At 38.8% G+C, this 231,741-nt stretch overlaps 5 protein-coding genes and 1 non-coding gene across 8 annotated transcripts; 3 read left to right on the top strand and 3 right to left on the bottom strand.

Moving 5' to 3' along the window:
• The first annotated feature begins 3,774 nt into the window (after positions 1–3,774).
• GNPNAT1 (glucosamine-phosphate N-acetyltransferase 1) lies at positions 3,775–16,414 on the top strand. 2 transcript variants are annotated; one of them, XM_056133438.1, is made up of 7 exons: positions 3,775–3,980; positions 8,244–8,322; positions 9,574–9,740; positions 10,968–11,030; positions 12,006–12,133; positions 12,985–13,046; positions 15,343–16,414. In XM_056133438.1, the coding sequence occupies exons 3-7, from the start codon at positions 9,587–9,589 to the stop codon at positions 15,488–15,490; spliced, it is 555 nt and encodes a 184-aa protein (XP_055989413.1). In that variant the 5' UTR covers positions 3,775–3,980; positions 8,244–8,322; positions 9,574–9,586; the 3' UTR covers positions 15,491–16,414. The 2 variants fall into 2 exon arrangements, with proteins under 2 accessions (XP_055989413.1, XP_055989412.1); XM_056133437.1 differs by lacking the exon at positions 8,244–8,322 and having other exon boundaries at positions 3,777–3,980.
• Positions 16,415–17,546: 1,132 nt separating this feature from the next.
• Positions 17,547–55,454, bottom strand: STYX (serine/threonine/tyrosine interacting protein). Of its 2 annotated transcripts, XM_056133436.1 has the most exons (12): positions 55,096–55,454; positions 44,010–44,042; positions 43,163–43,230; positions 42,760–42,813; positions 38,739–38,836; positions 33,303–33,363; positions 32,778–32,814; positions 31,113–31,152; positions 30,782–30,832; positions 28,551–28,623; positions 24,471–24,564; positions 17,547–21,036 (listed from the first exon to the last, which is right to left on the bottom strand). In XM_056133436.1, exons 4-12 carry the CDS (start codon positions 42,769–42,771, stop codon positions 20,963–20,965), a joined length of 540 nt encoding a protein of 179 aa, XP_055989411.1. In that variant the 5' UTR covers positions 42,772–42,813; positions 43,163–43,230; positions 44,010–44,042; positions 55,096–55,454; the 3' UTR covers positions 17,547–20,962. The 2 variants fall into 2 exon arrangements, with proteins under 2 accessions (XP_055989411.1, XP_055989410.1); XM_056133435.1 differs by lacking the exon at positions 43,163–43,230.
• Positions 55,455–57,830: 2,376 nt separating this feature from the next.
• Positions 57,831–80,489, bottom strand: PSMC6 (proteasome 26S subunit, ATPase 6). Its single transcript, XM_056133667.1, has 14 exons — positions 80,357–80,489; positions 79,141–79,220; positions 79,016–79,055; positions 78,721–78,773; positions 76,568–76,635; positions 75,491–75,605; positions 71,485–71,572; positions 69,928–69,989; positions 69,715–69,838; positions 68,298–68,359; positions 66,696–66,816; positions 65,366–65,446; positions 61,354–61,425; positions 57,831–58,330 (listed from the first exon to the last, which is right to left on the bottom strand). Exons 1-14 carry the CDS (start codon positions 80,481–80,483, stop codon positions 58,212–58,214), a joined length of 1,212 nt encoding a protein of 403 aa, XP_055989642.1. The 5' UTR covers positions 80,484–80,489; the 3' UTR covers positions 57,831–58,211.
• LOC130042265 (small nucleolar RNA U13) lies at positions 60,240–60,347 on the top strand. The gene has a single exon (XR_008795198.1). It is a non-coding gene; the product is annotated as a small nucleolar RNA U13 (small nucleolar RNA).
• A 14,823-nt stretch (positions 80,490–95,312) lies between the features above and the next one.
• Positions 95,313–153,883, top strand: ERO1A (endoplasmic reticulum oxidoreductase 1 alpha). The gene is made up of 16 exons (XM_056133755.1): positions 95,313–95,948; positions 104,420–104,539; positions 106,461–106,544; positions 110,817–110,855; positions 115,425–115,501; positions 115,587–115,660; positions 118,536–118,656; positions 122,612–122,658; positions 128,016–128,027; positions 136,543–136,569; positions 136,673–136,765; positions 139,924–140,170; positions 141,640–141,709; positions 147,939–148,025; positions 148,107–148,240; positions 149,910–153,883. The coding sequence occupies exons 1-16, from the start codon at positions 95,835–95,837 to the stop codon at positions 149,968–149,970; spliced, it is 1,407 nt and encodes a 468-aa protein (XP_055989730.1). The 5' UTR covers positions 95,313–95,834; the 3' UTR covers positions 149,971–153,883.
• A 2,425-nt stretch (positions 153,884–156,308) lies between these two features.
• Positions 156,309–220,745, bottom strand: GPR137C (G protein-coupled receptor 137C). Its single transcript, XM_056134111.1, has 7 exons — positions 220,275–220,745; positions 187,033–187,076; positions 184,921–185,149; positions 161,137–161,286; positions 158,736–158,861; positions 158,268–158,386; positions 156,309–157,275 (listed from the first exon to the last, which is right to left on the bottom strand). The coding sequence occupies exons 1-7, from the start codon at positions 220,743–220,745 to the stop codon at positions 157,098–157,100; spliced, it is 1,317 nt and encodes a 438-aa protein (XP_055990086.1). The 3' UTR covers positions 156,309–157,097.
• Between the last annotated feature and the right edge of the window lie 10,996 nt (positions 220,746–231,741).

Genomic DNA, 231,741 nt, shown 5'->3' on the forward strand with positions numbered 1-231,741 from the left:
CATTGTTACTGGTATTTGTCATATTGGGTACGCCACGGGGAGTTTGCCAGACTCTGCCGTGTGGGCAGGCTACATTCGGTAGCCTGCCAGTTTGTCCAAAGTATAGTACAGAATTATAATAAAATTAAAATTTAAAAAATGAGAGAGGGCAGAATCTCCTGCCCCCACGCCAGGCTGTCTCCACTGGGGCCCCTTGGAGGGGGGTGGGTTGAGCTTCCCCTCCCCGCCCCAAGCAGAGCCCTGGTAGCCAAAAACCTTCAGTACCCAGCTGTAGCCATACTCAAGGTTCCACACACTCGGACAAGCCTCATCAATGAGGGAACAAACAGAGGAACCCAGGTACGCGGGACCCGTGACTGAGATCTCCAAGCCTGCTGGGAGTGGGATTAGGCCTCCTCCACCCAGATTGCCAGTTTTCCAGTAGCTTGGCAGCCACATCCACAAACTACCCCCGGCACCATGTAACCTCATCAACGGCCAAGATCCAGAAACTATAAAGCAAAGCTCCCGGAAGAGAGCAATGCAGTTTTTCCTGGAGCTGGACCTCTTCTTACACTCTAGCCCACTGATGTACCTAAAATAGCACACATGTGTTTGGTTTTAACATACTTGTTTGTATTCTCTACAGAATGAAATCAACAACCTTTACACAATTCTCTCTTATTGTGGTCAGAAGATGCTTACTGGTTGGGTGGGTGTTTGAATATTACCTGTAATGAACTATTGTTAACTACTTTATGAAAATAAAATGTATAAAAATTGCAACAAAATAAAAGAGAGGCTAAAGAGTATATCTGAGAAGCAGATGTTTGGCGGGGGTTCTCCTATATTTTGATATAAATTTCATAATGGGTTGTTCACTTTGCTAACTCATTGAATTTACATGTTTCTGTTACTTAGGAGAAACTCACTGAATTAAAGTCAGATTTTAAAACTAGGATATACTTTTTATGATTAAGTAATATTTATTTTACGATTTTCTTTTGTGTGTATAAGGGTAAAATGTGGATGCTATCAGCCTCACTGATTTCTTTTTTATTAATGTAGGAGTACTGCTATTTATTCAGCTATTGATTAAGCTGTTTAAATTGGGTATGAACTCCACATTACTTTTTTTTTAATTGAATCACCATGAGACACAGATACAAAGCCTTCATGTTTGAGATTCAGTTGTACAATGATCGAACACCCATCCCTCCACCAGTACACACTTTCCACCACCATGTCCCCAGAATATTCCCCCACCCAATCTCAGTCCTCACCCCTGCCTACTACTGGAAATGGCAGGCAATTTACCAAATACTCTCTACTTCTGGGCATTATGTTTTGCTCAAATTTTCCCACTACCATTGAAGCCTGCCTGCCAGGGTCAGATGCTAGATCATTTATTGTCCATTGCTCATTTTGAATATCTTGGGCACCACGCCCTTCTGAAATCCTAGATTATAAATGACTGGGTTCCAGAAACATTTCTGTAGGGCACTAATCCATTTGGGGATACAACTGGGTGTCTGTGGACCAAGGCTGTTGGTGCACTAAAATGGCACCTGGAGGCACATTGTGGGGGTGACAGCCAGACTGACGAGTGGTGGGGAGCCAGGGAGGAACAGCTCGGTGTCTCTGCCACCATGCGGCATGGAGATGTAGTCCTGGAACGCGCACACCTGGACCTTGCTTGTGGAAGCTCTTGGTCACCGGGATTCCATCTGGAGTAGGTGGGGAGACTGCACCTGATCCCTCTGGGGTGCTCCGGTGAAATTGGCTCGGTATGGGAACCAGAAAGATCTACGGCTCTGTGGTGTCTTCCAGGACTAGCTACTGTGTCTCTGACTTTTGATCTCTTTCGAGATTTATTTATGGGTCTCTGAAGCAAGGCCAGTCACTGTCACTGTCACTGTACTCCTGTTGTTCATTGATTTGCTCGAGCGGGCCCAGTAACGTCTCCATCGTGAGATTTGTTGTTACTGTGTTTGGCATATCAAGTACATCACGGGTAGCTTGCCAGACTTTGCCATGCGGGTGTGATACTCTTGGTAGCTTGCCGGGCTCTCCAAGAGGGGTGGAGGAATTGAACTCATGTCAGCCATGTTGGACACTTGCAAGGCAAACGCCCTACCCGTTGCACTATCGCTCCAGCCCAGCAAGGCCAGTAATAGAGTTTATAGGGTAGCACTAGAGTTCGTTTGTGGGGGTGACTGTCAGTGCTTCCATGTATATTGGGAAGTGGGGGAAGGTAGCCCATCCCAACGCCATGAAAGCCTGGAGATTTCAGTCACAAAACCCATATGCCCGAATTTCCAGCAGATTATATCTTGGTGAGGTCCATCTTGAGACAATGGAGTCAGGCCAGGGGTATGGCAGCAATTTTGTAACGTGGAAGCAAGCAGCTGCTGGGGGCTCTGCTTGGGCAGGCACAGGCCAACCTGCCCCCCTCTAAGCTGGAGTTGGTTTATGGGCATGGCTCCCATATAGCTAACTTTTGGCCATTTAATTTCTTGCTAAACTTGGTCCCAAATTGTTGGGGTCCAGCCAACGGCCCAGTGGCAATTTGGGGGTGTCAGTAAGCCTGAAGACACCAACAGATTGCTGATGTACTCACTGGCAGGTACAGGATGACCTGTTGGTGGCATAGTACAACCTCGCTGATTTTTTTAAATGAGAACACCTGAACCAGTAAGATGAGTTAACTGAAATTTAAATCTCATAGATAAGCAGAAAAAAAATTTTTCGAAGACTGCATATAGCATTAAGTTTTTTGGACAGTAATGCATTAGAATAAGGGGCTGGAGAGAGAGTACAGGGGTTAAGGTATTTGCTCTGCACACATACCACCTAGGTTCAACGCCCAGATTCCATGTGGTTTCCCCAAGCTCCGCCAGGAGTAAACCCTGAGCACAGCCAGGTGTGGCCCAAAATAAAACAAACAAAAAACCAAAACAAAGAATAAGATAATTAGGAATTTCAGTGAGTTGAACTTTATGTTAAGAGGGGTTCTATAACTGGCTGTAAATTATGTAACATTTCTGAAGATGCTTCTTAATTTCTAAAATGGGGACACGTGCTACTACTTCAAGTTTAAGTACCTTGCAAATGGGAACTCACCCTCCTCTGAGCCCAGGGTTTCTCAACCTCAGCTTTATGGACATTTTAGTTAAGTTCAGATAATTCAATGTTGTAGGGTGCTGCTGTGTACCGTATATCTAGTCTCTATCCATCTCTGCCAGCCAGAGAAATTGCTAGTACCACGTCTCCGCAGACAATGGTCCATGGTATGCCAAGTCCTGCAACTGAGAACAAGTGTCCAAACAACAACAACAACAACAACAACAACAACAACAACAACAAAAGATTTGTAGGCAATGAAATGAAACACGAGTTTCGAAAGAGTAGAATGAAGTGTTCCCCGCTCGCGGAGGCAGGATTTGCGACTCAGAACACTGGGGATGAGCTTCCAGGAGTAGCAGCCCACGGCCAAAGGAAGTGACCATCAAGAAAAGGGGAACATGACGTGGATGTGTTGAGCGTCGGGAGTCTTACGAATTCAAGGGACCCACAGTAACCGCCACGAACGAGAGCTTAGCGGCTGGCTCCTGATCAGACTTACTTGCAAGCGCTGAACGAGGTCCCGAGTGCCCCGGCTGCGCCTCTGCGGGGTGGAGCCCGGGAGGGCCGGGCCCCCGCCTAGGCGCTGACGCAGGGCCGGCCCCGGCCCTCGGCCCGCCCCGCCCCCGCCGCGCCTGCGCCCCCGCCCCGCCCGCGTGCGCGCCGCCTTGCGTCAGCGGGCAGGGGCGGGCTGGAGGCGTTGGCGGTGCCACGTCCTGGCCCCCTCTCGCGTAGTGGCTGCCGCGGTGGCGACTGTGGCTCGGGAGGAGGTGGGGCTGTAGCTGCAAGCCGGATCCGGATCCAGGGCTGAGGACCCGGGTGCGGGAGCTCAGAAGGGCCTTGGAGAGGAGCGCCGACTGCCGGGCTTTCCGGGCGAGGTGGGTGTTTCGGGAGCTGGAGCCGGGGGGGTCTTTGGAGTGGGCCCTGCCTTGGGGTTTCTGGAACAGGTGTGTGCGCGGGTCGCCCCCGGGTCCGAGGAGCGAGGCCCGCCGGGAGGGAAGGACCTGGGCATTGCCCCCCACTCCCTCGCACGCTGCGTGCACATGGTGGAGAGCGGACGCGCGTCCGGGCAGAGGTGAAGGATGGTGATCGGTGGCCAATCCAGCAGGGCTGGTGGCCCAGGCAGGCTGGCAGCGGAAGGAATTCTTCGCTCGTCTGACTTCGGTTGGTGGAGAACTGAGACAGTTCCTCGCCGGCGTTTCCTCCCTCGCGTTTGAATGGCCACCCTTTCTTTCACCCCCCACCGTCCCCCCGGTTTCCTTTGGAGGCGCAGCCCACGCCGGCCGGGTGCTGCCGAAGGACACGCACCCGGATACAGCACTTCCTTGCACTCCCTATATCCTGGAGCTTTGTCCCGGGAAGAGGGAACCCCGCTTTCGTCTCTTCCCTAGGACTTCATAGCCTTAGAAACGCCTGGTGCTGTGTTGATGTTTATGTAAAACGGAGACAGCGTCTCGTGCGTAATTAGACGGGTACTTAGTTTTGTTAGGTTGTCCACGGGGAATTGAATTGTAGAACGGATGTGGCGGGTTGGGTTGATGAAATGGGGTCAGTTTCTGCAGGCCCCGATGAATCTTTTTGATTAGGGGAGGCTACTACCTGCCTGGTCTTTTGGAGTCTGTCTCCTTGGGTGGCATTGTCAGGCCCGGGGATGGGACAGGAGAGCTAGGACTCCAGTCCCAAGTGCACTGTTTACTGTGCTACCTTGGAGTCAAGTTCCCAAAGTTACACGGTCTCCCACTTCTTACACAGTGAAATGGGGGTGATACCTAGATCTTCAGACTCAAAGTATCAGAAATTTCTTTAAAAAACAAACAAAATTACGGGACTAGGGCGGTAGTACAGCGCTTACCTTGCACTCAGCCAACCCAGGTTTGATGGCCGGCACCACATATATTGGTTTGATCCCCTAGGAGTGATCCCTGATCACAGAGCCAGGAAGGTCAGCAAGTGAAATGTTTGTTCTTCAAACTTGGATTATCTACAGTGTATGTAGAAGAGCCCGAGAGACTATTAAATAGCCCCCAAGTCACCTCTTCCACATTCACCAGTACTCTGATCTAGTGATGCAACTCGTTCCCTTTTTACACGGCAGCTTAGATTTGATGCTTTAAATCTTTTTTTTTTATTATCATCCTTTAAAATTTTATTCCCAGTATCTGTTACCTGTTGATCTTGATTGCTTGCTCCTAGTGGCAGCAATTTCCCATTTGTATCTTAGTCTGCTTACTGCAACTAGAAAACAAATTAATGAACCTGTGTCCAAAAGAATACATACCTTAATAAAAACTGATGTGATGCTAGTAAAAATTAATGTTTGTGTATAGTTTTGAGAATAACACTGATGTAGTTCAGGAATCGTTTCCTTCCTGGGTTTTTCTGAAATAAGACCTGGGGAAAAATATTTCACTGCTTTTTTATTATTCATTCACTAGATGTCTGTTCATCTTGTGAATGCATGCTACTTCAGCAGATAAAACAGAAAAGCTTCTTGATAAATGTTTTAAAGTTAGGGTTTTCAAAAAAATGAATCTGAAAATCTTAAAAATTCCAATGATAATAGAAGCCTGCCACTTTAAACAACGGTGTGCTTCTATTTACTATGATTTCCTAGTTTGGAAGTACCTGGGGGCACTGCAAATTTAACAAGCTGAAATTCTAGTTCTTTTGAAAAACAAATACATTTACTTATTTCAGTCTTTGCAAAAATCTGAGATTTTGTATCAGATCACTTCTACTATAACTTGCCAGCATATTAATTGCTCATTCGAATTTACTTTTTGGGGTGCTAAGGTTAGAAGGAAACCCTTTGGGGTGGGATGGGATCAAGGTTGGCTGCAGTGACCACATCCACGATTACTGCCTTACCTCCTATATTATTAAGTACAGCTCTGTTTTGCATAATAGGCCATTAGAACATTTTAATAGTAATTTGATTGACCAGCTAATTGATTCTTTTTATTTTCTTTTCTTGGTGGAGAGGGCATTTGTGAAGAGGGGTCCCAGACATAAAATCAAAGGCCTCACATGCAAAACATGTAGTGGTTAGGAGGTCAGGGCCCCACCAAGGACATTCTCAGCCAGGACACTGTGCTGCTGGGACTTCATCTGACTTTAACTATTGTACTCTTTCTTTGGGGCTTCGTTTTGGATTCATCTACCCAACATGCTTGATTCAACATTCAGTGTTTTGTTCAGCTAGTTTATAGTGATGCGAAAAATTGTCTATGTTTGCCTAAGTCTTCTGCCTCTTCATTATTGCTTCTTTGGTATTAACAGTATAGAGTCTAGTATCATTCATGAATGATTGCATAAGGACGTGGCTTCTTAAAAACCAGAGCACATACTGTGTATTGGGAGCCTCAGGGTTAGTTCCCAGTACCATGTAGTTCCTGAATCATGGCCAGGAGTAACTCCTGAGTGCTTCTGGGTGTGGCCTTCAAACCAAAAAGGAATGACTGCATATTATGTAATGACCCATGTTCTTGCAGTTTTAGGAAATCAAGAGAGAGACTATATTGTCAGCCCATGAAGCTGGTCCTGTTGCTTGGCTTTCCAATTTTATTTTTCCTTATTAATTCTATTGCCCTGAGCCAAGTACTGTTCTGTGACATGGGGATAATAGCCATAATAATCATCTTTCACTATAGTTTTTAAAATTAATGAAAAACAAATGTTAGGCAGTATCATTTAAGGCCATTCATGTAATAGGACAATCTGGTTAAAGAAAAGCACAGGAAAATGTTGGTATTTACTGCTTAATATTCATTAAAGGTGTCATAATATTAGTTCTGTATCACTTCACATTACTTAGAGCCGTAGTGCTTTATGAAGTCTTTTACACAAGGAATTAACTCATCTTCGTAAAACTTGACTGTGAGTCTCAGGGAAGTAATCCTCACGCACTCAAAGAAATTATAAAATACTTCGCAGTTTCTAGGCTAAGTTATTAAGACAAACTCCAGCAGTTGTTTTGTCTTAATCCTCACCTGAATTTCTTTCTGAGCTTTCTTTCTTTCATGGTTACAGGGCCAGAGTGATAGTACAGTGGGCAGGACACTTGCCTTGCACGCAGCCAACCTAGATTCGATCTGTGGCACCTCATATGACCCTCAAGCCCACCAGGAGTGATCCCTAATCAAAGAGCCAGGAGTAAATGGCTGATGTGGTCCCCAAACAAAATACACTTAATGGAGAGGGAACAGGGGGTGGGGGGTGTGATGAAGGAAACTGGGGACACTAGTGCTGGATAATGTACAATAGTGGAGGGATGGGTTTTAGAACACTGTATGATTGAAACCTAATCAAGAAGAGCTTTGTAAGGGTCGATCTCAATAAAAAGTAGTGATTCAATAAAAAACTCTTTAAGACCCCCCCAAAAAAAAATAACCTGTAAATAGGACGAACATCCAGATTAAGTAGTGCATTACTTTTAACTTAAAATTGTATTTTTTTGCTTATGTTTTTGTTTTGGGGGACACACCCTGCTGATATCAGAGGCCTATATGCCGTGCCAGGGATTGAACCAGGATTTGATGCATAGCAAGGCATGTAGTATCTCTCCACGCTTTTTCGTTTATTTGTTTGGGCCATACCTGACAGTGCTTAGGGGTAACTCCTAGCTGTGCAATCAGAAATTACCCCTGGCAGTGCTTTGCTTGGGGAGACCATATGAGATGCTGGAGACTGAACCTAGGTGAAGGGTGAACTGGGGTCGACTGAATGCAAAGCAAATGCCCTACCCACTATCCTATCGCTCTAGCCCCTATCTTTAATGTAGACTTTTTACATGACCAATAAAGATTGAATCTGTTTATCTGCTTCCCTGAAAAAATAATATTCAGAAGAGAATACACCCAAAAGCCTCAGGGGCCCAATTACCAGGACAAATGATAAAACATATGCACTAAAATTAACCTGTTTTAAAAAATCTGTTTTGAATGGATTATATGACTTAATCTCAGTTATTTCCTTTACTGTTCTTAAAAACCAAGGGTAGTGTTTATAGCAAAACTAGATCCAACTCCTTTATGAAAAGAGAAATTCTCAGTATCCCATATAATGCTGATTTTCAAATGGTTCTCTATCCTAAATGCTAATTTTCTAATTTACCATAAAATAACCTATTATTCTTTGTGTAGCCCCTGGACTTCGCATAGTTCCTGACTCATGAATTAAAAGGGAAGAACATTAAGTCTTTATAAACAAGAATTTTAAATGGTTAGTCCATTTTTTTAAGCACTTGCAGTGTTGAATACTGTTGGTTACTTATATACAGCAAATCACGTCATCCTTTTAGTACTTCCATCTCCATTTTACTAATTAGGAAGCTGATTCAGAGTTTTAGCTACTTTATAAGAAGGGTGACATTTTTGTTTTGTTTTTGGATCTCACCTGTGATGCTCAGGGGGTTACTCCCGGTTCCATTCTCAGGAACTCCTGATGGTGCTCAAGGGACCATAATAGGATGTTGGGGATTGAACTCAAGGTCGCTGGGTGCAAAGCAAGCATCCTTTCTATTGTACTATCCCTCTGACCTCACAAGATTGACATTTGAATACCAGGCAGATCTGACTTCAGAGCTCATTTTGCCATGTGTGGTTTATATCCTGGCTACATTAATTTTGTGATCTTGGTTGGGTTAGGCTTATAGTTTCCCATCTGTTAAAGGACATAATCATTCCTATGTCATAACACATTTTTTAGAACATAGGTGCTGAAAAGCCTCTAGTATACTGTAAAATAGTATGGTAAACTTCAGAAGTTTAATAAAGTTTCAAGGAAAAGTTAAGAAAAGTTGCCATGGGGCAGGGAAAGGGGCTCACCGGACTGCAGTTCCTGCCTTATATGTGGATGCCCCAACTTGGGTCTGCATCACTGCAAGCCCCTGAAGCACCAGCAGGTGTAGTCCTGGTGGCCCTCAAGTACCACTGCCAGGATGCTCTCCTGACAGTGAATAGCTACTTCTAAATATGTTGTAGTTTATGAAGTAAGGAACATCTTGGTTACTGGGAGAAATTATTTTGAAACACACCTACCCCAACTCCCAATTAATAAAATAATTGAAGTTTAAAAGCCTCTTAATCATGTTTTCAGTATCTTATTATAAAGTTTATATGTCTAATGGTATTCAGGATAAAAGTAAAGTAAAGTAAAGGCCCTCCCGTTGATCGTCGATTTGCTCGAGCGGGCCCAGTAACATCTCCATTGGAGACTTTGTTGTTACTGTGTCTGGCATATCGAATACTCTCGGTAGCTTGCCGGGCTCTCCGAGAGGGGCGGAGGAATCGAACTCAGGTCGGCCATGTTGGCTGCGTGCAAGGCAAACGCCCTACCGCTGTGCTATCGCTCCAGCCAGGATAAGCTAAAGTATCCTGTATGTCTGTTTAAAAATTTTCTAATTGCATATTTATATTGAGATACTTTATCAAAGTATTTTCTTTCAATTCATTGTTCTCAATATTTTCTTAGACCTTACTGCAAGATGAAACCTGATGAAACTCCTATGTTTGATCCAAGTCTACTCAAAGAAGTGGACTGGAGCCAGAATACAGCTACGTTTTCCCCAGCCATTTCCCCAACACATCCTGGAGAAGGTTTGGTTTTGCGGCCTCTTTGTACTGCTGACTTAAATAGAGGTATGAAGTTACTGTTTACAAATCTTGGTTAGAATTATAATTATTTGAATATAGAAATAATTCTTATACATTGATTCCATTCATTCAACATACTTTGAGATTTGGATTACATAATAGAGTGAGGCCATCAGGTTTAGTGATATATATGTATATTATACAGCAAAAGTATATATATAGATAATAAAATATTTCAGGCAAATAATAAATAATAATAACCGAATAATAAAATAATTCAAGTGACCTGAGTAAAACACTGCTATTTCCTAATTAAGAAGCCATATGCTTTTAACAAAGGGACAGTTATCATGTGTGATGACATAGAATGAGCTGTGTAAGGAATGAGGGTAGAGGTAGTATGTTTTGAATGAACTGCAAAAGGTTTTCTCTCTGCATTTAACATTGAAATGCCCCCAAAATAGCTTAAATCTTGGTTATCTTGAGCTTGGATAGTACAGTAAGTAGGGTGCTTGCTTTGCCCATGGCTGACCTGAGTTTGGTCCCTGGCATCTCATTTGATCCCCTGAGTAACACCAGGATTGATTCCCGAGTGCAGAGTCAGGAGTAATCCCTGAGCACTGCTGGGTGTGGCCCAAAACCAAGCAAAACCAAAAAAAAGTTAACTAAAAGACATAGAAGACACAAAGAAATGGAAAGACACCTTATGCTCATGAATGGGAAGGATAAACATTATTAAAATTGCCATCTAAAGACAATGCAGCCCTTATCAAAATACCAAGGCATTTTCCAAGGAAATAGAAGGAACAATTTTTAAATGTTTATGGAGCCACAGAAGACACTGAGTAGCTGAAGTAATTCTGATAGAAAAGAAAATGCCTCAAAATAACTTAAATTTTGGTTATCGTGGGGTTGGAGAGAGTACAGCAGGTTTTGATAAGACACTTGCCTTACACACAGCGAACCCAAGTTTAATCCCCAGCATCCTATATGGTGTCTGAGCACCACCACAAGTAATTCCTGAGCATTGCCGGGTGTGACCCCAAAACTAAAATAAAATTAGTTATAAACTTGTTAGTCCTTTTTGTAGAAAAATCTTAAACTATCCAGATTGATAATTTTAAGGTGATACTTTATAAAGTGTACAATAATTTTGAGATGATTGTCTTTTAAAAAAATAATTTCCTAGAATCCCACCAAGTTTCATATATTGGTTCTTTAACATTTTCCACTTACTCTCGTTATAACTTTAAATCTGTTTCTCAAAACTAGGTTTTTTCAAAGTACTAGGTCAACTGACAGAGACTGGAGTTGTCAACCCTGAGCAATTTATGAGTAAGTAAACAGCTTTCTTTTTTCTGAATAAAAATGGGAAGTAAGATTGTTGGGGGTTGTATTCAGTGTATTTGGGTTCAAATAACTGGAAATCATTCATATAACATAGGGTAATTTGAAAATGTCATTCTTACTCTAATTGTTTTCCTTCATAAAATTTATTTCTTCTGAAATTTTTACCTCCATATAGAATAGTGCATTAAATAAATAAAATGTGACTTTCTTTAATTACCAAATTCCTCTTTGCCTGTATATCAGATTCAATGAGAAATCATGTGTTATTTGAGCACTAGAAACACTGAAAATTCAACTTGATGGGAAACTTTCTATCCCTATTTTGCTATGTGAGTTTGGGAAAATTACATAGAAATGATTATGTATTTCTCCTACTTCATAAGACTCAACAAAAATGATTATTTTTCCAAAAGCATGTCATGTAATAATGAATTTGACTCCAAGAGGAAAGTTTACAATCATTTTGTCAGAATATTTAAAATCAAAAGAAATTATAGAATGGTGTCACATGAACATACTTTTGTTTAAGTGTGAACAGTTTTGTTATTTACCTATCTGAGTGTATAGGTTAAATTGATTTAAAGTAACTAAGAAAATAAAGTATTGCAATACATATAATTTATTTGTAATTTATATGCTGTTTATCTGCATTAGCTGTATTAGCGTTAGGGATGTGGCTCAGTGGTAGAAGCACATACCTGGTTTGGATTGCCAGCACCACACACACACAAAAAAAACACTTAGTTTTTTAATTTGCAAGCATAGTCCTAAGTTTACGGGCCAGAGTTCAACTGATATCTCCACTACTTGGTCATTTTTAATATTTTCTTCAGAAGAAGAGTATAGATTTTTATGTGAAATAGCTCTAAGTAGACAGTGATGAAGTCAATCTCTCCTAGTATTTTTGGGCAGCTAATCATGTTAATTGCCTACTACATGAAACTGTTTTCCAATTTCTAGAGTCTTTTGAACACATGAAGAAATCTGGGGATTACTATGTTACAGTTGTAGAAGATGTGACTTTAGGACAGATTGTTGCTACAGCAACCCTGATAATAGAACATAAATTCATCCATTCCTGTGCTAAGGTATGTGTTCACATTAATACTTACCACTAAATACTGATGGGTAATTTGAGCCCAGCACCCTATATAGTCTGCTGGGCCCCAGCAGGAATGATCCCTGTACACCCATGGTGTGGCCCCCTGAAAAAAATAGTATGTTTTCTGTTAGAATTATGGGTTTCTTCAGAATGGAAAAAATTCATATGCTAAATTTAAAAAATTGATGTTCACATTTACATATGTATATATAGTAGTGATGATGAATAAATGTTATTGTTGGGCTTTTGTCTTTCTGTAATTAAACATTTATGTTTCTATAGATTTAAATGTTTGGATAGGAGTTGTGGGTGGCAGAGACTCCCAAGCAAGAGGCAAGGGGGCATCTCCTGGAGTTAATTCAGCCCAGTGCTGTCTCCTTGGGCCTAAAGTTTTGCATAGATTCCATGCTAGAAACTAGTAAGCTTTATTAGGATGTTTGAAATTGTTTTTATGCAAGAGTAGAATGATACTTTTTTTTTGGAGGGGGGTGGTAATGGTGCAGACTGGCAGGACTCAAGATCATATGTAATGCCAGGGATGGAATAGGGTCTGCCACCTGCAAGGCAAGTACCTTGATCCCTATAGGATCTCTCCAACCCCAAAATACTCCCCTTTTCAACCCTCATATACCAGAATGTAAGCAAGCACCCTACCCACTGTACTACAGCTCTGGCCTCATGATTATTAATTTGGGTGATTAAATTGGGGAATTTGCCTAGGAAGTTTGGGGTATAAACAGATTATGACAAGTTAATTCATTGTATCATCTCATTTTAGTGATTTTTTTTTTTTTTTGCCAACTTGATGTTTAGTCTTTAAACACTAATCCTTTTCAGAGAGGAAGAGTCGAAGATGTTGTTGTTAGTGATGAATGCAGAGGAAAGCAGCTTGGTAAACTGTAAGTAGGCAGAAATAAGGTAACCCTGGGTAAACAAGATATTCTTGTTTGATTTACAGCTTTTTGCCAAGAAGTATTTTGCTGCTTGTAGTTCATTTTGAATGTCACTCCTTATGAACCTATTTCCCTATAACTTAAAAGTGAATTTGATTATGAAATAAATACTAAATTAAGAGCATTTCATCCTAATAGAAAAAAGAAACTTTTCCAAGTGATTCACCCTAGTTTCTCACTCAAAAATAAAATACACATATATGTAGCAAAACAAGTATGCGTTAATATTCTATAATTATTTAAATAGTTAAATAAATTCCACAGGTTTATTATAAAAGTTGCTTTAAATTTTTGACTTTTAATAAATTCTAACATTTAATACCTTCTATGCGTAAAATACTGTTGCAGATATTTGGGATGCATCAGTTTTTATATAGATTAGACCACTTTCTGTCTTCCATTCCAGTTAGTCATGCCTTTTGTGGTTTGAGGGAATTCCCTCATCTCACCACAACCAATACCTTCCCCAAAGTGCTGTTACTTCCATTCCACCTCTACATTTCCCCACCACTCCCTCCTCTTGTTTCATATCTCTACTATAGAGATGAGTGAGATAATATGGTTATTTGTCCTCCCTGATTTATTTAACACAATACCTTCCAGTTCCAACCAAGTTGTAGCAAACTACATTTCATCTTTTCTTATGACTGTATTCTTTTTTTTGGAGGGGGGGTCACACCCAGCGATGCACAGGGGTTCCTCCTGGCTCTGCACTTAGGAATTACCCCTGGCAGTGCTCAGGGGATCATATGGGATGCTGGGAATCGAACCCAGGTTGGCCTCGTGCAAGGCAAACGCCCTACCCACTGTGCTATCACTCCAGCCCCCCCAATGACTGTATTCTACTGTGTATTTGTATCACAAGTTCTTTATCCATACACCTGTCATTGGACATTTGGGTTGACATATCCTGATTATTGTACTAATAAGTACTGCGGTCAACACAGGTGTGCACATCATCTTTTTGAATTAATGTTTTGTTTGGGGTGTAGATGCCAGGATGTGGAATCAGTGGGTCACACGCAAACCTGATTCTTAAGTTTTAGTGAAATCTCCAAACTGTTTTTCATGAAGACCATATTCCCATCAACAGTAAACAGGAGTTCCCCTTTTCACCTCATTTCCACCAACATTATTTCATTCTTATCTCACTGTCATTTTGATTTGCTTTTCCCAATAGTAAGTGATGTACACTTTCCAAATTCTTATTAGCTGCCCATGCATCCTCTTCTTGAAATATCTATTCATTTTCCCCCCAGTTTTTGTTGGGATTCTGATAACTATTTTCCCGTGTTAAAGTAGCTTTAGAAATGATAAAAGAACAAAAGTAATATTTACCCATATTTTGTGGCTAAGTTGCTAAGTAGTTTGAATAGACTTAGAAAAAAAGAACTTAAACAAAAGTACTGAGGAAAAAAAATAAAGCTAGTTATTTATGGTACAGAGGGTAGTGTCTTGAATGCAGCCAGTCGAGTCCAATCCAACATCCTGCATGGGCCCAGTGCTGTGAAAGGAGTGACTACTGAGTGCAGAGCCAAGAGTAACCTCTGAACGTCACGGGGTGTGGCCCAACCCACTCCCTCTAATAGTAAAGGTAAAGGTAAAGGCCCTCCCGTTGTTCATCGATTTGCTCGAGCGGGCCCAGTAACGTCTCCATTGGAGACTTTGTTGTTACTGTCTTCGGCATATCGAATACGTCATGGGGAGCTTGCCAGGCCCTGCCATGCGGGCGAGATACTCTCGGTAGCTTGCCGGGCTCTCCGAGTGGGGCGGAGGAATCGAACTCGGGTCGGCCATGTTGGCTGCGTGCAAGGCAAACGCCCTACCGCTGTGCTATAAATGCCTTTTAGAAAAATTAAATAATGTTTTAGGTTGACAGTTCTTAGTGCATTTCCATTTTCTTCTTCTTCTTTTTTTTAAAAGATAGTTTAAAAAAAATGAAGCATTCCAGGTTGGGCTGAGAGGGATTCCAGAATGGAATGCACTGACAGTTTTTTTTTTAAGAACACTTATAGGACAGAATGTATTGGTTCCATTAATGAAGACTACTATTTGATACAATGCTGTGGTGGATTTAAATGCTTGTCAATTTATAATTTAAGTATTTAAATATAGTGGGAAAGGATATGACCTAAGTCTATTTGTTATAAAAATGAAAGTGTATTTTGTTTTCATTTATATTTTCTCATTTTTAGTAAAATCCATTCTAAAATATTCCTATGCATTTTCTTCTTCATTTCAGGTTATTATCAACCCTTACTTTGCTAAGCAAGAAACTGAACTGTTATAAGATAACTCTTGAATGTCTGCCACAAAATGTTGGTTTCTATAAAAAATTTGGATATACAGTGTCTGAAGAAAAATACATGTGTCGGAGGTTTTTAAAGTAAAAATATTTTAAGAAAGACATCTGTCATAGGAGATAATGCAAAACTGTATTTTGTTGCTGCAACCCAGTGACCTCCATAAATAGTGAACTGGAAGAAAACTGTAACACAAGTATATTGATAATTAGAAGATTATTTGGGCTGGTGGGACATGCTGTGAGTTTAGATTACAAATGAATATTACAAAGGGGATAATTTTTAACCAAAGGAATATTTTTAACTTGAATCTTTTCTCGCATTGTATTTTTCTAAAGTTTGGGTTTACTTCTTGGCATCAGAGTATAGGTAGTATCTTTATTGCTTGTTTTGGGGGGAAAAAAGCATTCAATGAAAATAAGGCTTCACATTCATACAATTAGATTTTGTTTTGAAGAAATATACCTAAATGCCACTTAATGGGTTTTCATTTCCATGTTATGTGAAGTTGGAAAAATTAAGAGATATTAAAAATAAATCGTATTGTCAAATAACCTGATCAGCTTCACAAGGTAGAAATGAAACTCCTGTGTCTAGTAAAATAATGTGTATGTATATCTAAAAGTTTATATATTCTCAAGTACCACTGTCACATGAAATTATTTGTTTAAAAACCTAACAAGTGTGAGCTACTTTTAAACAGTGAAGTGGCAAATCCTGGCATATTATGTATTTCTAATCTGATTTCTCATCTTTTCATTATTACAATATTTTTATGAAAAACATTACAAAATTGAAGGAAATATTTAAAGATGTATGGTACTGATTTTTATTACATTCTTAAACTGTTAATGAAAGCTTTTCTATTTAATGTGATTATAATGGTACTATTATAGTCACTCATTGATTTTATTTATTTTAATTATTTTTTAAGTTGAAAGAATAAGATACTTTATTAATGGTTCTAATCTTTTGCATTCCGTGTTACATTAAACTTGTTCATATGATGAATAGTTCTGTAAGATTCCTAATATTGTCTTTGCTTTTCTTGAATCTTCTATTAATACCATGGTTCATAAAACTGTGTACTCTTTCACGGCAACCCAAGGGTTCGTCCCAAGCACTCCAGCTCCAGGCCTGAGCACTGAACCATCAGGCCCCGTGATAAGTAGTTGAGCCTACACTGCTCAGTTAAGCTCTGCCAGGAGTGGCCCCTAAACTGCCCCGCAGTACAGGGCATAGATCATATTAAATGTTAGAAATAAACCCAGCAAAAGGTAAAATTCAATGCTTTACCTTTTTACCAGTGAATAATCTGGAGTAACTATATAGTTATTCTTAATCCCATAGTACTTATGGTCTTTCATTAAATCCCCTCTATAGAAAGATTATATATAAGGATTTATATTAAGAATTTGAGACTGGGGCCAGAGTAATAATACAGCAGGGAGGTGCTTGCATTGTATGTGGTAAACCGGGGTTAGATCCCCCGAACCCATATGGCTCCCTAGGCACCACCAGGAATGATTCCTGAGTATATGATTCCAAGAGTATAGCCCCGAGTACTTCCAGGTAACGCCCCCCCCCCCAAAAAAAAATTGAAACTGAGGAACATAGGAGTATTTTAAGCTTATTTTTAGCCTTTGTTAATCAGATTGATTTTCGGTGCAATCTGAGTAAAACAATATGAAAAGCAGCTACTCAAAGTGGTTTTTATTGTGGCCCATATATTTTAATTATTTGTATTTAATGGTACAGTGATCTTAGCTTTGATGATTGTTTGCAGGTAGGCTAACAGGGAGACATGAAGCATAAAATGAGATTTTTTTTTAATATGTTGGAAGCTGTTCTGTGGATAATTTCCCCTTTGTTTTGACACGAATTCCCTTAACCTAGTAAAGTCTAGTTCCAATATTATTCTAACAACCCTTAAAATATACCTGAGCTGAAATTGGGCTTCCTAAGTACTAATAATGACCATCTTTGTGTGTTTGATGACAATGGTTGTAAGGTACTATAGTAGTAACTAAGTTACTATAACTCAGAAGACAGCAATCTAAAGTTCAGAGGCATAAGCAGTATAAATGAGTTTTTCAATCTCTTTGAGGTATAATGGCAGACAGTTTTAATACAACCACCAATCTTCACAAAATAATTTAATACTTTGTGCCTGGGCTAGCAGCATCTTGCACTGTGACATTCCTATACATACATAATAATAAGCATTGTATCCAAGTACAAATGTTAAAAGCAGAGTAACTTAAGCAATTGCCTATACAAAGTTAAATAGACACTGTAGGTTATTTTATTCTTGAATCATTTTTGCTGCATAGTAAATTGCAATTACATGTCAGTATAATGTTACTGATCTATAGAATACACTTTGAACTGTGAGGTATGACAACTCCCAATGAGAGAGAGCTAACATGTAAACCTGAATATTTTGAGTGATTTTTTTTTTAGCTGCCATGAATGGGTAAGACCAAAAAAAAAGAAAAAAAAAATCCAGCATCCAAAAGACCCCAGAAACATTTTTCTAATCAAAAAACAAAAATTTAAAACAATTCTCAACTATTTCCTATCATTTTCTCACTGGAGCAGTGTTGAATGAACAAAGGGGGAAAAAAAAAGTAAATATTGAAGTAAGTGAAGCTGTTATGGAATTATGGATAAAGTTGATTTTTTAAAGATCCGCCAGGTAACTGCTCATTTACTTTACATCAAGTTGAGATCCAGATATGTATATATAGAGAGAAAGAGATATACATCCCAACTTTCTAATTCAAGATTGCCATTAAATACTTCTAGTTCACTTGAATTACCATGGTAATAAGACAATTAGGAAACTTATATTTTCTTAAAAAGGACATGCTTTACATTTTCCAACATTACTTCTAAACTCAGATGAAGCACAAACCCCCCTTGAAATAAATATTCTGCTCTAAAAGTGGTTGAGAGTTGGTAGCAAAAGCTGTCATGGTTTAACACTTCTACCACAGGGTAGAAGATATAAATAAAGGTAACTGCTGTTAAAACATCTACTAGGTAAAATTAATATGAACCAATGAATCGTAATTAGGAATACTGCCATCCATTTGAATATTTTCAGTATTTGAGATTCATACTTCCAATATGGACAGTAAAGCAGTTTCCCTACTGTTTTGATGCAACACTTTAAATTCTGTGCCCAGGTTACATATTTAATATTTAAAATTGGGTGCTATATTATACATTATTCAAAATCTTGGAAAATAAGTCATGATTCAAAAAAATTATTATAGTTAACTCAAAATATGTTAGTGGAAACAAATTACAGAAATGGAACCTAGTAAGAGTAACTAGTTGAACATTAGATTGAAGAATGAATTCAAGACAAAACTCACAATGTTCTTACTATATAAAGAAAGAATAAATCTCAATGTTTTGTCCAAATTAGTGATGTAATCAAGATAATAGTCCATTTTTCTAGCATTTGTGAGAGACTATCTTGAATATATATAGTGCTGGGCAGGCACTTGAGTGACAAGATAAAGGTTACACATTAGAAAAATTGGAAAATTACCAGCTGTAAATTAGCAAATCTGTATTTCTGGCCAGACAACAGGATATGTGTGCATAAGATTTTTTAAATCTTAACTGCCTCATTAAAAAATCTAAATGTACTAATAATGAAGATTCTTTTAGGCAGAATTTCTGCTTAAGGAAACATCACATATTATTACACTGCAAAGGAGATCTTTGCTACCCAATAGTGATCTATGTACAAGAAAGCTGTTATCTGATATTTTACCAATTGGAATTTCTAAACACTCAATGTAAATCCTGACTCTACTAGACCACCACACCAAATGATCTAATCACACAACAGAATACTAGACCACACTGGGATTAGCAATATCTTGTTCTCAGGGTGGTGAAACAGGGAAGGGAACGGAAATCAGAAAAGGAATCAATACCACCTGGGTCAATAGGAATTAACTCTTAATTAACAAAGAAATTTTAATTCATTTCCACTCTCCCACTATGCTGTATTTAAAGAAAAAACACCCAAATAAACCTTTTTACTGTATTATTACATTTCAGGGAGGAAAGCAAAGCAAGCAACTTGGTGTAAAAAGTTACACTGCTTAGTACCTCTTGGTACCAGGGGAATGTCTGGAAATCATTCCCATCAGTAAAGCACCTCAAGAGAGGATTGAGAAAAGTGAGATACAAAGTAATTTTGTTTGTGCTACACTAAATCAACTACAAAAAGTTAAAAAAACACTCCTTTTCCTCCCACATATATTATACTTAAAATAGCAAAAATGTTTTTCTTAGAATAATTTTTTATATAAATAAAAATTAGGGAGAACCAAGGATCCATAAAGTGACTTTGCTAAAGCAAATCTTGGGGAAAATTCAGATGAACTCTGTAAAGAACTAAAACCATTTAAAATACACCAGTATTCCACAAATCACTTCCCCATTAAATGCATTTTCAAAGAAAAGCTTCTGTCTGAGCCATAACAATCTCACAGAATCATTAAGACAACATTAAATGAAAGAGTAAATGTTCCATATTCCAAATAATTTACTAAGGTTTCTTTAAACCTCATACTTTGTTTAAACTAGTTTATGGTTGAAAAAAAAATTAACAGAAAAATGTTAAATACGTTTCACTGTTCTACATACTAATTTAGAGGTCATGAGGATTATTTGTTTTTAATGATGAAAGGCACTTTTCTTTTTTGGGCTTCATTTAAGAAAAAAAATAGTGCTACATTGTTTTATTATAGTCTACTGAGAACTATTTTAAACCAAAAAGGGGGCTAAGAAACTAATGAGAACATTTAGATTTTTGAGAAATGCAAAGAAAAGTCACAAAATCTAAAATTCTTCATGTTTTGTAGCATCTAGTACTAAAGCAAAACATCATCCTTAGTTCATTAAACTTTGTGGGTTTTTTTCTCTATAAAACAAAAAGACCATAAGAAAGGAAAATAGTTGGGTAATGTCATGATTTGAAGATTACTAATATGGGATCAAGAAGTTCAAACGAATTAAACTATCAAATTATACTAAAAAGAATATAGCAGATCCCTGCATTTGTTAATGTTTCTGTAAGAGGCTCCATCATAAAAGTGAACTTTAAAATTATTTTTTAAATGTAACATATAGAACACAAAATTAATTTTTAGCAAACTTTAGGAAATTCTTGTTATAAATTACCCAGATTTTATAAACAAATCCCCCTAAATTGCATTTTCTTTAAAGTAATAACTATCATACAAATAAATTTCAAGTATGAAAAGTGCATTATTGCAATAATACCTCTTCGCAAGTCCAAAATTCTTGTTTTATAATAAAACTGTAAAGTTTTAAAAAAAAAAGGAGTAAAACCATCAGTGCCATCTATTGTAGAAGTCCAACATCTTAATTGTCGCTGCTCATTCAAGTTGCAGAGAAACACATCTGGAAGCAACATATAATTCAATGAAACGACTGCGTTTTTACCATTTTACATTATTATTGTCTCTAGTATTTCTCCTTCCCAACAGAAATTCTCTGTTGTTTGAGTCAGCCATTCTGTGCTGTTGCCACTTGCATATTTCCAAAATCATCTTCTTCTTCATGTGTTCTCTTCAAACTTCCTAAAAAGTTATTGCAAAATACATATAATCAGAGAATAAATTTACCCATTAATAAGTTTCATCTTTTTCATTAAGTACTACATAGCACAGCAGGTAGGGCTTTTGCTTTGCATGCAGCCGACCCGAGTTCAGTTCCACCGCCCCTCTCAGAGAGCCCCACAAGCTACCGAGAGTATCTCACCCGCACGGCAAAGCCTGGCAAGCTCCCCGTGACATACTTGATATGCCAAACACAGTAAAAAGTCTCATGATGGAGACATTACTGGACCCATTCAAGCAAATCAATGAACAACGGGAGGACGGTACTATTACATCTATGTGTACCCAAAAAGTTCTATAACAAGGAAAAAAACATCAAAAACAGGTAAACAAAATAATTTCATGGCTGAATTTTCAGCAAACTGGTAAAAAATCCTGTTATAAATTCCCTAAATTAACTTATCTTCATGATAGCTACATAGGCCCACTTTAGAGTTATAAATGTGTCTTAGATATTGCATATAATATTTACAACAATTTGGAAATCTAGTTTTTTTTGCTTTGGGGTAACACAAGGAATGCTGGGACTAACCCTGGGGTCTCTTCTTAGGGGTTCCTCTGGATGGTGTGGAGAACCATGTGATGCCAGGGATCAAACCTGGGCTTCCACACAAAAAGTATATGCTAATAAGTTACTGAGTGATCTCTCTAGCTCCTCAAAATACTTTTTCCTACTCTTCATATCACTGCCTGCTGACACTTCACACGAAGCACCAGAGATATACCCAAAAGTTAAAATCAAGAAATATGACAATGGAGAAAAAATTTTAGGAAATAAACTGCAAAAAATCTATTATTTTCCTAACAAAGGCATGGCCATAAATTTATGCCCTTAAGTTTGTGCAAAATCATGGTAGCGCTGCAGCACTGTCCTCCCATTGTTCATTGATTTGCTCGAATGGGCCCAGTAACGTCTCCATTTTGAGACTTGTTGTTACTGTGTTTGGCATATCGAATACGTCAAGGGCAGCTTGCCAGGCTTTGCTGTGCAGGTGAGATACTCTCGGTAGCTTGCCGGGCTTTCAAAGAGGGGCGGAGGAATTGAACTTGGCTCGGTCAGGCTGGCAGCTTGCAAGGCAAACGCCCTACCACTGTGCTATCGCTCCACGGTAATAACATTAATTCAGAGATTCCAAAACTTTCAATCTCTCACTATAAGATTAATAAAAAGACAGATACAATGTCAAGACAATGTAACAAAATAGTTATCATAAAGCTGAATACAACTAAATGATTTTCAGATAAAAGTGCTATACCTGAATTCTACTAAAGGATGGTAATAGAATAAATAATGAATGAGAAAATGAGAAGGCATACATGAAGCTTTGTGAACTTCCAAATATCTAAGAATTGGAGGAAAAGTGAGTTAATCATTGTTTTTTCAAAGATGATATGTGAACTAAGTTTTTCCAACTAAAGACCTAATCTAGTAATGCATTCTATATGGAGAAACCACAGATACGTGAAACCACCAAGACGTGTTCAGGCATATTTTCTGGAATGTACACAGAAAGAAGAATATAAGAGATCTAAAGTTCAGAAGGAGCTTTAATTACTATTTATGACAGTTGATTTCTTTCTTAGTGGGGCCAGAGCAATATATAGCAGATAGAGCACTTGCTTTGAACATGTCTGACCTGGCTTTAATCCCAGGCACTGCAGATGGTCCCATGAGCATCGCCAGAAATGATTCATCAGTGTAGAGCCAGGAGTGACCCTTAGCACTGCCAGGTAGCCACCCCACCCCGCCAAGAAAATATTTTTTTTACTATAAAACTAAAAATTCTTTTTTTAGGAATTAATCCACAGGAAAAATATCAAATTATTTTTTTTAAAAAGTAAGTTTGGCCACAATGTGGCAAAATGCCAAATATTTGGAGACCATGCCAATATGGACAAGAACTAGGGGGACTATAATAAAGGTAAGAAGAAATTTTGGAAGAAATAGTACTAAAGAAATAGCACACAATCTCTCTCTCTCTAGAAAATACTACTGAAGAAATAACACACACACACACACACACTCTCTCTCTCTCTCTCTCACTCACTCGCTCTCTCCAGTAAGAAAATAGTACTAAGGAAATTCCATTCCTCCCCTCCCCTTCCCGCCCCCCCGCCCTCCTCCCCTTCCTTCTCTCTCTCTCTCTCTCTGTTTCTCTCTCTCTCTGTTTCTCTCTCTCTCTCTCTCTCCCTCTCTCTCCAGTTCAATAGTGAAAAAAGCTGGATTTGCAGGCCCAACACTAGGTAAATAACCTGTTCCTCCTGTTATGTAAGGCTGATGGTGTATATAAAAGAACTATGGGGGCAACAATGTCTATGAGTTCTCTAACAATAAAAAGATAAGAGTAGATAAGAGTAAATTTCCTTCTTCCTTGGAGAAGGTAAAGTCTGAGATATTTTGAGAGCGGACATGGACCATTAACTGAATATGAGGAAAGAGGGAAGGAAAGAGGGAACGAAGGAAGGAAGGAATGAAATTCTGATAAGAGAAAAACATGTGGCTGATATTAAACATGTTATTACTTAATTTGAAACATGCTTTTAGTATTTTTCTTGTTTGGGGGTTTTGTTTTGTTTCGGTTTGGTTTTGGTCACACCCAGAGATGCTCAGGGGTTGCTCCTGGCTCTGCACTCAAGAATTACTCCTGGAGGTGCTGAGGGGACCAAACTTGGGTCAGCCACATTCAAGACCAGTACCCTACCCACTGTACTGTCTGGCCCCACACTTATTTTAATAATATGACCTAAATGTATTTTAATAGTATGACCTAAATGTATTTACTTCAAACTCCTCTTATTCTTTTAGTATTTGCAACAGTTTATACTTAAAACTAAATCTTTAGGCTTAAAGAAAGTGGAAATTCGATTTTCCAGGCTGCAAAGACAGAAGAGTGCCTGGCAAACTACCTGTGACGTCTTCAATATGCCAAACACAGTAACAACAAGTCTCAAAATGGAGACGTTACTGGGCCCGCTCGAGCAAATCGATGAACAACGCGAGGACAGTGCTACAGTGCTACAGATGAACATAAAAGCATCTCAGGGTGCTGGAGCGATAGCACAGTGGGTAGGGCGTTTGCCTTGCACGCAGCCAACCCGGGTTCGATTCCCAGCGTCCCATATGGTCCCCTGAGCACCGCCAGGAGTAATTCCTGAGTGCAGAGCCAGGAGAAACCCCTGTGCATAGCCACATGTGACCCCCCCCCCAAAAAAAAAGCAGCTCAGCCACACTTATTAATTTTAAAGTAAAAATTATTTTGTTTTTAATATTTTACCCAAAGTTTACCATGAATTTAAAATTGTTCAGTATGATCTATAATGAGTAAAAGATGCTCTTTTTCTGCATTTCAGAACAGCTTTCTTCCAAACCTTTTCCAAAATGAAAAAATCCTTACCTGTGGTACCAGAATGAACAGATAATGACCTTTCTATCTGGAGTGGTGACATCATCTGTATTGTTAATTTTGCAAGGTAGATGGCTTCATATTCCTAAAAAAAAATTAGTGTAAATATACATTTAAACTCTAGGCTACACCAGTGATTAGTGTCTACATTACTGATATTCTTAGATTATACTCAAATACCATATTACTATAAGAAAAATGAAGGATTAAAATTTCTATTTTATAATGTAACTTTTGTAGATAAAACTAAATGCTTGCTAATTATCTTGAATGAGTACACATACTGAACTGCTAGTCAGTTAAGTGTTCTCTGTCACGAGGTGTTGTTACTTCAGTTGCTTTGGAATTATTCAAACCAACCAAACATAGACGAGTGGGGGTTCAGAGGCATAAAAAAAAAGTTGAAATCCAAAGGGCTGGGAACAGAGCACAGTGGGTAGGCTGCTTACATTGCATGCAGCAGTCTGAGGTTTGATTACTGGCAACCCATATGGTCACCTGAGCTTTCCAGGAGGAAGGCTGATCACAGCAGGTGTGGTCCAAAAAAACAAACAAAAACCAAAGTTGATATCCAGTCATCTAAAACCACTATTTCTCAAGTAGTTGGCCACATAGCCCTCTCTGTAGCCTCAGGACATTCCAAGGGAGCTATAGGTGAAGATGACATAAATGAGGGGCCACAGCAAGGAAATAAGGTTGGAAGGGTACCACAGTCAGAATAGGTTGAGAAACACTTATCTAAATGACCTCTGACCTCTGGGGTGTTTATCTTTCATCTGATACAACACACAAACACCCCACATCTGCCAAAAGAAACCCAACTGGCAATCTCATAAAATTACTAAGAATAAAATGAAAGAATTCAATAACATTTAAAATGCTACATAGAACTATAGAAAATCAAGTTATACAAGACATTTAATAGATTCACATATATACACATGTATATATATTCCCAATTTCTTAAAATCATTATTCCTATTTCCAATGAAAAATTTAAGAATCAAGGCATTTATGTTCCTCTTCCTTTTCTGGAAATAATGAAATAGAGTTTATTAATAGATGAAACTAGAAAACATCGATATAACCTTGAATATGAGAATAACAAGGAATTGAATACCATATAGGATTATAGAAAGGGAAAAAGCCATGACTTTTAGAAGGGATTTTAAAGTCATGACAATTTCTTGAACTAGGAGTAGTGGATGCAAGACTTTTTTGTATTTTATGCATTGCCCCACATGCATATGTTCCTCAACTTTTTTTTTTTTAACCTGGAAGCAGACTAAGGTAGGCACACAGGTACTTGACTGCAAATCACTGGTACAGTTTTCCCCTCTCAACCCCAAAAGACATAAAACTAGCAACCCCTCATTTAAGTCAGGAAATATGAGTAGGCTGCAGGAGAAAGGTGGGCATATTCAGAAAAAAGCAAACCCCACACCTGACATTTTTGCAAACAGCAGGCTATATTTATAGTAAGATGGAGGAGAAAGTGGGTTGTATGTAGCAACTGTCTGCTAAATCTTGGTCAGCTAAAAGTAAAGACTAAGCCAGCAATTTCCTAAGCTTAGATATACCACCTAAGGATCAACAGAAGAGCTTTAAAATCGGTGCTCATGCCTTGTGCCCAGAATTCTCATTTGTCGGATATGGTCAATGTGCCCCAGGGGAGAATCTAACCTGAGCTATAGTCCTGCTCAGACCACGAGAGAGGAGTTGGTGAGAAAACCTCCAGGACAATTGGAAATATTTAAGTCATTAGCCTTTAGCCATCCCAAACTATTTCCCTGGCCTCTTTCCCAGAACTTGATTGTTGGGCAAATAACTGATCTGAGAATTGAGAATATTCAAGTTCAAAGATGACTGAGATCAAAAAGGAACCAACGCAGGTCTTGGTAAAGATATATCAAAGGAAACCCCCACCCCACCAAAAAAGCAATGTCAAAATAAAGTCATATAAAGAGCACAGCATGAAAAATGAACAGATGATGAAATTTATAATGAATTCCCATTGTGTGTGTGCGTGTGTGCGCGCATACACACGCACCCACATGTGTTGCAGGAGATTAGTTTTAGGGACGCACCATTCCAGGAAAACCTGGAAGGGGATGGCTCATTGCCCACCCAAACAGCCCCAGCAGCCAAAAACCTCCATATTCCAACAACCATTGCCATACTCCCTGCCAGATTCCATTGCTGGAGCCTCATCCAGAAATTAATTTGTTGAAAAACTTAAGTATGCAGGTTTTGTGACTGAAATCTCCAGCTTTTATGGGATCAGGGATGAGTTACCTCCTTGTACTTCTGAAGCCCAGCAGTGACACATGCCCCAAAGCCACCAATCAGTTAAGAATTTAATGCCATCCTTATCACTCTGTTGGAAATTTTAGATACTGTGGAGTGTGTGGTCATGTGATATCTCAAACTTTGTAACACTGATAATCCAGGAGTAGCACACCAGATTAGATGGGATATAATGAAGAAGTCAATCAATCTTGATTAACACAATATAAACACAGAAGATTTAGCCCATAACAACATTTTAGTAATCTCTTATACAAGGATTTAAAAGCTCCACGGTGAGTTACAACAGTCTTCACTAACTTTCCTCTACGGAAACATTTTCTGATCATACTTTTAGCAAATTATTTGTAACAAGCATTTTCTGATCATACTTTTAGCAAATTATTTGTAACAAGCAATGTAAAATGAACTACTGAAGGCCTGCTATGTGGGCAGGCTCATGGGGTGGTTGGTAAAACTGGAAATGATGGTGGTGGAAAGGTGTAATGGTGGTGGGATTGGTAATGGAATATTGTGTGTCTGTAACTAAACTAATGACTTAATGGAAGTCCCCACTCTAATTCCTCCTTCAGCAAACAGGTTCCTTTTGTTTTTCTTTTCAAAGGAGAATTCCTAGAATTAAACATTCAGTGGCATTCATAATCAACCTCTTCAGACCTTTCCTAGGAACTTTGGGCAATTATGCTTTACCCACCCCTCCACAGAAACTCAGTCAACAAATGACCTGTGGTTCTCATCTAACATTAACAACAATGATAGGTCATTTGGGCCAGAGCGATAGCAAAGCAGGTAGGGCATTTGCCTTGTATCTGGCCGACCTGAGGAGTAGGAGAAGACTATTTCTCTTTAACAGAGTCTTACTGTTTAATATACTAGGCTCTCATTTCCTGTCAGTACTAAACTTGTTTATTCCCTTCAAATCTTCTAAGGAGTTTCTTCTACATTACATCAGTAATTAGCAGTTCTTATTCCAGTTATCAGAAAAGATTATATCCATAATTTCTCCACATCCAATCCAATCAATCCCAGTGCTAAATAAATCCAGAAGCTGGTATCTTCTAACCTCTTCTCATAATACCACTTTGGATCAAACCAATATTCTCTTTTGACTGCAATATTCCAATAGTCACCAAACAAATATTCTTGCTTCTATTCTTACCCCCAAGTGCCCTATTATGTGCATTTTGTTTACTGTACTGTATTCAATGCTCATCATGGTATACTCAACAGGACCAGAATAATCTTATTGCAAGAATTTACTCTTACACTTAAAACCTAAAGTCTTTTGTTATACTTTAGAATTTATTCCATTTCCATTACCTGTATCTTCAAGACTTATTACCATCTGATCTACTTAGTAAATTTTTGACTTCACTCTGTAATTCCCCCATTAGAGGAAGTTTCATGTAGTTAAAAACTCTTGTATGTTTTGTCTTTTACTTCCAGTGTACTTAAGACCATGCTAAGCATTTGATGAAACAATTCTGGATAGGGCAAGTGTAATATTGAGAAAAGTCAAAATCTTTTTTCAAAAAACAAAAAGGGGCGTTATCTGATACTCTCTCTTCAGCTCCATGTTTCAGTTTTAAAAAGAGAGGTTACCAGATTAGAGTCATAATATAGCAGGTAGGGCTTTTGATCTGTATGTGGCCAACCCAGGTTCAATCCCAGACATCCAATATGGTGCCCCCAAGAACTAAATTCTGAGCACAGGTGGGTATGCATCCCTTCTCAGCCAAAAAAGAAACAAGAAAGAGAAATAACCTGAAGTTGATGGACAAATCCAGCATTAGGATTAATACAAAATCTTCTTTCTTGAACATAAGCAAATGCATCTCTGAAAACAGAAAAAATGGCAGTAGTATTATTTCATAAATAAATTTTAATTGGATTTACCAAAAACCTATGTACAACATGAAATGATGATAATGAACCTTCTACTATACACAGGGGTAGTAAGTTGTAGTGGAAAAATCAGCAGCAAAAGACAAAATGGTATCACAAACCTGCCTACCAACTGTGATAGATACTAGGGGAAAGAAAAACACTCAATTTATTTAAGCTTTATTTTTCTCGGGCTGGAGTGATAACACAGCAGGTAGGGCATTTGCCTTGCACATGGCCGACCCAGGTTCGACTCCTCAGTCCCTTCGGAGAGCCCGGCAAACTACCAAGAGTATCCCGCCCGCACGGCAGAGCCTGGCAAGCTCCCTGTGGTGTATTCGATATACCAAAACAGTAACAAGTCTCACAATTTGTTGTGAGATGTTACTGGTGCCCACTCAAGCAAATCGATAAACAACAGGAGAATAATGCTACAGTGCTATTTTTCTCATCTGTAAGATATACCTGAAAAGGGGCCAGAGAGAGTATAGAAGGTAGGGCAATAAATAGGGCAAGAGACGCAGTTCAGTGGGTAGGACACTTAATTTCAATGCAACTGACCAGGGTTCGATCCCCACATCCTATACTGTCTCCTGAGCTCTACCAGGAGGAATTCCTGAGTGCAGAGCCAAGAGTAACCCCTGTGCATCATTGGCTGTGGCCAAAAAACAAACATAAAAATCAAACAAAAAAGTAGAGAGGGCACTTGCCTTGCCTACCTTCTACTTATCTATCTCCAGTACTATGCATGGTCCACTGAACCCTGCCAGAAGTCCAAAAACAAACAGAGCAAAAGGGGTGGGGGGGTGGGCGCCAGGGATGAGGGGGACACAATTACCACCTATTTGGCTATTTGGGAAGGAGATAATAAAGTACCTAATACAGAATCTGTCACATAGCATGGACTCAAAATATTAAATATATCAAAATATAAATATATTAAATATTGACAAATATGAAATATTCAACGAGAAATATATCTACTTCCTAGTATTGTAAGGATGAAATGAGATTAACGTTCATAGAATATGGCAATGCAGGCTAGACCCAAGAAATAGAAATTTTTTCCTTTTAATTTTAATATTACAAATTATAAAGAAAATGTAGCACTGTAGCACTGTCTATAGTAGCTTATTAATCTTTTTTCAATCAGAGAATAGAGAGCTCAATGAGTTGTGTGCAAACTTTGCATTCATGAGACCCAGGTTCGATCTTCTGCACTCCCTATCTTCTCACCAAAAGTACCCTCACAAAAAAACCCACTTTTTTTCAATTAAATACAGTATTTGCATTCAAAAAATATTCTTTTGAGAACTGTTATATAAACCTTTGAATATAAAGATTTATATTTAAGGTTATCACATGGAGTGATCATTCTAATGTCTCAAATTTGTGAAGCATATGAATCCAATGCTGAATACACTCAAAAGAGTGAGAGTGATGGGAAATAAAGAAAGAGGTTAACATAAGATTAATATAATGAGGTAAATATAATAAAGAGGTTAAAGCATGGGTCACAAAGGCTGGAGCATAAATAGAAGCTGAAATAATTCCCGGATAATTTTTATTCATTTACTGTTAGTTATTTTTATTTTTATTCCATACGGTAGGGGAGCAACACCTAGCAGTGCTTTGAAGATGCTCCCAGTAGTGCCAGGAATTGAATATAATCAGCTGCATGCACAGCACAAGTCTTAATCTTGTCCTATCTCTATAGTCAAAACTTAGCCCTTTAAACAAATTAAGCCCTTTAAACAAATTAAAATGTTTAAGTTTAAAACCAAGACTAATCTAATTCTGTAACAATAAAGTAATAAAGTAACAATAGTCACATTAGTTCCATAAAAAAACCAAAAAATTCAGCCTAAACAGACTTATATGAAGTAGATAAGCTACAACAGTTAATATGGAATATAAGGGCCTTCCTAATCAAACATGACTAGATGAGAAAATCAGAAGGATATCGATTTTAAACCCCCAGAAGGGGGTTGGAGCTACTTCTGGTTTCTGTGCTCAGGAATGACGCCTGGTGGTGCAATAGACAGCTTCTGTACTATTGCTCCAGTCATTTCATTTTAATGATAATTTGTGATTGGTTTCATAGTACTTACCTGTACTTCATTCCAAATGTTTCCATAATGTATGCAATAACAAAGGCAGCACTGAAAGAGAAAAAAAGCTTATTTTGTTTTTGTTTTTTTTTTTTTGGTTTGTTTTTGGGCCATACCTGGGCTGTGCTCATGGCTTATTCCTGACTCTGCTCAGAGATCACTCCTGGTGGACTCCAGGAGATCAAACTCACCTCTGTAACATCAAGGCAAATGCTCTATCTGCTATACTATCACTCTAGCCCCGAGGTGGGAGTGGGGTGGGGGGAGAGGTCATCAGAAAAAACAAAACAACACAATTCATTTGTTAAATAGATTATCTATAACTTCATACCTCCGGGAGATCCCCGCATTTCCATGGACAAGAACTTTGCCTGGAAAAAAAAATATTTTGATACCAAATAAATAAATAAAAATCTTAATTAGCAGCTAAAATTCACTGAAACCATGTATCATGCCACAATAAAATAATTCTTCTTTATTTTATCATACATATCACTTGGAAATTTTAATATTTTAAAAACATTTACAAATTCATTGTACAGAGAATATAACAGACTTTTAGATCTTTAAAAAGAGATCAAAGCTATTCCACCCTACCCCAAACCCCCCCCCCCCAAACCCCTGCAGCAAGGTGGCTGCCGCTTAGAGCTTATAGGAAAGCCAGGTATGAGCTGGCGGTGACGGAGCAACTGCAGTCTCATGGGAAGGGGGTCGGTGCCGGCTCGTCCTTCACACCCTACCGAGGTCACGAGTTGCCCCCCCCCCCCACCCCCCCCAAGCAGCTCTCCAGCACGGCCATGGCTCCAGAGGCAAAAGGACTTAACCCAGAGCCTTGCAGCTTGCGGCAGAAAAGTGAATGGTCCATGCATTAAACTATGGCGTCATGCCTCTCTGGGAGGGAAAGGGTGTTGCTCCCTTCCGCCTTTCCTCCCCTCCCCAGCAGCAGTGTGGCTGCTGCCTCAGAGCTTATAAGAAAGCCAGGTATGGGCCAGCAGTGACGGGGCAACTGCTGCAATCTCATGGGAAGGAAGGGTACCGGCTCATCCTTCATGCCCTACGAAGGCCTGGAGTTGCCCCCCACGAGTGGCTCTACGGCACATCCTTAACACCAGATGCACAGAAACCAATCTCGTAATTATCTGACTTTTTGCAGAAATCCAAAATCATTATATGACTCTCATAACCAGCTATAGAAAACAAAGTATTTCACAATACCTTTTCAGCAATTCTGATTGTTGTGGGGGGAAATTCTAAACAATAATGGTACATCTTTTGGCAAAATCATGAATGTAATCAATGTAGAGAAAAGTTAAGTAGGAATCATCTGCCTCACAGGCATTGGGAGGGATGGAAGGGGGTTATACTGGGGTTCTTGGTGGTGAAAAATGAGTACTCATTTTTGAGTGAAGGGAGAGGTGTTTGATCATTGTATCACCGAAACTTAAACCTGAAAGCTTTGTAACTTTTCCCACAGTGATTCAATGAATAAATATAAGAAAAAATCACGGTCACGGTCCTCCCGTTGTTCATCGATTTGCTTGAGCGGGCCCAGTAACATCTCCATCGTGAGACTTGCTGTTACTGTGTTTGGCATATCCAATACGCCACGGGTAGCTTGCCAGGCTCTGCCGTGCGGGCGAGTTACTCTCAGTAGCTTGCCGGGCTAAATAAAATTATGGGAAAAAAAAAAAAGAGATCAAAGCTAACACAGGTGTTTTGTTTTTGTTTTATTTTTGAGGGAGGGAGGACTCCTGATTCACTTTAAGATGCAGAGGACAGATGTCATGTTTTTAGGGCTCTGCAATACTGGAAATTGCCCCGGGAAACCCAGCAGTCCCTGGAAAATGATGTGTTACAGGGAATCAAACTGGGTAAGACACGTGTAAGGCTTATGCTATGTCTCTGACCCCTGCCCTGATTTTAAAAGTATTTTTTATTTAGAGATATTTAAGAAAGCCTATACAAATCAAATAGACTAAATAGCAAAATAATTTACCTCCAGTTTGTAAGCTCCCATCAATAAATTCTTTTGTCTAAAAAGTCAAAGACAAGGTGTTAAAATATAATGTAGATTAATATAAGCATGACATACATTGAAAATCACATCCTCATCTTATATTAATTCAATAATTTCCCAAATGTTATGAAAAGAATTATTACAACATAGAAACATAGAAAACATAAATTAACATAAATTTAAAACATAGAAAACATAAATTAACAATTTTATAGTATGAATTCTCAAACTTTTAGTAAACAAAAATGTTTTTTAAGTAATTTATTTAAAATAAACTCCCACTAGTTTTAGCCACAAGAAAATAAAGTACCATGGAAGGAATTTTTTTTTTATAATGTTGAGGGATCAAATCCAGTGCTTCACAAATGCAAGACATATACTCTACTGTTGAAAATCCCTGCTCCTATAGGAGGCAATTACACCTCATTATCATTGTTTTTAAAATCACCATAAGAGGTCAGATCAGAAATAAATTTTAAATGTTACTGAAATATTGATACCTACCATGGGGAAAAAACGTATTATATTTTCCACTGGATTATCTGCAATGTCCAAGACTAAATATCTGAAAAGAGAATATTTTGGGATAAGAATACTTGAGATAAAATTTAACTTGTATTAAAAATTTAACTTTAAAAATTTCTTGGCAATCAGGAAAAAAAGAAAAACAATTTTCAAAGTATCACATTACCAAGAACTGGGTCATAGATTTCATATTGTTTAAAAGGCAGAACATTTAAAATCTTAAGAAACATTAGCATTTCTCTAAAATTTGGTATAAAAATCAAGTAATTAAAATAATCACAAGAAGGAAGAAACCTTCTGCTAGATTAGAACTAAACAACAGAAATATAAAAATTCTGTATTCACTGTTATTAATTTTTTCGAGTTCTGGAGTCACACCCAGTGATTCTCAGAGCTTACTCCTGGTGAGGTTCAGGGGCTCATATGGGGTGCTGGAGATAGAACACAGGTTAGCCAACTGCAAGGCAAGTGCCCCACCCTCTGTACTACCGCTCTCATTCATAATTTTCTATTTCTATCAATTTTCTTAAGACTTGAAGAATCTAGAGGCCAGAGAGAGTACAGTGAATAGGGTCCTTAGCTTTGCATGCAGCCAACCTGGATTTGATCCCTGGCATTCCACTATGGTTCCTAGAGCAGCACCAGAAGTAATCCCTGAACCTAGAGCCAGGAGAAAGTTGAGCAACTACTGGGTGTGGCAAGAAAAAAAAAAACCTAGAAAATTTTCTGAGTGGCCTCATGAACTCTCCCTACAACTCTACATAGAACAATCCAGAGGAAGCCCCCCAAAAAGCAAATCAAAATAGAAGACAACGGTCTAAAGGAGTCATGGGTCAAAAACATATCAATTTAACATTGGCAAACATTTAAAATAAAGCCTTATCAATGTGTCAGACTTATTCTATAAAGGCTTTCCATTTCAAACTTATCTAAGACAACCTATTTACTTACAGAATGTATGGTGATAAGTTATAAGATTAATTTAAATTTTAAAGTCAAACTTGCTTTAAAAATTATACTGGGGCTGGAGAGATAATACAGGAAGGGGTTAAGGTGCTTGACCTGCACAAGGCTGACTCTGGTTAAATTCCTGGCACACATATGGTCTCTTAAGCACCACTATAGGTAATGCAAGCAGAGAACAGGAATTAAACTCTGAGCTCTGCCAAATGTGGCTCAAATTTCCCATCTTCTCCCACACCCCCCAAATTAGTTGCTGGAACGAGAGACACCTCAAAGAGCTGGAGTACAGAGGAAGTCTCCATTCGAGTCCAGGAGTAGCATGGGGTATGCCCTGCTAGGCCCGAAATACACTGGGCAGGCTGGGCTGGCTTCAGTGGTCCCCAGCACTGCTGGCCCCAAGCAGCATGTATCTGTTCCAAGCACCGAACCAGCAAGACCATCCCAATATTGCTGGGATTAGCACCATTACTTCCTGTGCAATGCCTGGGAGGTTCCCCCACAAAAACAAATAAACAAATATTAGCAGTTTCATGATCATCTAAGGTGGTAACAGCTTCAGAAAACTCAAAGCTTATCACAGAGAAGCAAAAGTCGGAATCAAAGGATCATCCAAGAAAAATCTGTAAGGATCCTGACAATGTCTGTTATCATCTTACAGTGACAGAGTAAACTCGTTACATAAAACACTACTTCAGGAAAAAATTACCAAAAACATTTTACTGCATACTAATTAAACGTCAAAAACTACTCACAGAATTATCAATCTATAAGCCAGTATTTTAGGAGAAAGCGTTCTTATACTAGATAAAAGAATCTGCTCTTTGACAAAAGAAAATTCATACAATTTAGAAATATACAAGGTATTTTAAAATGTAACATATTCATTGCTTTCAATATTCATAAATCTGTATACATACATAATATATATCAGAGAAATTTAAAGGAAATACACCAAAATATTAACATGTTTCCTCAGGTTTGTGAAATTATTAATGACTTTCTAAATGGTTTTTGGTATAACTTGGCATTTTCCAGTCTCTCTTATTTGGGGGTGAGTGTGTGAGAAGGTCTAGGCCAAAGCCAGAGGTGATCAGTGCTTATCCTTGGCCCTGTGCTCAGGATATACCTGGAGGTATTCAGGAGTCCATACGTAGTGCCAGAAATGGAACCATATCAATCACATGCAAGGCAAGAGCTAAATGCCTTATAATCCCAGTACCACGTTTCTGGCACCAAAGTATGTAAGAACAAGTTTCTCTGAAGCCAGAGAGCTCAACAGTTTAAATACATGCTTTTCATGCAGGAGGTCCAGGTTCAATGCCAGACACTACACGGCACCTAGAGCATAGCCAGGTGTGGCCCCCAAGCAACAAAACCAAACAAGTACTACTTCACAATTAAAAAGTGTGTGTGTGTGTGTGTGTGTGTGTGTGTGTGTGTGTGTGTGTGTGTATGTGTGTTGCTGGATCTTGGAATTACTCTTGGTTGTGTTCTGCAGATCCTATGGGATGCCAGGGACCAATCTCTGAGGTTGGCCATATTGCAGGACAAGGGCTCTACCCACTGTACAAACACTTTAGCCCCAGAAAAAAAAAATTCTTTATTTAAGAATATATTCTTTATAAAACAAGTTTTTATTAACTAAGAAATGTATACATGTGCTAAATTCTAACAGCATAAAAATATCTGTATCTACAAGTGGTACAATATGGAAAGTATCATGCTAAGCAAAATGAGTCAGAAAGAGAGGGATAGACATAGAAAGATTGCATTCATCTGGGGGATATAAAGTAACAAAGTATGAGATTAATACCCAAGAATAGCTGAGATCAGCACCAGGAGGATTACTCCATAACTTAGAGGCCAGCCGGGTATCCTAGAGGAAAGGGCAGTTCAGATAGAGAAGGGAGCACCAAATAAAGGATGTTTGGAGGATCCTCCCAGGAGGGGAGATGCATGTCGAAAGTAGACTATGGACTGAACATGTTTGCCACTCAATGCCTCTTTTGCAGACCACAACACCCAAAAGGAGAGAGAGAACACAGGGGATTGCCCTGCCACAGAGACAGGGGGGATGGGGGTGGGAGGGATATTATCCATGGTGGTGGAAAATGGGCAAATGGGCACTGGTGGAGGGATGGGTATCTGATCATTGTATAATTGAAACCAAAGCACAAAAAATTGTAAATCTACAACTTTAAAAAAAATAAAATAAAGGGGAAAAAAAAATATCTGTATCAGGGCCAGAGCAGGTAAGGCACTTGCCTTCCAGGTGTCTGACCTGAGTTTGGTCCCTGGCACCCCATTATGGTCACTGGAGGGGTCCAAGAGTAATTCCTTAGTGCAGAGCTAGGAGCAACTCCTGAGCATCACCAGATGTAGCTCAAAAACAAACAAAAATATGTACTGAAAAATGTATCTTTCTACAAAACATCCCAAATGCTGAATCTCTTTTATTATAAGCAACTACCATCAGTTTCTAATTTGTTAGTCAGAATAAGCTTAATATTTTAAACACATTAAAAAATATATGTATTAAATTCTCTACATGCTTTTTATTTAGTCAATTTGAGAAATTATCCCATACAAACATGATGAGTATATGGTTATATTTTACTGTACACTCACACAATACAACACTTTAGTAATCTATACAACCTATACTGTATTTAAATTGCTCTCATTTTTTTAGAGAATTAAAATAGTTCTAACTTTAGTATTATAATACTTTTAACAGAGATGCAAAGTTATATCTAGGGTCAGATAGACAGTATACAGCCTAGGGTACTTGCCTTGAACACAGGTGATACAGGTTTACCCCGGGCATCCCATATGGTCCCCCCCGACCCTGCCAGAAATGATTCCTGAGTGCAGAGTCAGGAATAATCCCTGAGTATTGCTGGGTGTGGTCCAAAAACAAATACAGAAGAAAAAAATGCAAAACTTTGGGTATTTGGAGATAACTAACATATGTCTAAATGGTTTTCAAGAATTAATAGCTATCTCCTGGGAAAATAACTAGGTGGCAGGGTTTAGAGGAAAGGGATTTATTTTCATTATCTTTTGTATTTTTCTCGTGTATTACATAATACTTTTTTAGAAATGAAGTTAAAATAAATGTGAAAGGATGGGAGAAGCATGCTGAAAGTAAACTATAGACAGAACATGATTGCCACTCAATGCCTCTTTTGAGGCATCCAAAAGGAGAGAGAGATCAAAAGGGAATGCCCTGCCACAGAGGGCGGGTGGGATGGGAGGGATGGGGGGTGGGAGGGATACTGGGATCCGTGGTGGTGGAAAATGGGCACTGATGGAGGGATGGGTACTTGATCATTGTATAATTGAAACCCAAGCACAAAAATTTGTAAGTCTACAACTGTACCTCATCGTGTTTCACTAAAAAAATTTTAAAAATAAATAAAATAAATGTGAAAAACATTAGAGACTTAATTTTATTTATTACAAGAAAAATCAGGCAAATTAAAACATGAGATGGGAGAGACTACATTAATACAATGGTTTTTAAAAAAACTCAAAAAAAAATAAAAACTTCTTATAAAATCTAATAAAACAGTATGAGATACCATTTTTACTCCAGCCCAGGAGATTTGAAAAAAAGTTAAAAGCTTTTTACTTTTATCTTGAGATAAGAATGAAGGAGTCCCTTTATAGGTTTCACAGTGAGTATAAATGATTACAATTTACTAGAGGACAATCTGCATCAACTATTAACATTTTAAATACTCTCTGATCCAGCTATTTTTATGAAATTTTCCTATTGTTATAATTACAGAAAAATGACACGTACAAGGATATTTCTATTTAATGCCTAATAGGTTAAATTTTAGTACAGTAATATAGGGCTGGAGCGATAGCATAGCAGGTAGGGCATTTGCCTTGCACGCGGCCAAACCGAGTTCAATTCCTCCATTCTTCTTGGAGAGCGGAGCAAGCTACCGAGAGTATCTCGCCTGCATGGCAGAGCCTGGCAAGCTCCCCGTGGCATATTTGATGTGCCAAACACAGTAACAAGTCTCACGATGGAGACGTTACTGGGACCCGCTCAAGCAAAATCGATGAACTACGGGTGTCCTCCCGTTGTTCATAGATTTTGCTCGAGCGGGTCCCAGTAACGTCTCCATCGTGAGACTTGTTACTGCGTTTGGCATATTGAAGACGTCACGGGGAGCTTGCCAGGCTCTGCCGTGCGGGCGAGATACTCTCGGTAGCTTGCCGGGCTCTCCGAGAGGGGCGGAGGAATTGAACTCGGGTCGGCCATGTTGGCTGCGTGCAAGGCAAACGCTCTAACCGCTGTGCTATCGTTCCAGCCCATGACCCATCTTAATAAACCAGGTATGTAGAGAAGATAGTCTGATACAACAAAAGTAAATTAAAATAAAAACATTACATTTTTGCCACCTAAACATTTCTAAATTTTATAATAATTCTTACCTAAATAGTTGTTGAAAATTTGGTTTAACAAAGTTTGCTTCGATATTCTGTCTAATGCATATTATATGGGTTATTCCATGTTTCTGTAGTATAGGTAGCTATAAAAAGAAAAGGGACAGGGAGAGAAACCATTTAAAATAATTTATCATCTCATTGTGACAGATGTTTTAAAATATACAAGATTCAATATTAGAATTAACATATCTAAGTTTGAGCCTCTTTGAAGTGTAGAGGAAGTAGTGGTAATTTTGAAACAATGAACCTGAAGTGATCAGCAAGATAGGTGACTGATTGAGTAGTACACTAAATGTCCTCACACAAAGCTGACAAAAATGTTTAGTATCTATACGAGAGCTTTATGGAACCTGTAAAATGCTTGAATGGGGAAAATGCTGTCTATCCACTGAGAGGTTGAGAGAATTATATAAGATGACGTGTGTAAGGTGTCCAAAACAGTGAACATGGCAAAGGTTTAATAAATTACAGTTACATATAATGATTACAATGTTTGGTATCTGGAGGGGGCTACTATATATATAAACTTAAGAAACAAGAGTTTGCTTTTTATTTACTGATACACAGTAAAACACTGAAAGTTCTTGTTCAGTAATTATCTATTCATTAAACGAATAAAAGCATGAGCAAGCAGTATCTTGAGTTTTCTATGATAGTTTTTAATTCTGTATGCTTGAGAGACAATATAGGTTCTTTTTCCATTTTAAATTGATCATTAATTCATAATATTCTATTTCATGGGTGGGCAGAGCTTAACGCCTATGTACAAAATTCACCACATACAAAGTTCTAGTGTTATCCCACTACCAAAAAAACCACAAAAACCCTCTACCCATTCCTCCCACTTCCTCTACCCACTTCCATCTCCCTGGTAACCATTCTAGTTCTTACCAAATCTTGGGAGTTAGTTTTGTTGTTTAGTGCTACTTCATTTGCTTTACATAATCCTCTATCTTTAATTCCTATGGCCATAATAGATAGCCAAAAATATACTGGTAATTTACAAAAGAAGTTAAAGGAGTAATTTCTATTTGTTACAATCTGAATGTTTCCTCCTAAAACTAATATGAAATCCTAGCCTCCAGTGATGTATACTGTGAGGAGCTGAGGCCTTTGGGAACTAATTAGATAGAAATGACATCATGAAGGCGGAGCCCACATAATGGAATTAGTAACTTTATTTTGGTTTTGGAGTCACACCTGGGTTACTCCTGGCAGTACGTGGGAGACCATACGAGGGGACCATATGGGATAACAGGGATAGAACCTGGGTTGGCTGCTTCCAAGGCAAATGCCTTACCCACAGTATTATCGCTTTGGTCTCAGAATTAATAACTTTATAAAACCAAACATCAGAGCTTCATCTGAAAAATATAACACTAAACACCAGAAAGGAGGGTCTTCAAAATCTAACCATGCTGGCATAAGAATGACTTTTCAAAGTTGCATAGCAGAGAAACAAAATATCTGCCATTGAAATCATCCAACCTATTGTAGTTTATGTAAGCAGCCTCAAATAATTTTTATGATTGTAATTATTTTAATTGAAGTAACATTCATTTATAAATTAGTTTTTGAGGCATATGGCATTGCAAATCAAGATCTAGATGTGCTAAATTTTGTCTGCCACCAAAAATCTAGCTCTCAGATGTAACAATCCCAGGAGTTTTAAATGTTAAAACTTTCCAGCTTGGGGCTGGAGCAATACTACAGTGGGAAGGGTGCTTGCCTTTCATGCATCCAAACCAAGTTCAATCCCTGGCAGCCCATATGATCCCCCTGACCCCACCAGGAGTGATCCCTGGAAGCAAAGCCAAGAAAAACCACAACACTGAATGGGATCCCAAAACCAAAGCTAAATGCTTTTCTTAAAAATCTGTTTAATAAGCTCTGAGTGCTTATTAAACTATTTTGAGGGCACAGTGAACTATTACTAAAAATAAGCCTTACTAAAATGAAGTCAAAGATAAGAGCAAGCACTACTTTTCACTTTTCAATGGCTTTCCTCTTATTCAAAGTAAATTATGACATTTTATCACACCTCAGAAACATTTCTCATACCTACATAAAAGTCAATAGTAATAAAGAGCTTGATCTTTTTATTAAAACTATTTGAATCTACTACCAAATAGGCTTAAGTAAAATTCTTGAACTGCCGGGATAGTACAGAAGGTTTTAAGGCACTTGTCTTGCAAGTGGTCAACCTAAATTCAATCTCCATCATCACATACGATCACCTGAGTACTGTCAGGAGTGATCTCTGAGCATAGAGCCAGGAGTAAGTCCAGAACACTGCCAGGTGTGCCCCCCACCCCACCCCAAACCAAAACAAACCAAATCTTTTATTCCAAGGCTGGAGAGAGAACAGCAGGTAAGATGCTCGCAATGCACACACCTGACCTAGGTTTGATCCCTGTTACCCCTGCATAAGGTATCCCGTAAAGGTATCCCATAATCCTTATGGAGCACAGAGTCAGGAATAAGTCTAAGCATGTCCAGTGTGGTCCACAAGCAATCAAAAACACAAACAAAAAATAAAGCTTCTTTTCCACACTATGGCTGCTTCTTTAATTCCATTTTCTTCGTTTATTTTAAAAAGCTTTTGGATAATGGTACAGAAAGAAATCTAGCCTGTATTATGTGACTCAAGGTGAAAAAATAATCATATTCTGCTGTAAGAGCATTCCATTCGTCTAATAATGCCAGAAAAGCTGAAAAAGAAGCTTTAAGAAGTTATATCTAGTAAACAAGTCAATTTCATCTGACAAGTATTATACTAGGTATATTCACAGAGTGTAGTGGCAAATAAATAATCCCAAAAGTCTGAACTATGTACATCAAATTATTTTGATCAGTAATTCTGTTCATTTTTTCTTTTCTTTCAAAGTAAGACATAATTAGGTCTAACCTTGTCTTGGACCGATTTTTTTTTTTTTAAACCAACATCTCACTTTCGAACCTCTGTTGATCATCAAAAAAACTAAGGTTAACAGTGCAAAAACTAATATTAAAAACCAAGAAAAAAAAGCCTCTCTTAGAAGACTGATGGATGGGAGGCAAAGGGGTTGGGGTGGAATGGGGGGCATTCGTGGAGGGAAGTGGACACTGGTGAAGAGATCAGTGTCGAAACAGTGTATGCCTGAAGCCCAGTCATGAATAACTTTGTAATTTCAAGGTGACTAAATAAAATAAATTAATAATCCTAAGTGATGCTTCAATAGTAAAATAAAATCCTTTAATGTATATAGACATCAAAGTATATCATAAAAGCTCATAAAGTTTATTGTGGATATATATCATATATAAGAATGACATCTAGGAGTGGGCCCAGGTGCCCTAAGCACACTTGCTGTTGTTTTTGTGCACACCCAGAGGAACTTAGGGGTTACTCCTGGCTCTGCACTCAAGAATCACCTCTCGTGGTGCCTGGGAGAACATATTGGAAGCTGGGGATGGAACCCAAGTTGGGCCCATGCAAGTCAAGTACCTTACCTGCTATGCTGTCTCTCAGGTCCCAAAGATTTGTTCTAATTGGGGATGCTCAGGGCTTACTCTTAGTTCTGCACTCAGGAATCACCTCTGATGAGCTCAGGTGGTTCTGGGAATCAAACTTAGGTTGGCCACATTGAAGGCAAGCACCTTACTCACATTATAATTCTAAGAAAATTAGCAACACTGTAGTATTTCCAAGGGCTGAATTCTCAAGGACCTAGTTTCTTTTTTCTTTTCTTTCTTTCTTTCTTTTTTTTTTTTTTTTGCTTTTTGGGTCACACCCAGATGTGCTCAGGGTTTACTCCTAGCTCTGTGCTTGAGAGGATAATTCAAATATTAAATCTTTATTTTAAGCTTTAATTTTATCTTTCATATTGTTCCAAAGTTTATGACTGAAACGTTAAGCAGAAAGTTTGTAAGTCTATAACTATATCTGATGGTGATTCATTAAAAAATAAAAAGTAAAAACACAGTCCCTATATACATACTTACAATTCTAAGCTAGAGTTCATACCTTGCTTTTCATAGCAGAAGAATACGGACCTAAAAATAATCCAGGTAAAATTTCCTGGGGGACGGGGGGAGTAGTGAGAGAAAACAAGATAGTTACCATCAGCAATTTAAATAAACATAATATGTGCCATAAATCATAAATGGATGTTTAGGGTGTTTTCAGAATTATAACAAATTGCTAAAAAGTTTGTTATTGAAGGAACATTTCCTATAAATATAGATGTGCTTACATCAAATGATATATTCAAAGTTTTAGTTCTACAAAATCAAGTATTTTAACTTTCATAGTGATTTTTATTAGCAGTTTAGAAGGAATTAGTACCTTTGGCTTTTGTCTTACAGATTAATAAGGTATGTCTAATTGTCTATATGCTAGAAAAAATAATCTAAAAATAAACTCATACCTTTGAAATTACATAAAACCTCAAACAAATCAAAAGCAGCACAAGATAGAACAAAACAGCCCGATTACCTATAAATAGTAAAAATAAAGTATTTCAAAGCTAAAAAAAAAAAAACTATCAGATGTATATAATTACAATTCCTCCCTACTGAATTTAAACAATTTAAATAAACAACTCTGTATGCAAAATTAAAACTTATTCTATATGAATACAGAAAACTCAGTTGGGCTGTATTAAATCCCACTCTAAACAATAATCTTATAGTTCTGTAAGACACCATTGTGGGAACAGTTCTGATTTCTCCTACCAATTTCTTATAGGCAGAAATTATATTTACTCATCATTGCAACCAACTAGTGCTTTATAGGTACTCACATATCTTTTAAGTGTGAAAAAATATATATTTAGAGATGTCAAGGGATTTCCAAAACTGGGAGACACTAGCTTGATCCTGAGGCTACAAGATTCAGTTGTAAAAAATGATGTGAGATTAACTGTTATGAGGATTCACTATCACTCTACTTCATTCTATACTAGAATTCAGTTCAGTGTTCTGGAAAATTGCAGAAGTTTATTATAAATAATATACAGAGTCAAACAACTTTATTCAAAAGAACAATGTATTTTAGAGTCAAATCTCTCAAAGAGTCGACTAAAAGTAAAATATCTTTTAAAGAAAGTGTATATGTACTGTACCTAATTTTTCAGATAAGAAAGATCCAACTAACCTTTAAAATGATATTATCTTACAAGCTCAGTGATAAACCTGCTCTTCTGTTAAATGAAGTTATTTAACAGTGATAACAGTAATAATATGGTTTGACTCAAATAAACAAAATGATCATACCTGCATCTCTCGTCTCATAGGGTAGGTCCACTCCTTTAAAATGAAAGAAGAGCACAAAAATAAAAGATTGAAAAAGAATTACCAGTGAAAATTTAAAATATGACATACAAGTAAAAGGGGGTCAATACCAACGTCTGATGTACAAGTGTGTGGATGTTTAAGAAAAATTATATTTTAAGAATATTTTTTCTACGTAGACTATAGACCAAACGTGATTGCCACTCAATGCCTCTTTGCAAACCACAGCACCCAAAAGGAGAGAGAGAACAAAAGGGAATGCCCTGCCACAAAGGCAGGGTGTGATGGCGAGGATGGGGGTGGGAGGGATACTGAGACCCGTGGTGGTGGAGAATGGGCACTGTTGGAGGGATGGGTACTTGATTATTGTATAACTGAAACCCAAGCACAAAAATTTGTAAGTCTACAACTGTACCTCATGGTGTTTCACTAATAAAATTTTTTTTAAAAATGCAAAAAAAAAAAGAATATTTTTTCTAAAAATAAGGCTGGAGAAATAGCTCAAGGGGCTGAGTAACTCTCCTGCTTTGCATGCAGGTGACCTGAGTTGGAGCCCCAGCATCACATGGTACCTGGAGCATCACCAGGAGTCACTTCTGAGCACCAACCCAGGAAAAGCCCAACGCACAGGATTTTTGCCCAAGAACAAAATAATTACCTTATAAAAACAACAGCTTCAATTGACTTCATAGAACACATGAAAATTTAAATGAGAAAAATAGTGATTAAGATTATAATTTTTATTATTAAGATTCCAAAATTACGTTATTTCAACAGAGTGGATGATTTAATCAGCTCATTAGTAAGGTTAGATACTCTAGAAATTTCTTTCAAAGTCTGACTCTCTAAGTTAGTCATCAAATCAACTTATCATTCATAGTAATTCTAGTAAACAGGCACAAGTAACTAAAATACGTGAAGAAAGCCTCAGAAAGAAAAGAATGCTGAGCAAAATCTGCAATGGATGATAGAATGGCAGTGGTAGGTATCTGTTGTTCCTGATCTAAACCGCCAATGGTCATCAGTCTTTCCATGTTTTATGTGGGCTTAATATTTTTGGTCCAATTCCCTTTCTAGCTGAATCTCATGAACATATAAAGCTCACTTTGCCTTTAGGACAAAGGTGAGTCAAGAGATATGATAAGGAAAATAATGGCATAGATTTTTATTTATTTTATTTTATTTTTTTTTTGCTTTTTAGGTCACCAACACCACCCTCACATGCTAGAAGAATGGTAATGCGTTTGCCTTGCGTGCAGCCAGCACGGCCGACCCGGGTTCGATTCCTCCGCCCCTCTCGGAGAGCCCGGAAAGCTACCGAGAGTATCTCGCCCTCACAGCAAAGCCTGGCAAGCTAGCCATGACGTATTCAAAAATGCCATACACAGTAACAACAAGTCTCGCGATGGAGACGTTACTGGGCCTGCTCGAGCAAATCGATGAACAACGGGAGGACAGTGTTATTATTATTTTTGGGTCACACCCAGCGATGCACAGGGGTTACTCCTGGCTCTGCACTCAGGAATCACTCCTGGCGGTGCTCAGGGGACCATATGGGATGCTGGGAATCAAACCCGGGTTGGCTGCGTGCAAGGCAAACACCCTACCTGCTGTGCTATTGCTCCAGACCCTAGCATAGAAATTTTTAAAAAGTCTTTTTTTGAAATAAAGAATAAAGATTTTTACCTTGGTTGCTTAATCATCAGAATCAGAAATAGTAATTTGATAAGTAAGGTTAAAACTATTACTTTGGAATGTTAAGATTACAGTAAAGATGAAAGAATAGTACAGGGGGCTGGAGAGATAATACAGGAGGTAAGGCACTAACCATCATACAGCCCATCTCAGTTCAATTATTGGCTCCACATATGGTCTCCCAAGCACTGCCAGGGGTTACTCCTGAGCACAGAGCCAGGAACAGCCCCCAAGCACTGGTGGATGTGATGCCCACCCCCCAACCCCAATAATAATAATAATAATACAAGAAATTCCCTTTCAACTTTGACCTATACTAGATTCCCTGAGTCAGAAAAAGTCTTAAACATGAAACAGTAATCTGTAGGGAAAAGAATACTATGCCTGCAACATAATCAGCAGCTTTTTAAAATAGAGAAAAATATTTTGTTTCCAGTTTCGCAAATTGCTCTCAGTAATTTAGCAGAAACAGGCAGCAATCCCTAAGAAATCATTATGTAATAATTCAGTATCTTTAAATGCACAGCTAAACAAGAGTATGAGGGAAATTCCAAAAGAACTCCCACCACCCCACACTACTACACATACAAGAAAGCAAAATTCCAGAAAGATTATTGAGCACTGAAACAGTGTCCTAAGAGTTCCTACTGATCGTTCATGGTCTTCTAGTTATTATTTTAAAATGGAAATAAAGGGGGCCAGAACAATAATACAGTGGGTAAGACGTTTGCCTTGCACATGGCCAATCCAGATCCTATCCCTGGGTACCCCAAGCATCACCAGGAGTAATTTTTGAATGCAAAGCCAGGAGTAAGCCCTGAGCATCATTGGGTGTGGCCACAAACAAACAAATAACAACAAAAAAAAGGAGATAAAGAGCATTCAGCTAGAGTTTGTTAAGGTGCATATCTTGCAAGCAGCCAAACCAAATTCTATCCCAGGCAAAAGATTTCCCACATACCACCTCCCCTCACCAGACTGTGTTAGTAGTAGTCCACAGCATCGCTGAATGTGGCCCCAAATATCCAAAAACAAAAACACAATGAGGTATGAAAGTGCCCAATTTCAATGAAATTTTGTACACACATAATCACATCCCCATATGTTTTCTATTATCAAAGAAAGTTTCCTCATCTCCATCATCCCCAATTCCTCAGAGACAGCCACAAATTTCTATCTCTACAGATAGTTGCACCTAATCTTAAAATGCCATGTAAACAGAATAATATAACATTCCTATTTTATATTTGGCTTTGATAAAAGGTAAAAAAGGTAAAGGCCCTTCCGTTGTTCATCGATTTGCTCGAGCGGGCCCAGTAACGTCTCCATTGGAGACTTTGTTGTTACTGTGTCTGGCATATCGAATACTCTCGGTAGCTTGCCGGGCTCTCCGAGAGGGGCGGAGGAATCGAACTCGGGTCGGCCATGTTGGCTGCGTGCAAGGCAAACGCCCTACCGCTGTGCTGAGAGCAGCCCATAACTCAACGTAATGTCTTTGAGATTGATCCCTTTTGTATATATCTCTAGTTGTTTCCATTTTATCTCTATAATGACTACTGCATGAATAGTCCGCAGTTTACTCATTCTCATGTTGGTGAAGATATAAGTAGTTACCTGGTTGCAGCAATATGAATAAAAGTGCTTAGAAGACTTTCATAAGCCCTTTGGATATATGCATTCACTTCTCTTGGGTATATAAGTAGCAACAAAATTGCTGGGTTATGTAGCGGGCCTATACACTGCCATAAGTTTTACAAAAACAATTCAGACTCCCACCAGCAATGTGTGGAAGTTCCAGTTGTTCCACAACACCTCTAAAGTCTTATTTTAAATAGCAACGTAAAAGTGCAACCTAAGAGAAAACCAAAGACATGTTTAAAGTGTGAAGTATCTAAGACCAAAGAGCTAGGATATCAAAAGGCAGTAGCTGTTTAGTGAAAGATAAAGTGGAAAAATAAAAGTTATCTGAAGGGCTGGACAGAGTGCACAAGGGTGAAGGTACTTATTTGTCTTGCACACAGCCCACCAAAGATTGAACCCCAGGAGTACTACCAAGAATGATTTCAGATCACAGAGCCAAGAGTAAGTTCTGAGCACCAGAATGTAGTCCCAAACTACATTCTGGGAAAATAAAAAGAAAGAAAGAAAAAGCACAAGAAACCCAAAACCTAAACTCATTCCCACAGAAATGGTTACCCAAGCCTTTCTAAGCTTTACCTTTGAGCAGAAGGTGCTGAAGTAACAGAAGTAGATGATCTTCCTAATCACAATGTGGCCTTCATTCAAGTTTGCCATTAAAATTATATAGGCCAAATGAAAATTTAACGTCAAGTGTTCCTGAGTGGTACCTAAGTATTCATGGGTTCCTAGGAAAAGCATAGGGTTTTTGTTTGTTTTGGTTTTTGTTTTTTTTAGGAAGAGGTCACATTCAACTCTCCTGACTCTGAGCTCAGAAATTACTCCTGGTGGACTTGGGGGACCATATGGGTTATAGGGAACGAAAAGCAGGTCAGACTGACCCTGACTTAAACCACAAGAATGGAAGGATGCCAGCAACAGGACTAACAGATTCAAAGTGGTGAAATGTTAATCTAAAAAAATATGTTCAGGAAATAATCCTTCAAGAACAAGAGTGAAATAAAACAACTTCATACAAACATAGTTTGAACCTACTACACCCAGAATTTTATTCAAGGAATTTCTCAAAGGTACTACTGTCTCCATTTTATATATTTTTCTTTTTTTTGGTGGGGGAGAGGAGGTGGGCACACCTGGCTATGCTCAAAGGTTACTACTGTCTCTGCACTCAGGATTTACTCTTGGTAGTACTATGGAGCCCATACAGGATGTGGGAAATCGAACCCAGATCAGCCATGTGTAAGGCGAACACGCCCTATCCACTGTACTAGCTGTACTATGAGCCTGTTCCCTATAATTCTGTTTTAAGCAAAGAGAAACTAAGTAACTTGATTTCTAGTCCAAGTAATCTGACTCTATTCTCTTATTCATTACATTACACAGCAGTCTGCCAAAGAAGGAACTATATGGCAAACATACAGTTACACTGAAATAAATATTGACCAAATAAAACAATGACTAAAATGGCAATTAATAGAGTGTATAATTACCAAGACACTTGGGAAAGGAGGGTGTAATCCAACTGTACAAAATTAATGTGTGTGTGCTTCTTCAACTTTCCAATGCTATAACCATTTATGTCGAAAAGTTTTAAGACAAAGGCATAGAAGCCAAGAATGTGGCTCAAGTAATAGAGCATCTGCATGTACATTCAAATTCAAGGTGTTAGGTTCTCATCCCTGGTACTGCACAGGACATTCTACTGGGATTGGCACCAGACACAATGTAATAGGTATGTACCCTCTGAAATCTTGAAAGCTTTCTCTCATAGAATATTTACTTTGGAGGGCCAGAGCAATAGTACAGCAGGAATGGCATTTGCCTAGCATGTGGCCAAGCATCCCTGAATGCAAAGGCAGGAATAAGCCCTGGGCACCACTGGGTATGCACCATCACCCCCCATTCCCCACCCCTGCCCCTCAAATAGAATTGGAAATATTACTGGTGCTAGTATAAGATCCTGATCCAAAATCTACCCTTTTTTGAACTAGTCCTGATTATTATCTACAAGTATCTAAACCTGCCTCTCTATGAATCCTACTAATGCCTCTAGCTTACAGATCAAGATTTTAAATCATTAATACTCACATTCTTACTTTATTAGATAACCATCTATCTAGGAGTCTCTAAGAGCCAAGATTTGCCTGTATCACAAAGTTAATCTTGATCTGTTTAATTTGCTCCTAAAACCCATCTCCTTAAAGATTGTAATAAAGGGATATGAGGGACAGTACAGCAGGTAGGGAGTTTGCCTTGCACGTGGCCCCCAGGATCCCATGTGGCTGCCCCCTGAACATCACCAGGTATGGCCCCCAACCAAAAACAATAAATAAAGATAACAGTGTTAATGAGCAGACTCCCATTGTGAGTTACTAACATAGTAACATAGAAGACTCAATTTGCAAAACTTGTACTGGTTAAACAGTCCAGGTATGTTTTTCAAATCAAAAGATGCCAGCTAAACAAAACAAACAACAAAATCCCTAAACTGTTAGATACACCCATCACTGTCACTGTCACTGTCCTCCTGTTGTTCATCAATTTGCTTGAGCAGGCCCAGTAACGTCTCCATTGTGACAATTGTTACTGTGTTTGGCATACATCACGGGTAGCTTGCCAGGCTTGCCATGTGGACAAAGATACTCTCAATAGCTTGCCAGGCTTTCCAAGAGGGGCGGAAGAATCGAACTTGGGTAGGCCATGTTAGCTGCTTGCAAGGCAAATGCCTTACCCGCTGTGCTATCTGATAAACATAATTTCAAAGTGACAATCTTACAATCTTTCATCAATATGAGCTAGAAGGTATCACATATTGAAAATCATCTAACCCCAGTTAGGTCACCAGCACCAAATATGGTCAATCCCTTCCAGGAGTGAGCTCCGAGCACGGTCAGGATGAGCACAGAAAAGTAACTCAACAATAACAACACAATCTGAACAGGGGTCAACTGCAACTAAACTAAATGTTTTACTTCTATCTGAAAAATCTTTAATTCTAGAATTTTAAAACCAACAGCCCTAACTATACAACTAATCTAATTAGTAAGCAGCTTTCTTTCCTTCCTCACATCTACAAAGCCATTCTATCTTGCCAGAAGAAGGATGTATCAGGAAGCCAACATTTTAATTAATTCAACATATAGTATATGCCAATACTGTTCTGTGAAAGAAACAGAGGCAAAGACAGAAACTTACTGGTGACTGTCACTGTCCTCCCGTTGTTCATCAATTTTCTCGAGCCGGCCCAATAACGTCTCCATCGTGAGACTTCGTTGTTACTGTGTTTGGCATATTGAATACGTCACGGGTAGCTTGCCAGGCTTTGCCGTGCGGGCGAGATACTCTCGGTAGCTTGCCGGGCTCTCCGCAAGGGGTGGAGGAATCGAACTCAGGTCGACCATGTTGGCTGCATGCAAGGCAAACGCCTTACCGGCTGTGCTATCGCTCCAGTCCACTGGTGACTAAATTTCCTTAAGAAATTTCTAGTCTCTTTCATAGAAAACAGACATTGATCTAAGGGATGTATAACTAACTTACAGGGCTGGTACCATTACAGTAAAGTTTATAAATCTCCAGGGATTGAATTAATCTGAAGGGCTCACATGGGAGGGAAGCAGGAGATACGGGGCAAAACCAGGAAAAGCTTCTCTGAATAAAGAACGCATTCCACAAGTGAAATCTAATCCTACAGTAAGCAATCAATTAGATGAGATCAAGGAGAGTGATGGCAGTCATGACAGGAGATAAAAGCAAATGCAAAGACCCTTGAGGGCAAGATTAAAACATTCAGGTACTGAGGGAAAATGAGTATGACTAGGGCATACAGACAAAGAAGCAAGAATATCTTGTAATGAAGTTTGATAAGTAGACAGATGCTAGAATGAGAAACTGCATAGGGCCCTGCAGGTAACCTCAAGTGTTTGAACATCATGCAAAAAATAATGGGAAATCATGGGAAAATTTAAACAAAGCAGTGACACTGCAAATTTATTTAAATACAGATAATTTGTGCTAGTATCACTGAATAAAGAACACCCTTGAAACAAACTAATAGAAACAGAATATCCTTTAGGCCGGAGAGATAGTACAGAGATAGCTAAGGCCTCACACACACCAATGTGAGTTGATTTTTGGCACTACATATATTCCTCCCAACCCTTGTCCCCAAGCACAGAGCCAAAAGTGATCCATGAGCACTGCGGGGTGTGGCTCCAAATCCAAAACAAAGAAAAAACTTGATATCTTGATATCTATATACCTTGATATCTTTCAGGATATCTGGCAGAAATATTATGAAATAGGATCATCAAGCTTGCCTATAAGTTAAATAATAATAATTTACTTTAATAAATAAATAAATAAATATAACTTTACCAGCAATCAATTAGTAGCATTCATTAGAATCTATCTACTTGAATTCCATTTTTACTAAATTCAAATTGTAATTTAGCTTTTCATATATTACAAAAGAAAGATATGGCTGGCTGGGCACTCCATGTAGCATTTGACACTTCACACATCTCACTAGAAATTAGAATGTTAACATTCTATTTTATTCATTTATTGCAAGTAACCTCATATCCTATTTGATGACTGTTTACTGTTTTTAATCAGCTCAGAAAGCAGTCTCATAGCTGAAACAAATCTCTACGTTTTAAACAATAAAACTCAGAGAAAACTATTCCTCAGTTTGAAGGCTTCACGAACAGTGTGGCCCCGGAACATCTGATGGCCAAACTCCATTAACTGGGAAAGTGCAAGAAAAAGGAGAGACAGAAAGACAAGCTATCCTAAGAAGTACAGGCTATTCTGATGCATAATAATATCATCTAATAAAATCCTATAACCAGAAGTACCTTACCTTTCATGCTAAATTACTTCTTTTCTGTTTGCTTAAACTAATCTGAGCTGGAGTGTTCACTTGCAATAATAAGTTAAGAAACACTAGGACTGGGGAGATTGCTTGGACAATCAGTGTGCATGCTCTGCATGTGGAGGCCAGGATTCAATCTTTGGTGATAGATGGAGTGACCCCTCTGCACTGAGCAATCAGTTAAGGCTCAAAATTCAAAACAGGGGTGATGGAATGTGCACTGCAGCCCTATCCTCCCGTTGTTCATCGATTTGCTCGGGCAGGCCCAGTAGTGTCTCCATTTTGAGACTTGTTACTGTGTTTGGCGTATTGAATACGACATGGGTAGCTTGCTAGGCTTTGCCATGCAGGCGAAATACTCTCAGTAGTTTGCAGGGCTGTCCGAGAGGGGCGGAGGAATTGAACTCAGCTCAACCCGGCCGGCCACGTGCAAGGCCCTGCCACTGTTCTATCGCTCCAGCCCCAAGGAATGTGCAAAGCTATGAAATAAGGAATCAACTGATTAATAGTAGGCAATATTTTTCATCTTTACTAATCTTTAAGCTTTACTTCTATATTTCTAAACGAAATAAAGTTATAAACCCAGTAAGATTTTACAGATTTGTTTTCAGCTATAAGAAATATTCCAAAGAGATATTGTACAGCAGGTAAGGTACTTGCCTTCATACAGGTTGCTTGCCAAGCATCACATATGATCCCCCAAGTCCAGAAAGGAGTGATCCCTGACTGCAGAGCCAGGATTTAAGTCCAGAGCACCTCAGGGTGTGTCCCACCCCAACAGAAAAAAAACCAAAAAACCTTAAAATGGATTACAAAGTCTGCAAACTATTTCAAACTATAATCTGAGAGTGGGGATGAAACACCAGCACTGCTCTGGAGGAGTATGTGCTGGGAATCAAACCTCAGCCTCTTGTACAAAGGACATGCCATCAGCCCTTTGAACCATCTGCCTGGCCCTTACACTAGAATTTATTAGTTTAGAGCAGGAGAATCCTGGTGATGGGGAAAAAGAACGATGGTCTCAGGAAACCAACGTCCTCACTATAGTGAGCTACTAGTGCCCTGAGCTCCAAAAAAGGGAAAGCTCTGTATTATTTCTAAAGTTGCTTCCTGTACTGAAATTATGGACTCACTCAGGATATAAAAGCAAATTCCTCATACTAAAAATGTAAAAGCACAAATTTTTATTTTTAAATGAACCTAACTTTGACTTCCAATTTCCTAAAGAGCCTACATTTGCCCTTTAATATCCCTTTATAATTGTTGGGATGATGGGTGGTAGGGGTGCCACACCCTTGGTTTCAAGGCCCGTGGGCACTGAAGGTGATCTAAAACTAGGGATTTCTGAGCCAGAGCAACAGTACAGTGGGTAAGCGCTTGCCTTGCATGTGTCCACCCATACTGGATCCCCCCGAATCCGCCAAGGGTGATCCCTGAGCAGGGCCAGGAGGAAGACTTGAGCACCAAAAAACAACTGGGGAGTTTAAGGTACTCACAGGTCACAGGGGTTCACTATAAAGACATTATAATCTCACGGATCACGGAATACTGGCATAACTAAAAGATTCCTCTAAAAAAGAAATGTTAACTTCAAAAGAGTGTTCAACAGAACAAAAATTTGGTACAAGCTGGTATTTTAAAACAAGAGCTTCAGACCAGGGAGGTGGCTCAAGTGGTTTGGACAGCTTTTCCCCCACTCGCCCCGCACAATACAGCCGAGCATAGTCACTACTCAAAACCTAAGTGTAAGGGCCAGAGCTACAGTTCAACGGATAGGGCATCTGCCTTGTACACAGCCGCTCCGGGTTCGATCTCCAGGCACCCCAAATGGTCCCCCAAGGCACCGATAGGATTAATTCCTGAGTGCAAAGTCAGGAGAAAATGCCCCCCTGAGGATAGCCGCATGTGGCCCGAAAGTCAAACAATAATGGTAACTGTGAACATCAAAATTAAAGAGATTCTGTCCCCCCATGCTCTGATATTTTGGACTAAAAATTCATGATCCTTGATCCTATACAGCCCGAGTATCTTTGACCCTCAATATCCTTGACTACTTGAGCTTTCAGGAAATAAATCCTAGCAGTCTGCAATACCACGAAGTATTTTAAGACAGCAACCAACCCGGGGGAGGGGGGGCGGGGGGCGCTTAGGGAAGGTACTTTCAACACCAAAGTTTAGGCAGGGTGGGAAGAGAAGAGCCGGGAGCAAGAGGCACCCCAGGGATCAGAGCATGGTTTAGGCTTCATATCAGTTTACACCCCAGCCACTGCCTTGCCCGCAAAGGGTGAGATCGATCCGGAGGCCGACACGCGTTCGGTTCTCCTTCTGCTTCAGGGATCACAGCCTGGCCACCGAGCAACCCACGGCAGGACTTGGGCGAACTTTTCTCGCGGGCGCCACTTTGCCCAAGTTCAGGGCCCCGGCTCCATATTCCACATGTGGGAGCCTCGCGTCCCCCACCCTCGCCAAGAAGTGGCTCAGGCGGCGATTTCGAGCGTGGCTGGGGGGGTTGGGGGGAGCGGGGCGGCGACTCCCAGTGCAAAAGACCCAACCTCGCAGAGCTGGGAGCCCCAGGCCGCGCCGCGCCGCGCCGGGCAGCGGGTGGGGTGTGGCGGCCAGCGCACCGCTCGGCCTCGGCTCCGCTCTCCACGGAGCCCCGGGTCCGGCAGCGGCGGGAGACGCCGAGCGCGGGGCCCCGGGGTCACCGAGCGGGAGACTCCGCCCCGCGGTGCGCCGCCGCCGTCGGCGGGGAGCTGGGCTGCGGCGAGGGGCCGAGGCGGGACGGTTGGGGCCTGGGGTCGCCCCCTCGGCCCCAGAGCCCCCGGCGAAGGCCCGCGCGTGGCGGCTCCCGGCCCCGCTCACCTCGGCGTCTTCTTTGCACTGTGGGAGCGAGGGGAACTCCAGCTTCACGTCCTCCATGGTCCCGGCCGGCGGGCTGCTGGTGGGTGGGGTGCGAGTTCTCCGGCCGGCCCGACCCTCAGGCTGGCAGTGGCGGTGTCGGGCCGGAGGGCCGGAGGGCGGAGGGCGGGCGGCGGGCTGACAACTAACACTCACACACTGAGGGATCCCAGCGACTCCGGCGGCGGCGGCGGCGACAGTGCGGAAGAGGAGGGTTGGGCGGCTCGTGCCCGGCCGCCATGCTGCCGCTGTCTCCCTCCCCCCCGAGCCTCCGCGCCCCTCAGGCCGCCCAGGCTCCGACACCCGCACGAGCCCTACAACCGTCTCCCCTCCTTTGGCCCCCTTCTGCACGCCCCGCGCCACCGCAGCCAATCCCGGCCCACGCTCGCCTTCGGCCCGCCCACCGCCGCCACCAGGTGTCGGCGCGCCGCCGCCCCGCCCCTCCGCGAGAGCGCAGGCGCGGGGGGCGGGGCCTAGGGGCGGGGCTCGCCGGGTGCAGGGTGGAGGAGGTGGGAGCTGTAGGAGCTGGGAGGGACCCGACTGTCCTGGAGAAGGCGGTGCGGCCGCCTAAGCAGCCCTGCCCTATCCAACCCACCGGGATGCAAATCCCAGTTTCGGCCTAAGGACGTGTTAGCCACCAGTATCTGGCAAATTCTTGCTCTCTCAAAATACTGCGCAATCTGTGGTGAGGTTATGATCAAATAGTAATAAATGAAGAGTTTCATTTTTAAATGAAACACATTGTTTCTGAGCAAATTGAAACGGTGGGCTTAGTACAAGGAAAGCTGACAACTAGAAAAATACCAGGAAAAAATGGTTTGTGGTCCTAAAAAATATATACAATTGATAGTTCATTCGGGCTGGAGCGATAGCACAGCGGCAGGGCGTTTGCCTTGCCTGCGGCCGGCCCGGGCGACCCGGGTTCGATTCCTCCGCCCCTCTCGGAGAGCCCAGCTCGCCCACACAGCAAAGCCTGGCAAGCTACACCATGTATTCCATATGCCAAGCACAGTAACAAGTCTCACAATGGAGACTTTACTGGGCCCGCTGGAGCAAACTGACAAACAACGGGAGGACAGTGCTACAGTGATAGTTCATTTAGTAAATTTTACAAAATTTATTCTACCATCTTTTCTAAGTTTACTAATATTTCAACGTTGATAGATTATGTGGCCTTCAATAACATAAAATAGTTTGAGTGGGTCATAAATGTTAATAAAGTTATGTAAAGATTTATGATACTTTCTCTGGTCCTTGGTTTTAAATAGGTGAGGAAAATCCTTCTTATAAATGAAGGAACCCATTCATTGGGTAGGGCTTTTACTTGCAATCAGCTGACCAGGGTTGATTCCCAGGATCCAATATGGTTGCCCCAAGCACTGCCAGGAGTAATTCCTATGCAGAGACAGGAGTAGCCCCTGGGCTTTGTAGGATGTGACCCAAAATGCCAAAAACAAACAAATGAAGGAACCCTATTTTTATGCACGTTACATGTATTTTTAATGTACTGTACCTTTAATGATCATTGCAATTGATGCCCAAATGATAACTTCCTATTATAATTCCTTTAAGCTTGAAGTGCCACAATTTGGGAGCTCATATATAATTTGTATTTTCAACATTTCTGACATCAACAGCTCTGTAACAGACACTTTTAGCATGGTATCCACATGTACATGCATGAGCAGAGAGATAATGAATCTCTAATTTTTAATATATAAGAAATTTTGTGTATAATTTTTTTGGGATAATCATCCAGATTTCAAAATTCTCAAAGGGAATTATCCTATAATAACTTAAAGAAAGCAAATTAAGACTTATTAGCATATTACTTTTAATCAGGCTACGGATATACATGTACTATTTCAATAAAATATCATAGGCTAATAGGAGAAGAGTAAATAAAGCCTTTTGAACAAGTATACAGACATACACACATGTATATTTTTCCTTTGGTTTTTGAGCCATATCAGCAGCGCTAAGGGATCAATCCAGGCAATGCTGGGTAATTACACTCAGGTAACCCAGGTGCCAATCAAGTGCCTTAATCACCACCGTACTATCTTTCTGGCCCCCATATAAACATATCTTATAATTAATGTTATGAACACCAAGATGGGTACTGTTTGAAAACAAAATTTAAAATCCTAAGATCTACATACAACTTCACCTAAGTTATTAAGTAAATGTAAACGAACATCATAATTATACTCTTCAAAAAAAGAAGAATGAGGCCTGAAAAATAGTACAGTGGGAGGGCTTATCCTGCCCCGGCTGACCCAAGTTCAATTCCTATGGTATTCCCACCTTCCCAGGAGTAAGTTCTGAGTGCAGAGCCAGGAATCACCCCAAAGCAAAACAAAAACAAAAAGAGAAGAATGTATTGGCTCTGAGGATGTAGCTCAAGTGGCAGGGCACATGCTCTGCCCACGTGAAGCTCTGGTTTTCAGTCCCAAGCACCACATGGTTTCTTGGACCTGTCAACACTAGTAGAAATGCTACCCTTGGCCCGAAAGTAATACTGCACAATATTTACCATACATGCGGCAGACCCAGGTTTAATCCCCAACACTGTCCCGAGCCCCACCAAGACTTTATCTCTAAGCACAGAGCCAGGAATGAATACTACTGGGTATGTTCCACACCCCCCCCCCAAAAAAGCTACCCTTACCCCATCCCAAAAGACAAGAATATATATATAAAAACTGAATTGGTAAGATTTTATTAAAATTATTTTTGGGATGAGGAAAACAAAAGATATAAAATAAGTCATAAGAAAGGCTTTCTTATACCACTATCTCAACCCATTTTTAATGTTTTACAAAATGCTCAGAGCAAATATGGAAAGCGTCAACATACTCTTAGAACGTGTTGCAATAAAATGCAACATTAACAAATACAAATTTTTTCGTACTAAGCTTAAAAAGTAGTACTGAATTACTAATTATATGATGTTATTCATACATACTTTTATTCGTATACTTTTAATGAAATCATTGCCAATACATACATCATTTTCCTTTATTTTTACATGAAGTCAGCATCTGTCATGCAGTCATCAAAAATAACCTTATAGTGAATTACACAGGTTTGTAGTCCAATTTAGACTCTAGTTTCTTAGAATCAGCCACTTTTCTGACTGCTTTCATGAAGTCTTCCTGCACTACAAAATCATGATCAGCACGAATTGCAAACATACCTGTGGAGAATATAAACATGACTGTTACATATATGAATATCAGTGCAGGCAATGATCCCTGCTTTGGTTACAGTGCAGAGTTTCATCAGTCAGATAATAGAGCAGGAAGTAATGGAGATGTTCAAACTCTAACCAGTCCCCTCCAGCTCCTTTTTTCTGCAGGCCCTGATTAACCTTATGAAGGGTAAGGAACCAAACTGGGACTCTCATATCAACAAGAACCAGAAAATCAGTCTGGGTTGCCCCACTTATTCCCACTTTGTTAGATGTGCCCTCCATGACGTCACCCCACCCCCCACCCCTCCCTCAGCCGGGGAGGGAGAAACAAGAGCAGAGAAATATTTCTACCAGTAACATATCCACTGCCCACTTTAGCAGGAAGCAGTTACTAGAGAGATACGATTCCTGGCATCCTGGTAATTTACAGAATGGAGACCCTCTCAGGAACAAATATGTTAGTGTAAATATAATTTTAGGAAGAGTACCAATGCCTCTACTTTCTAGAGCCAATTGTAGAGTCAATTGTAGTCAATGAATACTGAGAGATACTGGGCATGTGTGAGATGATGACATCCAGTGAAGTGAGACGATCATCTATGAGAGCAGCTTAATTGCAGGGATGATTTAAAACAGGTGAAGCTTCTATTTTGGTGACCCTGCTAGTTTGTGTCATTCAGATACCAAAGTGAGATTTTCAAAACTCTATCACCATCAGTTCCCTGATTTCTCTGCAGGCCATGATAGATCTAACCTTAGGCACCAAACAGGGGCGTCGCCGAGTACATATCACAGCTGGACCCCAAACAAAAAACTTGAAAATCCTGATGATGGAGCCAAAAACAAAGCACAGAGGCAAAGAGAGAACAAGGCATCAACAGATCCTGGTAATGTATGGTCCCACCAGCATTTCTGGTACAGCCCTAGAGGCACTGCAAGCAGTAGCAGGCACTATATCGTTGGGTCCTTGCAATCAACTACTGGCCTAGTTGGTCAATAAAATCACCGGAGGAACCCTGGGCCTTCTGAAGACTGCTTAGCAAAGCCTGCTTAACCCCAGTTAATAACACATAGAATTCCACTGAAACTGCAGGACTGATTCATTGGTAAACAATGGTGGCTGCTTTCATGATTTAAATTTCCCTACTCAAGTGTTTTATTTTATTTTTTATTTTTTTACACAGCCTTTGTGTGGCCCAGCATGATTTTATCTCACACCAGTGAGCAAGAGTCCATCAGCCATCAGAATTTCCCCACTCATCCATAAATTCAGGATTTATAGATAATAAACCCATGAAAACACATTTATAGGAAAGTCATACCTGCGCCATTTCTTCAAATAGAGATTTTATGAGAAATGCTCAAATAAGTCTAAAGGTGTTGCAAAAATGAAAAAAATAACATTATAATACATGACTCACCTACTGCCTATAAAACTCACTATAAAAACTACCTGGAAATTAAGGAGCCAAGAAGATGGCTAAAAGGGCTGGAGCCATGCTTTGCAGATAGAAGGCCCAGGTTCCACAGGGTCCCCCAAGCACCAAGCTGGGAGGAGTAGTCCCCAAGCAACAACAAGTGTGATCCAAAAATAAAAAAATAATTAAAGAGCATGGAGAGATAGTACAGTAGGTAGGGTGCTTGTCTTCCATGCAGCCAACCCAGGATGGGACCCCATATAGTTCCTGAAGCACCACTAGGAGTAATGCACAGCCAGGAATAACTCCTCAGTATTGCTGGATATGGTCCAAAACAAACAAAAAATTATTTTAAATATTTTTTTGAGATACAGTGTGGAAGACAAATTAAATGAGTCTACATTACATTTTAAAGTCACATGATACCAGAAATAAAATATGATCACACAACTCAAATCTATATTAAGAAAAAAAATCAATGAAGTAACCGGAAGATCCTTTTTTGGGTTCATAAGCATGATAATTAGGTGTTGACACCATTGTATGACAAGTGCCTCCCTTAAATCTTATTACAATTGTCAGCACATTACCCGAGTAGGAAAGGAAGAAAAAAAATACCTCTGTGGAACCAGGGAGATGGCTCAAAGGGCTATAGTAAATGCTTTGCATGTGGGAGCCCTAGATACAATCCCTGGCACTGCACAGTTCCTAGCAATAGCCAGGAGTAGCCCTCAAGTACCACTGTGTGGACTGTGCATGTGTGTGTGTGTGTGTGTGTGTGTTGGAGGGGGGATAGACTACAGCCTCCAAACCCAGAAATGAAACAAACAAAAATACATTTTATACAAGTTGAATGATCAAAAATTCATAGAGCTGTTTTTCTAGTCCTGCAATTGTAAGAATAGTATCAGAAAACACTAGAATCAAAAAACCTTCTAATACATAATAGCACCCTGGAAAAGCCACAGTTGTGATTGACTTTCTTCTATCTCAGATCTACTAAAGGAAAGCATAAAGGAAAGATTAGCTTACTATATTCTGTCCCAAGGCATCCATAAATAAAAAGAAGTTTAACATCCCCAGGGGTAATTTCACCCAATATAGGAGATTTAGTAAATAAATGCTCCAGGCAGCTGAGTAATCCAGTAATCCTGGAAGGCATTCAGAAAGCATTCTTTTTTTTCTTTTTTCTTTTCTTTTCTTTTTGGGTCACACCCAGTGATGCACAGGGATTACTCCTAGCTTTGCACTCAGTAATCACTCCTGGCAGTACTCCAGGGACCATTTGGGATGCTGGGAATCAACCCAGGTCAGCCGAGTGCGAGGCAGTGTGAGGCAGTGCGAGGCAACTGTACTATCACTCCAGTCCCTTAGAAAGCATTCTTAAAGGTTTTCTGAGGTATTAAAAAGAACACACAGAAACTGATACATCCTTACAATAGTTTTCTTTCTCAATCTAACTTACTTTAGTTTCTTTTTAGTATCAATTTTCCAAAATTAACAAGTAGCAAATTCTTGCAAAGCCTCTGTTCTACTTTTGTACAAACACATCTTTATTAAATAACATAAAACAAAACCAATAGTAAAAACTATACTTTTAACCTTTACCTGCTTCAGTACAAACATTTCTCAGGTCTGCTCCATTAAAGCCATCAGAAAGTTTCACGATTGCCTCATAATCTGTTACGTGGAAAAAAGAAAATTAGTAAAATATTCTTGTTTTTTAAAAAATTATACCCATATAAAATTTTTTAACTGTGAACTTGCTTTGAATTTTATCAGCTAGGTATCATCCACCATAATGACAAAAACTATACTCCTGCTAAATAAATCAGCACCAAGCAGAAATAAAATTATCTTTTAAAACATTTCAACTAGAAGATATCAAAACCTGAAAGCATCTTAATCTATACGCAGTGAAATCTATGCACAAGTGAACTTCAATTATCTGTCAAGCTACAACTTGTAAAAACTGTAATCAGGTCTTTAAAAAAACAGAAAACATTTAAAACCAACTATAGTTGAAATATTTAAAACCAACAATGGAATTAAGTCACATAAACCAACTATAAAATATACCTAAAATGGTCACCAGGCAATCTTTTTGTTTTGGTGAGGAAGGTGGTGAGTGCTGGTAACTGAAACCTAGTCTCCAGCACAGGCGGTGACTGTCAAGTTACTGAGACACATCTGCAGGGCCACAGACAAAATTTTACACAGAACTTTTTTTAATGCTAAAGAAAACAACGGCTAACTTTTCTGGTTAGCCATTTTTAGTTAATTTTTTTGAGTAAGCCTAGGTGGTAAGCTCTCCAAGAACAGTTAAAATGGAAGTGACCCTCCTTCTCACATGCAGAGAGCTGACTGGAGGAAACTGCTATAAACAGATAGAGAAGTGGAAAAGAACTAAAAACATAAAAGACTTCAATGTAACTAATGCAACAACCTTTGCTAGGCAAGTATGTCCATTTCTCTTTCAAAATCATATAGATATATTCAGTAATTAGTTTTCATTTTGGTTCAAGTTTATTTTAAGCTTCCCAAGAATAAGGATTTCTAGTGTGGTATTGGACAACCTCCAAGATGTCAGTATTGGAATAAACTGACATTTTCAGTTCAGCAGTTTTCTAATGCAAAACTCTGATTTGAGAAATAAGAAAGTCAGAGAAACGATTAACCGTTTGGAATTCTTTGTGGTCTGGACCAAAGGGACAATTCAACATGATAAGCCTAAACTTTGCATGCAGGAGGCCCAGATTAATCCCAGGACTAAAGAGCGAGGAATAGGCCCCAGCACCAAAGCACCAGGGTATGGCTAAAAAAAATATAACCCCTCAAAAATATTTCATAACACTGAATGCCTAGAGTTCAGTAACCAACAGCTTTTTAAATCATAGAGTAAAGAAAGAGAATGAACTAAGGCTAAACTCAAAGTTAGAAGTCAGCAAACCATGGCTTATCACCAAATTCTATGTTCTGTTTTGGAACCACCTATGGCAATAATCAGGGCTTACTTCTGGCTCTGCACTCAGGGATCACTGGGAATCAAACCAAGGTCGCCCACATGTAAGGCAAGCACCTACCCAGTGTGTATTCTCTCTGGTCCTAGCCTTCTGTGTTTTGTAAAGAAAATTTTCTTGGAACAATGCATTCCCAGTAATTTACACAGTGTCTAGTACTGCTTTTCTGTTTCTAGAACAGCAGAAATTAATCGTTTTGACAGAGATGTTGTAGCCTGCAACGTCTAAAATATTTACTGTCTAAGCTATGATAAGAATTTGCTGTCTACACGTCCAGGATGGGAGATGCATGCTGAAAGTAGACTATAGACTGGAACATGATGGCCACTCAATACCTCTATTGCAAACCACAACATCCTAAAGGAAACAGAGAGCAAAAGGGAATGCCCTGCCACAGAGGCAGGAGGGGGCGGATGGGTTGCGGGGGGTTTACTGAGATCATTGGTGGTGGAGAATGGGTACTGGTGAAGGGATAGGTACTTGATCAGTGTATAACTGAAACCCAAACATGAAAGTCTGTAAGTCTACAACTGTACCCCATGGTGTTTCTCTAATAAGAATTAATTTAAAAAAAAAAAAAGAATTTGCTGTCTACTAAATAAGGGGACTCAAATCTAGTGTAACTGACAAGAAGTTTAAAAACTTTCCAGGAGCAGACTGGAGCAATGGCACAGCAGGTAGGGCATTTGCCTTGCACGCGGCCAAACTGGGTTCGATCCCCAGCATCCCATATGGTCCCCGAACACCACCAGGAGTAATTCCTGAGTGCAGAGTCAGGAGTAACCCGTGGGCATCGCTGGGTTAAAAAACAAACAAACAAACAAACAAACAACTTTCCAGGAGTTAGTGATCCAAAATAATTTGTTTTTTTTATCAAGAGTAACTGAAAAAACAAACAAAAAAACCAGCTAACTTCTAACAAGAATAACAATGAACAAAAAATATACATTCTGTGCAAATATTTCCTCTCATTCAGTAGCACTGCACTGCACTGTCCTTCTGTTGTTCATCGATTTGCCCAAGTGGGCCCAGTAACCTCTCCATTGTGAAACCTGTTGTTACTGTGTTTGGCATATTGAATACATCACGGGTAGCTTGCCAGGCTTTGCGGTGCGGGTGCTCATTCAGTAAGGATCATCAATCAACAAAGTGCATTATTTCTCTCACTCATAGATCACCCCATCAACATTAAAAAAAGTTAAATTCTTCCATTTTAAACAAAACTCCCCCAAATCCTCATTCCATTTCCTCTAGAGTTTCATCCCTTCTTTGCTCCCCTTTGTGCAATGGCACCCCTTGCAAGGAGCCTCTCCTGCCAATCTCTGTAAAATCCATCTGAAGGAGGCTTTCACTTCCATCACACTAAAGAAATTTCTTCTGATAAGGTCACAGAGTAAATATAAAGGTCCATTATCAGAATTTCTCACTTCTGCACCCTTGAAAGCATTTGACAGTAAATTAGTCCCTCCTTATAGAAAAGGATGTCTTCATTTATCTTGGACACCACTTCTAAAACTAGACCTTCAGTCTTTGATGGCATTTCCCCTCAACTTCTTAATGTCAGACTTAGCTCCATTTTTAAATTTCTCTCTGCTCACATTTCCTTCCCTAGAAATCTCATCTTATCTCAGGTGTTCAACAACCATTCTCAAGGCCTGAGAGAGAGGACTGTAGTTTTGTATGTTTTGTTAGATTACTATCAACCTCTTTTTTTGAAGGTCTAAGTGGCATCTCAAATTAAATATTCTCAAAATTAATTTAGTATTTTCCCTTTAAAATCTAATTTTATCAGTCTTGTCCCCATTTTAACTGAAAGCAACTCCATCTTTAGCAAAAGCCCTACCCGCTGTACAATTGCTCCAGCCCAGAAATTCAGTATATTCTTGTTACTACTTCCATACATTTCTAAATTTCTATAAAAAAATAAATCTAAAATAACAAAGAAGATCATATCATTCCACTGCTTGTAATCCTTCCTTGACATCCATATGACTAAGCAGAAGAGTCAAATGACTTCACTATGCTCTACTTAATCTGGTCTCCATTACTTCTATGATTTTACTTGCTACTGTTACCTCATTTATGTCACAAATACCCGTGGCTTCTTGTTGCAAATATAATGTTTCAAGTCTTCTTATTATACAATCTTTTCCCAAATATGCTAATCTAGTTCTTTCCACATCTAGTTCATTTTTTCAGATCACTGCCTAAAGATCCCCTCCTTATGCTTCCTCCCTCCCCATCCCCACTTAAAAACATATCTACTCAAGTTTGCTTTTATTCATTTCTTTTTTCTGGCTTTATCTTTCTTCATTGAAGTTATCGCTATTTAATATACTATCTGTTTTATTTACCTTTCTGGAAGAATGTAAATTTTATAAAAACTAAACTTTCAGGTTTTGCTCTAAGCTACACATCCAAGTACTTAGAACAATTCCTAACTTACAATACATTCTTAAAGATTAACTGAATTTAAGACCACCATGTTTAAAACTAGACCACTGAATTTAAAACTAGATCTGATAGACTACCAGTGATATCCAATAGCCTTTGTTTCATTCATCAAATACAAATAAATAAAAAATATAGTATTTCCTTACCTATTTCACCATGCTTTGTAATGGGACCTGCATGGATTTTCAATATATCTAATCTTGCTTGTTCATTTGGTAAATCAATATCTGAAAAGAAGAATTGATATGAAAAATTTTTGTAGTACGTCATTGCTTTTTCGTTAATTTTTTTCTCTGAATTTTAATTTAGACACCATGATTTACACTGTTAATAGCAGTTTCAGCATTAAGGGCCCACCATACCCACCACCAGAGTTAAGCATCTCCACCTTGCCCCCCAGTCTCAAGGTCACCTCCAGGGTCCTTACTCAACCCCTTGTGCCGACTCAGGTAGGCTGATTCTCAAGGCCTATTTATTACCATTGGCTAATCGCAATCCCCAACCTCCTCCCAACCCCTTCAAAAAGCATTCTGTTTTTCTGTTTAGAGTCCATATCCAGCCCAGGGCTTTCTCCTGGTGGGGCTCAAGGGACCATAGGGGGATGCTGGCAAGTACCCTAGCTGTTGTACTATTCTCTAGCCCCTTATTCCCTTTTTAAATTGATGAGGGGAGGGGATATAAGGGTGAACCAAATCTCAATGAGTGTGGTAGGGAGGCACTACTTCCCTAGGCCTGTGCTGGGGACAACACAAAACAACAGGGTCAGAGAAGCTTCTAACCCTGAACTATCTTTCCATCCCTACAGTAAAGATTTTGTGTTTAAAATAAGGTAAAAAAGCTGGACAGAGAGAAACCAACAATCTTTACACGCTTGCAAGCAAGAGACCTAGAAGTTCTGGCATTGCATGGGCCCCTGAGCACTGAGCCAAGACTAACCTCTTGCACCTTCTAGTATAGCTCCAAAACAAACAATAAAAAATAAAGCAGGGAGGGTTGGAAACATCATACAATGAGTACGGCACTTGCCTTGCATGTGGCAGACCCAGGTTCAATCCTTAGCATCCCATATGGTCCCCCCAAGCACTGCCAGAAGTGATCCCTAAGCACAGAGTCATGAATAAGCCCTAAACACGAGGTGCATTCCAGAAACAAAAAAAAAAATAATAAATAATAAAATAGGGGCAAGAGTTTATAGTACAGAAAGTAGGGCATTTCCTAACACACAGCTGACCCACATTCGATTCCCTGCATCCCATATGGTCCCCTGAGCAAAATGTAAGGAGTAATTCTTGAGTGCAGAACAGGAGTAACCCCTGACCATTGCCAGGTGTGATCCAAAAAGCAAAAAAAGTAAATAAAAAAATAATAAAACAAACAACAACAAACCCAAATAATTAAATTAAATTAAATTAAATTAAATAAAGCAAGGGTAAGAAACAGGCATAGGAAGGTAAAGGGAACATCATTTCAACTCACGTATTTTTCTATCTAATCTTCCTGGACGAAGCAAAGCAGGATCCAATGTATCTGGTCTATTTGTAGCCATGATCATTTTAACTCTATGCAGAGTGTCAAATCCATCCATTTGATTTAGTAACTATGTTTGCAAATAAAAATAGTATATTTTATAAAACATCCCAATCATTATACACACACACACACACACACACACACACACACACACACACACAAAGCAAAAACCTTTGCTAGGCCTACCTAATATGGAAAAATGAATTGCCTATGGATAGAAATGTAGCTTCAGAATCATCAGTTGATAAAATCCTACTTTTTCCTGTTATATAAAGGAATGTATTTCTCAACTATAAACTTCCCTAGACAGATTATTTAACTGTTTCTTTTTATAGCCATCAGGCTGCTTTAATAAATATGAAGATTTCAATCTAGTCAAGAATCATGAAACTATTTACCAATGTTTAAATGTTTCATGAAATTACTTTTAAAAACAAAAACCTATAATAAGATCCAATGAATAAAGTACCCAACAGTTTACTAAACATAAAATTTACATTAGAATAACCAAACAAATCTTTCTGATAATTCAGTAACTAGTCCATAAATATCTTTTCAAATCATTCTTTTTAACTTAACCATACTAGATCACTAAACATATTCCCTTCACTTTCTAAAGTTTTGCTTGAATAAAACTTAACTATTCAACAAACTCTATAGAATATAGCTAGTATGAGCATTTGTACTCCATTCCCAAAATGCGAACTAGTCAGTTTGATAAATAAAATAAGTACCTGCACTGCTTTAAAATACCTCAACTAAGAGAGTCAAAAGAACTCCAAAACTCATTACCTATGCTACATAGCTCCTACTTGTGGAAGTTTAAAAATATAATTGGGGTCTTCTATACTTTCACAGATTTTGGAGTAAAGAAAGGCTTTATGTACACACATTCTAGTATCCATTTATTGTCTTCAATTATAAAAAAAATATATATGCATCTCATTCTGAGTAAGAAAGGAAACTATCAATGATTTTTAGAGCAGTTTCATAAATAATTATAATTTCAGTCGGTACTTAGGTAATGGATATTCACTGTCACTGTCCTCGTCCTCCCGTTGTTCATCGATTGCTCGAGCAAGCCCAGTAACGTCTCCATTGTGATAATTGTTACTGTGTTTGGCATATCAACTACGTCATGAGGGCGCTTGGTAGCTTGCCAGGCTCTCTGAGAGGGGTGGAGGACTCGAACTCGGGTCAGCCATATGTTGGCTGCATGCAACGCAAATGCCCTACCCACTGTGCTATCACTCCAGCCCAATGGATATTACCTAGGTCAAAAGGGAGATCACACCTACAATATAAAAATTACAATATAAAATTAAATATCTGAATAACAAATCTGCTTGGAAATGAGGCAAACAGCTATCAAATGGAATTTTATGGATACTCTATTATCTTCTAATAGAGAAATTTGTTCATTACCATCAATTTTCCAAACTTTGTTTATTCTTTAAACTGTTGCGTATGTATCCTACCCTTCAAATATCCACAGTTCAGTTCATTTAATAAACAGATTCTTTGTGAAACTCCTTTTACCAACATTACCTCCATCAAAGTTCTTTGAATCTCTCTATCAGCTGAAGTACCCTCAGAAAACCGACGTCCACCTTAAAAATAAAAGAAAGAAAACCATATGCATTACTTTGTTCCTCTATAACCAAAAACAATATGACGGTATCTGATGTTAAAATCAATAAGACAGATTCCCAGAAGGAGCCAGAGAGTACAGAGGTGAGGGGCTTACCCGCATGCAGCTGACCCTGAATTAATCCCCTTCCCGAATGTGGTCCACTGAACAGAAAGGAGTAATTCCTGAGCATAGTACCAGGAACAGGCTACAAGTACCACCGGATTTGGCCCAAATCCACCCTTCTCCCCCACAAAGAAAAACAAATGGAGGGTCAGGAATGTGATTCAGCTGTAAAGCACTTGTGAGGATCTGGGTTTGATACCCAGGACCATCAAAAAATATATATATATACTGACAGCATTAAAATGGATTTTGGTATAACATATTTCACTTAATGACAAAGGTATTCATTAAAAATAGTTAAACTTGGAGGGCCAGAAAAATAGTACAGGGATAAAGATACTTGACTTACACTTGGCCAATCCCAGTTCCATCTTTGGTACCATAAATGGTTCCCCAAGTGCTGCCAGGTGTGACCCAAGTGCAAAGCCAGGAGCAGTCCCTGAGCACTGTCGGGTACGGTACAAAAAATCAAGAAAAAAAAGCCTCAAGTAAAAAAAGTCAAACAAAAAACATAGTTAAACTTAAGCTTGATAGAGTTCAACAAACTGGGTGCATGAGTTAAATACTTGAGGCCCCAGTTCTATCCCTGGCAACACATGGAGCCTGAATCAGGGATTAGTCCTTGAGTACTTAAGGTATAATCCAAAAATAAAAACAAAAAGAAACAAAACAAACTTTGTTAAGAATATTTTAAGAGGGCTGGAGCAATAGCACAGGGGGTAGGGTATTTGCCTTGCACGCAGGAGACCAGGGTTTGATTCCCAGCATTCCATATGGTCCCCCAAGCACCGCCAGAATAATTCCTGAGTGCATGAGCCAGGAGTAACCCCTGTGCACCGCCAGGTGTGACCAAAAAAGAAATAAAAAAGAAAAAAAAGAATATTTTAAGGGGATAGAGCAGTAACAGTACAGCTGGTACAGCACTTGCTTTGCAGGCAGCTGATCTGGATTCAATCCCTTGCATCCCATATGGTCCCCTGAATACTGCCAGGAGTAATTTATGAGTGCAGAGCCAAGGGTCAACACTAAGCATGGCTAGGTATGACCCCAAAACAAAACAAAACAAAAAGTGAGTATTTTAAAAGATCCAATTCATTTTACATACAAATCGCAAGTAGAGATTAAAAAAGAGGGGGGAAGAGGTGAAGTTCTTTCAGCTGAAATATTTCCTAACACTTTCAAAAAAAGTTTCAAAATAAACTGTCTTACCAATAGCATCTATTTCATCCATAAAAATGATGCATGGCTGATGATCTCTGGCATAATTAAACATTTCTCTGATCAAACGAGCACTTTCACCAATATACTTGTCTACAATAGAACTAGATACAACCTGATTAAAAGGAAAATATTAGGGTAAACATAAGACAATTCAAATAAAATTTTATTTCAACAGCTAAAGGGGTAAACTTATCCTCTTACCTTTAAGAAATTGCAATCCAGCTGGCTAGCAACAGCTCGCGCCAAGAGTGTTTTTCCTGTACCTAAGAATGAAAATTCTAATTAGATGGAAAGTAAAACAAATTGTCAAATTCAATCAAATTGTCAAAGGATTTATATTTAAGAATATAATCCTCCGGCCTGTTAATTTTGCAGAGGAAGCTAAATCCTAACTGGAATTTTCATTTAAATTCCAGAGTAGGGGCCAGAGAGATAGGAGAACAGATAAGATGCTTGTCTTGCACAAGGCCAACTCAGTATCCCACTGGTTCTGTCATGAGTGACTCCCAAGCACAGAGCCAAGAGTAACCTTTGAGCATCAACTGGTTGTAGCCCAAAAAACAGAACCAAGTGTGTGCAACCTCTGGCCATCTAAGTATCAATGAAAAAGGGATGAAGAATTTAAAGACACAACCAAAGCCCTTCTCTGAAGATATCCCTTGTAGGGATTAGAGAGATAGTTCAACAGGCTGAGCACATGCTTTGCATGCAGAAGACCCAAGTGTGATCCCTGGTACCACATGGAACCAAGAGCACAGAGCTGGAAGTAGTGCCTCTACCTCTCCTTGGCACCAACACCGCTGGGTATGGCCACATAAACAAAACCCTTGTAATTTTAAGCAAAATATATAATTGAGGAAATACAACCACACCTGCTTTCAAACAACAGAAACTTCTGTTAAATTAAAATCCACTGGTTCCTAGTACGCAGTATCTTTCACTATGCAAGGTATTATAACATGTAACATTATTAGAAAAATACCAGGTTATACAATCTTCCCACTGTTATTATTTTCACCATATAATATTAAAATTTTAATTTTTATCATGGAGTTATTAAAAATCTTTTTTTGAATCTTGCTAGAAAAGTCATTGACAAATTAAATAGACAAACTAAAAAGTTGCCAAGCTTATAGTGATAAGTTTTCAAATCTTTTAACTTTCACCTGAAAAACTCAAATTTTACCAATGGCTATAGATGTGAACCACTATTTTCCTTAACATGACTGCTTAAACACATTTGTTTTGTGAGAATGTGTGCCAGGTAACCAATAACCAGTCTAATAACCAAAGAATGCCTATAAATTATCCTTGCAAGTAACATGGCATTCCAAGAAAACAGCTGATTGAGTCCAGAAGTCAAATATCATGAGGGCTTCTCCAAGAGTAAAGAAGCAGTTTTATACATGTTGTCTCTGCATCACCAGCATAAAAGTTAGCAGTGGAAAAGGTAACCAATATTTTAGAATTACAAAATTAAGCTCGAAACTTGCAGGCTCTCAAGTGTCTCAGGAACACACAGGTCTAAGAGTCACATTGAAAGGATCAGAGTACTTTCATAATCCCATGGTCTGTTAAGATATATAAACTATGAAAAGACACACACGGGGGACCAGAGAATTAAGCATGCCCCAGAGAAAAGCAAACACTTACTCTGAATAGATCAGTAGTTAAAATTTCCCACATTAAATTTTCATTTATTTTTTCTTTTAGTTTCTTAATTCATTTTTCATGAGATAGACATAATTTAATACCAACCTGGTGGCCCATATAACAAACAGCCTTTTGGAGGAATTATTCCTACACGCTGGAATAATTCTGGGTTTGTAAGAGGTAACTCTATCACCTAAAAAAGAAGTATATTTCTTAAAAAGTTGGTAAAGTTCTTTATATATATATACACAAATATTTCAAATAAAATATTAATGTAGTTATATATACTCTTGCCTTGCACACAGCAGACCTAAGTTTAATCTTTGGCACCCCATATTGTCCCACAAGAACCACCAGGAGTGATCCTTGAATATAGAGTCAGCATTAAGCTCTGACAGCAGCATGACTTCTGATAAAAAGTTCTCTCTCAAATTCTAAAGAATGTAATTTTAAAAAATTGCTTTGAAAGTAGGGCTGGAACGATAGCACAGCAGTAAGGTGCACAGTATACCTACAGCCTTGAGCGCAGTCGGCCTGGCCGAGCTGGGCTCGATTCCTCCGGCCCTCTCGAAGAGCCCAGCAAGGTACTGAGAGTATCTCACCTGCACAGCAAAGCCTGGCAAGCTACCCATGATGTATTCAATGTGCCAAACACAGTAACAACAAAGTCTCACAGTGGAGATGTTACTGGGCCCACTCAGGCAAATTGATGAACAGGAAGACAGTGCTACAGTGCTACTTTGAAAGTGGCTATATTAGCAAACCACTCACTAGACTAGAGTGACAGTTACAGACATAATTTGACAAAACACATTTAGATTATAACAAAAGATTTGTGTTTTGGGAATACAAAATAATTATAAAATGAAGACATTTGGTAACTTATAATTGCCACCTAGAGAAAGATATATAAGAAAAAAATGGGAAAAAGAGAAATTAGAATCTGACTGCAAATTTAAACTGTGGAACCACTAAATTTGCAAACACAGTTGTATCTATAAAGTGCAATTAAGATAAGCCAGAAAACTGAAAATCAATCTTTTGGGTTTTTCTTTTCTCTCTCTCTCTCTTTTTTTTTTTGGTTCTTTTGGGGACCAGACCCTGCTGTACTCAGTAAAATGAAGACATTTGGTAACTTATAATTGCCACCTAGAGAAAGATATATAAGAAAAAAATGGGAAAAAGAGAAATTAGAATCTGACTGCAAATTTAAACTGTGGAACCACTAAATTTGCAAACACAATTGCAAATTTACTCCAGGCTGTTCTCAGGAATCACTCCTGGCAGAACTAGAGGAACCATATGTGGTGTGGGCCAGACCAAACCCAGGTCAGTCCCAAGTCAAACACCCTACCCACTGTACCTCTCCAGCCCAAAAAAATCAATATATTAAATGTCTACAGATGGAAAAATGTATTGCATGTGAGAGATTCTTAATTGCTATGAATGATATAATGTAAGACTGTAAAAGACTAGTTTTCCCAGTTCCAGAAAGTACTTTTCCTTTGTGCCAGTTCATTAATTACAAAGTGAGACTAGGCTTTTTATTTTCATTTAGGCCCAACGCTGTCTCAAGTATTGGGGGTGGGAGATAGGGAGCTCATTCCCACTTGTATGTATTTGTTACAAGGCAAATTCCTCTGTCCAATCTACTGCACCAAAAACCTAAAAATCTCCATTTTAAACAATCACTGTCACTATCCTCCAGTTGTTCATCGATTTGCTCAAACAGGCCCAGTAACGTCTCCATTGTGACACTTGTTACTGTGTTTGGCATATTGAATACGTCACGGGGAGCTTGCCAGGCTTTGCCATGCGGGCGAGATACTCTCAGTAGCTTGCCGGCCTCTCAGAGAGGGGCAGAGGAATTGAATGTGGGTCTGCCAGGTTGGCCACGTGCAAAGCAAACGCCCTACCCACTGTGCTGTAAATTTAATGTACTGAAGTCTGAGAACTTCTACCTGAAGGCTTCAATCAGATAACATAAGCCTTACGTACTATCCTCATTCATTCTGAAATATTTTCACCCTACATTGGGATGAAATCAATAGAACAATGTATATAAATAAGTGTATATATATATACATACATATATATATATAAAATTTTTAAAAATTTGGGAGGAGAGGTTTGCACTGTGCTCAGGAGTCCTGGCTGTGCCCAGGAATCACTCGTGGTGGAGCTCAAGGGACCCTGTGTGGTACAGGCTGAACACAAGTGGAAAGTATACAAGACAAACACACTACTTGCTATGCTATCTCTCTGGCCCTGCAGACAAACATGCTATCTGCTATACTATCTCTACCTCCCCCCCTGTATTTGATGGCAAAGAGTATCATTTAAAGGCACCCCATGTTGTAAAGCAAGATCATTCTAATTTGATTCTTCACCCAAAAGTTTAAAAGGTTTCAGTTACTTTGATTCATTTTGTTCTGTTTGGGGTTCACATTCCACTGACCTTAGAACTTATCAATCCTGGCATTTAGGTATCTCCAAACCACTTAGGACACCAGGGACCCAACTCAGGTCTGCTGTGTGCAAGGCAAGCACTCTACCCAGTTTACTATCTCTCTGGCCCCCAAAGATTTAAGTTACTTTTGAAGACAGTTATTTACCTTAAATGTCAGTACTTAACTTTATGAAAATATTTAAGGCACAGGTAATACTCTATCATAGAGATAAAAAGCTAAGTTGTCTGTAAAGAGGCTATACAAATATGATCTGACCCAAGTAACCTACTATAAAACCACAGAAATGATCAACAGATATTATCAGGTTTTTTTTAACTTTTAGTTTTCCTCTTTGGACAAAAAGTACTTAAATATTTTATCTTTTTTAAAAATTATTCTCATAGTTAAGATAACGGGGCGACATTTATGGTACTGATACATACAGCTACATCATAACCACCAAAATGTCCAAACAACCTCCAGCAATCTCCTAAATCACTTTCAATCTACCTCTTAATTCCACCCCAACACTTCACTCTCCAAATTGGCATTCTCGGTTCTTTATTGCAGAGTAAGGGTATGCTAACATTTGGTAATATTTCCTTGTTTTAGGTCTGTATATGCCACAGATGATTGAGATAATCCAGTGTTTGTCCTTTTCCCTCTGACTCACTTCATTAATATGACACCTAGTTTCATCCAAACTGAAACAAGACATTTTATCTTTTCTTATGGTTGCATAATATTCCAGTGGACACATATACCATAATTCCTTTATCCATCATTTGTTGTTGGACATTTGAGTTGTTTTCATTTTGGCTATTTTACTAAGCATGCAATGAACACAGCTGTGCATTTTTCTTTAAGAATTAATGCTTTTGGGGCTGGTTCAATAGCACAGCAGGTAGGGCGTTTGCCTTGCACACGGCCGAACCCGGGTTTGATTCCCAGCATCCCATATGGTCCCCCAAGCACCGCCAGGAATAATTCCTGAGTACATGAGCCAGGAGTAACCCCCATGTGCATCGCTGGGTGTGACCGAAAAAGAAAAAAAAAGAATTAATGCTTCTGAATTTGGGGAATGGATTCCAAGTAGATGTCCAAGTCACAGAGGAATTCTATTCTTACTTTTTCGAGGAATCTTCATACTGTTTTCCGTAGCTACATAACATTCCCACCAAGAGTGAATGAGGGTTCCTTTTTACTACATCGCCTCCAACCCTGGTTGTTTCCAGACTTTTTTCATGTATGATATTCTCACTGGTGTATGATACCTTACTGTTGTTCTGATTTGTATTTCTCTGATAATAAGTTAATGATAAATAGTTTTCATGTTTTGTACATAGCTGCTGCCATGACCTTTCCATGGAAATGTCTGCTCATCTCCTTTCTCTACTTACTGATGGGTTATAAGGGGTTTTTCTTTGCCATGACATTCACCTGTTATCTGATGTTTTGTGCAGAGCAGAAATTTTCTTAACACATTATCCTGAAATTAATGCACACTGATAATTTCCATAATTTCCCTCAGTAAGAACATGAAATGAATAATATTCTGTATCTACTGCTTGAACAAAAGAGTAATTTTTCAACCTCTTTCCTCCTTCAGGCATCTCAAAATAAGTACTACTATAAACAGGAACGAAACATTCATCACCAACCTCTCTTAATTCCCGAATCTGTTCAGAGAGCCCTCCAATCTCAGAATAAGAAACATTTCCAGGATCTTCGTGAGACATATTATAAACCAGTGGATCCACTTCTCTTGGCAAATATCTGCAATAATAATCCACGTATTTTTCTTTCAAAAAAAGATACCCTTTCTCCCAGCCTATAAATAGAATATAAATGACCTACTTATATCTATACATAAATGTATAAAAATAAAAGTGCCTATAAAACTCACTGTCCTCCTGTTGTTCGTCGATTTGCTCGAGCGGGCCCAGTAACATCTCCATTGGAGACTTTATTGTTACTGTGTTTGGCATATAGAATACGTCACGGGGAGCTTGCCAGGCCCTGCCGTGCGGGCGAGATACTCTCGGTAGCTTGCTGGGCTCTCCGAGAGGGGCGGAGGAATCGAACTCAGGTCGGCCATGTTGGCTGCGTGCAAGGCAAACGCCCTACCCGCTGTGCTATCGCTCCAGCCCCTGAACGCCTACAAATAAGTTTATAAAATTATCTTTAAATTAGAAATTAGTAAAAGAGGGAAGATGGCAAATATTCAGTGATTTGTGGGCTGGAGCAATAGCACAGCGGGTAGGGCGCTTCCCTTGTACACAGCTGACCCAGGTTCGATTCCTCCATCCCTCTCGGAGAGCCCGGCAAGTTACCAAGAGTATCCAGCCTGCACGGTAGAGCCTGGCAAGCTCCCCGTGGCGTATTCGATATGCCAAAAACAGTAACAACAATTCTCACAATGGAGATGTTACTGGTACCTGCTTGAGCAAATCGATGAACAATGGGAGGACAGTGCTACAGTGCTACAGCGCTTAAGATACATGCACTTTGAGAATAAGGAAACCGCTCAAGGCTTAGGACACTTGCCTGGCATATTCAAGGCCCTGGGTTCAATTGCCAGTACTGGCTGGCTTTCTATTATGACCAGGAATAGCCCTAAACTCCAGCACAATGCTAGGTGTGGCTCTTAAAAAGAAAAAGCATAGATCTTAAAAAAACCTTCTCTATGTGAAACAAACAAACAAAAAAAAATGTAAGCTAAACAGTAAGAAACTTACCTCATTATAGTTAAAGTAGTCATATCCAAAGCAACTCTTGTTCCAGGCTTCAGCTTACTTTTGTCAAGCTAATTTTGTAAAACAGAAAGCATTACAAATGTAATTAAAAGGGGAGTAACAGTCAAATAAGAACTTAATATTTAGAAGTCAAATAATCTTTTTTACTCAAGAGAGAAAACTAGCACTAGACTGCAAACAGCATGCCAACTGAAGTTTGTAAAAAAGTATTGCCTCAAAATTATTTCCATCTGTCCCTTAAAATGCCCTTCAGTGCAATCTCTGTGAAAAGTGAAACCACTGCTATACGAAGTTAAATGGGCCTTATTTATAGAGACATGGACTCTAATTTTTAAAAAGCTTGTTATTTATTACAGTTTTGTCCATTATTTTGATTTAGGTCCTGAGGTATGGTGACTTCGGCAATTATTACTAGATCTTTTATAAAGAAATCCTCTAAGGGCTGGAGAGACAGTATAGCCAGTAAGGTACTTTGTCACACATGCAATTGGTACCCCCTGGCATTCCTGAGTGTCGAGTAAAGTATGGCCAAAAAAAAAAAAAAGAGGGAAGAAATCCGCAGGGACTGGTGGGGAGGGCCCACAGAAAGAGATCTCTAAGTACTGGAGCATACAGAGCCTGAGGCATGCACACGGCCCAGTAGCGCTCCCTGGATATCACATGGCCCCCTAAACAAGATGGGTGTAGCCCCCGGGCCTCTAGCACTGCAGCCCCCATGAAAAATGAAATGCAGCTGTGAACAATTTGAAGGGGAAAAAAATTGAACAATTTTAAAGGTGTACCTATTTGATTTATTTGAAATATTATTTTGGAGGACAAACATATTATGCGATCTTAAGAGATCAGGGGAAATATACCATTTCTCCTTACAGCTTTTTATTAAAATCCTAAAAAAAATGTTTTAAATGCCAACAACTATCATTCATACTCTATCACATTTGACACATTTGAATTATATATACTAAATGACTTATTGGCATATATATTTAGAAGGGTAAGTTGTAGGGCTAGAATTTGATAAAATCTTTCCAAGAGATTTCACCTCATATTCAGAATGGTACTTTTAAAAAAAGTTAGTTTTCTATAGTTGAAAAATTATCAATATTAAGTAGGAAATGTATACTGGTGAGGGGTTGGAACATTGTATGATTGAAACCCAATCATGAACAACTTTGTAACTGTGTATCTCATAGTGATTCAATGAAATGGGGGTGAAAACTGCCAATATATCAGAATCATACCTATTACAAAAAGATGTTCAACTTATGGGCTGAAGCCATATACAGTGTGTAGGCAAGCACAGACCTGCATTCAATTCTCAACACCAGAATGTGAACCCCTGAGCCCCACCAGGATTGATCCCTGAGCACAAAACAGGGAGTAAGCCCTGAACACTGCTGGTTGGGGCCTAAAAATGCCAGTTACTGGGATCCAGAGGGAACTGAAAGGGACATAAATTTATCCTTTGTCATACGAGCATCAAATAGAAAGCATTACCTATTTATAGACTAGGCAAAATCCTAAAATTAGATGGATTAAATTCCATTACAGTTATACCAGTGTTTCCACACCTTAACTGATATAACAGATAATCTGAACTATCTCAACAAGGAATCAATCAAAACACCCTAAAGATACTTCCTAAAAAATATGGTAGTTCATAAATTGCTTTTAGAGGCTAACTGAATAATGCTGATCAAATATGTAGCTTTTTCAGCTACAAGTAACATTCTGTTGAAATACAAAATATGGGTAGTTAGTAGAAAATGAAAGAAAACAGAGTCAAAAATGCATGATTCATGGAGCTGGAGCAATAGCACAGCGGATAGGGCATTTGCCTTGCAAGAGGCTGACCAGGTTCGATTCCCAGCATCCCATATGGTTCCCTGAGCACCTCCAGGGGTAATTCCTGAGTGCAGAGCCAGGAGTAACCCCTGTGCATTGCCAGATGTGACCCAAAAAGAAAAAAAAAATGCATGATTCAAACTCATGGTCTACAGTCTTTGTTGTATCTAAATAAATCCCAGTTAGGAACACTGGCATAAAGGTCAGACCTAATTAGTTAAGGAATTCAATAATGCTATATAAAAAACATTTTCATCATTTATTAAACATTATACAATGTAAAATATTACCTGTCGACGACAACCCACAACATATCTTGGTCCATTTGTAGCTTTAACAATGACTAGAAGAAAATAAAAGAACAAATTGTAAAGCACAAAGTAAAAAAAAAAAACAGTCACACTAATGACAGGTTCAGTTTTATTTTGGTTCTCCAATAAGAAAATGACTAGAAAAAAACACTGAAGTCTTTGTGAAACTACCTTATCATCTCCCTCCATATCTGAGATTAAAATAATAAACATTTCAAAAATTAATAAAGAGAAGGGTCCAGCTTTTTAGTAAAAAGCAATCTAATCCACTTACATTTTTCTTCAGTTAACTGCTTGAGTACTTCACCAACAATCTGAGGGGAGGAAAAAGCATTCCTTTTGTCAACAATTAAACAACATAAATGACTATCATCCTCTAAGCCCCAAATTATCACCTACCTGTCCAACACTTTGTAGGGCCTTCAGATCATTTTCAGACTTTTCATATTGTTTGGTAAGTTCTTTTAATTGTTCTCTGACTGAAATATAATATGAACACTTTAAGTTAAACAATCCATGAGTTTAAGCCATTGTCACTTTCGGTGGGGGTGGGATGGGGGTGGGGAGCCACACCCAGCAGTGCTTACTCCTGGCTCTCTGCACTCAGGGATCACTTCTAGCAGGCTCTGGGGACCCTTATGGGGTGCTGAGGATCCAACTGGGGTCAGCCGTGAGCAAAAGCTACGGGATCTACCAGCTGTATACTCTCTAGTCCCTAAGTCACAGTCACTTAAGTCAGTTTGCTCTTACCGATATATCAATTGTATCAAACCACAAAAGAAACAATGTAAGGGCCCGATTACGAGAAGAATGTTAGCTTTTATTTTCCTGATGGCACAAACTTGCTTAAAGATATTTTAGGTTACATTCTTAACAGATATTGGTAAAGACGCTTGCACACTGCAATTACAAATCCGAACTAGAAACCAAGAATCGGACCCTTCCTCGCCCACATGGTTATTAACACTCTCCGGTCTGCAGTTTCCTAACCTAAATGAGGTCAGCGGGTGCGTCCTGGATGCGACTGTGTACCTCTAACTGTAAGAGCACTCAAGCTCTTTGGCAAAGGGGCACTCTGCAAGCCAGTCAGTGCCCCTTCCGTTCGCGGTAAGGGTGACGTGAGCCTCCCGGAGTACAGGTGAAAAACACGCGGGCCAGCGAGTAGGGTTATTATGATTCCTGCACTCTTCAAAGCTCTTGGAAAGCTCCGCGTCCGGCTGTCCACTCCGTCTCCCCTCCGGCCTGGGCTTCCTCGACTCGGGTCGCTTCCCCGCTCGGGGTGCGAGAGACTCCACTAAAACTGCCCCTTCTGCACTACACCCTGGGAAAGCATCTGTAGTGAGTCCCCTTCCTCTGAATCTTCTTGCTTTTCAAGCTCAGAACAGGGAGGAGTGTTTTCTCTGTCACCTACACCAGCCCGGGCCATTTCCACTCCCCCCAGGGCCTCTGCAACCCAACCTCTGGGGCCGGATGACAAAGCGCCTTGTCCCTGGACCAACAAGGCCTTCACCATTCGCAGGGTTCGGTTTGCCGGGCTCGGCCAAAAGGCCTCCGCTCTGTCAGGCACAGAAGCGGATCCAAGCACCGGAGGATGCGGGAAGAAAAGTGCACTCACGCTCCTTGAGACGGCCGTCGATCTCCTTGTGCTCCAGCAGCTTCTTGCGGTAGTCCTGGAGCGCCTTATCTCTAGGGTCCGCCATGATGAGAAGCCGTCGCTCATAGGGGATGCTGGGAATGGCCATGGCCGCCCGGGCGGGGGAAGGGGCGGGGCGAGGGAGGAGACGCGGCCTGGGTGGGCGGGCTTGTGAGAGACCCCTCCTCTTCCGGTTGCTCAGCCTTTTGCTCTACTTCTCCTCCCCCCCACCCCCCCCTTGTGTGTCCGTGCGCTGAAGGCGTATCCTGCTCATGCGACCTCTACAGGTCGGGTTGTGTAACGCAGGACTCTGTTAACCTCCCAGGCCCTGAACCTCAAAAATCTCCTTAATAAACTGAGATGAGAGTCTACGAGGAAATCATAGTTCCAGTGGCCTCTAGACATAATAGTATACCAAGACCTTCAGGTACAGGAGGAAGCTATTTAGTTTAATTCAGTGGATGAAGGACTAGCGTCAATATTGTTTACAATCTTACCGGGAAGAAATTTTCAAAAAAATTTCAGAGTGTAATGAAAACTATGCGGGTAGGGTGTTTGCCTTGCACAAGGCCGACCCGGGTTCGATTCCTCCACTCCTCTCGGAGAACCCGGCAAGTTACTGAGAGTATCTTGCCCGCACGGCAAAGCCTGGCAAGCTCCCCTTGACGTTTTTGATATGCCAAAAACAGTAACAAGAAGTCTCACAATTTGTTGTGAGACGTTACTGGTGCCTACTTGAGCAAATCGATGAACAACGGGAGGACAGTGCTACAGGACAGCGCTAATAAAAACTATGCAATCATGTTAACAGAATATGACGACGCTGGTGTACTAATTGTCTGAAATAGAGAGCCGGGCCTGTAACAAAGGGAAAATGAAGCTTTCAAACAGAAAAGAGCAGAAGCAAAGTTTCTGAGATGAAAAGGGGCTCACTACAGTTCTAGGATCAGAGAGTAGAGGAATGAGACTGGACTTGGGTGAATTGTAGAAATGTGGGCACAATATACTAAAGCTATCTGAGACCAAAACTTTAAAGTTTGGTAGAATTGTCTTTAAGACTTACATTTTCTCATTTTTGGAATATAAAATGACATTTAATATGAGACTGACGCCCAAGGACAGTAGACATAAGGACTAGGAATATTGCTCCATGGTTAAAGCCTACCTCATGAGCTGGGGGAGAAAGCAGCTGGAATAGAGAAGAGATCACTAAGTCAAAGATGGTTGGAGGGATCGTTCAGGATGCGAAATGTGTGCTGAAAGAAGATAAAGGACCAAACGTGATAACATGAAAACTTTGTAACTATATCTCACCAGTGATTCAATAAAAAAAAAAGATTTGCATGCTTTTGAAACTAATCACTCAATCTCTCAGAATCTACTAAAAGAGCCTAATAGAGCATTGTAAAGATAGTACAGTGACTAAGTCACCTTCTTGAACATAACTGACCCAGTTTCATCCCTGGCGCTGCAGATGGCTATCCGAGCCTTACCAGGAATTATTTCTGAGCACAGAGCCAGAAGTAAACCCTGAGCACAGCATGTTATATTAATTTTTTTTTTTTTTTGCTTTTTGGGTGACACCCAACAATGCTCAGGGGTTACTCCTGGCTCTGCATTCAGGAATTACTCCTGGCAGTGCGTGGGGGACCATATGGGATGCTGGTAATCAAACTTGGGTTGACTACGTGCAAAGTAAATGCCCTGCTTCTGTGCTATCACTCTAGTCTCTATATTAAATTATCTTAAAGGTGATAATGACTTCAGTATTTTTCAATTTATTTATTTTTATTAGTGAAACACCACGAGGTACAGTTATAGACTTACAAATTTTCATGCTTGGGTTTCAGTTATACAATGATCAAGTACCCATCCCTCCACCAGCGCCCATCCTCCACCACCACAGGTCCCAGCATCCCTCCCACCCCCCACCCTCCCCTCATCCCACCCTGCCTCTGTGGCAGGGCATTCCCTTTTGTTCTCTCTCTCTCTCTCTCCTTTTGGGTTCTGTGGTTTGCAAGAGAGGCACTGAGTGGCAATCATGTTTGGTCTATAGTCTACTTTCAGCATGCTTCTCCCATCCTGGGAGGATCCTCCCAACACCCTTTATTTGGTGCTCCTTTCTCTATCTGAGCTTCCTTTTCCCCTAGCACGTGTGGCTGGCCTCCAAATCACGGAGCAAAATTCCTGGTACTTGACTTCAGTATTTTTCAATACAAGCCTCATTCTGGAGATAATTTGTTATTGTTCCATTAAGATTAGCTAATTTTGCCAGATAGACTTCATTTTATCTCAACTTAGTGTCTAAGTTAAATTGGTATATATATGTATATTTATATGTAGTGCAGATGTATATAAATTAAATTGTCAAAAGCATGTGAAAGATGTCTTTGAATGTTCTAGGAAATATTGGGGTCATTGTATGAATATTTTCTTTCCTAAATATAACCGAGAATACAGTAGACAAATAAATAAAGATGGAACAGGAATAGTACATTTTTAACTCAATTGCAGCCTTATGAATAAGTTTGTTCATCCATTACAAAATATAATATATCACTTCTATTTTGTCTGCAGATGTGAGTTAAAATGAGGGGGAAGGGTACTGGAATACTGGTGGAGGGAATATTCTCAAATGGTGGGTGTGGTATTGGAATTGTGTGTCCTTGAAATAATTTACAGTACTATAAATCCCTGTACCTCAATCACTTTCACTCTCCTCCCATTGTTCATCGATTTGTTCGAACGGGCCCAGTAACATAGTGAGACTTGTTACTGTGTTTGGCATATCGGATACGTCACAGGTAGCTTCCCAGGCTTTGCCATGCAGGCGAGATACTCTGAGTAGCTTGCCGGGCTCTCCGAGAGGGGCAAAGGAATCGAACTCAGGTTGGCCATGTTGGCTGCGTGCAAGGCAAATGCTCCTACCCACTGTGCTGTCACTCCAGCCCAGTACCTCAATAAAAAAAATTTTTTTAATGGGGAGGAAGCACAGATAGCAAAGTGAGTAAGGTACTGCCTTGCATGTGGTCAACTCAGGTTCAATCCTAGTTACCACATATAGTCCCTCAGGAGTGATCCCTGAGCACAGAGCCAGGAATAAACCCTGAGCACCACCTGGTATGACCCCAAAATTCAAAAACAAATAGACCAAAATATATCACTTCTGAAATCAATAAATAGTCCAGGTTGACCACATCTCCTCTCAAGATGTCTACTTTCATGGCCGTGCCTTGCCTCTTTGACCCATATCTGAGATGTGTACTTTCTTGCTTGAGTGTGCATTTCCTCATTCTGGGGAAATGGCCTCCACACCCTTGTTTGGGATGTGTGGTTGGCCTTTTTTTCACCCTGGAGAAGTAATTTTTAAAAAATAAGTAAACAGTGGCTCAGAGATTGCCTTCGTGGCAAAATGCCTCCCTTGCAAGTGTAGGGCCACAAATTCAATCCCTGATTTGGCCCACATGCAGAGAGTGGTCTGTTGTCTAGGAACTCCAGCACCTTAACAGAATGTGGAAACTGTGCACAGCTAGATGTGTATGAGCACCACAACTAAAATGTTTCACCCCCAGCAAGCACTGCCACTACAGGAAGTGCAAGACCGCAGCCTGATGTGCAAACTGTGTCTAGCACCATAAGCAAGTGTGTGTGCAACTATTATAATCAGAACAAAGGGAAGAAAAGTGCTAAAAAATATAAAGATAGTTCCATTATCCTCGACTCAATAACTATTTTTGAGGACATACAAGTGTATTTCAATGTAACATAACAAATTCTGTTTTGTTTTGTTGTTTTGGGGCCACACACAGTGGTGCTCAGGGGTTACTCCTGGCTCTGTGCTTAGGATCACTCCTTTGGAACCACATGTGGTTACAGGGCATGTACCACTTCGACCCCAACACACAAATATTTAAAATTCCTTTCATTTTTATTCTTTTTCTTGTACCCATCTAGCAAAATCCATCTTAAGATAAAGCTTATATCTGTTTTCCCCGTGTGTGCACAAAAACAGTTAATCTTCTTCCTCTTCCTTTTTTTTTTAAGGTGTCATTTTTGGGCCACACTTAGTGGTTCTCAGGGCTCATATCTGACTCTGTGCTCAGGGAACACTCCTGGTAACACATATGGTTCAGGATACCATATGTGGTGCCAGAGCTCAAACCTGGATTAATTGCATTCAAGGCTAGCTCCCGCTATTCTATTGCTCCAGCACAATCCTCTTCCTTTTTTTTTTTTCTCTTATAAGTACCTATAACACCATGTTCTCTCTGTCAGAGACATGACTTGTTAGTGAATCAAGTGGAAGTGACAGTATCCAGCTAGGGAGGTTAGCTCAGGTTAGCTCATAAAAGACTCTATTTACTCCTTCATGGGATGACTCCTTACTCTTTCTTGGTGTCTCTCAGGTAGAAGATAAATGTCATGCCAAAAGGAACACAGCAGCAGATTTATGATGAGCATACAAAGTACACAAAACAGACAGCAAGGAAGTGAGACCTTTCTGCCAACAACCAAACAAATGAATTGAGTTGGAGGCACAGCCTCCAGCACTAGGCAAGCCTCTGATGACTAAAGACCTACTCTTGATTGCAACACCACAAGACACTGAATCACAGAACCAAGTTCAGCAGCTTCTAAATTGCTGGTTCACAAAGACAGAAAGATAACAAATGTTGGAAGTTTTAAGTCATCAAAGTTTTGTGGTAATTGGAAGTTTTAAGTCATTAAGTTTTGTGGTAATTTGTTACAGTGACAAATGAATAATCTGACCCAAAAAAGTGACATTTTTTAGTGAGGAATTGGGAAATGCTACCAGGTGGGCATGTAGCAATTATTTTTGCTGACTTATCAGCCATAGTACTAGAGTTTTTAGAAATCTGTCATCCCAAGAACCTACTCCCCAAGTACCTACTAGAAGTACTTGATTGAATATAAATGTGGCTAAGCAATAAGATGTTGCTGTTGGACCTAAAAGTTTAAATTTCTGGACTCATGAAAAATAGTCCTCTTTCATCAAAATAATATATATGTGTGTTTGTGTGTGTGTGTGTGTGTGTATATACTATAGCACTGTAGCAATGTAGCACTGTCCTCCTGTTGTTCATCGATTTTGCTTGAACAGGCACCAGTAACATCTCCATTGTGATATATATATATATATAGATAGATAGATTACTATAAGGCTTAGATTTAAATGGGACTCCATTTCCCACCCTGTACTACCCTTGATTTCTAATTTTTTAACATGTTTCTTCCACATTTACCTTCATAAATAATATGTGTCTGCTACTATTTTGTTGTTTTATTTTGGAGTCACACTCAAGCAGTGCTTAAGAGATAGTCCTAGTTCATTTCTCAGGGCTCATTTCTGATGGTCTCAGGGGACATTTTGGTGATGGGCCTCAATCCTGGCCTCCTTCATAAAAATCATGTACATTAACCCTCTGAGGTATCTTCCTATCCCATGCTTCTATATCTTGCTGGGTTGATTTTAGAATTCATCTTTGACTTCCTGTTAAGAATCTATCACTCCAAATTCTCACTATTCAATATTTGTCATACTGTGGGACGACAGAAGTCAAGCAACATAATATGTTTTCTTCTTGTGAAACTTTTTTGATTTTTCTAAAATTAAAAGCTACCTCATTTTTTTTTTCTTTTTTTTTGGGAGGGGGGGAATACCTAGCTGTGATCAGGGCTTTCTCCTGGCTCTGTGCTCAGGGTTCACTTCTGGTGGTCTCAGGAGACCATATGGGGTGCCAGGGATCAACTCAGGTCAGCTTCTTGCAAAACAAGTGCATTAACCCCTATACTAACTCTCCAGCCCCACTACATCACTTTTTCTATGTGACTGGTTGGGAGTTGTTTCAGCACTGTTCTCCCCAACTGTCCAGGGCAATTTTCATTATTTTCTGAATTATGTTTTTCAGAAAGTCATATCAGTTGCCTCCATTTATTTATTGGGGTGGGGGGCTGCTGAAAGGTGGAGCTCGCTATCAAGTAGTGTTCAGAGGATCTGAGGGCCACTTCCAGTGATTTTCAGTCAACTAGGTCAGTGATTCAATTCTAGGATCTGAGGATGTGGTACTGCTTGGGCTTGCGGTGCAGAGGATCACCGGGGCCACCTGAGCAGTGCTTAGAAAGCTCCAGAGCCACAATCAGTGATCCTAATCTAGTGCTAGGGTTCAAACCTGAATGGGGCATATGCTAGGCATATGCACTAATCTTTTTCCAGCTTCTCCACTTCTATATTTTACTAAACATGTACCACCTGGATTCTTCCATCTTCTCTCTCTAATGTGGGTTCTCTGAGTCTGATGCTAAACTCTTGCCTAGAAATCTTTGTGCTGTCTTCTCTCCTGACCGCACTGTCTCTCACTTGTTATTTACTCTTTTTATTTGCTTAAATCACATCCTCTCAGTACTTTTCTGAGAAAAGGATTTAAAGATGTATGCTATTGTAAAATCTAAAGATATATGAATGCTACTGTCATCCTTGGAGAATAGCTTGGCTGGCGATCTCAGTTTCAGAATTGTGACAATCTCGCTCCATTGTTTTGAGCTTCTAGTGCATCTGCAGTACCTTTCTGATTCTCAGTTCTTTGAAGAGCACCAGGTTTTTGTTTTTTGTTTCTGAAAATTTTTTTTTAAATCTCCTGAGCTGGACAAGTGGTGTACCTGATCAAGTCCGATAGCCATTCTTCTGTTTGGCCTATTTTCTTTAATTACTTTAATATTACTTTCTCTCTTTTGTTCATATATATGTACATATATACATATATATATAAATACATTTGGATTTTGGGCCATATCTGACAATGTTCAGTGTTTACTCCTGGCTGTGCACTCAGGGATTATTCTTGGTGGGGCTCAGAGGACCAAGGCAAGCACCCTTCCCTCTGTACTATTTCTCTGGCCCCTGTTGTCATGTATTCTTTATTAGTACTCTTATTAGTCAGACTTATTCTCTTGTATTAATACTCTAATTTTTTACACTTTATTTTTTCAATTGAGTTATTACTTTTTTTTTTTTTTGGCTTTTTGGGTCACACCTGGCGATACACAGGGGTTACTCCTGGCTCTGCACTCAGGAATTACTCCTGGTGGTGCTCAGGGGACCATATGGAATGCTGGGAATCGAACCAGGTCGGCCACGTGCAAGGCAAATGCCCTATCCGCTGTGCTATTGCTCCAGCCCTGTTATTATTATTATTATTATTATTTTTGGTCACACCGGGCAATGCACAGGGGTCACTCCTGGCTCATGCACTCAGGATTACTCTTGGCGGTGTTCAGGGACCCATATGGGATGCTGGGAATCGAACCCGGGTCGGCTGCGTGCAAGGCAAACGCCCTACCCGCTGTGCTATTGCTCCAGCCCCTTACTATTTTTTAAATTTTTTTAAATTACTTTATTTTTTAAGTTTAATTTTATAACATCTATTTTTATCTCTTTGTCTTTTTATCCTACTATCTAGGAGATTTTCTGAATATTTCTTTGAATCTTTTTGTTGAAAGTTTTTATTTTGGTGATCATACATGTCATCATGTCATTTTTTAGTGCTCCTTGTTCTCTGCTCTTTTTTTTTATAGAATCCTATTTTTGTGTCTTTGATAATATTGTTTCTCTCTTTTTGTTTGTTTTCTTTCTTGCTTCTTTCCTTTAAAGTATTCTCTTCTATTTCATGCTGGAAGCTTTCCTTAACTATATGGTGAACCTTAATTTTTGATCATAATGTTAGAGAGGCATCAAAATATAAAGCCAGTGGAATTCTGAGTGTATGAATGGAAAGACCAGCTGTTTTCATGTCTTCGGTGCCACGGTTTATTCCTAAAAGAGTTTTTTCTCCAATTTTTTTAGTCTTAGAGAGAGTTAAAGAAGTCAGACAAAGTGTGGAAGTGAAGAGCAGATGTGCATGTGATCTGCAGTTTGGAAGCTGAGAGGAACAATTGAGTTGCTGGAGTGAAGGAGAAAGTTTTACACTTAAATTAATTCATCTTTTTTGTTTCAGAACTCTCTTCCCCCTCCTTTTGGAATTATGTGAGTCAAGGCTCCTGTTTCTTGATGAGATAATCCTGAACTTGAAATGTTTTCTAATCATTTCACATCACTTTTTTCATTTTTATCTACTGGTAGTTAACCCCCCTACTTAGTCATCAATTTTCCCCACATTCTTATTGTCTGTTAATTTTCTCATGTCATTGCCAGTTGACCTGTCCTCTCACCTATCCAAAATTCCTTCTGTCCCAAGGAGTCACTTTGTCTCTGTAGCCTATGTTTAAAACTTAATCATACACTGTCCTGTGACATCTAATATGGCCATTATCCTTTCAAGTTTGGTAATTAGTTAATTTCTTTGTGCATTCATTAATTCACTGAGAAGGCATTTTGTAAAATGTGTAATGCTAAGTCCTAGAGAGACCAAAAAAGATGTTCTAGGCAAAGTTGCTTACCTATCTGTGGAAAACCTATAATAAGCCAATAATATTTGTGGTTCCCTAGAAAACAGACACTTATTTGACCTATAGAACCAAAGAAGAAGAAACCAAATTCTATCACAGAAAAGAGGTTAGGGAAGACATTATGGAGGTAGCAGGGCCTAAACTTAATTCTATAAGAGTTGTATAGGTGAAATGAGAATGGCGAGAATGGGAGAGGGAGGGAAAACACTTTAAGAGTGGGAAATAGGGTGAACAGAGACAAAAGGGGGAAAGGGATATCTGTGGCGGATTTTTCAACCATTCACTTATGATAAGGCAGAGAAATGAAGCCAAAGGAATCAGATAGTTGTGGGGATAGTGACTATTATGCTGGACGCTTCCATTTATTTCTCTAAAGAGGAACATTAAAGAATTTAAACCAGAGAGAGGAGTGATGTGGTTAGATCTACAATTATGAGAAACAAGGCTAGTGTGAGGTCTATTTTTTGAGGAGTACAAGCCTAGAGGCTCGGTGATCATCAGGGATATATAGGGCAATAAATAGTGAAATGCGGTAAAGGCTGTACACATAGATTGTGGGTGGGGGAATAAGTTGAAGATATGCATTAAGGACTACTGTGGCAGGAGTAGTTGTCTTATCATAGGTATGGAAGTGAAACGGAGAAATTGAGGATGGATTCCTGCTTTCCATATATTATGACATAGATGGTGGTGGACACAAACGTTTGTGAAAAAATCTGATTTGAAGCTCAAGGGAGAGCTTAAGTTTGAATAATAGATTTGGAAATTATTGATATAGAGAAGGTATTTAAAATTATGATGATTTGTGATGAGAGATAATACCAGGGCTAAGGCACTTCCATGGCATGCAACCGACTGTAGTTTAATACCTGGTATACATATGGTCCCCTGAGCCCTGCCAGGAGTGACCTCTGAGCAGAGAGCCATGAGTAAACCCTGAGCATCACTGAGTGTGACTCAAAAACCAAAATAAAATAGAATAGTAAAGGTAATTAGAAAATTGGCCATGGACATGGTTGGTCTTACAAATTGAAGAGGAGTGACATTATGATATGCTCCTAAAACTTACACAGTATGGCAAATTTAGGTTACTTCAATTGAGTAAGAAGATTTTCTTTTGATTAAAAAAAAGTGAAAAGGGACCTGAGAGATAGTATAGTAGATAGGTTTTTGCCTTGCAAGCAGCCAACCCAGGTTCTATCCCTAGCATCCCATATGGTCCCCTGAGCACCGCCAGAAGTAATTCTTTAGCACAAAATCAGGAGTAACCCCTGAGTATTGCTGTGATCCCAAAAGAAAAAAAAAAGTGAAAATAATGAAATTGGTTGTTTTTTCAGGAGATAACTAAAGAAGATACTAGATAACTAAAGAAGTACATTCAATCATTTTACGAAGAGTGAACTTTTAAGACATATCCCACAGGTGAGCTGGGGCGAAGAAAGGAATTACTTAATTAATATTAAGTGAGACCTGTAAGAGACCTGTAAGGAGAATTCAACATGCCTGGTTTTTAAGAAATTGAATGGATGAAGCTTGAGAGGTAGTAAAAGGGATAAGGTGCTTGTCGTCTTGCATTCCATTGACCCCACCTCCACTCCCTGCACTGCAAATGTTTCCCAAGAACTGCCCAGGTAAATTTTGAACACGAATCCAGTGCTCCCTGAGCACTGTCAGATATGATTTGGACCTTTCTCCACTCCCCTTCTCCCAAAAACAGAAAACTAAAGGATGAAGTAATCAATAATGTCAAAATGCAGCAGGTATTTTATGATTTAGGGGAAAATGGTCATTCAATTTGGCAATAAGAACGTTAGGTAAAGCAATAATAAGTGAATTACTCAGTTTCCCTGATCTCTCTGAGGTGTATTTGAGGCACATGTGTTATCATTAAAGTTTCTTGTCTTATATTTATTTTCTCATGTTAAAAAAAAGAATGAGAAAAATAGGAATCCCAAGAAGGCAGAATTGGAAACTGATTGCACAATTGATTTAGACACAAATGAGAAACTAAAAAGTGAAGTCACGGCCAGAGAGATAGTACGGTGGGTAGGACCCTTGCCTTGTAAGCAGCTGACCCAGGTTCAATCCCTGGCACTAGATATGGCCCTCTAAGTACCTTCAGAAGTAATTGCTGAGAAGAGAGACAAGAGTAATCTCTGAATACCAGCAAGTATGCCTCTCACCACAAACCAGAAAAAAAAAGACTCAATAAAAATAAAGTCAGTTACTGTATATATCTTTCTTATCAGTAAAATGTAGTAAAGAAGGTGAAGAAAGATCTTGATCACTTGATCACTTGAATTCCCGTTAATCGTCGATTTGCTCGAGCAGGCGCCAGTAACATCTCCATTTGTCCCTGTCACGTGCTAGTGTAGCCCAATGATGTCTGTTCACGCTAAGAACATGAAGAGCCTCAAACCGATCGTTCATGATCTTGATGAAGAAGTCTGACCATCTGGTAGGTGGGCGGCCACGTGGTCTTTTGACATCCCGTGGAATCCAGTCGTTAACAGCTCTTGTCCGACTGGTAACAGCTCTAGTAAGTAAGAAAGATCTTAGCAGGCATAATCACCAGCATCCATCTTTCTCCCTTCCTTCCTTCCTTCCTTCCTTCCTTCCTTCCTTCCTTCCTTCCTTCCTTCCTTCCTTCCTGTTTTTTGGGTCACACCTGACAATGCACAGGGTTACTGCTGGCTCATGCACTCAGGAATTACTCCTGGAGGTGCTCAAGGGACCATATGGAATGCTGGGAATCGAACCCGGGTTGGCAGTGTGCAAGGCAAACACCCTATCTGCTGTGCTATCACTCCAGCCCCGATCACCAATATCTTGAAAGAAAGATATAGCAATACTCTAGACATGTCATCCAGAAAACTGGCTCAAACCAGATGTTAGCATCAGATCTTTATGCTCTGTCTTATAATGTATTTCTTTACCATGTGTCTTAGTGTTTTTTTTCCTTGATCAAAGTTCTTTACTTTTTTTCTTCTCCAGGCTGTTCAGTGCCAGAAAATGTTTGGGTATCCAGGAGCTTCTCACAGAAATCCCCATGTCCCATTTTGAGAAACTGACTTCAAGCCTTTCCTGCTTTGGTCATTAAAAAAATAATAATAGTTGTTATTTGCACAGTAATCAGAATTCCATAGAAAAATGCCTGAACATTAGATCTAAGTCTTGTTATTTTGAGACTCATTAGGATTAGAATAACAAGATTGTGACTTTGTTCATCTTTAAAAACTTAATGTTGTTTAGCAAAGGTATAATAGATGGGGTGCTGAAATTCTGAAAAATCAGAGGTTGAACTATGTGCCTTGTGGGTGCTCCTGCAATAGCTGCAATAGTTATTGAATGACTAATCAGTATTTTATACGCCCCAACATAGGTGTGATAATTACCAGAGTAGGCAGAGTTAACAAAATAAATTCACAAAAGGAATCAATGAAACAACTCTCAGCAAACATCAGTGATGTTTACATATATCATATGCACTATATCATATACATTTTAAAATTCCTTAAATTTTAGCAATTCCACCTCTAGCATAATACCAATAAAACCACAAACCTTTATCTTGAAGTGATATCTGTATGCCTTTGTTCATTGTAGCATTATTCACCATTGCCGAAGTATGGAAACTACCCAATGTCCATTGACAGCAACTGGGTAAAGGATATGTGACATACATATAAAATGTAATACTAGTCTGCTATGAGAAAGAAAGGAATCCTGCCACTTGCTATAGCATGGATGACTTTGAGGGCATTAGTTGGAAAAATAAACCAGACATAGATAAATATTGCATGGAATCACATAATAAATTAATTAGAAAAAATCTTGAACTCAGAGAAATTAACAGTGTACAAGTGGTTGCCAGAGGCTAGGGTGTGGAAGTAGATAGAAGAACTTGGTAAAGGGATATAAAGGTTTACTTATAGTATGAGTAAGGTCTGAGGTTTTAAGATATAAACATGGTAGGCTGGAGAGCTAGTACAATGGGTAGGGTGCTTGCCTTGCACGTAGCCAACCTGGGTTCAATTTCTGGCATCCCATATGGTCCCCTCAGCACTGTAAGGAGTAAGTTTTGAGTGAGCAGGCTAAGCAGGGTCCATATAAAGGTATAATAAAAACCCACTTGCTATGAGAAGAGAGAGATGGTATTAATTTGTATGTGTACATCTTGTAATTATAATCAGAACTTCTCAGGTTCCTGGGGATCTCAGATGGGTCAATAACTTATATGTCAGTCCCCTTGGCAGTGATGGATAAGACATAAGCCTATATGTTAAAGGAATAAATATGTTAATTTGAGTCTCCCCTTAAGATATTGTGTGTTTTTGGTCTACATATGGAGTAAACCCTGAACATCACTGTGCGGGGCCTCCCCAAAACAAACAAAAAATATATAAACATGGCAATTGTTGTTGATACCATCATATTATATAAATGCAATTCGTTGAGAGAGTAGAACTTAAAATTATCACTGAGGTGGAAAAGGTAAATATGTAAAAACATGGGTGTATTAACACATTGAGGGGGATGCATTGACAATGTGTTGTATCACAAATCCAGTGGGCCCAGTAACATCTCCATTGGAGACTTTGTTGTTACTGTGTATCACAAATTGCCAAGATAAGTTGTTTAAAAACCTTACAATTTTGTGTTTTTACCTCAATAAAATTGAAAAAAATACAAAGCAATAACAAATTTACCTTATAGAATAATTGTTTCTTATGATAAATTTACTAGAAATTTGTTTTGGACAAGACTTTAGATCTGATGCAATGGAGTTTCATCCCTGGAACACTGAGTTTCTTAAGCTCTTCTCAGTTACAGGCTATTGCATCTGGGTGAAATCCAGAATGATGATTCATGGTCAGATTCCTTCCCTCTGCAATTGTAGGCTTTATTCTTTTGAGTTTCTCCCTTTCCTCATCTTTCTTTATTTTTATTTTCAGTAATATATTTTATTCATTTTATTCTAGTGTTTGACTTTGGGGCCACATCTAAGCAGTGCTTCGAGGGGCAAGCTTCTGACTCTATACTCAGAGTTGCTCTCCTCTTTCTGAATGCAAATATGCTCCAAGCATACTTTGAGAGTTCCCCCATTTTTGAGTGCCCAACCTTCAGCTATTAGTAATGTGGCCATCAAATATTCTTATTCATTTTACAAACATACATGAAGAGAAGTTCCTTGTTATGATTTTTGGGACCCACAGGTCACTGTCACTGTCCTCCCATTGTTCTTCAATTTGCTCCTGAGGGGTAAAGGAATCAAACTCCGGTAGGCCATGCTGGCCATGTGCAAGGCAAACACCCTATCTCTGTGCTATCGCTCCAGCCACAGGTATGTTAGAGATATGTTCCCTACTTAGGAGTTAAAAGAGAATTTGTTTAATGGTAGAAATAAGAAGTGGAAAATGCCATAACAGATTCTGTATTGTTTTATGGACTCTCTTCATGTTTAGGCCTTTATACATCATTTTATGTCTGAAGTCAAGCTCAGCCTGGCATGAAATTTTGTTACTGAACTGAAATTCACATAGAGACTGGAAGAGGTTGAGGAGAAAACCAGGACCACCACATAGAAAAGGGAGCATGTGGGTCTGCATTCAGCCCTAGCAGGCTAAGCAGGGTCCATATAAAGGTATAATAAAAGCCCACTTGCTATGAGAAGAGAGAGATGGTATTAATTTGTTTGTGGACATCTTGTAATTATAATCAGAACTTCTCAGGTTCCTGGGGATCTCAGATGGGTCAATAACTTATATGTCAGTCCCCTTGGCAGTGGATGGATAAGACAGAAGCCTATATATTAAAGGAAGAAATATGTTAATTTGAGTCTCCCCTTAAGATATTGTGTGTTTTCGATTTACATATGAATGCTCTACACCTGTTTTGTCTCAGCTAGATAATAGAAGTCACACCTATTTAGGGCCTACCATAACAAAAGCTATTTCTAGTGGCTTTAAAGATTAAACTATAAGGGGAGAAAAGGTACTTGCAAAATTAGATCTTAATTGTGCAAGATGCTGACAACTGTTCCAGTTCCAACTTGAAGATTTCTCCATAAACAAACAAGCAGACGGGCTAGTCCCACGGTGGGAGTCAAACCAGGCTCTATGCGAACCTGCTCCTGTCTGGGGCTTCATCCTTTGGGTTCCCTCCACCAGCGCGGCCCAATACAACACCCACTTGCCCCCCCTTTCACCAGGTCCGAAGGCACATTCGTAAAACGCATACACTAGGTTTCAATGCTCATAAGAAAAACAAAAAAAAACTTGTAAAAATTAATTTTTGAATACAGTTTAAAACAATGTGCCTATATTGAGCTAAATAAGATATTAAGACGAATCCCTCCCTTTCTCTCCCCCATTTTTTTTTTCTTTTGCTGTGACTCCCACAAGATCAACGTGACACGCATTCCTAGTCCAGATGATCGCCACGATCCCTTTCAGCTTTAAGACTCGGCCAGGGGCACCGTGGACACGTAATTTCACAGGCCCTGATTTCCTTGCATTGCGAACCCGAAGGATTGGCCCGCAGAGAGCGCGCTGGCGCGGAGCAGGCAGGAAGATACAAACCGACCCCTCCCGCTTTTCGCCAGCGCCCCAGCGGCTGGGGAGGCCCCCGACTCCCCGCAACGGGGACTCGGCGGGTGGAGACGAGTCTGCAGGCCCCCGGGCGTCCGGGCGCCGAGGGCGGGTGCACGGCCGGGCGGAGCCGAGCGGGGAAAGGGCGGGTGCGTCAGTTTCACGCGCGGGGAAGGAAGCCGGCCGGAGGCCTCCGGGACAGCGGGCGCGGGCGCCCGGGCACGTCCGCAGGCTCGGCCGGGAGGTGGCAGACGCTGAGAGGCGGGAGAGCCGAGGGCGGGCCTGGGAGGCGGCCCGGAGGTGGAGCCGTCGGGGGCCGGCCCGCGCGGGCTTCTTCTGCGGACGCACGGCCTGCGCCCTGCAGCTGGGGACTTGCCGGCGCCGGCTGAGCTGCGGCCAGAGCGGCTATGGGCCGTGGCTGGGGCTTCCTGATCGGCCTTCTGGGCGCCGGGTGGCTGCTGGCCACCGGCTACAGCGGGCAGCAGCCCCCGGAGACGGCGGCGCAGAGGTGCTTCTGCCAGGTGAGAGGTGTGCGCGGGTTTGGTGCTCGGAGCCTTCGGCAGCGCGCTCAGCTCCGCGCGCCCGGACCGGCGAAAGGCTGGGGAAGAGCCGGGGCACGACTGGGGGTGTGTCTTTGCAGCTTCCACTCGGCGCCTAGACTGAGCCCCCCCGAGCTTCTGCTCTCTCGGCCCGGCCGGCCGAGGCTGCTGCTGCCGGTCCGTGTCTGAGTGGATGTCGGGGTGGCCGGGTTTCCCGGCTGCAGCCCCGATCTCGGTACGCCCGCCCGCGCTTCCGATCAGGCATTGGCGAGAGGTGTGGGCGCACGCTGTTTCCCACCCGGAGGGTTTCTGCAGAGAGTGCGCTGGGTGCTCGTGTGCCGGAGGCTCCGTTCGCAGAGCCTGGGGCTTTTCAACTTGACCTGGGGCTGTGTAACCCCGGTAACCTGTGCCGGGTGCCTTCGCCTGCCCTTCTGGCCCCAGTTGAGCGAGCTTTAGGATGGAGAAGGACTTTTCTGTGGCTAATCCCAACTACCTGGTGGCTTTGAGGCCCTTTTCCTTGAATGTAAGGAGATTCTCTTACCGTATCATCCATAGAGTTGATTGGAATTGGGAAGATGACCCTTCACCCCCATCCCACCCCCCAAAATAAAGGAAAGAAAGAAGACAGAAAGTTTGATCACAAGCTTGTAATCATTTCTTGTTAGAAGTGGGTTTCTAGAACACCCCCTCCCCCAGAAGAATCTTCAGTATTGACTACTTTAATATCTTCCTCATAGTCACCTGTTGGCTTCTGTTGACAAAAGATAACATTTTACACAAAGTTAAGGGGCGGGCATAAATGGTTTCTTTTAACTGATTGTATTTAAGGATCAGAAATAACGGTTTTCTTTGGGGGAACCACACCCAGCTGTGCCCAGGACTTACTCCTGGTTCTATACTCTGTACTCAGGGAATCACTGCTTGTGGGCTCGGGAGACCATATGGTTGCCAGGGACCGAACCCAGGTGGACCACAGTCTAGGCAAGGGCCCACCCCCCTGTACTATCACTGTGGCACAGAAATAATGTTTTGTGTTTTATATATTCTATTTTAAAGAGAAAAGAGCACCTTAAATATGAGAAAAAGAGATATCTTTCAGTGTTGGAAATTCTAGGATTTCATAGTTTTGCTTAGTGATTTGGGATTGAGTCGAGTGTGATAGAAGACAGTATAAGAGAAGTTTAAAGAAAATTTATGTTCCTTTATGTTCAGTCATCAGTCATCACTTAAACTGTGTCTAGATAGAAATATTTTCCTAATACAAAAATCATTTAGATCCCCTTTATCTTTTACAGTAAGAAGGACTATACTAATATTCTGAGTGAGCCAGAAAAAAAAAAGATCAAATTAAGTGACTAAAGATAATGTCCTAGAAGCGGAGACTGTTGATTTCAGTATAATAAGTGAAGCAATAGTGTTCTTTAGTTTAGAAGGTAAGGGGATAAGAGAGGAGAGGACACAGTGATAAATAGGCATGAAGAGAAAAATGGAGACAGGTATTTGGATATGCACACAAACAGCACGAGAAAGAGAAAAGAAAAAATCAGAAGGAAAGGATAAGGGGAGATAAATTGTGCAAATTATTAATTCAGCAAACATCAGCACAGTGTACACAGATCTGAGTATTTGGAATACAGAAATAATTATGGCGCAATCTTTTTAGTTTATTGAATGGTGAATATTCTGTCGGGGAGATGTGGTGATTCAAGGCATTAAAAAGAAAAACTAGTTTGTAAATGTTGGCAGAGATATAAACTTTTAGTTAATCTTATTGATTACAGGACACTTGAATATTTTTCTGGAATTGATTTTTCAGTTGGGTTGAGAATTTCAAGTGAATCATAAAACTAAGTTACCATATGCCTGATAGATGTCCCAAAAGCATTTTCACATGTGCATTTACTTCATAACAGTGCTTCACTGTTGCTGAAAATACTACCAGGCCAATGAAATAGGAATAGTTCATATAATCCAAAATGGCTACTTAAAAAAAAATTTGGGGGGCTGGAGAAAAGATAGTACAGTGGGTAGGGCACTTGCCTTGCATGCCTCCCAACTATGCTTGATCACTGGCACCTCATTTTGTACACCGAGTCCCCACCAGGAGTGATTCCTGAATGCAGAGCCAGGAGTAAACCCTGAGCACCTCTGGGTATGGCCACAAAGCAAAAGTAAAACACTACCCAAAAGCCCCCAAACCAAAAAAGAAATGGATTAATTTTTTAAAATTTTGGAGTACATTATATATATATGTATATTTTAGCAGATCCACCTGTCTCATGTCTTGTTTGTGTTGGTCAGAATGGCTGTACCATGGAAGATATATGTGATAACATATTGGGACATGGGTGGGAATAAGCCCAGGATTAAAATTTGGTCAGGAATCAAAATATAGAAACTTTGATGTTTGCACTTTATAAACCATAGTGTTTATATAAAGCGTAAGGGGAAAAATTGAAAAATATAAATAAGTAAATTAAATTAAAAAAAAAGAAACTTTGATGTTTGAAACGTATCTGGTAACAGGGATATTTCCATTAACCGTTGAATGAATTATTATATATGTTTGTTGGTAATCACAAAACACTGTAACACTGTAGCACCATTCTCCAGTTGCTAATGGATTTGCTCAAGCGGGCCCAGTAACGTCTCCATTGTGAGACTTGTTACTGTGTTTGGCATAAAACATCACAAACCACAATCACAAAATACAATAAAATTAAATACACTAAGAATTCTTTGCTAAATGAGTTCACTCTGATAACTTTTGATTTGTGGGGATTGGAGGCATTTTGAAAGCACCTAGGGGCTACTCCTGCCTCTGTGTTGGTTGGTGGCCAAGTTCTGGTGGTGCTCAGGGGATCATGCTTTTTCAGGGCTTCAGCCTAGACCTCCTGGTTTGCAAAGCCCATGCACAGCCTCATGAGCACTCTCTCTGGGCCAGTAAAATGTATTTCATGCTTCATTCAAATCTGAGGAATTCATTCTTACAGTGCTTTGGAAAAATTAAAATCTATGGAAGGACTAGAATATAAAGCCATTATGGAGAATGTGGATTTTTGTTGTTGTTTTGTCAGTCATCACAGACTAAAAAATACCTCTAGTCAGAAAATTGTAAGCAAGTAGCCAGTATTACTTTTCTTTCTCTTGCCTTTTGTATTTGGCTAAAACCAGTCAGAACAAGGAATAAGCACTAGAGCCTCCCTCCACAGCTGATTTTTTTTTTTTGTTAACTAGTTCTATATTCTTTTGGGGCTGCAGATGTTTGGAAAATTTAAGTGGCAGACTTAAATTCCCTCCCCTCCCCACCCACTTTGCATCCCCTGCTCCAACCCCCCCCCCACCCCCCAGCCATTTGATGAAACGTCTTGTGAATTGCTTTAGGGAGCAGTAAAAGCCCTTTCCCTGGAAGGAAGCATATATGGGATTATTAACATTTTTAGGGAATTATGTTATGTAAGCTTTATACTGATGTCTACTTTTTGAAATGGTAACTCTTATTTCTGATTTGTATTCATTTAGGAAAGTTGGAATGTTAAGGGTTAAAAAAAAGCTACCAATATGAATCAGTAGCTTGATAGGATCCTTAGTTAGTCCTGACCCCAGAGCCTGCACAGTGACCATTGTCTTACCTGCCTCCTCCAGGAGGTGAGTAGGTGGCAATTGCTTTATTGCTTTGAAATAAAAGGCCTTCAAAGGCTTTCCAATCTCTAAAACAGGGGAGAAATTTTAGCTGCTCCTTCCTTCTGTTAAGGGCACTGGGGCTCTGGGGCCCTATTTAATCTGCTCCTTTCCAAGGCTGAATATCCCCAGAGGCCTAGAGCCACAAGCTTCAAGTCTTAATTTTTAATCATTTTCGTGTGTGTTTAGGTGGGGGGTGGGGAGCAGGGAGGTTTGAACATTCTGGCTGTACTCAGGGCTACTCCTATCTTTGGGTTCAGCAGTCACTCCCAGCTGTCCTGGGGAATTATATATATATCTGCCTGTCCCAGGCTTCAAATCTCAACATGCTTCAACCCCTCTGTATCTGTGTAGTGTATGTATGTCTGAGAAAGGGGGTTTAAGGAGACGGATGAATCTGAAAAATTTCAATTGTTTCTCTTCGGGATACTGCATGAAGTCAGGTTATTTATTTCTCTTAAGCAGCAGAAAAGTTTATTGAAAAGTAGCAGAGATATAAACTTACCAATGGGAAACTTCCCAGCAGAGCCTTGTGCAGCCTTGATCAGCCCCTGGCCTTTGAATTTGTTTAGATCCTGGTATGTTTCCAAGATTGTGCCCTGGGAAATGTTAACTGCATTTTCACTTAGTCCTTTTCTGAAACTATTCTGGTAACATGCCTGGTTTTCTAGTTTCTAGAATTGGGTCTGGCATCAGACCTGCCAGAATTCCCGCCAGATATCAGGTTCAGCTTCCTGTTGGCAGGCTTATGGCAATGGGCAGAGGGCTGGAATTTCTAAGTTTCTTCTTGCTGCTCCTTTGCTGGGCTCTCTACATCTCTAGAAACTCCTGCCACCCCTGCTCTGCCTTCTTGGCTGCTCTGCCACCTGGCATTGTAGTGTATACTGCTCCTGCAAGTTCTTTCTCAGGCCAGAGGAAAATGATTTTCAAACCTACAGTTATCCTGCTGTTTCTCTCTTTAAGGTCATGAGGCAGTAAAACCATTTGCTTTCGGGGTCTCTTGCCTTCTTGGGGTTATTTTATAGGGTTCTTTGAGGAGATAGAGCAGTAGGATGGAGAACTGGAGGGATGCTTTTACCTTGTGTGAATGTGTTTACATGGCCTCCTGTGCTCCTGTGCTGGGGCCCTGAGCGCCCTAGGTGTAAAAATACTGAGTGGTAATTAGATGGTGGTTACTGTGTCTGCTGAGTGGCAGTGGACAGCATTCATTCATTCCTCACCTACCTGTGGCCCAAATAGAATACTAAGCACTAAGAATACAAATATTTTTAAACACCCGTAGTTTGGCTCTAAACTTTTGGGGAACTTGAGAGAGCCACACCTGTTGGTGCTTAGGGCTGACTCCTGACTGCTCTCAGGGATCATTCCTGGCAGAGCTCAGGGACCATATGTGGTGGCAGGGATCAAATGAGGGCCTGCCACTTGAAAGATGAGTGCTTTACCAGCTGTACTAACTTTCTGGTCTAAGGCTCTACATTTTTTAAAACTCTGGTGGACAGGAGTGAACTAGATCGTTTCAGTACAATGAGGGGATCCCTACAGAATTGGTTTTGTTGTAGCCTGTGGGAGCGACAAATCCCACAGTGGTGAGTGTTCCCAGCAGGCAGTTCCCAAGAGGCTGAGCGTCATCTGAGTCCCCAAGATTGATTATTTTTGGATGTTGTTGTTCTGGGGCCGTAGCTTGCGATGCTCAGGGATCACTCTCAAGGTGCTTTGAGAGCCAGATGGGATGTCGGAGTGGGCTGTGTGCAAGGCCCTACCAGCCATTCTATCTCTCCAGCCCCACAGGATTTCTCAAGTTGGAAAGTGGAATGCTTCACAGCCTTCCTCTCAAGTGTTTGTTTTAATATTGCTGTTTGGCATGTGTCCATTTGGCCTTCTTCATTTTTGTGCCTGCTAGTCTTTGTATCCATCAGAAGTTGCAGCAGCAGACTTTTTGGTTTATGTTTTGGGTCACATCCTGCTGTGCTCAAGGTATACTCTTGGCTGTGTGCTCAGGGGTCACTCCTAGCTGGGCTTTGAGGACCATGGGCAGGTCTAGGGATTGAATTCTGTTCAGCTGCATGCAAGGCAAATATTCTAGCTACTGTACTTTTTCTCTGCTTCGATGCAGTAGCTGCTTTTTTTTTCTGTTTGTTTTGATGTTAGGGCCACATCTGGCAATGTGTTGCTTTGAGCTCTGCACTCAGGGATCATTCCTGATAGAACTTGGGTGGGGAGGGGTCTGTGGGGTGCTTGGGATTGAACAGGTCAGCCATATGCAAGATTAGTGTCCTTCCTATTCACTATACTCTCTCTCTGGCCCGAAGCAGTAGCTGTGTTAGGAGTTTCCAAATTCTGCTTTTGTTGATGCCCTCCACTCCTTCTGCTTTTGTTGTTTTTTGTTTGCTTGCATACTTAGTTGCTGCTCTTTGCAAAGACTATACATATAGTGGTGGTGCTCCCTTGCATGTGGTTGTGGGACTCCTCAGGGATTGCCTACTGGTTGTGGTGCTGGGACACGCTTGACTTTGGTGCATTAGAGATTAAACCCTTGCTTTGGCACTGGGGTGACCCTATCAAAAGTACTGTTGGTGCTGAACATTGGGGTTGAACACAATGATGTGGGAGATGCTAGGGACTGAATTAATATTAAGGCCCCAGACCTGCAAGGCAGGCGGTTGGCTTACCTTTGGCACAGGTCCCTGGGACTCAGAGGCTCTGCTTTTCAGGCTCAAATAAAATAAGTATTCTTTAAAAATTAGATTACCTAGGCCTTAAGCCACAAGCACTTTTGTTTGTTGCTTACCAAAATTAGGACTCTAAAATTCTTGTTCACTCAGAATTTTTAGTAGGAAACAAGGACAAATTAGCATATGAAATGAAAATAGCTGTTACAGTGACAAAATATGTGGATCAGATTTCTAGAAACTGAATTAGTAAGTCTCAAACTATTAACATTAGGCAAATTGATGGGAAAAAAAGGCATAGCATTTGAATAATGCTCTCCTTGTCCAAAATTTCTATCATTTAGGTGAAAAATTTTTGTTACTATTTTATGTTATTCTAAGGTTAAAAAGTATTGTAATATTTTTACATATTCACATATTCCACAAGGAAAACATCTAAATTCATAATTTTAATAGTATAGTTTATAGTAATTAAGCATTATTTGATCTAACTGCTAAATATTCAGATCGAAGTTTGATAATATTTTCTATGGCATACTATATATCTGAAATATTTTTTCTAGTTACTTTTCCTATGTAATGATATATTTGTTACTTAAAACAATGTATAATTCTGATAGATATTTGCTTAGCTCCAAGTAAATACCCAGGACTTTAGCTTTAGCACTGATAATATTGTCCTGTTATATGATCCCCACTGCATTCTAGTATCTGACAATTTGATTTAATGAACACAGTTAAGGTGTTCATTTCAGGCATTGAAAGATCAGTGTTGGCTTTGTGGTTAATTTGCCATATCAGCACTATTAATGATAAGTAATTTTTTTTTTTTTTTTGCTTTTTTGGGCTGGAGTGATAGCACAGCAAGTAGGGCGCTTGCCTTGCACGCAGCTGACCCACAGCTAATTCCTTCGTCCCTCTCGGAGAGCCCGGCAAGCTACCGAGAGTATCCTGCCCGCACGGCAGAGCCTGGCAAGCTCCCTGTGGTGTATTTGATATGCCAAAAACAGTAACAATAAGTCTCACAATGGAGACGTTATTGGTGCCCGCTCTAGCGAATCGGTGAACAGCGGGAGTACAGTGCTACAGTGCTTCAGTGCTTGGCTTTTTTGGGTCACACCTGGCGATGCTCCAGGGTTACTCCTGGCTCTGCACTCAGGAATTAACTCCTGGTGGTGCTTGGGGAACCATATGGGGTACTGGGAATTGAACCCAGATGGGCCGCCTGCAAGGCAAATGCCCTACCTGCTATGCTATTGCTTCAGCACCCCGGTAAGTAATTTCTAAGCAACATTTAAAAGCTACTAAGATTATTATCACCCTATTTTTAGGATTATTAAATCTTTATAATGAATTATTACCTCTTTTATAAATGTATCACTTCTTTTTTATACATCCACTGAGCTCTGTGTCTGGCCTACATAGCCTGCAGAAAACTTAAAGGGAAGACAGAGACAACTGTAAGAATAGAGAGTCAGGAACCCCAGACATTTAAGTAGGCTTGGAAAGATGAGTAAAAATGGGAACTTAAAATTCCCAGGGAATCCAGATAGAGTATATTCTCTATCTCCTGTCTCTTCTGTTTCAAAAATCTTAACTCTCTGCTCACTGGCTTATTTGCTCCTCAGTTCACATGATAGAGTGAGGTGAGAGGTTTTTTTTTTTTTTTGATTACTAACTATAGGGAGTAACAACTCTCAATTCCAGATTTCTGGAAGGAGGATAATTACATTAGGTGTCCATTCCTGGTTAACCTGAAGGGCAGGGTCACAGAATGGCTAAAGGGGACTCTGTGTGTGTGTGTGTGTGTGTGTGTGTGTGTGTGTGTGTGTGTGAGAGAGAGAGAGAGAGAGAGAGAAAGAGAGAGAAAGAAAGAGAGAGAGAAGCTCAGTGTACCCTCCAAAAGGTATGTACTGTATTCCTTTAGATATGTATTAAAACTAATAGCGTCATTATATTTTCATACTCCAGCTAAGAACATTAAAGGAAGAAAGAATATTAGGGTTGGTTTAGTAGAGGAGTCTTTTGTCATTACCATGTGGAGAAAAATAATTCTGTTGCACTTAGACATTTGAATTTAATATTTTATTTTCTTTCTAACAGGTTAGTGGTTACTTGGATGACTGTACCTGTGATGTTGAAACCATTGACAGATTTAATAACTACAGACTTTTCCCAAGACTGCAAAAACTTCTTGAAAGTGACTACTTTAGATATTACAAGGTATTTTTATTTCCACTTTTCCCCCTCTACTCCAGTACCAAATGCCTTTATTGGTTGCAATAGGATATGGCAGTTAGGTCTGGATATGATTGTTCCAGTTCCTAGGTGGATGCCAAAGACTATGTAGCTGCTCCCAAAAGCTATTTCTATTTTATTTTTTACATGGACTTTATAGTTTAGGGGCTAGTGTGATAGTACAGCACATAGGGAGCTTGCCTTGCATGTAGCACCACATATGGTACCCTGCGTTTACCAGATTAACCTCTGATCACTGCTGGGTATGGGTCAAAACACCAAAAACCAAAACACCAACCAAGCCAACAGGAATACATCGAGTTTAAATCAATATCTTAGGAGTTCAAAATTTATATTTAAAATTTGATTATTTAAGTTTGATCAAAATTATATTAAGAAAATTCAGTTCACCAGAATGAACCATGTGGTTCTAAAATTATCCACCCAGTGGATAATTTTGTGTATTTACTGGGTTTTAGGACCCAAACCTGATGGTGCTTGGGGACTATTCCTAGATCTATGCTAGAAACTTTTAACTTTAATAACATAATTTTGGGATTTTTTTGCTTGTTTTTTTAATTTTGTCTTCACCTACTGGTGCTCAGGGCTTACTCTTGACTCTGCGCTCAGGAATCACTCTTGGCAGGTGGTGGAGGGGTACCATGTGTGGTGCCAGGGATCAAACCTGAGTGGGCCATGTGAAAGGCAAACACACTGCTTGCTATGCTATTGCTCAGGCCCCAAGTTTGTTTTGTTTTATTTTTATTTTTTTTAATTGAATCACCATGAGATACACAGTTACAAAACTTTCATGATTGGGTTTTAGTCATACAATCTTCCAACACCCATCCCTCTACCAATGTACATTTTCCTCCACCAGTGTCCCCAGTATCCCTCTCGCTACCTTTCCACCCCCCTCAAGACCCACCACCTGCCTCTATGGAAGGCACTTTTCTTCTTGTTTTCGCTCTCTCTCTCTCTCTCTCTCTCTCTCTTTCTCTCTCTTTCTCTCTCTCTCCCTTCTTCCCTCCCTCCCTCCCCTCTGGGGCATTATGGTTTGCAATACAGATAATAAGAGACCATCATATTTGGTCCTTTACCCACTTTCAGCACATCTCTCTCATCCAGAGCAATCCCTCCAACCATCATTGTCATAGTGGTCCCTTTTCTATCTACCAGCTGCCCTCTCCTACAGCACTTGAGGCAGGTTTCCAACTGTGGATGAATGCTCCTGGCCCTTGTTTCTACGGTTCTTAGGTGTTAGTCTCATAGTAGGTGTTAGTCTCATACTATGTTATTTTATATCCTACAAATGAGCATAGTCATTCTATGTCTGTTCTTCTCCTTCTGACTCATTTCACTTAGCATGATACTCTCTGTGTCCGTGAGGAGTATGTGCTTTTGAATTAGAAACGAGTTGGTTAATTTGAAATTAGAACAGAAACTGTCAAATGCTTATCAAAATTGTGAGTTGTTAATAATTTTCCAAAATAATCAGATTGACACTAGTTAGTGAAAATAATTAAATATTTCAGTGAATCATGGTTTTATTCTCATTTCTGTTATTTAGTAGACCACTGATATTTTATCTAGAGATATCACCTAAGTTTAGGAAACTTGGCTATAGGTATATGCTCACAATAGTTTAAATTTCTCCCTGTTAACTGTTACTTGCTGGAACAATATGAGTTGAGCAGATGATCTGAGAGCAGGAGTACTATGACTCCAAGTTGCTCGAGTGTGTTTCACAGCCATCGATGACTTTCTCACTTGATGAATGGTAAGTAGAAAAAATAGAATGGATGCAACTGATGACATGACAAGCTCTTAACATTATAGTTAAGTATTGGTCAGCTATAATCTCAAGATTCACACTTTAGTTACTTTCTCTTCTGTTATTTTATAGGTTAACCTGAAAAGGCCATGTCCTTTTTGGAATGATATTAGCCAGTGTGGAAGAAGGGATTGTGCTGTCAAGCCTTGCCATTCGGTAAGAACTATGTGTGTGTATATATGTGTGTGTGTATGTGTGTGTGTGTGTGTGTGTGTGTGTGTGTGTGTGTGTGTGTGTATGGGCTGGAGCGATACACAGTGGGTAGGGTGTTTGCCTTTCATAGAGCCAACATGGCTGACCCGAGTTCGATTCCTCCACCCCTCTTGGAGAGCCCAGCAAGCTACTGAGAGTATCTTGCCTGCACGGCAAAGCCTGGCAAGCTACCCGTGATGTATTCGATATGGCAAATACAGTAACAAGTCTCACAATGTTACTGGGCCCACTCAAGCAAATCAATGAACAATGGGAGGACAGTGACAGTGAAATATATATATATATATATATATATATATATATATATATATGCACCACTCAAGGTGTTGGGGTCTGTCCTGACTTTGTATTTGGGAGATCACCCTCATGGTGCTGGGAGTTGAACTCAGGACTCCTGCAATCATAGCATGCACTCCAGCCTGTTGAGCCATCAACCTGGCCTCAGTTTTAGGAGGTTACTATACTGTTATACTGTTTTGGACAGTGGCTACAGCATCTTACTTTCTTTTTTAAGAAAATCAATAAATTAATTATAGGTTACAGACTGATGGATGAGTTCCATTTTATAGTATCTAAGAGTAAATACCACCAATTTCAACATTCAGGAAGTTCTAAAAGAAAGGTGTTTATATTTGATCTGAACACCTAGATATGTGGAAAAAAGAAGCTGCAAGTTAAGGTTAGCAATTGGTACTGAGAAACTGAGATAAAATCTAGTTATTTCACCTTCTGCAGAACTGAAGCAGAATGCCTTTTATGGTAGTTCTCTTTTTTTCTTGAACTGGTTTCATGATGGAGAGAAAGCTTTTTCTTGATAAGTCCGCATTACTTTTAAAAAGGATGAATATATTATGTTTATCTACTACAAAAATGTTCTTTGTTTATCAATATTTATTAGTGTAGCAGAGAAGTACTATGGTTACACCTAAGATTTACAAAGACAGCTAGAAATGTCATGGAAAATGGAAGAAGAGGTGATGAAAAATAGATTGGCAAAGGCAGGTGAATTAACGATTGACTGTAATTTGGTTCCACTATTAGTACTTTTTTGAGGTCAGAGAGAAAGTACAAAGGATAAGGTGCTTGCCTTGCAGGTAGCCAACTTTGCTTCTGTTCCTATCACTGTGTATGGTTTCTCAAGTACTACCAGGTGTTATCCCTGAGCACAGAGACAGGAGTAAGCCCTGAACACCACTGGTCGTTGAGTAAGCCCTGAACATCCCAACCCCCAAATAATAAGTACTTTTTTTGTTTGTTTGTTTTGGGCCATACTTGGTGATACTCAAGAGTTACTCCTGGCTCTCACTCAGGAATTTTTCCTTGTGGTACTCAGGAGATGCTGGAGATCAAACCTGAGTTGGCCATGAACAAGGCAAGCACCCTACCTACTGTACTATTGCTCTGACCCAATAAGTATGTTTTGAAGGCCTACTGTGTGCCATAATATGGACATATAAATGAATTTTATCTTGAAGAGCTTAAGGTGTAGTAAGGGAAATTTTCAGGGTTCATTTAAAAAGAAATGTGACAGCTTGAAAAGAGATGTATGGAAGGTTATCCACAGGGGTACAGAGGGAAGAGAGAGCGAAGGAGAAAGATGCGGAGAAACTCTGAGTAAGGATGTGGGGATGATCCCTTATCATTTCTCTGTTACAGTCCTGGATGCTGTCTCATAGTTTGTACAGAGGGAAGTCTGTCAGAACCCAAGAGGTGATGAAATGCTATTTCAGATATTTGGAAATACAGCATAACCAGCCTTCTTCGCTGTATTTAAACAGTGCACTACTGGTATCTTGACATCTCAGTATTATTATACTGCAGTATGCATTTTAAAAGAGGGCATCAAGAGCTTTATTACATTAAATAGAGTATAATTATTATACATGAAATAATGATACTAGTTATTATAATTTTTTGCAGTGCCAGGGATTGAACCCTGGGTCTGACACATTATGAAGCATGTGCTATACCTCTGAGCCACACTCCAGCCCAAGAATTCTTTTCTTTTCCTTCCTTCCTTCCTTCCTTCCTTCCTTCCTTCCTTCCTTCCTTCCTTCCTCCTTCTTTTCTTTCTCTTTTCCTCCCTCCCGCTCTCTTTCTCTTTCTCTCTTTCTCTTTCTCTTTTTCTTACTTTCCTTTTTCTCTCCCCTTCCTTCCTTCCTTCCTTCCTTCCTTCCTTCCTTCCTTCCTTCCTTCCTTCCTTCCTTCCTTCCTTCCTCTCTTTCCTTTTTTATTGAGGGGGGGGAGGGCACAGCCATCGATGCTCAGGGGTTACTTCTGTCTCTGTATTCAGGAATTATTTCTGGCAGTGCTCAGGGGACCATATGGGCTGCTGAGGATGAAACCTAGGTTGGTTGCATGCAGTGCAAGCACCCTATCTGAGTTACTATCTCTGGCCCCAAATAATTCTTTCTTTATCTCACATGTGTATAAGCTGAAACAGTTAACCTCCTTACTTCAGATGGTTTGCCTCTGTTTTGTTAATATCTCTAAGACTAAAAAGAACAGTTTCGTTTTTTTCGGTACTTTAATGTCACCTTTCAGCTCATTTTTATCCTTGGTTCAGGTTATAACCTGAAACCCAGCAGGACAAAGAAAACATTAAGATTGAAATTCTCATTCACATATTTTGTAATTTAAGATTCAATCCTTTGATTTTACACCTGATTCTAGAAAATATTTGAGTTTGGAAGATAGTTTGCACAGTAGGGTTGGAATCTATAAGCTGAAAGGCCAACTATTCTTTTCACAATGATTAAAAATTTTCACTTTCAATTATGAGTTGGTCACTATGAAAAAAGGAATAACAATATTGGTAGTTTAGGTGTAAGAATTAAGCATTCTGATGGGAAATCTCTTTGGAGATCAGTGTGGCAAATTTATTTAAGATATTTCAAAGTCCTTCTGCATTGACCTAGTGATTCTGCTTGAAATTACAGTGTCTACAGTTGGACACATGTTTGTGTTTTTTTTCTTTTTGGGTCATACCCAGAGAACATATGTTCCAAGATTTCCCAACACAGTATTAAATCTTGCAGATATGTCAGTTCTCCTGAAATTAATTGGTAAATCTGGCTTGATTTATTGTGTGACAAAATTAGAAACCATCTATTTGTTTGGCCACAGAGAAAGGACATATGCTCACCTAGTTCAGAGTTAGGAAAGGAATCTAACAAAGTGATTGCCTTTGTGTAGGTTCTTTGGGGCAGAAGTGATCTATCTCATAGCATTGGAAGAAGACGTTGCAGTTTACAGTTCTCTCTGATACATCATTTTGTTTGGGGGGGATGGTGGGGAACATCTGGCTCTGAGCTCAGGGAGTCACTCCTGGTGAGGTTCAGGGGCCATATGTGGTGGTGGGTATGGAACCTGGGTTGAACACATGCAAGGCAAACTCCCTACCTTGCTGACCCCTCCTGTACATCATTATCTCAATTCATAGCATCAGTCAGAGAACAAACAGATAGGACCTGTAGTTAGTAGGTGACCAATGTAAAACCAAAAGCCAGGACCTATGGACATGACTCAAGTAGGACATGGCCTTGCATGAGTGAGGTCTTTGATTCAATCCCTGACACTGCATGCGCCTCCACTGCCACCCCCACACTTCCTGAGCACCACTGGGAATGGCTCCAATAATAATAAATAACAGATAAAGAAATAATACAATATATTAAAAGTAAACCCACAAGTTCCATTTTCCCCTGAGAAGAACTAGGACTCTTTAAACAGGACATATTGATTGATTCCAGGGCCAGAGCCAGAGTCAGGAGTAACCCCTGAGCACCACCACCAAATCAATCCATCAATGAGTCAATCAATATGTCCTGTTCTTTAAAAAAAAGTGATTGATTCCAAGACTAGAGCAAGAAATATGCTGGGTGGGGAGCTTGGAGTCTCCTAATATAGCAGAAAATCAAAAGATGCTGCTGAAAGGGTGCAAGGTTCAAATATCAAGTTAGTTCTTAGTGGGCAAATGTGGGATAATTTGAGCATCAAAAGGAATAATGACTAAGTAATTTTATGTTTCTATTCTGTAATATATGATCAGTAATCTATAGAATAATTTGTTGAATTTACTTCTAATAATATAAAAGCAAATTATTCTCATTAAAATAAATTAAATTCTATAATTTTGATAACAACCATAAAGTTAAGTTTTTTTTCAAAAGATAGAATAAAGGACAAATAAAATCTTTTTTTTTTTTTAACTAGGATGAAGTACCTGATGGCATTAAATCTGCAAGCTACAAGGTATAAATATATACTTTTCCTTCCTTCCTCCCTTCCTTCCTCCATTCTTTCCTTCCAATTAAACCCAGATTTCATGCATGAAGGCATGTGTTTTACTGCTGATCCACATCCCAAGTCCTACATCTACTAATGAATATGTCTAGTACCTCAACTGACTCATTTCCCCTCTCATCTACTATTTGTTGGTCTGCTCCCCTCAACAGTGCATCCCTTGAGATTTATTTGTTCTCAAAGGTGTTTTTCCTTTGGTTTAGCCATCTGTTATAGGAAACATAAAAGTAGAAAATCAGAGCATGTACTCACCTGCTAGCTTGAACAGTGATCAATGTATGGCTACTCTTGTGTCATTAATACTTCTCCCTTCACTCTCTTATTATTTTACTATCCAATCTTAAATCATTTTGTTTACAAATGCTTCACCTTAATCTCTAAGACCAAGAAGGTACTTAAGAAAATATAGTTGTCATTGGGGTTCAGATACCTGCAGTTGTTTCCTAAATGCCATCTTAATCATTATTTTTTGTTTTTAAACACTATTAGAACATTTCTTACACATTGAATTAGTTTGCTCTGTCTCATAGAAATCTCTCTTTTTTTTATTAAAAGAAAATTTTTAATAGTGAGACATCATGAGGTACAGTTGCAGACTTACACATTTTTGTGCTTGGGTTTCAATCATACAATGATCAAATACCATCCCTCCACCAGTGCCCACTTCCCACTACCACGGATCCCAGTATCCCTCCCACCCCTCCATCCCTCCCACCCCCCATCCCCCCCATCCCACCCTGTCTCTGTGGCAGGGCATTCCCCTCTGTTTTCTCTCTCCTTTTGGGTGTTGTGGTTTGCAAAAGAAACATTGAGTGGCAATCATGTTTGGTCTATAGTCTACTTTCAGCATGCTTCTCCCATCCTGGAAGGATCCTCCCAACACCTTTATTTGGTGTTCCCCTCTTTATCTGAGCTCCCTTTTCCCCTAGTATGTGTGGTTGGCCTCCAAGTCATGGAGTAAAATTCCTGGTACTAATCTCGGCCATTCTTGGGTGTTAATTTCCTATTTTGTTACTTTATGTTCCCCAGATGAATGCAGTCTTTCTATGTGTATCCCTTTCTTTCTGAAGAAATCTCTCTTTTTTGTTTTGTTTTTGGGCCACACCTGGCTGTTCTCAGTGCTTTCTCCTGTCTCTGTGTTTAGGACTTAATCCTGGCAGGGCTTAAGGGACCATCTGTGGTGTCAGGGATCAAACCTTAGTCAACTGCATGCAAGCAAAGCATCTAATCCACCATAGTAACTCTCCAGCCCCTTATGCCTCTCTCCAGGTTACTTTTTTATTTTATACTTTTAGATTTACAGAAAAGTTATGATGATAGTATGGAATTCTCATATACTTCAGATCCAGTTTTATCTATAATTAGCATCTTAAATATGGTAAACTCTTTGTTATTAATAACCCAATATTGGTGTAATCACTAACTAAGGTGCATATATTTGTTAAGATTTCTGAAATTTTCAGATCCCTTACATGACTTCACATTACATGTACTAATTATATCTTCTCAGATCCAGTTTTGACAGTGACTAAGTGTTTCACATGGTATTTTGGTTTTAATTTGTTTTGGCCACACCTGATAGTGCTCAGGGCTTACTTCTGGTTCTATACTCAGAGATCACGCCTGGTGGGTCTCTAAGAGCCACATGTGGTACTGGGGATGTCTGGATTGTGTAAGGCAAACACTGTACCTGCTGTACTGTCACTCTGGTCTATGATATGATGTTTTTGGGGAGTACTTGTGAGGTATTTTGTAAGAGTTCCTTCCATGGGATTTGTCTGATGATTTTCTCATCAGGCTGGAATGGAGTGTTTTTGGAAGGAAGACTACGTTTTTTTTCCTGTGGTCAAAAATAAGGAAGACCATGTTTTTGGAAAAGACCAAGGTCATTTTCCCCACATCACATCAAGAACATGTGTGATTGATGTGAACTCATCACTGCTGATGTTATATTGATCATCTGACAGAGGTTGTTCTTATCAGGTTTCTCTACTGTAGGTTTATTATTTCTCCCCTTTTTAATATTTTATTCTTTGGAAGAAAGTAAGTGCAGTGCATACCTCAGTGCATACTATTCTCTATGACAATAGTAATTGGAGGTCTGGAGTAATAGCACAGCGGGTAGAGCATTTGCCTTGCATGCAACCGACCTGGGTTTGATTCCCAGCATCCCATATGGTCCCCTGAGCACCACCAGGGGTAATTCCTGAGTGCAGAGCCAGGAGTAACCCTTGTGCATCGCTGGGTGTGACCCAAAAAGCAAAAAACAAAAACAAATAGTAATTGGAATTCTTTAGTATGTGAGAGCTATATATTTTTCCTCCATTTGCCATTCAACCATTTATTTATATTATGCATATTTCTTTTATACTTTAGATTATTATACTCCAGTACAATTGTAGTTTATTGCTCAGATCATTCTGTTCTGGTGAGCTATTTTTAGCATTTTCTTTTTTTTTTTTAAATGATGTTCCCTGCAGTGTGTGTGTGTGGTGGGGAGTGCCACAGCCTGTGGAAATCCTCCTCTTAGTGAGGGAAGCTTGCTCTGCCCTTCCCTGACAGCTCCCCAAAGCACTTCCTTTCTGAAACTCATCTTTATGTTCTATTCATAAATATCTTAGTAATCCATATTCCTTCCCTAGTGTCTTTCTTGGCCTTCTGTGTGTTGAATGGAATGAGTCATTATTCTATAAAATTTCCCACATGTTGTTTGCATCTTTGTTGTGTCATATAACATATTGCTCTTGTTATTTTCTATAAACTGATGAATAGTTGAAAGTGTATCAGAGGACCTGGAGAGGAAGCTCAATGGGCTGATTGCATGCTTCATATGCTGGAGGTCTAGGTTCCATTCCTGGACTGTATGGCTCCATAAGCCCTTCCAGGTGTGGCCCCCAAATCATAAACAAGGTTTATCAGATTGAGATATTAAATACTATTTTCTGCTTTAGTCAGGTGTAATTGATAAAATTGTGAGATTTTTTTAAGTGTATTTCATGGTGATTTGGTATGTGTATATATTGAAAGTATTCATCCCAGCTAGTTAACACATTTGTCATCCCAGATAAATTACCTTTTTTATCTTTATTTTGAGGGGGGCCACACCCAGTGATGCTCGGGGATTACTTCTGGCTCTGTACTGAAGAATCACTCCTGGCAGTGCTTGGGGAGTGATTGGCATGCTGAAGATTGTTGGCCACTTGCAAGGCAAATGCCTCACCTGCTATACTATCACTCTAGTCCCTATAATTATTGTTTTTTATTGTGGCAACATTTAAGTTCTGCATTCTTAGCAAATTTTAGTTATGTAATATAGCTCTGTCAATTTCAGCTGCATTAGCTTCTCAGACCTTCTGATCTTAAAGCTAAAAATTTGTATCCTTTTACCAGTCTCTCTTTTTCCCCTCATTGCCCAGCCCCCTGGTTACCGCTTTCTTTCTCTTCTTTGAGTTGGACTTTTTTAATTCACTTATGAATGTTACCATGCTTTGTTCTTTCTCTCTCTTCTTTTCATTTTGTTGAGGGCCAGTCAGCATCATGCCCCCATGGTTTCTCCAATGTGGCTCAGAGAGTTGACTTCCTTATGCCTTGACAATTTTCTAATAGACATTTTAATAATGAGTTCTCAGAATCAGAATTCATTCTATTATTTTTCCTTTTTTTAAAAAAATTGGGTTTTGGGCTACCCTTTGGCTGGTGCTCAGAGCTTACTTTGGCTTTCCTAGAGGGCTCAGGAGATCATATGGGGTTCTGGGAATTAAACCTGGGTCAGTTGCAAGCACCAGAGGGCAAGCACCTTATCCTTGTACTATCTCCTTGGCCCAATTTTAATTTGTATTCAATTAACAGTGTATGTTAAGCTGTGTGGGTTATAAAGAAACATAATAGGGATATAACAAACACCCAAAGGCAACAGAAACCGAAAACTGGTTTTCTGTGGAAGCTTACTACTAGGGAGGAAAGGGGGCGTTAAAGTGAAGTGTGGGGGGCCAGAGTGATAGTACAGGGTGTTTGCCTTGCATGCGGTAGGGCATTTGCCTTGCAAGCGGCTGACCCGTGTTCAATCCCCGACATCCCATAAGGTCCCCTAAGTACTGCCAGGAGTAATTCCTGAGTGCAGAGCCAGGAGTAACCCCTGAGCATCGGTGGATATGACCCCCCAAAAATAAATAAATGAAATGAAGTGTGGGAGGGTAGGTAGTGGGACAATGGTGGGAGGAGGTGGTCACTCTGGGGGAGGGAGTGATATGGGATAGTGTTATGCATGAAACTTTATCATTAACAGTATTGTCAAGGGCTGCCTAAAATAAAAATTGAAAAAGTAAATGTTTTTCAATAAAAACAAGGAGCAAAACCTTTTATTTACTTTTTGAATTTTACAAGGAATGTAAGGAAGACTAATTTTTTTAAAATTTTGAAGCCATAGAGATGATTCCACATATAAAAGAAACTCAAATAATTGTTTGAAGGTTACTAAAAATGCCATTAAGTTGTGTTCAATTTCCCCTTTCATTTTAGTATTCTGAAAAAGCCAATAGTCTCATTGAAGAATGTGAACAAGCCGAAAGACTTGGAGCTGTGGATGAATCTCTGAGGTTTGATTTTTTTTTTTCTGTTTTAGTTGTGTTTTCTCAATAAAACATTAACCGAAAAAACAGTGTTTATTTTGTTTATTTGAAGTGAGGAGACTCAAAAGGCTGTTCTTCAGTGGACCAAGCATGATGATTCCTCAGACAACTTCTGTGAAGCTGATGGTAAATTTAATTTTTTTTAATAGTATGCATTTGTTTAGCATTGCACCTCAAGGGGGAAAATTCTTTTCATTTTTTAAAAATTTTTTATTAGTGAAACACTATGAAGTACAGTTGTAGACTTACAATTTTTTTTTTAAAACCAGTTTCTCATAGTTTGGTAATTCCTGAAAGGTTAACTGTAGAATTATCACATGACCTACTAAGTCACCTCCTGAGGGTATCCCTAAAACATTGATACATAAGTCCATGAAAATAGGACTTAGACATCAATATTTATGCACGTCTTCAAAATAGCCTAAAGACAGACAACTTAAGTGTAAATATGTTTCATACTTAAAATGAAATATTATCCAACTGTAAATAGAAATGGTGCTCTAATAGGTGCTGAAACATGGATGAACTTTGAAAAATATTATGCCAAATTAAGCAAGCCACACATAACAGGACAAATAAGATTCCATATATATAAAATACCAAGAAAAGGTAGAGACAACAAGTAGATTTGATGTTACTAGGTTTTTAGGGGAATTCAGGATGGGGAATTTTTGCTTAATGTCACAGTTTCTGTTTGGGATTTTAGGGGAAGTTTGGAAATAATGGTGATGATGGTATAACATTATACATATAATGAATGTCAATAGATTGTACATTTAAGAATGGCTAAACTGGTAAATTTTATCTTATATATATTTTACCATAGTAAAAATAAATTATAAAACAAACTCAATTCCTGGAAAAAATTGAGCCCTTGAGTTTTGTGGGCCACACATGGTAGTTCTCAGGAGCTACTTTCAGGTCTGTGTTTAGTGGACCATGTAGTATAATTATCAAATGCCCTGCATACAATATTGAGCGTTAGCCCACTGAGCTGCCTCCCTGGCCCCAAGTTTTATTTTCTTTTTTTTCCATTTTTTTGGCTTTTGGGCCACACCTGGTGATGCTCATGAGTTATTCCTGGCACTGCACTGAGAAGTTATTGCTGGCAGTGTTCAGGGGAACATATGAGATGCTGGGAAACAAATCTGTGTCAGCTTCATGAAGGTCAAAGTGCTCTACTTGCTGAACTATATATCTCTCTGGCCCTAAATTTTTAATATCTAATTATGAATATATTTATAATACATCAAGGCATTTATGTAAATGCCTGTATAATAATAGTTAAAGAGTAGGGAGTGTAAAACCCTGCTTTTGTTACATTGGTATCATATTGTTAAATAATTTTCTTAGTGATGTTTCACATTACTTTTGAAAAAGACTTCTGAGCCATGAGTTGTTCTGTGACACGTACAGCTGAATGTGATTCAATTCATTCTGGATTGAATGCTGATGCTATTAAAACCAGGAACCCTAAAGCTCATTAGAATGAATAATCAAAATGTACAGATTCTTCTCATGTCCTTTTAACTTTTCTATAATGCTTATCTTTTCATTTTGTTTGACAGCATTTATAATTAATAGTGGAGAGATTGTACAGGGCTTAAGGTACTCACCTTGAAGCTTCTGACCCTGGTTCAATCCCTGGCATCACATATGGTTCACTGAGCACCATCAGGTGACCGTTGAGCACAGAAAGAGCCAGGAGTAGCCTCCAGGTGCCACCAAATATGGGCCAACCCCCCTGGCCCCAAGTTAAGTGGTCTATTAAACTGTATCTTTATGCTTACACCATAGTTGTATGCTTATTATTGTTCCTAGCATTCTGCACATATAAACTCATTTACATCTCATAGTTATACCCTGAGTATCCACATTTTACAAATCATGTCATCAAGGCATTGAGAATTCATGTACATTGCCCAGGATTACACTTGAATAGTAGTGGGACTTGGGTTCTCTTTTTGTTTTTTGATTAGTTTTGGGCCATAGCTGGTGGTACTCAGGGCTTTTCCCTGGCTCTCTGGGTTCACTCTTTCACTCCTAGCTGGGCTATGGGGACCATATGTGGTGCCAGGGATTAAAATTGAGTCAGCTGCATGCAGGGAACGTGATACTGCTGTACTATCTATTATTACCATGGGATCTGAATCTGATTAACATACTCTGGGTCCAATACTCTTGCTTAAGGAAGAGAGTTAAATTGCTCAGGGAGCTGGGGGTGTAGTTCAGTGGTATAGTGCAACCTTTGCAGACATTAGGACTTGGGTTTGACCCCTGGCATAACGAACATAAAAAGGAACCTTTTTATGTGCTCTTCTCTCTTGGGCATTTAGGTTCTTCCATTTTCTCCTGCTTTATGTGATATATGATGTTCACACAAATGCCATCCTGTAGAACTTTTTGCATATTGAGGATGTGTCTTTGGGTTTGATGATTCACATTTAAGGAGGAAGTATTAGAGAATTGTGTGTGATAATAATACTTACTTATTTACCCCAGTCACCATGAATTCTTGTGGAGAGATACATAGTATATTCTTTGTCAATACAAGATAGCTTGTAAGAATTGAATCACAATGTTTCTTTTTCTCAGAAGTCACAATTTTGTATTTGGGCCAAAATACTCAGGGGATTACTCCTGGTTTTGCACTCCGGAATCATTTCTGGTGGGGCTCAGGAGACCATATAGGATGCCAGGGATCATGGTCCCCCAGAGATGGAACACAGGCTGGCCATGGGCAAGGCAAGCAAGGCAAGTGCCTTAAGTGCGTATTATCTCTCCAGCCCCACATCTTTTTATGGTGTAGCCATTTCTAACAACAAGAAGCCTTTTAGCCATTGTGTGCATTGTTTGAGCTGAGATCTGGTCTTCCTTCTTTTCTCTCCTTTTCCCCAGAAAAGTTGTTTCTGAATCCCCTTGTTACATATTGGGTTGAATCATTTGTGGTTCCTTAAGGTAACTGAAGGACAGAAAATTTAAAAGAAGTTTTATCTTACAGACATACAGTCTCCTGATGCTGAATATGTTGATTTGCTCCTTAATCCTGAGCGATATACAGGTTACAAGGGACCAGATGCGTGGAAGATATGGAATGTCATCTACGAAGAAAATTGTTTTAAGTATGTTGTTTTAAGTTAATTTACTTTTGGAAACTATATATGCTTTATAAACAAACACAATCACAGTGCTTTAAAAATATAAATCATGGGTCAGCGAGAAAGAGTACAGGGCTTAAGGTACTTATCTTGCATGAGCCGAGCCTGGATTTGATTCCCGGGTACTGTTTATGGCCACAGAAGCCCTTCTTGAGCATAGAGCCTAGAGTAAGCCTTGGGGTCATGCACACAGCCATGTGTGACCACAAACCCTACCCCCCAAAAAGTAAAGTATAAATCAGAACTGTGGAAATAGCTCAACAGAGCCCCAAGGTCACCTCTCTGGCACCATGTGTTACTACTCCTAAGCTCCAGGCCAGGAGTGCCCCTGAGCACCACAAGGTGTGACCCCTCCCCCAACAACAACAACAGCAACAATAACAAATCGAAGACAAATGAAATTCACTCTGTGAAAGGAAGTATTTGAACAACCAAACTATTCATTCATCTATTTCCCCCATAGGAAATATGTAAACATGAGTTTCAACAACTGTTTCTTTCTTCTTTAAAAGACAGAAGGGCCAGAGAAATAGGTCAATGGACTAAGCACATACTCTTCATGGAGGAACCCAGGTTTGATTCCTGGTATCACCGGAGCTGATCCTAAGCACAGAATCAGGAGTAGCCTCCCAACACTGCTGGGTATGCCCCCCAAACAAAACAAATCAAAACAAAAATATAAATGCAGGGGCTGGAGCAATAGCACAGTGGGTAGGGCGTTTGCCTTGCACGCGGCAGACCTGAGTTCGATTCCCAACGTCCCATATGGTCCCCTGAGCGCCGCCAGTAGTAATTCCTGAGTGCAGAGCCAGGAATAACCCCTGTGTATTGCCGGGTGTGACCCAAAAAGCAATATATATATATATATATATATATATATATGTATATATATATATACACATATATAAATGCAAAAAGAGTATTTGACTTTTGTGGGTATATTATATACATCAGTAGGTGTTTGTTCAGTTTGTTCAGTAAGATTTTAAGATTGTAGAGTTCTGTTTTACAGATGGAATAATCTAGAAAGAGAGGTTTGATTTAAGTTCCAAGATCCTGTATTAGTGGCAGAGAACAGATCAGAACAGGAGATCTTTTTTTTTTTCTTTAAATTTTTATTAGTGAGACACCATGAGGTACAGTTGTAGACTTATAAATTTTTGTGCTTGGGTTTCAGTTATACAATGATCAAATACCCATTCCTCCACCAGTGCCCATTTCCCACCACCATGTATCCCAGTATCCCAGCGCCCTCCTCCCCCCCCTCCGTCCCACCCTGCCTCAGTGGCAGGGCATTCCCTTTTAGAACAGGAGTTCTTATACCTGAAGACCCATACCTGTTCCTCATACTGTCCATTATCAGCAGTTAGAACCAAGGCTGTGAAACAGTGACTTTCAACTTTTCTATACCTGCAGACCAGTTTTGAAAGTCACTGGATTAGGGCTGTATATATATATATATATGTGTATGTGTGTAATATATTATCAAATATATCACTATCACTTGTCCTCCCATTGTTCATCGATTTGCTCAAGCAGACCCAGTAATGTCTCCATCGTGAGACTTTTTGTTACTGTGTTTGGCATATCGAATACGTCATGGGGAGCTTGCCAGGCTTTGCCATGTGGGCAAGATACTCTCGGTAGCTTGCTGGGCTCTCCGAGAGGGGTGGAGGAAGCGAACTCAGGTTGGCTATTTTGGCTGCATGCAAGGCAAACGCCCTACTCGCTGTGCTATCGCTCCAGCCCCAAAATATATAAGTATAATTAAGTTTATTAGAAAATATATTAAAATATATAAATAAGTATGTATATTAGGGTTTATATACATATAAATCCTAATTTCTTTTTTGCTGTGTTAACTATGACTATAATTTTCTTTGACATAAACTTAAACTACAGAGAGTAATTATAGTAACTAGCACTTTGGAACTCTCGCTGTGTACCTAGCTTTATGGTAAGCATGCTTGTTCTCTTAATTGCTTAATCAGTGAAAGCAGTTAACTTGACCATTTGATTCAAGTTTTGGGTTCAGTTTTATCCACTTTTATGTTTCTATGCTTCTAAGAAAGTTTCTATTATTTTTGGAAGAAGTGTGTGTGTGTGTGTGTGTGTGTGTGTGTGTGTGTGTGTGTGGTGTGCTTACGTATTTATCTTAGAAACTTGGGGAGTTTGCGGAAGATTTATAGAATTTTTACCTCTGGGGATAATAGACTCCTTTTTAAAATATAATTTAAACTTGGGTGATCAGCAGTTTTGCTTCTTTAATCTAATATCAGACTTTTTCTTTTTTTGATTTAAAAAAAAACTTTCAGTTTGGGAAGTGGAGATTTTTCACTGTTTACTCATTTCTAATATGTCTTTAGTTTTATTTTTCTGGACACTTATTAGACTGTTTAGTTTATTTACTTTGTTGGCTCTCTTTATTTATTTATTTTTATTTTAAAAAATTTTTATTAGTGAGACACCATGAGGTACAGTTGTAGACTTACAAATTTTGTGCTTGGGTTTCAATTATACAATGATCAAATACCCATCCCTCCACCAGTACCCATTTCCCACCACCACGGATCCCAGTATCCCTCCCACCCCCCATTGCCCCCCAGCCCACCCTTCTTCTGTGGCAGGGCATTCCCCTTTGTTCTCTCTCTCCCTTTGGGTGTTGTGGTTTGCAAAAGTGTTGGCTCTCTATAGAGGTTTCTTTTTTCTCTCTTATTTCTTCTTGTGTTTTGGGCCTTCCTAGTGGCTTACTTCTGGCTCTTTGTTCAGGGGTCAGTCCTGATAGTGTTTAGGGAACCAAATGGGGTATCAGAGAGTGAACCCAGGTCAGTTGTGTGCAAGGGAAGCACCTTATCTGCTGCATTCTTTCTCTGTCTCTTTGGCCCTAAAGGTTTCTTTCTTTTGAACTTCTAATTAATTAATTAGGGATTTTTTTTTTTTTGGAAGTCACACCTGCCAGTGTTCAGGGATTCTTCCTGGCTCTGCAGTCAGGAATTACTTTTGGCTGTGCTCAGAGGACCATATGAGATGACAGGGATTGAACCCAGGCCGTCCATGTTCAAGGCAAATGCCCAACCCACTGTATTATTGCTCTCTCTGGCCCTAAAGGTTTCTTTTTAAGGTGAACTAAAGTAGACCTAATTGAAGCACTTACTAGCATTATATCTAGTTTATATCATGAGTTCCATAAAATATCTAAAATATAACTAATGTGTAATGCATCAAATTGAAAGTATTAAATATAGCGTGTAATTCTTTTCTCAGAATTTAAGGTGTACAAAATTTTAAAATAATGGACTTTAAAACAATTCCTATCCTTTATTAATGACACTAATGTATATTTATTTTGAGATTCAAAAGAACTTTAGAGCGTATTAAGGTTTTTTCTTATTTAAGTGTCTTATTTGAATCATAGCACCTTTGATTATCATGGGGAAAATTTATATACTTAAGTAGAGAATGACTTACATTGTTTTTCTCCCATTTTATTTTAATGTTTGTTTTGGATATTGATATATTTTTCTTGTTTTTCTTTAAATTAGTGAACTTTATGCCATAAGCACATACTTATATGGGTATCTAAAATATATATATAAATATGTACACACACTCATATATATACATATACATATTTGTGATTCTGAGAAAGGAGCTTGACTGATAGTTCTTCCTTTGCAGAAGTAATTAGGAAATATCTTTCTGGAAGCGACCAAGGGAAAAGATCTGCAACGATTATTACCAAAAACAATTAACGTACACCTTCTCTTTAAGCAATTAGAGAAAATGAAATATTTTATTATCTCCATAAAACATTTTTTAGATATGATCATTAAGAGACTCTCAGAGGTAATTATTTTCAATTAACAATAACATGATTGCTAATATTTTTATGTTTTACACTGTCATTCTTTGTTTCTAGGCCACAGACAATTAAAAGACCTTTAAATCCTTTGGCTTCTGGTCAAGGTAAGTTATTTATTTGCACTGTTACATCATTTGTCAGTCTGTAAACTTTGGTTAGAAGGGCAAATAAGGGTTGGCAAAAGCATTTGAGATCAAATACTCCTGTTTTCTTAGGAGTGATGCCTCACACTTGCAAATGCATTGTGCTTAAAATATTTACAGTTAAGAAGTTTCTTTGTGTGTTTTTTTTTTGGGGTCACACCCAGTAGAGCCCAGGGGTCAATCCTGGCTCTGTATTCAGGGATCATTATTGGTGGGACTCTGGGAACCCTATGGAATGTCAGGAATAAAACACGGGTGGGCTGTGTTCAAGGCAAATGCCCTGCTTGCTGTACTATCTCCCTGACTCACTAAAGAGTAGTTTTATAATAAAGTTCATGACATTAGACTATCCTATGATAAATATTTGATTATATATTTTTATTCTCTGCATTTTTACTTAAGATTGTGTTTTTTTTCATCATTTTACTTATTTTCTGGTTTATTGGTTCCCAAAGTGGACAATACTGTCCCCTGGGGGAAGCTGAAATAGTGGTGGGAGCAGCTGTAGCCCCTGGTATAGTTGGGGGTGGGGGAACTTTTCGTTTACTTAAGGGAAGTAGAATTCCAGGGCTGCCTGAATAATTTCTAATGTAAAGGGAAGTTTGGGAAATTTTGTGCTAGATAATGAATATCAAAATTGTTCCAAATCTGGGGCTGGAGCGATAGCACAGCGGGTCAGGTGTTTGCCTTGCACGTGGTCGACCCTGGTTTGATTCCCAGCATCCTATATGGTCCCCTGAGCACTGCCAGGAGTAATTCCGAGTGCAGAGCCAGGAGTAACCCCTGTGCATTGCTGGGTGTGACCCAAATAGCAAAAAAAAAAAAAAAAAAATTGTTCCAAATCTTTTCCCACACTTGCAACTACTGCACACTTGGAACTCTGATGTCAGACTTTTTTTTTCCCCGTTAACATTTTTTATTTTCTATTTAAAGTCAAGGTCTGGCCCTCTTTTTTTTCCTGCTATTTTCCCCATGGTTTTCCTGATTTGTAGTAATCTCTCTTTCCTCATAAAGTGATCTAATGTCATAAGGTTTCCCTTCTCTTTTATCTCCTTGCACTGTTTAGAGCATGATTTTACCATTATTTATATATTTTGGACAGAGATTTTTGTCATCTCTCTTTTTAATCAAATATTTATTATTTTAAAATAAGAGCAATAGCACAGGGGGTATGGCGTTTGCCTTGCAAGCGGCCAACATGGCCAACCCGAGTTCGATTCCTCTGCCCCTCTCGGAGAGCCCGGCAAGCTACTGAGAGTATCTCGCCCACACGACAAAGCCTGGCAAGCTACCCGTGATATTCTGTATGCTGAACACGGTAACAAGTTTCGCAATGGAGACGTTACTGGGCCTGCTCGAGCAAATTGATGAACAACGCGAGTACAGTGACAGTGACAGTGTTCACCATGGTATTACCACTATAGGTTCTTAGTGTCACAGTCACTTCACCTCACCACTGCCAGAGTGGCCAAGAGCCCCCACCCATGGCCCTGTGTCACATCTTGTATATATTGGTCATCTCTTAACATAACCTGTAATAAATTAACTGGTTTGTTATATAAGTGATCAGCGAACATTTATACTCTTTAATTAATGATCTTAAGAACAAATTATTCAGAGACTTCCTTGAACTCATTCCTTGAACAAATAATTATTCAGGTGTAAACTTAAAACCCACAAATCCTGCCCAGACCCTAATAGGCAGGTATTTTGTTTGTTTGTTTGTTTCTTTGTTCATTTGGTTTTGGGATCACACCCAGAGCTGCTCAGGGGCTACTTCTTGTAGCTCAGTGCTTAGTGACCACTCCCAGAAGTGTTCATGAGGTGCTGGGGATTGAACCTGGCTTCCTGCATGCCAAGTATACACTCTAGTCTGGTGAGATATCTCTCTGGCCCCTGCAATTTTTGTTTGTTTGTTCTGGGCTCATACTTGGAGTAAGCTCACACCTGCTCAGTAATCTCTCCCAGTGTGTTTGGGATCATGCAGTGCTAGGGAGAAGACTGGAGCTCCCACATGCAAAATATGTGCTCCTGGCCTTTGAGACATCTTGCCAGCCACCCATGGTTTGTTAAAGAAATCATTTCAATTTCAGTGTATGATAACAGACACTTTACTTTTTGTTTGTTTGATTTTGGACCACACCAGGTGATGCTCAGAGGTTAATCCTGGCTCTGCACTCAGGAATTATTCCTGGCGAGGGGGACCATATGGGATACTGGGGATGGAATCTGGGTTGACCATGTACAAGCCAAGTGCCCTACCTGCTGTACTATTTCTCCTGCCTTGCAGATACTTTCCTTAGGAAATACATATCATGTATCCATGTTCTCTGAATTTGTGCTTATTGGTAAAATCTTTGATGTGTTTTTAGGAAATGTGTAAGATTTTTCTTTTTTAAAATTTATTTGAAGAGGGGCTGGAGCTATAGCACAGCAGGTAGGGTGTTTGCCTTGCACGCAGCCAATGCCTGTGCATTGCCGGGTGTGACCCAAAAAGAAAAAAAAATTATTTGAATAACTGCTGTTCTCATTTAGTCAATAAACATAAATTTTACCCTAGAAAGCAACATGATTGTATCATTCTTTAAATGTTGGCAGATGAGTCATAAGTAGTTTAAAATCCAAGTGTCATAGGCTGGATCGGTAGTACATCGGGCCAGGTGCTGGCCTTGATGCAGCCAACCCTGGTTTAATCTTGGCATTGTGGATGGTCCCCTGAGCACTATTAGGAGTGATTCCTGAGCACGGAGCTAGGAGTAAACCCTGAGCAGTGCCATATATGGCCCCAAAAACAAAGGGAGAAAGGGAGCAGTAACAACTTCTTTTGGGTGGAGAGATAACTCAAGAGGCTGACTCAGAACTTGCTTTGTGTCTAGGAGACTCAGGTTCTATCCTTGAACACTGCATGTTCCCTTAGTACAGGGTCCTGGGAGTACTCCCCTTAGTTCTTCCCCACCAAGCACAGAGTTAGGAATAGCTCCTGAGCACTGCTAGGTGTGCACCCCTTCCAATTGGAAATGTCAAATTTAAACCAGGCTTTGAGGATTATACAATCAGAAGCTACAAGCTATTGATACTGAGAAATTCCTAGACAAGAGGTGACCTTAAATATAAACTCACATTATGATCTTATAAACTAATGAACTAATCTGCACTTATGTTAATAATAAATGGAAGCCACTTAAATATCATTAGGATCTGGTTGAATGTTTTATGGCATATTCACATGGAATAAATTGTTATAAATGTGGGTAAAATTCACATACTGTGTTAAGGTATCAGCAGCACATGTTATGTGTTTTTTCCAAAAGCATCATTTCTAGGTTTACTCTTCAAGACCATGTTCTCTCTTGAACACATATATCTCTTGCTTGTCTTTCTGTTTCTTTGCATTTTTGCCTATTTCTTCTCTGAAGAAGCCTGTGTTCTCTCTCAAACACATATCTCTTCTCTCTTTCTCTCCCCTTATGTCTTTCTAAATAAGTTTCAATAAAAACTATCTTGCTTCGCCAACAAAACAAAACAAAAGCATACAGGAACTGGAGTGATAGTACAGCAGGTAGGGTGTTTGCTACCCATGTTTGGTTAGCAGTCAAATCCAGGTTCGATTCCCAGCATCCCATATGGTTCCCTGAGCACTGCTAGGGAACTAAGGGGCCTTGATGCAGATTTTTCTTTTTAAAATTTATTTGAAGAGGGGCTGGAGCTATAGCACAGCAGGTAGGGCGTTTGCCTTGCACGCAGCAAATGCCTGTGCATTGCCGGGTGTGACCCAAAAAGAAAAAAAAATTATTTGAATAACTGAGTGCAGAGCCAGGAGTCAGCCCTGAGCATTGCTGGGTGTGACCCAAAAAACAAAAAATAAAAAATAAAATAAGCAAACAAAACATAATATCTAAGGGTAAGAGAGCTAGCTCAAAAGGCTGGAGTGCTTGCTCTGCATACAGAAGCCTTGGGGTGGATCCCTGACACGGGTGCTCCTCTGAGCATTATAGGGAGTGTCCCTGCGTACTATTCCAGGAGTAGCACCTTACTCCCACCCAACACTGCCTGGTCTGGCCCCCAAACTTAATATTTTATTATCTATAGTCTAAGGAACATTTGCTATATGTATGTGGCATTTATCTTTACATAGAGGGAGTTGTAGATAATACTTTTGTTTTTTACCTTTATTGGTTGGGGCCATAGTGTATGGTGTTCAGGCTATTCCCAGCTTTGTGTTTGGGGGTCCATGTAGTGCCAAGGCCTCCCATACTTCCAGGTACTCAGCTTGTTGAGCTGTCATTCCAGCACCCAGATGATATTTTAAATTTTATCTGTGATCTCATTTTTGAAAAGCATACATTTGCAATCTATAGCATGTTACTTTAATCTGGGGGTGGGAAACGCTGGGTTCGTGGCCCCTGAAGGCCCATAAAATCCTATGCTGTGGCCCTGATGCATGGTGGGATAGACATGTAAGCTTCTTTGTTTTGTTTCGCTTTTTTTTTTTTTTGGCTTTTTGGGACACACCCGGCGATACACAGGGGTTACTCCTGGCTTATGCACTCAGGAATTACTCCTGGTGGTGCTCAGTGGACCATATGGGGTGCTGGGAATCGAACCTGGGTCAGCTGCGTGCAAGGCAGACTTCCTACCCATTGTGCTGTTACTCCAGCCCCCAAACGCGTAAGCTTCTTGTCAGCTGCCTTCAGCCCATCTACCTGGATTGTGTGGCCCAGGAATGATGTTACAGATACTCAGATAGACCTTGGCAGATAAAAGGTTCCCTGCTTAATCAAACAATGGCAACCCGAAATAGAAGGGGGCAAAATCAAGGTAGGAAACGAGCAGCTTCATACAAACTGCCATATTATGCATAATCTGACCTTAACAAAATAGTCTTTAAAGTATTCCTTGTGGCAAAGTTTGTAGCATCAGTCTGAAATTTTCAAAACAATGGCACGAATCTTGAACAGGAATTGTTTTTTAGCTTTAGGATCAATAAATGTGGGGAAAAGTTCTCTTAGCCAAACAACACAAAGTCCTAATGTATATTTGAGTGTTACTGCAGGTGATAGATGAAGTGTTGCTCTCCCGTCAGCCCACATTTCATCGGGTGTGAGATGACAGTGCTCTCAGCTAGACTCAGGCATATTTCCTGCTGCACTCCAGCACATTTCATGAGTGTAAATTGCTCCCTTTCAGATTTTGCTTGTGTGTATAAACCAGTGTACTATCAGAGTAATCATTATTAAAAAACCTTTTTTTCTTTTATAGATGTACAATATTTTAAAGACGCTTATAACAATAAACATTTTTTTTTTGTTGTTTTTCAGGGAAAAGCAAAGGTAAGTTTCCTTTCTTATCATTGATGAATTTGCTCTGCATGCACTTGTTTATTATGGAAGGTATTTTTTTTGTTGTTGTTTTGTTTTGTTTTTCATACCCTATCTAAGGCCCAGGAGCAACTACTTTTTATTTCTTTCTTTAATATTTGGAGGTGAACGTCTAGGTTAGGAGATAAGGATTGTGCTATCTATGGCAGCAGAAAGTGTCTGCCTCCTCCTCTGAGAATTCACCTTTCACTGCTGCAAGGGGGGAGCAAAGCTCCCCCAACCTGCTCAGAACAGGCTTGTACAAATACTGGGCATAGTCAGAGTGTGTATCTTTTACTTTATTTTGTATTTTGTATTTTGACTTTGGGTCACACTCAGTGGTGTTTGGGTGTGGGGGAGACTGGGGCAGGGATCATATGTAGATGTAGCACCAGAGAGTTGAACTGGGGTTTACTGCATGTAAAGCAACTGCCTTTTTTTTTTTTTGACTTTTTTTGGTTACAACCGGAAATGGTCATGCTCAGAGGTTATTCCTGGCTCTGCACTCAGTAATTACACACCTGGCAGTGCTTGGAGGACCATATGGGATGCTGGGGATCGAACCTCAGTTGGCTGTGTGCAAGGCAAACATACTACCCTCTGTACTATTGCTCTGGCCCCAGTTTTTGTTTTTGTTTTGTTTCTTTTTTGGGTCACAGCTGGTGATGCTCAGGGGTTAAGTCCTGGCTCTGCGCTCGGGGGATCATATGGGATGCCAGAGATCGAACCCAGGTGGGCCTCATGCAAGGCAAATGCCCTACCTGCTGTACTATCGTTCCAGTCCCAGTTTTTGTTATTCTTAAACCAGGTTTTTAACAATATGAAAAGTCTGCACAGAACTGGGGTCTCCCGAATTATATAGTGGTTAGGGTCCTGTCTATCATGTGCCTTACCCAGATCTAATTCAGAGCATCACATGGTCTCTTCCCCTCCTCCCCGCCTGCCCACAAACATACCCCAGTGCATTTCCCAGTGCATTTCTAGTGGACCCCTGGAGACTCTTGAGCAGCACCAAGTGACCTGGGGATCCCTGGCACAGCAGGGCCCAGCAGCATCCATCCTTGGACCTTTGCATTGAACTACTCACCTGGATCGCCAAGAATTGCCAAAGGAGCCCCTAGGCTTCTTGTGCATCACTTTGGAGGACCCCTTCGAACGCCCATCCCTCTCCCCCTACAACTGCATAGTGCTTAGTCTAGATAAAATTTCTGAAGTGTGAATATCTACTTTCTCACTCATAGTTCTGTCTTTTTATTTTGGTTTTGTGACCACACCCATATTTGGTGCTTAGGGCTTACTTCTGGTTCTGTGCTCAGGGATCATACCTGGCAGAGCTTGGGGGAACCATATGGGGTGTCTGGAATAGAACCTGGGTTTGTCTTCCTGTGAGGCATCCATCCTACTCACTATCTCTTGTTCCAGCCCCCAATTCTGTCTTTTGTATATTATTTTGTGACTTTAAAAATCACTCTAAACAATGGAATGCTCAAGTTTGAAAACATTGCTATTTTATTACACTTTATAGTTACAGTACTAACAGCAATGAAATAAAACACTGAGTCAGTATTATTTGGGGGAACTTTAGGAGTAGCTGCCTCATATTTTAATATTGGTGGTGATCATGGCTTAAATTTTGATTTAGTTTCTTCAGCCGTGAGTATTCCTCATCCTATGCTATGTTCTACTTATATCAGAGGATACTGTTTCAGGATTCTTTGTTTCATTTTTGGACCACACTTGCCTATGCTCAGGGGTTACTCCTGGCTCTGCACTCAGGAGTTACTCTTGGCAGTGCTCAGGGGACTATATTGGATGCCGGGGATCAAACACAGGTTGACTGCATGCAAGGCAAGTGGCCTACCCTCTGCACTACCACTCTGGCCCCTGTTTCAGTTTTTCAATACTGCTCAAATATCTTATCCTTCTCTGATTATCAGAGAATAGATTGTTAAGCTTGTGGTGACTCTGTTTATAGAAATACTTTTATTTATGAGCATATTTGTTAAATATTCACTTGGTCAAACATAAAAGGGTTGTCCTCAACAGGCTTCACTACAGCAGCATCTGTGGCTATCTTTATTTTTTCCAAGAAAAAATAATTTTTTAGGAGAATATTCTGAAAGTTTTCATCACTGAACTTAATAAACCGAGTTTAAAAATTCAAAAAAAAAAAATAAAAGGGTTGTCCTCGATAGTTGTCACTGTACTTGAGAGCTGACTGGATCATGGGCAGGCCAAATTGAGAATAGATGATAAAACTGAGCTGCAAATTTTATGGAAAGTCTAGGTTCAATCCACAGGACATCCCTGTTCTCCCCAGTTCATGGTCTAATGGTAATTACTATTAACTGATAATGGTATTGGCTAATACTACATTCAAGTACTTGTCTGGGCAGGCAGTTTGTAAACGTGATTTTATTTCTAATAATCCTAAGATGTATTCTTCTTGTCATTATTTTATAGACTATGAAAATGAGCATGAAAGGTCTGTATGACTTGTTGGTAGCAGTGTTAGGACTGAAACCAGACAGTTTGACAATGTAGCATGTCGTTATTACCTCATACTGCTCCTTTGTTTACATTTTGATACTTGTTATTATTATGTGTTTAGGTAGGATTTTATGATACCAAAATTATATTTTTATTTTATTTTGGTGTTACTTTCCTGCCCTCTGTCTTTATAAGTTCAAGCTGCTCTAATAAAATGCCATCGTTTGGGTAGCTGAAACAAAGAACATTATTTTCTCACAATTCTAGACCCTGGGAAGTTAAAGATGTCAGCCAATTTGTTTTTTGGCAAGACTTTTTTTTTTTTTTTGTCTTAGAGAAAGCTAGTTTTCTTGCTCTTTTCTCACAGAGAGGAGAAAACAGCTCTGGACTTAGATCTTCCACTTAAAACACAAATCCTATCCCGAGGCCCCTTCACTCCGGTCTCATTTAACCTACTTTCCTTCCCAAAGGCCCCACTTCAGAGCCATCACAATCACAATTGGAGGTTTGGGCTTAAACTTTGGAATTTTAAGGGAGACAAAAACATTAATCTTTATAAAACAGGCTAGAAATGGACTTACTGGTTCTTAATTTTATGTTTTTGGTATGTAATAAACTGGATTGCTTTTTTGTCATTGGAAGGTTGTACTAATTTATGCTCCTTCCAATCAAAGCTCCCATTCATTTTACCTGACCCAAATACCTGTCAGTATTAAATATTCTATTTTAAATTTTACTGTTAAAGTCATAACTGTTGTCTTATAATTTGCATTTTTTTACAGACTGGACAAATTTTATTTGTTATCATATGTGCTTTTTTGTGAATATTCTTTTTGCATTTTTATAAGACACTATAGTAATTATCACTCAGCTTACAAGCTTCTTGTGTATTTAGAATAACATATCATTGTTATTTTTGTGACTACATACATTTTAACCAGTTTATTTTTTGGATTTTCTTTTGATTATAAAGTCTGTTTATATGAATTTAAGGTTTCTATGTAGTTTATTACTTATTTTATTTTGATTATATATTTTTCATCATTGCAACTAATAATTTTAGTCAAAATAATTATGTGTTTGTATCTATAGTAAATGCACACACAAGCATAGTTATGATTCTATTCCTTTCACATATTTTCATGTTTTGCCTTCTTGTCATTTTAATGTTTTGTATAATTTTACCGTCATAGCTATTTGTATAATTTTTAGGGGTTTGTTTTTGGGCCACACCTGTTGATGGTCAAGGTTTATTCTTGGCTCTGTGCTCAGGGATCACTCCTGGAGGGCTTGGGGAACCATATGGGGTGCAAGGGATTGAACCCAGGTCAGTTTTTTAAAATTTTTATTTATTTATTTATTTATTTATTTGTGAGACATCATGAGGTACAGTTGCAGACTTACAAATTTTTGTGCTTGGGTTTCAATTATACAATGATCAAATGCCCAGCCCTCCACCAGTGCCCATTTCCCACCACCACGGATCCCAGTACCCCTCCCACCCCCCATTCCTCCCCATCCCACCCTGCCTCTGTGGCAGGGCCTTCCCTTTTGTTCTCTCTCTCTTATTGGGTGGGGTGTTGTGGTTTGCAAAAGAGGCAATGGAACCCAGGTCAATTATATTCAAGGTAAATGCATTACTCATTGTACCATCACTCCGGCCCCTGATTATATAATATTGTATCATACTAACTTAGGAAACACTGGACATTTTGATCATTTCAGTTTTTTTTTTTCCCATTTCTAGTGCTCAGGAGCTACTCCTCCTGGCTTTGTACTCAGGGGACCAGGAGATATTGGGGATCAACCCAGGCAGTTCACATGCAGACATGTGCTTAGATTTTTGACCTATCCATCTTCTGATAATTTCATGTTTAAAGAATATGTATCAAAATCATCTTTGTACAAATACCCCAGCCCCATTTTCAGTTATTTCTTTAGAACAGAATTGCAGGGTTCATATATAGTCAGTGATATTAGTAGCTCAAAAAAAATCCAAGTCGTGGACTTTATAATATTTACTTGAATTCTTCTTACAATACAGGATGCATAGAACACAAATATATAAACAAATATATAAACAATACATAGAACACAAATATGTAAACAATAAACAAATAAAAAACAGCGATAAACAAATCTATAAAAATATATAAACTAATACTGTTTTGGAGTGATAGCACAGCGGTAGGGTGTTTGCCTTGCAAACGGCCAACATAGCTGACCCGAGTTCGAGTTCGATTCCTCCGCCCCTCTTGGAGAGCCTGGCAAGCTACCGAGAGTATCTCGCTTGCACGGCAAAGCCTGGCAAGCTACCCGTGACGTATTCAGTATGCCAAACACAGTAACAACGAGTCTCATGATGTAGACATTACTGGGCCCGCTTGAGCAAATCGATGAACAACGGGAGGACCAGGACCATGACCATGAACAATACTGTTTTATAAATTGTGTTACCTTTTTTAATTAAAAAACCTTGCAGTGAGGCTTGAATTTTCATTACATGAATAGTTATTAAGGATAAGTATTCTTCCATGTTGTCATTTACTATTTGAATTATGCTTATTGACCTCATATCACTTAACTTAATCACTTCCCGTTAGTCGTCGATTTGCTTGAGCAGGCGCCAGTAACATCTCCATTTGTCCCTGTCGCATGCTAGTGTAGCCCAATGGCATCTGTTCACTCTGGGAACATGAAGAGCCTCAAACTGATCGTTCATGATCTTGATGAAGAAGTCTAACCATCTGGTAGGTGGGTGGCCACGCGGTCTTTTGACACCCCGTGGAATCCAGTCGGTAACAGCTCTAGTCCAGCGGTCGTCTTTAAATCTCATTACGTGACCAGCCCATCTGATTTTTGACAACTTGGCAAATGAGACAGCGTCCCTGATTCTTGATCATTGATGGATGTCGGAAGTCCGGATTCTTTCTCTCATTTAAATGAAACGCGATATTCCAAGCATAGCTCTTTCAATTCTTCTTTGGGAGACCTGAATAGCGCTCATCCTGTTTTTGTAGGGCCCAGGTCTCTGAGGCATATGTTAATGCAGGAAGAACAGTGGAATCAAAGAGATGTGCCCGGAACCGGAGGTTCTTGGTCCTCTTAGCTATTTCTTCAATGTTCTTGAAGGCGTTCCAAGCCGCTCTCTTCCTCCTGCGCAGCTTGGGTGCCAGGTCATTTGTCATGTTGACTTCTCGACCTAGGTACACATAGCTGTTGTATTCGGAGATGTTCGTACTGTTGAGAGCGAATGGGGCATCAGGAACGAGGCTGTTTCTCATAAACATTGTCTTCGTAAGATTCAGCTGTAGTCCTACCTTTCCACACTCACGGTCAAAGTCGGCCAGCATTTGTGCCTCTTGGCTGATGTTTGGTGTTATTAAAACAGTGTCATCAGCAAAGCGGAGGTGGTGTAGTTGCCGACCATCTATCTTCACTCCCATTCCCTCCCATTCCAGTTGTCGCATGATGTTCTCGAGGGTGGCACTGAAGAGTTTCAGTGAAATGGTATCACCCTGCCGCACCCCTCTCTTGACGTCAACGGTCACTTCTTTGTAGAATGGTGAGATCCTGGTAGTGAATCTGCAGTACAGCTCACGGAGGATCTTGATGTATTGGGCTTGAATGCCCTGATTGGCTAGGGCTTCAATGACCGCTTCCGTCTCAACAGAATCAAAGGCCTTCTTTAAATCTATGAATGTTAAACAGAGCGGCATCTTGAACTCCCGAGAAACCTCAATGAGCTTGGTTATCGTGTGGATATGGTAGATGGTGCTGAATCCTTTGCGGAACTCGGCTTGCTCGCATGATTGTCCTTCATCTAGTGTTCTGCCAATCCTATTTAGGATGACTTGAGTGAACAACTTGTAGATGACAGACAATAGGCAGATCGGGCAATAGTTGCCAATGTCCTGGATGTCTCCCTTCTTGAACAGTAGTACGGTCCTGCTGGTTTTCCATTGGGACGGAACCTTGCATACAGACAGGTAGTGTGTGAAGAACCGAGCCAGTGTATTGATGAGTACTGACGGCAGGTTCTTCAGGTGTTCAGGTCTGACTGTCTGGGCCGGATGCTGTTCGTTTCTTTACTGACGAAATGGCGTGTCGGATTTCGGAAGGGAGAACGTTGGGAACGACATATCCATCCTGTGGAATTTGGTATGTCGGCAAGTGGACATGGCTATCGAAGAGATTTGAGTAGAAGTCATGGATAATCTTCTCCATTGCCATTCTGGAGGATGTGATGGATCCATCAGGACGTCGGAGGGCAGTCATCTTGGTCTTGTAGTTGGCGGAGGACAGGCAGGCGTTACGAATACTTTCCCCGGCTTCTGCCACATCTACCAGTACTTCTTCTCTTCTCTCTTTGAGGTCTTCCTTGATCGCATCTCTGCATTGCTTTGCAAGCTCGGACGTTAGCTTGCGGTTGCCTGAGGCATGCTCCAAGCCACGCTGGCAGATAAGCTCAAGAGTTTTCGAAGACAGGCGTTTTTTTGTGGCTATCTCTCTCTTGGCGTTCCTCGCACATTTATGGAGGTGCTGAACCAGTTGATTGTATTCCTCGTCAATGTTGTCAACAATGGCATCTTCCCATGTTGCCGCAATAGTGCCAAAGAGCTCCCAGTTGGTGGTCATTCTGGGAGTTCTCTTTTTAAACTTTGCAGCCCTTTCTCCCCGCTCTGTGAAGTAGAATTTTGCACGAAGGAGACGGTGGTCTGATCCCGTTCGGAATTTTGGGACAACAGCGACATTGGTCAGGCAAAACTGTCGATTGAATATGATGTAGTCTATTTCGTTGTGAAATCCTCCACCGGGAGACTCCCATGTCCAACGTTTAGATTCTGCCTTCTCGAACTGTGAGTTATCATGGATGGTCTTGGTCGACATGATGAACTCAGACAGTCTCTCACTCTGTTTGTTCCAATCAAGGCCATGGGTCCGGATGTGAAGTTCTTCAGCTGATCTTCTCGGTCTTATCTTGGCATTAAAATCACCCACAATGATCTTGTAGAAGGTGTGGTCTTCTTTATAGAACTTCTCCAGCTCCATGTAGAACTTCTCGATTTCTCTTTCATCATAATGAGATGTTGGTGCGTAGACAACGAAGATAGAAACTGCAGGCAGTGAGCCACATCTATTCAAATGTAAACGTCCAATTGGGGTTGTTATGCATTCGAATGAATCAATGCTCATGGCCAAGTTTGTGTTGACAAGGACACGACGCCTCCGACACCTCTTTTATTGCATGTTCCGAGGAACAATTCTTCTCCAGTGTCGAAAACGGCATGGTGAGATTTGTGCCTTCTTGTCTCGGTCAGACCAATGATGTCGTACTTGATCATTCGCGCTTGTACCATCAGGTCCTTGATGGATGCATCTGATGCTAGTGTACGTGCATTAAAAGTACAGACGATCATTTTTGTCTTCCTTCATTGTGGCAGCCTAGTTTGGCCTTGAGATTTTATCAGCCTCTCCTTTCTCATCCTTCTCAGTGCTGCCATGTTGGTGAAGCCTTCAGGGTTAGGTGAATGAGACCAGTTGTAGTTACTGGTTTTGGCATATTGACCTCATATAAAACCCTTTATTCTGAAAGTTACGAGGTGAGTGCTCCCCATGGCAAGATTAAATCTCTCTAGGCTAAGTGGAAGAGTGCGATTTAAAAAGATAACAAAGTTATTACTTTATTGAGATCAAGTTTAATTTAATTTCATAGAGAAAACTTCTCTCCTTCCTTTGGAATAATTGAAAATAATTTTTTTGACTCAGTCTTTAGGTGATCTTTAAATTACTTTCTGAGAGGCCTGAGAGTAACATAGGGATTAATTGCCTGTGAGCAGGGTAGCCCCCTATACTGCTGGTTCATGGTCACAAGCCAGCCCAAACAAGCAGACAGATTACTGCTCAGTACAAATTTTCTGTAATATTATAAAACTTTTGAAAAACTTAAATTTTGGTATTTTTATAATCTTGTGACTTATTTTTCTTTGACTTTCAGAGAACACTTTTTACAGTTGGCTTGAAGGTAATTGGAAACTTAATTGATACTTTTTAAATTTTTAAAGACATGAAATTTTATTTCTTTGTTTTACATGTGAGGATTCTGTTTCCATATTATTTCTATTTAGGCCTCTGTGTAGAAAAACGAGCATTCTACAGACTTATATCTGGGCTACATGCAAGTATAAATGTGCATTTGAGTGCACGATATCTGCTTCAAGGTATGTGGCATTCAGTTTTATTCAATTTTACTATATTCTCCTCCTCCCCAATGATATTCTTGAAATAGTCTCTGTATGTACCTAAATGAAAAAAGATTGACTTGTTTGAATATTCGATCATAAAGATACGTTATTAAGTGATATTAGGAATGTAGTAACTGTTGATGATATAAGGCATGGTTCAATGTGTTCTGAGCTTGATTCTCCTTTAAGAAGCTATTCATCATTTAACATAGTACTCTGGAAATGTTCTTTTTTTAAAAATTTTTATTAGTGATACACCATAAGGTACAGTTGTAGACTTAAAAATTTTTGTGCTTGGGTTTCAATTATACAATGATCAAACACCCATCCCTCCACCAGTGCCCATTTCCCACCACCACAGATCCCAGTATCCCTCCCACCCCCCATTCCCTCCCATCCCACCCTGCCTCTGTGGCAGGGCATTCCCTTTTGTTCTCTCTCTCTTCTTTTGGGTTCTGTGGTTTGCAAAAGAGGAAATGAGTGGCAATCATGTTTGGTCTATAGTCTACTTTCAGCATGCTTCTCCCATCCTGGGAGGATCCTCCCAACACCCTTTATTTGGTTCTCCCTTCTCTATCTGAGCTCTTTTTTTCCCCTGGCACGTGTGGTTGGCCTTCAAGCCATGGAGTAAAATTCCTGGCACTAATCTCGGCCATTCTTGGGTGTTAGTCTCCTTTTTTGTTACTTTATGTTCCCCAGATGAATGCAATCTTTCTATGTCTATCCCTCTCTTTCTGAGTCATTTCACTTAACATGATACTTTCCATGTAGTACTACTTCTATGTAAATTTCATGACTTCGTCTTTTCTAACAGCTACGTAGTACTCCATTGTGTAAATGTACCAAAGTTTCTTTGACCAGTCATCTGTTCTTGGGCACTCAGGTTTTTTCCAGATCCTGACTATTGTAAAGAGTGCTGCAATGAACGAACAAGTGCAGATGTCGCTTCGACTATACTTTTTTGCCTCTCTGGAATATATTCCCAGGAGTGGTATTGCTGGGTCAAATGGGAGCTCAATTTCTAATTTATTGAGAATCGTCCATACTGTTTGGAAATGTTCTTTTTAAGAATTAAAGCAGCTTCTGGGGCTGGAGTGATAGCACAGTGGGTAGGGTGTTTGCCTTTCACGCAGCTGACCCAGGTTTGATTCCCAGCATCCCATATGGTCCCCCATGCACGGCCAGGAGTAATTCCTGAGTGCATGAACCAGGAGTAACCCCTGTGCATCGCTGGGTGTGACCCAAAAAAGCAAAAAAAAAAAAAAAGAATTAAAGCAGTTCCTAAGAGCACAGTTGTCATTCAATTAGAGATACTACTATATAAGAAAATTTTTATTGGTGTGCCAGCGTCCAGCCTGGGGTTTAATGGGTCAAGCATTGATTGCTGCTCTTTATGCTCCAGGAATGTTGACAAATGTGACTATCGTTGGTTTTCATCTTTACCTTATTTCTTACCTCTTAGAAACAAAAATTACAGTAACTTCAGTTTTGTGGGAAATGTACACTGGTGGAGGGATATGGATGTTAAAACATTGTATGACTGAAACCCAACAATGAACAGCTTTGTAACTGTGTATCTCATGTTGATTAAAATTAAAAAGTACTTCAATTTAGTAATTTCAGAGAGACTTTTTTGGGGGGGTTGGTCTCTCAAGCAATGCTTGGGGTGCTGGGAATCTCTCCAACTCTTGATATTTGTTTGAACTTGATACTTGGTAGAGGGGGCACTGATGATGGTTCAGTGTTTGAGCCCTGAGATGCTGGGGATCAAACTCAGCTCCTCATCTATGCACGCCATGCAGTCCATCCCTTTGAACTATTTGCCAGTCTCTCAGATAGTCATTTTATTTTGTTCTATTTTATTTTGTGTTTGCTTTTTTTGGTCACACCTGGCGATGCACAGAGGTTACTCCTGGCTCATGCACTCAGGAACTACTTCTGGCGGTACTCAGGGGACCATATGGAATGCTGGGAATCAAACCCGGGTTGGCCACGTGCAAGGCAAATGCCCTACCCTTTATGCTATTGATTCAGCCCCTCAGATAGTCATTTTAAAAAATGCTGTATCTGTGATGCTGGAGAGATAGTACAGTGGGCAGGGCACTTGCCTTGTACATGGTTGATCCAGGTTCAATTCGTGGCACTTCATATGTTCCCTGAGCCCTGCCATGAGTGATCCCTTAGTAAACTCTGATGCAGAAGTAAACTCTGAGCACCACCAGATATGGTCCCCCAGACCAAAAATACAATGAAGATAAACTTATATATTTTCATTTTATGCATATATTAATATTGAGTTGGTCAATCTTTAAATTAAACTTGATCTCAATAAAGTATTAACTTTGTTATATTTTTAAGAATGGGTTCTTCGGGGCTAGAGAGATAGTACAGTAGGTAGAGCATTTATCCTGCATGCTACTGACTTGGGTTTAATTCCCAGCACCCCATATGGTCCTGCTAGGAGTGATTCCTGAGTAGAGCCAAGAGTAAGCCCCAAGCATATCCAACTGTAGTTCCCAAACAAACAATTAACCAAAAAAAGAATGTGCTTGCTTTCTTTCTTTCTTTCTTTCTTTCTTTCTTTCTTTCTTTCTTTCTTTATGCTTTTTGGGTCACACCCGGCGATGCTCAGGGTTTACTCCTGGCTCATGCACTCAGGAATTACTCCTGGCGGTGCTTGGGGGACCATATGGGATGCTGGTAATTGAACCCAGGTCGGCCACGTGCAAGGCAAACGCACTACCCGCTGTGCTATCGCTCCAGCCCCCAAAAAGAGTGTGTTTTAGAAATAAAAAATTGATATAGAATTATTTTGGCCTGAGAGAGACCATAGCAGGCTAAGTATGTGCTTTTCATGTAGGATGCCCAAATTCTATCCCCAGCATTCATGGTCTTCTGAGCACATCCAGAAGTGAGCTCTGATCTTAGAGCTGGAAGTAGCCCGAAGACTATCAAGAGTGGTCCCAAAGCTAAAAATAAATATATAAAAGGCTAAATTAAGAGAGTTTCATGGTAATTTATATATTTTAAAACATAAAGGACATTAATCACTCTAAAAATATAATTTCATAAAGGAAAGCTGAAACTTAATTTCAAAATTAAAATTTTAATATTAAATCCTTCTTTCTTATCAGATACCTGGTTGGAACAAAAATGGGGACACAACATTACAGAATTTCAGCAGAGGTTTGATGGAATTTTGACTGAAGGAGAAGGTCCAAGAAGACTTAAGAACTTATATTTTCTCTACTTAATAGAATTACGAGCTTTATCTAAAGTGTTACCATTCTTTGAGCGCCCGGATTTTCAACTCTTCACTGGAAATAAAGTTCAGGATACTGAAAACAAAATATTACTTCTGGAACTACTTCATGAAATCAAGTAATTTAAACAGACCTATAATCTGTAGAAGAGTGATGAGAAGTGGTGTCTATATGTATATTTTTTCAAGTTAAAAAAATTTATTTGGATAATAAAGGGAGGGAAAGAGAGAAATTCATGCTCAAGAAAGCAAGATATCTACAATTTTTAACACTGGAGAAAGATTCCAAGGGACCAGTGCATTCTTTGCATCCTAGAGGCCTAGTTTTTGTTTTGTTTTGTCTTTGGGTCACACCCAGTGATGCTCAGAGGTCTGGTTCTGCACTCAGTACTTATTCCTGGCGTGTTCTGGATTGAACCCAGGTCACCCAGGTGCAAGGCAAGCACCCTACCTACTACACTCTCTCTCTAGCCTCAGGCCCAGGTGTGAGAACTGCCACCAGATAGTCTCCACCAAGAGAGACCCTGAGCCTGATGACCCTGAGCATGACGGTTCAAGAACCCAAGCTCCCCAGCCTCCAAATTCAAATTTTTTAAGTGTTCGTTTAGAGAGTTGCCTTGTATGCAGCTGAACCTGGTTTTATACTGGGGACAGTTGCTAGAACCCCAATACAGTAAGGAGTAATAGAGCACAACTGGGTGTGGCCAGTCTTCCCTGCAAATATTTGTCTAGAGAAAGGGAAATTATTCAAAAATATTAAGGGCTAATTTTGCTCTTTTAGGAGCAATAGCACAGGGGTAGGGCGTTTACCTTGCACGCAGCCCACGCTGCCGACCTGAGTTCGATTCCTCTGCCCCTCTCAGAGAGCCCGGCAAGCTACCGAGAGTATCTCGCCCGCACGGCAGAGCCTGGCAAGCTACCCGTGACATATTCGATATGCCAAAACACAGTAACAACAAGTCTCATGATGGAGACATTACTGGGCCCGCTCGAGCAAATCGATGAACAACGGTTGGACAGTGCTGCAGTGCTAGAATTAAATTTTGGTTTAGTTTTGACTAGAACAGTAAAAGGCACTTATATTTCATTTTAAAGGTCTTTTTTTAAAAAAATTTTTGGGCCACACCTGGCTCTACACTCAGGAATCATACCAGATCATTCTCAGGAGGTCTCATGGGATGCGGGGATTAAATCCAGGTTGGCTGGGTGCAAAGCAAACACCTTATCTGCTATATTATCACTCTGGCCCCAATGAAGGTCATTCTTTCAGTATTTTTATACTGCATTGTTTTTATTATTAAACATATTGGATTTGGGAACAAACTTCTACTTTTAGCTGTAAGGTTTGAGGATAAGAGCTTGTCTGGGAACATCAGAGTGTTGATTTTACTGATTTTCTCCTATCTTATTATTGATCACTGTCCAACAAAATGTTCTTTCAATATTTTTAAAACAAGACTTTAAGATATACAAATTTTTATATATATTTATATATAAACTTATAGATATATAAATATTTATATATAAATATATATATTTAAGATATATAAAAGTGTTTTTTAAGAATTTTTTTTCTTCTTAAATGCAGGTCATTTCCTTTGCATTTTGATGAAAATTCTTTTTTTGCTGGAGACAAAAAAGAAGCAAATAAACTAAAGGTAAGTATTTTATTCACTAACTTAGACTTTAGATCTTTTCCTCAAAACAAAATAAAACAGATATGATGTTTCGAAGGCAGGTCCAACTTAGTCTTTGTACATGGCTCAGAATAGCAACTTTTTGAAATTATGTGCATGGGAAACCAATAATAATGAGGCTGTATATCACAGAATCTCAAAACAAAACAAAAAACCCAACTGAAATCTGTGTGTCACCCTATGGATGGTTTTCATATTGAGGGTCTCATATAATAAATAAAGGTGATAAATAAAAGGAAAGGACTCTGGAGCACTCTGGAGACTCTTTATCAGTCGGTCTTTCTCTGAGGACAATTCAGAAAATGGTTTTGGTTAAAGTATGTTTTTTAGGGGAGAGGTGCCAGGTTTTGTTGTTCATCTATTCACTGGGAATAAAAAGCATTTAGGAATCCAGAGTGCAGTCATGGTGAGAGCAGGAAACTGGATACCCCGTGGAACAGGATTTGGTCTTTGTCTTGTCTCTTAGTAGAGGTGGTATTGTGGGCAAGGCCTGCCTTGTGGAGCTTTGTCTCAGTATACTTCAAATGTCAAATTTCAACAGGGTTTCTTAAGCCATAATGTACAGAGCATGATCATGAGGAAGAGACCTCTTCTATTTTGAAGGTATTTCTGGTATATCTGAGGACTCAAGTGAAATGACACAAGTTTTCTGTTATTAATGTCCAGATAGATAAAGACAGATTGCTCTCAGCAGCACTGGCCTTGATCTGATTTTATTTGAATATTTATAAGAATCTTTTTTCTGTTTCTTAGTTGCTTCTTCCTAATCAGGAAATAACCTGATTTTATGTATCTTGCAAAATGGAATACTCTTTTTTTTTTACAAAGCAATTTTATTAATTTGTCATTGTTTTGCCAGTCTATAAAATTTTGTGAGTACAGTTTCACTCCTCCATATGGAGCCTGCTGCAGCCACCTTCAAGTTCCAATGAGACCACACTCTCAAAATCACCTCCCTTTGCCCATTCCTCCCACTTCTTTCTCTTTTGGTAATCACCATGGGTCCCCAGAGTCTGAGAGTTATTTTCAAATAAAATAATTTTTGCACTCAGTTTTTTTCTGTTAGATAATAGTTATTTTTGACCTGCTATGTACCTCCTACTCAAAGCATTCTTGCTAGAAATATATAACCTCAGTGCTTATATAACCTCCCAAACAGTTTTCAGGAGTGTGAAGTGAGGGGGAGGATGCTATAATAAGACTTTGCCCCCTACTATTTTCAATATTCTTATTTTTAATACACTTGCTGGTTTATTGAAAAGTTCTATGGCATCCATCCTTTCTGTATTGTGCAGGTTAGCAGATTAGAATTATTTTTCAGAATGTTTTACTTTACATTACATCAAATTTTAAATTAAATCAAAACCCTGAAATACTGTGTGTGTGTGTGTGTGTGTGTGTGTGTGTGTGTGTGTGCGCAAACCCTGACCCCTGAAAAACTCAGCTTTAGTGTCCTCTGATGTTTAACAGATAATTTTTCTGAATCCTATTATAAGGAAAAAGTAAAACATCTGGTTAATATCATATATACTTTAAAAATAATTTATGGTGTACATTTTGGAATTTCTCCATGGCATATTTGATATGCCAAAAACAGTAACAACAAGTCTCACAATGGAGATATTACTGGTGCCCGCTCGAGCAAATGGATGAACAATGGGAGGACGGTGCTACAGTGCTACATCATGGATGTCATATTTATTTTTATTTCTTTTATTTGAGGCATTGTGTCTTACAATACTGGTCATGATAGGGTTTTGTGCATCAATGTTCCAATACCACACTCACTCTAGAGAGACTCCCTGTCTCTAAGATCCCACCACTGTAAGCTCAGTTTTGTAGACAAGCTCCCAAATTCAGTTGCCTTTGGCCATTTTTTATTCCCTTGCTATGTTTCTTTATATTCCACATATGAGAGCTCATTCTGTTTCTGTTTCTCTCTTGTGTCACATTTATATATTGATTTAAAAGTCTCCTCTTGGTTCCTGGTTAGACATAGAGAACTTGCATGAAAAAGAACTGATTAACATTCAGTTCAAAGTATAATAGGATCTCACTTGAAGGCTTACATTTGAGAATAAGTGAGAATTGCTTTCAGCCAGTTGGTTTCACTGACTATATATCACATCACTGACCACAGCACATTTGATTATTCTAGCCACACCCTGTCATTATTTATTTGTTTTTTGGGCCATATTCTGTTGTGCTCAGGGTTTAGCTGGCTCTGCGCTCAGGGATCACTCCTGGTGGGGTGGGGGCCATCTGGGGTGCTGGGAGTCGAATGGGGTTTGCATTGTGCCATGTCAGTAAAAGGTAAAAGGTAAAGGCCCTCCCGTTGATCGTCGATTTGCTCGAGCGGGCCCAGTAACGTCTCCATTGGAGACTTTGTTGTTACTGTGTCTGGCATATCGAATACTCTCGGTAGCTTGCCGGGCTCTCCGAGAGGGGCGGAGGAATCGAACTCGGGTCGGCCATGTTGGCCGCTTGTAAGGCGAACGCCCTACCCGCATCTTATCCAATATACTCTCTTGTTTTTATTATTATATTATTTTAGGCACTGTGGCTTACATACTGTAAATGGTAGGTTTCTTGCATAAATCATACCAGTACCACATCCTCCACCAAAATGTCTTCTTCCCTCCACCATTGCCCCAGTGTTATCTGTTCTCTTCCCCTGACTCCCCTCCTTGGTAAGCTTCCTACTGAAGACCAGTTCTCAGTTTCTGTTGCCTTTGGGCATTTGTTGTTCACCTACTATGTTTCTTTGAGAGAGAGATTATTCTGTGTCTGTCCCTCTCCGTGTGACTAATTTCACTCAGCATGATGGACTCCAGATACATCCATGTAACGGCAAATTGCATGATTTCATCTTTTCTTACATCTAAGTATTATTGCTGTGTGTGTGTGTATATATATATATATATATATATATATATATATATATATATATAAAATGGTTTCTTTATCCAGTCATCTAATTTTGGACACTTGGGTTATTTCCAGATTTTTGCTATTCTGAGTAGTGATGTAAAGAACATAGAAGTACAAATGTCTTTTCTGAATAGAGTTGTTGGGCACTGGATGTAGAAGCCAAGAAGTGAAATTGCTGGGACTTATGGAAGCTCAATAGTATTTTAAGAAGTGTCTGTGCTGTTTTTCAAAATTCCCATTAGGAGTGAATGAGGGTCCTTTTTCTACCACATCCTTGGCCAGCACCGGTTGTTTTAGTTCTTTGTGATGTGTGCTTCCTATCATTTTAAATGTTGACCTAAAAATCATAGATACAAATAAGGATACTTCTAAGTGATTTAGTATAAGTGATGTATGGATTGTGAAATTTTCTTATCTAACATAACTTTGAAATATATTTAGATTATTGGACATTGTTATTTTTGGAAATTGTATTGGTTTTCTCTTGTTCTGATTTTGAATTGGGCATGAACTCCACCTTACTTTTTTTTCATAATTTTATTTATTTATTTTTTCTTCTTATATGTATCTATTGAATAACTGTGGGAAAAGTTACAAAGCTTTCAGGTTTAAGTCTCAGTCATACAATGATCAAATACCTTTCCCTTCACCAGTACTCATTTTTCACCACCAAGAACCCCAATATACCCCCCTCCCACCCTTCCCAATGCCTCTGAGGAAGATGATTTCTACTTAACTCTTCTCTACATTGATTATATTCATTATTTCGACAAAAGATGCACCATTATTGTTCAGAATTTCCCTCCCCAACTATCAGAATTGCTGAAAAGTCATTGTGAAATACTTTGTTTTCTATAGTTGGTTATGAGAATCATACAATGATTTTAGATTTCTGCAAAGAACCAGATAATTACGAGATTGGTTTCTGTGTGTCTGGTGTTATGGCTATGCCGGGGAGCTGCTTGTGGGGGGCAACTCGTGACCTTGGTAGGGTGTGAAGGACGAGCCAGTACTGTCCCCCTTCCCATGAGACTGCAGTTGCCCTATCACTGCCGCTGGCTCATATCTGACTTTCCAATATGCTCTGAGGCAGCGGCCGGGGGGGGGGGGGGGCTGGGTGGGGGAAAGGGTGAGAGAGGGGAGGTGGAAGGGAGCAACACCCTTTCCCTCCCAGGGAGGCATGACTCCGTAGTTTAACGCATGGTCCATTCACTTTTCTGCCACAAGCTGCCAGGCTCTGGACTGAGTCCTTTTGCCTCTAGAGCCATGGCCATGCTGGAGAGCCGCTCGTGGGGGGCAACTTGTGACCTCGGTAGGGCATGGAGGACGAGCCAGTACTCCCCCCTTCCCATGAGCCTGCAATTGCCCCGTCACTGCCAGCTCATAACTGGCTTTCCAATAAGCTCTGAGGCGGTGGCCACCCTGCTGTCCGGGGGGGGGGGGGGTGTTAGGGGGGGAGTGGGGGGAGGTGGAAGGCAGCAACACTGTTTCCCTCCCGTTGAGGCATGGTGACATAGCTTAATGCATGGTCCATTCACTTTTCTGCTGCAAGCTGCCAGGCTCTGGACTAAGTCCTTTTGCCTCTGGAGCCATGACTGTTCCGGAGAGCCACTTGTGGGGGGCAACTCATGACCTCGGTAGGGCATGAAGGACGAATGCATTTAGTAATATTTTAAAGTTGTTTCTTAGAACTTTTTTAAGTTGTTTTGTTTTAAAATTTTTTTGTGTGTTTTAATCATAACTTTTATATTGTGACTTCTGCAATCTATTCTGCTTCTTAGAGAGAGAGAGAGAGAGAGAGAGAGAGAGAGAGAGAGAGAGATTGAGATTATATGGTTTCCATATTATAGGTCAGTTGAGATTCCCCTGAATCTAAGAGGGGATCACTTAGAAGATTAATGAATATTTCCATTGGTGTAAAAGAAGGATGTATTTTTAGTATTTCATTCTCTTTCCTTTATTCCTGAAAGGCATGCACTACTTTTGGGTAGGCTTAATGCTTTTGCCCTATTATAAAATATAAAATATCCTAGTATTCATGTATATACATATATATAAACACTTTTTTGAATGAAAAGGAAATAATAAATAGCAATTTTAGAATAGTTCTAGAAGGTAGAATACAAAATTTTAGAGGAATATATGGAAAGCTTCCTTTGTACTTGTAATTTTTTTCTTCAACTTGAAGGGTACATGGATGCTAACAATATTCTGTAAGTATCTGTATGTTAACAATACCATTATTATAAAAGAAAATTTGATTATTTTACTCAGTATCAGGTGAAAACTGGACTTTATTTATTTATTTTGGTTTTGGGGCCACACCATGCTGTGCTCAGGGCTTACTTTGGGTCTGTGCTTAGAGGACTATAGAATATATGTAGTGTCAGGGATTGAACCTGGGTTAGCTGCATGCAAGGCAAGAGGCCTACCTACTGTACTATCCCATTGGCCCCTCAACTTAATTACTTTAAAATTTTTTGCAAATAAACCACAACACCCAAAAGGAGAGAGAGAGAGAACAAAAGAGAATGCCCTGCACAGAAGGTTTGAAGTCAAGCAGTCTTCGGCTATACATTTGCTATTTACTAACAATAAAGAATTTGGGGAGGGTGGGAGCAACAGTACAGCAGGTAGGACACCCTTGCATGTGGCAACCCAAGTTCAATCCCTAGCACCCCATATGGTCTCTGGAGCGTGCCAGGAGTAAGCCTTGAGCACACTGGGGTGGCCCCCAAACAAAAACAATTACAAAAATAGAATGTAGAGAAGTTATTTAGTCTTTCTGGACCTTGATTTTGTTGTTCTGTTTTTATTTATTTATTTATTTATTTATTTATTTATTTGGATCACACCCTAGATAATACTCAGGGCTTACTTTTGGCTGTGTGCTAAGGGATCATTCCTGACTCTCTGCTCATGGATCCTCAGACAGATGCAATTTCAGGGATTGAACTGGGATTGAATGTATGTAAGATAAGCACCTTAACCCCTGTATTATTATCTCACCCCTGGATCATGTTTCTTAAATTCATTAGAGGTCTATTATACCATCTTTTGGATTTGTGGTGAAGAGGAAATGAAATTTTGTATTAGATTCCAGTGTTTAGGAGGTGCTCAGTGAATGCTGATTTTAATTCTACTCCTCCTTGTTGACACCCTATATTACATTGCACAGCATTGGCATACAGAAGGCACTTTGAAAATATTAATATTTGGCTATTGTATCTTAATAAAATTTTTGTTAAATTGTGTCTAGGAGGACTTTCGACTGCATTTTAGAAATATTTCAAGAATCATGGATTGCGTTGGTTGTTTTAAATGTCGACTGTGGGGAAAGCTTCAGGTAAATATATCTAGTTAAGTCCTATTTTTAAATTTATTTTTCACAAAGAGTTTTCTAATTTTTTTCTTATTTTTATTATAGACTCAGGGTTTGGGCACTGCTCTGAAGATCTTGTTTTCTGAGAAACTAATAGCAAATATGCCAGAAAGTGGACCCAGTTATGAATTTCAACTCACCAGACAAGAAATAGTATCATTATTTAATGCATTTGGAAGGTTAGTTTGAATGTTCTAAAACTTTTTCTGTTTCCAAATAAGTCTGATGCAACAGGCATGCTCTCAGATCAAACAGTGTAAGGAATAACCTTTTTAGTGAAATAATCTCAGTGTAGAAGTCTATGATCTTGTAAAATGTAAGTATTTAGCTGTCTAATTTGATGATATTCTTTTTTTTTTTTTTTGGCTTTTTGGGTCACACCTGGCGATGCACAGAGGTCATTCCTGGCTCTGCACTCAGAGGACCATATGGGCATATGGGATGCTGGGAATCAAACCAGGGTCAGCTGCCTGCAGGGAAAATGTCCTACCCCTGTGCTATCGCTCCAGCCCCTTGATGATATTCTTCATTTTCATCTATTGACTTTTATAATAATTGACTGAATTTCAATAACCATACTACTAAATTTGTACTTTTTTCAAATTTATAATTTTCTGTGCTTCCCAAATATTATTTTGAAGGTCCTTGAAAAATTATGTTTATATTTTTATGCACTCTTTGTTATATGTATGTAAAAGTTAATAATTCTTTCAAAAATGATTAATTTTCATGAAAGTAATCATAGGATAAACTTTAGATTAGCTTACATTATAAAATTTAAATAGAGATATATTTCTTTATATGCATTTCTGAGGCCAGAGAAATAGTATAGTGGGGAGGGCACTTGCCTTGCACATGGGCAACCTGATTAAATCTCTCACTTTCTATATTTTCCTCAGAATCCTGATAGGAATAAGCCTTTGTTTTCCTCAGAACCCTGATAGGAATAAGCTCTGAACACTGCTAGGTATGGCCCAACAGCCAAAAAAAAAAAAAATTCTTTCTGATCCTGTGAGGTGTAAAGAATGCAGAACTATATAAAAATCAATATAGTCTAGAGACTGCACTCATTTACTCATTTACTTTTAAAATTTATGATTTAATAGTTTATATTAGAATTAATTGAAATTTAAAATCATTTTTCTATAAAAAAATAAAAATAATAAAATCATTTTTTCTGGTACTTGGAAATTTACCAGTTTTATTTCACTGAGTACTCAGCTTCATTTTTTTTTTTTTTATTGTGGAGAGAAGAGCTAAAGAACACTGAATTAACAAGTATTTTATTTAAAAATTAGTGAAATGACTTTGGTCATATATTATTTTTACTCTTTATTGTCCAAGAGCTTTTATTCTTTTTATATGCATTTAAATATGATGTATTTATTAATTTATTTTGGGGTTTTGGGGCCACACACAAGTGTTCCAGGCTACTCCTAGCTTTGAAGCCCTCAGCTCAGCCAGATATGGCCCTAAAACAAAACAAAACAAAACAAAAAAAGTTTTAGGTTGCTGGGGAGAAGGTTCAAAGGGCTGAGCACGCACATTGCATGCTGGAAGTCTTTGGTTGATACCTGGCACCACGTGGTCCACCAACCACTACCACCTGGTAGGACCCCCGAGTACCATACTGGGAGTAGCTTCTAGTTACTGGGTACACCCCCAAACACAGTAGCATTCTGAGCAATATTATGTCAGTTTCACCACGTCAAATTAAGAACTAAAATACATAAGAACCAAAATAGATTAAATTGGGGATGTGCCTTTACATTTGTTGAAATAAATCACACAGTTTTCTGTGTTCTAAAATTACAAGGTAAATTGAGGAAAAATTTTGTTTGATTACAGAATTTCTACAAGTGTGAGAGAATTGGAAAACTTCAGGAACTTGTTGCAAAATATCCATTAAAGGACATCAGTTGAAATGTACGTATGTGCCTGTTTGTGGACACTGGAGGCCAAAGAGTGGAATTGCATTCAGAGGCATCACAGAAATGACAGTCTTAAGCCAAACATTTTATATAAAGCTGCTTTTGTAAAGGAGAATTATATTGTTTTAAGTAAGCCATTTTTAATTGTGTTGTCATATATAATATTATTGTGAGTAAAAGTGATACTTTGATAATGAGCTATAAATTTTAAAGTTTAATATGGAATAAAATCAGGATTATCTAATTTCTATATGGGAAAACTAAGCAAATGATGTTTTACATCTCTCAAACTAGATTTTTGTGTTAGCTGTCATACAAGTAAAATCATGGCCAATATGACAACCATTTAATGGAAAAATGCTAGGAAATAGCTTAATATTTTTCAAAGTTTTTTAGGTTACCAGATTTAGCAAATAAAAATACAAAATGCCCAGTGACACTTGAATTTTAGATAAATAACAAAAGTTTTCTTAAATTTAAGTATGTTACCAGTAACATTTGGGATAAACTTATACTAAAACGATTTCTTATTTAAAATTCAAAGTTAGCTGGGAGCCTTTGTTTTAACTGGCAAAACTAAAATACATTGGTATGAAATAAATAAACTTTTAGAATTATATTGCTATTTTCATTGGGTTGTTTTGTTGTGTAGAAAGACACAAAGGCAACTCAAAGGCATATGAGATTTCTTAATGTTATAAAAAAGATGAATAGATTTATATACTTATTCTCATAAATAAGTCCCTAATCTGAATAAAATTTGGGGGAAATGTTTTATTTTTATATAATTTAAAATTTACAGAAAAGTTTTCAGGATAGCACAAAGAACACACTTTACCCAGATCTACTAATTGTTCATATAGTGTTATCTTTCATGCTTTCTAGTTTTCCTTTGTCATTTGAAAGTCAATTATAGGCATTATACCTTTGAACCCTAAATTTTTACGTGTGTATACTAAGTGGTTTTAAATGAATTTTTTTTTCAGAAGAGATCTGGAACTATAATACTATGAACCTAGAATAAGGAATCATTTTGAGTTACAATTTTAAGTTGTTTTTGTTTTGTTTTGTTTTGTTACCCCTTTCATACGTGATTTATAGTTAAGGGCATGTATATTTTAGTTTTTGTATATAAAGTTCTTTTTATTTTCCTTTCTAAAACTAAACTGTAATCTTGGACGGTTCTCATTAATAGAATAATGAAAATAATCCTCATTGGTTAAAATGTTTTTAAAGTGTTTCAGCATTTCTATCACATGGTAATTGTAGGTGACAAAGAAACAAAGAAACTGTTTACCTCAAAATTGTGTGCTCTTTTTATGTCTAAGCAGGTATACCATATGAAATGCCTCGTTATTGATAAAGCAGAGTTCATACAATGGATTAGAGATATCATTTTACATTGCTGTATACTTTTCCTTTTCTGTGTTCCTAAGAACGTAGTGCCAAAAAGAGTAGTGGGTAATAAGACATATTTGTTGAAATGAATCTATGAATATGTATTCAGTATATTTGAATGAAATAGTTACAGAACCAAGATTAACAGTGTGTGTCCTATTTTCCTTTCAGTTTTTCTGAATAGGGGAGAAAAGGAAAAATAGTAACCTACTAATTAGGTAAAAATTACCAGAGACTCAAAGGATTCTTGAGTGAGCATCAGATATAAAAGCTTTATTAAGGTCATTTGTAATATTCTGAAAATATTGTAGATGGTTTTGAGTGGTAATTTTGTCTACAACGCTCTAATGCCTTACCTTTTTTAAAAAATAGCCATTTAAAAAATAATATTTCTGTCTTCCACTTGGTCACCTTCCATATGCTCCTTTACTATAATCTGCTTCCAGCATTCTTTCTTTGAAATTAAAATCCCCAATCAAAACCCACAGTTTAATACATAAGCCCATTTGTTTGTTTTATTTTAGGCCACACCTGGCGATGCTCAGGGGTTACTCCTGACCATATTCAGGAATTACTCCTGACACAGTTTGGGGGTGAGGGGTGGGGTGCCACATGGGATGCTTGGGATCGAACGTGGGTCAGCTGGGGCAATTGTACAGCGCTCTGTTCACTGTATAATTGCCCCAGCTCCCATAAGCCCATTTTGCGACTTTTTTCCCCTATTTTTTCATATGACTTTCTTTTCCCTATATTTGACAGTGTGTATGACCCCTTTAAAGAAATCTTTTCCCTCTGGGTTCTTTGTATTTCAATTCTTTGTGGATACCTTCTTTCATTGTCTTTTTTCATTTTACTCCTTAAACATTATTCCTGAGACTTTCCTCTGTGCTCTCTTTATCTGTTGGGAAGGGCTTGTCCCCCTGTGATTCTTGATCAACCAAACTGGAGTTTCAGTACTAGGACCTGAAGATGACCATCAGGGTCACATCCAGTAGGCTCAGGGGACCATCAATGCTACCCGATGATATTTGTAGGACCACGTACTGCTCATGTACTGCTAGGGATAGAACCAGGGTCAGGCGTGTACCCTAGTCCCAATACTTCCCACCCCATACTTTCCCCCCAACCTCCTTTTTCTCTTAGTGACCATCACTTCTCACTTTTGGGTAACTCTAATTCAATGATTTCTAAATCATTATCATTAATGCATACTTACCAATCCATCTGCCTATGTATATCTTCCCTTTGTTGTCCCATAGACACCTGTGAATGTCATAAAATAATCATTTTCTCCAAAGTCTACTGCTATGCCTATGATCCTTACTTTAAGAACTATGGTCATGTATAAATTCTCCAGAATTACTACACATTTCCATCTTCCTTCCTATTAATATCTTATCAATATCTTATCAATATATCTTAATATCAATAAGATTTATTGATATTATTGATCAATAGATAATCGATCAATATCTATCTAAAGATTTGTCTATATAAATCCAATTCATGTCATTGCTCTAAAAGTACCACATGAAGTTATCTTCTTATACCTAGCTTGTTTTTCTCTGCTACCATAATTGGCTTTCTAGAAATATAATAATGTTGTATCCTACTTATCCTACTTTGGACAAACTGGCAGACTACCCAATGTAACCTGCCCACATGGCAGAGTCTGGCAAACTCCCCGTGGTATACCCAGTATGCTAAATACCAGTAACAATCATGGGTCTCATTCTCCTAACTCTGAAAGAGCCTTGAATATGGAACTTTTAAAAAAAATCTCAGGGCTTGGACGAAGGAGATGTTACTGGGGCCTGCTCGAGGCAATCGACAAATAACAGGATGGTCGTGATCGTGATCCTACTTAATGTACTTCAGTACTTCATGAACCTTTAGGAGGAAGCAGAATCCCTTTGCTTGGTGTTCTAGGCCCTCTGAGGTGTATCTATTCCCACTTTCCACCTTGTTCTGATAAAATAGACATAGAGCTCTTTAGATGCACTGTGAGCAGGCCTCAACACCTTGATGCATTATATTTTTCTTTGTCCCAAGTGCCCTAACCATCTTTCCCCACTGGAATGTTTCTTGTGTCCTTGCAAGCCTGGCATAAATTATCATTTGTGTGAAATCTTCCTTGCTCCATTCAAGGAACGTTAGCTAACTTTCTTTTGTGTCACCACTGTAATTACAGCCTACCTCTATTGTGTCACTTATGTACTGTATTGGATTTTTTCTTTTTAAAGATTCCTTTATTAGAATGTGAGCTCCTTAAGGGCAGGAAAAGGAACGTTATCCATTTTTGCATATTCATAGCACATTTTCTGGGATATGAGCACTTAATAAAATTGCTTTTAAATGATAACTGCATTAATTATCATATAATATAACATTCACTCCAAATCTTCTTTACAGTAAGAGCAAGAAGATTCCAAGGATTTGTGGACTTGATGGTGGTGGTGGAGGTGTCAATAAAGTTCCTAAAATTATAATGAACATTTGGTGTGGTTTCGGTACATTATAAAAAGGGTCTTTGGTGGAAAAAAATGATGAGAATTCTTTTAGGGCAAAGAGAATAGATGCTCAGAAAATGGGTTCTTTCAGGGCAACAAGAATAGATGCTCAGAAAATGGGTTAGATTAACTTATTCCTGTTTAAGATTCTATGAAGAAGTCAAGGGATATTGTAAGTTATTTCATATGTGGATTTTCTTAGCTTAATGTTGGTATTTTAAAATGTATATTAATTGCACTTTTTAATTACATTTCTTATACTCATATGTAACATGCAGGACATAATGTCCAGATATAAGTAATTATAAACTTAGTAGAGGCAAACATTTGTAACTCTTAATGCTTTTTTTTTCCAGTGGTAGTACTAGAGTTCTTATATGACAGAAACTCAATCAGTGCAGTTCATTAAGAGAGATTAAGGAAGCCAGATATTCAAATAAAAGCACAAACACTTTTATTTTTAACAGTAGTGTTTTGTTACAATTTAGGGAAACAACAAATAAATACATTCATTGGCCACAGCTATACTTTTAAAACCGGTTTGAAACTGGTTTTTGTAGCTGAGAAACACTTTTAAACAATAAAAAAGGCAGCTATGCATATAAAAGCCACTTTAGCTATAAATTACATCTTTCATAAAACTACAACCAGCTATAATGGGTGGTAACAATTTCAAAATTAATAGCCACCCCAATGAAACAAGAAAACAAGTACTGCTAACCACTGTAGAATTACACACTTAAGCAATGAAATTCACTTTAAATTAATGAACCAAAAATGAAGATTTGACATGATCATCATGTGCTTCAGTGCAGGATGAAGAGGGAGCTGGTAGCCCTTTGATTTCATAAACAGTTACTTCTTTCAAGGACCAAACTTAAAGTGCTCCTAGTGCTTTGGAATTTTTAAGCAAAATTTGGGCCAGAAGCTTACCTTTTTTCTTTTTGTCTTTGGTGATGTTTTGTGGCAAATGTGCATAATGAGATAAATGCAAGTTTCTGGGTACTCTTGTCAGTAATGAGAATAAAATTACAAATCTCAAATTTATAATAATCATTTAATGAAGATGAAATAGCAAGTTATTTTAACTGAACTATATTTTGAAAGTACTCTTTGCTTATACCGTCACACAGAAACATTATCGAGAGAAGCCTTGCCAAAAAATACATCACTTTGAACTCTAACAATTAACAAAGACAACACATCTTTTCAGATAATGCTAGATAATTAGGCAACATTATTAGGAAAATGAATATTCTGAAAAGAAATGTAATAACTGAAGTTGTAATAAAAATATCAGTTAAATACACATTACATTTTTAATACTAAGATTAACTTCTGTACCATAAACTTTAAAATAATTTGGTTACAATAGGAGAATTTATATAAAGTAGCATAAGTTTGTACTTCTGATTGAATTCAAAGTCATTTTGTATGATAAAAAGTTTTTTTGCATGTACAGTTTCCAAAAGATCAATAACATTTAAAATTTTATTTATCACTTGGGAACTCACCTACTGTTTGTACTTTTGTGAAGTTACTGCATCAATTTTTAAACAGCTGAAAGACTTTTGGAGTAAGAGTAGAAATAAAACAACTCTAATCAAAGTAGAAGACAAAAAGTAGATGACAGAAAGGACAGTTGTATTTTTTCCTGTTTTGAAGAAACAGATGAGCAATTAACTGTACATGGTTAGTCATCTGTAAGCATTCTGTGGCGACATTCCATGTTGCCTGTTCCCTTGGCATCTTGAGGTATTCAGCATCTATTTCTTTCCACATAGACACTGGTAGAAAGTGCATTTAAAAATTCTCTATTGCCCTAGCCTGGCATAAATATTTTTTAGCTTCGGGATAGAACATTTAAGATAGTTTTAATGTAATTCTAAAAAGTATTCTAATATTAACCCCCGGTTTATACCTTTATACAAGGTCATTTAGTCTAGTACTGAAATTAATATGTATTAAATTCAATTTGGCTTTAATAATAAACAAGATATAAAATGGTAAAACCAATGGGGGAATTAGGTTTTATAAAGTATTGCACTTGAGTTCACTGCAATAATGTCTCATGATTAAATTTACCTGAGGACAATCCTGATTCAATGGGTAAGATCAGTTATAGCTGTGAAAGCTAAATCAAATACTTCTGAAAATGCATTCACATTTTAACTTAGGATTGTACATTTTAGGTATTCTTAAATGCATCTGTAAACTTGTTTAGTCCCAAGAAGTTTCTACCAAAATCTCCCTCTGCAAAAATCACTATTGCTTTCTTGAAGAATCATGCTTAAACTACTACATATATCTGCATCATACAAAATAATCATGACCAATTCTATTCCAAGTAGCCATATCATTTTCATGGGTGTACTTTTCTCTTAAAGAAATATCTGCAGCTTTCCAAAGAACACTGCTGGTAATCATTGTAAGGATCACTGCTATGATTCGTTTAAAATGATTGTTTAATTTTCATTGGTACTTTACAAACATGCTTAAAAAAACTACCTTCAACAATTACCTGTTTTAGTAGACCTTTTTAAAAGAAAGATACACTTTCAGGCTTTAATTCTGTGCACTGTTCATACTGTAAAATTTTTATTGGATAAGAATCCCACATAAAGCACACCATTAAATACACAGACTTTAATATATTTTTAGGGAGCACTATCAGGATATCTGAAGGAGGCTTCTCCCACTGATTCTTGGCCAACAGGCAGGTGATTCAATCTGAGGACCCATAGATGCAGTGTTGCTTTGGGCCTTTGGTGTTGGGGATTAACCTGGTCACCCTGGTGGTGCCCGGGGAGCCCTGACTTTTGTTTAACAGGAAAATTGCCTCCTAATTTGGTGTATACTATAAATGTCCAATGTGAGCACTGGAGTGTGACTCAGGGTACTGCAGTGTACTCTTTCAAATTAAAGATAAAAGTGCAAATACGCATTGCATGTTCCAAAATCAGAATGTTTGGAGGTCATCAAGTACCTTAAGCTCTAACCCTGCTTTTCTTCTCAACTTTTCCATTTTACTTCATTTTATTATGAAGAGTCAAAAGTCACAGCTGTGTCCTCTGCTGAATAGGTTTCCAGGCTTTGTTTTCAGTAACAACAGAGAGGAATGTTTATGTCGATGGAATTTAAACACATTGCATAAACACATCCATGAAAAACAATCAGAGAATCACAACTCAGTAATGTCAGTTTTGTGGTGTTACATATAAGCTATGGTGATTGTTCATATCTAAATTACTACAAGTAAAGAGCAAAGGAGCAGTATCTGTCATAGGTCCATTTAGGTGAGGAGAGACAGTATAACTGTTGCCGCCACATCCGGTGATGGTGCCATACCAGCCCAAACCTTGTGAATTTGTTAAACTGCAACCAAAAATGAAGAAAAATTGCTATCAGACTATGATCAGACTATAAGAGGTCACACTGACATTTTTAGTATTTAATAATTTTCAAGATACAGTTAGTATCAGATACACTGAAACACAGTCCTTGCCAAGTGACATGACTTTCTACTTTCTTTGGGCCTGTGAACAAAGAATTGAAAGCATCGGAAGACTTACTGGTAACTGAAAAATGAGGGCTGTGATGTATAATGCTTTTTAGTTTTAAACTTTGTCAGAAAATGGATTTTCATCTAATATCTTTGGCTCTATTACATGCCAAAAAAGTGAATAAATGCTACGCATTTATGAGTAGCATTCAACTTGAAAAAAATAGTAGTAAAGTACTTAATGTACTAGGTGCTGTTCTAAAACATTGCATGTTCATATAATGCTCTATGTAAATATATGTATATACACACCCATTTAATTTTCTTAGAAGACCTATGAAATCAGTTCTGTTATCATACTGCTTGTTTCACAAGTGGAAAACAGTCTCAAAAACTGGGTGTTAAATAACTTGTCTAGAGTAGGTTAGGATTACATAAGTTTGTCACTTTACCTGATACATGGCTAATGGTAAAAATTTCCAATGTTTGGAACAGAGAATATAGGATGACCAATGACATCTCAGCAACTGAGAACTGTTAACAAGGGTTTCTCTGATTTTGAATTGCATTAGAGATATGGAACACATTTAACTCCTATGATAGTTTTTCTTCCCAGCTCACCAAACCCTATTTATTTGAACCACTTCATCACCAAAGACACTTCTCAAATAAAGGAAATATATGTGCTCAGACTCAAGTTATACTGCAGGTTTATAGTATAGGCTCAATTGCAGGTTTAACATTTACTGTTTTAAGCTCCAATATTAAATATTCCTTATTGATGTATGTCACAAAGCTACACACTGCATATTTGGGTTAAACTTAGATTTGTTGTTTTCAATATATTTCACTAGTAATTCTGTACCTTCCTTCTCTTGAACTTCCCAGTCTTGGCAAGTCATCATCACTATCATATCGTCTTGGATTGTCAAAAAAGTAAGCTCTGGAACTATAACTGTGACTATTTATCATGCCAGCTGGTGCCTGTGAACAAAGAATTGGAAGCATATGAGGACTTTTAACTAAAAAATGAGGCTGGGATGTATGATGCTTTTAGTCTTAAACTTTGTCAAAAATAGAAAATCAACATAAATATTCCATTATTCTTAAAAATGAGAAGAATATAGGGCTGGCGAGATAGTACAGTGAGTAAAGTGCTTGCCCTGCATGCAGCTGACCTGGGTCCACTCCCTGACACCCCGTATTGTCCTTCAAATCCTGCCAGGAATGATCCCTTAGTACAGAGCCAGGAGTAAGCACTGAACCTGGCTGAGTATGTCTCCCCCCTGCCCAAATAGGGAGAATAGGTATTAGGAATATTAAAATACCATACCAAATTCTGATTTAATCTTTGTGCCCGAAAAAACAGTACTATCGACCAGGCTGGTACATGTTCCCACAGAAAGAGAACCATTCCAAAAACTATATACTCTTCTCCGCTTATGTCTTCTATATGAGCCTGTAAACAGAATATGGCAGAACAAGTTTTAAATTAGTTTAATGTGTAAGTTACCATCCTCCTCAGTTAACTTGCTTCAGGTGAGGTAAGTTAGAACATACAAACTATAAATACATAAAATTCTGAATTAAATTTCCATATTTTGTGGTTTATAATACAATATGTATACTTTTTAAAAGTATTTTGGTACTCAGTAGAATATAAAAATCTGTTCTTTTTCTTCTTGGGCCACACTCAGCAATGCTCAAGGGTTACTCCTGGCTCTGCACCCAGAAATTACTCTTGGCAGTGTCCGGGGGGACCATATGGGATGCTGTAGATTGAACCTAGGTCAGCCACGTGTAAGGCACTATATTTTATGTACTATCACTCTGATCCCAAAATATGTTCCTTTCAACACATCAATTTATGGAAAAATTGTGGGGGAGGCTTCCAAGAAGTGTTCAGGAAGTCTGGGGGCTGCTTCTGGCAAGTCTCAGTGAACTAGGCTTGCAGTTCAATGCCAGGGTCTGAAGATGCAGTGCTGCTTGGCCCTGTTCTGCTGGGGATTAAATGTGCCACCACAGTGCTGCTTGGGGGCCTCCAGGGCTGCATCCAGCAATGCTCGGGGGACCATGTACTGTTGGCAACTGAGCCAGGTTTGGCTGCATGCATGTACTTTAACCCTTGTACTATTACTTGACCCCATATGAAGTATTTTTATTGTATGGATAATGTTGAGTGATCTCATTTTTAGATTTCATAGGGAATTCAAAACATTTCTGGTGAAAAATTTAGTATTTCAGCTTTTCAGCTCTGCTGTTATTTAAAAATATGCCTCATGGCCTAAACATGATGTTAAATTTCTTTCCCTTTCTAAATTTTTTTTTAATGTTTTGCTTTTGGGCCACACCCAGCAGTGCTCAGGGCTAACTTCTGGCTCTGCACTCAAGGATCATTTCTGGTGGTGTACGGGAAATGATATGTGGTGCTGAGATTGAACCCCAGTCCGCTGACTGCAAGGCAAGCGCCCTACCAGATGTTGCAAGAGGGAAGTGGATAAGGAATGAAGACAAGGTGTCACATGGTGAAAAAGCTTCCTCTTTAGAAAAGTAACTAAAATTGTTATACACCAGATACCGGGAAATCTTAAATTCAAGACAAAGATCAATAAAGATATAACAAAGAGTTATGTTAAACTACACTTCCTAAAAATGAATGGAAGTGTATATTCATCTCCTTACACCAATTATGGATAAGTTGTAGGATTTTTTGTTGTTAGGTTTTTTGAGTGGTTTATAAATCTTGGATATTAATCCTTTATCTGATGTATTGTGTGCAAATATTTTCTCCCATTTAGCAGGGAGAAAATATTTTGTCTTTTTATTAGAGCTTAAGTCTTCTTCTGATGGGTATGGTATTAGAATTATGAGCATGAGAAATAACTATTAATAGGATTGTAAACCACAGAATCACAATTTTTTTTTTTGTTAAAGTTGATGAAAAATGATGGGAGGTTAAATATGCCCAGCTAGAATGTTAGTAAATAAAATAAAAAATGTATGAACAATCAAGAACTATGAATGCTCTCCTGTCATCAAAACTGATGTGGCTCAAAGGGCTGGGGCAACACTGGGAAAAATAATTCTGGGAGTGACCTTATAAGCACTGATAGGAAGACCCTATCCCCAAACAGACTGACCATGTTATATTTTCATGATAGTTGTCACAGAAAATCTAAAATGAAACCAAATAATTAGGTCATGTAATTGACTAGTCATATTCAGAGATAATAAATAGGCAATTAATTTACCTACAGATATTTGAACACCATCATTTAAGATGTTTAGTAAAATATGTTCATGTGTCATAAAAAGAAAAGCAAATATTCCTTTGTGAGTGCTCCCAAAGGATGGTTTTAGGACCACTTGTAGTAATTGCTGGTGATGTGGCTCAGGGGTAGAGAATATGATTTTCACAATTGAATCCCTGGGTTCAGTCCCTGACCTTGTCCCCCCAACCCCTGTCCACTCAAAAGTCACATACAAATGAGCACTGTTTTGTTGTTAGAAGTCCTTGAGGTGCAAAGGATCAAATCCAGGACTTCATGCATATAAAATCTGTGTTCTACTAATTGAGTCACATTCTCAGCCCTAAAGGAGGACTTTTAGACTCAAAGCTCTGAGTACAAGTAGTGGTAGCTAGAGATTCCATGCTTACAAGTCAAAAACTTAAAATAATCTCAGTTATCATCACTATCATATTAGTATATTGGCAATGTATGGCATGTACTTACCTTATCTGAAAGATTATCCCAACCATAATTAAATGGACTTTCTAATGTATTTTGAGATATGATGATAACCACCAAATTATAACATGCTCTTGAAGAATAGAGAAGAATGACTACAGAGCCTACGACGACTGTCTGGCACAGAGACATACCCTAGAAGAAAAAAAGCACCAACATCATGATACACTGAAGTTTATTTATTTATTTATTATCAACAACTTATGCATCCACACACATCTTGCAACACACTCCTAGAAAACAATAAGTGACACCTGTTGAAATTAACTGCCAATCATCTAGGATGGGGACATGGCTCAGAGGCATGGGATACATTTCTCATGTATGAAACCTGCGTTTTATCCCCAGTATGACAAAGAAAATTAATAAGCTAATGATTAGCTTGTTTAACAATTTCTCATACCAGAACCACCGGTGTTTAAACTCTCCAGTTAACATAAGTAAGGTTCCTGACAACTTGCCCAAAGGTAGCTAGCAGAAAATTTCATTATGCCTTGCTCCCCTAAGCAATATACAAATAAAAGAAAAACTGAAAAAAAGAGCTGAGTTTTGATATCAGAGAGGTAGTTTCATCAGAGTGAGAAGTGAATGGTAATTAAAAGTTTTAGTTCATTTGATACACTTAATCTCTTTTTTTAAAAAGATTTTATTAAATTACTGTGATATAGACCCTTAAAAAGCTGTTCATGATTAGGTTTAAGTTATACAGTGTTCTAACACCCATGCCCTCCACCAGGATACACTTAATTTCTAATAAGATACAAAATTAGAACAGAAAAAGTCTATGCTATTTGCTTCATTCTATTTGATTCTATTAGAGTTTATGTTGCCATATGTTGATAACCAGCAATGTAAGGTCCCAAACACACTTCCATATACTTAATGGTAAAATCAAAGTTTTCACTATTTCCCCAATATAGGAAGTCTTCAGAAATTAGGAACTCTCTTCTTTTTAAAAAACATTTATTCAGGGGCCAGAGAGACAGTACATCAGGTAGGGCATTTGTCTTGAATGTGGTTGACCCCGGTTCAATTCCTGGTATCCTTTCTGGTCTCGTGGCACTTTCAGGAATAATTTTTGAGCACAGAGCCAGGAGTAACCCCTGAATATTGCCAGGTATGGTCCCCAAACAAACAAAAATTATTGAATAACCATGACATACAAAGTTACAAAGTAGTTGATGATTGAGTTTCAGTCTTCCAATGTTCAAGTACCCATCCCTTCACTACTGTCCACTTCCCTCCACCAGCGTTGCCCAGTTTCCCTCCCAACCCCCAGCCTGCCTTCAGAAATTAATAACTGTTGACCAGGGTATACATTATAGAAGAGAGGTGGCACTTGCTGGTATTACTAACCAGAGATTTGTATTTTACCACCAGTGGTTTGATTTGTAATATCTTAATTATTAAAATATTTACTCTGAAAAATTACAGCATTACAAGGAAATTTGCTCGAGCAGGCCCAGTAACGTCTCCATTGGAGACTTTGTTGTTACTGTGTCTGGCATATCGAATACTCTCGGTAGCTTGCCGGGCTCTCCGAGAGGGGCGGAGGAATCGAACTCGGGTCGGCCATGTTGGCCGCTTGTAAGGCGAACGCCCTACCCGCTGTGCTATCGCTCCAGCCCATTTATTTTAGTAAAATTTCCAGTATGTTGTCTTGGGAGTTTGTGTTTTAGTGTCACTATGATTAAGGGGTAATGGAGGCTTATTGTATACAAAGCCTGGAATGTACAATATCTTGCAAATCATAGAAGTTCATGTAAGACAGTGCTTTTGTTCTTTGACCCTCAATAACTTTCCAATATTCCTTTGGACATTCATTATGATAAAAAGCCTCTATAATGATCTTAGCCAGCATCTGTTTTACATATAAACAAAACTAGACTTTGATAGACTAAGTAGATACAAAATATTTCCATAAACACATATACATATAATAAATCAAGGGAGATTTGTACTTTGTTTTGTTAGAAACTGAATTATAAATTGTAAAAAAAATATTTGAGAGGCTGGAGAGATAGTACAGTGGATAAGGTACTTATCTTGCATATTAACCCAACCTGGGTTTAATACCTGGTACCACATATGGTACCTCCAGGAGTGATCCCTGAACCTCCTGAGCACAGAACCAGAAGTAAGAACCTAAATAAATGGATCCAAAACAGAATTCCACTCAGGAGCCATCTTAAAGAATGCTGCTATATCTTTCCCCTTGGCCCCCATCGGTGACATATCTACGAAACCCTCTTTAGAAATCTCACATGTGGGGCCAGATTGAAAGTAGAGGGTAAGGTGCTTGCTTTGCATGCAGCTGACCCAGATTCAATCTCTGACACCCTACAGCCCTCATCCCGCCAGGATCCATCCCTAAGTGAAGAGCCAAGAGTAATTCCTGAGCACCACTGGATATGCACCCCCTCCCCCGCCAAAAAAAAAAAGATCCCACACATTACAGGTAGAGCTAATTGTCACATTTGTTAACTCACATCACATTGTTACTTATACAACATTACCACCTGAGTATGTATAACAGTAACTAGAGTTCAAAATTTGTGTACAGGTATTTTTTTAATTGAGATAACATTAGTTTATAACTGCTTCTGTAGGCATGTTTAGAATGAAAATATGCAGAAATTCAACTTATCAATTAGTTTTGACAAGTGAATACATCTATGTGATCCTACCCTTCTAAATCAGAACATTCATTTCCATCACACCAGTTATATGCATCTCTTCCAAATCCCAGGACATGAATACTCTTGTGTTTTCGTTTTGACCACAATTTAGTTCTGCTTATGCTAGAACTTCATATAAAGGGCTGGAGCGATAGCACAGCGGGTAGGGCGTTCGCCTTACACGTGGCCAACATGGCCGACCCGAGTTCGATTCCTCCGCCCCTCTCGGAGAGCCCGGCAAGCTACCGAGAGTATTCGATATGCCAGACACAGTAACAACAAAGTCTCTAATGGAGACGTTACTGGGCCCGCTCGAGCATATAAATGAAATAAGAGAATATGAATTTTCTTCATGCCTCATACTAGTTTTGAAATTCATTAACACCAAGTTATTGGATACAAAAGAACACAGATCTTTGTGTTGCTAAGATGGGTAATTAGAGTGATTAACTCATCCTGATTTGCTAAGGGTTTCTTGATTTTAGCACAAAAATCCATACTCTGGAAAACTCAATCTTAGGAACACCAGAACAATGAATCACATTAATTTCCACTATATCACAGTTCTGTTGATCCATTTTTTTCCTGCTTATAGACAATTTCTACATGCATTTGTAAACCAATCTTTTTTTCTGGACATATATTTTCACTTATTTTGGGTAACAACTTAATGTAACTACTAGGCCATGTTGTAGGTCACTAGTTGAGATGTATTAAAATCTGTCAGACCTTTTCCCAAATGGTTATATAATCTTACATTTTCTAACAAAGCATTAGAGTTCCACTTGCTCTATCTCCTAGAGAGTCTTTTAAATAGTTTCCATGTTGGTGGATATGTGGTGATATATAACCTTTCGGAAATTAATGCTTCCCCAATGATTAGTGCTATTATTCTTATTGATCATTATTTTATCTTCTGTGTAAATAGTCTATTAAAATATGTTGATCACTTCTGAATTGTGCTGTGTCTTTTTTAAATTGAGTTTTAGGAGATTTTTATATATACTGGAAAATGAGTAATTGTCACGTATATATATTATAAATATTTTCAAGTTTATTATCTACTTTATACTTTCCTAGTCTTTTATCTTTGTGGTGAAAATTTTTCATTTTTTTTCTTTTTGGGTCACCCAGTGATACTCAGGGGTAATTCCTGTCTCTACACTCAGGAATTAACTCCTGGTGGTGCTCAGGGGACCATATGGGATGCTGGGAATCGAACTCGGGTTGGCCGTGTGCTATCGCTTCAGCCCCTGAAAATTTATCGTTTTTAAGTTTACTGATTTATTAATTTATTGGTGCTGGGGATCAAGCTCAGGGCTCATATATATGTGAGATATGCACTTTAACTCTGAGCCACAACCTAAGCATGCAATTATTTTTTGATTAGTTTCCTAATATCCTAAGAAATCTTCCTGTACTCAAATTTTAAAGTTTTCTATCTGTTTCCTTTATAAGCTTCAAACTTTTTTCACTTATATTTAAATGTATGATCTATTTTGAATTATGTGTATGGTGTGGCATGAGTTAGAATTAGAGATTCATTTTATTCCACGTGGTTGTTCAATTGTTTCAACACCACTAATCAAAATGTTTTCCTTTTCCTTTCGAATTGTTTTAACAATTTTGTCAAAATCAAAAGACCATGGAAGTGTAGATTGATTTGTAGACTCTCTGTTCTGTTCCATTGATCTGTTTCTCTAGTTTATGTCAGCAACACTGGCTTAATTATTATAGCTTTATACTAAGTCTCAACATGAATGGGCTTACGGCACCCTTCTTTTTAAAGGTAACTTTCTGCATCATTCAATAAAACAGCTACTACTCATATGCAGGCATCTTCCTTTAAACTGAAAGATCAGTTTCTGTTATATTAGCCATCTTTCGTGCTCAGCAGTCTCATAGACCTAGATACCATGCTGAATAATAAATAGCTATATAGAAAAGTTAATCGTCACAGAAAGTTCTATCAGAAAGACTAGATTTTAAGTATTTTAGGTGTTTTGCTTTTTTTAAAAAAATTTTACAATCTACTTGTTAATTTATAATTTCTTAAATCTCATAAAAATTGTGATTATAATTGAGTAACATTTAATTATAATGAATTTATAGATCATTGTGAATCTACAATCATTGTAATCATATATTATGAATCATACAGATCATTGTGGGGAGATTTATCATTATAACAATACATATCTTCCAATCCATAAATAATACTCACTGACTAAAATATTTAATTTTTTAAAAAAATTTTATTAGTGAAACATCATGAGGTACAGTTGTAGACTTACAAATTTTTGGCTTGGGTTTCAATTTTACAATGATCAAACACCCATCCCTCCACCAGTGCCCATTTTCCATCACCATGGATCCCAGTATCCCTCTCTCCCACCTCCCCCCCCCCCCCCCCCCCGCCTCTGTGGCAGGGCATTCCCTTTTGTTCTCTCTCTCCTTTTGGGTGTTGTGGTTTGCAAAAGAGGCATTGAGTGGCAATCATGTTCAGTCTATAGTCTACTTTCAGCATGCATCTCCCATCCTGGGCGGATCCTCCAAAAACCCTTTATTTGGTGCTTCCTTCTCTATCTGAGCTGCCTTTTCCCCTACCATGCCTGGCTGGCCTCTAAGCCATGGAGTAATCCTCCTTACTTATCTCAACTATTCTTGGGTATTAATCTACTATTTTGCTACTTTATGTCCCCCAGATGAATGCAATCTTTTTATGTCTGTCCCTCTCTTTCTGACTCATTTCACTTAGCATGATACTTTCCATGTAGTACCACTTGTATTTTAGTTTTTGGTGTAGACATATCACTTGTTTTTAAGAAAATTTATTCCTTGGTATGTTTTTGGTCTGTAACTTGGAGCACTCAGGGGGTCTCTCCTGGCAGTGCTTGGGGACGCATGTGGTGCCAGGGATTAAACCTGGGGCATTTGCATACAAAGCATGCACTCAAGTCCTGAGAACTCTCTCCTCAGTCAATGGAGTTGCAATTTGAACCTTATTTCCTAATTGATTACTTCTGATACAAATATATATTTAAAAATGTAGTTTTTGTATTTAGAGCCTGTAAACCTAGGTAAAGGTAAAGGTAAAGGCCCTCCCGTTGATCGTCGATTTGCTCGAGCGGGCCCAGTAACGTCTCCATTGGAGACTTTGTTGTTACTGTGTCTGGCATATCGAATACTCTCGGTAGCTTGCCGGGCTCTCCGAGAGGGGCGGAGGAATCGAACTCGGGTCGGCCATGTTGGCCGCTTGTAAGGCGAACGCCCTACCCGCTGTGCTATCGCTCCAGCCCTGTAAATCTAGAACTTGCTTAATTCAGTTTTTCAGTTCCAATAAATATTTTGCTTAATTCAGTTTTTCAGTTCCAATAAATATTTAACAGTTTCCTTAAGATGTTCTATACAAACCATATTATCTGCAATATTACTTTTTAATTTCCAATTTTAATCTTATGGTTCTTTTTATTTTTGGAATATTGAACAGATATGGTGACTGTGGAAATCACTGATATGTGTCCAATCTTTAGGGCAAAACATTTTATTCTTGTATGATAATGTCTAGATTTTTAAAATTTATCTTTTATCGAATTCAACAACATACTTTCTATTCTCTATAAATTTAGAGGTAGGTTGTTGCTTTTTTCTGTTTGTTTTTTAGGCCACACTCAACAGTGCTTAGGGGTTACTCCTGACTCTGCACTAAGAAATCACTCCTGGTGGGCTCACAGGACTGAATAGGATGCTGGGGATTGAACTGGGTCACCTGTATGTAAGACAGCATCCTACCCGCCATATTATTAGCTGGGTCTCTCAGATGATTTTTATGTATCTACTAAAATGGTTATTTTTCTCCTTCATTCTTTTAATGTCATGAACTACATGAATTTTCAAATGTTAAACCAGTATTGCACTCCTGGAATAAATTGTTCTTGATCATGATATGTTACCCTTGTTTAGTTTTTGATTTTTGTTCGCACCCAGGGGCTGCTCCCAGCTCTGTGCTTGGGCATTGCTGACAGCCCAAGCTGTGATTGGTGATTTGTGATAGGTGACTATGTGATGTCTGGCATTGAACTGAGTCTCCTTCATGTAAAGCATGTGCTCATCTCATTAAGGTATCTCTCCAATTCTTTTATGCTTTTTATTTCTAAGAAACACTAGTGTATATTTTATTTATTTTGTAATCTTTGCAAGTTTTAATATCACAGTAATTCATGCTGATAAAAAAAATTCCTCCCTCTCTTTTCTATAAGATCTTGTTAATTGTTAGGGTTATTTCTACTTTAAATATCTCATAAAATTAACCAGTGAAACTATATGAACCTAGAGTTTTATTTTAAGGAAAATTTATGCTAACAACTTCAATTTTTAAAATAAGTACAGGGCTACTTGTATTTTGTTTGGTTTTGAGCCACACCAGGAGTAACACCGGGTTATTCCTGGCTCTGCAGTCGGGAATTACCCTTGTCAATGCTCAGGAACCATATGAAATGTTGGGATCAAACCTGGGTTGGTGTGTGCAAGGCAAATGCCCTACCTGCTGTACTATTGATCTGGCCCTGGAGTTTATCTTTCATCAATTTTCTAGTAGTTGTAATGAAAATTGTGAAATATATCTGCAAAGAATTTTTTATAACTTTCTATTTTATTGTATACTATCTCTATGATTTTTTTTCTTTTTGGGTCACACCCGGCCATACACAGGGGTTCCTGCTGCTGGCTCTGCACTCAGGAATTACTCCTGACAGTGCTCAGGGGACCATATGTGATGCTGGGAATCAAAACCGCGTCGGCTGCGTGCAAGGCAAATGCCCTACCCACTGTGCTATCATTCCAGCACAGCGGGCAGGGCATTTGTCTTGCACGCGGCCCACCCGGGTTGGATTCCTCCGTCTCTCTTGGAGAGCCTGGCAAGCTACCAAGAGTATCCCGCCAGCACGGCAGAGCCTGGCAAGCTCCCCGTGGCATATTCAATATGCCAAAAACAGTAACAACAAGGCTCACCATGGAGACATTACTGGTGCCGCTTGGGCAAATCGATGAACAATGGGAGGACAGTGCTATCTCTATGATATTCTCACTGATTGCATTAGTAAATTGCTTTTATACTCTACATATTTCTGTATATCAAATTTGTTGATACATGAAAAGAGTTAATCTTTGGCTTTAATTTTAAAGCATTAATACATGTCCTACAATTCACTGAAGGCTAATTTTGATGATCCTATTCATGCTTAGCTGAAAGGAATTTGAAAGTTATTAACGATAATTAGTTCAGGATTGTTAAGAGTCCACTTGCAAGGCAAGTGCTCTGCCTGCTGTACTATTGCTTAGGCCAGGAAATGAGATTTTACATGCAGGTGTAGCAAACATTTCTAGTGCAAAAATTAAAAAATATTTTCTCAAACTATAAATGAAAGCTTTTCAAGATTATTCAGGCTAAATTACTATACTGCATTGCTGGTAAAGTACACACAATAGCCAATAGGCTAGTAAAGTCTATCTGGGTAACACTGCTTAGTGTCTACTGAGGAAAGTTTGTAAAGAAATTTTGATATTTTTATTTTCTAAAAATATAGAAAAGTCACCAATTAAAAATTTAACTGAGGGGGTCAAAGAGATAATGCAAGTGGGAAGGGCACTTGCACAGCATGCTGTCGAGCTGGGTTTGATCCCTGGCACTTCATGATGGCTCTAGACTAGCTAGGAGTGATTCCTGAGTACAGAGTCAGGAGTAAGACCTGAGCACAGCAAAATGTGCCCCCCAAACCAAAATAAATTAAGGTAAAGGTAAAGGTAAAGGCCCTCCCGTTGATTGTCGATTTGCTCGAGCGGGCCCAGTAACGTCTCCATTGGAGACTTTGTTGTTACTGTGTCTGGCATATCGAATACTCTCGGTAGCTTGCCGGGCTCTCCGAGAGGGGTGGAGGAATCGAACTCGGGTCGGCCATGTTGGCTGCGTGTAAGGCGAACGCCCTACCCGCTGTGCTATCGCTCCAGCAATAAATTAAAAAATAATAAAATAACAAGGGTCAGAGATAGTACAGCAGGTAAGGTGCTTGCTGTGCACATAGGTTCAATCCTTGGCACCATATATGGTCTTCTGAGCACAACCAGAGGTGATCCCTGAGTACAGAACCATGAGTAAGCCCATAGCACTGCCAGGGAAAAACCCAAAATAATACAAAAATTTACTTAAAACATAAAGACCAATTTAATAGCTTGCGTAGATCCATATTTATAAATTACAACTAATTGTAGTGGAGCAGAGCTAATTTGTATTTATCAGATGTCAGTACCAACTAGTTATTCAATAACATACTCTTGTCTGGGTCTGAAGAGCTAGTACAGCGAGCAAGTAGGGCACTTGTCTTGCATGAGACAGACCCAGGTTCAGTCTCCAGCACCACATATAGGTTCCCTAGCACCACCAGGAATGATTCCTGAGTGCAGAATCAGGAGTATGCACTGAGTATTGCTGGATGTGACACAAAATAAATAAAGAGAAAAAAAGAAAAATTACTCATTTCTAAAAAATATAGAAAAGTCATGAATTAAAAATTTTACTGATGGGACCAAATTTAAGTGAACCCTCCCCCCCACCCCCCATAAATGAAATGAAGCTGCCACTTGAAACACACCTGACTAGATTATGAATGCCCAGGAAAAAAACCAAAATAGTACTAAAGATATTCAGTGATTAAAAACTCTTGTTTACTCTGAGTCAACTTTATCCATATTTTTACCGATATTGCAAAGGTAATGGTGCATAAAACTGCTAGTTCTTAAAATAAATAAAAGCACTGTTATCAAATTTTGTATAGTATCCTTTATACTATACATGCCCAGTTAAAAAAGAATGCCAGACACTTCATGTTGTTTTTAGGCCACACCTAACTGCACTCAGGAATTGCTCCTCGCAGGTTTGGGGGACCTTCGGGGATGCCAGGGATTGAACCTGGGTCGGCATGTGCAAGGCAAGCACCCTACCCTCTGTACTATTGCTCCAGGCCCACTTCATTTTGATAGTGGGATTTTGGACTACATTTGGTGGTTGCTGTAGTGAGATATGTACACATAAACATACAGAAGTGTGAAATTATCTTCCTGAGATACTATAATATTGAAAGTCAGTGGCCATTCAGTAATGTTTTAATAAAAAAAGTGATTTTTATTTAAGCATATCATTTAAAAAGCAGTTAACAATATATTAATTATTGACCTTGGGCTACCATTTTATTTTTAAAATTCTATTTATCTTGGTTGGACTAGAATTTTAATGTACTGTGTGAGGAAACGTACACTTAAAACAATCCCATTATATACTGAAGTACAGAGATTGTTTTCAGGAAAGCTCTGATGTCACTGATCTGTAAGCTGAACTAGTCACCTTTCTTTAGAAAAATGAAACACCATTTTTAACTTGATGGACAACTATGGTAGACAAACAATGGACATTCTCTCTTGGCTATTAGGCAAAACTCAAACCCCCACCCCACAATAAATGAAATGAAGCTGTCACTTAAACACACCTGACTATATCGTCAATGATAAAAGATCAACTTTTAAGAGAAAATTAGAATTTTTTTAAAAACACGTAAGCATTTATATATATTTGTATTCACTGATAGACTGGCAGTTTCCCCAAAGGAGACTTTCTGATAAGACTGACTGTGATGTCAGCAAATATGATTCTAGATATTATATTGAAAAAGTATTATACTTTTTAAGATCTGTGATAACTATTTTCCAAATAATGCATATTACAAAAATCATTTAAAAGAACAGTAACAGACTAAAAAGTTCAGATGTTTAGTACAAAAAGTTCACTAATATGGCTTTAGATTTCACAAGGCAACTAACCTTTAAGAAACCTCCACTTCGGAGTTTTGGTGTAGTATTAAGGAAGAATATCCACAATTATCTGAAAAGGCTATTAAAATTCTCCTCCATTTTCCAACTACATATATGTGTGAGGATGCATTTTCTTCATACACTTCAACCTAAACAACATATCACAACAAATTGAATGCAAAAGCATACATGAATATCGAGCTATCTTCTGCTAAGACATTAATGAGATTTGCAAAATGTAAAACAATGTCAGTTTTCTAAATTATTTTGGAAGCTATTTTCTGTAAAGCACTTATATATATGTGGTAACATATAGTGGACTTATTATTCATATTTTAAATGAATATGTTTTTTTATTTTTATTTTTGGTATGTTATATATGGTTAGATATAATCTACATTACTTAAAACTCTTTGGAGTCTAATAATCTTAGGAGTTTAATAAGTTCTTGAGACCAAAGTTTTGATTACCTCTACTCTAATGATTGGAGTACATATCCTTAGATTTTTAAAAGATCTAATAGGTAATATCATACTACTTAATACAAATTTAAGAATGTTGCTACTATATGGGTTCATTTATCAATTTTTTTTATTATAGTGCTATAAAATATACACAGAATTATGTATTACAGTTATGTAAGTCTCACATTGTGTTATATTTTTGCTTTGTGTAATCATTTATTTTATAGAAATTATATTTACCACATAATTACTATATCTTGTATTCTTCATTCCTTCTTGAGAAGTTGAAATTCAAACTGGTTTTACTTTGTCTGTAGAATTTTCTCAGCATTTCTTACAGTGCAGGTCTGCAGGTAATGAACCCCTCTTCAATTTTCTTTTATCTGAAGAAGTTTTTCTTTGTTGTTCATTTCTTTGGGTGTTCTCCAGGTAAATTTTACTATATATAGATTCCAGGGGCTGGAGCGATATAGCACAGTGTGTAGGGCGTTTGCCCTGCACGCAGCCGACCTGGTTCGATTCCTCTGCCCCCTCGCAGAGCCAGGCAAGCTATGAGAGTATCCCACCTGCATGGCAGAGCCTGGCAATCTACACGTGGCTATTGGATATGCCAAAAACAGTAACAAGTTTCACAATGGAGATGTTACTGGTGCCCATTCCAGCAAATTGATGAACAATGGGAGGACAGTGCTACAGTGTTATAGATTCCAGAATTGACTTTTTTTTTTTTAGCACTTAAAACATTGTTTCCATGTCTTCTGGGTCCTATTATTTCCAATGAGGAGTGATTATTTGAATCAGTGTTCCCTTACCTGTGTGCCACTTTATTTGGCTTTCAAGATTTTCTTTTTCTTTATGTTTTTAAGCACTTTGTGATATTTAGAATTTATATTTATTTCAACAAAATTGGAAAATTTAAACCATTCTTTCTTCAAATGCTTTTCCAACATCAATTTTTCCCTCTATTTTGGGTGGGGAATTCTATTTATAATTCAGTCTAGTGACTGACTCTTCATTTATAATCCTTATAATTTTTCAGTCCTATACTCTAAGTTTTTCAATATCAATAATTTCTATTAAAGTTAATCTGATTATTTTACCGCTAGTCACTTAAGCCCAACCAACAACTTTTAAATTTCTACTACAGAAATTATTTTTATTCAGTTATTTAAAAATTATTTATTGGTTTTTGTGCCACACCTGGCTGTGCTCAAGGTTTACTCCTGGCTTTGTGCCCAGGGATCACTCATGGCTATAAAATTTAATTTTAAGTTTTCATGTCCCTTGAGTTTTTCTTTTTATTTATTCAGATATAATTTATTTTATATTTGAGCATATTATGAAATGTTTTGTAATAAAACTGGTATATCCTATTCCAAGTAAAGGAACCGTCTCTCTTGATTCTCTTCTGAATTTTCCTTTATCTAGTAACTGTAATGTGTGCTGGACACTGTGAATGATAAGATATGTATTCTATTATTTTCTTCTGAAAAGCATTGTTTTTTAAAAAAAATAGTAAATGACTCAAAATCCAAACTTTCTTCCATTCTAAATAGTAGTTGGAATCTCAGTTATCTATATTCCTGCTACTTGGAGTGTGTCCTGCAGATGTTAGTTCATATATCAGAGAAAAATCTGGCAGAATTTATTATCAGAATTTAGGACTTCTCTCTGGCTCTCTTCTTCCTGAGATTTCTCACTTTCTATGAATTCTGACTTCTTGTTCTTCAAGCAGATAAAACAGCTGGTCTATCTTCAAATTTTGACCGACTCATGGATGGAAACTTCTCTCAGGCTAGAAGCTGTAAAAAACAGGAAACTTACTCAGTGTCATTTCTCTCTTCTAAGTGGTTGCTCTCCAGTGTCTTCCGTGCTTTTCATATTTGGTCCAGAATTTCTCATTGCTATCTTTGGAAAGTTGATCCAATAGAGGCTACTCAGTCAGAAACTGAACCCTGTTCATAATTTTTCAAAGTGTCTCAAAATGTGATTTCTATTTTGAAATGAAATGTCAAGCTAAGCATTAAAATAATAAACATCAGTCTCAATTAGTAAATTAAAAATTTGGATAATTACAAGGCCTAAAGAGTTAAAAAATTTTTTTTTATGTTGTTTAAGGCACAATGGAATCAGATTTAGGGTTGGGGAAGTAGCTCCAAAGGCAGGAGGGCATGCTCAGGATTCTGTAATAGATCCCAAGTAACCAAAGTCCTCCCCAGCAGTACTGGTGATCTTGGTGGCCTCCCAGCACTGTTTGGAAGACTTTCCCCCATATAAACCTCAAAACAATTAGATCAAAGTCTCCTTTGATTCTACCAATATTATGGATTTTACTCAGTAAAAAGAGGCTTTTACTGAGTAAAATTTCTTGTCATGAGGAAAAGCAGAAATACTGGTTAATACAGTAAAAGAGTCTATAACTACAGGATTAAAAAAAGACAACCAACTACCTGAGTGGTTGGAGAGAGAGTAGAGTGAGTAGGGCACTTGACTTGCAGGTGGCTGACCTGGGCTTGATCCCCGACACCCCAAATAGTTACAAGTCCCACCAGGACTGATCCCTGAATGCAGAGTTAAGAGTAACTCCTGAGCACTGCCAGTTGTGGCTCCCAAATAAAACAGAAACAAAACACAAAACTACTTGAGCTTATAAACAGTTAAAAGATATAAGCCCTGGGTTGTAAGAAGGGACTTTAAAAAATAGTACAAGTATGCATGTGGTGGGTCAGTTAAGCAAAAGGATAGAAAATAAGGTGTGGAGTAAATAAAGTGAAGTATCAAAGGCAGAAGCATTTCAGCTCAGTATAGATAAAGTAAGTCCCAGTAAAACAAGTGAAATACTGGAAAGGTGGAAATCACATTTATTGCAGAGGAGGATGCAGACTTTATTTCTACACTATAATTATCCCTACATTTTGGCCAAGACATACTTCAGGGTAGTTGAAGAGATACTAATAGTATTTTAGATTGTTTTGTTAATTATTAACTTGTGTGGTCTTTAGTCCTTAGGATGAGATGAGTGCACAAGGCAAATGCATTTTAGTTAAATGCTACTGTTCAGGGTGCTGATGTTCTCTCATAATACAATATTACAATATGCATCAAGGTTTTTATGAATGTGGGACAGGAAGATACACACAGAAGGTAAAATTGTTAAGAATTGGGGCACAGGACGCATTGAGAAAGAAAGAGAAGGGGGAGAGTGGGAAAGAGGGTGGGTGAAAAGGAGAATGTATTATTTACAAATGACTAATTGGATTTGAGATAAACCGACCTTCCCCCCGGCACCCCCGCCCCCCATGAAAAGCTGATCTTAAGTATCAGACACTGATTACCTTTGCACTCTTATTTAGACATATAAACATATATCCAGTTACATTACTTCTGTGAATTTATCCCAAAATATAAAGCTTTACTTTGAGAGGACATTTGCACACCTAGGATCTCTGGTGTACTATTTATAGCAGCCACGACATGAAAACACAATCAAAGTTTCCATTATCCACTCACACATCACACAAAAAGAATATAATACATAAACACAATGGAACATTACTCAGGTGTGTATGTGTGTGTGTGTGTGTGTGTGTGTGTGTGTGTGTGTGTGTGAAATCCTGCACTTTGGACAACATGGATGGGCCTTGAGGGAATTAAGCTAAATTAGGCAAGTCAGTCAAAGAAACAAGGATCATATAATTTCATTCACGTGCAATAAAAGCAGAAAAATAGAGATTCTGACAACACATAGTGATTACCAGAACAGGAGTAAAGGGAGGGATTAAATCATAATAAGTTCAGGTTTACCACAGAAATCATGCATATGAAGGTAAAGCAAACAGGAATAAGAAGTTCTCAAGGGAGAAAATGAACAATACTACCAATCACATCAATTAAATATAAATGACTGGTTATCCTAGAATTTATTAAAAAGCCAAAATCCTTAATATTTTATATAAGCTCATAATACATAAAATTTATCAACAAAATATTGTTTATCATGCCTGTGCAAATAAAGATTTTTAAGAAATATCTCAATTAAAAAGTCCATTATATATTTCTATAATATTTTATATTCTTTCCAATAATATAAATTTCCAAGAAAGACCAGAAGTGGTACATGAAATACGATTTATCAGAGATTTCAACCCTTAGCACAATCTGAGTAGAATATGCATATATATGGTAAAATTATGTCAAGTCAAATGAAATAATATGAGAAATTCTATGGTTTTATAATATTTATTCTATTGTCATATTAATTAAACCTTTTAGAGAAATTTATATGGGCCTCTTGCCAACAACTTTAGGTATTCAAAACTTCGTATTAGATTTTCACTGCCTGTCACATATGAGGACCTTTGTATTCACTTTACTAAGCACTTTATGCATTTTCATTTATTCCTTATCACGATTTTATATGGTAGGGACTATTCTTTATTACTAAGAGTGCAATCAATCCATTTTACATATCAAAAAGAGGAAACTTTAGAGATGCTATTATTTATCCAGTGTTACATAGAACCAAAGGAGATGAGATTCACATCCATATATGTTTGATTCTAGGCTTCCAGTTTTCACTTTGATATACTTGTCTCTCTCTAAGATGTTTCCAACATAATTTAAAAATTCAAAATGCCTGAAAAGGGGCTAGAGCGGGTAGGACCTTGCACATGGCCCACCTGGGCTCGATTTCCAGCATCCCATATGGTCCCCTGAGCACCGCCAGGAGTAATTCCTGAGTGCAGAACCAAGAGTAACCTCTGTGCATCACCGGTGTGACCCAAAAATGAAAAAAAAAAAAAGCCTGAAAAAACTTATATCCCAAAGTATATCCAACCCATTTTAATATTTATGTCACAACATCACTGCAAGAGAACTTGAAGTAGTTACAGAGAACATATGCAATTAAAAAAACCCCACAGGATATATGGGGGGCAGTGTTATGTAGTTACAGAGACACATATAAATTTTTTTAAAAAACACATGTATATGGGGGACAGGGAGCTTGCCTTACATGTGGCAGCCCACCAGGAATGTTCTTGAGAGCAGAGACAGGAGAAATACTGGGTTTGGTTCCCAAACAAAACAACAATAAAATCTATTTAAAAACAAAACAAAAGAAAACAGAGGTAGACCTGGAACCAAAAGTTGATTTCATAAAGTCACTTACTTTTTCGTTCTTTTTTTAAAATTTTATTTTTTTATTTTTGGCTTTTTGGGTCACACCTGGCGATGCACAGGAGTTACTCCTGGCTCTGAACTCAGGAATTACCCCTGGTGGTGCTCAGGGGACCATATGGGATGCTGGGAATCGAACCCGGGTCGGCTGCGTGCAAGGCAGACGCCCTACCCACTGTGCTATTGCTCCAGCCCCTCATAAAGTCACTTAGCACCGTTACATTGGTGAGCCACATATTTGCCTCTGAACAACACAATAGCAAAAGAAAAAAAAAAAAGCATTTGATCAGCACTTTTTTCTTTTTTTAAAGTATTGAGAGTATGTTGTGATACATATTTCTTACATGGAATTAATTACATATGTTTTGACATAGGTCAAAGTGTGAAGTTAAAATATATATTTGAAAAGCCCATTCTATCCAGGGTACAGGCTGGATAGATACATAATGCAATCCTGGTACAAATGTTGCAATCATCTACATTGGATAGAGGATAAAACAGGAAAACAGGATAGTAGGGTAGTGGACAGACTACACATCCTTCAGGTTATCTTTCTAATGACCAAGTTTTTTCTCTTCCAGTTTTATTTTAGAAAAACAACAATTATATGATGTCATTCTGTTTGTTGTACATTAAATCTCTAGTATTTAGTTACTTTACTAAACTTTTGAATTTAATAATCCAGAGTTTATTTTCGAAGACAAGAACCTGAAGTCCATAAGTGTCGTTTTGTGAATGGATAATCAAACAGAGTAAAATTGATAACTTCTTATGGAAGTTAGGGAAAATGGACAGAAGTATGAATTTTGGACTTTCCACCAAAGTGCTGAAGAAGGATCTATAGATATAAATAATATCTGATTCATATTGATGTGTAAATATGCAAAATTTGAGATATGGCTGAAATCCAAAAATTAAATATTCTTGTTTTTGTTCAGTAAGAATGTTGCCACAATATAACAAGATTATGGAAAGCTGCCAAGGTAAATTTTGAGAAAACATATTGCTCTAAATTCCTTTACTAGTTTACATAATAAGCTAAATATAAAATAAAATAACATGAAACACAAAGTAACAAACTTATAATGTAAAACATTGAGTGAAAGAGAAGAAATAACCTATTTCAGTTGTCAATATTTAACAAGCAAAGTTTGTATTTGGAAAAGGAGAACCAAATTATACCACTGTTCTAGTTAATGAAAAACACTGATTAAAAAGAAAAAAATTTAACATTAAAGATACTGAAATCCTCTGTAAACTGAGACTAAAGGTTAGACAATTCTACCTATAATTACCAGGACTCTAAATTCACTCTTGAATTAAAAAAAGCAAACCAAAACTGATTATGAAAATTATATATAATAGAGAGACAAGCAGTCTTTTTGAAATCTACCTAATAAACTGCTCTTAAGCCCATGGTTAAAATTTGGCATATACAGTCTTAAAAAGAGTTATTAACAGCATGAGAAATTTATTTATTAGTAGAAGGTGAAAGTGTGATATAGAATTTGTCAACACTGAGGTTCAAATACAGTGAAGAGTCAGTGATAGATAAATAAGACAGGAAAATAAAACCAACCCAAGAAAATTTACCAAATAACCTTCTGCAAAACAGAAAAATTTGCTCAGATTTTCTAACGATAAGCTGTTACATAAGCTATATAATATGGTGAGAAAATAATACTAGGCCTATAAACTTATCTATGGTTTAAAAACTAAGTGGTTTGAGTCACAGAGTTCTGATATAAATCGGAAGACTGATAACTCTATATGACTCTATAGTGTAATTATTTCATTGTGTTATATAGTGTGTTACCTTTTTCAGTTTATGAAAAAGTATGCTTATACTCTGAAGCCTAAAAAGGACACAAAAATTTTAATAATATAAATACAAAATATTTTTAAAAGTTAAACCTTAAAAATTCAAGATGTTTTAAAAAATGTAATAATAGGAATGAATTTGTGGGATATGGTAAATTTCAGGATGAAGCTTTATATTTCCTTTTGAATAATACAGGTTTTAAATTTGTTTTGTTTCTGTGTGTGTATGTGGGTGCAGGTGTGTGTGTGTGTGTGTGTGTGTGTAAATGGGGATTGATCCCAAGGCTTCATGCATACAAGGCATAAACTTTACCATGGAGCAACATCTCTGTCCCTAAATATATGCTTTTTTCTCTTGTGCAATTTATTCTTTCATTAAGGCATACACACAAATAAATGCTAAATAATATCCCACAAATAAATGCTAAATAATATTTCTATTGCACTTTCTAAAAATATCAACTTGGTTAATCCTTTGGCAAGCAGTTTCAAGAAGACTGATTTCTAATATTTTGACCCTAATAAAAATCTTTTATAAAACATTTTGATATGAAAAATACTTATTATTTATTATATTTATAGAATAAACAGGTGAGCAAACTCATAGCAATATGATTGTTTCTGAAAAGGATATAATAACACTAAACCTCAATTCTTAACTAAGTGTACAGAAGACATATGAGTTACTGTTCTTAAAAAAGGTAGCACATTTAATATATGCAATACAGAGGCCAAATATATGACTATAAATATCTAGATTCTGCTCTAAAAATCAAGAAATATTTTTCACTTATATAGAACTGTATAGGATATCCCTAACAAGAAAATATATATATACATATTAGTTAAATTAAAATTATGGTTGGAGTGATAGCACAGTGGTAGGGTGTTTGCCTTGCGTGCAGTCAAGCCAGCCGAGCCAGATTTGATTTCTCCGCCCCTCTCGGAGAGCCCAGCAAGCTACCAAGAGTATCTTGCCCGCACGGTGAAGCCTGGCAAGCTACCTCTGACGTATTCGATATGCCAAACACAGTAACAAGTCTCACAATGGAGATGCTACTGGGCCTGCTCGAGCAAATCGATGAACAACTGGAGAACAGTACTACAGTACTACAGTTAAATTTAAATTAAAATGTTAACAGTATACATCAATGAAAATAACCAGAATATGTAAAAACTGAACCCAAATACTAATGAAGCAGATAAAATGAGATTTACTTAAATAAAGATGGTTAATTCTTTTGGAGGGCAACATCTAGTAAGAATATGCTAGTGAAATAATTAATATGCATAACAACAAATATTCAGACATAAATTACTACAATTAAAAATGTACATTTACAAGGCTAACTATAAAAGGTAGTGTATCAAATTGTGCTGGCATCACTGGACAGCTACATGCAAAAAAATGGGCTCAGAACTCTGCCTAACACCATGTACAAAAGTAAGATCAAAATGGATTAAAGACCTCAACATCAGACCAGAAACCATAAGGTACATTGAAGACAAAGTTGGCAAAACCCTCCATGACATTGAAGCTAATGGTATCTTCAAAGATGCCACGCCACTGGCCGAGCAAGTGAAAACAGAGATAGATAAATGGGACAATCTTAAACTAAGAAGCTTCTGCACCTCCAAAGAAACAGTGACCAAAATACAAAGACAGTCTACAGAATGGGAAAGGACATTCGCCGAATACACATCTGACAAGGGGTTGATATCCAGGATATACAAAATATTGGTTAAACTCCACAAGAAGAAAACATCCAACCCCATCCAAAAATGGGGCAATGAAATGAACAGAAACTTTCTCAAAGAAGAAATCCGAATGGCAAAAAAGCACATGAGAAAATGCTCTACATCATTAATCATCAGGGAGATGCAGATCAAAACCACAATGAGATATCATCTCACACCTCAGAGACTGGCCCACATTCAAAAGAACAAAAGCAACCGATGCTGGCGTGGATGTGGCGAGAAAGGGACACTCCTTCACTGTTGGTGGGAATGTCCACTGGTTCAGCCCTTCTGGAAAACAGTATGGACGATTCTCAAAAAATTAGAAATTGAGCTCCCATTTGACCCAGCAATACCACTCCTGGGAATATATCCCAGAGAGGCAAAAATGTATAGTCGAAGTGACATCTGCACTTGTTTGTTCATTGCAGCACTCTTTACAATAGCCAGAAACTGGAAGAAACCTGAATGCCCAAGAACAGATGACTGGTTAAAGAAACTTTGGTACATCTACACAATGGAGTACTATGTAGCTCTTAGAAAAGATGAAGTCATGAAATTTACATACAAGTGGTACAACATGGAAAGTATCATGCTAAGCGAAATGAGTCAGAAAGAGAGGGATAGACATAGAAAGATTGCATTCATCTGGGGGATATAAAGTAACTAAATATGAGATTAATACCCAAGAATAGCTGAGATCAGCACCAGGAGGATTACTCCATAGCTTAGTGGCCAGTCGGGCATTCTAGAGGAAAGGGCAGCTCAGATAGAGAAGGGAACACCAAATAAAGGGTGTTTGGAGGACCCTCCCAGGAGGGGAGATGCATGTCGAAAGTGGACTATGGACTGAAGATGTCTGCCACTCAATGCCTCTTTTGCAGACCACAACACCCAAAAGGAGAGAGAGAACACAGGGGATTGCCCTGCCACAGAGGCAGGGGGGGATGGGGGGATGGGGGTGGGGGGGATATTATCCATGGTTTTGGAAAATGGGCACTGGTAGAGGGATGGGTATCTGATCATTGTATAATCAAACCCAAGCACAAAAAATTGTAAATCTACAACTGTACCTCATGGTGTTTCACTAATAAAAAAAAATTAAAAAAAAAAGGTAGTGTATCAATGCAAATGGAGTCAATTCATGGTCATTAAAAGTGGTGATTTCTAGCAGAGGCATGAAATATATCCTGGGTTTGAATGCTGATTTAATTCTGTGATTGTGTGCATGTTTACTGGTTTCATTTGCCCCTGACACAACCTAATTGTGAAAACTCATTTGGTATTAGGGTAAAACTATGTAAGCAAAGAGGTATGGAATATATTCAACAAATAATTATTGATTAGTTATCAATAATTATGTCAAGCACTATTTTAGACCAAGAGGGATAGAAAAATTAAAGATTAAGGAACTGGTTTTAAAGTTTATACTCTGAAAGAGAGCAAAAAATAAATATACAAATATAAAGAGGAAGCATCCTGTGTGCTAATTAGAATATCTTCCTTAAGAAGGTAAGATTTAATTGAAATCAATTATGAAGGATGTTATTTTCAAAAATATGTACGGAGGATGGAATAATAAGGAGAAAACAGACCAAAGTCTGAGTTTTACTTTTTTTTTTTTTGGCTTTTTGGGTCACACCTGGCTATGCACAGGGGTTATTCTTGGCTCTGCATTCAGGAATTACTCCTGGTAGTGCTCAGAGGTCCATATGGGATGCTGGGAATCGAACCTGGGTCAGCTGCATACGAGGCAAACGCCCTATCTGCTGTACTATCGCTCCAGCCCCAAAGTCTGAGTTTTAAAGAAAAACACCGTAGGATAATATGATGCAGTGCTGTTTGTATGTAGAGGAGGCAAATGCTCATCAATTTGTTGACAGAATAAAGGAAATGGTCGTTATTATATATATTAGATAAAAGTAAAAAATAAAAAGACATAAGAGATTAGTGATCTTACAAGGAAAACACAAAAGCAATAAAATGTACTCCTTGAAAAAGTTACTTAGGGATTTTTAAGTTTATATAAGAATTTAATTAAGGAGATCGAGAACTATATAGTAGTAAAACATAACACAAATAATCTATCATTTTATGTTTACCTGTAGAGGCATGTTTTTTCTCTTCGAGAATTCTGAATCTATGCAGGTTTTAAATTTAAGACTTTTAGAATAATAGTAATAATATTATGAATGTATATTTTGATATTATTTATAATGATGTTTATTATAGGAAAATATGTTTGAAATAATTCTGGAGGAGTTGTTATATGAATTTTTCTTATCAGACTGGCAACTTTACTATACTCAGAGTTCTCTATTTCAAAGTAAGTGAAACAAACTAAAAAGTTGTAAGGGAGCACCAAATAAAGGGTGTTGGGAGGATCCTCCCAGGATGGGAGAAGCATGCTGAAAGTAGACTATAGACCAAACATGATTGCCACTCAATGCCTCTTTTGCAAACCATAACACCCAAAGGGAGAGAGAGAACAGAGGGAAATGCCCTGCCACAGAGGCAGGGTGGGATAGGGAGGATGAAGGGTGGTGGTGGGAAATGGGCACTGGTGGAGGATGGGTATTTGATCATTGTATAATTGAAACCCAAGCACAAAATTTGTAAGTCTACAACGATACCTCTTGGTGTCTCACTAATAAAAAAATTAAAAAAATAAGAAAGAACTTTTAATTTATTAAAATATCAGAGATTTCTAGTTGTAAATGTTAAAAAAAAAGTTGTAAAGTAACAAGAAAAGATGCCTTTAAATTCAGTCATATCTAATTATACTTTATATTAGATGAGCAAGATGTATGAATTTTGTGGCAATTTTATTATACAAAGTAAAGATGCTACTGTTTTTCCAAATACCTATTTACCACAAAAGTGACAATATTTTTTTGTAAAAAATAGGAGCCACTTCTAGCAGTGTTTGGTAGGTTTGGGTATTGCTGGGGGACGAGGATGGCTACAGGGTGGTGCTCTGATGAGTATTATTATTAACACTTGAACTAAAGTTAGAATCAGCTAAAATATTTAAATTTGAGGAACTAACTTTTTAGAATAAAAGAAAAAAATGTCAAGGTACGATGAATAGATTTGAAAGCCTTCTTCATTGCTCTCTACATGTATTTATTCTGTATTTTACTGTTTAAAATGTGAAGTTAAAATAAATTTAAAGGATAAAATTATTATCATAAATTTATGGTGTCTTTATTTATTAGGACTATGTTAAGGATAACAATCCAGAAGTCTAAAAATATATCAAATTAGTTGTTTATGACTTTATCTTGCCTATTTCCTTCATTAATCACTTTATCATTTATTCATATCAGTAAATTAAAGCCAAGTCAGAACAGCTCAAGGGAACAAGCCCACACCACAATATCCACATACCTCTACTCCCCCTCTCCTATGCTACATACACACTGTGATGATCCGCTCAACCACAGTGTTAATCACTGTCAATCAAGAACACTAGAAATTTCCATGGTTTCTACCAATGAGATATCATTTGGTTTCTGCTTGCTGAAGCGAAGTATAATGAAAGAAAAAAAATAAGGCATTTATAAATTTAATAACATGATTTAAAATATCATAAAGACTTTATATTGTGGTATAAAGCAACATCTTCTAAACCCCTTATTCAAATGTCACTTTATCAAATGTCACCCAAATGTATGTAGGTCAAATCTGGTTGACAAAATTCCTCCTCTCAGATGAAATCTAAAGTTGTGTGCCTTTATATTGTTAAACTATTTGATATGTTATGTAAATTCTAGTACATTTCATTTAATCAGCCTCCAATTCAGAAGCTATATAGAAAATATAGTATGTTTAGTATAACTTATTAAAAGAAAATCATCTAGTAGAGCCAAGACTTGAATAGTTTTCAATTTCTAGTGATTAATTCATGGTCAGAAACATATGCAATATTCAGAATACTTTCAAAAATACAAACTTTTAACTAAAATATAGTCCAAATAATAAAGAATTGAACTTAGATTTTCAAGTATAAATTTAAGAAATAAACCTACCTTTGATTCGAGGTAGACATTTGCTGATGACATTTTTGTTATTTTGCATATGTAACTAACTAGAGAGATGGCACAAAGAATAAATAGGCTATCATTAATTAATGCACGAACAAACACAGTCCATTTCAACTGGTTTTCTGGGACATCTCCATGGACTAGCATTGCACAAGTCAAGTTCACCACTAAAAAGAGGAGGCTGGCCAATATAAAGCCCAAATGCAGAAGAATTCTGAAAGAAAAAATGAGTTTATTAAATATTTATAAAATAAATAAAGAATTAAATTTCATTATGAACTAATCTGTTACTTTTGGGAAAATAATGCTTTCTAAAGTTCACTAAATGGAAACTTGATATTTGTGCTATTATGAAATTAATATTTTAGCCACTTTTAAAGGATATTCTATTTTAAAGCATTAATTAAAAAATAATCTAATCCCATGAGGACCATGACTCAGTTACTTCTACTTGGAAAAGCATATGATTGTAAGGTGTGTATATATATATGTGTGTGTGTATGTTTGTGTGAAGATTTGAGCCATAGCTAGTACTGTTCAGGGGCTGATTCTGGTATTGCTTGGGAGACCAGGTGGTACTCCTGCATGTAAAATATGAACTTGTCCATTTCAGCAATCTATCCCACCCAGTATTATTTTACCATTATATATGTAATACAAAAATTTTCATTTCTATAACTAAAGCATACTTTCATTGACAATTTCAGTCCAAGAATTATTGCATTTCAAATATTTAGTAGAAAATTACGAGGTTGGAGAGATAGTATGGAGCATAAGGATCTTGACTTGTACATGGTCACTTAGGGTCAATTTTCAGCATCTGGTATGGTCCCTAAACACTACCAGGAGGAATTTCTGAATACAGTGCCAGGAGGAAGCCCTGAGCACCACTGGGCTTGGCCCCCAAACAAACAAAAATATCAGAAAATTAATATATCTGAATAATTAATCCAGATAATTAATAATTAATAATAAAGTATAAATTAATAATTATTTTATTAATATTAATGCTTAATAATCAATATTAATTAATAAATAATTGATAATTGATAATTAATAATTAATTAGCTGATCGCTAATACTAATTTTAAGAAGTAGTGAAAACAAGTTGGAACAGTGTTAAATATTAAGAACTTCTGCAATCAAAAGCAAATATTGCTTTCAAGTCTGACTAAAGAAGAACACAGGGACAATATCTGTAGAGTTTCAGGTACTCATTGACAGTTTATCATCTTATAAAATTGCATATTTACTATATATAAACACACACATTCACACATATAGAAAAACTCCAAGAATTCTATTTCCATCTAAGCAAAACTATTTCACCTTATAAAAACTATTCTGACAAAGTATAGCTATCTATATCAAATAGGTGTAATGGGATCCATTTGAAAGCAAAACACATTTATACTCTAAATTTATAGAACTCAGGAAATTCACTTGATATCCTCTCTCATTTGGAGTCACTTTCAATAGGGGAAACATAAAATACTCTCTGCCTTTAAAAAAATTTGCATGGGCAAACTGTAGGTAATGGGTAAAAAAATATATACAAAGAAAACTGTGTGTAAGTACAAACATTTCAGTTGAAAAAGTTGAATTTTAGTAATCTCAGATTAATAAAAAGAGTTACATAGTTTGAAATCCAAATGGACCTTGAAATTATTTCTATATCTGAGTGAATTATTATAGGCCAGGAAACCAAAGTATAGAAAGGTTTAAATGAGTTCTTGGTGAATTAGAGAGATAGTTGGTTTGAAAACCAGATCTCATGATCCTCCAGCTTAGCAATTTCATTTGGCAGGTCAGTCAGTGCTTAAACACTGCTTATTTCATAAACTAATAATATATTCTTGAGCATAATGTAAATTTAGCATTTGTAGACTCTATGAAGCCACATCTGGAGGGGCAGTGGGGAGGAAAAATAAAGGATGTACTAAAGAGCAATTGTGGATGATTCAATTCACTTTCTTTGGAACTAACCTAACTCTCTGATTTTCTACAAACTTTGAAGGAACACTCTACTATTATATTCTTCTACCTTGAGAAGACTATTGTAAAAAAATTTTAGATCTTGCTATTTATAAAACTTACCTGTGCTTGTCAAGCTCAGTGGCACATCTGACTTTACATATAACCTATAAAGAGAATAAAAAGTGATTTGAAACCATTTAATATAACATTCTTAAATTTGTTCTCACTTTGTATTTCAGTGATAGACTGATAAATACCCAGCAAAAAGTTTAGGGGAGTGAGGTATCAGAGAGAGGGAGAGAGAGTTTTGTTTTGTTTTTTCTTTTGTCTTAGTGATTTAAATTTTCCATCTGATTCTTGGACCCAGGCTGGAGAGATAGCATAGTGGGTAGGGCGTTTGCCTTGCACGCAGCCAACCCGGCGGACCTGAGCTCAATCCCTCCGCCCCTCTCAGAGAGCCCAGCAAGCTACCGAGAGTATCTCGCCCACACTACAAAGCCTGGCAAGCTACCCGATATGCCAAACACAGTAACAATAAGTCTCAAAATGGAGACGTTACAGGGCCCGCTAGAGCAAATCGATGAACAACGGGAGGACAGTGCCACAGTGCAGTGCTATTACCATAAGGCAAAAACCCGATAGGTTTCCAAAGCTTAAAACAATAGATAAGTTTCTTTGTTATAGTCATAAATTTAAATGACTACCTTCGAAACTTTTAACATAATTAATTTTGCTAAATAAGTAGGTAAGAAGAATTTCAAATAAATAAGGTAAATTCTGAGGGCAAAGTTAGAATTAGAAAGTCTTCTACTTAAATAATAGGAAAATTTTAAAGATTTTTTGGGTAAATATTTCAAAACATGGAATTTGATTAATCTGGCATCAATATACAAACTCTTATAGAGGAATTATAGATTAGAAGCAGAGAGCATAATCATAAGATTCATACACATTCTACATTAAGAAATTGGTTATGCTTGAGTCACTGCTAGAGGGAAACTGATACCGAGGTGAGTGCAGAGTTAGAACATGGCCTGCCTGAATCTCTATTACTAACAGTATTTCAAAACACAGTGCCTAAATAAAAACTAGGGCAAAAAAATAGGGTGTAAACTTCAGGGGCTTGGAAATAAGTAAAAAATCAGAAATAAATAGTGTAAGTACTTGATAATTTACTAATTTCATTCAAACATTCACTAAGAAAACACTTGAAAAGCTTCCATAGATTCATTCATAGATTCATAAGCTGTTTGCTTTCAAGTAATTCAGTGCATGGAAGCAAGAGATAAGCCATCTGCTTTTTTTTTAATAATGTGAAAGATAACTGGTCATTTGAGTACCTTTTAAATTCTCATCTCTCTGAACATAGTCATTTTTAAATTGTAATAAAACACAGTAAAATTTACTATGTAATCATTTTTAATGTATTGTTCAATTTTATTAAGTACTTTAACACTGCTGTGCAACCATCACCATTATTTTTCTCCCCACTTTACATCTTCCCAAACTGGAGTTCTAACCCACTGAACAAAAAGTCCCAGTTCTTCCTTCCCTCCTCCAGTTCCTGATAATCACCATACTACTTTCTCTCTTAAATACGACTATTTGATTTACCTCATATTTGGGCAGTCATACCATATGTGACCACATTTTTGACAAGCTTATTTTGCTTAACATGTCTTCAAAGTTCAACTATACTGTAGTGTGTACCAGAATTTCCTTTTAAGTTACTTGTTTTCCTACTGTAATAAGAATGTAAAATGTAAAATGTAAAACTGGGACCGCAACATTAGTACACGGGTGGGGATTTTGCTTTGCATGCAGCCAACATGGGTTAGATTTCCAGCATCACATATTACTCTGAGCACCCGAGTTACTCTGGCGTCATGAATTACTTCAAGCACTGCCAGTCTTAATTGCTGAGTGCAGAGTGAGGAGTTACCCTTGAGCATCTCCAGGTGTGGCCCCCAAACAAAAAAGAAACATGCAAAGAAGCTATTTGGAGTCTATATAAATATTGTTTTTTTGGAGGGGAGTACACTATATTTAGCTGTGCTCAGGGCTTACTCCTGGCTCTGTGCTCAGGGATCACTCTTAGTAGGGCCCTAAAGTTCATATGTGGTACCAGCAATCAAACTGGAATCAAGTGACTTAACCCCTATACCATCTCTCCAGCCCTGCTTTTATTTTTTTAATAAAAATTTTATTTATGTATCAGTTTACAATTGTATTAAAGTTATTAGTTTATAGGTGCAGAGCTACCATGCCAATGTGTATGTCAGTAGTATTTACTCTTCAAATGTTCCATCTATTAGTTATAGCAACTACAAATTCTTGTCTGAATGATTATTATGGAGCAATTTCTTTTTAATATGTAAACTTGATCACAGTATTCCAGGAAAAAAATCCCTACTACTTTGACACATAAAATTTTTTTTTTAAAATCCTCCTGGCCTATCTTTCCATAATTCTATTTTTGTCTTTAATCTTAAGGTCTGGTCATTCTGAATTATTTACAACTTTTCAAATCAGGGGTTCAGTTTCACCATTTCCCTGCCTTTATATATTTACATTTTATTAAACATGTTATCATGGTCATATAGCAAATTTCAACAAATACTTTAAAACTTTATTCAAATGTCTATTTCTTTATATTATTAAGTGTCTTGGAAAGAGCAAAAATGCCTGTATCTTTGTATCATACCATGAGACACTAAATAGTTACATATGCACTTTCCTCTTGAAAGAAACCACAACTTACTCAGATTTATAGCTCCAATGCTTAGCATAATGGTAGATTAATAGTAGGATTTCTAAAAAGGGTTTGAACACATAAACAATGAAGTGAGGTCTAAGTAAGTTGGTGTTGGATGGGTGAGTAAAAAGTAGTACACCACAAACTGAAGCTAGAGTGGTAGCTTCAGCAGTAGTCCGATCATGAAGACTTGCATAAAAATGCTGGAGAGTTAGGTTTTAACTGTCACACACTTCATAATGTGATTTTATGTTTGAATCACTTCTTAGATGACAGTATGAAAAATGGAATAGAATAGCACAAAGAATTCTAGTTAGAAATCTTTTGAATTTGAACAAGTCCATTCAAGTATGCGTGAATCTCAAAAAATGACAGAATGAGGGCTTCACTGACAAAGGATTTTAATGTCCGGGGGTGAAATTGATTTTTAATTTAAAAAATTAAAAAAATTTTAATTGAAGAGTATGATCTACAGAGTTATTGACAGATGAGTTTTAAGTATACACCAATACCAATCCCACCATCAGTATCAAATTCCCTCCTTCAGTATTCCTGTATTTCCTCTCTCTCCTTCCCCAACTGCCACCTTGATAAGCATATTTCTAAGTTCAGTGGTTGTAGTTTAAGTAACATGCTTTCAGTGTTGAGCCTGTGCTTTGGATATATAGCTACATCACTCTCCCACATCATTAGTATAACTGAGCCTCCGACTGCTTTCATCCATTACTTCCATTTCTCATCTTCTTCCTTCCCCCACTCAAAGGCAATTGAAAAAAAAAGAGCAGGAGCACCAGTTCTTGTAGAAAGATAGCCACTCCCCACCGAGACCACGAGTTGCCCCCAACGAGTGGCTCTCCGGCACAGCCATGGCCCCAGAGGCACAGGGACATAATTCGGAACACAGCAGCTTTTGGCAGAAATGTGAATAGACTCTGCATTAAACTATGGTGGCTTGCCCCCGCCTCCCAGGGAGGGAAAGGGTGTCTGTCTCTTTCACATTCTTCCTTTCCCCCAGCCCCCAGCAGCACAGCAGCTGCTGCCTCAGAGCTTATTGGACAGCCAGGTATGAGCCGGCAACTGTGGTCTCATGGAATGGGGGGTGGAACTGGCACATCCTTCCTGCCCCGCTGAGACCACGAGTTGCCCCCCACGAGCGACTCTCCAGCACAGCCATGGACACAGAGGCACACAAACCAATCTTGGAACTATGTGGCTTTTGGCAGAAATCCCTCCAGACTTAATTAGTAAAATATCAGAAATCCAAAATTGCATGGCTGCTATTGTGGCTGCACATCATCATTATGGTCTTCATAACCAGCAAAGAAAACAAATTATTTCATGATGCCTTTTCAGCAGGTTTGCTTGTTGGGGGAAAATTCCAAATAATAATGGTGCATCTTTTGTCGAAATAATGAATGTAATCGAAGTAGAGGGAGAGAGTTAAATGTAAATCATCTGCCTCACAGGCATGGGGAGAGGTGGGATGGGGGGTATATTGGGGTTCTTGATGGTAGAAAATATGCACTGGTGAAAGGATGGGTGTTTGATCATTGTATGACCGAGACTTAAACCTGAAAGCTTTGTAACTGTTCTCACGGTGATCCAATAATTAAAAAGAAAGAAAGAAAGAAAGAAAGAAAGAAAGAAAGAAAGAAGGAAAGAAAGAGAGAGAAATAAAGAGAGAAAGAAAGAGAGAAAGAAAGAACAATAGCCACTGTGTAGGGGAGGAGAGTTAAGTCTGGGAAGAGATCACTATGACAACGATAGAGGGAAGTGGTCACTCTGGATGAGGACTGGGTGCTGAAAGGAGGTCAAGTAATATGCACAACACCTTATCAATAACAGTGTTGTAAACCACAGTGCCTAAAAGGAAAAAAGAAAAAGAAAGAAGTACCTGGCATAGAGGCAGGTTGTGGGGCAGGAGGAAATCTTGGGAATTTTGATGAAATAAAGTTTCACTGGTGAAGGGACTGATGTTGGAACACTGTATTCTGAAACTCAATCATGAATAGTTTTGCAATTTATGATCTTTCAATTAAAAATGTTTAAAAATAGTTTATAGTCCTTAACTTAATACTAAGGTATCAAGGGAAAAATATAGAAAAAAAGAAGCAAAAAGGATGAGAATATAGGTGGAGGAGAGTGGACTGGACAGATATTTTGATGCAGAGAATGGATAAGAAAATTAGGCAATGGATTAAATTTCTTTTTCTTAATATAGTAGGACTAGGGTCATATTCTGGGAAAGAATGTTACATTTTGTACTTGTAATATGAAAAACATTTTTGGGGGGAGTTGGTTGTGCCACACCCAGCCATGCTCAGGGCTTAATCCTGGTAATGTATAAGGGCCAATACACCTAGTAGTGCTGGAGATTGAACTAGAGCTGGTTGTGTGCAAGGTAAGCACTTTACCCCATGTACTGTATTCTCTGGATGTGTAATATGTAAAATTAAATAGAAGGGTTTCAAAAATATATCCTGAGAACCAGAGTGGTAGAGTTATCAGGCAGCTGGCAAGGAAGGCAGTCAGCAAATGTTCCTGATTTAAAAAATGTAAATAGGCAAAAAAAAATAGATGCACAAAGTTCAAATAACTAGGTTTCATTTTTTAATTGAACAACTTACAACCGTGACACGTGGAGATGTTGTAAAGAAAGAAAAAGTGAGTAAATCATACTGACACAAGGAAACTTTGAAGGGTGAGAAATCTATTAAACTGATAATAGAGCCTTTTGGGGGCACATCTGGTGATATTTAGGGGTTACTCTTGGCTCTGCGCTCAGGAATTATTCCTGGCATTGCTCAGGTATTCTGGGGATTGAACATGGGTTGGACTCATGCAAGGCAAATACCCTACCCACTGTACTATTGCTCTGGCCCCTAAATTGATCATAGGTTCTAAGAGTAAATGACATCAGAAGAATGCTAATAGAGTGGGAAAAATAGGGAAAACAAGAGCAAAAGTTGTTGATGATGTTGGGGGAAAAAAAGGTTGAATCCAAGATGGAAAGGAGAAAAAAAGAGGCACTGGCAAGAAAGAATTGCTCCATTTGTAAGAATTGATCTGAGGTATGGCTATGCTTGTTTGGTGGTACAAACAGAAATTGCATGTTAGAGAAAGATATTGATTGAACTGAGATACACTGATGGGTTGTCAATATGGGATCTGAGAAAGATCTGTATTTTAGGACACCAGGCTAGAAGAACATGCTGATTCATTTGAGAATGCAAAAGTTTTTATTAGAGCCAATAATTGCCCAATCAGGTTAAATAGATTTCAGAGTGATGATGCTCAAACATCACTAAATTGTACTGGGAAACATTAAATCAGTCTGATTATACTTTACTCAGATTGAGACCCCTATCAATTTTTTTTTCTTTTTGGGTCATACCTGGCAATACTTAGGGGTTACTCCTAGCTCTACAGTCAGGAATTACTCCTGGCAGTGCTCAGGTGACCATATGGGATGCCAGGGATCAAACCCGGGTTGGCTGTGTGAAAACCAAACGCTCTACCCACTGTACTATTGCTCTAGCTCCAATCTCTCTCAATTTTTAAGGCTTAAAAAATTGAGAATATGGAATATGCCAGATTTCATTAAAGGTATTAAAAAGGTTCAAATGAAGATGAGAATGGGAACAGAGTGGGAACATATAATGGATGAGATTATAGGGCATAGAATGGGGCAAATTAAGTGTGAGAGGTAGCTGAGCTGAATAAGAGAAAAGTAAAGGTCAATTATTAATCTAGGTTATCAGAATGTCAACATAATATAAACAGAATCAGGCACTTTAATCACATTTATATTATAATTCTCATTATAATTCACATTTATATTATAATATCAGATAAAATAATTATCTGATATTAGTAGATTCCATTGTATTTTTTGTTTGAATTTTTGCATGTATAGTTTAGTACTGTAATGGAACCCAGGGACCTTACACATGTTAAGCTAAATACTCTATCACTGAGTCACATCTCCAGTCTAATTTTAAGTATTTTATGGAATACAACTAACATGATTCTTAGTAAAAAAAAACTAGTAATATAAAAATATAAAATATGAAGACATAAAGCTTGATAATTACAAAATAGTTTTCACCATATTACTACCTTTATTTCACAAACTATCAAATACTAATTTAGAAATTACTGGTTTAATTTTTTAATTAATTTGGCTTACTTTTTTTTTTCTTTTTGGGTCACACCCGGCGATGCACAGGAGTTACTCCTGGCTCATGCACTCAGGAATTACTCCTGGCAGTGCTTGGGGGACCATATAGGATGCTGGGAATCGAACTCAGGTCAGCCGCATGCAAGGCAAACGCCCTACCCGCTGTGCTATCGCTCCAGCCCCAATTTGGTTTAATTTTTAATTAATACTATTAAATTAATGTTACTAGCATAACCTTATTTTACAGCATTTAACTTATCTATAAATAAGCAAAATAACTATTCCACAAAAAAATGCAGACTTTTGGACATTCTTCCTGTTTCTCCATCACCCCTGGTGAGACTTGCCTCCGGCTGGCATACCCTGAAATGGGAGGCAGAGCCCCTCTATTCTGGCTGGCTCCCAGCCACCTCCACTCCAGACCTGTGCCATACTAAGGACCTGCACCACAGCATCTGAAACGTGCAGCTACTTACACGGCCCCACAATAGATCTACTCAACAAGTTACATGTTGCTCAGTTATACTTCCTATCATTCAGTGATGAAGACAAGCAGAGAAGAAAGTGAGCAGCCTACAGTCTAATCACAAAGCATCTTCCAGGGAATGTAAATACAAAATCTCACCCTCAGCACAGCAAGAACATTAAAATACCAATGGGGGGAACCTATCAAGTTCAATGAGCAAAAACAGTATCACTGGAGACAGAAACAACATCATCCAACTTGGTAAATATTCAGATAATGACTTTAGTGACATCATGTTGTGGATGTTTAACAAACTAAAGAAATAATGACAAGGGTAGTCAGTAAAGCACAAGAAAGTATAAGAGTAGAAATAAAAAAAACTACTAAAGTCAGAAATGACAGAAATGAAGAGCATGGTAGGTGATATAAAAAAAACTCAATAGAAGCTCTGAATAGCACAATAACAGCAGCTAATTAAAAAAAATTAAGGAGCTCCAAGATGAGAAGAAACCATTAGAAAATAGCAGGGGGTAGAAATAGTCTGAAATAAAAAGAACTATACATCAGTGAACTAAGGGATGAGTTTAAGAGAAACAATATAAGAAACATTATAGTCCCTGCAGAACAAGAAGACAAATGCTATGAAGAAACAACAGATAAAGAAATCATTGATAAGAATTTCCCAGAGTTATAAAGAAACTATGGGACATATGCAGTGGAATACTGTGCAGCTGTTAGGAAAAATAAAGTCATGAAATTTGCTTATAAATGGATGGACCTGAGAGAATCATGCTGACTAAAAATGAGTCAGAAGGAGAGGGACAGATATAGAATGATTGCACTCATTTGTAGGATATAAAAAAAATAGTATAAGACTAACATCCAAGGCCAGGTAAAATAGAGGCCAAAAGGACTGGCCAATGGTTAGCAGCTGCTACAAGTGCTGGGTGTGGGTGGGCAAAAGGCAGTTAAGATACAGAAGGGACAAGTATGACAACAATAGTTAGAAATGATCCCTCTAGACATAAACTGAGTGTTGAAATTAGGTAAAGGTTAAATGATAACCTTTCAGTATTTGTATTGCAAAACATAACGCCCAAACGGGGGGGGGGGGAGAGAGAGAGAGAGAGAGAGAGAGAGTGCCTGCCACAGAGACAAGTGTCTGTATGTGAAATATAACGGCACATTGGTGCTAGGTAGGAAATGTACACTGGTGAAGGGATGGGTATTAAAACATATAGCTGAAACCCAATCATGAACACCTTGTAATTGTGTATCTCACTGTGATTTAATAAAAAAATAAAAAAAAGAATTTCCCAATATTGAGGAATATAAAGGTAAAAGGTTGCCCTCCCGTTGTTTGTCGATTTGCTCGAGCGGGCCCAGTAACGTCTCCATTGGAGACTTTGTTGTTACTGTGTCTGGCATATCGAATACGTCACGGGGAGCTTGCCAGGCTCTGCCGTGCGGGCGAGATACTCTCGGTAGCTTGCCAGGCTGAATATAGGCACTGAGATCCTAGAAACCTGAAGGGTCTCAGTGAAACAGACCCAACGAGGAAAATTCAAAGTGAATTTTATATTCACACATTATATTCAAAGTGACAAAATCAAATGAGAGAATGTTGAAAGCAGTAAGAACAAAAGAAACAAAAAGAAATTTACATACAAAGGAAAGCCCAGAATATGTACAGCAGATTTATCAAACGAGATTTTATGAGTCAGGAGAGAATGGAGGGTTATAGTACAAAAACTCAACAAAATGAACACCTCACTAAGAATACTCTATCCAGCTAGACTATCATTCAGATTTGAACGAACGATACAGGGATTCAGGAAGAGAGGACAGTATAGAGAATTCATAGCCTTGAAACCAGTTTTGCATGAAGCATTAAAAGGTTTTTATATGCCGGCCAACGGGGCAGGCTTGCAGCATTAGTGGAGGGAAGGGGACACCGGTGACGGTATAGGTTCTGGAATATTGTATGCCTGAAACAAGTCATTATGAGTTGTTTTTGTAACCACAGTGTCTTAATAAAAATCATTAAAGAAAAAATGCAGATTTTCATATTTTGTCTCCTTAGTTTCTCAAATAAATGGAAGATGACAGTTTACCAAATAGTTTATTTATGAATGTTAACATAAGCTTAATAACATCTAGGTATCCCAAAATTTGAGAGAGAGTTACACTGAATCTGTAATTTATTGTCAATGGCATGGAACATGATATTATCTGGAGATAGGTACTTCAGTACCATACCTTTCTGTAGAATTTCTGTCAAGCAGATTTTCTTTTATTGATTTGAAATAGCAATTAGAGAACATATTTATATAGGGTTTTGAATTCATGCAAAAATTAATTCTGGTGGGCATAATCTCTTTTCCATGGTGAGTGGATAAGCATTTTATATATATATATATATATTCATCTATGTAGATTACTTTCATAGACATTATCATCTACAGTCTCCATCTTTATTTCAAATTCCTATAGATAGTAGTATACTATTTCCAAGCTCACCATCACTACTGCCTGGATAGAAAAATGAGGTTTAGGGTTGTAGTGTTAGTATATATAGTGGATGAGGTGTTTGCCATGCATGAGGCCAACCCCTGAGCATGCCTGACCTGGAAGAGATAGGAATAAGCCCTGACTGGCCACTGCCAGATGTGGCCCAAGAACCAAAAAAAAAAAAAAAAAAAAAAAAAAAAAGCTTACAAACCAATGCTACTTCAGCTAAAAAAAAATCACAATTCAATTATAAAAATCAAAATTTTTACCTATGTTGACTACAAACTGAATAGCCGGAATACCGTGACTTTCTCAGACATCCGCTTTGAATGTGTACCAAGTATTTCATTTTTAAGAACTCTTTTAATAAGCTAAAAACTTTTCACTTGCAGTAGCTATTCTTCCTAGGATACATAGGACACAGTATCTTTTTTTTTCTCTCTTCTAAGATACTAATGCCATTTTTTCTCCTTAAGTTCATTTTCTGTTTAATTTTCTTTCAATTTGTTTGGAATGATTTTGTGCAATTACACAGGTATGTTTTGATTTACAATAAAATAAAATTCCATGTTAATATTGAACATGCATATTCACTTGAAACTTTACTGAAACAATAATAAAAGGGTTTAAAAAGAAGACAAAAATCTTTCTGAGTTTGAATATTATGAGAAAGGATACAATAACAAAATTGTAGTTAGCAGTCAATCAATGCATGTATACAGGGAAGAGTTTTACAAGATATGCCTTATATTGCTTGTCCTTAGTTTGCTTGTAAGGTTCCTGACTGGCATTTGTAGAACTTGGACTTTGTGAGGATCTTTATCTTTATCATCAAAATAGTTATTTCTCAAGGTAATTTTTTGGCTTGTTTTGGGCCACACCTGGCAATGCTCAGGGTTATTCCTGGCTCTGTATTCAAAAATCACTCTAGTGGTGCATGATAGACCACACAGAGTGCTGGGGATTGAACCTGCGCTGGCTGCTTGCAAGGCAAATGTCCTACCACTATATGCCTTGTACTGTATGCCTAGTAGTTTTATCTTAGGGTAATTGCAAATTGTAAAAGCTTACAAAATTTTCTTCTTACTGAAGAAATATTTAATTCCTGAAAAAATTAGTGATTTACAGTCAAAGACAATACTTCTAGATTCAGAAGAGGTAAAGGTACCCGATTGTCAACAAAACAACACAAAACAAAGTTATTAGAGCCTGTGACAGTGCACCTGTTTCTCACGAATGAGGACCTGGGGTCAAGTTCTAGTCTGTGTGTATATGCATGCACACACACAAACATACACAAACTCTTAAAGAGGTATAAAACTGTACACCTGAAATTTTGTAGAATTAGAAACAATGTAAATTAGTAAAATTTGTTTCGTATAAAAAATGAAAATGAAGACTTCAGTTGCTTCAAGTTCATTATATTTTACTAAACAGAGAATTTGATTTCTGAATATATTTTTAGGGGGCCTTTTCTGTACGTTTTGAACAACTAATCACTGGTTGCCATGACATATAGTTGACATTATTTTCAATAAAACAGTACTTATCACCATAAAAATTAGGGAATTAGGGTCTGGAGATAGTACAGCAGACAAGACACTTGCCTTGCATGTGACTGACCCAGTTCAAATCCTAGTATTGCATAGCACAAGGTCCTCTGAGCCCTGTCAGTGAGAGTGATTGCTGAGCACAGAGGAGCAAGCCTCTAGCAAAACCAATGATGGCCCAAAACAAAAAAACAAAAACAAACTGAAAAAAGGGATTAGAGAGACAGCCCAATGTGTTGAACCCATACTTTGTATGTGGGAGACCTGGGTTTGATCACCAGCACAACATGGAGCACTCTCAGGAGTAACCCTTGAATACAGCGGAGGAAGTAGACTCTGAGCACTGATAGGTGTAGCTCCCAAACAAAAAATCATTAGGGAATTACTGAACTATATAACATCAAAAGATCTAAGTACATAAATACATCAAATAAATCTAGGTTGCCCATAAGTCTTGAATAGGAAATGAGGATACCTGGATTTTTATCCTATTCAATTTTCTGTGTTCCAGACAATCCACTTAATCTCAAAGTTCAATCTTGTTATTTGTATAATTAAGTTATTAGATCTCTAATGTTTCTCTTAGTCCAGTTGAGACCAGGGAAATCTGCCAAATGTCCTCTCTAGCAGTCCTAACAGATGATTTCATTATCTGAGCAACATAACGAGAGCCACAAAATATTGCCAGCCAAAGTAACTTACATGGTGACCAAGATTTCTATTAGGGTCTCAGTCATTTAGACATGCAGTGATCTCATGACTGACCTGAGTTACACAGTCTCTTCAAAGGCATGACTCAAGGCCTCTATCATAAACAATACTGTTAGTATAGACTACTTGCTGTGATTCAAGGTCCTTGGTAAAGGGATAATTTTATCAGGCAGGCTAGTCTAAGAATCAGATGTTGCCTTCCAAGATACATGCAAGGGGCAAATCTTTGGACAGTGCAGGATACAGAGAGGTCAGGAGTGCTGAATTAATCCTTTACCTTGTTATAGTCCTCAAGCATCTTCTTGAGGAAGAATGTTTGATCAATTTTTTTGAAACTTTTTATGTATGTATACATACTTTTATGTATAAGGTTATTCTGCTGTCATACATGATAAGTATGCATGACAGTAATAGGCAGTAATTGCATTTTTTTCCCCTGAGGATTTTTAAAAGTGTTGCTCTCCTTACAGTATTGTTACTAAAGTTTGAAAGCCATTCTAGTTTTTTGATCTTTTGTTGTTGTAGAACATACTGGTTCCAGCCCTTTGATATAATTATTTTATCTAATCTCCGCAGCTCTAGAAATAGGCTAATCTGCTCTGTTTTTCAAATGGAAGATATTGTGATAAGTCCTTTGCTCAAGGTAAGTTAGCATGGATTTATCTGATCCAAATGTTTTAACCACAGAAGGCCTGTCAGCCAGTGGGTTGATTTTATCCTTAGACTTCAGTTTACAAATTCTGGAAAATCTAGAGTCCATTTAGAAATAAAGATGTTCTTCACCATGACTAAAATTATTCTGTCAATTCATTTCAAGAAATATGCTTATGTACAATGCCCCTCAGCAGGTAGTGATGTCACTTTTTCTACTTTGGGCAAAAGGATTGTCTGAACTTCCAAGTATGTATATGCACTTTCTTTGCTATCAGTTCTGCTTCTAAATGCTCTTGTAAGTCCTTTCCAGAATAGGTTTTTTAAAGATGCCAGTTAGGTACTCAACAGCCTCAACCCTCATATTTAACTTTTTCTTCTACAGAAACCCATGGAAAGTGAAAGAAAGAAAATAAGGAAATTTTCAATGAAATGAGGTTCTATGGAAATAAAAGTTCCTATCTTCTCTAGAGTAGATGGTATCATCTCAAACTAGCACAAGTGATTGACTGGATCAGCAACTGAATAAAATTTTTATAGAGTGGTTGAGAAAACAGCACAAAATTTTAATAAAGTATCATTACATAGTTTTATATACTGAGAGGCTAAACTTGAGAAAAATCCAAAGAATCTGATCAGAAGCAAATGAAAGGTTAACTAATTTTTTAAAAAAGATCAGAATATACAGATTAAAAATATTCAGCTATAACTAATTTAAAAAATAAATATTCATTTTAAATATTTATCCTACATATTTAAACATTTATGGTTACTTATATCCTAAATTAAGCTTTGATTAGTTTTAAAATTATATATGTAGCACTGTCCTCCCATTGTTCATTGATTTGCTCTAGCAGGCACTAATAACGTCTCCATTGTGAGACTTGTTGTTTATGTTTTTTGCATATCGAATATTCCAGGGGGAGCTTGCCAGACTCTGCTCTGCAGATGGGATATTCTCAGTAGCTTGCCAAGCTCTCCAAGAGGGATGTTGGAATCGAACCTGGGTCGTCCGAGTGCAAGGCAAACACCCTACCTGCTGTGCTATTGCTCCAGCCTGGTGTTTTTACATATCAGTGATATTAACCACTCTACAAATTTAAGCTGAGCCAGAAAAGTAGTGTTTGTTACATCAATTAGTCATGTGGGACACAATTTGAACTAGAAGTTGGATTCCTGTATTTCCAATTCAGATACATTCATCAAACTTTATTACCTTAAACAGATTATTCAAAACTGTTAAGAGGATTATAAGAACACTTAAGTCTTAAAGAGTTGACTTTATTTAAAACAAATTAAATAGGGTGTTCGCCTTACAAGCGGCCAACATGGCCGACCCGAGTTCGATTCCTCCGCCCCTCTCGGAGAGCCCGGCAAGCTACCGAGAGTATTCGATATGCCAGACACAGTAACAACAAAGTCTCCAATGGAGACGTTACTGGGCCCGCTCGAGCAAATCGACGATCAACGGGAGGGCCTTTACCTTTACCTTTACCATTTTGCTAAGTCAGAGATTTGGATTTTATTTATGGAGATACAGACAACTCCCCTAAACTCTTTGACTTTACTACTGATTTGCTCAGCCATCTGAATTATTTAGCACTAACAACACCATATAATTATTATGAGTGTCGAAGAAGATGCAAAGTTCCTTTCAAGATAAATGCTGACATAAAACAATATATCATGTAGTAGAGAATGGTAGATACTGATAGTATATCATGTGATATTTGGTACTTTCATATATGTCAATTATAAAGACAACATACTGATTTGTTTTACTTCTTTGAGATAATATAGGAGAAGTAGGACAGAGAGCAAACAGAAATTAGTAGCTCATGAATTTGGTTTAATCCTAAAACAGTTTGAATTAATCAATTAATCTATGTAATTTAAAAAAATAACTTAATATGCTGTCATTATTATAGAAGTGGAATATGTATCAAAGTCCAAGTTTCTAATTTCTCTTAAAAAAAGCAAGATGACTTGGCCATGTCACCTCCCAGTTGAAACTAAATATGTCTTTCCTCTATGGTCATGCACCCTCTGGTTTATCATAGTCACCTCTTCCCTATATAATCTTAAATAGTAGCAGTCAGGCACTCTAAATTTTAGTTTGGGACCTATATTTTTAGGCAAACACTTTATTTTGTGGTTGTTTTTGGCCCACATCTAGTGGTGGTCGGGGGTTACTCTTTGTTCTACACTTAGGAATCACTTCTGGCAGGTTCAGGGGAACCATATAGGATGTGGGGAATCAAATCCAGGATGGCTGAGTGCAAGGCCTTACCCTTTGTACTATCACTCCAGTTCCTACAAGCATTCTTTTTTTTTGGGGGGGGAAGGGGTAAATGATGGGAAAAAAGAGAAGGTATAGAAAATTTCACTGTGAAATTACATCTTCAGAGATTCTCCTATCTTAGTATATTTGGGATCTACTGTATAAGATTTCTAATGAATAGTTATGAATACCTAATACATGCCAGGTTGCAAATCATAAAGCTCAAATGGTGAGAGAGAGAGAGAGAGAGAGAGAGAGAGAGAGAGAGAGCTAGTAGGCAGTGGGAAGGGGAGAGGGGAAGGGGGAAGGAAACTGGAACCATTGGTAGTGGGAAAAGTACCCCGATGAAGGATGGGTGCTAGAACATTATATGGATAAAATCCAATCATGAACAACTTTTAAATGTGTATATCACTGTGATTCAATTAAAAAGAAATAAAAATTAAAAATGGATGGGCAAAAATAGTCATAAAAAACCCAAAAAACCAAAATCTAGAAATGGGAACAGTCAGTTTGGGACCGAATTGATCTTCTTGGGAATCTGCAGGCACTCCCTTCCCTCCAGATTCCAATGCTTTTGAATTGATCAATAAATTAATTGACCAGCAGCAATTACTGCCTGAATATAGTGTGCTCTGATTGCCAAGCATGGAGATTCTAGGGACAGAAGGTTTAGGTCACACCACCAGAGAAGAAACCAAGGCCTCCCAAAAAAGTTGTTGATGAGGTGGGTTTAGGGTGAAGAGTGAGATAGGAAGAATACAGTGTGAACCAGAAACCAAGAATTTTCTCTTCTAGAGAAAGAGAGAAGAAAAGTCCCTGCTATAGAGTAGAGAGGAGTGTGGATAGAGTGGGAAGGAAACTGGGGACATTTGTGGTGGGAAATGTACACTGGTGAAGGGACGGATGTTGGAACATTATATGACTGAAATCCAATCACGAACAACTTTGTAACTGTGTCTCTCACTGTGATTCAATTAAAAAAATTTAAAAATTAATTAAAAATTAATTCATTCATTCATTTCATTCATCATCCTGTTAATCGTCGATTGCCTCGAGCAGGCCCCAGTAACGTCTCTTTCATCCTAGCCCTGAGATTATATTCAAGGCTTTTTAGGAGAATGAGACCCATCATTGTTACTGGTATTTGGCATATTTGGTGCGCCACGGGGAGTTTGCCAGACTCTGCCCTGTGGGCAGGCTATATTCGATAGCCTGCAAGTTTGTCCAGAGTAGGAATGAGATAATGAGATATCATAAAAAGATGTTCAGATAAGATGTCGCGCGGCTGCGCGGTTCCGGGAGCTGCATTTTGTAGTCTCTGAGTCTTGGCCGCTGATGGGATTACACGGCGCCAGGGGGCCAGGTGGTGGGTGTGACCCCCGCCTACTGGAATTTGGAGGATCTGGGTGGAGGATGCTCGACTCCAATTCGAGTAGGCTTGGAGATCTCGGCCAGGTATTAAGTATCAGGGCACAGTAAGACTAGAGTTGATCCCAATTCTTATAATGCTTACAGTTCAGAAAGCCAACACAAATCACACAAACATAAAATTGCAAATGAACAAATGTTATAAAGAGTAGGAACATAAAAGTTCTATGAAATTATAATTTTAGAGCTTAATCTAGGATAGATAGTTGAGTGAGGCCTTCTCTGAATAACTGTTGCCCTGGAGCTGATCGTTGACTAAGCAAAAAAAGAAAGAACATGCTAAACAGAGGGGAGAATATATGGAAGCTCTGTAGCAGAAGGAAATAGCAAGTACATAGGACTAAGAAAATGAAAAATATGACTTCATGGTGATTAACAAGGAGAAGCATAGGACGGGACAAGGCTAGAACCATGAAATGCCTTGCAGTATGTACAAAAGTGTTTAATTTAATTTTTAAATTTTGGGGCCATACCCAGGATGCTCACAGTTTACTCACAATTCTATTATGCTCAGGGATCACTCCTGGTGGTGTTTGGGGAACCATATGCTGTATCAGAAATCGAACCTGGGTCAGCTAAGTGTAAGGCAAATGCCATATCCATGTATCACCTCTTTTCCCCCAAAACATTTATCTTTATTTTATGAGCAAAGAGACAATGAACAGATCTGGGAGGTAGGATTTTTATTTTTTTGTTCTAAAAGGATAGCACCTGAAGTGATAGCACAGTGGGTAGGGCATTTGCCTTGCACGTGGCCAAACCAGGTTCTATTCCTCCATCCCTCTCTGACAGCCCAGCAAGCTACGAGAGTATCCTGCCCGCACGGCGGTGCCTGACAAGCTCCCCGTGGTATACTTGATATGCCAAAAACAGTAACAACAAGTTTCACTTTATGTTTCTGGAGTGAGCAGATGCCATTGGGCTACACTGGCACATGACAGGGATGAATGGAGACGTTACTGCTGCCTGCTCAGCAAATCAATGAACAATGGGAGGACAGTGCTATAGTGCAGTGCTAAAAGGATAACTCTGGCTAGCCAAAATTTTACTGTAAAAAAATGAATGGACTTAATACTTAATAGATGTTAGGAGATAATGGAGTGAATGTGAGGTATGATGAAGAGGGAAGCAACAATGACACATAGGTTTCTGGATTATATAAATAAATGAACAGTAAAACCAGGTACTAAAATGAACTGGTATTAAGATTCATTGAGAGAATCAGTTTGGGGATTAGGGGGATAGAGAAAGGGTAGGACTGATTATTAGTTTGAGACACACTGAATCTGAGGACTCTGTATGTCCTTGAAGAGCTGTTGAATAGGTAAAGAAGAAAATCAGAGCTCAGGGGAGTAGCTTGTGTTAGAATCCCAGATTTGTGCAGGCAGAAGTTATCTACTTTGAAGTGATGTGCATGAATGTGAATGTTATCACAGGGAAGAAACAGGGGGTCTAGGCTTTCTTGAGTTACCCAAGTAATGTCACCATGTTGCGCATAACTGACATAACTCTGCCAGCAAGTGGCAGAGCAGCTTGAAAGTATAATTAGTTAGGTAATAAAGCACGAAACAGGATAGTATGCTAGTCAATGTGCTAGCCAGTTAGAGTATAAAAATAGTTAAGACTTGGAGTCAATTGGTACTGAGAGATAATAATTTGGGTGAGGACTGAAAAAAATGTTTAATGAATTTATGACATCTAAGTTACAGCAGGATATAAAGTCATAGGAATCTTAGGCAATTTTAGCTTAGCTATTTTCTCAGTGATAGTGCAAAGGCAGGTTACAGTAGCTGGAGAAGTGAGATGGTGAACATGTACATGAACACCCCTGTACAAATTTGATTAGAAAGCTATGAGTTACATTATGGCTTGTTGAGGCTCTTCTATAGTAAATAATCATTTTTATTAATTTCTATGTTAATCTCTATATTTTTTTCCTTTGGATTTATACTATTTTTATAACAAATTTTTTTAGCTTATTATATTTTGTAATGTAAACATTTACTGGTTTTTTTTTTTTTTTTGCTTTTTGGGTCACACCTGGTGATGCACAGTAACTCCTGACTCTGCACTCAGGAGTTACTCCTGGCGCTGCTCAGAGGACCATATGGGATGCTGGGAATCAAACCTGGGTCGGCCGGGTGCAAGGCAAACACCCTACCCGCTGTGCTATCTCTCCAGCCCAACATTTATGTTTTTTATACTTACTTTTGCAGCCAAAATGCCTTATTCAAATTCTAATGTATATTTTTATTACTATATTTTAAACATTTTCTAAATTTAATTCCTACTCTAGCCATATGTTGTTTAGTACTTTTTCTAAATACTTAGAAAATTTTAAATCAGAACACCATGATTTACAAAGTTATTCATAATTGGGTTTTGGATATACAGTGTTCCAGCACCAATCCGACCCCTCAGTGTCTTTTTCCCTTCACCAGAATTCCCAGGTTTCATCCACCCCATCCCTCCACATTAAAAAAAAAAGTAATCACCTTGAATTTCAAAATTACAAAGTTTTCATGACTGAGTTTCAGTTATACAATGTTTCAACAGCAATCCATTCACCAGAGGCCATTTCCCTATACCACTGTACACAATTTCCCTCCCTTTATGGTAGGCACTTTATACCTACTTGAAGCTTTCTCCTCCAGTGATCACCTGCCTCCATCAATATCATATTGTGCCCTTTCCTTACCTATCCCCTGCATTTCTCCTCCCCCTCCCCCTCCCCCACCCCTAATGGCAAGCTTCCACTGAAGTTCTCTTGCTCATTATTTCTCTACTAGTTTCCTTATTTTCTGCATATGAAAGAGATCATTCTGTGTCTGTAGCTCTTCATTAACTTCACTCAGCATGATACTCTCCAGATCCATACAATTTGCAGCAAGATTGCGTGACTTCATCTTTTCTTAAAGGACAGGAACATTTTAAAGTTCTGTTGTTGAAGTTTGAATATCTTGTTTTCAGTGTTTTGATTTGGATATTTAGTTGTACCACTCCATTTCACTAGTGATGCACTCAGATCACCTTGATCCCTGCTCCCTGTTGCTTCTTGTCTCTCTCTTCCTCTTAAACAAACTTCCAGTTTTTTGTTTTGTTTTGTTACTGAATGAAAACGATGACCTGAGAGTGAGAAAAGTCTACAAAATCTAAATTCTTTGAAGTTTCATGTTAATAACTAGTAATCAACTTTATATGCCAAGTACCATTCTATAGACTTTTTATGAATTTATGACAATAATTTAGTCTCACTATTATTCATGAAATAGGTCAAGTTCTCTTCTTTTATTGAGGGGGCTATTCTCAGCAGGGCTCAGACCATATGGTACTCAGGATCAAACCAAAGGTCCTGTTCATAAAAGGCATGTGCTCTACCACTTATACCACATCTGTAGTTCCCATTCTCATGTTTATAAATGGAGAAATAGGCCCAGAGGTTAATCAGTTTATTCAGGTAACTTTATCAAGTCACACAGTTCATGATAGGGTTAGTGTTTACATTTCCCCCACTGTCTTATTTTACTCTTGAAGAAAATTGCTAGCAGCTCTGTAGTACTGTTTTGTATTTGATCAAATTTTTTGAGATATATCATAATGCATTCATTTTGGGTACACAGCATGAGTTTTATGTATGTAACCTGTGAAACCACTCTATCAAGAATTTTCAAACCTAATAAATTTCATCCTGTTTCTCTGTTGTACATTCTTCCTTCTTTTCTGCTTCTTAGGCTGATTTTTTCGATTCATCCATGTTGTGTCTATCAACAGTTCCTTTCTTTTTAAATCAATGATGTACCCCTTTGTATGAATATATCTTAAACTATTTTACCATTTTTCCCCCATTTGTTTTTGGACCATACCTGGTGATGCTTAGGGTTTACTCTTGACTCTACACTCAGGGATCATTCCTGACAGAACTCAGGGGACCATATGGGGTGCTGGAGATTGAACCTGGGTTGGCTGTGTGCAAGGCAAGAGCCTTACCTACTGTACTGTTGCTCTGACACTATTATTTGTTTCTGAAGGACAGTTAGGTTAATTTCAATTTTGGGATAGTATGAATAAAGCTAGTATAAATATTCATGTGCGAGTTTTCACAGTGACATATGCTTTATTTCTCTTGCTATCTAGGAATATAAATGTTTATGTAAAGGTTTTACTTTTTTTTGAAACTGACAAATTGTCTTTCAAAGATGTTGAAAATTTTACATATTAATAACATCTGTGTATGTGGTGCAATTAATTCAAATTTTTTTGTAAATACTTGGTAAGATCACTCTTTTAAAGTTTTGTCTTCCTAGTCAGTTTTAACTGGTTTATTTTTACAGTTGTAACTTTAATTTCATATCTACTTTTGTTGGCTTCTTGACCATGCGTACATCTTCGTGAAGTGTCTGTTCATTTGCTTTGTCCACATTGGTTGGATTTTCTTGTTAATGAGTTGCAAGAGTTCTTTTATAAAATACAATTATGCCCTGCAAACTTGTTCAATAATCACTTACTAGCTATAGATGTGTTTGGAAATGAGGATTTTCTCTCTAAACAATCATATTTTCTATATATGTGAACAAACATTTTTCTTACTTTTGTTTAAAAACTCCCCCCTTTAACTTACTGCAATTGCTAAAGGTCTCTACTACAATGGTAAGAAGTGTGGATCTATTTTTGTCCTAGGGAGTAACCTTTAAATCTTCCATGTTTAAGTATAATATCAGACTGTTTTTTGTACATGGCCCTTACTCTGCTGAGGAATCTCCCTTTCCTAGATCGCTAAATATTGATGTTTTAAAAATAATGAATGGTGAAGAGATGCCTCCAGACCTCGCGCCAGGCTGAATCTCATATCTGAGGCACTCTGGAGGGGAGTGGGTGAGCCCACTACCTGCCCAAACAGAGCCCCAGCAACCGAAAACTCCACACTCCAACATCATGCTCATGGCTAGGCTCCACAGGCTAGGACTAGCCTCACCCATAAATGAATCTGTTGAGAAACTCAGGTATGGAGGTCTTGTGATGAAATCTTCAGGCTCTAATGGAGTCAGGGATGGGTTACCTCCCCTATCCACTCTGTTCTTCCAGAAACCTGGCAATCACATCTATGAACTGCCTCTGAATTGCCATATAAGCTCATTAACCAGCCATGATCCAGAGACTCATAAATAAATCTAACAGTAGATCAAAAGCTGCAGAGATGCTTCTGTACCCCCCAAATTTAACTCTATTCTATATCACCTATTCAAAAATTTTGAATTTCTGCAGTGACATCTCAAACTCTACATCATGGATATACCAGGAATATACCATATTAGATGGGATGTAAAATAGAAGGCAACCATCTCGATTAACAAAATATAAATATGCAAGGCTTAACCTGTAACATGTTAATAATCTCTTATACAAGGGCTTAAAGGCTCTAGGGTGAGATACAACAATCTTCACACACTTTCCTCTAAGGAAATGTTTTTTGATCATTTTTAGAGAATTATTTATTACAAGCAATATAAAATAAATAATTTAGGGCCTGCTCTTAGAGCAGGCTTGGGTGGTGATTAGGAAAACTGGAAATAATGGTGGTGGGGAGATGTCATGGTGGTGGGATTGGTGCTGGAATATTGAATATAACAAATCAAATCATCAAAAACAACTTTAAAAAATAAAGTAATGATGTTGAATTTTGATGAAACTTTACCATACTTATTGAATTAATTTTTTATACATTGCAAATATGGTCTATTACACTGATTTTTGAGTTAAACTAATGTTCCATTCTTTGAATAAAATATATTCTCAAAATATACCATATTCTGGGCTGGAGCAATAGCACAGTGGGTAGGGCATTTGCCTTGCACGCTGCCAACCCGGGTTCAATTCCCAGCATCCCATATGGACCCCTGAGCACCTCCAGTGGTAATTCATGAGCGCAGAGCCAGGAGTAACCCCTGTGCATCGCCAGGTGTGACCCAAAAAGCAAAAAATATATATATATACTATATTCTTAAATCTTATTTTTATGTTTTATTTATTAAAGAACTTTGATTCCATGGTTATGAGAGATATTTGAAATCATTTTTCATAATTTTTTTATTTTAATATTTAGTCCTCACAAAAGTTTTATTAGACATTATCATTTATTTTTGAAAATGGGCCTTAGACACATGGAGGTTTAAGAACTTTATTAAAGTCCACACTACTGATTTAGTGTTAAGATAATTCTTAATCACTGTCTCATTACATATAATTGCTTAAGCACTGTCTTTGTGATCTAAGAGATGGTCAATAGCTAAAAACAATCCAATTGTTAATAAAAATAACGTATCTTGCTGGAAATAGTATTCAATAAATGGTCATTCTTGGTACTTCTTTAATAGCTTTGTCTTTTTCATCAATGGTATATTTTGTTTAATGATATATGTCGCAATTTCCAATAGAATAAGTTTATTAGTTTCACCTTGGAGTTCTTAATAATTTTTTTTGATTTTTTTGTTAGTGTAACATGATTTAGGAACTGGAAAGATAGCACAGCAGGTAGGGCGTTTGCCTTGCACAAGGCCGACCCAGGTTCAATTTCTCCGTCCCTCTCAGAGAACCCAGAAAGCTACCAAGAGTATCCCGTCCACACAGCAGAGCCTGGCAAGCTCCCTGTAGCATATTTGATATGCCAAAAACAATAACAAGTCTGACAATGGAGATGTTACTGGTGCCTGCTTGAGCAAACTGATGAACAACAGGAGACAGTGCTAACAGTGCTATCATGATTTAAAAATTTTAAAATGCATTTTACTCTTCTTTCGGTCCTGTTATTAGGAGTGACTCTTGTGAATAACATATAACTGGATTTGGATTTTTTATGGAATATTGATCTTATTTTTGCATTAGAACATAAAATTCAGAACACCCTTGATCCCAAAATATAGGAAGGAGGAGGGAATAAGTGGGGAGGCAGGGAGAAAAGACACATGAGAAGCAACAGGGACATGTTGTCAATGTACATCAGTGGTGTTAAGGAATGATAGAGCTAAACATTCAGACCAGAGTCAATAACACTGAAATCATGAGAACAAAACTTTACAAACAAACTAAAGGGGGCTGGAGAGATAGCACAGCGGGTAGCACGTTTGCCTTGCACGTGGCTGACCTGGGTTCGATTCCTAGCATCTCATTTGGTGTACATCAGTGGTGTTAAGGAATGATAGAGCTAAATATTCAGACCACAGAGTCAATAACACTGAAATCATGAGACCAAAACTTTACAAACAAACTTAAGGGGGCTGGAGAGATAGCACAGCAGGTAGCACGTTTGCCTTGCACGCGGCTGACCTGGGTTCGATTCCCAGCATCTCATTTGGTTCCCCGAGCACTGCCAGGAGTAATTCCTGAGTACAGAGCCAGGAGTAACCCCTGTGCAGGATGTAACTCAAAAAGAAAAAAAAACAGATAAACTTTAAAAAGTACCTGTTGAGATGACAGGTTGAAGGAAGGGGGGCAGTAGAGGGGGGGAGAGGGAGCCTGTGAACATTGGTGAAAGGAAGGTGAAACTGGTGGTGGGTAATAGAACAATTATGTCTAAAATTTAACTATGAAAAACTGTAAATCATGGTGCTTTAATAAAATAAAACTTGGGAAGAATATTAAATAAAAAACGATCCTATGCAGTTTAGTCAGAAGAATCTTCTAGTTCTTTCTGGTTAAATACTTATAAGTACAGGGAATGCTGGATCATATAGCAGTATTGATTTTTTTAGGAACTCCTGTTTTCCACAGTAGCTACACAATTCTTTAATTTTTATTTTTGGGTCACATCTGGTGGTGTTCAGGGCTCATTCCTATCTTTGCACTCAGGGATCACTTCTGGTGGTGTTTGGGGGGCCAGGGATGCTGGGGATTGAACTTAGGTTAGCTGGTGCACCTCTTCTGCTCCAAGTATGCTATTTTAGATTCCTACCAAAAATATGCAGGGTTCTTTTTCTTCCACATCTTTCCTTACCAACATTGTCTTGTCATTACATGTTTATAATAGCTATATTGATATGTGAAAGGTATTTCATTGTGGTTTTGATTTACACTGACTTGATGGTTACCAACATAGGACATTCATCCCACCTCCCAGGTGCTTGACCATTTGTGTTTTGTATGTAGAAACGTCTGTTTGAGATTTTTGTCTTATTTAATTGGATTGTTATGTTTATTAGGGTATTAGGTTTTTTGTCCAATTTAAGTGAATTATTAGGCTTATTAGGTTATTTTATAGTGTTATAGAATTTAAAAAAAATCCTTGAGATTAACCCCTTAACAAATATATGATTAGCAGTACTTTCTCCCATTTTGTATTTCTCCCATTTGGTATTTACCGCATTGCCAAGATCAATGTCATCGTTTTTCCCCACTAGATTCTCTTCTAGTTTACAAAACTTAGAAAACAAGTCTTAATAAACTTAAGATGACTAAAGCAAATATTCATTCTGTGCACAATTGAATTAGAGATCAATAGAAATAAAATGGGGAAACTCACAAGTAAAACTGAGTCCTTGATCACTTGACTTCCTATTAATCATCGATTTGTTCAAGTGGGCACCAGTAACATCTCCATTTGTCCCTGTTGCGTGCTAGTGTAGCCACACTCACAAAGTGAGTCCACACTTGAAAAATTTATTACATTAAAGAAGCAATCAAAAGGAAAATCAGAAAATAGCCAAGACATGACAATTATGTTACCTTTAGCCTCACATATACAATTTTTATTATATTCTGGTAATTTCCTTCTGTCCTGTTTGAATTGTCATGATAGGATGTTAATTTAGTCAAATCTTATTTACACATGTTGAGATGATTATATAGACTTTATCTTTTATTGTTGTGGTATGTTACGTAACTGTATGTTGAAACATCCCTACATCTCAGTGATAGTTGTGGTAAATGATTCTTTTAACATGTAGCTTAATTCTGTATCCTACTATTGCAGTGCTTTATATATATATATAATTGTCAAGAATCTTGGCCTATAGTTTTTTCATGTGGTGCCTTTGTCGGAATGTAGTATCAGTATTATGTTGATTCACAGGATAGGTTTGCAAGTGTTCCTTCCTTTTCAACTTTTTATAAGATTTTGAGAGGAACTAGTGTTAATTCTTTATATTCTAATAAAGGCTGGTGTGTATGTGTATGTGTATATTCAAGTGGCAGAATACACGGCTAGCATGTTCAAGATCCAAGTTGATCCTTGGCACTACATGGCTCTTACCTACCAGTCTCAAGGATCTCATTGAGTGTAATTCCAATCACACACACACACACACACACACACACACACACACACACACATTTTTGTAGACTTCTTTAGGAAAGCCATATGGTTCTGGGCTTTACTTTGTTGGGTGGGTTTTGATTATTGATTCATTCTCTATACAAGTTAGAGATCTGTTCATTTTCTACATCTTTAAATCTAAGTTGTATGCTTGTATGCAATTCACTCATTTCTTCTAGGTTATTCAGGTTTTTGTTGTATATTGTTCATAGTCAACTGTTTATTTCTGGTGGGCAGGAGACTCTCTAGTGGTGTTTGTGGAACCGAGAGGACATTTCTAGTGATACTAGGCCTGACAGGTGCTCTGGTCTGAACATGTAGAGATGCTTGGGTCTGGTGGTGTTCAGGGTGTCATGCAATGCTCAGAATCAAACTCAGGGCCTTATGCATATAAAGAATGCTCTCAATCCTTTTGAATTGCACTACCAATGTAAAATTCTTCTTACTGAGGCATCTGATATAAAGTCGCTTCCATTTTTCATTTTACTTTTCTTCTTAGTCAAGAGTTTGTGGACTTTATCTTTGCTCCTCCTCCAAAACCCCCCCAAATCTTAGCTTCATTTCATCAACTCTTAAAGTTTCCCCATAATTTTCTATTTTATTTTTTAATGCATTACATTTATTTTATTCTTTTAAAGATTCTGTATTTTAAATGTTTTTAATCTTCCCTCTCCTTTGCCTCCTTCACTTCTTGTCAATACTGTGATGACTGGAGGTTGCACACACACCTGACTATGGTATTTGCCAAAGTTCACACCTCAAATTGCAGTGCTTGCACACTGGGTCATGGTGCTCACCAACATTTGCACTCCTTTAGTTGCAGTGCTTGCATATATATTCTCCAGGGCTTTCATTCTTAGTTAAGGCACATAAATAATGGTGGTTGTGCCCTGATGCAGTGGTATCATGCTTATTGGGAATCACTTCCCTTTTTGTGTTGTTTACAAAAACCTGGCTGCAGTACAGAAAGCAAGCTCCTTGTAGTGCCTGGGATTATAGACAGTAGAGTTATTAAGAATGCACTTGGTGCATATAGGACACCAGAGATTTGAACTCCTGATGATATGCTGCCAAGGCAGCCAGTCTTAAGTGACTGTGCTATTCCTCCAGGCCCTGTTTATTTTTGCTCTGATCTTCAATGCCTTCCTCTGCTAATTTTGGTTTCAGTTTTTTCTCTTTCTATCTCCTTGAGGTGTAAAGTCAGGCTGTCTGCCTTAAGTTCTTCTTCATTAGTTATAGCACCCCTGAAACACCTTGCACTGCTTGGAGGCCACTAGTGTAGCCTCTTTGGGGGCCAGTTGGTGACTGGGAACAAATTCATGGTGTCACGTGTTCTATCACCTTAATCCACATTCTCAGTCCTCTAAAATCTTTTTTATAAGGTACATATTTATCACTGAGAACTTTCCTTAATACTGTGACAGTTTTCTATTTCCCAAAATTTTTGATGTTGTCGTTTCTTTAATCTCAAGAAATATTCTAATTTCCTTTTAGATATTTTTCTTAATCCAATGATTGTTAAAGAGTGTTAATTTCCACGTAGCTGTGAATTTTTCATCTTCTATTAATTTCCAGGTTATTCCACCATGGTCAGAAAAGATACCAACTATGCCTTCAAGCTTCTTAAATTTGCTAACCTAGGGTAATTTTAAATGTTGAGCTCAAGTTCCTTGAAATTTTATCTGCCAGGATTCTGAATATAAAATATAAATATTCCTCAACAGGATGATTTGCATTTTCCTCTGGGTGCTTTAGGTTACTAACAAGTCAAAATGATTTAAAATAGTTATTTTTAGGGTTTCTGCTCCCCTTCAAAATGATAGAAGTGATGTAAATTCAGGCTTTAAAACTTATTTAAGAATAAGCTTGTTATGTATTCCCAGGTAATGCTTTTCTTTCTCCAGTTTGTAACTTCTTTATCCAAGCACATGATACAGATAGGCACAAGTCCTATAATCAAACACGAAGAACCTGTTTAGTTTCCTCCACCTCATCCACTGAAAATGTATACTTGGAGAATTCTTATATTATCTGGAGAGGGTTAGGATTTATGATTAGACCTCGCCATAGGTAATGCTTTCAATGCAAATGCCTTATACACCTAGCACATAAAATTAAAAGCCAGATTTTAGGCTTGCAGAACATGATTAATAATTATTCCTGATCCAAGACAACTATCAGTGTCTTTTATCATTCTGCATTATCTTCTTTTTCGAGTGCCTTGGTCCAGCAAAGACAAAAGAATGTAATAAGGTGGATGTTCTCAGAGAGCTTTTCATAGCTTCAAAACTACATCAAACCAACTTTTTTCTTAAAAATACCTTTTTACTGACATTGACTCTACTCTGGGCTGGAGCGATAGCACAGTGGTAGGGCGTTTGCCTTATAAGCAGCCAACATGGCTGACCCAAGTTCGATTCCTCCACCCCTCTCGGAGAGCCCGGCAAGCTACCAAGAGTATCTCGCTCCCACGGCAGAGCCTGGCAAGCTACCTATGATGTATTTGATATGCCAAAACACAGTAACAACAAGTCTCTCATGATAGAGATGTTACTGGGCCCGCTCGAGCAAATCAATAAACAATGGGAGGACTGTGACCGTGACCGTGACTCTACTCTCCTTACTGGATAAAACTGGTAATGGACACTGTACATAAAGTCCTCTTGAACCTACTTCCTGATTACTATATAAAAAATACTCTTAATAACATTTCACTACTATTCTGTGTACCTATAAAACATGATCATGTTCTTCAACCACATGCTCACTACCCCTCTCATAAACATGCATAGCTTTCACTAGAAATTCTCCTAAATATGGATAGACTATTATGTTACTCTAACTTTACATTAAACCAAGTTCCTTCTCCCCCTGAAACTTGTTTTAAAGCCTATGTTCACTAGATTCATTCCACAATTTATAAGCTGATTTCTATTTCTTTTATTTTAATACTCTGATTTTGGGGACACATGCAGAGGTGCTCAGGGGTTATATCTGGTAGTGCTTATAAAACATTAGGTAATGCTGGGGAACAACTGGGGTTGGCCTCATTTAAGGTACTGTCTTTCTCATCATAAAGCCCCTTCTCTTCATCTCTCTTCTCTGTAAATTTTGGATTATAATATTCATGTAAAAGACAGTGATAACAACCAAAGATAGAAGACCTATAATGTTCAATTTAATTTTCTTTAGCTATTCTGAATTGTGATTAAGTCACTATATTTTGTCTCAATAATGCAATTTGTACTTATATTACAAAATTACATACAAATACATCAATACGAGTCTCAAAAATAAACTCATTGATTTTGTCATGCATCATAATATTCCAAAGATAGTATACTATCAATTCTCATTTTAAGCTCTTCCATTTCCTCAAATGGTGAAGAGTATTTATTTATTTTTTGCTTTTTGGGTCACACCCGATGATGCACAGGGGCTACTCCTGGCTCATACACTCAGGAATTACTTCTGGCCATATGGGATGCTGGGAATTGAGCCCGGGTCAGCTGTCTGCAAGGCAAACGCCCTACCCACTGTGCTATCGCTCTATCTCCCCTGGTGGAGAGTATTTTATCAGATAATTTGTTTTAAAGATTGAGTCTATCTATGACTGAAATATAGTTGTGTGAACCTCTCTGATAAAGTACACATTTCAAATGAACCTGGGCAGCAAAAGTATAGTTGGTATATTTAGTGTATAAGTTTTCCCTTTCCCCCCAATTATATGCATTTAAGAGTTCAGGTATAAGAAAAGTACTTCAGAAAGGGCTATTTCCTCTTATCTCAAATTTATTCAAGTAAAGCCAAGAAGAGTGGTTTAAGAACTTTTAACTTACTGAAAACCTAGCAAAAGTTTTAGAAGAGACACATATTTGAAAATGTGTTCAAAGTAGTAATAATTCTCTTACTAACTTAATTTTTATACTGCTCCTAGGATCTTTCTGGCTTAGTCATTAAAGTTAAAATGTGTTAAATTCATGAAATAGATATTTTAAAAATACTTTTAAGAGGTCAGACAAAAAGTAAGATTGGTATTTAATATGGAAATATCAGAAAAGTTAGTACTTTACTTAAACCACAAAGGCAGAGTGATTTAATAATTAGGAAGTACAAGGGTCTAGGGATGTGGCTCAGTGGTAGAGTGTATATCTTGCATGTGTAAAGTGGTTTCCATCCCCAGAATGAGGGGGAGGGGAAGTGTAACTATTCAGAAAAATATAGAGCCTAGGGGTTTAAAAAAAATTAAACCTAGAAAAAAACCCAAATATTAATTAAGTTTTGTATTTGTCACCACACAACTTTCTCTACCACTTTGTTATAATATTAAAAACTTAAGTTCACAGATCTATCAGCGGGAAGTTTACTTCTTATTACTCGGATAATATATAAAATCCTGAATTCCAGTACTTTGTTTTTTAAGAAGAGGAAAGATTTTTTTATTATTATTGTTTTTTTGGGTCACACCCGATGATGCTCAGGAATTACTCTGCACTCAGGAATTACTCCTGGCAGTGCTTTGGGGACCATATGGGATGCCAGGGATTGAACCGGGGTTGGCCACATGCAAGGATAACACCCTACCCACTGTACTACAGCTCGGGCCCTCAAGTACTTGCAAATGTAGATGTATTTGGATTTTCTCTAATGAACAGAAAAAAATATTTATGATCAAGATTTTTAATTTTCTTTTTTGGGTCACACCCAGCAGTATTCAGGGGTTATTCCTGGCTCTGCACTCAGGGATCACTTCTGGTGGGGCCCAGGAGACCAAATGGGATGCTGTGGATCAAACCTCAGTCCACACTACAAGCCAAGAAACTGCTCTCTGACCACTGTTCTATTGCTCTGGATTCCCATACTTAAATAGGTTGAAAATATGTTCTTTTAAGTAGTTATGCTCTTTAAAATGGCTATATTACAGACAAATAATCTACACCCCTTTTGAGGAAACACTGTGAAAGGAAAGAGCTTTAGACACAATTATGTTTTCTAGGTTGAGTTTTATTGTGTGTCAAAAAATACACTATTACATAAATAAGAGGTTAATTTATTTGTTTTTCTTTTGGGGGGCCTCACCTGGTGATGCTCAGGGCTTACTTCTGACTCTGCACTCAGAGATCACTCCTGGTGGTGATGCTGGGAATCAAACCCAGGTCAGCTGCATGCAAGGTAAGTGCCCTATAACTGTACTATGTCTCTGGGTCCCAATAAGAGATTCATCTAAAAAGAAGACTTTAAGATATTTAAATTCTTACATACTAGCTTGAAATATGACCGTAAGTATAAAATTCCAATCTAGAATTTTATGCTGAAGGGGCATGACTTTTTGAATTGAGCTGAAATATAATGGTCAACCCTCTCAGGAGAAAAAATAATAGTCAACTCCCACTCCATTCCATGATAAGGTCTAATCTCTTTGTATTTAGCTCAAAAAGAAGATGAGTGAAACTGATTGGAAGAGGCACAAGGTGATTTTCTGGGCACTGCAAATGCTCTATGTGTTAATCTGGGTGATAGTAACTTGTGATGTACAAGGAAAATTTCACTGAGCTGTACAGTGAAGACCTGTAGCACTTGATAGTATATTGTATATTTTATCTTTAGAATAAAAATTGAAGGGCATTTAGCCACTTTAAGAAATTTCCACCAACTATTTTATAGTGGCTCATTAAAATAATTCTGTGGTCAAATGTAGAGAGGAAATAAAATACTAATGTTTATAGCATACAAACTGCATGACATTCTGACAATATTGGGATTGATATATCTGAACTATATTTGAAGTCAGATATTCAACAATGATTGGGCAGAAATGGTGTCAAGAAGAATGCAAATTAGCAGTTTACTTATGAAGGCTGGAATATTAAGACAGCTTGGACAACAAGGAGAGAAGATGAGAACAGTCAAATAAGCGCATGACTACAGCATGATTATTTATGATTACCCATGCTTTTTTTGCTGCTGCTTACTGTTTAGCTATTTGTCATTATGTTGCTTGGGTTGACTCAGGATGGAGAAAGAAAAGAAAGTTAGATTAATGTTGCTGCTGATTTTTTTGTTTTCCAGTGTGCTTTTAGAAAGCTTAAGTTATAACTGTGATTTTCAGTTTTTACATGGTACTTCCTATTTTCAGGAGAGAACCGATTTATGTTGGAAATATACACTGCCTATAATTCAAATGTTTTTCACCTTTGCTCAGAACTATGTTAATTCTTATCACCCCCAAAAGCTTTTGAGAGGATTAGTTGCACACACCAATATCGTTCTATATTAAGTCAGTATTAAGCATATGATGTCACCTTGTTTCCTCTGCTGCTCAAGCTTTTTTTTTTTTGCGGGGGGCGGGGCGGGGAGACCTTTTTTTGGGCAAGTCTCAAAATTCTGTGGCTTACCTACCACTAGCAGCCACACATGATTGACAACCTCACACTTCCAAACCTGTTTGAAATGGGTCAAATACCTAAGCGCTGCAGAACAATGCGATCCAACCAGCCAATTCCTCATCAAGAGAAAGGGGGTGTGATTAGGTTCCAGATCTAAAACAAGTTACTGCAAAAAAAAAACCCACAAAAAAACCCCAAAAAACAAAACAAAACAAAAAAATCCCAAAACCCACCCAACCAAAAAAAAAAAAAACAAACAACCAAATAAAACATAAAACAAAACCCAACCCAACCAAACAAATAACCCATCCAAAACACTTTGGGGGGTGTTTCTGCGTTGGGCATAGGTTAAGCACGTCCTTGCCCACCGCCTGCCTCCTCCCACCCCCCAACACCAGGCTGGAAAGGGGTAGCCTGAATGGCCCAAGCACCGAGCCGCCAGGGCAAACCTTTAGGGCTTTCTGGAGCTCTTTCTACGACCCCCCCGCCCCCCGCGTTGATTATAGACCTGGATGCCTGCGGGGGAACTCTCGGACGTAATGTGCGCCAGACTGAGCGGGCAGCGGGAGAGGAGATGCAGGAGGGAATATCAGCTTCTAATAAAAGAAACGCAGCAACAATAGCGGAGGAGCAGCTCTGCCTGGTGACGTAATGGCTGGCCGCGCGCCAGCCTCCGCCGAGCTGCTGCTACCTCAGCACCCGACCTCTCTGCACAGCCGGGCTCCGGCCCGAGCCGCCGCGGCCACCACTTCTCGCCCGGCCGGTGTGTCGCCTTCTGAGGGCCAGAACCTCCGAAGACAGGGCTGTCCGGCCACGCTGAAGTTGTCCAAACACCCCCACTCATTCATTCGTCCTCACGAAACCCCCTCGAGGAACCGGGTCCATCGGCGGCTTTTAACTTTTCGGGCGAAAACCGCGGCGCCCACTCCGGCCGTGCCTCAGTTTCCCCAGGCTGAGCTCGGGTCCGCTTCGCACCCCCTCATCCACCACCCCCCCCGCCCGCCCCTCCTCCCCTACACACACACACACACACACACACCTCTCCGCTGCACCCCATCCCGCTTCCCCCCGGCCGGGGCTCCGCAGGAGTTGGTCGCGGCGGCCGCCCCGCACGCCTGTCCTTCCTCCCGCCTTACCTCGGCCAGGTAGAGGTTGAGGAGACAGAGCGTGGAGAACTGGAGACAGGAGGGGAAGCAGTAGAGCAGCCAGTGGGGGAAGAAGTGCAGGTGAGCGGGCGGCCGGAGCAGGGGCAGCGAGCCGCTGAGCGAGAAGGCGGCGGAGAAGAGGGTGGTCCTGAGCGCTGCCCACAGGAGACAGAGGAAGAGGCAGAGGCTCTGGTAACTCAGGCGCCGCTCGCGGTACAGGAGCAGCCGCCACAGCTGCAGGTAGGCAAAGGCGAAGAGCGCGGCGTAGAGCAGGGCGTGCAGGACGCTCAGCGCCAACTGCACCGAGCCGGGCATCGCGGCGCCCGAGGCGCCCGAGGCTGCCGCTGCCGCCGCCGCCGCCGCCGCCGCCGCCGCCGCGCCGTCCCCGCCGGGCGTCGAGGGCTCGCGGCCGGCCACAGGGGCCGCGGGGGCGGCCGCCGGACCCGGCACGGACACCCTCATGAGGGGGACTGAGGGCTGGCGGGGTGGGGGGCTGGTCGGGGGGAGAAGGGGAAAGAGCGCGGGAAGAGAGACGCCGGATTCGGAGCCGCCGTCGAGGGGTGGGGGAGAAGGCTTTTCCCCTTACCCCCCACCCACCCCAGTCTCCAACCCCAGGAAGTGCCGTGACAGGACCCGGAGCCCCGCGCCGAGCAGTCCAGGCTCCCAAGGATCCCGCCTCCTTTCCCCTCCTCCCCTCCTCGCCCCCCTCCCGCCCCCCCGGGGGTCTCGGCTCCTCCTGCTGCGGCTCGACTCCGTAAGCTGCAAAAAACAACTCTCCGCTGGAGACAATCAGCTGAGAAACCCGAGCATTTGAGGCGCTCGCTCCGCACCGTGGGCTCGCGCCGATTGGTCCAGGCGGGCACGCCCCCCGCGCGCCGCACTCGGAAGACCACGGGTCGCGGGAACCGTCGCTCTAGAGCCTCGACCTCTGATAGGACGTTCGCTTTCTCCGCTTTCTCCCGCCTCTTCACTCCCCACCCACGCTGCCGATTGGCTCGGCAACTGCACAGCCCGCTCGCGCCGGCGGGAGGACTCGGTTGTCGCCTGTCACCAGGGGCGGCTCTGGCTCCGCCTCCTGCACTTCTCATTGGTTGGAGAATCCCACGTAAGGAACACGAGGAGAGGGAGGAGCTCCGCGGGCTGTTTTTTTTTTTCTTCTCCCCCAGCGTGAAATTCAGACTCCTCGAAGCTGGAGGTGGTCTCTAATGCCGAGTGAGGGGGCGCTGCTCGCTAGCCGGTGGGCGTAGCTATACGCGGCGGCCTGGCTTAGAGGAGCGTGTCTCCGCCTTCTGTTTCTTCTTCCAGTGGCGGGGACTGTCTGTCGCGCGCCAGGGGATGCCCACAGGTCTCGGGCAGGTAGGTGGCAGCAGCGCGGGACCTTAATTAAGGCATGGACTGTGGTTTCTGCCTGCAGAGGTGAGGCTTTAGACAGGTCCCCCAGTCAGAGCCGAACCTCCAAATTCTGGACTTTGTTGCTTAAAGTAGGGCCCTCACCTGCCTCCTTTCGAGGGGGCGTTTCGCTTTCTGTTTTCTTGTCTAGCGGGAGCAGCAGAGAAGGGATGGATGAGGCGAAGGGCGAACCTAAGCTTCAAGTGGAAAAAAAAAAAATCCTTCCCGGGGAAGGTTCTTTAGAGCCGAGCGGTGTTAGGAGGGGATGTTGGCTGGAGCGGTCTGTAGGGCCAAGGTGGGTTTGTGAACCTTCGAATTTGGGAAGAAACTCGGGTCATAAGTTTGAGCTTTAAAAACACTTACAAGCCTTTGATGGAGGGAGAGAGAAAAAGCAGGGGAGTCCGGGCGCCTGGAATTCCACGTGCCAGTTCAAGCCTTCTTCCTGAGTGTGCTAGTGGATGGCGCTGTTACTAAGGCTCAGAGAGGTGCATCACAAATACTGTATTACAGTGAGGAACTGCCAAGGCGTATTGCACTGACCCTGAACATTTGCCGAAGTGATTGGTGATGGCCCCGGGGGGTATTTGGTGATAAAACAAAGTAGTACACAAATTCAAGTAAACTAGTGAAAGATACTGCTTAGATTTGCTGGTGCAGCCGAGAACCAGACTTTCCTAACCCGCGCCGGCCACCCCCCCCCCCCCCCCCCAATCCTAATGCTTTTGCCTAAGAAGAGTGTTGTTACCTTGGTAGCAAAGTCATCCACAGGGAACGACAATATCCGTTTTGTACTTCAGTGTTAGGGGCTAAAGGTTCAGGTACTAGATGTTGGCGCATTTTGGATTTCTTACAGGGTGGTGAAAAGCTGTGATAGGTGTTAAGGTGCTGTTCTGTTCCATGGTGATCCCTTATCAGAGCAGCTTGTGCTATGCTTTATACCGCAGATTGTAACAGCTGTAAAAACGAATCCATCTCATTTGACAGTTACATTCTAACAGAGGAGTGCACGGTTAGTAGAATTTAAGAACCTTGCCTTCAGAACTGGAACTATGGAACTGAGCTGGGTGGGAGGCGCTGGGGATGAGAGGGGTATTGGGATATTGGTGGAGGGCAGTGGCACTGTGGTGGTGGGTGTAGTGCTGGAACGTGTATGCATGAAACCGCCATTAACAGTATTAAAAATCATGGTACCTCAAAAAAAGTAGAAAAATTTTAATACTGACTTATGGATTCTTAGACTAGGGACTCACAAAGAACTAGAGTGCTCGACAGTAGTGAGTTAACTACTTTTAAAGGCTTAAATGCATAAAATTAAGCACGAACTCTGATTGAACTTAACCAAAACCATGGGGCAATTCTTGTTCCTTGGCCTATTTTTTTTTTTTTTTTGTTATTCTTAACCAAGAAGGTGCAAGTTTCAGGTCAGGAATAGATTTTGACCATAGAGGGTTTTAGGTTTTATTTTTTGTCATTTTCTCCTATATTCTCTACTCAAATTGATAGTAAACCATAATTAGATAGTAAAACATAGTTAGGCCCATACTATTTTTTCCTTTTTATTAGGTTTTTGTTATTGTTTGTTTTGGGACCATACTTGCTTATGCTCAGGGCTTATTCCTGTCTCTGCAGTCAGGGATCACTTTTGGTAGGGCTCAGAGGATCTTATGGGGTGCTAGGGTTCCAACCTAGCACCTGCTAACACTGGGTTAGCAGTGTACAAGGCAAGCTCTCTACCTGCTGTACTATTGCTCAAGTTCCCTAGTTTGTGTTTGTTTGTTCTAAATTTTAGTTAGAGCAAATACTGGTAGTCTCTTCTCCACCCCCCCCTTTTTTTTTTTGTGATGAAGGTGAATAAGTCTGGAGAATGCAAAAAGGTTTTACCCTAACTGCTTTAAAGAGACAGATGGAGAAATACTGCCTTTCTGAGATCTTAACAGATTCTCTCTCATGGGGAGGTACTGGGGATGCTTGTTCTCCACTAGAGCACTTTACTAAACTAATATTTGGCAGAATTTTTTTTGAATAGGAACTTTGTAACAAATATGTTCCCCATTTGTTGCAAAATAGGAAATGTTTCATTTCCAAAATACTGATGTCCACAGGTCTTGGACATATAACTCTTTAAAATTTTTAAAATTGTTTTAGATTTTAATTTTAATTTAATTTTTTAATTTTTAATTTTTTTGGTGAATCATCATGAGTTACAGTTTCAAACTTTCAGACTTTCATGCTTACATTTCTGTCATGCAATGATAGAGTACCCATCCCTCCACCAGTGCCCATTTTCCACCACCAATGTTCCCAGTATCCCCCCCACCCCCTCCACCCGCCTCTGTGGTAGGCACGTTCCCTTTTATTCTCTCTCTCTCCTTTTGGGTGTTGTGGTTTGCAATACAGGTATTAAGAGGCCATCATGCTTGGTGTATAGTCTATTTTTAGCATGCATCTCCCATCCCAGGCAGACCTTCCGAGCATCCTTTACTTGGTGGTCTCTTCTCTGTCCGAGTTGCCTTTTTCCCCAACATGTGAGACTGGCTTCCAAGCCATGGAACAATCTTCCTGGTCCTTATCTCTACTCTCCTTGGGTGACAGTCTCCCATTCTATTACTTTATATTCCACAAATGAGTGCAGTCCCTCTCTTTCTGACTCATTTCACTTAGCATGTTAATCTCCATGTTGATACACTTGGGCATATACTTTTTTTTAAATGGTTACATTTCATTTTTTTGAAGGGATTAACATTATTTTTATTGTAAAGGAAAGGTAGGCCTGAAAAGGAGACATCAAGCAAGTATGTTGCAGACCAACTTGTTACATTTCTTTTGTTTCTTTGGGCCACATCTGGTGGTGCTCAGGGGACCATGTGGATTGAGCCAGGATCTGCATACAAGGCAAGCACCTGTACTTCTTCACTGTTCCTTCTGCTTTTGTTGATAGATTTCTTGTTACTGTTACTGTGTTTGGCATATCAAATACGTCATGGGGAGCTGCCAGGCACTGCTGTGCGGGCAAGATACTCTCGTAGCTTGCCGGGCTCTCCGAGAGGGGCGGAGGAATCGAACTCGGGTCGGCCATGTTGGCTGCGTGCAAGGCAAACGCCCTACCGCTGTGCTATCACTTGAAATATGTCTAAGTGCACAATGATCGAATGTTGTTGTTCTAGCACCTACTTTCTTTTTTTTATATATATATATATATATATTTATTTTTTACAGACTTACAAACTTTCTTCTTTTCTTTTTTGAGTCACACCTTGTGATGCTCAGGAGTTACTCCTGGCTCTACACTCAGGAATCACTTCTGACAGTGCTTAGAGGACCATATTGGGTGCTGGGAATGGAACCTGGGTTGGCCTCTTCCAAGGCAAACACCCTACCGGCTGTGCTATTGCTCCACCCCAGACTATTAAACTTTTATGATTATGTTTCAGTCATACAATGTATTTGTGTACCCATCCCTCCACCAGTGCCCATTCTCCAATGTAGCACCTACTTTCTTGAACTGGGTAGTGACCCTACATAGGGTTGCATGACTTTTAAAAAATTTATTTTAAAAATAAATTATGATTTGTTAGTAAATATTTTGTGTATCTATTTTATTTACTTGCATTCCCATGGTCACAAGAATTTTTTAAGCTGAAAGTGGTCATAGTAACGCTTCAGAAACCTGTGTCCAGAGCAGTAGTATAGTGGATAGGGCATTTACCTTATTTAGGCTGACCCGGGTTCAATCCCCAGCACCCTATATAGTCCTCTGACTCCTTCAGGAGTGATCCCTGAGTACAGAACCAGGACTAAGCCCTGGGGACTGTCAGATATAGCCCCAAAACAAAACAGAACACCAAAAATAACAGCCCCCCCAAGAAGGCTTCAGAAACCATACACTACATAATAAAAGGTAAAAGGTAAAGGCCCTCCCGTTGATCGTCGATTTGCTCGAGCAGGCCCAGTAACGTCTCCATTGGAGACTTTGTTGTTACTGTGTCTGGCATATCGAATACTCTCGGTAGCTTGCCGGGCTCTCTGAGAGGGGTGGAGGAATCGAACTTGGGTCGGCCATGTTGGCCGCTTGTAAGGTGAACGTCCTACCCACTGTGCTATCGCTCCAGCCCCCCTGTGCTATCGCTCCAGCCCCCTACATAATAACATTCACTACATAACCATACACTACATAATAATATTCAGAAAATAGTTCTGCTTTTAAATTTTTGAAAGGGGCCTAGAAAGATAGTACAAGGGATAGTACTACATGGTCCTCAGAGACCCAGAGACCTCCAGGCACCACTAGGTGTGGCCCTGGAGCCTCCTGAGCACCAGGACCTGTGTGTTACTGGCCTATAATCCTTGCGTCCTTGCAATGAACTGCTAGCGTGTTGGCCAAGAATTCACAGGAATGGCCCCTGGCTTTCTGAGCACTATTTGGGAACCACCCTCCCCACTCCAGGCAAAAAAAGAAAAATATTTGAAAGACCAGTGGTAGAGTAATTTCCTCTTAGATCAGGACTTCAGGGGAAGTCTTAATTTTTATTGAAATTCTGTGTTTTACAGTACTATTAATAATGGTTTTTCATACACATAATTCCAACACTACACCCAGTATATCCATCTCCCTTATCCAAGAACCCCAACACCCATCCCTCTCAATTGTATCAGTTCTCTCAGTATATTGCCTTTGGACCTCTCTTGCTACTTTACTGTGTGTCCAACATTCTTTCACAGGGATTCTTAAACTTTTCCACTCATGACATGACCTCTATTGGCCTTTGTGACCCCAGGTATATTGGTATATAAAACTGGAATACAGATCAAACATTTGCTGATAATCATAAATTTATTTAAAAACAAGATTTAAAAAAGTTATGTGATCTCATGTGGAGTGGAAACCTTTAGTTTAAGAAGGCTAGGCTCTAGAGGATCCCAATTCCAAATTGGGATTGCCCTAATTGAAAAGGGCTACCAACTGCTCTCTTTGCCTAGATACAGAAAGACAAATTCCACTTCCCATCCATATTCCTGGCTGGGAAAATACTATTTTCTTTGGAAGTCCCTCCCCTCTTTGCTTCCTGGGGACTTTTACAGCATTTTGGTGCTGAACAAAATCAAACTTTTGTTACCCTTATTTTGCTAACCATAGACATATTTTCTGAATTGAGCTCTTTTGGTACCATAGTCCTGCTTGTCACCCGCTTTTTTGTTTGTTAAAAGTTCAGAGTTGAGGAAAAAATTGCATTATACATAACAATTCTGCTTAGTGCTGAAAGAAAGATTATACTGATAATTTAGGTCGCCTTTCAGGCCCAAATGATAAATTTGCAGAGTTGGGAAATTTGTGTATAGTATTGTCACACATTTGCCTATTCTTTTGTACTCACACCTGTTATGGTAAAAGTCAATTGCATTTTAAAGAATTAAGGAATTGCTTTTGTGAATCTTCTACAGTGAAATTATGTCAATTCCCTGTGAACTCTCTGAAATACACTATTTTAATATCCAGAATATGAACTTTTTGTACAAGGCACTCCTGGCTGTTACTAACATCAATAGAACTAGACAGGGTTAAATTAGTATAACAATCCAAAACATCAGAGGTTTAAAAAATTAATTTATGATTTCTCTGGGTCATCTGGGAGCTTTGCCATTTTCTCTAAGACTTGTTTGGGTAGAGAGGGCTTCTGATTATAATCATCATAGCATGAAAAGGAAGTGTATCTTGATTCATGATACATATGTATTGACTCTTAAAAACTTTCAGAAGTTGGGGCTGGAACAATAATACAGTGGATAGGGCGTTTGCCTTGCATTCAGATGATCCGGCTTCGATCCCCAGCATCCCATATGGTCCCCTGAGCACCACCAGAGTGTTTCTGACTGCAGGGCCAGAAGTGACCTCTGACCACCACTGGGTCTGACCCAAAAAGAAAAAAAAATCCAATCTGAAATGCACTAAGGAAAAATTTTTTAAAAAAGAAGAAAAAGCTTCCAGAAAGTTATAATGTGTTACTTTGTACTTTCATTTGCACAAATAGTCATGGTCATTTTAATTCATGAAAATGGGGAGTTATAGAATGTTACAGTTGTAACATGTATAGGCTTGAAACATCTGGACATCAACAAACATCTTCTTATCAACAGATTTTTTTTTGTAAATATATAGGACAGTACCCCAACCCTCCCCCTCACCAATCCATCTAGTCACTGTGAAGCTCACAGTCCCTGTTCTGTGAATAATGACCAGTAGCCAAAATTCCTGTCAGTCCATGCATGGTAAATGATATATTTCCATGTCTCTTGAATATACAGGGGAGTGTCAGGACACAGAACTGTTAAATGTTCTCATTTGGATAGGGCAGGAGAGAAAACATACAAAATTCCGGATTAGTAATTCTTTTTGGTTTTATTTTTTTGGCCACACCCACCCAGCGATGCTCAGGGGTTGTTCCTGACTCTGCACTTAGGAATCACTCCTGACAGTGCTCAGGGAACCATATGGGATGCTGGAGATCGAACCTGGGTTGCATCATGCAAGGCAAGGCAACACCCTTCTTGCTGTACTGTTGCTCTGGGCCTTAAATTTTGAAATCTAACTGGGCAGATATTACCAGTATGCTCATTCGTTTCTCTGGTTTCTCAGCAAGTACTCCTCTACCTATCTGCTATGTAACAATCAGTTTATTTTTTATTTCAATTTAAAATTGTGTAAAACATGCTAAAATGAATTTTAAGGAGATAAAATTTGAAAATATGTTAAATGACAAGTCTAATTTAAAAATGATGATTTAGCAGACAGAAGTACTTCATGAAATTCCTTGTAAAAGTTTCTCTCTCTTTCTCACATATATATAAACAGAAATGTATATAGAAATATATATATTCTTTATTTCTGTGTTTATATCAGAAATGATTATAGCCACTAACACACAGGTCATATTCTGGCTTATGTCCTAGTGTGGGCTGGAGCGATAGCACAGCGGTAGGGCGTTTGCCTTGCACACAGCCAACATGGCCGACCCAAGTTGGATTCCTCCACCCCTCTCGGAGAGCCCATCAAGCTACCGAGAGTATCTCTCCCGCACGGAAGAGCCTGGCAAGCTACCTGGGACATACTCGATATGCCAAACATAGTAACAACAAAGTCTCCAATGGAGACGTTACTGGGCCTGCTCGAGCAAATCGATGAACAATGGGAGGACAGTGATAACAGTGATAACAGTGATGTCCTAGTGTAGTTCTCCATGTCCCTTGACTTTGCACTGCAAGAGTTCTGCCCATTTTTCTTACCCTTGGCCACATCTGAAGTTGCCTTTGTAGATTATGGCCTCTCCATGGCTGAGCAGTTATATATCAGCTTGCTTCTTGATCACGGAGGGGTAGGAGGCTTAAGGATTTTATGTTTTAAGTTTTATACAGCTAGTTTTCTGGAAGGTGGGTTATTTTGGTAAAGTTCTGGGACATTTTTTTCCAATTGAAGCACCATGATTTGCAATACTGTTAATGATAGACTCTCATGTGTACAATGTACAGCATTTTCTTAACAAACTCTCCACCTAAGTGTTACTTTCCTCCACCATTGTCTCACACTCTCCCTCCTTCTCACCCGTACTCCAATCCCCATCCTTCCTACCTTTGGGAAACTCAGTTCTGTAAATCAGTTCTCAGTTTCTGTTGATTTTTGCCATTTGTTATTCCTTACCTATATTTCTTTATATGTACATATGAAAGAGATCATTTTGTATATATCCCTCTCTAACTGGCTGAGTTCACTCATCATGGTACCTTCTAGTTTGGATGGTGGTTTTGATGATCTTTCTTTCCTTTGAGTATCTTTTTCTGTTGAACACAATCAGTAGCAGCTATCAAGATGTACTCATTTGTGACTTCCATAATTTTTTCCTAGGGCTATAAATAAATTCATAGTCACACAGTCGTGGGTACATGTTCATTATAAATTCATCAGGCATCCCAATTGTCATGGTGAGCTTCAACAAGTGTTTTACCACTTCTTAACATGGATTAAGTGTGTAATGCGTGTAATGCCAGTCTCTGATAAAAAGTTTTTCTTAATTATACACAGAACAGTTTCTTTGGTGCTCAGCTCCTGAGCCAGTGTTTGGATTCTTATGAGAGCAAGATATCATCCTGGTTGGTGTAATATTGGAGACATGGTGTCTTATTTGTTTTATTTTTGCCAGGGATTGCTTCCGAGTACTGCTCTGGTCTAGTGACTAACCCAGGTATTACTTAACCAGCTGAACAAGATGGTCAGTGCTTGGGCCTGACAATGTAATGCTCTTGAACCAAGAGTACTAGGGTGTCTCTAAGGTCACCCTAACTGGAATGTGGGAGGTGGAGTGGAAACATGAAGTTGGGTATTTAACTTGAGGCATTGTGTATGGAACACATGCTCTCCTGTGCCATCCCCCATGCCCAAGGTAGCTTAGTTCTTTTTCTGCTAGAGTCTCATTGATTAACTACAAATCCTCTTGTATTTTGCTCCTTCTGGGACCTATGCTGATGCATAACCACTAGTTAAGTGTTTTAGTTGTTGTGACAGAAGAAAATAAGGCTACACGTAACACACTTTGGCTTTTAAAATTGTTGCCTTGGCTGAGAGATGTTTATAGCAGGTAAGGTTCTTGCCTTGCCAACCCAGATTTGATTTCTCTCACTACATACAGTCCCTTCTGAGCCCCACTAAGAATGATCTTTGAGTACCTCTGTGGGTGGCCCCAAAATAAATTAAAAACTATTGCCTGAGAGAGGTATCCACAGTTGCTCCTTTTTAATTACTGAGAATAAGTCACATGGTGGCATAACTAACTTCACCAGAAGTAGCACAGAAAGTCAAGGATAAGCCTACCAGAGAACTGCAGCTATTCAACATATGTTAAGGGACTACAAAGTAACAAGATCTCATTTCTTTTTTTTTTTCCACTAAAAAACATTTTATTTTTTTTTCCAGACTTACACATTTTTGTGCTTGGGTTACAAGATCTCATTTCTTCCTAAACATATATCACCCTATTTCGATACTTAGGTTTTTGAAGTATTGACAATTTTCAGTTCTGTTCAATTTCTACTTATCAAAGAAAGGAAATCAAGTACCTTCTGTATCTTTGTTTTTTGCTCCTTTCTTACAGCTATTCTTTTCTCCCTCTCCCAACCATAGCATGTTTCTTCTCTTTAATTTAAATGTCTTTTTATGAAGAGAACAATTTTCAGTACAAGTAAAGTAAAGTAAAGGCCCTCCTGTTGATCATCAATTTGCTCGAGCGGGCCCAGTAACGTCTCCATTGGAGAATTTGTTGTTACTGTGTTTGGCATATTGAACACGTCACGGGGAGCTTGCCAGGCTCTGCCATGCGGGCGAGATACTCTTGGTAGCTTGCCGGGCTCTCCGAGAGGGGCGGAGGAATCGAACTCGGGTCGGCCATGTTGACTGCGTGGAGGGCAAACGCCCTACCGCTGTGCTATCAAATGAATTTTATTCTCTGTGCATGTGAAAAGTACACTCTGTGAATCTACAAGGATATCTTCGTGAGTTTTAAAGTTAAAAAAACGTAGACTTTGTAGATGTATTTTGGATGTCTTATTCCTTTGATAATACTATTAAATGGCTATTTGATTATTATAAATTCAGTCTGCATAGATAAACTGTCCAGTTTAAACTTGTTTTGTAGCATAGAGACATTAGTGGAATGGGCTTTTTATGCTATAATCAATCCTTTATGCTATGTTTGATCTCTGCTCCACTCTTCTGGGTCCCCTGAGCACTACTGGGAATAACCTAAGCATTAGACCAGGAATGGCTGCCACGCACTGCCAGGTGTGACCGGAAACCAAACAAAAATGACTTGGCTAATGTTTGAGAATTAGTACTAGAACCTTTAAAAAAGACAATTAGCTTACCAGACCAGTATTAACATTTTTCAGATATCTTTTGTTGGGCTGGAGCGATACACAGTGGTAAGGCGTTTGCCATGCACGCAGCTGGCCTGGCCGAGCCGGGATCGATTCCTCCACTCCTCTTGGAGAGTCTGGCAAGCTGTCGAGAGTATCTCGCCCCCACAGC

The sequence above is a fragment of the Sorex fumeus genome, unplaced genomic scaffold (genome assembly GCF_029834395.1).
Source record: "Sorex fumeus unplaced genomic scaffold, SorFum_2.1 ptg000098l, whole genome shotgun sequence".
NCBI classification, from domain to species: domain Eukaryota; kingdom Metazoa; phylum Chordata; class Mammalia; order Eulipotyphla; family Soricidae; genus Sorex; species Sorex fumeus.

Bases quoted from the DNA above. Each gene is read 5' to 3' on its own strand.
- GPR137C (XM_056134111.1), bottom strand. From the start codon at position 220,745: ATGAGGGTGTCCGTGCCGGGTCCGGCGGCCGCCCCCGCGGCCCCTGTG. The intron at 185,150-187,032 runs GTAAGTTTTATA...TTTTTCTTTCAG, and splicing joins ACTGAGCTTGACAAGCACAG to AATTCTTCTGCATTTGGGCT. The intron at 157,276-158,267 runs GTACAGAATTAC...TTTTGGTTGCAG, and splicing joins GGAAGTTCAAGAGAAGGAAG to TTTAACAAATTCACAAGGTT.
- ERO1A (XM_056133755.1), top strand. From the start codon at position 95,835: ATGGGCCGTGGCTGGGGCTTCCTGATCGGCCTTCTGGGCGCCGGGTGG. The intron at 140,171-141,639 runs GTAATTTAAACA...TCTTAAATGCAG, and splicing joins GAACTACTTCATGAAATCAA to GTCATTTCCTTTGCATTTTG. The intron at 148,241-149,909 runs GTTAGTTTGAAT...GTTTGATTACAG, and splicing joins TTATTTAATGCATTTGGAAG to AATTTCTACAAGTGTGAGAG.
- GNPNAT1 (XM_056133438.1), top strand. From the start codon at position 9,587: ATGAAACCTGATGAAACTCCTATGTTTGATCCAAGTCTACTCAAAGAA. The intron at 9,741-10,967 runs GTATGAAGTTAC...TCTCAAAACTAG, and splicing joins TACTGCTGACTTAAATAGAG to GTTTTTTCAAAGTACTAGGT. The intron at 13,047-15,342 runs GTAAGTAGGCAG...TCTTCATTTCAG, and splicing joins GGAAAGCAGCTTGGTAAACT to GTTATTATCAACCCTTACTT.
- STYX (XM_056133435.1), bottom strand. From the start codon at position 55,152: ATGGAGGACGTGAAGCTGGAGTTCCCCTCGCTCCCACAGTGCAAAGAA. The intron at 42,814-44,009 runs GTATGATCATTT...CCCGTCCCCCAG, and splicing joins CTATGAGACGAGAGATGCAG to GAAATTTTACCTGGATTATT. The intron at 32,815-33,302 runs GTAGGTATCAAT...TTGACTTTTTAG, and splicing joins TAATACGTTTTTTCCCCATG to ACAAAAGAATTTATTGATGG.
- PSMC6 (XM_056133667.1), bottom strand. From the start codon at position 80,483: ATGGCCATTCCCAGCATCCCCTATGAGCGACGGCTTCTCATCATGGCG. The intron at 78,774-79,015 runs GTAAGTGGATTA...ATTTTCTTCTAG, and splicing joins GCAGTTAACTGAAGAAAAAT to TCATTGTTAAAGCTACAAAT. The intron at 69,839-69,927 runs GTAAGAGGATAA...CCTTTTAATCAG, and splicing joins TGGATTGCAATTTCTTAAAG to GTTGTATCTAGTTCTATTGT.